The following is a 288,358-nucleotide window of genomic DNA, read 5'->3' as shown; positions in this document are numbered from 1 at the left end:
TTGCCCAGTCTTAACTTGGTGCAATTGTCCTTTGAGTTCATCCTCTTTCCTCTGGTCTACATTCAGTTCCTAACCATAGCAATTAAATGCCTTTTAATATCTAGTATTTTGTTTGAACACTTGAGTTCGACTCATTAATCCGCTTTTGTGTTTCAGAGGTGATTAAATAGCAATCACCAAATTATGTTAACGGTTTGATTTCCTGTTTCCATTAGTAGCTGTGTAACTGCCACCACTGCCAGAGGAAAAAGCTGACAACAATCTTGAAGGATTGACAGCAGTGCAGGCACACAGCAGTGTTGGTACCTGCTGATAAATAAAGAACGAGCTGCTTTATCTATCCATGCTCTCTACGCTCCAGACAGTGTTCTGCCTACTCAACCCTCCAGCATTTTGCCTGTGGAAACTCAGGAGTTATTTATTAATTTTTTTTTAAACTTCTGGATTTTGTGCATCACACCAAGTTCATCACCGTACCATCTCTCCTCATTGCTTATCATTTGAACTATGGGATTTCTTTTCAGCCCTTATTTCTCCGTTCTACATATAAACCCCTGAGACAAAAACACCAGCTGATAAGACCAAACAGGCAGTTCGTAGCTTGATAGGAAGGAGGTTTGTTTGTGAAGCAAAACGCTGAAAAAGTTGTCTTATCTCTTTCTAAATTATTCCCACAAAAACAGAGGTGTAAAGCAGCGGGTTTGCCGGTGATGTGCAATGGCAGAAAGCTAGAAAGCATCAGCCGCTTCTGGTTGTCATGGTGATATGGAATCAGAAGCACAGGGGCCAAGCTGAAGTCGTAAAATGATGAGGAAAGGGAGGTCACAAACGGGATGAGGGGCAAAGGAAATAAAAGCCAACTGTGTCATTATTGCACATTAAAAATCCCCACATATTGTCGAAAAATAAATTGGCATCGTCTTGCTCTTGCAGATAAGTCTGAAAGGCACCAGTGACTAATGACAAACAGCTGAGACTTCATGGTACATTCCCAGATAATTAATTATCCGCCATAGATGAGATAAACTTGACTTTGTTGAACAAATTATTGCCATATCATAATTGACTAAATCTGTCTAATTGATAGTTTTAAAGCAGTATTAAACTGAGCTGCCACGCAAATAGAGAATGTGACTGGCACAGTTTTATCATAGCATCTGCATATTCCAGTAGGCTCATAGCAACTCGGGGGTCCTTTAGTAGAAATAAAGGCTATCAGGACCATCAGCACTTCAGACCAGAGTCCTTATTTACAGTAAGTAAAAGAAAACAATCAGGCAATGAAATATACACATCCAGAAACATATCATGCATTTCTTCATTCTTTCTTTTCATTTACTAGTTTATATATGATGTTTTGTGTCTCTTTTACATGTGTTTTTTCATCAAAAAGAAGTTCCAGGTAAAAAAATCAGCTTAGAAATTGCCATTAAAAAATTTGGATTTTAAACTGTAAAGGATATTGTTATATATTTCATTAATTCATCCTAATATTTAATATTTATATATGATTTTATATTTGGACAGTTGTAAGTGAGCAGTGCTCTAATATGATATTCGATCTTCTATCAATTTAGACCAAAAAGGGTAGTTTAAAGCCAAAGCTTATTTATTATCATATCCAATGTACAGAAGTTACTAAAAATAACTAAAAAGATAATACATCACTAAACAATTTAATGTCCCTGAGTACAATGACATCCATCTGTCCATCCATTATGTGTTAACTCTTATGCTATTTGGGTCGGGGGGGGGCTGGAGCCTATCCCAGCTGTCATCGGGGTGAGAGGTGGGTCACACCCTGCACAGGTCACTAGTCCAAACCCGGAGTACCCAGAGGAAGCTGCAGTGTTGGCAAACACGCCAATAAAGAGAAATGATTTCACCTATTGACACTGTACTAAATGTCACATGCTTGGGAAATGTGGACTTAAATAACCAGGCTCCTTTGCTGAGTCATTGTTTAGCAGAACATTGTCATCTCATTATTCACCTCAATGACTTTTTGTACTTATCTGAAATCCAAAGTGACATTTAAGTCACTGAGTTTGGGCTCTGACCACACCGTTCTACCTCAGAACACAAATATTTCTATGATACAGTTAGCAAACATTGTTAAGCAACTCTGCTCAATATGAAAAAGTTAGAATACAACTCTACTTTGTCTCAAAGTTTCCAACTTTTACTTGCAAATGGCTGTTTCTGTATGTGTAGACACCAGGTGTAAATGACTCCAGCCTCTGCTTGACCCTGTGCAGGAATAAGCGTACAGAACATGAATAATGAATAACAGTAGCTGAGTAGGCTCCTTCACCACACACACGCCTTCCTTTTTAGCAGTCACGAGATGAAAAGTTCAAGAATAAAGAGCCCGAGTGGAGGATCAGTAGCAGAGCTTGTGTACGATAACTGTGGCACAGCTGCAAAGAACCAGAGTTCACTCTCCCAGTGGATATTTTCAGAATGCTGAGCAGATATTATTCCAGTCCTCCTGGAGGTTTGAGGGAAATCATGGCTGTGAGCAGTAGCTGTGCCACAGTGGGGAGAGTGGTTATGGCTGCAGTGGGCATGGAGGGTAGGGAGAGACGGGGCCTGGTCCTCCATCTTGCTCAGAGATGTGAGGATGATTTAGGAGGCCTGTCTTTGCCACGTTGTTCGGAGAGGGAGCGGGGCCGAGCAATCCCATTACTCCTCAATGACCCTGCCTTAATGCACACACACACACATGCACACACACACACACACACACACACACACACACACACACACACACACACACTGGCTAGAGGGCTCACACAGTGGCCAGGAAGCTATCACCACACTTACAGACCACACTGCAGTCAAAATCTAACAGGCAGATATTAGAACCTTAAACACTGCTCTGTTCTGCTAATACATCCAATAAGTGTTCACAATGAAATGTGCTACTATTGTCCATGTTGTTTAGAAGAAGGAAATAAAAACTAAACACGTTTCTCATAATAATTGTTGATACACTAAACAATTTAGTCATTGTAGTCAAAATGAGAGAAAATCATCAGTGTCTTACTGATCACCAGAGACAAATCACTAACTATAAAAGATATGAGGCTTTAGTCTTGTTTAAAGTGTTACAACAAAGAGTGAGATGAATTTCTGCACATTTCTTTTCCAGATTTCACCTCAGCTTCAAATACAGAATTTGTTTTGCATGAAAACAGTCACATTAGGGCTCAACTGCAAAGGATGCTGGCTACTAATACTCTTCCCTTTCATGTTACAGACACTACTTACAATATCTTCACTCATGCAAACTGGACATTGTGTCTCAGTGTGTCTCACAGATATATTTAGGAACAGTGTGTAATGGTCAGACTGCCATTATCAGTAATAGTGGACACTGAACAAGTTATTTGTCACAGGATAATATGCAGCTAAAATCAGTAAAATGCAGTGACATTTTGTGGGAAATTCTGGGGGAGAGAGAAAAAAAACATCCTATGATTCAGCAGCTCATGTATGTCTCATGTATCTCATGGGGAGCACCCCCCCCCCACACACACACACAAAAACATAAACATAGACTCTCTGAGCCACGCATATATTCATAAAAAATTTGCAGACACAGGGACGAACACACGTTCCGATTGTCTGGGGATCTTATGTTTGCTTGGCGGTGTAGCTTGTTGCCGGGGTAACGGTCAGCCTGTCTCCTTAAAGAAGCTCTCGATGACCTCGGTTCTGCTTGTTGAGCTGTAATCAACACGTTTGTTTGTGTCACCTCGACTTTCTACAGGTTTCACCAAACAGAGGAGCCAAAATAAATAATAATTGTTCTTTTTAACACTAAAGTTCAGCAGGACAGAGACTGCAGCCGATCTATATTTATATTCCTGTTGTGAAGAAAACAGAGAAAACTGGACAAAAGCAAAACAAGGCCATATAGACATGAAACTGAAATCAACGAAAACCTATTTATTCTCTTTTATACTTTAAATACAAATGAAATATGTAACTTCAACCTTTATTTCTAGGATGTAGACACTACAGCATATTGTTTAGTTTATATATGTGGGTAAAAAACATTCAGCTCCTCAAACTGGCTTTGTGAAATTCAGACACTAAAAAAATATGAGAGTCAGAGCCAAACAATATTAAAAAAAAAAAAAAAGCACTCAATAATTAGTATCGTAGGATATTCAGTGGCTCATGAGGTTCAACTTTTTCTGGCCAGTCCTTGCTTCTATACAACTGCACCTTGGCCTAGTTTTCCATGTGCAGTCAAGGCTGCAGACTCCACCACAAAGCTACATGGGAGCTTGGTAAAAAACACCTCAATAGCAGATGCTTAGTTAAAGCAGTTTGAGAATATGAGATACTCCGATTTCCAAAAGCTCCAAGGAGCACTTGTAAAATTGCTTTGAGATAAAACACTTTTTTGGCTCTTGTAAACTTCACTCACATACTTAGTGAAGACATAGAAAATTTAAAATAAAACGCGCATATGCTTGGATTGATGCTGCATCCTTCAACTTAAAGCAAAGCAAGGTGCAGAATACTTCACCCCACTACATAGTTTGTGCTGATCTGATTGGAAAGATGAAGGAAATGTCAGTCAGCCTCTCAAAGGGCAGCGCCTTAGATCTTCATTATGTCCTCAACCAAAGTCTGTCTTCATTTTAACATCAGGAGTGGATTGTTCAGCCGTAACTGTGGAGGATAAAGGCCCTTAAAGTATTGGAGTAAAGAAAACCCAATAAATAAAACATAAATCCCAAGTGTGTTGCTCTTGATTATTTTCCACTCTTAGGAACGAATGACACACTGGACTTCGGTATCCTGTTAAAGTAATTAGCTTCTGAAGAAAATCGTCAAGCAGTCTTATTGTTTTCCTGTGGCACACTGTGCCTGTAATGCATTCATTTTTTGCTGGCACTCCTTCAGACATGCATATTAGTTAAAATATGTCCAGCTTTTTTGGCACGAGGCACAGAGCTCATCATTGTCAGAGTCAGGCCAGAAAACCACGTCGTGCAGTGACCGATTGTCTCGGTAGCTGTAGTGGAGTCTAACAAGCAACAGAAATTGTTCAAAATGGGAAAGAAAAAAAAATAAAAATCAAGCTATTGATCAGGGGGTCAGAGGTCATGTCATTTAGACAGTCCAATGTGTAATAGACAGCACAGAAATAGTCCAGAGAAAAACCTGCTCAGACGATGCCAGATGCTCATTTTACTCAAACTCATATGTTTTATTGCATTTGCGTTAGTTATACGGACACGTCTTTCTGTCACGGCCAAGACAAACTGGCTCCATGCGCTAACAAATGTACAAATGTTTAGCCTTCCAAAACTTGCGTCCCTTCAGTAATTAGTGTGATATCTTTTTACATCCACCACCTAGTACAACAATGCAGCCAGGACTCACAGCTCCCGGTGCCAGAGCAGGACTTAGAAGTTGGCTCATTTTGCCATTAAATGGAGCTAACAAGGTCCGCTGGGATCAGGCTGGCACAGCAATTGATGTCAGTTTAGAATAGTTAAGGAGCGCTGATAATGCTCACAGGAGCATCCCAACGGCACAGTGCTCTTGTTTTTTGTTTTTTTTTTCCACACTGGAGCTGATAGGAGCAGAACTGGACTCCACAGACCCCTGAGCTTTCTCCACAACTCTTAAAAGAAAATGGCTTTTAATAGACTAGTGTCCTCAAATCATTACCACTTCATGTGCTAATGGATTCTGTTTGAAGACTGCAACTTATTCTACAAGGAGACATTACATTGGTACAATTTTATTGTTTTGATAATCAGTATGCATACTGTGTTTGATTTAACCACTTGATTTAAGTAGCGATTAGCCCATAATTTTTTTATTTTAAGTGAAATCACTGTGGTATACTGTAGAAAAACAAAGGGATGTTAGCACTCAAAGGCTGTCTCCCCCTGTCTCTTTGAGCTTTTTGCATGCCATACATTTCCATGCGATTATGCTCACCGCAGAGTTTGATCACAGAGTGTTCCTTGAAGCCTCAGTCCTCTGGGCACATGCATGCATGAACTTGCATTTCCCAGATCCTTCACTAGGCTTATTGCCAGGGAAATGGGTCAGCAGCAGAGTTTAATTGAGTTCAGTGCAGGTAAGGTGATGCTGCCAGTCAGGAAGTGGTGGGGACACAGAATAAAATATGTATTTTTAAAAAGGCCCTTTGAAACTTCTTGGCACCCTGTCTGCCCCAGATAAATATTCAAGTCATTCAGGTCTTGAGTCATCATTCTGTCAGACGTGCCATCACAGAGGAACAGTCCCCTTCTGACAACAAGCCTTTCTGTCATGTTGCAAATATGTTTGTTTTGACTGGATTTAAACCTTGTTTTCAAATTTTTTCTTATACTTTTGCATTAGGCTACTTTGGCACATCACTGGTAGTTCAATGTTTAGACGTCTTCTACTCACTACAGATGCTACAGTTTCCAAGCTGCCCCGGTTAGGAATCACAGTTCTGAAGACCAGAGAAGCAAATTTACGACTAGTTGACCGATGTGAACCGAAGACAGTTTTGTCAAATCCTTCAGAAGGCAAACACTCCTCCTCTATTCAGCATCCCTGCTCCAGCGCGAGCCACGCGACCTTCTGATTCTCCAGCATGCCTGTTTCGCGGCTCACGGTGGCGTGAGCTTGTACAGGCCCATCTACCAGCGGAAGTGTGTGGAAATGTACGAGCATGAAGCAAAGTGATGCTGACACACAGCATGGAGCTCAAGCTAACCCTCCCTGAATAATTACAGTCTGCTCTAAAAAAGAATCGAAGCGCCAGCCTGCTGCAGTGGCTTATCTGTGTCTCACTGTGTCACCCCTACTCCTAAGTGTGCCATCTGTTTTTGCATTGGGTTTGCGTGAACTGTGACACTGAATCTGAATAGACTTGGTGCTCAGTAGGTCAAGCTGCTACTTGCAGATGCCTTTTTGCAGTCTTTGGTATGTTACTCTGTGACATTTCTTTGGATTTTAAACTATTGTTTGTTTCTTTTTTGAAAAGAAATTAATATCCACTGCTTCTTATTATTGCCATAGAGACACATTAAACTTCAATTACATATCATTTGAATTCCCATGGGGGCCTGTGTGTGGGTGCTTTATTTTTTTTTTAACAAAATGAAAATCACTGGCTTTTTAGATTACATTGAGAAAAATCTTTGTTTTGTCGCCGTGTGAAGTTAATTGCTGGGTTGTAACGGAAACGGCAACAGATTACTGCAGAGACCTTCTGTTCCCCTGCACACCGCAGGGAAGTTGGATGGCATCCACGTGAACCTGCTGACTGGAACGAACATACAGAGGAGACGCAGAGCTCCTCTTTCAGCCAAGGAAAAAGAGGTGAAGGAGAATAAAGGAGTCATCTGTTAGATCTTGGTTGCATTGTTGGTTTCATAGGAACATATTGTCAGAAAGCAGCTTTAGTTCACAGAGCCGTCGTTCACTAGCAGAAATGTCCTGTACCAATGTGTTTGGGTTCACTTTTTTTACAGCACTTTGCTTTTACTTGGCTATTATTATAGAAGTATTATAGGAGTATTTAAAACAGAGGCAGCACAGTGGTGAAGTGGTTAGTGCTGAGCCTAGAAGTCTTCATCGTGCACTGAGCCATTCACAGCACTCGGAGTATTAACAAACGTCTTCCATTTTAAGGTGAGCTCAAAGAAAAGACACCAATACAGATTTTTGAGTACAGGGAAACTTTCATGTCTGGTTTCACTTAATGGAGCTGAACTTTAACAGAGGGACAACATTTGATACATTGTTGATACAATCAGTAACAATTCCTTTTTAAGGCCGCAATAGAATTAAGCATCAAATATACATAACTGTAGGTATCACTGCTCATTCACTTTACACCAGGTTAATGCACTGAACTGAGTTTGAATTTATTTCACTCATGAAGCACGTGGGGCTTTGGCTCAGGCCGGACTATCCCTGTGGTCCCCACTTTGACTATGGGTCAACCGAGCCTCAGGAAACAACAACGGCAGCTGCACAGTCGCCCGAGGAGACTCATTTAACCAGATCCGAATCTGGTAATAAATCTCTTTTATAGATGTGCATTCACCAGACACTTTTTACACCTTCTTTTATTGATTTTCTTATAAATTTGAGAACACTGCTGCTGAACAAAATATTAGTTTTGATAAACCAATTAAACAAGAATAAAAAGAATTAGATTAGAAATGAGGATGAAGCGAAAAGAAAATGTTATCGGGATTGATCGTATCTTTCACATCAGATATTATGAGGAGACTGATTCAGAAAAGAAAAGAAAGCAGGAAGAAGTCCTGACAAGCTCCATTTCTACCTGATGGGGTAGGTACCCACAGTGTAGCCATCGGGTGTGACAAAAAAGCTCCATATTATGAAGGGGGACATAACTCCTTCACCTTAGTGATGAGAAAATATACCACAGACTCAGCAGAAACAGGCTCTGACTAAATCGAAATGGAAACAACTAACAATGTTAAAAAAAAGCATCAATAAGTGGAATTTATACATAAAGTAAAACAGATAAAGAAGATAAAAATAGGTCAAAGATTGTGAGACATGATAAAGAGCCATCTGCCTTTTTTTCAGAAATGCACATACAGTATGTACTGACATTAAAGAGAAATCATTTTATTACATTATTTAAAATTATACTCTTTTGCTTGTTCTGTATTCTGTGACTAATGCTGCTACAACATCCTCTGGTGGCTCATTAAGATCAACTTTCATCACATTTCTAACTCTCTCGCTTTCTTTCTTCCTTTCTAATTCATAACCATCCAGCTGTTAAATTTTTATTTCTACAGCTCTTTTGTTCTCCTGTAACTGATAAAAGACATCTGGCATGTGGACAGAAGTTTTCAGGGCAGAGAGAAAAAGAAAAAAAAAACATCCATTGAGGGACTAGTTTTTCCTCCAGCCCTAGCAGAGCATAAATAAACACGAGATAACATTTTTTATAACTAATGTTTAATATACCAATATATTTCATCATAAAGTGTAAGTGCAGCTTTATCATATGTCTTCATAGGGTTGTGCTACTGTATATGCTCTCAGGCATCAGTAGAGAACAGATGGATGATGGAGCTTGAGCCCATCTCTTATGAGTGGGCACCTAACAGAGATCGCTCTAACTCTACACGTATCCTGCAGATTTTAAAGGCCATTGCTGAAAAATATTCCACAAACTGCAACTGTATATTTAGATGGCAAGAGATGCTGTCTGCAGAATAAATATAGCCCCGCAGCTCGTCTGCTGACTCACGCAAGCAGGACAGATGTGCATTTCGAAGCGATTCTCATCCTGTTTTACATGTAAACTGTATGTATTATTTCTACTACCTCACTTGCTGCAATGCTCGCGATTAACACGTGGGAGTTGTCTGAAAGAAGCTATGTAGGAGCAGACTCTTTGCCTGGGGATGTTGGCCTCGGTCTGTCATGTTTGTGGAGATAGACTCAAGCATGAATACTGGGGGACATATGCTCTGCCCAGTTCAACCATATGTCCATTCTGCTGCTGCTGCTGTTTCCCAACAAAACTGCATCGCTTTAGCACAACAAGTCTGTGCCTGGCATGCCTGTTACCACCAGTGTTAAATCAGCAGTGCTATTCTGCTCCAAGGATTTTGGACAGTTGAGTCATAAGCCACGAGCACAGCTGATTTTCTCCGGAGATCTCAGCATAAAGACGTCCATTTAACTGGTGAACTTATTCTTTAACCGTCGCTGAAATCCCAACAGACTTGTCGCCGCATCAAGTTTTCGTCCGAGACATCTCATACAGCTCAAATTCATGTGGCAGTCGCTTCCAGCTGTGAATCACCAAATCCTCCAGTGTTGCAATGAGATCTCACCACAGCTGTTAACATGCAGCACTTGTTTCATTTTGCAGTGCCCATGGATCAGGTTCCGCCTCTGTCTCCAGACGACCTGTCTCCCGGCCGCTCAGCTTAAGAGCAGAAAACAATGTTTAAACCAACTATGGGGGAATGTAGCAACAAAAAGTCTATATTCCTGAACATGTCACGTGTTCTTCTTCTACTGTTAATCTGCTCTGCACAATAGGTATCTAGGGTCAGTCAAAAACCACTTGTTCATACCCATACGTGTCCTCGTATTGTAAACCTCTGAACCTTTGTGGTGCTGATGTGGATTGAATCTCCCTCTATTTCTGAGCCTCCTTCTGGCAGCCTACAAAATGCTTTACACGGGAATCCGAATATTTTCCATCTCAATGGTATGCATTCATATCCCACTATCATGTAAAGCTGTTTCTTATTAAATGCAACCCTGAAATTGAGTATGCATGAGCACCGCATGGAGTGCCAAACACTTGGCAGAAAATCCTGTTCATATTCTGAAGGGATGCCATTCTCTGAGTGTCCCATGGGTGTGTGCACAAATGCCCCCCCACCGCCCCCTCCCCCGTCTGATAAAGTGCCAAGGGTAATGCTCTCTCAGGGTGTTGCTGCCATCTTGGCCAGTAGGGGTCACTGTGACTATGTGGCACCATTGCGCCTGTTGATTTGCTGCTGCAGTGGCTGAGTGGATAGTGGTCTTAGCTACATTATATCTGTCTTCTCTCAGGAGCTTTCACGGCTGGGAGAAAATCACTGTGTTTGCTGATGATAATGCAATTAATTAAAGAGCCAATCATTTCAGCCCAGCACGTCTACATTTGAATGGAACTTGTAACACATTGCTGTGTGTTGTACAGGCTGAGCTGTGTCTGTGCTCCTCATCAACAAACGTGTTTTGTTTTTTCGGTGACTGACCATCATAATGCAAATCATGTTTTCTTATTAATTTTGATATTCAAGGTGCTGCATAACAAGGAGGGAGGAGAAACAAACAAAGGCACAAACAAACCCTCCCCCGTTGTCTTTCTGTGAGCTACTTTCAAATTGAATTCTATTTCCCTTCCTTTTTGAGTGTATTGCTGAGGCTTAATGTATGTCTCAGTGTGCTGTAGCTGGGGGCAGCTCTGTAGATGAGATCCTGTTCCCCTGCCAGATAAAGGCCTCTGCTGCTATTACTGCTGTGGTGGAGTTAGGAGGTTGCTCACACAATGCACCCGCTTGCCAGACAGGGAGACAGATGAGGTGGAGAAAGAAAGACATGGAGGAAGACATGCAGAGAGAAATGCAGGGATTCTAACCAGCGAGTAGAGCTTTACTGCCAAGCTGAGGGAATGAATGAAGGCAGTTTCATCCCAGATCTCCTGTAATGCCCCCCTCTACTTGTGTTCCTGTACAAGATGGATAGCATGACAACACTGGGGTAAAAGGGAGGCGGTGTAAAGCATGTGTACACATCACAGGGAGTGTGTGTGTGTGTGTGTTAACGGGGTCTTTTCGAGTGATACGGGCACTGGCGTGAGATCCAGTCAGTGAACATTATCACATGGCTTTCTGGTGAAGCTGCAGCGCCTCTCTGATGTCAGAAGAAACAGAAAGAAAAAGGGTGGGGGGGGGGGGGGGGGGAGTAATCAGACGGCCAAAGAGGTAGAGAAAGAGAGAAGGGAAGCAGGGAGGAGGGGGAGTAGTAATACTGTCAGCAGGAAATGCTGCTGGGGTATTTTTATTTTTCTTGCCTTCCAGCTAGAGGAAATGAAAAAAAAAATCATGTAAGGTACTTCTGTTCGACCTATAATATGAACTTGGTGCGTGCGTGATTTTTCTTTCAGTCTGTCCACAGGGATCCAACTGGCTCTCCACTGAAGCTAAGTGCAGGCTGTGTGTAAACCATGCACAGTCGAACCTCCAGATGGACTGTGCTGCACTGTAAAACTGTATAATGTATCCCTGATTGACTGATTATCTGCGAGCTAAAAATACACACTGTTGCTCACTGTTTTTACGCTGAGAAATTACCATTTGCTTCAAACATGTAATTTGATTCCTCTGGATGTGCAAGCAGCTGCGAGACGTTTAGTGGAGGACCATGGATTCTTTGAGAGTGCGCATGAAACACCAGCTACTTCCTGATGTTTGGGTTGCACTTGTGGTTCGTCAATCAGGGATCATGGTGCTTGTTGCCCTGGCAACTCCTCCGTCAGCTCATTTGTACCAAGTGTGTGAGCGATGTTTCTGAGAGGCACTTTCTATCAGCTGTGAATGTTGATGGCTTGAACAAAAATAGGCTTTGAGAGGGAACGTGCGGGTCTCAGTTGCAAAATAAATAACTAAAAAGTAAAGTAGCTGCCTCGTCACAGACTTTGGGCTGATGGAACAGGAAGGTCACGTAGTGTAAACCTCACACACGAGCCTCTTTCTCAGAGCTGTTTTCCTTTGTGATTAAGGATGAATATAAGACACAGTGACAGTCTAACTCTAACATAAACCTGTTTGTTTAGGTGTATGCGTTATACTCTGTGATCGACTGGGTCATTTTCTAGTTGTGAGATGTTTCTGAGAGTTAGAAGTATTAGCAGGATCTTTCATTTTAGAGACTGTTCATGCTGCTGGTGCCTGTGAAACAGGCTGATGGGCCACTGTGTAAGCAGTCCGTCTCCCTCCATAAATGGGCAGAACAAAGAACAAAGTTTGCATCCTTCTTGATAAATGTATTAAAAATTACTAACTGTTGATTAGGGAACATTTATACTTGATGAATGTAAATTACGTTTTATGTTAATTTAAAAAAAAAAAAAGGTTTGTTTTACTTTTTGCCATTTTAAAATAAGGGGATGAAATGTTTGCAGCCTTCTCCTGTATGTTTTTAAACCTGTCAACATCCAGAGCCAATGACCAGTATCTCTGCCAGTATGTGTCAGCTGAGCTGCTAAAGAAGTTTGGCGATGAGGAAAGTACGGAATCCTCCACATACCAGAACATTTCATTTTGGTTCACCTTTGTGGTCTGCAGGGTCTACAAAGCCATGTCTTCTTAGACCACATTCTTTAAAGGATGCAGCCCCTGAGATGAGACACAATTACAGTGTTACATGTGTTTTACATACAGATGCTAAATCATCTATATGGTGATTTAGATATTGTGGACAATAAGATTCATTAGTATTAATTTTTATATATTGTATTTTAACTGTTAAAGAATTCATAAAATATACACATTATTTCAAAGTGTAGTTTCCACACTATGTTGCCACAGTTTAACGTATTAGTACCATAATGGTATTGTACAGAGGCTTATTATGATGCGTGAGAGTTTAACTGTTCTCGTGTCCTTTGCTGACAGAATGGAAGGAGCTGGAACAGGTTGTGTCCAAGATATGAGGGACCTGCAGCCATTTTGTCTGCCTGATTGCTGATTCTGGAGTTGTACAGCTCCTAAATAGTGGACAGGTCAGATCCTTTTTAGCGGCCCTGACTGTTGTAGTCTCCGCGTGTCTCGTTTAGCGGCCAAACCACTAAATCAACAACTGAAAAGAAGTCAAACAGTCACAGCTTGACTTCTGTCACTCTGGTATGAACGCGTGATTGGATATTAAATTTAACTAGAGTGACATGAGTGATGCTTTTGACCTGGATTTCTTATTGGAAATGTGTCACTTGCAGTTAATTTAAGCTTCCACATCAGCCTGATGTGACTACTGCAGCAGCACAATCCAACCATTTTTCTACAGATAATCTATCATACTAAAGACAATATATTTTTGCATTTAAATTAGTTGTTTTTGTTTTTAAGGGAAATTAGGTAGACTCATACATTTATGCTAATTGTTATGTTAATTTCCTCTAGCAGTATTGGTAATTTGCTCGCTGTCTTGGTGAACTGCAGCTGAATGAATACCGGAAAACCCAAAACACATTGAAATGTGGTGCTGGTGATTCAGCATCACAATCCAACACATGCATCAACATTAGTGTGAACAGTAATTTGCAGTTGTTACAATTTTCAGTCAGTTCAATCAGATTTCCATCTCGAATTATGAGAACATTCAAGTTTGCCTGGAGGAGAAACGCTCAGACGTGGATGGCAGTGGCAACCATTGGTCCATAATGAGCCCCAATCAATGGGACCTGTGAGGCAATTGTGTGAACAGCTTTCACCACTAAATAAAGCTCTTCATTAAACACCACTGTAGCATTCATGCACACAATCTAACACATTTTCACTCACATGCATCCTGTTGTGGAAAATTCCAATAAAACTCTCTCAGTCTCAGGTTTGAGCTATTTCTCTTGCCTCACAGGCTAGTGAACAAATGTAGAAGATGCTCTGCACTCCTACTAAAATGCAGTACAACCAAATAATCCTGAAACATAAGTCTTGACTGTATCACTAAGCCATTTGTTCTCCAGGCTTACGCCACATTGCTGAATAATGGCTCCTCTGGGGAAATGCAGCACGGCAAGCATTCAACAAAATACTGTAAGAGCCTTGGACAATGAGCACGACTGTATGTTTTTCAAAACCACTTGGGCAATGTTGGGTTATTTCCCTTTAACATTCATGCAAAACGAGTAATTGAATTTGGGAAAAAAAAAAAACACTGTGGCCAAGATGCCTGTATGGCCAAGGACACAATTGACATTCAGCTTGTTTTGACTGAATCCAGTGTCCTTAGAGACAGAGTGTATATTTACATTTCACTTGTTAAAAGGTGACCTTCACCCACACTTAGTTACACATATTTTATTAGGCGCACCAAGCGAAAACTAATACAGTCTAATACAATAGTCCAGCCATAAATCCTCCCTCATGAAGGTGAAGAGGCTCAGTTGTTGTTGACTTGTTGATGATCATTTTGCAGAATGTAGTTTGTGCTGATGCTGCTCCTCTTCTTTAGTGTCATTAGTATAAGTAAGTCAGACAAAACAAATAAAACCAAGACACGTGAGGGCGCATCACCTCCACACGTCTCTAAAACAGTTTCTGTGAAGTTTTTTCTCTTGCAGTCGGGGGCGGGGCGAATCAGATTTGGCACCCCAGGTGCCAGCTCCTGCCGTTGTGACAGGGTGGTAGGTACCTGCTGTAGAACTTAGAGCACGAGGGAGAGGTGAGCACATCTAAAGCTGAAATAAGTCGCTATTATCATTATAAATAGATCAAACTTTATTACATGTACATTTACGGTGGTTTCATATATTTTCTCACAATAGTAGCAGCTGCAGCACCTCTCCCCAACTGTTTATTATTATTTTGATGACTATTATATGACTACCCCAATAGAAATTTCCTGATCTGCCCCAGCAAGAGACAGTGGGGTTTCGCTTGCTGCTGTTGAGGCCACTGCTCCAATTCTTTAGCTCCCAAAAATGACTGAAAGGTAAAGGAGTAGATGAAAGAATTGACTACCTGATGAAAAGGACTGCTACTTGTTTTTTTAAAGCTACAGTATAAACATCCTTTAAACATACCTTTATAGTGACCACAAGATCCATGCAGATGCTCAGACGAACACGGAATCTTTTCTACTAAGGGCTGGTTAATTGTCGGCTTGCGGCCTGGATTAGTGTGTGTGGTTGTTCAAAAACTATTAAAAACACATCAGCCAGACACACTGTTCCACTGAGACACCTTTCTTTATTCCAACACGTTGAAACAACAAGAACATCTCTTTGTCGGAGCGAGTTGGCACAGGTGGCACACAGTAAACAGTACAACAGGCTTTTTGAGTGGCGGTGACCAACAGCACTGACAGATTCATTGACAGCGTTGAAGTAACAGGGAATTGTTAGGTATTGTTAAGTAAAGGACATATTTTCAGAGAAAGTCAAAACCCTCTCTCCAGCTGTCTTGACTCCGAAAGAAAAAAAACAACCGATGGGGTTTGTTTGTGTTGATGACTTGTGTCAGGGTTGGGCGCATCAAGCATGCACAAATCTGACTTTATGCTTGATTAAATTGCATTCACTCATTTGGTTCCACTTCTGTGTAACTCAAACAGAGGAGAGTCTGGCTGTTTTGATGGCTTACATAACTGGCTTTTTAATAAAGTGGCAATGATGTCCAACAACATCTGAAACAGTAGAAACATTTTTTTTTTCTACCTTATTTATTGTGTGTTGGAAAAGAGAGCAGTGCTATTCCTGTAGCTTATCATCACACGTCCAGAAAGGAATTGTCTTCACTGTGAGCCTGTAACTATACTGCAGAGACTATGTAATTGTACTTGTCATCAGACCAGAACTTGTGCGTTCAGGGTTCAGGATGCTTACAACAGAGTCGCCCTATTCGGCATTGTCTCATTCACTGTTTGTAAGATAGATCTGGTGGGGAAGCTCAGAGAAGTGGCTGTGTGAAAACACTTCCCGTAAAGCATAAATCTCCCTTTTGTGTCTAATTACGTTTTCTAGTGCTGTGTCTTCCTCAGTCTTTGTGGTGCACCGAGTCTTAATGGGCTCATTACTCAGACCCAGACAACACCCAACAGTTCCTGATGTTAAGCGAGAGTCTCGGTGCAGTGGGTGTTTTTCCCTCAGTGACCACAGGGGGCCAACGCTGGATTTTATATTGCACACAAACAAAGGTGCGATTTGGACTTTATTAGTCAGTGTTTTCAGATTGTCAAGAGAAAATAATTGGTGGATAAGGACTAATTGGTTAGTTAACTGGTTTTCATAACCACGTGATACTAAGTCTGAAGCTTAGAACGATTTATAGTCGAAAGTGGGCTGAAAAATATCCTCCTTCTTTCTGCCAACTTGAACATGAATTTGTTTTCTGAGCTGCACGAATTACGCAAACGCTACAGGTGCACATTTTTAGACAGTCTTAATGTTCAACTCTGACATGTGCACATGGTGTTTGACTGTCGGATTATCCGGGTCACGTTTTATTATTAGAAATTGTCAGATGCATGATCCATTTTTGGTTTGAGGGAAGACGTTTTCATATACAGTTGTGTATCTGAAGAGGACATGACTGGGAGCTATGTTAACTACTAGTGGATGTAAAAACAATATCGTTGATAAATATGATGGTTAACAAGATGAATGCAACAAGTTTAAATGGTTTTATCTCCTCCCACATTCTTAAGATATTATTCACTTTTTAATTTAATAACCGAGGAGCAGATATTTCAACCTCAGCACGACAACCACTATGTATGATGAAGATCTGGGAGATAAAGCTATGGCCATATTTCTGGACATTTGTGCAATCTGCCTGAAAATCTTTGCAGAATTTCCCACCTTAGTGTGAGTGCACTTGCTTCACTCCAAGAAATTACCACTGAAGTTCTCAACTTGGCAGTTCCAGCTTGTATCCTTAACGTTTGCAAAGCCGGTGGCAGAAATGACATGTAATTTTCCCCACGAAGACAGCTGGAGCGTCTTCAAGTCTCCTTTGGACAAAACAATTTTCTATAATGAAGAAAATTGGGCACCTTACTAATCTAGTATCTCTCCAAAGTGAGTGCGCTGGTGGGAAGGTGTGCTGGCTTATGTAGACCCCCCTAAATGACTTAAGGAGTGACTCCATCATAGATCTATACGTCAATGCAACCTCAGCTCAGCCTTTGACAAATACAAATTGGCAAGCCATTTGGAGGCTCCTTTTCCCTCATTACATATGTATTTATTTCAGCAGCTACTCTTTTCATGCTGTCTGCTTCTGTCAGAGCCCGCGCACTGGTGTGCATCAATAACAGTAACATGACTTGGTGCTGATAGCAATACAGCAACCAGGAGGAGCAGGAGACAGTCAGAGAAAAAGTCCCAGTCACAGAGACAAAACAACTGAAGCAGAGGCGGAATGAGACAGGCTGATTGACACGGACGCAAACAGGGACATGAATGAAGAGCAGTAACACTAATTTGATTCAGAAGTGCAAATCAAATCTTTGAGAACAATCTTTTAGTGGCTTCACTTTTGCAACTAATTTAAGAGAACGCAACTACATTCACCTGGCTACTATTCGAGATGTCTGCCATAGCTCAGCCAACTGTGCTGCACTTCTGTTTACCCCAAATGATTATTGGGTAAACAATCACGTTTATAACTGCCTCTGCTCTGTAGTCCATGTCCAGGTGCAAATCATAACTGAAAAACCAATCCCAGGCGAGGCTTTCGACACGAAAACGCCGTGGCATTTAACCAACCATTTACCCAGAACACATTAGGACCTTTCACACTTTCTGCTTTGTTTCAAAGGCGTTTGCTCACATATTAGGCGAACGCTGAAATTATAGCCCCTGTCATTGTCCTGTTAGAATTTTGGGAGCCGTCTAAAATGCACACCATTAATAAAATAAGAGTTTTTTTTATGATTAGACAAACTAGAATCACATTTGTTCAATGTGTTTTCCTTGGATACCTCCCTGTGGTAAACTGTGGAAGCATTTGGTACGGAGACGGATCTGTTCTACTCCTCAGCAATCGGCTGCGAGTGACAGCACTATCAAAGTTACAAATAGCCATGATCAGGAAAAGGACTTTGAGAAAGTTTGATTTATAGGGAAACAGGTATTTGCACGCAGCCAAAGAAGGCAGCAAGACTTCCTGCATCACTGTTTCCTTTCTGTGACTAAATGAATAGGAAGCAATACTAACTAGCTCACAGACAGCTGGCAGACGGTGACGCACAACTTGCATGTGTGTGCAGTTTATTAAAGGTTGATACTTAAATCAACTATGCTACAATTTAAAGATTTAGGTTTCAAATTATAACAACTTACAGTCAAAAAGCTGAAACCATCTATCATTTATGAAAAACTCCATAACGTTTCGGTGTTTCATGTCTAATGGTCCAGACAATACTCTGGGCTGAGCTGCCATCATGCAACGTAAAACAGCAGAGGCCTGTTTTGGTGCTGATTTGAAATCACACATTGGCTTCTTTACTCCCACTCCTTAAGTTTTTAACTGTTGGATTACTTGCATCGTGTTTGCCACGATGGTACAGTTTGTCCTGGAGTCCCAGTCTTGCAGAGGGGAGAGGACGGGCTGGTGTCAGATGTTTGACAAACATCGTGAGAGTGTTTCAGGGAACATCTAAATTGCTTGCTCATGTTGAACACTCTTGCTCTCAGTGTTCAGCTCAGTGTGAACAAATAAATAGCTACTGTAAGTGTTTAATTTCACTGCTCAGATCCATTATATTGGGTACATTAGTCGCTCTAGAATTACTTGAATTTATGTATAAATGCGTCTTAATGTGTGGAGATATTTTTATCGAAGTTATAATAATAAACAAACACAATCTATTAAACTAACTAATGCAACTGAAATCACTGTATTGTTCACGTCCATATTAAATCCATTCTTCAAAAAACGCAGAGCACAGGCTGGAAAAAACCCCTCAACATCAACAAAGGCTGATTGAAGTTGGGAGTTAGCGAAACTAAAGTCTAATCAACGAAATAGGATTTAAAGAGTGGGTTAAAACTACTTTCACCCAGAAAAAAGTAAACAAATCAAAACATATTTAGGCTTATTTCTAAGAAGCATCTGCTGATGAGATCTGGGTCTTGCAAAACCAAGAGCTCAGGTGTTCATCAAAAATTGCTGATTTGCCTGAAGAAAGCTACAAAGTCTTTTTAAAGGGTTCAGGTATTCATCAGTCCACAGTTATGAGCTAATATGCAGACAAGGTGCTAATACAGTGCTGATATAATCCTTCATTTTTGTTTTTCCATGTAATTGATGAGCGGTGGCTGTGGTTAGACCAATCTCAGCCTTGGGTTTGTGTGTTTTGGAATGATAACATCCCTTTATCTTCATTCCTGTACAACTTCCTGTGAATACTGTGGCTTTCAGCTTCATGGGAAAAAAGAGCTTTTCTTTAAGTAATCACTTGCAAGACAAATGGCTGGCATTGAGACACCTTACATCCCTGTCTAATTAATGGCTCCCCCCCCCCCCATAATAATTCAAGATGAAGGACAATAAATAAATGGCCCTGTCATAGTGCAGGTTTTTGTCTTGGAAAAGAGGGAAGATTCAATTATAGTTTTTCCTATTTGCTTATTCTGTCCAGTGAAGTCACATTTGAAAACAGTAAACACACAGACTGAAACAGAAGCTTACCTTTGGTTTGCAGTTTCTTCTTACAGTAACAAAACCTTAGAAACCTACAACAAAAGCACATTTTCCCCCCAATCAACACAAGTTGTGGTCAAACTAATTAATTATTTTTTAGTCAATACACAATTAATAAAATAAAGATACTAATATTCCAAAATCTAATGCGGATTTTAGTAGAGATAACAAAAGCCGTACAGATGAACAGGACCCCTTAGGTGGACGGCTTGAGGACACAAAAAGATGGCGCTGAAGCTGTGGCCGGGTCAGGGGCCTGCTGTGGAGCCAGGACAGGACCAGGAGCTGGAACAAGAACAGGAACAGGAACTGTGACTGTGTCAGGGACGTGCCTGTGAAGCAGGAACTGGAACAACCAGTGTGGCAGAAGCAGAGATATACCGTCATCCCACTGGAGGTCAGGGACCCCCCCCGGACCACCGGTGCCGTTGACCTAGGTGAGCCCCTCCGGACAGCTGGTGGCGTTGACAAGGACGGCCGACTAAGGATGCGTCCTCTTGGATCAGCCGGCGATCACCAACAGACTCGTTCAGCACAAGAACAGGAAAGGTGGCATCGAGCTGTGAACAGGAACAAGACGAGTTGTGAGAAGGCCCTGAAAGACTTTGGTCTTGAAACCCAGATGCCCCATGGGCTCTGTCAGCTGGGAACATGTGTCTTCCTTTTTAGTTTTGATAAAGTTCTTTCCATAAGGTTTTGGGTCACTGAATGACATGTGTGTTAACTGTCTGAAAAAGGACCTAAAAAATGTGTGAAACCAAAGAAAGGTTTGCAATAGAAGATACAGTATCTGCTGAGCTAAGAAGATGGTGAAGATCAAGTGGATCCCAGTTTCAGTGTTTATTGAAGTTGAACAGAAACTGTAAAGGTAAAAGCTTTAAAGGCTTTAAACCCATTTTTAACTAAAGTTTGTTTTATTCAGTGTATGCTGTCAGACAATAAGATTCCTGCTGCACTGCAACAAAAAGGAGGCTGGGTTTTAATATTTATAGAAAAACATATCTTAGTCATGACTCAGAAGTCATAGCTTGTTTTTCCCAAATGACATAAAAAGAGGAGAAATACAAACTCTTAAGTTAGACATACTGATAAGTTTTCCTCAATTGAAATAAAATAAACTGTGACAAATAAAAGGAGCAGAGGAAATTAAAAGTCAACACATAGGAGAGAAGTTCAAAAACTGGATATGGAACCAAGCAGGGAAACTAAATAAATGAGTTTATGTGGGCGGAAGCGTTTACTCTCACAGTTTATGTGTGAGTGTGTGTGAGTGTGTTCAGTGAAATAAAGAAAAGGTTGAAGAGTGACAGGTGTGGTCATGTTCTCTAACTATCTGACTTGAATGAATAAATATGTATTCAAGTCCACAAGGAAAACAATGATGCTCAGTGAATAAATCAGTCAAGTCGGATTTAATTTGGAACATAAGAGCAGAGTAAAAATTTAAAAACTTTAACAGCACAGCCTGCTGCCTGCCATCTCATCGTGTACCAGTACATTCACTCTTGGACTGTATTTCTGCTGGTTAGTAGACCCATGCTGAAATAAATGTGGGGTACGGGCAAATATAAAGAGAGAGAAATGCTTAAAAGGAAACACAATTTCATTAAATGTGACCTCTGATGATCCACAGACGAAGCCTCCTACTTTGAGCTGGTGAGGAATGTTGTTTGCTATTTTCTTTTTCGCTATGCTCAAAGTGCTTTCTCCGCCTCACCTCTCGCCTTCTCTAAAGCTTCAGCCAATTAGGATTGAAAACAGGTTAATATTTCATATCTCATTCCTGGAGAGGAATTCCAACTACGCCCGGACGCCTGGGCAATGTGCCTCGCTCCATTGCCTTCACCGCCATGCGGCACCTTTGGGAGATGACATTCATAGAGGTTATTTGGCTTCAAATACTCAGGAGCTGTTTGTGTGGGTTCTCAGAATTAGTTGCAAGGGTAAACCCAACCACTGTAACACCAGTTCTGAATACACGGTGACAAAATGAGGCCCAACTCAACCCAGAGTAAACAATGCTTCATACAAAAAAAACAGAGGAGGTACAGTAGTGTAGGGTAGCAGCTTGGGATTCAGACGGTCCTGTCGTGAAAACGTGTGTGATAGCACAGACTTGGGCATGATGCAAATGAAGGCAGCGACACATGAATTTGCTCTCCTCTCGGTTTTACCGTATGGGCCAAGCTTGAAACGTGCAGTGATGAGAGGGAAAAAGGCAGAAAGACCCGGAGTTCCTGGGGAGTTCTGACATCTGCTAGAAGCTGAACTGTGTCACAGACACACAGTAACAGAGGCACACATCCATACACATGGTCATGCTGCTGGCTGGCTCCCAGCTAATGACTGTAACATCAGTACAGAGGTTGTTTGTGCCGAATAAACATGGACTCCACAAAAAGTTCTGTGGTCAAATGGAGCGATAGTGCACTTTGCTTTGTGCCTGAACTCTGCTGAGGCATTTCCTTTGTCGAACAGCTTCTGAGCCACTGGAGAATCCCGTCGGGTAATAGAAACCGACACAAAGCAGAGCAATTATGGCAAACAACATACATAAACAGCATCAAAGTATTTTTCTGTAACATTAAATGTTGCTGCGTGTGAGCAACAAAGTAAAAGCCCTTTTATTTGTTTGCTGTATGGTTGAGTTTCAAATTTAATAACTAATTGGCTTCATCAGGTCATCATCAATCATCGCACATCGATTCAGAAGTTGCTAAACGATTGGTGCGTGGAAGCACTGATGGTGCCTTTATTGCATACAGAGTCTCCCTTGGAATCTTCCCCTTGGATTTTTTTTTTTTTTTTCAACAATGAATAATGATTATGGTGATTTAGCTTTTTTGACCATTTACAAAAAACAGTGTTCATGTCAAAGTGAAACCAGATTTCACTCTAATTTGAAATGATTAAAAAAATATGAACATAGATAAGGTTTTTACCCCTACAAGTCCGTGTTGGCCACATTTAGAGCACTGAGCCTTTGGGAATGGATCTCAAACAGCTTTGACACAGCAATGTTTCCTCATTCTTCTTTGTAAAACTGCTCAAGCTCTGTCAGGCTGCATAGAGGTCACAAGTGAACAATCTTTCTCAAATTCTCAGTCAAGGAATTTGTGGCTGGACTGCCTTTACACCAGTTCTGTAGCTGTGGCTGTTTTCTTGGGATCATTGTCTTGTTGGAAAACACATCTTTTCCCAAGTTGCATTTGCAGATTGCATCAGGTTTTCCTCCAGAATTGACTTTGTATTTTGTTGCCTTCCAGGACACACGAACACAATGCTACCAGCACCAATCTTCACAGTGGGGACAGTGTGTTTGGGATGATGTGCAATGTTTGGTTTCAACCAAACACAATGTGTAGGCTGATGACCAAAAAGACCAAAGAACCTTTTCCGGTAAACTTCAAAATCGTCAGCATGCCTTCAGACAAACCCTAGCTGAGATGTAATAGAAGATGCTTGTACAGTCCCTCCCGTCTCAGATGCTGCAGCTTGTAACTCTTTCAGAGGAGTCAGACAGTAGGTGTCTTGGTGGCTTCCCTTGCGAGTCTCCTTGTTGCTTGGTCATTCGACTTTTAAAGACGTCCTGCTCTGGGAAAATTTACGTACGTGTCACATTAATTCCATTACTTGATGATGGATTTTACTCCAATAGATATTAAGTGACTTGGAAATTCCCCAATTTGCTTGGAGTGTTTATTTAGTTTTTAGCCAAGATACTGATTCATAGCTTGATAACTTGACCTTTCGGATCAATGTGTATTTATTTACGGTCACTTACAGTCATCGTATTCACTGAACCCCAGTGATCCCCATTTCTCTAGTTGTGTTACTTCTAAAGCTGCATCAGTGGCCTTTTAGGTGAGTAACTCTACCTAAAAGGGGTTGAATGCTTATGCAATTATTTATTTTACATATTATATTTTTTAACTGACATGACTTTGTAGAGATATGTTTTCACTTTAACATGAAAGAAGTGCTTTTTGTCAATTAGAAACCAAGATTCAATGTTGAAAAGAAATAAAAGGGGAAAATGTCTAAGGGCGGAGAAATCTTCATATCGGTACTGTAGTGCACAATTGTAGCGAACTACGATAATCAGATACTGTGGTTCAGCTTTTAGTTATATACATATAAGCCTACACTTCATGCAAGTTTATTTACTCCACCACAGACTTACAGTACTTGTGCTTCTTTAAATCCCATCTTTATGCATGCTTTTCAGAGGTGGAGGACTTCGCTGGCAAAATTGACAGCCACAACTAGCTTGGCCTCAGTAAATTTAGCAGAATGCAGAATTATCCTCTGTTAAGATGATTTGCACTATCCAAGGAGGAGTGAGACACACTCTGCAGACACTTGCACTGCCACTCCAGCGAGTTGTCACCTCTTAAAACATACACCACATGTGTTTAGGGCAGAATCATCACATTTGCACCTGACAGGCACAAAAGCCTTATTGAATCTGGCCCCATGTGATGGGATTTATACTATGCTGCTGACTGCACTTTGCCTGGTTAAATACATATTTTAAAATAAATTGTGATGTAAAACATATGGGAAACGATTTGTAACAAAAAGAAGTAATTCAACATTTGGAAACATCACTACTGTCTGTTCCTAACACGTTCTATCTACACCCGTCATCTGCTCCTATCATATATCATTAAAGCTATGGTATCTCTACACCAACAACCAAGACACAAATCACTGTAGACCATCTGTTTGTCATCATACTGTGCCCCGAGGCTACTGCTGTGTCCTCCCGTTAAAAGCCACCTTCCCAAAGCAAATATTTCCAATAGTATAAGACACGGGGGAATTTTTCTAGAAGCCTGTGGAACACGTCCAAAAGCACTGTCCCTCTGTCCTGCATCTCAGTCTGTCGGAACAAAATGAGCTAAGCAGTTTGCTGAATCCATTTCAGGGCTCTGATGTTGTCAGCTATACTCTGAAGCAGAGGCCAAAGCACTGAGCTATGAGCCTCATGTGGATTTATGGCAGCAAAATTAAACAAAGAGGGAGCACAACGTGGGATTTTAAACGTGATGATCTGTTAGGTTTCAATCATCTTGAAACTAAGCTTTTCATATTCGGCACTAATATCCTTGTTGCTTTGCATTTTCCTTTCATCCATACAGAGACTGCACAGCTGCTTTATGGCATCCCTGCCTATTCATGAATGGCCTCTGGAGCACTGCCTGTGTACAGATATTCAGATATTACAGTGCACAAAGCAGACAGAACACCATGCTGGAGAGTTAATGCGTTTTTTTTTGGTGAGAGTTTTAACTGTAGTCCTGTCACATCGCTCATACCTAATAACTAATGTCATCAAACTTGTGCAAAAAGGGCTGCGAAACCTCAATTGCTGCCACCTTTGATGAAATGAAATCCAATATGTCCTCTAATTCACTTGATTGAGCTAATTTAAAGAGGGTTTTTAATATCCCGTTTTACTAGTTAGACCATTACAGAACTGAACAAGTAGCTAATTTAGGAGATTCAGTGACTGGCTCCCAAAACAATGGGGAAGCGTCTCTGCAACCCCGAAACCTTAAAAATTACACATATGCATATTGTATGCAACAAAATTGCAAACAGGATTTCGTTTGTGTGTAAAGTAAATGAGTGATTGGTTATATTCCCATGCAGCATATTGCATGTTTTCTATATTAAAAGTGCTACATTTACTTGCCTGAAGGTGCTTAGGGAGGGCAGAGAATATCTAAAGCTCAAGATGCCCATAGATGCTACATACTCATATTACACAAGCCCAGTCCTGTGTATGGGTGGGTTCAGGCAACCAAAGGACTTAGTGTAGGTTGAGGGTTAAAAAAACACTGAAACAGAACAGGGACTACGTTACAGTACTTCAGAAAGTCCCATGTACTGTAGTTAACTCCTTATTATCCACGTCTCTAGTTAAAGTCAGACAGCTTTTGTTTTGAGGAGCCTAGTAGGAATGACAATACTCACCCTGGTACTAGGACTAAATGACAGATTCAGAATCTATGATTTAGGATCAGTAACAGTTAGTACTTATCACTCATAACCAATTTTGAAGCTATTAACAGGCAAAAGAATTGAGGAGTTTATAGGACCACATGCCTGCATACATAAACATCAGTAAAAAACATGAAGTTATACCTTTTGGTCCTCCTAATTACTCACTTATGGATTTTATGTCTGAATCATCTCTGCTCCATCTACATCCCAGTTTCCTCAGGGTTTATACATCTCTCTTTACGCTGTCTATTGCTCCTTCATCTCCATCACTCCTTCATGACTGAAGAGGATTTAACAGGTAAATCAATCTGGGATCAGAGCTTTCACCTGGATTCACCTGAGAAGACTGATTGATGGAGACAGTAGCTGCTCCTGATTTCCTTATATTTTGTCCACTCTGTAGATTCGCCCTGCTGGGCCCTCAGTGCTGCTCTCAACAGTGAGTGTATTTGGGCTGAGGGGTGATGGATGTTAGAGGCTTTTAAATGGAAGAAGAAAGGAGATGAGGACAGATGAGCAATGGAAGAGGAGAACCAAGAGGGACTGAGGTGCAGAGGAAGGAAGAAAGTGAAGGAGGAGAACAGGAGAATGCTGAACCAGCTTTTTTTACCCGTGTAGATGGTAGTTAGGTGTGTGGGCGCGAGTGTGTGTGTTTGTAGTGAAAGATTGGCCAGCATCCTGCTGCTGCTAGTGCCTCCCTAACCCGACACCACCACAGCCACAAGCACCTCCACCTACCACCCCCATCAGGCTGATTAATAGTGAGAATAGCCAGCTGCATTCCTCTCTCCACAGAGAGGTCGCTCATATGGCAGGATGGAGAGCTGAGCAGCAGAATTATCATTTCAAACCTGGTCTCCTAATCATTCTGAAAGAAAAAGGGAAACGGTATTACGAAGATCAAGGTGCTCAAGCCATCTCTGACAGCCACTGTTAGATGAAATTATGAATTTTTTGAGCCAAACTATAGTGTGTGAGAGCTGCTGGACTTTTTCGATCTTCCTCGTCATATCTGTCCTCACACGGGTCCCCATGTAAATTATGACAGGAGCAACAAGGCCAATTTCCCAAATGTTTAAGCCGGTAACCTCGAAGGCATTGTCCTGACCTGTGTTACACAAGAAAACTCAGCGGTTGGTGGCTGTAGGTCTGTAAGACTGGGAGCTTTGTAAAAGTGTGTCAGTGGTGCGTCTGGATGGCCGGACAAAGCCCACTAAAGGAGGCGCTGCCCTTTGGATCATTGTGGCGGCTTGTCCTGTCTTAGATTTGGCAAGTTTTATGGAGTAAATATCTTTGTACCTTAAGACCAAAATACTTTGCTAGTCAAAATGAGCTATTTGAATAAAATCATATAAGCATTTGCTTATTAAGTTGATCAATAACCGGTCACGGCCATTGTCACTTTTAACCAAAGACATACTGTATAGCCACTGCTTTGGCCAATGAAACGGACTGATTCTGATGGCAATATAACTCCTGAAACAATTTGTCATTCAGCTTTTTGTGGGAGACTTATTGCTTCTAAAACTGGAGGTTTGATCTGAACATAGAATAAGCTTTAATACAATTCTGCTAACAGGTGCAGTAACTGTGGAGAATGTACTATTTATTTCTTTTTCTTCTTGTTGACACAAGATAATTTGTGTGTGAGTGATCCAAAAAAAAAAAAAAACCAAACAAAAAAACAATCTTCACAAAATATGGTTTCACAAACTTGACAGCAATTGGTCCCCAAGTTACAGGTGCAGCATTTTTGAACCAAAAACACTACAAAAATCAATATAAACCATACATAAGCTGGTTCAACAATCCATTAAAGCCTCTCAAACAAAGCTGTGAAATACATTCACACAGAGTTTCTGAGAGGTGTGGCAACAGTAGCTAGTATTCACGTTTTTTAAATAATTCCTTTACACTGCACAAAGGACACATTGCTGCTCTTTAATAATCATTATCACACATGAGGGAAAAAATAGAAATAATCCATCCTAGGAAAGTAGTTTGAGAGGCAATTTGAGATTAATTTAGGATGCAGTGGTTAAAGCACACTTTGACATGTGGATTGATGCTGGGGATCAAGCCGGGTAACTGTAGCACTCATAGATGGCATCAGCTCCCACTTGTCAATATCACCAGACTATTAAGGGAGTGATTTTTAAATGCAACAAATGAACGGGTGAATTTTTGTAAAAACACATAAAAAGGTTTAGTCACTCACAGAAGGTTATATATAATTTAGCTGTGTTAGATAATGCAGCTCATGAAGTTGCCTTGTTAGTTTATTCTTTCTTTTAAGGTCCTTTGCTTTGCAGCTCACTCTCATCAGTACATCTCATTCAAATTACATGTTGTCTAGAATCCCTTGTGATTAGCATCGCAAAGAAACTTAGCAAAGTTCTGCACAAATTCTAACAAGTAACTTTTGGACATCATTAATAAATTCATTACAACGGCAAGTTTTCATCTTTAAAATGCATGCCCTTTTTGGGGGCAAACATTCATACATAATAAGAAACAGGATCCTGCGATTTGTAGCAGTTAATTACACCTTTTTTGCCTGAGCGAGGATGGTTAGACAGCAGAGCTGCCGGCTCCCTCTGTGCTCAGTGGCACCGAGGAAAGACGACTTCTCTGTTGGTATCGGCCACAGAATGACAGCCAGCTGATTGGTTCGCCTGCTGTTGTTGCCAGACCTCCTGAGCTGTGGGAGCCTGCTGCTGCTTGTGCCTCACTAGACAGGACTGTGTTTTAAACAGTTAAGAGAAAAAGGCATGAGATGCAAGGGGACAAAAATGTTCTAAAAACATTTGCAGGCTGAGATGACAGAGAATTTAGCTGAATACAAGGTAGTGCAATCGCAGTGGAACTTTAGGGGAAATCTTCCTTATGCTCCTTGTTGGGAGAAACACATTTAATGTTTCAGTTTGTTTGGGCATTTTATTCCCTGGAGGTCTAATTTAGAACGAAGCAATCTGATTAGCCCAGCTCCCTGGGAGCCTCTCTCATGGGAGCCGCTGCTGAGGGCCTCACTTGAATCGCAATCAGACGATGCAGAGATAAATTATGCTTCTTAAAAAAAAAAAGATATGTTTTTCTAATCTTTTTCCTCCGAACCCAGATGAGTGGGGATTCTCGTTACTCCGGCCCATTGCTGTTCAAAGGGTTGCTGCTACAACAATTAAGGTCCTCACAATGTCCACACAGTGTATTTGAGTTTGGACAATAGTTCGCTTTGCTTTAATATAGCTTGTTATTTGTAAAAGCCCTAAACAGCATTTGTTAATATTCAGTGGTATGTTCAAGTAGCATTACACACTTTTCATTCAGCATTACATTTTACATTTAGTCATTTGGCAGATGCTTTTATCCAAAGTAACTTACAAGTGAGTTACAAAGCAGCAAAAATCTAAGTCAAGGAGAAAACATCAAAGCAAAGTGCCATGAGAAGGGGTGTTTCCGTTTCATGAGATGCAAGTGCAAGAAAGTTGTTTTTTTTTTAAAGTAAATTTGAGTGCATAGGAAGTTCTGTTTTCAGCAGTTTTTTGAATATTGGAAGTGAGTTCCACCATTATGGGCTCACTGAGCTGAAGAGTTTTGCTTGGTGTCTTCTGTGTGGTGCTGGGACCACCAGACGCAGAGCCCGGTGGACGGGAAGGATTGTAGAACTGAACGAGGGAGTTGAGGTAAGAAGGAGCAGGAGCATTTCATCTTATTGAGTCTGCATGAGACTGAATGCACCCAGCCCTTGGTCTCCCTGCTCTGTTGCACCCTGCCACATTCCGTATTCTGCCCATCACGTATTAGTCATTATGAAATTACAATAAACAACAATACTGCTAAACTTACTAATCAAGCAGAAATGGTTGAAATCCCCTGACTGGTTAAACGGGTTGAACCTCACTTACTCTCTGCACTGGTGAAGGTGCTGGTCAGTGAGTCTGTCTTCGAGGGAGGCGTCGGCAGCACCTCTCCACAGTAAGACACGTTGTGGGATAAAAAGAAAACAGTTCCATTATCAAGCTTCAAGTTCACATTAATTTGTCTTTCAAATGTATTATAATGTATTGCCCATCGCACGTGTTTGCACCGATGTGAATAATCTTCTATTCCTTTATTTTTTGTTAAGCTGCATTGTCTTTTCACAAACATTACAGTTCCATCTACTAAAACTATTCAGAAAAGTGTTTAAAGTGCACTAACAAGTATTTTGACACCCAGTTTACAGCATTAAAAATTGGAATTATTTTCTAACCACTGCAGTAAAATTGTTTTAAACCATAGAATAAACAAGGTCATTATCTCAAACCAACACTGAGCACTTCTGCCTCCCAGCAGAGTCCTAAAGCTTTTAAAGGTATTACTGCTGAGTAGTCGAGTCAATGCAAATGTGTTTTCATGTTCTGCCTCGTGGGAGTGTTTGTGTGTTGTTGTCAAGTGATCTTAATGTCACCGTGCGTGGCTGAAGAGATCGTTCTGTACAGAGTCGTACACAGAGCCCACCAAGAACTGATGTCTATTTATGAGCAACAGACTGACGTGATTGAATACGCAATGTGTGTGTGTGTGTGTGTGTGTGTGTGTGAGCGTGTGTACAGAGACACAGTGGGTGAAGAGTGAGCTGTGCACCGCGGCAATAGCAGCGACTGCTTGTGTGCTCATAGTATGTAGTTTGTGATGCATGATATAGTCGTCAGAGTGGCTATCAATCAATAGCCATGATGAATATGATGATTTTGTTCTTTGGAGCTAAAGCGCCTGTGGGGCAGTGTTAATCTACCTGACAGTTTCTGTTGGTTTTCCCCTGGCTACGGCTGTTTTGTTTTTCTGTTTATCCTGTTACTGCTGAATCATTTAACTGAGTAACAACTGTATCGCCGCTGAGAATCGTTGTTCTGAGCTCGCTGTGGTTAGTTATGCTTTCATGCGTTCTCTCTTCTCGTTCTCTCTATCTATCGAATTTCACACACACAAAACACACACACACACATGCGCACACAACCGCCGCGCACACACGGGCCCTTCTACTTTTGCACCAGGTATGGGAATATAAATGATCAATTTCTCAAGCTGAAGTAGAAATGCTCATAGAGGAAAATTAAATCCCATGCCTGGGGCTGATGGGATATTTATCTCTCCCATTTTATCTACTGCTCTCTTCCTTCGGCAGTTGGCGCATTTTCCTTCAGCGGCATTCTCCTTCAATCAGTTGCACTGTGTGTGTGTACACCAAGACACATTGCTCCTCTCTCATAGCAAGTCAGGATTTTTTTAATTTAATAGATGCACCTTGGAACCTGGATGCATTGAAAGTCGTGGAACAACACTGCAACCCCACGGCTTGCCTTGCATACTGAAGCAGCACACAAAGGGGAAGGAAAAGAAAGTTAAAAAAAAAAGTTGGCGTGTTGTTTGGCATTGAAGACAACTCAGTCCTAACCATTGCTTATCTTGTTAAGAGATGCACTCCTCTGCTGTTAGTGCGCTCACCGTCGCTGATGATCAATTGTGTGTGTGGGTGTGTGTGTGTGTGTGTGTGTGTACACCAATCCATCACCACCAATGGCCAGTTGCCCACCGGGTAAAGATTCCAGCCTCTGTGACATCTTTGCCACGTGTGGTACCTAGTGTCTTCAGACTGGTCTGTTAATATTTTTATAATGCTTTCGATTTTACCTTTGGAGATGCTGACAATTGTCGGTACCAGCAGGTAGTTTAAGAGACGAAAACCCATTCTTCTCTCCTCAGTGTCCTATCGATAGAAAGCGGTATTGACTGGTGCGCTCATGTGGAGGGAATTGAACAGCAGGAGGCCAGTGGAGTCGGCGGATGTCCACCACCCTCTGTATTCATCAGCCTGCTTGATTGTCAGGGGCCTAGCGATTCAGTTGGCAATCAATGAGCCCTTTAAGTTATGCATGGCTCCGCAGAGACACTTGCAGATGACATGTTGAAGACGGGGTCACGACGGGGTTTCTAATGAGAGCTGTGGATGACTCCCATAGGCCTGCAAACCTCTTATTGACACCTGGGAAATGAAGAAAAAAGGTGATGTCTCAAGTAATGGAAGCATTTCTAAGACATCACATACAGTCTTTTATTAGTTTCCTGCCAGTAGGAGCAAAAGAAATCCATCACTGCTTACACGTACAAGTACCACACACATACTGCAGATGAGAGCTGATTTAATAATACGTTTTAAAATCATTATTATAATTGCCTGGAGAGTAGAATTTGAATGAGGACCATATTCATACACACAGCATAGATCTGTCCAGTTGAACACACACTGCTCTACCCTGTTGGTGTGTGTGTTATCACCCTGCCTCCTCAAAGACATAGAGCAATGCTCAACGTGTAACATCTGATAATGAGACTCACACTGAGTGAAGGTAGCGCAGGTTGAGTTTGACATGATATTCACACACACACACACACACACCCCTGGAAGTGGCACTTGTGATTTGTTTATGTCCCGAGGTTGTGTTGTGAGCTACATGTCACCATGTCAGTATTTAACCGGTGCAAAAATAGTTGTTTGGCTAATTTAGGCACAGAGACACCAGGGTTAGGTTAGTTTAGTTACTACAAGTACAATTGTTTATCCAAAGCAACTTACAACTAAGCAGGAGACCCCCCCCCCCCCCCCCAGTTTTTTTTGGGGGGGGGTCAGTGTCTTGCCCAAGGAGACTTTAGGTTGTAGCTTGCGGGGAGTCAAACCACTGGGAGTCAAACCAGCGACCCTGTGGTTTTTGGACAACTGCTCTACCAAGCGAGCTACAGCCAGCAGGTACTAAAAAAGTATGGTCAGTGTTGTTAAAATGCCGAGCTTTTGCTTCAATGACTTAATTCGTCATCTAACCCACATCACAGAACTCGTTACAACAACGCAACAAACTGTTGTTTCACACTGGACATGAACTCAGCTTCCAACCTCCACCTGGCAAATGGTGACGGTGTTACGTTCGCTAAAGCCGCTATCCACCGAAATACCTTTATTATAGATTTGTTAAAATTGCTTTGTTTTATTTGAAATATAAGATTTTCTTAGCATTATCAATATAATGGTACATAACCTAATGTTATTAATATAACCATGATTATTATCTTGTGTAGTGCATAGCAAAGGGTTTTCAATCACAACCACAAGGTGAATACAGCCTTACTGACTAGGAACCCACCACCGTACACCAGCAGCTTCACTATCTATGCACATGGAAATGATAGAAATCCTAAGATAAGTCAGTCAAAATAATGACACGTTGTACAAAGGCAAGAAAACAAACTAGACTCAGTGCGGATATTGACTGTGTGATTGAACTGAGAGAAGGTAAAGTGTGTGTTGTTCAGTGAGGATATTTCGTTTTGCACATGTAGTGTGCATTTTCCTCTGAATTACAGATGTGCTTCTTAACCTCCGCACACACAGCTCCGGCTCATAAATATTTAAAGGCCATGAAGACATGTCATCAACATGCAATTAGTCAATACAGTCAAAGAGGTCATGCTTACATTCAAGTACAAACTGATACTAATCCCCAACCTCATTTATATGCAAATTCTGTTTAGAGGTCCATTGTCGTGCTCTCAGTCAGAAATAGGTGAGGATATGTTTTCTGACTGCATTGCTTTCAGAAAATGATGGGAGCCGCATTCACCTGAACGTGTATCATTGGTTTTATTTTCCTGATGACATGAGCTTATCTGTTGTTGTTCTTACTGACATGGTTGTTCTTGTTATTTGTAGTCCTGTTTTCTGTAGCCTGTCGTAATCCTGCCTGTTAAGGATCCTCTCAATCATCCAAACAAGCCAGCTTCCTCTGGGCTTTGCTAATATACGAGAGAAAAGGAAGCCACTTTAAACTTTGCACATTATTTCCCCAAAGTTAAAAATAATGATGGCTTTAGTCTTGCCTCCCGACCTCTGCCTTGTAACGGCTACTCGTAGTTTTGTCTCCTCACAGTGTGGTCAGCTGGGGAATTTGTTCAGGGCCTTGCTTCTCTCTGACTGCCACAACTTTCTTTTTTTTTATTTTATTTTTTGCATCAAAGTCAATGAGCACAGGCAAGGTGAACAGAGAAGCTGCTGCAGTAAAGATGGTGTGCTGTGCCTGACTTTTCGATACGAGCACAGGGAGTAAAGTTTATAGAGGAGACCACGTGACCTGGAGTAACTATGAACAATAAGGTAGGAAAAGGTGAGTGACTCAGTGCCACAGCACACAATAATTAACCCAATGTACAGGTGGATTCTATTAAATAGAGCACAACACCACAAAGAAAAATTACATTTAACAATCGAAGGGGGAAAAGCGATTCAGAATGCCAAACGGAACTGCATCTGTTTAATCAAGAGCAACTCTGTCTCTAATGTCTGAAAGACCACGTAAGATGATAACACCTTCACTCTTAGTAATATATGTGGACTCTGGTCTGGATCTGTACTGAAGTACAATTTAAATCTAAACTAAAGCTAAAACATTCGAGGGGAATTGCCTGATTTCATCACACATCCTTGTCAGATTTTAGCTGATTTGTTTTTCACACAGTTAGTAAGATCAGCTTAAATCCTACATTTAAAAAAATTTTCACAACTTGCCTTCTGCAAATGGAGTTGAGCAGAGAAAATTGTGTGTAAGCACAAATAGGGATAAAAAAAAAAAAAATCATAGTGACACCAAACATGCCAATTTTCAACTTTGTGCAGGACCTCACTGGATGAAAGCCACTGGTAGAACAATGGTAAAATTAACAGTCTGCTTTTTCACCTACAAACGTTGTGAAGACATTAAATTACACTTATGCCTCTGCCTGGACATCTCACTTTTTCTGCTCACGTTTTCTGCTCACGTTTAATGCTACAGACACAACGAAGGTGTCACCTCGCCCATTTAACAAATACTTTTTAGAACAAATATCACTTGCTTAATCCATCCTTTATGGAGTGACACTAAAGTTGGCAAATGGCCTTTTAAGACATTGATCACATTTGCTCTCCAACATCCTACATTTAAAACCACATCGGTACACAGGAGGTGGACACAAGGACAAGAACACCTTTGTAATTCAATGCAGCAATTGCTTCTAACTTTATCAATGTTTTGATTAGAATGACACACTTTCCTGTCATTTAATTGACCCCTTTAACAGGACCATTATTAACAGTATTTGATAAAATGTGGACAACTCACACACTTCACATTACTAAATAAAACACCACGTCCTGCAATACTGACTTCATCAGTAAACACAGTATTAGTAGCATTAGTGTTTACACTACCTCTGGAACTGGTTTAGGTGACCGGACCACCATCTTTCAGGGTGGTTGTTTACACTTGTATTTAGTGTGGCCCACCTATAATTACTACCAAGATTAGCTGACAGACAGAATTACTGGGGGTCCAGGGAGGCAACAAAAGCAAATAAATCTTGAATATGGTGACTGTGACTGTTGTCACATCATTCATGGGACATTATTAAGGCTCAGTGGTTACGTTTCAGTCACATGATAGAGAACTGATATCTAGTGGCTGTAATAAGCTTTACAGATGTAGGTGTGACTGTTAGTGACATTTTTACAGACAGAAAGTCTTCTTATGGAGGAGGTCCATGGGTGGGCATTGAAGCAGAGGACTTTCAAGGAGGAGACAGCAGTTTGCTTTCTTCTGGAAGCGGACTAATTTTAAGTTTTTCAAATTTTTTCTCTAAACTTTTGTGTCTGCTGTAAACTTAACTTCATTTACTGCCTAAACCTATGAACGTTGTACAGTAGCTTTGCATTTATTTTGTAACCAAAGTGCATGATATGAACCTACTCAACCTGAAATTGAATTCACAGTTGTTTGGCTTCAAAACAACCTACAGCTCCTAACCTAACCTAAGAGATAGAAAGTTGGTTACAGAACCTTAATTATGACCTGACAAGAGCTGATTATAGCTCATAGAATGACAGGATTCCTTTCTGATCTGTGCGCAATAAATGAAAAATTATCTATTGTCCTGTCATTGGTAATTTTAATCACTGTGAGCAGCTCTGGCCAGTGTTACTGACTTTATCTGCTGTCAATAAAACCTGCACCAATGATTGATTAAACCATGTGCAGGGAATTATTTACTTATCATGACTCATGCACTTGTTTAATGTGTTATTTTCTGCACATGTGTGATTACCGCTCTTGGGTTTGTTTCAGATCAGCGATTCTCACTGACCAGCTGGATTGTTCATTCTGACAGCACATTTAGGTCAACAGCACTGCTAATTTTCCACGTGATAATAAATGAATTACAAAGCGGTTACCATAAATTTCCCACTATGCCTTTTCTATTCGATAGAAGAAGCGTAATAGCTGATTAGTCTCCCTCTCTGTAGTCAATCTTTGTGTGACAGATGTGTCATCTGTAAAACCGGAGGCGAAACATCTGCTGAATAGTGAAAGGCATCCGTTTGAGTTATGCATGATCATAATGTGCATCTGAGACCTCACCTCATGTGATCAGAATATGCCTTTACTGAATACAGCTATTTGTAGGAAAGGTAATTGCTACCTGGTTTTCATTCACCGACAGCAGACATCTCTACAATAGAGTCCATCTTTGTGTCAAAAAGAAAATACAGGCCCGTCCTTATTCATTCCAATGTCCAAAATGATTTTTTTCTTGTTGAAATTTGCCTAATTTACCACAGGAAATTGGGAGGTTTCGAAAACAGGTTCAAAGATTTTCCTCGGACTGGAATCCTAGGGAAGCAACCAATTCCCAGCTGTGATGGGCTGCTAAGGGCTGTCTCTCCCTCTCATTTTCTCTTGCTCATTAAATTTCTTTTTAACCCCTAGTTCGTCTGTCATACCATCTCTCTCGCTCATACTCTTATTCTTTCCATCTTGTATTCATTGTATGTCACCCTGGATAATAGTGTTAGATAATGCCTAAACTGTGAATGCCTTTCATCCTTCCACTTCTATGCAGTCCTCCTCATAACATTGCATTAGAGCTGGCCTTCTGGACTGGCTGCCTCTTATTAACCGCATACAACAGGATCTCTATGTCCAATCTCTTCTGCAATTGAATTCTATTAATAACTTTTGGCAGCTGTCTGTGAAGTGATAATATTGTTCATTATTCATTTTGTAGCATGGCTGAGGTTTCATGTGGAGGGTTACAGAGGGTAGCTTTGGTTACAAGTATCTGTTGGAGGCATTTGACTGATGCAGAGGTTTGTGTGGCTGCAGGGCAGAGCGTCTCACAGGGATTTGACTGCTTGCATCATGGCTTCTCTGGCATGATGTCTTGTTGCTTTTTTTTTTTTTCCAGTGGGGATTTTATCACTGTTATTCACATGCTGCTTTATGACGTGACGTGAAATAACACGCAAGCATGCTGCAAGACAAAATCTAAATGTAGTGCAACGCGTCTGCAGTTGCCAAAAAAAAAAAAAAACTGGGAGAAAAAGTTTCGTGTGAAAGGAGATGGTGACCTTGAGCAGAGCTCTGGAAGAAATGGCCAAGCTGAGCCCCCAGAGTGCTGAGGTGAATATGGAGTCCTGTCAACATGAGGAATGTTGTTGTGATGTTGTTTGGTAATAAAAGAAGTCATTGTTCTCTGCAGAACATCAAAAACAATGCCACCACCAAGAACCACTGTGCCACTCAGACATATATGTATTTCACAGCTTTGCACTAGTATTAGTGTTCGACAACCAAAACACATTCATTATGAGACAACAGAGCTTTTTATGAGAGTTGACTATTAATGGTCAATTTGGTGTTTGCTGTGGCTCTAAACTACCTCCAGGCACTGCAGCTGTTTATTAGAGGTGCGGCCTGGTTAGAACTGAAAGTAATGCTGTATAATTTAACTGCATATGCATTTCGAGCCAGTAAAATATCAGGATTTACACTTATGATTTTGTTTCAATTGCTTAAACTGCTGTGTTGTGGAAGCCACTAGTTGAAAACATGGTAAAAATCAGTGCACAATGAAAATCTGTGCCATCCTAGATGTACATACAGAGCCTAGATTATTCTTTGCAGGCAGTGACAAAAAGTAATAACAGAATGTTGAACGATTGAAAAACCATTAAACCATCAGAAACGCTTCAAGATAACTGACAGTGATATTACTCAAAACCATCCAGTGATGGTGAGAAAGAGAACTGTAGCAGACAAAGGAAAATGAGTTTCAATATCACAATTTCGCAGTCAGATTTTCTCTCTGTAATTATTTCAGTACAGCATCAGGCTGAAATTGGACAGTAGAGGAGGGAGTGTGATAAATGCAAAGTTTTTTTTTTGTTTTTTTTTACCTGGGTTTCGCAAATTCGGTTTTGAGCAAATGTCCTGAGCTACAAGACCTTCAGCTGTTTATGGTGATCACAGAAGAAGAGCGGGTGTCTGAAGTGATCGTGTGTGGGTGGCAGAGCAAACACACAGCAGGTCCCTCTCTGCTGTGGTGTTGGCCACGAGGAACAGAATGGCACAAAGCAGAGAGGGGTTAAACAGTATTGAAATGTTTGGATCCCTTCCTCGCTGTCCAAGCCTGTTACATTGACTTATGGTGACACCCTCCAGCCTGCTTTGCTTAGACAGTTAAATGACAAATGGTCCTGCCTGTCAGCCAACATCTGTTATTCACCTGCAGCCTGGACTGGCACTGCCAGGCCAGAAGGCTGCATGGTGCTGGCCTGGCAGTCACCTTTAAAGCTGGCCTCCTACAGATCAGTCACACAGCTTTAGCTAATCAGCAAGCAAACGCTGTTATCTCAGCTCCTACAACTGCAAGCAGCCCTTAATGTCTGTGTTCAAAGTTATTTGTTGAAGTGGACTGAAAAACAGGTGATATGTGAAAGCAAAAATAGACAATTTCAGCACCGGAAGTCTTTTATGTGTGTTTTATATAATGTCAAACTACACTCATGATAAACCCACCAGGCGTAATAAGGTTGTGGTGGTTAGGGGTCACCATGGGTACACTGACCAGTCTAAACAGCCCCACGACGCACTGGTCCACCTGCTGGTATTAAGGTTGTGACTGGTCGGTGATAGAGTTCCATCTGGCCTGTGAGACCCCTATGAATTGCTCTAATTACTCAAATACTCAAATGAGTCGCCTCGTGCTGCTTCACCCACACTACAAAATGAATACATGAGAAACGATTGCACCATTACGATGGTGTTAAAAATACCAGCGGCGCAACTGGGTAAGAGAAGAGAAGAGACTAAAGCAGAGGAGAGAAATAATACTGTATGATGAAGTAGAAACTACAAAAGCTGAAATTACTGAGATAAATTTGCAAATGAGCAAAGAGTGCAGAATATGTACACATGAGATTAAGCTGAGAAATGCCAGCGTGCTGTTTGATGTGATCAGTTTTCTCCTCAGGAAAAGAGAAAATTACTCATCTTAAACAGCAGAATAAATTCCACATTGCGATTTCCTCTCTGCTGGATGACAAAGCTAATATCTATCCTCTGTTGGTGGAATTAGATGTTAAGTCAAGGTTAAATGACCAAGTGTTTGCACTGTTTCGTGTTTGGACGCTCTGTAATGCACCGTTTCATCAATGATTATGGATAGTAGGCAGTGTTTAGGGACTGTTATCTCTTGCCTCTTCATTTACGATGGTTTTGTAATGCTCTCTCCTTCATGGATCACACGCTCACATGCACAATACGGCACAATGCTGCCTACTTTATTATATTCAACAACAGAGGTTAAACACACAGTACACACTGTTGTCCTTGAGGAGCCTCAGCAAGGAGGAGTGTATAATGTGGCTCCACAGAGGATATGGAAAACATCCAGAAATATTTCTGTTCTGCTTGAAGCTGCTCAGGCACTGTTGGCTCTTTAACAGAGAAGAATGTCCCACCTATGCAGGGCAGCATTTGACCAACTAGGATTCAGGTGCTGAGCAGTTCCCTGTGAACCAGCTCATAACTTTCACAAGTCAAACTTTGCTAATGCTACGACAAGGTGCAACACTTGCTGCACTGTAGCTGATTTAATATTGTAATATTTGGTTTTCTAACTGCTCTCACAGAACATTAACTTGAACCAAAAACTTTCCTATGATTGCCTTGACAAATGCCCAACGTGAGTGGCAGTAGATTACCGTGGCAGTTCCAGAATTTGTCAGATGTATCCACAAGACGAGCCAGTATTTGAAACGAACAAAGCCAAACCGTTCTAGATTTTCATTTTAGAGAAAAAAAACAAAACACTTTTTATACAACTGCATTGTTTTCCATGAGCACATAGAGCAGTGTTTTCAGCTGCATTGCGAGTAGCAAAGCAGCCAAAATGTCCATCTCCCCATCCATGTTACCCAGTTCTTGCTGAGGGATGCCAAGGTCTTTTCAGGCTAGAGAGGATATGTAATTCCTCCAACATGTTGTGCATGTACCTCTGGGCCTGTCTCCCGCTTGGACGTGCTTGGAATAGCTTCGAAGGCATTTGGGAGGCATCCTGATCAGATCTCCAAATGACCTCATCTGGCTCCATTCACAAGAACAGTTCTGCTCAAGAGTTTTGGTGAGAAATTTGAGATCAAAATTCTGTCTCACTTTATTTCAGTCGTTTGTGTCCTTGATATCAGTCACCACCATTGTAAAAAGATCAATGACAACCCTTGACATATATTAAAATTGATATTAATGTCTTTATCACTAAATGGCGCCTAATTCAATCGGGACAGCTGATAGTTTGTTTAAAGCACAGTGAGTTTAATACAAAATAAACATTTTAAGAGGAAAAACTGTTAATCAAATAAATTGTCTGCTTCATGAAACACATTTTGGTTGCTGTGTGCATGTGCAGGTGCCTTCTGCAAATCAGAAGCCCCCTTGGTAATAATAAAGTACTGTAAAGTACCTCTGTTGCATGTCGTTCCCCATCTCTGGTTACCCCGTTTCATGGCATGTCTTAAAATGTGCACATAAAAGGAGCAGCCACTAAAATCCTAAAAATCAAAAGATATACATTTAATATATGCATGAATATACATAAAACATTTTAGTATTGTAGAATGAAATTAATTAAATACACAACAGCACTTTGACTGCAAAAAGATTTGTTGAAATGAGTGTTGCATATCCTCAGAAAAAAAACATTATTGACATGATATTACATTATTTTTTTATAATAAAATCTTTGTCTCTTGATTATAATTCTAGCTGCTGGAGTTAAAAATAGGATTAGTTTGTCTTGTGTTGGAGGTAACACTTTGACTGGTAGCACGCAGTGGTTATTCCGTAGTTAGTATGTAGTAGTTAGTGTCTCTGTACCAGGGGGAGGGTTTGAAACATGGCACTTATATGAGTAATTAAACAGATGGTGCCTTTGGAGTGCTACTGGGTTTCAGATCCACTGGACTGTTTGAGATACCCTCTGCAGACCCTGCACTCATGTCCTGACACAGAATTTGCTGCCATGGCCTGCATGCAAATTACCACACTGTTATAGTGGAAATGAATCTGCATAAACTAATGTGAGTAACCACTCGCTCAACAAAGCAAACACTTCTGAAAATGCATAATATTGCAAAAGATCATTTACGTGCGTGAGAGAAAGCCCGTGCTTGGCCGATGTGGCACGGAGAGTTTCATGCAGTAAAGTGAAATAATTTTGCAAAAGAAAAAAAAAGCATCTATAAATCATTGTGAACACCTTGTAGCGTTCTGCTATTTGTCTTGTGAAGTTCTGGTGACCGGAGTGGACACTGGTAGGAAGTATTCTTCAGTTCTAAAAGTGATTCTGGTAGTGGCAAAAGGTGATTGAAAAAAAAACGTGGGCAATAAAACAAACAGAACCTCTTGGTGCTTTTCAAAGTGTTTCAAAGGTGTTGAAGGGGTTACAGTCACAAAGCCTTGAAAATAGAATCTGGGGAGAAAGTCAGAACCTTGTACTGGGAGAAATAAGGGCCAGGGGAGGAAAGGTAGAATATTTTGCTCCCTTTTTTCTTCAGTGTGGAGCTTTTTATGTCTCAGTCGGTCTGAGGGTGCTGCAGTTTTTCGCCTTGTTGATTCATTAATGATGTGGTAAAGACACGTATGAAACCAATTAGATGAAGTCTGTGAGGCAGAAACACGGCATCATCTGCACCAAAGAAACATTTGTATCATGCATGTTATGTAGCTCGATGGCAGGCTCACATTAATCTTTGTGTTTGCCTCATGATTGAAACATTAGTTTCCCATCTGTCAAACACAGCTGTGATTGAAGCCCTCATAAGGATCTGTTCACCTATCATCATGTAGTTTGTTGATCTGACCTCACAATAACAATATCTCAGATGAAAATCATTACATTTTGTTACCTTTGGACAGAGCATGGAAAGCAGTTTCCTTCTTTTTCTAGTCTTTATATTAAGCTAAACTACCAAGCTGCAGTGCTTTTGTTACCTAGACTCAGCTACACATGGGACACTGGAGTCAAAATCCAGTCCTGTGCATTATACACCCACCATCCACCCCAACTACTTCCTTGCAAATCTGTTTTCATTTTTTCAAAAAATACATTGCATTGGTACCTAATCCTGCTAGTGCAGGGCCAAAGTACATTCAGTTGCAGTAATATCAGTTTTAAGGTATCAAAAGTACTGTAGTAGTCAAATTCTGATTTAGGATGGAGATCAGCTTCATACAGTGTGATTACACCACAATAGGGCCCAACAATCAATTGAGTTCAAATCAGTTCAGCGAAATTTTAAACTGTAAAAACGGTGATTTGCGTTGCAACTTTTGACTCTACAGATTCAAAACAATTAACAATTACATTCTCACAGTCGTCACATATAGACTCTCATCTGTCCCCTGTCTGCAGAAAAAGGGAGTGAGAGCAGAGAAAACAAGTTTAACTTTGATGCTGCTAACCATAGTGAAAAGGCCTTGGCAGAATCAAACTGTCGACACCACAACAATGTCTAAGTAAAAAGGTTCATTTGCACTGTTTTAAAGTTTTGGAAAAGGAGGCACCTGCAGAAACAGGTTTTGTGCTCAAAATGTGTGGATAAAGCTGTGACAAAACCAGATAATGCCACAACTGGTTGCTGGTTGTGTCCTCTTTTTCATTATTTGTAGATTGTTTGCAGAAAAGAATAAAGAGAAACAGGAACTTTAAAAAAAAAAAAAATCACATATCAAATTGCGATAGTGCCCAAAATAAAATAAAATAATTTTCACATACCGTTCAGTCATTAGCTACTTCCTTCCCTAACAAAACGGATGAGGAACTACTTCATGTGCGTACTGGACTCTCTTTGAAACTGTTTGATTTTTTTAGTATTTTGAATGTGTGTCAGATGTAAAAACAGGCAAGCCACATCCAAACTGGGACAAACCCTACCAAACATAATGCAGCAGAGTATTTATCCATTTATTTAAGCTCGTATTAAACCTGTATTGACATTATTTAACCTTGTTCGGCAATCGAGTGAGCCCGTCGAGATTAAAGCTGTTTTCTAGAGAGACCTGACAGAAAAAGCCGTCAGCATGACTAGCATATAGATTCAGAAAAGCAAAAGGCCGTTAGCAGAAGCCAGGAGCCCATATGTAGAGAAAATGTCTAGACTGTTGCATATCCACATACTTTCTCAACCACTTTCATTCTGTATATGATAATACACTCCATTTCCACATATCCTATTACAGAATATAATAAATTCCCCTGTAGTTTCTCCTGTATTCATTTCATTGAAAACTGAAATTACATTTATAAAAAAAAAAAAAAAAGCATTCAAAGAGACGTTGCCTCCTTCTTTTTGTGTGTGTTGATTTCGGGCTTTGCTGGTGTGTCTTGTTTTGTCTCTGTGTTGTGTGTGATGGCATATTTTATATTTTCAACCACTAAAATCTTTTGGAGGTTTTTATACACAAAAACAGAAAATGAGTCTCCAGGAGTCAGAGCCTCTATATTAATGAGCCTTGACTCTCCTGCAGTATGATATATGGGGGATATAAAAGACCTTCCCAGCCCAACGGATGGGCTCCTGAATACCAGCTGAGACATTACAGCCACATCTTTGATCACTACATACTGTAGCTGACCAGAAACATGTTTCCAGTGTATTGTGGAAGAACTGGGCCTTGTTTCAGTCTGCCTGCACACCAAACCCACCCACAGAGTGTTTTAGGTTCCTGTGTTGGCCACACACTGTGGATGATGCCCTGCCTATGATTCTCTCATTCAAGAAACCCTTGATATATACAGTACAGTATTTTGAGCAATATTGCGAGAGTCCAAATTTAATCCACAAAATACCAAATTCTCCTTTCACGAAACAAAACAATTTAAATCGACCTAAAAGTTCCTATCTCACTCATTACTCACCCTTTCAAAACGTATTATTGTCTTCTTCTCGACATCAAACCATATTAAACGTCTCCTGTGTCTCATATATCTTGGACTTGGTCAGAGAGCACAGATGCTACAGTTGCATGGCACATGGGTCCCCTGGTATATGGACCAATTTAATGCAGATCATTTTATGAGATTTTGATCTTTTGCTGATCAGCTGCCTATATGAGCACACACACCTCATAGGTAACTACGTTTACTACACAAACATATGTACTGTTAAGCTGTGAAAATAATCCTCATTTGTATATATATCTTCAGTTCTTTATAGTAATTGTTTTAGCATTTAAGGAGAATCAGACTTGTAACCATGTTTAGTATCTACAAATATTTATAACTATAATCTTTACTCCTGCACCTTATACAGTACCATGTACTGTATGTACTGTACCATGTACAGTATAAGGTGCTGTACCACTGAGAGCAAAAACACGACTAACTCTCAGACAAATCATCATATTACACAAGCAGATAAATATAACACTAAGAAAGACACTGGACAACAAAAACACCATTCTTTCTGAATCTTGCTGAAAGCTTTGCAGCCACATTTTGTGCCGGCTGTAAATGTGATCCTCTTTTTAAGCTGAGCAAAAATGTGATGGGCTGCAATAATCTAGATGAGACTAAGGAAAAGAATGTATTAGTTTGTTGGGTTACCTTGAGAAAGGACAGCTCTAATTTCTGAAAGGTTTCTTTCAACACTTTGAACAGTCAAAGTCAAGTCTGAGTTTAAACACACCCAGATTTTTGACTTTACGTAAGCTTTCATGTTCCAAAAATGGCCCCACATACAGTACCCATACTTCTTATCTGTTACATGTGATCACTTAAATTAATAATAATAATAGAAATTAGATGCTGTGGTCTATAACCTTTTGTCGTCTTACACTTATATGCTCATATAGCTCGGGAGTCAGATACTGAAACTTGACGAATCCATTCGAAGTATGTGAAAGCTAAAAAGAAATTAGTTTAAATAAACACACACATTATGTAAAATGCTGTGTGCGTGTATGTGTTTTTCAAGTTTCGGCTTTGTTCAGCTATGTTGTAAAGGTGTTGAGCATGACACAAACCTCCCCCCACAGGACCATCCCGTGTTGCCGAAGCCTTTTCTGCTCGAAGCTAAGTCTGACACCCCTTCTGACAAAAATTATTTAACAGTCCTTCATTTTCAGTGCCTTGGGCTTTCTGTCTCAGCTCCTGGTAAGCAAAGCCTCAGTGCCAGGAGATTTAGACTGAAATTCACTCTGCAGCTAGAATATAGAGCAGGATAAACTCATCTAAATGGAGTTTATTCAGCTTTTGATTTAAAGAATAGGGCTATTCAGCTAGTTTAGTTTGACAAAACTCATACCACCAAAGAGTAAAACTATGTGAATAATAAAAGTATTTCTTTTTGTTTTTTTATTCAAATGAGCTTCTTGTGTTGACAGAGCTTTTGTGTACAATCACAGTTTTTCCCCTGTTGGTCAAATAGCAACTGGTAGAACAACCAGCTCAAAGGCTCATCAACATTAGTTTGATAGTGTAAGTTGGGCTCCTCCCACAGTGAAACACAAAATTAAACACAAATGTCAATTCTTTCTATTATTTTTATGCAATTATTATTTTCTTCTTTATTTTTGCAGATGTATCTTGTTGAGGAGAGGGGCTGGTGACTCAATGACCAACACTGGCAGCAGTGCAGACAGTGCAGTGTTTCGTGAGGCTCGTTCTTCTAACCATTTAGAGAATTTTAGGTATTTCTGCTTGATCAGTAAGTTTAGCAGTTTTCTTATCTGTTGAATGTAGATAATGACTTACACCTGAAGGTGGTCTGTGCAGAATGTGCTAAATGGTAGAAAGCTGAAGCGAGTAACAGAGCAGAGCAAGCAGGGTGGTAAATCTTCCTTTCTTATGCTTAAGGGATACAGTATAAAAATAATGTGCCCTTCCGCTACAGCTACTATGTTGTTTTATTTTAAAATGTGTTTAATAGGTGTTGTTTATTACCTAGTCTAATAAGACTGATTAGGAGAAACCTCCAAATATATAAAAATAGGTTTCATCATGAAAATATCATCCCCTTATTTTGAAATGGCAAAAAAAGTAAAACATTTTTTTAATCAAAATTATAATTAATGAACATTCAGCTAGTGCAAATATTCCTTTACCATCAGAAGTAACACAAGGACAGTATTTAAAAAGTTTACCCCCCCTTCATAAATTAATTAAAAATTAACTTTGACTAATTCCTGTTGAAGAAAAATGTTCCTATTTCAATTTGCAAATAAATGTTCACTTGATGAAAAAAAACTTTACTCTCTTTTTGCCATTTCCAAATTTTTGCACCTAACTACAGCAATGTCTGACCTCAGTGTCATTTCTGCTGAGTTGCCGTCAGCTCCACCACAGTAGCATTGTCTTCACTTCTAGTTATTTAAAAAAATGATCTAGCCAATGTTGCTGTCACACTTTTATGGTGCCAACATTAATTAATGATCACACATTCAAAATACACATCAGTTAAATTGCTTACACTCTTACTGTATGAGAAATGGTAAAATATTTTAATGCCTTTACATATATATACCACAAATCAAACAGTAAGTTAGTTAGTTAGTAAGTTTGCCCACACACACACACACACATGTCTTTTCATTACAGTTTTTTTCATTTCAGTTTTGAAACGTTAAAAGTATGAAGCAGACTAATGAGCCGCATATATGTCATTTAAAGTTGAAGCCAACATTGTTCCTGAAAGCTGGTGACAAGTCGAACAAATTCAATCCCAATTTTTATCTGCCAGAAAAGAATCAGAGGAAGAATATTTTTCTAGCATCTATACATCCTATGTGATAGATTATTAGGACTTCCTAGGTAAATGTTTGGTTGTTGTCTATATTACTAGAGTAGAGACTCCCTATCCTTAAGTGTTTTTGCATTCATACTGTATAACACACTTGCAGTAACGTTAAAATGAGTAATGAAATTATTAATATAACATCACCAAGCCTAGAATTGCTTCATTTCAATTTTTCACTGCACCCTTCTCTTCCTCAAGATACAGTATTAAATGATTCTGCCCTCTCTTGCAGGTAATTTTGATCCCTAATACAGAGCGGTCCACGCCGGTCCTTATTTTTTAACTTGAACCGGTGGCAGAAAACCCATTAAAAGCACCACTTAACATTGCTGGAGTGTGGCGCTGTGACACCAGGTGTGACCTAAAAAAAGGTAGACTGCATAATTAGACACGGCAGATTCAGGTCGGAGAGGGCATCAGTCTCCGTTTCACTTTCCTACAAATTAGCGTCAGAGTGGATGTATTCAAATAATGAATCCTTTCTCCCTGACAAAGTTAAAAGGAATGAGCTGGAGAAGACCAAAAAAGAAAGTGGGAGAGAATCAGAGTATTACAAAGAGCCTGGAAATCAGACGGTGTACGCTGACAGAGTAACATGGCTGTTTTTTGAATATCAAGTGAAGGCTTCTGCATCTGATGAATACATATGGCCAGGAAGAAATGATGTATCCCTCCATTTCTGACTGCAATGATGATGCTCAATGAATGTGAAAGAGAAGCAGATGGTAGCCCACACATAGACAGACTACTGTCGTTATTTCCTATGATGGAGTAGGAGAGGGATGAATCACTCCTCACAATAACTTAAATCATCCTTTCACGAGCAGGTAGTCCTTTCTGAATTTCACGATTTACAACATATGGGGATTTCACGGTTACAGGTAGTGATGTTATAATTTAACAACATAAAAAGTTCAGATTCTTGCCATTTTTTCATGCATCACAAGGTTTTTTTTCGGGCTGGGAAAAGTTTGTTCTGTTTTCTTTGTTTATTGTGCGGATGGGATTAAACTTTTCAAATGCCTTTTTATTTTTGCTTACTTAGTTATAAATCTCCAATGTTATAGAGAATTTCAAAGTTAGGGGATGCCAGCACCATCTTGTAAGATTTTCCGAGCTTTTCCATCGATGAGCTGGAGCCTTTCATGATTCTTGAAAGCGTCGCCACAGGTCAGACCTGCTGTCACAGCCAGTCAATAGACAAGTTGAGTAAGTGCTGTGAGTATGACTGTACTGTACAGCTTATCGATTAGCTTTAGCTGCTGGAAATTGCTCGTGTATTTGTTCATGTTTTCCAAATACCGTTGCTTGCAATAGAAAATTAATTTTTATGTGAGGGAAGGTCCTTTTTCTTACTCTTTGTTCCTCCCTTCCCATCTCCATCGAATTTGAACCTTTTATCTACTTTTTAGAGAACAATATGCAGGTATCGCGCTCTGACCACTATACCACAGGTAAACCGACCACAAAGCTCACGAGATGGCAACCGTGTCCCCCAACAGCTGACCTGGCCTTATTTGTAGAGCAATATATGGAAAAGATGGACGAATCTGTGCATAAAATAAATACTTTTACTGAAATCACAGATGCAGAGACAGATTACTGTCAGTAGCCTAGTTAATTACTTTTTTCAGAGAATGTAGGAAAATATTGTTAAGTAATACATCTAAAATGTTCCATTTGAAACATATTTCAGGTTGAGATGCCTGGATTTTTCTGCCATCAGCTTATCTATTACTTACTTTTTGAATCATATTTAAACTCTTTGATGTTACCTCTTTCTGCCAGCGTGTGCAATTACCAAATGCTTCATTCCAGGGCTGTGTGAGTCAGATTTAGTCATCTGTACCTCCATCTGTGTCAACCTGGTAGTTCTATGGCTGCCAGGCTGACCCATGTCAGGAATCTTTTGGTCACTGTGGTCCTTATCTGAGGCCCACTCAGATCCGGAGAAAAGTTGGTGCAGTGTCGGTGAGCTCTGCTGGCTTTTTTCCAAGCCATTGGTGAAGAGATTGGAGAGGCCTTCGCGTATCACTTCAGACACACTGGTGCATACATTCAGATGTGCCTGAATGACCAGTGGAGTATGTCAGACGGATAGATTGTGCCTTCAGGCCTATGAGATGTAAAATTCAAGAGATGCTGGCAGTTTGGTGGCTTAGCCAAGTTTAATCTTTCTGCTCAGTGCCCCTTGTTGAGTCGTGCATTTTTATTAAGTCCCCATGACAAGGAGCGGAGACCCACAGCATGCATATTCACAGCCAGAGATGCTTCTGCTCTGTCCTCCACCGCAACTAATTGTTACAGTGCCCATGCATCTACTACAGCCCTGATTCCCTGTGCATTCACATAGCTTTACAGCAAAGCCGGCCTGCTGACAGGCTAAACTCTGCTTCTTAGAAAATGCTCGTACTCAGGTATGACTCTGCCGCCTCCATGTTTAGGGGGATTGTGTCAGGGAAAGTGTAGATAAACAGCAGGGTTGGAGAGGGCATGCAGCACAAAGACATTCACCAACTGACTACAATAGTGTGTGAGTGAGTGTGTGTGTGTGTGTGTGTGTGTGTGTGTGTGTGTGTGTGTGTGTGTGTGTGTGTGTGTGTGTGTGTGTGTGTGTGTGTGTGTGTGTGTGTGTGTGTGTGTGTGTGTGTGTGTGCATGCACAGGGCAGCTGATTGGGTGAATGTGGAGGGAGCAGATGCTGTTGTGAGGGGAGTCTGAACAGCATACAAAACAGCTGCCTGCTATGACAGATCACCTGTGATCCCAGAGAGATACAGGAGCCATTCAGCCCCAGTTTGAGATGTCACAGGAGGTGGCTCTGGCTGACTTTTTCAGTGATAGATTTTTTTTTACAAAGAGATGAAAGATTGAACATGACCTGTCACTTAAAATAGCTCTCTGACTGTATCTATGGCTTTACACTGAATAGAAAGAAATTGTGGCAGGAAAACAAAATATGTTTTTGCACCTCCCCCATATGATGCGGGTATTTGTTTAGGCACACAGAGCAGTGCTTTGTCCCATACATCCAAATATCGAGCGTCTGCTAAGTCTCATGAATTACTGTCTTCACATCTGTCAGGCCTTTGCATTTATGCATATATACAATTTAAGATGATAACAGATTTAGCACTCAACATTAATAGTAATTATTCATGTGAGACATTTGAGGCTGAAAAAAAAATTAAAAAATGGACAGTGCTAATGCTACCAAAAACTTAAAATTTACTGAGCAAAGCAGGATGTGCTTTTCCTATAATATATGACGACCCACACTAATGTGACCTGCAGTAGGTAGTTAATGATATGACCCTTCACCTTGAACACTCAGCGACTACTGTCAGTAGGAAGCTATCCAGAACAATGGCAGTTGTTGGTTTGGTTTCAGAAAGACTGGGAAGACACCACCCTCCAATATCTGCAAATGCTGATCCCTAGTTTTACTGACCTTCTGTGCTAGTCATGGTTGCTAACTCGTGGTTGTTGTTTAGGGAAAGTGTTTCACCAGCAGGCCTAATTGATGTTTTCACTATGTTTAATTACAGGTAATAGGAACTACTACTGTACATCAGTATGATAGAAGCGAAGCTGCCCCCCCTCTCGCTGTCTTGAAGGTTATCCACCAGGGGAGGTGTCACAGCCAATCAGATCCGCACAATGCTCTCAGCATAGGTGACAGATCATTACAGTCTTTCACTATGACACCTCACCATGTTTGTGAACGTTTCTTAATTAGGTAAAAACAAATGATGCACGGAGAGCTGTTCACTGAGCAAGAGAAAAACAAGCCAAAGCTTTGTGTCTTAGCTTTTTGTTTTCCCTCCTCTATCTTTTCTCCTTTTATCTATTGTGTCTGCTTCTCTTTGTTTCTGTTAAGCATGTCTGAGTTGGTTATGTACCGAACAAAACATGACCAGTGTGTGAAAGAGGCCCTGTGTATACATCCACTGGAATCTTGGAGACATGAATTCAGGAAGCTGTTCCACAGGGATTGTTGTCCATTTTGGTTTAGTCGATATAGGTCCTTTTTCTTTCTTTTCATTTTTTTTTTAGCTGCAAACATCCAGTTCCACCCGATCCCAAAGGCTCCTTAGATGTGCGTACTGAAGTGAAGTTACTTGCTTCTCTGAAACATCTTTATCCTGCACGATATCTCCATTTGAACAAGAGCAGGCTGCAAGTGAAGGCAAACAATGGAGCTTCGGCTCTGTTGGTACCAATACCTTATCACATTGTATTATATGTATGTTCTGCTTTTTTTCCCCGCACTCATTCGTGACTGCCTGAAGGAACGAGCTCTATTGGAAGTGCCTCATAACAAAGATTCTCAGTGTACAGACAGAGAGACAAACACAGAGACGCACTCTACAGGGGGAAGGCGATGGCTGTGTAGCTTATTGAATTGAAAAGTGACACATGCAACAACTGCACAGGCCCCTAGAGGTGATCAAAGCTCTCGCTTTATTGATCAGTGTGCCACAACAAATGTCTTCAGAGCAGATGGCTTACAATCAAGATTTATCACATGATATCCAATAATATTCTCTTTACAAGGAAGCTATGAGAAGCCTTGCTGTGTGGATTAGCCAAGGTTGAGTTCATAACAACCTGCACTCAAGTGGGTAAAATGATTTCAGCTGACAATTTTAAGAGTACAGAGATTGAGCCACAGGGTCTGGGTGATACCAGCTCCTCGTCGGCAGCACATCCAAGAAAAGAGACATTTTTAGAGAGCATAGCATACAATTTATGACAGTTTCTCCAAGCATGTATTTAGGCCAGGCATTCAGCAGTGTGACATGGATGAGATGAGAGGGAGGAATAAACAAAAGGAAGGTTGAGCACAGTGCTGCCTGTGATGTCTGCAGGCAGAGCCGTGCAGCTCTTGAAATAAGTATCTTGAATGGCAGTTTCATTATGGTCACAGACTATTTTGTGACACACTATGAGGCATGTATAGAGCCGATCTCCACGTTAGTCCATCTAAATGCACCAAGATAGTGTTTCCATGCTAAATGGCGACCATTTCCACCACCCACAAGTGTGCCAGAGCTTTCTTGAGCTTGACAGCTTGGGGCTGAATTTGTGGAAGGATGGCACAGGGCCTGTTTGGGCTGTAGTTTGGACAGCTGCCCCAACAGACGCTCTGCAGCCCAGGTTTTGAACAGGAAGCAGGCCAAGCGCCGCAGAAGCTTCCCGATAGGCCTTTTTGACAAAATACTCCGCATATGGACGTCTGTCCCAATATTTAGCATATTTATTGTTTAGTTTGTGGCTCCAGATCCTTAGGCTGCACCCTAGAACTTGTAAAATGCTTTAAATTATGCCTGAAATAGAATTCTTTATTAGATTTTGGAAAGTATTATTAGATATCCCATTGTCATCAGTCTTATAATTATAATCAGCATTGATTATATTAGGACATGGGGATGTAATTATGTTACCCCCTACCTCCTTGGTTGTAATATCATTATTAATGGTGGCGCAACATTACCTAGAAGTATCATCTATTCCTCAAGACATTCCCAACATGTCTCATACATCCTTTTGAAAGGTAATCTTGTGCAGAGGTTTGATTTAGATCTACAGGGGCAATCATCCTGGTCACCTTCTGCAATGAAGGCTGTGTCATTTTTCTGCTTTGAAGGGAAGTGAGGGATGTAGAGTGCAGTCGGTGGAGCCTGCAGCCATTCTGCCCTACATTATAGCGGCAGATATTAACAGGCCGCTAGTACCAATAACCCAGAGTATGAACTGTCAGTGGCACGTTAAAAAGAGCAAATGAGCCAATGATTAGTGTCACCTGAGGCTGTGGCGAAAGCACAAATACCCAGCAGGAAAACACTCTACCACCACAGATTTGATTACTGGAAATTATTCTATTTTTGGGTCTCCGTGTTTCTGCTGATGGAGTCCAGTGAGAAGCATTGACATTCTTCAAAGTGTGTTTTTAAAATGCTTACTGTGCAAGGTAAAGGCCAAATAGCAAAGTTCTGCCAGATGAGATGAATCAAACAACTGAGGCACTGCCAGATGTTCTCAGAGAACATTAAGGAGCTGATCGGATTAGCGAAAGGAGCAGCTGGTCGCCCAGATGTTTCAGGCATGTGTGTTAAGGTGGAGCCATAAGCCTCAGTGTCTTTGATGAAAAAGTCAGTAGTTATTTACTCAAAACTCTTCAGATGGCTGGCAGTGGAGTAGACCATCAGACTGTACAAAGAAAAAATTAAATCAAGTAATTTTTTATCTGCACAGGTCAGCCACAATGTTAATTTGTGCTGCGCTGGGGTCCGCATGGGCACACGGACAGGTCTGAACCTCATCAACCCTGTACTGCCCTTTGTGTGATGTCAATCATGGCTGCATAAAACGTTTGATGTTTGATCATCCGTGTTCAGGAGCCTACCCTACACGACCCAAAGAAATGTTTATAGTACAAGAGCACCCCGTGTGGGGAGGGACGCTTTTGTTGAAATGAAACCCCCTTTTGGGGACACCAAAATGGTGGATCGCGCCAATCTAGTGTCTGGTGTATATTTATCATTTTAGCCCTAAACGATTAAAAGCATTGGATAAAAACCTGAGGTTAATCTAACTCAGGGATTGATCACATGAGGTTCCTAATTCCCACCAGGTGACTTGTTACAACAAAGCAACAAACTTGTTTATTGTTTCACACAGAGTTCAAACTGCCGCCTCCTGTGGGAAAGTCCACTGCTTTGTTGAGTCATCCATCTGCCCGAGCCTCCTCCTAGGGAACTGTTTTGTTGCTAAATACAGCTGCTTGTACAAACATCCTACATTACAAAGTCATATTTTTACAGGAGGATGGTGTCATTCACCACAACATTAAAACCACCAGGTGAATTTGTAACTGTGTATAAAGAGCTTTTGGCTTTTGGTTTTTAAAGGACACAAATTGACAACATTAAAAGGTAAAGTAGAAAAATGGCTAATAGAGACAATCGCAGCATTACAGTGTGTGATTGTAAGCTGGGTTTCTCCCAGTTTGTTATTTTAATCCAATCATACCTGAGATATCTGTGATATCTGACATGGACAGATTAACCTTTTCCACAGCTGTGCAGCTGAATGGTCGAACTTAGACAGCTCACCAATACAGAACAAGGAGAAAGGGCATTTAAAGTGCTGTTTCAAATACCACCATCCTTGTGATTAAGCCCTTGCCTGTTGAGCCTTGCGGCTAGCCTTTTCAAATCAAGGCAATGTTAGTTAAATATTTTGCAGTCCTTTTCTTTCTACTTCTGTTAGTCTAAGTGCCTTCGTAAGCCCACAGGACTTGACAATACTTCAAACACTGCAGCAAAGCAGCTGTGAAGGTCATTCTCTTTGCAAGCAGGTTCTTTTTCATACAATATTCATCAAAGCCTAATTTCAAATGAAAGAGACATGACATGTAGAGCTTAAAATAGGGAATGTCAAATGTAAGAGGATGAACCAAGACTGCTTCACCAGTGGAACGGCGGAAAATTCCTGTAACTGATATTATATTGTGTCACTGTGCAACGGTCTGTATACAGACTTTCATATTAAGTGAGATTTATACTGTGCATCGTGAGGAATCCAGTTTTGACTGAAATCAAAGTGCTCTGTAGCTAAGATACTGTTTGTCCTTCAGGGACAATAAGGTTATTCTAGTGCTTTACAGGCTGATTTGAAAACCTTTTCTTTAATAATATTTCTTGTACCTTTCTAAAAACTGCTTTTAAAAACTGCTATTGGCTCCTTCCCAGTGATAAGGAAAATTAGGCTTTTCTTTTTTTTTAAACTGCACACTCTCCAAATGTCTCCCTGGATAAAAATGTCAGCTAAATGCATAAACTTTCAAGCAAGCGTATTTGAACTGGATTAACTACACCTGTATTTGTAGCTCATCCATATATAGCACGCCAGTAATTTTTACAGTCACGCCAGTAGAAATTCATTCCCTTTTTTTCACCCTCTCCTAAGTACGCAGTAAAAATAACCTCAGACGAAAGTAGACCTGCACACACCGACGTCCCCGAGGTTGTTGGCAAACTTCTTCCCTCCCAAAGCATATGGTTAAGAGCCATCTGCTCAAACTGCACCTGAAAGTGCAGAAAAATTCAGTTCACCTCAAAGTGAGATCGCAGTCTTTACTTCAGTTCACTTGTGTCAGTATCTTTTCACAATCCACAGTTTTACATGTTTGTACAGAATTAATTATTAAGAAGTGTCAAAATCAGATGTTGATACAAATTTTGGATGTAAAGAAACACTAACATCTGTGTCTCATTGTTCGGTGATGTAGTATTTCATAGAACATCATATTATACATACATAAATTATTGAAATAATAAAGCAGGATTTGCATTTGCTGTTGACTTTCCAAATATAAGTAAGTGTAAATGTATTTCACATAACAGATGTGTAACTGTTGATATAGAAAAGGGCAAAATAGACATATGACTTATCACCCAAATTGTTTAATTTTTAAATAAAAGTATTACATAAACACAAAACTACTGCTTAACATACACAGGTAAATCATATAAATACAGTACCACAAAATATTATAATATATGGCTTAGTTAGGTACAACACAGAGTACTTTAAATATTTTCAACTTCCTAGACTGCTGCTCCCAAACTTTGCACCTTGGTCCTCTCATTTGCACATTACAGTCCAATGCAGGGTACAACAGCTAAATTATTTTTTTATGCTATGAGTTGCAGGCTGTAATCTACCAAAGTGGGAAAATCCATCCATCCATCCATCCATTATCTGTAACCACTTATCCTGTGTAGGGTTGCAGGGGGGCTGGAACCTTTCCCGCTGTCATAGGGCGAGAGGCAGGGTACCCCCTGGATAGGTGAAGTGGAAAAATATCCCTCAAAATTTTATAGGGCTATGATTTAATTCTACTACTTAATACTACTACCAACTGTCTATAGCCATGTTTTCAAGTTGCATGAAAGGAAATAATATCATAAATGATTAACAAAACATTAAACAAAAATTAGAAATTGAGAGCATCTACATAAATAGCTGGTGACGAGTATTCTTCATCTAAAAATTAGCTGAACCTTGTTCAAGTCTTAATCAACTAGCCAAGCAGTCAAATGACAGTTCACTTGCATGTCTGTCCAGACTCATGCTAATCAGTTCATTCTGATCTGTCCAAGTGGAACGCTCTGCCAGATGTAAGGAAATTCCCTGCAGGCATTCCTGTGATAAGGCAATTCCATAAGTGGAATGGATGTGAGGTCACAGTAACATTGACCTTTGACCTCTGGCAACTAACACGTAATCAGTTTATTCATGAGCGGGCATTTTAGGCTGGACTTTTTAGACAGTTTCTCACTTCACTTTATCATAAGCATCCATTTGAATATTCCATCTGATTGGAGTTTAACATTAAACGTTAATATCAACAAATGTTTTAAACTGATGTTGTTAAAGGCACCAATTTAACAGTTCTCGGTTTATGTCTCTATGCAGAACCATCCAGCTGATTAGGTCTGCAGCTGATGTAGATGCTCATCAAAGCTGTCATTACTGACAAATGGAAAAATCTCTGATGTATGTCCCCTTTACTGCAGCCTGAATTGACGCCCTCATTGCCTTTACAGATGACTTGCTTAATGACATCAAGGTCATCATCAAGTTCACATCCATTAACTCCCATCCGCAGCGGCCATTTAAAGATAAATGGTTTGTTTCTGAGATTATGTTGTATGAAATGTTCAGCTGCTTTAAATTGGTGAGTATTGAATTCCAGCCCACTGTGTTTTATTCTCATCTAGTTTCTGCAGCATTACCATCAATAGTTGCAAGTCACATTTTAAAAACATTTAATAAGATAGCAAATGGGAAGCAACTAAATCAATTTTAATATATGTCAAATGATCAAACACACACAATGAGGGGTGTTGGAGGATACATCAAGTTAAAAATGGCATTTAAAATATTACACCTTTTCACGACAGTCTAATAAATAAAACATGTCAAATTCATATTGAGGTTTATTGAGAAAAGAGCCATTAATAAACATCAGCAGTGGCCCTGTGTTTCTGACGGAGCCTTTAAGTTGATATTGGTGAATCATATTACTGCCCAAGCATTTTCTCTCAGGAGGCTGCAAGGACCTGCATCAAGCTCCACTAAAAATATTGCATTCTGTTTGCTGACCAACGACACAGTAATATATTCCTCACAATATATGAGGAAACGTGACTGTTGCTATGACATTTATGCCAAAGTGCATTTATAATGCTTTCTACTGCACTTTTCACTTTGCTCCTTTGATGAAAAGCACGATGGTGGAGTGGTTAGCAATGCCGCCTCACGGCTAGAACGTCCCCAGTTTAAATCCTGGCCAGCTATGGCCTTTGTTTGTCGAATTTTGCATGTTCTCCCCGTGTTTGTTTGGCTTCCCCTGGGTTCTGAGTGTGAATGGCTGTCTGTCTTTGTACACCGATCAGGCATAACATTATGACCACCTGTGCAATTTAATGCAATCCAATACAGTGGCTCTGCCCTTAATTCTTCTTTTACGAGGTTATAATTTCTCAGTTTTCATGGTGAAACTGTCAGAAAGGTGATAATTCTTATTCTTATTCACATTTGTTTATTATTGAGGTCAAAGTGGATAGTGGAGTCATACTGGTGTGATGTTTTGGACACCTTATTATGCACTCTGTAACAATACACTTTCATTTTTACCATACTAGCGGCATGGCTCCAGTGGCAGCAACACTGATCTGTCGTTCATTGATCTCCTTGGAAAGGAATTTGTGGTGTTGATGTGTTGAATTTTTGTTTTTGTGCACCATGTTCTCCCCTGCCTGTGCAGGATCTCCCCTGCCCTTCTGTTGGTGATTTGGATTCTGTTTTTTCACTGCTGTGATTCTGAAAAGCCTCTGCAAAGTAGGTCAGCCCCATCTCCTTCAAATTTGAATGACTTAAAAAACCTTTTAGTCAAACAGAACAAGACGTACAAAACCCTTTGTAACCACTGCTTCACAAGATGGATTTAACAACATTCAATGAATATTAGATATTACAACATTATTGTTATTGTCATTGGGATAACACATGCAGGTTAGTAGAGCTCTACTGCACCTTAAACAGACAACATATTTACAAGTGAGTGTGCCAGGTTTATGCACAAAAACAACTTGGTGAGATTTAGGGAATCTTTATTATTTCATTATTTCAGTGATTAGGTTCAAAAAACAAATTACTAAATAAACAACACTGATTAATAGTTTGCATTCAAATCCTGTATTTGTTTCACCTACTGATCCACCTTGATCTTCATCTTATGCACATTTTCTCACCCTATCATTGAGAGAGTATATGAACCTAATGACTTACTAGTATGTGTTGTTTGCCTCAACTGAGGATAATTGTGGATATAGTAGCAACTGGTCAAAGATCAACGCTTTTGGCTTGTCCCTTCAGGGGCCGCCACAGCAATATGTGCAGCGCCGATTTAGTCATTTTTCTTTTACGCCCGATGCCCTTCCTGCCCCAACCCTCCTATTTTGTCTGGGCTTGGGGACGGCACCCTTGGTGGCACCCCACCAGGAGCGGCCACGCTCCTACGAAATTTTGTATAGACTTAGTTTCCTAGGCAATAAATCATAATAACTCTAGAGAACCCCTGACTGATCCTTTACTGCCATGTCTCAACAAATATTGGCTTGATTGAAATCTGGTACAGGCATTCATGCTGTCTTCAAGATGACCTGTGATGACTTCAGCAAAACTTACTTTCTAGTGAACTTTGACATTGGTTAACAATATGACCAGTACAGTACCTGCAAATACTCTTTTCCTGGTTTATAAGTGGATTAGCAAGAGAGTAAACATAACAAGCATTTTACCTGTTATATTTTACCATGTTCAAACTGTCTAAGTACAGCTTCACTAAGCTGTTGGAGTATCTGAATGAGTCATGTAGTATGATATTTTATAGCAATGACTGGTGACCATGTTGGACAAATAGTTGTTTTTAAAAGTAGACACTCGTTTGGAATAAGACCCAAAGACGCCATTTGTGCTTTGGCTCTACAGCAGCCATTTTACCTGCATACTTTAACTTTCCATTCACTCTAATAGAAAAAAAAAAAACAACTGCATTCAAATCACGGAAAAGGCCTGCATTAAGAGAAGAATGACCACCTGAATCACAATAACATCACACGCCAAAGGGAATTTGTATAATTGAGGCTTGGGTGATTCAACACACAGACTGTGTGCCAATAGGAAATGGGGCCCAGAGGCTGTGTACTGTTGGTTCAGGTCTCTGGGTTTGAGCAGAGCAGAGGAGAGGGTAGGCTGAGTTAATGTGCTTCCTACTCTATGTAGAGCGTCGCTCATTGGTAAACATGATCTGCATTCACTGCCTTGGAAAATGTCACAAATCGAAGAGAGAGCTGACTCAGGAGCCCGAGCTACACAAAAACTCCGGTAGTGAAAGGACACATAATCTATTTTAACCCAGGGATTCAGAACTTCTGTATTTGGAATACAGAGAACTGCTGCTTCTTTGGTTCCCATTTCAATTCCCATTACATTCCATTACCTCTCTGAGGTTGCTGAAACCAAGAGTTCACACAGAGCAATGCTGAGAGGGAAGGATAAAGGTGAAAAACAAAGGGGCAAGGGGCAGATTCTTCTTAAATTCCTATTGCACTCGCAGTTTTTGGTTTTGGAGATCTTGCGACAGTATGGAGCAGAAGTTCGGACAAATATTACATGACGGATGTGGTGTGCAGACTATTGAGCACGGAGGAAGTGGTGGCAAGGAAGCAGTAATGTAGTCAATCAATTAAGCTAAGCTGTGGTAAATGTTTCATTTATATGTAGCTCTGATGTCTGGAGTCCTTTCCGTGACTTTTTTACACTATAAAATATACCACTGTCCTTAACTTACTCCAAAACTCACTTTTTCAGGAAGTTTGTTAAAAGGATGACGTGTTGTTTTGCACAGCACTAAACTGCAGTGTTTACCCAGGATTTGAAGTCAGAAGTGTTTCTGTTTGTTTGCTCTGGCAGCACTGTTCAGCATTAGCTCTCTGGTTATCACAGTCACTGTGTGGAGTTCATTAATTGTTCCACACCAGAGGCCTTTGAATCACGTTGTCATTTTCTAATTTGGTTTAGCCTGTGTCACTGCTTTTAGCCATACTTCCCCACTTTGTTTTCCAAATCTAATTAGAGATTGCAAAATGAGCGAATGTAACAAATGAGTCATTCATATACATAATGAAACTGACAAAGAACTGAAAGCTGTGTTTCTGTCACATTTAACTAAACACACTGCCTGTTACCTAAAAGCTGCAGATGTACATTTAACAGAGAACTAAAAAACATACAGTACCAGTGTTTGCCCATGTCAGATAAAGGCACTGGGCAAACTCCAAATTATGTTTACAAGATAGTTAGGTAAAATTTACCAGAGGAATAAAAACACAAATAAATAAAACTGTCCCTTCACCAACTTTGACAACAGTTAATTTCACCCATAACAGGAGCAGCATTTGACATTTGGAAGCCACTGTCTTATGTCTACTATGGCTCTGTTGGTTCAATCCCCAGCTCCTCTGGTCAAATGTCAAAGTGTCCCTGAGCAAGACACTGAACACCATCTTAGTTGCTTCCGGTGAGTGTTGGCCAGGTGCATAGCAGCTCCCCCATCGGTGTGTAAGTGTGTGTGTGTGATTGTTAGTGCAAATGGGTGAATGAGAAGCAGTGTAAATCGCTTTGAGTGCCAATAGGTAGAAAAGCTCTAAATATAAGTTCAAACCGTTTATGTTTGACACCAAAGATGTACATCACTATCAAAACAATAATGGTGCATGTACCATTGTGTGCTTTTACCATGTCCAACTGTATAGGTAACAGGATTAGGTTAGGATTACGACTGGGGTCAGATAAAGCATGAAGAGACACAACTGGTTGGACTATGTTGGATGTCTAACACACCCCTTATCAAAGCCAAATTTACTGGCATATTTTTATCATTCAAATGTTGAAAACAATCCATGACAACATTACTTGTATCCCACTCATGTCGTAAATGTAATTTTACCTCCCGTGCACATGGAAGAGTCAGCACCTGGTGGCTGGTCTCACTATAAATCATCATCAAAACTTCACAGCCCTTCTCCTTAACTCACCAGCTCTGGAACTATCTCTTGAGGGAGCTTAAAGTCGGGTCAACTAAGACACCAGTATGTTATACAGAATGGCAAGGCGGATTATTGGCAGAGAGAACCTGCCTTGAATGGGCAGTGTAAAAGGGGGCTAGTGCTATTTTCATGCCTTGTGTCTGCTGCCCCCAAATTGACACCGAATGGTGTGGGAGCGGTGAACAGTTGTGGTTACTGTTAATTAAGAGGCAAATGTTAACTGCATGTTCGTGACTGGATTTGCAACACATCCATCCACCAGCCAGACCTCTACAGCACACACTACCTCCTACTTTGGCACTGAATGTTGGCACAGGATGTAAATCACATGTGCGGATTCATCCAATATGTACATTATTCCTAAAGAACAGGTTTGATATCTGACTGTCTGCTGACTGTGTATATCAGTATTCATGTGCACACTTTTGGGTTATGAAATAATATGGCCTAATAAAATGTGTCATTATCCAGTGTGCTCTCGTTTCACTCTTTGTGTTTGGCATTTGAGTGGATCTAAAGAGGGATGGAGAAGCCCAAGTATAATACGTAATAACATAGCATTATACCAATTGGTGCTTTTACAGTAGTCGTAATGATTTGCAGTAGAGACATTTTTGGCCTGGCTGTGTAAGTGCATGGTTCTACAGGGCTGCAGTGATTTCAACACATTGCTCAGTAAGAATATCACTCTTAGTGAATCCGATGAAATGTGCTGAAGATGGAGCTGCGATTTATTTTTATGCACTTCTCTGTGGAACGGTCTTTTCCGTGACCACTTGAGGGTTAACTGCCTGGCTTGAGTAGCTTGCTCAAGGGCATTTTGATGCTAAGAATTCAAAGTGCTCGTCCTTTGCTTTCCTCTCCCAGATTTCCCCATCTGGTATTCCCCATTCAAACCTATGACCCTCCGATCATGTGCCCGCTCCCCTAACCTCTACTGCACAGCTGCCCCAATTTAGATAAAACATAATGTACAAAATTGTCCCCTGCTGGGAGATAATCTGAAGTAAATTACCGCTATCATCTCTATCCGTCTTAATGTGGTTTCGTCCACACTACTGAGTGATATTATAGCTGTTGTTAAACGTTACAGTCATTAATGACACACCGTAGCTCTTATTGTGCTGCATTAGAACCGCGTGTATCGAACTAGATCATTTGTTATGCTCATCAGCTCATCAATCACTCCCTTGCCATAGTCACACAGCATTAGTGTGTGTCTGTCTCAGCTTCAGAACAGCGACTTCTGTTAAGTAGGATGTGGAGACAATGGACTGCTACACCTTTGTTTAATCATCCTCTGACTGACCAACTGACTGGATGACATGCAGATGGACAGCGTGACTGGCAATGTGTCTAAGTTGTTAAATAGCTTTAGAAGGTGCATTTAGCAAATGATTGGCTGGGTTACGGTCTTAACAATACAACTGACCTACTAGTTAAGTTTCTAGATGGTTGAGCAGCTGACTGGACTCCACGCAAATCAATTTTCAAGAACAGCAGAGAGCTGAGTCTATATGGCATAGAAAAAATTAAAAATTAAAAAAACCCACTGATTAGCCAGGAGCCACAGATACATGTTTAAGTGATGTGTCTCAATTCTTTGTGTTCCTCTGAATACTCATTACATTTCGGTGCATGGGCAGACCTTCTCGCTGGCCTACAAATGAGACTAAAGCCTGCTCTGTTTTATTCCAACATCACAATCCTCAGAGAGAGCAGGATGAAAGACAGATAGGAGGGGAAGTAATGGAGCTGTTGACTTTGTTGTAATTAAGGAAGACAATGAGTGAAGTTGTTAATCAGGCAGATGAATGTCTCCCGCTCTTTCCTTTGTGTATGGATAGGAATGCTGTACGCACTAAGCTGATGAGAGAATTACACTCCTCATACTGTGTTCAATTGGATAATAAAATGTGCATGTTCTTTTAGGATTATTGTTCTCTTTGAAAAACATTTCTCCACGGTTTTGTTTATGTGGCCATTCCTTCTGTGGCAATGGCCAAGGAGTTAATAAACTACTCGTGTTTTTAATGGAGTGTTGAAAACGATGTTTTCTGTATGTTTATTAAGACCCGTCCATACAATCAGAAAAGTGAGAACATGCTGTTTGCTCGCTTGACATTTTTCTTTGGTTTGTGATCGATGCATAAGAGTGTAGTGATTAACTGTCAGACATTCGGTTGGTGTCCTTTCAGTCCTTCCAAAGAGAGATGGGCCGCAAGCCCTGTTAACGGGAGATGGCTTAATAAGAGAGCAGAACTCGGTAGAGAGCGTGATGATTATGCATTTCAACTCTTTCTACCTAGACTTAAGGGCTACCTCTGTCTCTCCCCTCACTCTTTAATTGATGCCTTTGCCCTTTGTAGTACCAGCATCGGTGCTCTGATCGAACAGAAGCCTGAACTTCCACATCTGCTGGGACTTCATACATCACTCCACCCTCTCTGCTGGCTTGAGCCTGACGAAGCCGTCATGTATTTTTTGGAGGCGCTTCGTACCAGCAGGCAAGGCAGGCAAATGCTTCAGGCCCCAGACCAGTAGGGGCCCCCGAGGGCTGACAAAAATTAAGCTATGTACAGCACTGGCTGTGTGCAAAGTTTGCAATGAAACTACCGTAGCCGATAATAACCATTAAATTTGTTACTCAATTAGGGGTCTCCAACCGTTTTTCTCCTGAGTTACTTTTACAAAATGAAAGTGGCCAATAGTTAATCATGTTTTGTAACATTTATTCTCGTAGCTTATTTTAGCTCAAACAAACTGATAAGCTGTTTTCCTAAACCTTTACAAAATGTTGGTGTCCACAACTCAGGACACTTATGAATTCGATTGGATTATACAATTAAGTTGGTTTGCTGGAGTGACCACTCAAATTTGACTAATCACGTTTTCAACTGTGTGTAGGATTCATTAACGCTTTGGCGAGCTGCTTGAAAAGTGCTCACGAGCAACCTAGTCGCACACTGGTATCACATTGTTTTTTGTGTTTACTTTGACATTTAACACGAGTTAACTTAGCTAACCAAGTTAGTGTGTCCAGCTTTGCTGGAGAACGAGAAGCAGCATTGTAAACCACTTTGAATTAAAGCGCTATATAAGCAGCCATTTACCATTTAAGGTTGAGGTTGCATAGAATATTTTAATTTGTGTCAAAATCCAGTAAAATGTCCAAAACTGATTCTCTCATGATGACAGGTTACTCTCAGTAGTCAAAGCTTTATATGCAGGCCGGAAATATTGATGCAATTTTACACTGACTTTAAAACAAGTCACTGGGAAATAAAGTATTAAATTAAAATAGAATCATAGATGTTTTTTTATGCAAATGAACGAATATGTATGAGTCATGTATGAGTTTAAAAAATAATCAAAACTCAACTATTTTTTATGACAATGCAATAATATTTTTAACCCCTGTGTCAATTTATTTGATGTCAACCAATTTCACAACAGAGCTTTTTTATTTACACTAAGTTAATGAACCTTGCAGTAGGCAAAAATAAATTAACTCTCAACTTTTAAACTGCATGAAAAAAACATTTTAGTCCTATGGAGTAGAACTTTTTATTATTATACAGTATGTAATTTGGCTATTTGAAATTCCACATGACTATGTTAATGTTCTATCTAAGATTACTAAATAATGCTCCTATGACCCTCCACATCACTGTTGTGTTGAAAGAGCAGCAGGTGTCAGGTCAAACTTTCAGGGCGTTGTGGATGTTATTCTGAACTACAGGAACACATCCATCCCATAGACAGCTCACATCTTTTGGACATTTAGCGTTTGCTACTTTGGTAAAACGCCTCGTGGTGGGCTCCAGTGTCATTCTCTCCGATGTATAGCTGCATTGGAGCCCACCAAAGCTACGCCTTCACTATTCTTCCTCCAAGATGGGAGAATAGGTGACTTTTTATGCGCAGTTCAATTCCAGTCTCTCATTGATCAGTAGCCCCAGAATGTTTTTTTCCATATAGAGATAAATGAATTAAAAATTGTCACACTGGAGGCAGCAGACACCTCAAAGGTGCCATAACTGTGAGGGTGGAGGAAATAACTCTGCATCAACAAATAACTTGTGATGTTTATTATAGGCCTACATCAATCCAAAAATGTATCAGTCTTCTCTCACAAGTTGTAAAATCACAAATTCCAAAGTGCTGAAAAGTATTTTCAGAATAAAACATGAATTGCTGAAAAACTGCAAAGACAGAATTAACGGTCTGTTTATATAAGTAGTAATAATTTAACCACTGTAGCAAAACATTAACAAGCTCAACCATAACACCTAAAGATATGTAGTGCTGCAGGCCTATTGTTGGTCTATTTGCATCTAAAAAACTAGGGGCACAGCAAGTCTGCATTCTAGTCAGGCAGGACTGCTACTTTGAACAGACACACACCACACAGCTAACACAATGCAGTTTTGTCATCCACTTCTACAGACTTTCACAAAGGAAATGTCTATAAAAAGGGGGGGAGGGGGGCACCACAAGAACCCCTTAGGTAATGATCAAAAAGACAATAACTTAATGACTCCACTGAGTTTATGAGAAAGCTAAACAGAACTGGAGAAGTCTGCCGGATGATGGGCGAAACATTTTTACAAATATACCTTTAACCATTCCATGAAACTTGATTGTGGTGCTGCCTCCTGAGGGTTAGAACTGTGGATCTTAGAACCTGTCTTCAAAGCAGGCTGACCACAGAACAAACAAAAAAAACAAAAAAAACAGAAACAAAGGCAGAACCTGAACCTAGATGGTGACTTTAAGTTGTGGCTCAAAAAGCCCCTATACTGAATCTTAATGAGAAGAGAGTTTATCTTTTTTACCGTTGTTTTCGATCATACATTTTTTTGTAGAGATTTGCTTCATAATTTATCTCATTGCGGAGAGTTGCTGACACTCCCATGATTCAGACTCACAGATTAGCAATGCCCAGATAATCCCTTCTAAAGATTTTTGGTTGAGGCAGAGAAGGTTAAACCTTGCAACCTTGCAACTATTTAATCAACAAGGTTTGACTCAGCATTCAGCTTTAAGTTCAATCACAAAACGGTGCCCTGGCACAACAACACCATTTGGTTTCCTGGCACTGTAATTGTTTAAAAGGATGCAGTTTGTGTTTGAGAAGCAACACTGATGACGGAGCTAGTGTCTGTGGAGTGCAGCCATCTTGCACCATGTTCTACAAAGGTTTCGCTAATGCTGGCTCTCTGTAAAGTGGATTTGATTCAGTTTAATGAGCTTGTTATTGATGGTTGTTTTAAGCGTGTGTTAATTCTGCCAAGGTCATGAAGTCACTTTGAATTGTTTTAATAATTGTATTTTATTTGTTTCTCAGTTAACCTGTGTGAAATTAAGTTTTGTGTAAATTGTATGTACAGTAAGAGAGCAGCTGCAGAGATGCCACTCAACACATCCTTAAGATCCTGGTTGTCAATGGTACTGATAAAAGAGCACCAGTGGATGTGTCCACCATTATTGATGGCAAGGAGATGTTGCTAGGATGCAGCAGTACCGATAAAACTTGGATGTTGCTTATATCCCCAACCTTCCAAACTGTTCAACATTGGAGGTGTTTTAAAAACTTGCTGTCTGGCTGCCTCCAGTTCTAGCACAAACTTTAAAGTTGAAGTTACTGTCTTGAACGCTATCAGCAAGGCGAGTACTGTATGATCTCAGCTGCTGGTAGCCCCCAATTTCATTGTCCATCTTGCAAGTGATGGTAACAACAACTTGCAAATATTCTGTCAGCCCTATCAGCCCCTCTGCTCATGACCTTTCTACTGTCCGGACACAAACTTGCAGGAGCCTTCTTCAGTTTTGACTTTCCAAGATATTGTGTTGTATGTTGTCAAATATGACCAGGACTTGTAGACTTTGAACATTTTTTTGCTTTTTGTTAGTTGGTTTAATGCAAAAATGATGCATAGAAGGAAACAAAATGAATTGCGGTAGGATAATGTAATATCAATACGCCTTTTATTATACATCAATCCACCACAACAAAATAACACAGATGCTCTTGAAATGTTTGGCATGTCAACACTACCGAGCACTGCAGGCATCGCTAAATAATGGTCTCTGCACAAGTAAACATGAGTGATTTATTTGTATTTGTTGGCAAAATGAAGTCTTTAATTGTACTGTATTTTAATAAGCATAGCTACATACAACTATTTGAAAAGGGCAAACCAAAAATATACATTATGGTCTTATTTCCTTTATACCGTAGCATTGAATAGTAAGATAGAAAAATAGATCATAACCATACTCCTGGCCATGAAAAAAATGACTGCTTAAATAATTGCAAAATATTTAACTTATAGCTTAAATAGAATTAGGTTTGGTTAAATTTAATCTTTTTGTTTTTATTGCAGGTTTGAACTGTTGGTAATGTTATGGCAACATATTTGTTTACAAATGGCACCTTCTGAAAGATTTTAAGACATCTATGAAAGAATAACTGAACAGGATCAAGATCAAGGTTTCTGTTGAGATCCTCAGGTCAGAGAACAATAAAACACTGCTGTCGTAACAGCCAAGCAGCAGGCAGACACCGTTCACCAAGAGCTTGTGAAGGAAAATCAAGTCTTATGCTAACAGAGTAGCAATGACACTCTTCTCATTCAAAATTTGAGGGCTGAGATGGACACTCTCCAAAGATGCCAGATGAGATTAACAGCCTCCAGCTACATGCAGCTGATAAGGAGATACTTTCAGAACAGCTTCCATCAACATTCAAATTTAACTCCACCAAAGACCAAAGCTGAGCTGGAAGCTGAGAGAAAGATCACCAGGTGTGATGATAAGCTGCTTGAGGAAACGTCTGAGCATAAACATGCAGATGAACTTTTAAAGAAGAGGAATTCCTCCCAAATGTTGTCTGTGACTCTGAACCCACTGCGATGACTGGGTTTATGTGGAAGTCTGAAGACAATCTGGCTCCTGAAAGAAAGACCGATGAGTGGAAGGACCAGCAGGCGGCCGAGTCTGAGCATAAACTAGAGAATAAGCATGAAGGAGCCCCCTCCCTAATGCTGACTCTGATCCTGAACCCTCAGAGAAGACTGAGCTTTTCTGTTGAGATCCTTAGCATTCAGACTTCACTCAGCCTTGAGCTCAGTGCTGATCCTATAGCTAAAACTGAAGACAGTCTGCCTCCCAAAATAAAGACCACTGTGTGTGAGGAACACCAGGAGCAAAAGTTTGAGTCAAGGAGAGTCAAAGTCAAGGAGAAGCACATGTATGAACAGTTCATGAAGAGGCGGTCCCTTATCAATGCCATCCCAGATCTCGATCCCACAGAGAAGAGCAGGTTTTCTGACAAGAGCCTCAGTACTGAAACCTCTGACAACCCTGGGCTCAGTAATGAGCTTAGATCTGATTCTGAGGACAATCTGCCGGTCTAAAGAAGAATGCAAAATACATATCTACTTAAAGTTGAGGTAGTTTTTAGTTGTTGTCTTAAGATTTTATTGAAGAGCTGAAATAAGGTCAAATATGTGACCTTATTTCTCGGAGTCAGGTCCTTGGCTAACAGAAGGTTTTACCTAATGTCCGACACAGCAATTATCTTGTAAAGTGAGTGAATGTGGCACATGAAGGATGATCGGTCGTCCACCAATCCAGCAGTTGTTGGTTCGGTCCCCGGCTCCTCCAGTCACATGTCAAAGTGTCCTTAAGCAAGAAACTGAACCCAAACTTAGTGTGTTAGTGTTTGCCAGCTGCATAGCAGCTCCCCCATCTTATAGTGAGTGTGAGCAAATGGGTGAATAAGAAGCAGTGTAAAACACTTTGAGTGCCAATAGATAGAAAAGTGTTATATAAGTGCAGACCATTTACCATTTAAAGTACAGTACCACAACTTTTTGGTACTGTTACACAAGTAAGTACATTACCAGGAAAGTACAATCAGTGCTGTATCAATCTAGCCTAAAGCAAAACATTTTAATATATACAATAATTGGACAGTGTACGTTTATTTTTTATTAAAAGTGAAAATTTAAACAACTTTGTTTTTGTAGTCCAAAAATGCCTCAGACGAAAAATAAAGAATAAACCTGTTGCTTTTATGAGTAGGGTTCAATTGCATCCTGTGTAATACAACCCATTTAAAGAATTCCTGTCATACAACACTTTAGTAATAATGTACAATATACAATGGTGTAACACACTCTCTGTTCCATGGTAAAGCACCAATTTACCACACACCCTAGTGCCTTTACCTAATGGTATGTATCATAGATTTTTCATAGACCACATTTTCTGTGGTGTTATAGTACAAGCCTTATAGTTTATCACACACACACACACGCACGCACCCACACACACACACAAGACCTAACATGTTAAAAACTATAGAAAATTCGAGAATTGTCCAAACTGTGGAACAGGGGTATATGTTCATTTTATGTAAAACAGGATCTGATAAATACATTGGGTAAAACTAAAACCACCAAACTACTATTAATAATATTCATGAACAAAGAATAGTAAACAGAAAAACATGCCCACACACAATGTTAAACAACTAGTGTCTACAAAAATAATATAACATGACAAATGTAATGAAAGATATGGGATAAGAAGTGTTGTAACTATGTAATAAATATCCAAACAAGCCAAACTAGGCAGACTAGATGAGGTCTCAGTTATCATGTGCTGCAGCTGCTTAGACTAAACAGTGTTTAGACTAAACACGATGACATTTGGAAGTTTGGAACCATACACATATATGCAGTAAAGTCTTTTTTTTTTCCTGTGGAGATTCACCACTTCATCCTTGAAAATCTTGACAATAAATCTACAGTACCCAACAGTGTCAGGAAATTAATTGGATTCAAAAATGTTCTATGGAGGAGTGACCGAATTGCAATAGATGTAGACTAACACCAGCTTTGCAGTGTGTGTACAAGGTGCCTTTCTAAGTTGACATACATTTAAAGCCTAACTTATGTAACAACAGGCTCAAAGGCATTGCAAGTGGGGAATGGTCAGAGGTGGCCAGAAGTTCTTTTTTTAGCCACACCAAACAGTGGTGTCACTGTATTGTGGAGAGAACTGCTCTATCCAATTGATGTCGTACATACTTTTTTTGTTGTCAATGAATGTGGAGTCACAACAATAAGCATGAGGCAGGATCAAGAAAATGCCTTCATCAATATTATAATGTACCAGGTCATGGCCATTCAACAACAACTTGACATTAAACATGGAGAAAACATCAGGCATGACATTTGTTGAGATCGTGGTTGACGTTTTACTGACAATGATATTTTGCTATGACAGTAAACCATTTGTTAAGGCCAATGATTGAACCGACATGAAGCATTGACATTATGGGTTTGACAAATAACAAGTTTCAGTAAAATTTACCCAAACAATATATCAACTTGTTTACGGAAGAACTCTCTGTTTCACGGATGGAACATGTCACTGCACTTTAATTCCTCATAAATTTATGAAACCTGCTCTCTTAAAAGAGAAACCGGGAAAGAGAAATACCTCAAAACACTGAGCTGAGATGTACAGTTTGGCTCACTGGGGCGGACAAAATGAGGCATGTGGTGAGAGGAGGGGAGGAGTGAAAAAGAGGAAGAGAGCGGGTGAGAGATGGAAATTGAAGAGATGTAGTGAATCAATGTGCTTGTCACATCTCCATCCCTTGGGATCCATGTTTTTTAATCTAATTAGCCAGCCGGTTCTTTGTGCCTGTCTGTCAGCAGTGGCGTCTCAAGGTCAGATCCTCCTTCAGAGGTCTGAGTAGAACATACCGCTTCTGTTGGTATTCAATTACAGCTTAGCCTCAGACTCTCACCCTCCATATCAGTAAAGCATCCAGTGAAAGCTCTCAGTGTGTGTTCATATGCATTTAAGCTCCAAACACACACACACACAGATATCACGAATGCATGCTTGTTAAAGGAATATTTCAACGCTCCACAGAGCTCTGCGTGTAAATCTCAGTCCGTCAAACAGTGAGTCAATTTGTCAAAATATATTTGCTGTATCTCTCTATATCTGCATTCATCCGTCTGTACATCTGTTTTTCATTGAACCAGAGGATGAACAAATTAACAATAAAAAAAATAAGGATCACTGAGTTGATTACGTAGAACTTGGATCATCTGTGGTCTTGACTAATCTAGAGCAGGTTTAATTTTCAACAGTAATCTGACAGCCCTTGATTTCAACTGTGTAGTGGATGTGTGAATGCTTATTGTACTTTAAGGCACATTAGATGAACTTAATGAAAGATACCCTATTCTATTGATCTCAGAGGGTCAAGGAGAGCAGCCAAACATCGGCGCTGGCTCCAGTCTGGACTGGCACATCAATTTTACAAGTACCTAATACAATGCCCTCCCCCATCACAGCCAAGCTTGAAATGCATCATAAAACAGTTGCATTGCAGGGGCATTTTCTGCTTCATAAAATAGCCAAACAGAGAGAAGCCGTGCTAAGTCAGACGGCTGCCACTGCTGGGGATGTGAGGCCTGTCGCTGAAAAGCTGGCACTCTGATTCCTGACCTAAAGCCTGTGAAATAAAAAATGCTTAGTGGATCAACGTGTAGCCCACAAGTCACATGATTATATAAATAATAATCCCTGTGAGGTAACTGGGTTCTTACACCATAAGACGGGCATTGTACATGCAGTATAGGCTGTTTTAAACATATAAGACCTTAATCCTCATCCTCATAATTTAAAACATGACAATGTGCAAATAATTAAATTGTATTTAAATAAACAAAAAACAAATAAACATTACATAAAAAACATACATTGCACAAATTAAAAATATGTCTTAAACACAGCATGATATAAAAAAAGAAAAATGTCACTCACTACACTGCACATTTAACATAATTTTGCCTATAATGTATATATAAAATACATCAAATAATGAATGTTTGTTAATTATGAAGACAGATTAATACAGACCTTATTTTTAAAAAAGATATTATTAACCTTTATCTGGAGCTTTAACAGCATCTCTTGGTCAGGGACACATGCTCAGTTGTCCTGACAACTGAAAATCATGACGATCTTGATGCCAAATGAGTCTATGTGATGGTAAATATGTATGAAAGTACTAGAAAAAGCCAGTAAGTTAGAAAGTACTGCAATGATTTTAAACTGCTAAATTCAGTAATGAATAGTTTGCAGTAAAAGATTTCACAGGACTTCAAATGAAAAACTTTGTGTTACATAAAAACTATCAAGTGAGGAAAAGTTTCCACTGAGTCACAACAATGAACAAGGAGCCCAGTTAGTGCATACTGAGCCCTGCTGGGGAGTGTAATGGCAGGTGCAGCCGTCTCCTAAATGGAAGGTCAAAGGTTCAATCCCTGCAGTAGCGTTTTAACTGCAGTGTCCTTCAGCGAAACACCGAACCTGATGTAACGTTTACTCTTAAGTATTTATTATGTCTTCTTTCTGTTAATAAGAGCACCCAGTCAGGTGTCAGGCTAATTTTGGCTGTTCACCTCCTCAGGCAGTGCATCCTAACCTGCAAATGTATTTCTGTACTAAATATGGCGTGTCCTTTTCTCCTCTAAAGCAATTGTTCTTTCCCAACTTCTTTCCTTTTTCTTTTTGTATCCAATCCTCTCATGTTCACTAAACATAAATCGCTTTTCCTCTACACTATTCCATAATCATTCTAGCATCTCTAATACACTGAATCACAGTCCTGACATCCCACTGCTGATATCTTCAGCAATGGCTGCTAATAATAAACTAAATGAGGAAAATAGATAGAGTCGATGTTGCATGTTGTAACATCATACTCCATGATCCAAAAAGAGAAGCATGTCATTAGGATTAACCTGTATATTTTTCTATATTGAAAAAAAGATCTCCTGGTGAATTTTGTGAAGGTAGGAGCTGACCTTTACTATAAATTTACTTTGTCATTTCTCTATAAGTTGTTTCATTTTTTTTTTTATTCTCCTGCCTCAACAGTGAACAGTTTTGAAATGGTGCCTGGTGTGATGTCAGATCAGATCCACAATGTCTACGCAGAAGGTGTAGCTTAGAGCAGCATGTTATACAAGGTTGGATGGATCTAACAGGCAGGTACATTTGTGCGTCATCAGCATAACAATGAGAAGAGAGAACCCATGTCTATGAATAATGTGCAGGGGCATGTGCATGTATAGAGAAAATAAAATTACTCCGAAAACTGACCCCTTATAGTCTCCATATTCAACATGAGAAAAACAAGATGCATAGGTTTTCTTAGAGGCATAGGTCTTTTTTTCTTTCAGGAAAAACATTTTAAGAATATCCCACAAAATAACTCAGTCTCTAACAGAACAGTGTGATTGATTGTGTCAAAGGCTGTGCAAAGCTCCAAAAGTACAAGGATGGAGCACACGGGATCAAGCCCAGGTAGTTTTTTTTTGCAGCAGCAGTGGCTGCACCGAGGCAGTTTCAACCCATTAGACAACCATTAGACAGAGAAGTGACCGGAGAGCAAAAGGGCCCAATAATAAAAGACTTTGAGTAAAAACTGTGTTGGCATCACATCAGGAGGGACATATGAGTTCTGCCAGTTCAGGCTGCGTAATGGTTGGCCCCATCAGAGTAAAAAAACACTTCATTATCACTATTAAATGGGTTTACCAAATGATTAATATGTAAAAAACAAAATCTAAGGTTATGCTGATGGGCAGAGCGAGTGCTTTCATACCCGAAACTATGTAATTATTGGGCAATAATAAGTCCTTCATAACCTCATAAAGTACTTGACTCCGGAATTCTTCCATCTCTAATCTGCTTTCCTGCTTATACTTGACCTTAAGAGGTGCAATAAAATTTAGACACAGACCAATTCATCGGTGTGAGAGGATTTACTGGTAGAAGCTTGTGATTATCAAAACTATGATGATATGCAAGTGCATGGGGAGCAAGGTATGGCCATATTTCAGCATGTGATTAACAGTTAAAACATTTAGATTAATGATATGATCTTACATGATCCAAGATATGATCATGGTTATGCAGCTCATGTCTAACAGCCTGTTACTTAAAAGCTGCAAATCAGTTTTAGGCGCAGCAACTATACTCAGGTGGAGACTAAAACAACCACTGGTTTTGGGTTGTTTAAAACAATTACAGCGTGTGTAGAGTTGCACAGTTTAAGAAGCTGTTGATGATTGATTATTAATATTGTGTCATGCTGCTGGAAAAAGTCACATGAGAGACAAATTCCTTTTGAGCTTCTTGTGTCACATACACTGCACAACCACAAGAAAACAGATATTTTATTCTTTATATTTGTACAACTCACAAAAACAACAGGGACAGTGACTGGATCCCATCATGCAGCAGCCCTCACAGTCATGGTGTCCACATAAACTCCACCCACTGGCTAATACCCAACTGCCCAACAGAATACCCCACAGAGCAGTACAAAACTCATTCAATCCCTAGTGCCCACACATCTCAGCAACCACTGCTCTTGGGTCACAGCAGTATTCAATTACGACTCGGTTAAATCATAAAAGTTAACGGTGGACTTAAATGGAAGTATGAATTTAATTCTTTAATAATAGCTCAGTCTCTGACTTGTTATCAGAATCATCTTCTTCAAGCTGTCACTGAGATGTTCATTGTTGTTAGACTGGTTATAAGCCTGTTTGGATAAAATTCATTGCTGATGGTCTTTTTCGGGTCCTTTCCTGTGCCTTTAATTTGGTCTGTGGTATGAGAAACCGGGTTCGGAAGCTTGCTGATTCTCTGGGCCATGACTTCCAGGAAACAGCTGAGTTGGTCTGTATAGCATCGAGCAGCCATCACATAGATGCAGATTCACACACAATCTTTTGTGAATCAAACAGTTCCTTTACTCTATTCCTTATTTCAGTAGATCCTGTATCAGTCACTAATACAGTATCTCTCTTCACTGTGACAATGCTAAAGATTTATCTGATTGATGGGGGGGGGGGGGTGGGGGGGGGGGGGGGGGGGCAGTGACTACATCTGAATGCTACAAGCATAGCCATGTTCACACATGACTGAATATCTTAATTAGTGCCTGTGCCTCTTTTTTCCACAGGATCAAATCATTGTGTTATTATGAGCCACACCACAGGGAGTGAGGAGGCCTGGGAAGGACGTCTGGTCTCTTAGAGCTCAAAAAGTTAACGGCACATGATTGTTGTGGAAGTTTAACACTGATTTTTTTAAAAAAAAACAAACAATTTAATTAAGGAATAGATATAGGTCCAAGCATCCTCTGCTCTTTTCCATATTTCCAAGCCTCCTATACTAATTGTATATTTGAATTCATATACAGTCATTATTCCACTTTTGAAACGCTGAGCTAAATGAGGTAACGTTGCAGTATTTTGCAGGCAGATCATGTCTCTGTAGAGCTTTAAAATAAGAATATAGTATATCCTGAAGTGGCTGGCAGACAGGTGTGACAACATAAGCTCGAAACAGGATACATATTCATTTTCTCTGCATTTACTGCAGAAACATTCTTGTGTCCCCATTAATTTCTCATGGTAACTGAATATACTGAGAGCGTGTGTCTATTCCATTTTTTGCAGAGAGCACTCTACCTCAACCATTTCACAGATGACAAGTTCCACTTTAAAAACCACACTTGCTTAAAATGGGCATGTAAAATATATATGGCCAGTCCACAGGTTACGTGTGCATTGCCACATCAATGAAATATTGAAAACCTTTTTAGGTATAAAATCAGCTGCTTCACCTGTGGGCTTTTTATGGCCACAGTGATCTTGGTTGGCTGTCAGAGCAGGAAAGCTAATGGAGATCACACACGCAATACTACACACTCTCTTACTCTTTCTGTTCCTGTATTTTTGGGATTTTTTTTCCTACAAGAGACTTTTATTTTTCTAAAAATGGAATAACATTCTTACTGTAGTTTCAGGGGTGGAAGTAGTTTTTTGTGTGCTTGGACATTAGACACTGGAGTTTAAAAAAGGAGAGAATATACTTTAGAAAATGACGTGAACTCCTTCACTTAGAGGCCAGGCAGTAAACTTGAAGTAACCTGGATTTCAAAAAAATAAAGAGAAGCCAACAATCAAAGAGGTTAATTTTGAGATCACAGCAGAGAAAATGGCAAAGTTTTTTTCCCACTATTAATTTGTGATTTGAAGCTGCTGCTAAAATGTTTTGATACTGCCCCATAAGCAGACTGTGAAGATAAGCACAATTGATGCTCCACATCAATAGTAGCCACATAGTACGAATAGTCCACAGCCAGTACACCTCAACCCTTATAGTCAGTAACTTTACTGATGTTAGTTCACAGGATATTGACCAAAAATAGTTTGGGGTTTAGGTTTTGTGCTTTAGGTTACCTCACTAGGTTTGCTTATGAGCTCATCTTGTTTTTAGTGGATGGCAGTGACTCTTTGTTCAATGTCATCTTCTCTGAAGATGACATTGAACAAAAGTCAATGTCAATGCTTGCTGCATGTGCATCTTTAGCTCCTCCGACTCTGTGCATACGTGTTAGATGGAGATGACAGTAGTTGTGTGCGTGTTCTCTCCTACCAATCAGCTAATCACCATGAAGGCAATACTAAAGCGAAGCAACATGGGAATGAGTCTTTAACAAAAATGTTCTTTGTCTCTTCTGTAATTGTGATATTCACAGACAGGCTATGAACATACAACATAAGTATTCACACCAGTGTCCTGTGCCATACAGGAAAGCAGCATTTCTGAGGAATTTCCAGAGGAAGGCGACACAAAACCCTGCATGTGCTACACAAACTGAGAATAAGAAAATCCTTTAGGCCCCTCACCCTGAGTCCACTCTGTTTTGATTGGCCCACCTGTGGAATCCTGCCTATGAGCTGAGCAGAGCCGTGGTCGTCCCAGCTAACCGGAGTCTTGGGTGTAACAAGAGAGCAGGCTGGTTGGAGCGTATGTTTGTTGGGTGTTCAGACCCAAACCAGAGGTCAGTGTATGGGCCGGCGACATTCCTATGGACTGTCGGGAAAAGGAAAGTCCTGTAACAGCATAAACAGAGACACAGTGTGTCCCTTTGTGTGATTTTTTCTACATAGGTAATTCAGAGAAAGTTAAAATTTAGTGAAGTCGCCCTTTTAATCTTTTCACTAAAGTAAAACATTTCTGAGAAACAAGATGGGATTTTGTCTCTTGTTCTCCAACAGTGACATCAGTGGTTATCCTGACTGTACCTAATGTGAACAGCCAAATATTGCAATTAAAATAGTTTGTTTCCGCTGCTAAGTTTGGATTATAAAGGATCTGGTGTTCTAGATGACAAAGCTAGACCAGTCTGTTTCTGTACATAACATCAGATAATGAGCACAAATATTACATAACTATTTCTTCAAAGAAATTGAACTACTACATATATTTGAAGCCGCTTTAGAAGGCAACATCAGTGTAGGATGGCAGATAGTGAAATGGTAAATAACAATTATCTTCTACCACCATGAACATGATACATTGCAAATAGAAACATTTAAAATTATTATTTTAGATGCATAACAATAAAACATAAATTAGAAGAAACAGATAGAAACAATGGATCAAAAGTTTCATCTTCCAATCCTCATGTAAAAAAAAGGATTATGGAAGGAAAAGAAATAAATGTCGACTGTACTGTAATAATCCGAAACCATTTGAAGTCATTACATTTTCACCTTCCTCATATTCTACCTTTCATTCAAAAATATTCAATTTGCAAATTGAAACCATTAAAATTTAAGTTTTATTATAATGACACTCCAATATAGATAAATGATACAATAATTGTTACATTTAACTTCCACTAAAAGTGACATTTTTACTGTGACATTTGATATACTCCCCAAATAAATGAGTGACTTGCTGTATCTAGTATTACACATGTAAAAAGTCAGTAGATATCACAGTCAGCTCTGCCAAAGTAAATGAAAAAAAAAAGGCATGGGAGCTGAATGGAAAGTAGCAATACATTTTCAAAAGACACACTCTGGAGCATTGAATGCAGAAATCCTTGAGGTGCTCTTGAGGATTAGAAACTGTTAAAAAAGGAAAAATGGTTTTAGACAGAGCAAGGAGTAAAGATACTATATGTAAAAAAAAAAAACTTACTTTGGTGAACAAGCCACAGTTTCAACCTCACTGTGTCTTCATCACGGTGGATTGTTGATGTTTTCATGTAGAATTAATATTGTAGGTCTTTTAAAAGTTACTGAAGCTTATAATTGGAACACTGACTGTACATTGAGTTAATCATTTGCAAACCAACAAACCAACAAGCTAATATGATAGCCCCTTCTCGGTTACACGCTTAACGTACCGGTTTGGTCGGTGAGCGACTCTCAGATCTTTAAGTGTGGTCCAGTGAAAACCCCGACGCTTTCATTTTTAATGCCCGAAGCAATGATGTGATGAAGTGAACAACATTTGTACGGAGGTGGGCAGGGGGCTGGATGGCAAAATTAGATGCAGGGCTTTTCCACAGAAGGCCATAGCACAACTCCAGTGTGGGACGTTGTGCGCTATAATTGTGATGATTGGAAATCAGTATACATTCTCTTCCTTACTCTCCAGTCAGGCTATAAAAACTGATTTTGTAAATTGTCAGATATACATGACCATGTCATCATGAATAATAACATGTTGAACCTCCATATGAACAAGCACAACATTTGATATGGACAGGGAGAGGATTTCGTGGCTAGAATAGGAACCTTCATGTCAATGACCTCTGAGCTCCACGAGGAGAAAGCGGATGACTGATGCCATTTGAAGCCCAGGATGTAAGACTGCACTCTGCCGTTCTTGTAAGGTAAAACTGAAATTTGCCAAAGTATTTTAAATCTGTATGTTGTTTTTTTTTTTATTTGTTATTATTTTTAATTTATTACTAGCAACAACATCTTTAGCTTGACAGCCTTCAGAGTGGATCCACCGCTGCAGGTTACCTGGGATTGGAGGTCGTCTATGGTCAATAACACACCCAGCTGAAGAAAACAGACAGAAGAGTGGAATCTTACACACACTTGCAACCTGGTCACATTTTACTTTATCGGGTCTGTATCTTAAAAGATAAGGAGAAATCTCATGATGGGATTTTAATGGTCTCTGTGCTAGATATTGCTAAAATGTGGAATAAAAAAAAAAGATTTGAGTAAACAGGATATTATACAGAACCCTACTGACATGCCAAGAGAACAGAGATAAAGGTGGAGTGATACATTTTTACATGATAAACCTTGTTTGAGGCTGAAGCTCATTTGCAACGTTCAGACAACGTTAATGTATTCCTACTTTCTGAAAAATACTTTATTTTAATTTAAATAGCTAACAAACGAGTGATTCATGTGAAATGGGTCTGCGTCATTGTGACACTTTTCATGAATGAGTGACTCAGTTTCTCGATTACGGATATTACAAGCATCCGACAATAGTAAAAGTGTTTCTCTGACTTAAAGCTATTCTCGACGTTTGTTTGTTTTGTTTGTTACATTTGTGGAGATAATTGTAAAGTGGAGCGGAGGAACAAGTCAGACAATATTTTCCTAATAAGGCTCTCAATCAGCCAGAGGGAGCTGAATCTGCAGCGGAAGAGAGTTCCCGTTTTTATCTAAGAAGCGCATCTAATGACTCTTGGTATTTGCCCTGCGGCATCAAAGCAAATGTACGCCTTCCAATTCAATTTCAAGCACGCTAAGCACATTTTATTCAATTATGATACACATCAATAATCATTAGACTGGGGTATAGTGGTAAATTATCACCCGAAATTGGAGGAAGACTTTTGGTATGCTGGAATTATGAATACAACTCAAGAATACAACTAAAATGTTGTTGTTGGTGTTGTTGTTGTTGTTGTTATTTTTAAAGCGTGTTTACACTGTGTACGTTTAATAAACCTCACACACACGTCAGGTCCAATTTTGGGTGAGCAGATTTGGCGTGACGATACCTTGCTCACGGACACTTTGACAGAAAATCTTAATGGTGTTGAACAATGCACCAGCTAAGAACGGAGAAAGGTAATAAATTGAATCTGCTTAATTGGTTCACGAATTTTATTTCATTTGTGAAGCCCATCAGCTTAATTAAAACATTTCCCTGTCAGCCAATGGCACAGCACATTAAAAGGCAACATGAAGTTACAGCAGAACCCACCATGCAACACCAAAACACAACATATAATAGCAGTCACACTGCAAGACAATAAAACAAAGAGAGCTACAAAATGAAAATATGAATTTAATGTACGAGCAAACAATACGAGACTTGGGCTTGCTATAGTAAAAAAACTTTCAATGTACTTATTTGCAATTAGAGAAGATGTTGGAATCCCACCAGAGGGGGTGGAAATCACTGCAGAGGAAAGAGAAGTCTGGATAAGTGAAAGATAGAGGATGGATGCTGCCATGATGTTTAGCTTATTCACCATTTCACTTTCGACTGTCAGCCTGTTACAGTTGTGGTTAAAATTATTATCCCCCCCCCGATTTTGTTTTGCTTCTTGTTCAGGTCCGTGGGATCATGAAGAAAGATGATTATGTTGACATTTTGAGAGATACTGCAAAGAAATCTGCTGCCCGTCTCCCAGCAAGAGAATTAAACGAAAAATTTCTATAAGTTGGTCCAGAGCTTTTTATAGAACCTGAAAATCAAGGTCGTGGAGCGGCCTTCTCAGAGCCCGGGTCTCAATCCTATTGAGAATCTGTGCCATGGGTTTGAGGTTAATGTTCATTCTCAAAAACACGAAAAACCATAAAACTTTGATTACACATAAAACTTTGTTCGGGTAAGAGAAAACAATTTCAGATCGAGGTTACATTAAGAGGCTAACGTCATGGGCACGAACCAACATGTAGCAACTTAGTTAGAAACCATAACATTGCTGTCAGTTATGAGTCAGAAATATTAGACATATATATATGTATATACATATATATATATTGTCAGAGGTCATTTTAGTTTTGTCTTTTTTTTTCTCTTGTTTAAATTCAGTGCATCATAGAAAGATTTTATTAAGGTTAGTGGAGATTTTGTCTTTGTTCTTTAAGAAACAGTTAAACTCTGAATGCTTTGGATTATAGTTTTTTTCTATGAAACATATAATGATCTAGTTTGCTTTCATAAAGGGGACTAATAATTTTGTTGTGCTGCCTCACAGCTAGAAGGACCCCAGTTTGAATCTACCGGCCTACACGTTAATTTGTGACACTAAATTCCCCGACGGTTGTCTGTCTGTGTGTGTGTCTCTCTGCATTGGCTCTGAGATAGACTGGAGACCTGTCCCAGGTATGTCCTGCCCAATGACAGCTGGGATAGGCTCAGATCCACGTCATCCTGAACATGATAAGGAGTTAAAATAATGAACGGATGGATGTGACATTCGCTAACTACTGGCACGTTTTCATTAGATTAACATTTCATTAATAAAGTCAGTTAAAGTCAGTGATCAATTGAAATGTTGGTCTGAAGGCAAAGTCAAAAATAAATGCGAAATAAGAAAGTCAAGGGAATCACCTGAAGTTTTCACAATTTAGCGTGGATACCTGGTGAACATAAAATTAAAATTGACTCAATTGAATCAGTAGTTGATAAAACATGTCATCCTCAGATGGCATTGGAGGAAGAGCCAGTGGAGGATAGAAGCCAAATAATTCATGCTTTCTGCAGCTGTGTGTCCACTGTGACATTGTGACTGTCCACACGGCTCCACATGTGACAGACAGTTATACTATCTGCTTGTCTCATGCATTGAATGTGTGTCCTCTTTGTTCTGGTATCCGTTACAATGTTCTTGTTACACAGCATGAATCGATGCATCAGGGTGTGTTCTTGGTCTGAGTACTTGTTCTGTTACTATGAATTGGCCGTTAGGATTCATCCTCAGGGGGGAACGAAAGATCCACAGTTTCATTGCAGTCCATCTGATAAACATGGGAATAAAGTGGTAGAACTGCTGACCGAACGTTGTCAACCCTGCAGCTGTGCCAATATAGTGACTAAAACTCTCCCATCGTGACTTGTATCACATGCCTTGGAGCATCTCATCTCCGGGTTGTGACCACTTTGCTTCCATTGAAACTGGAGTTAAGATATTTCGTTGACATGCCTTGTGCTGTATGAATTCCACACACAGATGTTCTAGTGTCAAAATATTTCATGATAGCGCTGACATGTTTTGACTCGTATATCACTGGCAGATAACAAACCCAGAATATCACAGCGTTATATTGACTTTCTTACACTGCTGCTATACAAAAGGGTCATGTTGTAGTTAAAATACAGTTCAGATATGTTCGTATCTATTTTGGGGTCATATCTGAACATTGAGAGATTTTATTTTACCATTCAACAAGTACTGACTCGGTTATATTCTAAACACAGTACTAACAAGTAGGAATATTAATAAGTTTTGTGTTATTCATATGAGTTCAATATGATCTGTACCTTATATTCCAAAACTGATTTCACACAGCACAGTGTTTTTTTACTGTCTAGGTGAAAGGATCTGGGGGGGGAGTTAGTATTTGGAGGAGAGAAGGACAGAGGGACATTGCAATGACTTATGAATTATGAGAAAAGATAGAGACTCTGCTGACTAAACAAAGTAATCAGCTGCCAAAGTATCAGCTCTTCACAGAGAACGGGTGACATTCAAATTAACAGGGGGAACAGTAAACTCTGATGCATGAGCTTCCAACAGCGGGGAGACAGCGGTTCCGAGTTTGGCTAAAGGATGCTCCAGCAGAAGACATTTCTGCTGTTGATGGACACGCTGCCGTGGGAAAAGACATAAGAGGCAGCGAAAACAGACCAAAAGTACACGCACCAAAGAATTATGTTAGACAATTAGCCGGTTTCCTAATGTGTCAGTTATTTCGCTTTGAGTTCATTTCACTACAAATGACATCCTAATTAATTGGAGACGAGCTGATAGTAATAATTTGTCTCTTTCATGACGGGGATTGTTTGAAATGTCTCTGGACAAACGTTTGATGCCTTATCAAGATGTGAGCTTTATGGCTGAAAATAATCCATTGTGTGGTGATGAAAGAGCGGAGAAAACTGGGGACTAAATAAATGGTGAGAAAGTGTCATTATAAAGAATGGAATCTTTAATTGAGGGATTTTTATACTAAAATCATTTTAATTGTGTTGGGGTGCGGTGTGTGTGTGTGTGTGTGTGTGTGTGTGTGTGTGTGTGTGTGTGTGTGTGTGTGTGTGCATGTCTGTGTGTGATCATTACACTAAGTGGAACTTGGTACTTTTAAAACATTGTTATATTTTTTTTTTTCTTTCCAAGTGTCTCTTTGCTCACCAGAAAGGACATGATGATTAACTTTAGGTTGCAACATCAAGTCTTCTCTTGGTCATATAAAACCACATCAACCTTGTCCCCATCAGTCCCCCCCCCCACCCCGAATCCTATCCCCTTATCTGATTCTTGTACGCACTCTAATATGCTCTTATCTGGGAAGAATAACTCATTTACCTTTCTCAGTACTTTTTTTTCCCCCCATTCATAGGCTTTGGTGCACTACAGTAATGGAATACATTATGAAATGAAGTCTGTGATTATAACAATCATGTTTTTGATGTAGAAATGATGCGTGTTCTACTGTCCCACTCAAACCCTGTAGATAAGATGGGGATACAGGTATATATGTTGACCAAAGACAAGCACTTCAGTCTTAAAGAAACAGACCATGGTTTGAATTTAGTGACTGAAACAGTTGGGGGGGGGGGATTGTAGCATGGTACAGTCAGATAAACCTGGCTTGTATGTTGACACATTTTATTGCATTTGTGCCTCTCGGAGACAGGTGAGCGACCCTGAATCAACAAGCACAACAAACTGAGTTGATCTCAGAGGAGCTTCTACAAGATCTGTACCAAACACTTGGTTTCAGTGACTTTAAAGCCCCTGAGCTAAAGTAAACACAAGAATGAACTGTGGAAAATGTGGGGAAAAAAGGTTAAGTGCACTCAATCCTTCTTACTAAGGCAGACGTTTTGCTGCTATCAGTGATGTTTAGCTTTAATGATGTTATTGTGCTTTAATGACACATGGCTCATACAAACCTGCCGCTGTTTCAAATCACCAAATGTTTTAACTTCATAAGCCAAATGATTACGTTATTCAAAGGAATTGTGGACATTATGAAAAATAGACTTTCTTGTGGAGATCAATAATCCTATTACATCCTTATGCTCAATTTGAAGCTTCTGCATGTAGCCTGTCAGCTTGGCTTAGCATAAACCCTCAAAGAGGGGGACACAACTAGCTGGGCTCCGTCCAAAGGTAATAAAATTCGAAAGTGTTATTGTCACTGCACATAACTCCAATTTCGAGCCAAGAATGAGTCCAGCACGTTGCCTGTAAAACCACAACATGCCATTTTTCTTACATGGTATAACATGTTCAGTACTCAGCTGTAGAGGTGCTTGAAGCCTTAAACATTGTTGGAAAAAAAAAAAAAACTTGTGTAGCAACAACAACATGTACTAACAACTTTCAAGATGAAGGTATATAAATACATTTCCCAGAGCTTTTTGTTTCGCATTGTTTATTTCGGAAAATAATTTTTTATTTACAATCAGTCCTTCCTGACTTTAGACTCCGATTACATCTTTTATGGTGAGAATTCCACATTAGCACAGATGAACCACAGACTTGGAGTTTGTGAGTGCTGAGCATCTCTGCCGCCTGCACAGCATGTTAGGAAAAGACGATCTACGTTATGTTGCTAATTCATTGCAACATAAATGTGGAGAAATGGCAGTGCTGTCTGTGTTCTCCGCCTTGTGCTTTTTAGAGAGATGTTAATTGTCTATAAAATTAGTCTGACAGCAGTGTTTCTCAAACATCGCACAGTAAAAAAGAGAAACAAACAAAAAAAAAACACAGGCTGATTATAATTTTTCAAATCACAACAATTTACTCCTGAGCTGACACATTTATACATTGAACTTGAAAAGTGAAACTAATTAAAACAAACAGTTTGTAAAACTCTAAATTCACTAAACACCGGCTTCATCAGTGGCCACAGCGGAAGATTTATGAATTAAGCATGGCAGGGTTAGCGACCCTCATTTCCATGACTACTGTTCATACTGGCAGCGGTTGCCCTCGCTGGGTGGTGAGGTTGGGAGTGTGTGTGTGCATGTGTGTGACAGAGTCATTCATCTCACTGACACTTGTCAGAACCCAGCTGACCTACACCCATACTAAAGCTTTAATGAGTGAATCCATAATGTGGCCAAGCTGTGCCAAGGGCTGCTGCCCGATTGGACGAACCCCTTCAGCGCTTTTGTCATGTGACCTGTAATCATAAGGTTGAAGCCACGGAGTCTAACCTAAAATAAGTCTGTCTGCATCTAAATGTTGAGATTAAAACAACACAATGTGTGTCCCTTTTCAAAGACGTATTTTAAATAATAGTTTGGACATTTTTTTTCTTTAACACACTGTGAAACAGTAAATAATAACGGAACACTTGTGTCCACCCTCCCTGCGATAACACATAGCTGTACTGCCTGTGTGACTCCATAAACAGAGGAACAAATGAGTGAAAAATCTCTGTGTCGTGGGGCAGTGAACAGTGAATCACATATTTTTCACCGTATTTTGCGTTTTGTAACCAATATTCCCACCTGTCTGTTTTTCCTTTTTTCGTTGTTGCTTTTTTTTCCCCCCCCCCAATCCTGATGAAATCTTTGAGAGGTGAGGAAATTCAGTCAACTATCTCTGCATTGCCACAAAGGTCCTGGGGACTGAGAGACATGCTGCCTCTTTGAGCTCTGAGTTGAAGTAATTTCAGGGCGGTAATTTTCCCTTTTCTCTGCAAGCAGGCTACCTATAACCACTCTGTCAGCTTTCTGAAAAATCCTCAGTGGAGGATTGCCGGCTATAAAGTGTGCATTAAAGAGATCTATCACAGAGTCACATCATTGGCTGGGACGGGCACCGGTGTCCAATAATACAGTCTGCTTTCTCCAATTTTAAATGACAGACAAGGAGATGGGGAAAATAAACACATTTTACCTCCGCACACACACACACACACACACACACACTCTCTATCTCTGCCCCTCTCAGTTTGAGCCTTTCACTTGTTATAGTTTGATCATCGGATATATCGCTTACACATCGAACACTGAAGGTTTTCAATTTAGTCAGACTATGATTATGTTTCCCGTTTCTATTGTCATGTTAAAAAACTGACAAGTGTTGATGGCCTGTTTTTTTTCTTTTATTGTATCTCTGCACGCTCTCTAACCTCACCGCTGGTACTGATTTGCAAATGAATGTGTTTCTCTTCACCATTTTAATCTTGCAGCAGGAAAACCTTGAGCCTTCTGAAAGAGGTCCATGGAACATTTGTATGAGTTCTTCTTCTTCTTCTGCAAGAAGAAAAATCATAATAATAGTGCATTTGCGCAGGAAAGGACCAAAGAAAGGACTTTTAGAGACTGGTTGCTTGGAGAGCAGTGGGGTTATTCCAGTGTTGCACGTTGAACGTTATCATGGGCGTCCAGACTTATGTGGTCTAAAGCCAGCAATGCATCACACCTAACCAAGGTCAACGCGCTTTTTTCTCTGTGTTTCTGCTTCTCTCTGTCTCAGCCAGTCTCCTTCTAGGTGTAGAGAGATTTGTTCAGGAAAAAATGAGACGAAATGTCAAGAGCAGAGTGATTGCCTGGGACAGGAAAGTCCTAATTGTCTCTGGTGGAGATCTCCCACTACCTCTCATATCGCCTGTGCCCGTATGAATCTTTCATCCCGTCCTCTGTGCCTCGCCTCCGAGGACATGGCTCTGCTCGCAAAGCCAAGCAAAAGGACAGAGGGATACAACAAATGCAAAGGTCAAAAAATAAACAGTTCAGCTATGAATGACAGACATTCTCTGGGGGACCGAGGCGGCCGGCAAACCAATCCCTGCAGGGCTAAAATTCAAAGCATGAGAGAGTAGCATAGTTGAAGAAATGACATGTGGCCTGTCATTGAGAAAAAGGATACAGACCAATCAGTGGCTTCCATGGTCACTTCCAAGGCTCTAATGTGGCTTGCAGCGTCCTTATTTACTGTATAAGTACATTATTTCAGGCACTGTGCACAAGTGAAGTGTTTACTTGTTATTTTCATTTCCTTTTTTTATTTACTTGAACTTGAACATAAAAGAATAGTTCAGTATGTTTCAAACTGGTCCTAATAGAAATTTGAGTGCTATTTATTCCTGTGAAACAGGCTGTTTGCTGTTAAAAGTTTTCCAGCTTTTCACATTGTCTGTGAATGTTTCCACCCAGAAAGTAACTACACTGTAAGAAATACTGAACAGCCCCAATTCTGCAAACAAAACAAAACTGTGCTGCAGTGGAGGAATATGATCTGCTGGCTTTTTTCTCGTGGTTACAGTGTGAATCGGAAACGAATAGTTGTGTCGGATGTCGAATTTTAGGATTTCATATCACATGACACCTGTATGAACCACAGTACATGGAACAAAGAAACAATGCATATTAATACAAACACAAATTTACAACTAACATCTTAATATCTCTTGGTTCCCATAATTTACGCCCCATCGACACACTAACATTTGTTTCTACAAATCTGTGGGGAAAACGACATGATGATACATTTCTCTTAACTTGCTGCTCGTCAGCTGTTGCTAGTTGATGTTACACCCCTCAGGCATTTTCTTACAGCATCATCCTCTGAGAAATAATCTTTACATACATGAATGTGCATGGAAATTATTGGAAATTCGGTGTACATAGTTACTTGTCTACTAGCTGCAGGAAGTGAAGGTGTTTTAGCCAGCTAATTATTACAAGCCAATTAATGCTAATTCTTAAAGAAAACGTCAAGAGTGTTTTGGCAGTTTGACATAGCACAGCATTCGATGGAGGTTTGAACCTGGTAAATTAGCATATGGTCACATTTTTGTCAAAAGTCTATAGCTGATTTTTGTTTTATTTTAAAGATATACAACAAAAGGTCATAACTTACAATATGTTGCTTTTTATTAGGTTAAATTGTGTCTTGCTAATTGTATTAAGAGGAAATAAAAACATATCTACAGTATGTATAAAATAGAATAATCTCCTTTAGATTTTGTTGTTCTACAGCCTGAACAAGCTCTGGAAATTAATTCAAAATAAAACAGTACAACAACTGCAAAAGCCCAGTGAGAACATTGAAAGAGAGACATGGCAGAGAGTTGTCTTCATGTGTACGTGACAGTATAACATCGTGAAGTGTTTCACGGAACCTGGTCTCCTCTGCCCACAAAGCTGAAAATGGGAAGAACGTGCGCCTCTCGACAATGACCCAAAGCACACAGCCCGAGTTACCACACACTGAAGGTCCTCATACGGCCAAGTCTGAGCCCAGACTTAGTAGCAGTTGCTGTAACTACTTTGTAATTGCAATTTTTGATCAATGATACTGCAGGCTTTAAATTAAAAACACTGACAAGAGTGTGGACGGTAAGTGATGACGTTATGAGAATTTTCTCTTAAACTGTTAAAGCACATACAAAGCTGGGTGACTTAAAACTTCTGAATTAGGACATCCGAGAGCTGTAAGACTAATGTAAACGTTATATTACAATATCCCCCCCCTTTAAACAAATTTAAAAATAAAAACTCTAGCATGAAAGTGTATCTGTGTGGAACCCAGTCACATTTGACTGTGGGGTTGTTTCTAATTGCTGATAAATGTGATGCAGTGACACTGATCCCAAGACAAATTTCTCGAGGGGAACAATTAAGTATATCTTTATCTGGATCATGATGGCGAGTGCCGAGCTGACAACTAGTATTTGGGGTTATCAGTCAGATCTATACTGAAACACTGTCAAATGTGACTTGTGTAACTTTAATTCTACTGCTTTCATGAAACATTAAAAAAAGATTACTGGGAAAGATCAAAAAAAGCATCTGCATATTTTATATGCCTCTTTTCATGCCCCATGTATGGTAAAAACCTCATTTGGACTGATGTAGACTAGTGGCCAGAAAAGTTCAAAAACAGTTCACAAGAGAAACTTAAAACTTTATAATCTTGGCAGAACAGTCCCACCTAAAGTATTCCCATGTAAAAATACTAGCAAAATATCTGCTAGTGCAAGTTTCAGGTCCCCTTCAGTTCCTGACCTTCAAATATCTGTGAAAGCCTTACACCTCTGTTGTTTTCAGTTCTGGAAAACGGCGAAATTCCGGAGGTTTTGGATCCGCTAAAGGCCCACAGAGGAGGTTTCTCCGAGGACACTTCATAAGCAGCCTCCTGCAGAGTCCAGAGATCAAAGCCGAGCAGTTGTAACAAAACTTTGTACTTCTTTGTATTCACGCTCTGCACTGCATGACTGTAACTCCACCATGTATCCCTGGTATTTTTATTGCTGAGGCTTATACATTGCACAGTACCACTGGACATTTACTTTGCAAAAAGAAAAGAGATTTGTATTGTCATTTTGATGTGGTGTAGCAGACAAAATAATGGCATAGGCTAAATCACTAATCAGCATCTTTTGTGGGTTTGTTAATGTTCTAATCATCTTCTATTCATTTTATGAGTTAATGTCATTAGCAACATGTTAGTCACATAAATCTAAGCACATCCCCACTCATGCCCAACCGCAGGCTTTTGATAAAACTAATCATTAACTTATTAACTTGAAGGAGCATTATATTGCTCTCTGTGTTGAAGTGAGCTGTATTGATAAAGGTCAAGTGCTTCACTGAAATGTACTGAGGTGCTGAGAAGCGATCCATCAAACCAGACATGGATGTGACATGCATGGTTAATCATGGCGATGCAGCCTTGACATGTATTTTCTACGCATTTTGCGTTGATCGATGGGAGCTGCACATATTCTTATAAAACTATGAAAATGTCTAATCATATGAGGATGATGAAAACTTTTTTTTTTTTTAACACAGAATATGAACTGCAAAAAACAGCCTTAAATACATGCAGGGTAAATTCTTCAGCTTTTCCTATAGATTTTAGAGGATTTGTTTGCACTGATTGGCGGGTACGGAGTAATTTTTCTAAAAACCTGCGGATATGAGTTCTGATGAATGAGTCGGTTTTTTCCTTGCGTATGTTGTTTGATGCACATTAGGACAAAATAAAGAGTAAAAAAGCAGTAAATGACTCCCCAGTCTCTGGTCTGAGGTAGCACTTGATGGAATGAGATGCCGTCTGGAAAGTGAAGAGTCTTCCACTGATGTTTATCGAGGAGGATATTGAAACGGGAATAGGTTCTGTATTATTTGATTTTCTGACTGAGCCACGATTCCCCCTCTCATGGTAAAATTGCATTTCCTGCAAGTGTGCATACTTTATAGAAATCTTGCCTTTCAATTTGCGTCAATGTCCATTTTTAAATCAGACAAAGTCTGTACATTTACAATAACAGAAATGAAAAGTCACATTTTCCATAACATCTGTAAAGCCAGCACAGGAAGGGATGCAGCACAAACCATAGGAAGAAATAACACAGACCAACTCTGGTCACACGCTGCTGTACTGTACTGTGCATTAGATAACTGTTGAGGGTATTTCAAGTGTTGTTTGCTGAAAGCCTTGTAATACATTAGTGTTTTTTTTACATTGTCACACATCAAAGTGCAGCAGCCTTAATTGAAATTTCCACCTGCACTTACTTTTACTTTGTTCCATAAAAACACATTGGCAATTAACATAAACCCTCTTTTCACACTTGTGTTGAGAAGTGCTGTTTGTAAGCAGCACATTGAGCTTTAGCCGCTGATATATATATATATATATATATGATACATAAGCTAACACAGTGCGGAACAATAGATGGTTATGATATCATCATGTTCTGACCCATTGTCAGCGTATGATACTAACAATGCAGCTACAGTTTTGTTACATTTCTTCACAAGCCTTGCAGCATTTTCACTCTCTGCCCCATTGCTAATTAGCCCTGGGTTATACCGACTGAATCCAGTCCTTCAGCTGTCCTACGCTAATGTTTAATGACATTACAGAATATTGTTTGGCCTGATAGATTTCTAGGGGAAGACAGTCAAGTGACCAGCTAAAAGTCAATGTTGGCCTGAAGCATCCTGAGTACACAGGCCTCATTACTGTAAGATCTACTCTCTTGTAAAGGAAAACATTGAGCCTCTGGGTAGGACAGGTGTCCAACTGGGAGACACATTATTCTGTCTTTTTGCTTAATCCACTATTCATGATTGCACTCATTTAAAAAATGATTTTCATGTTACTTATTTTTGTGCCTGTTTTTTTTTTTTAATAATAAATAATTATACTGAATGTACAAAATTGATGGAAAAACATTTTAAGGAGAAACTCAAATAAGGGTGGGGTTTGTTAAGGGGTCTATCAAGAAATATTTCACATCTGCGGGGACTCAAAGAACCTTGTCTCTCCTTCACCAAGGCTTAAAAGACGAACTTCACTCACTGTAAAAACCAAACGCTCAGGTTGAGATTAAATAGCGCCAGGAAGATGAGACGAAACACGGTTGCAGATTCTTAACGTTCTCCCTAGTGACAGCAGAAACAGGAAGGGAGGGAACAGACTACCACAGTCTGCATTTCAATCTTATTTAACAGAAGTCAAACAGCTTTTTCTCTTTTGTTCAAACATTTTCCTTTATTTTAGCCACATGCTTTTGCAGAAGTTCATGGAAGCTCACAGATGAGCAGGCTCCTTTTTATTTACAGACATTTCCAGCCTCACACACACATTTGCTGTCATTGCTTTTACATCCTCAGTGTTGTATTATTTTATTGTGTGGGACATTTTCCTTAACAGACGTTTTCTTAGTCTAACCTGTTATTGTTATTTTCTAGTCTTTGCAAAATTGCATTCCACAACCAAGATAAAGCTATAAACTTAATGGTTTTCAGTGAAATATGTGGTAAAATAACATATTCTCACCTCTTCTGTGCCTCTTTATCTCCTAAGAATTATGTAATTTAGGAGAAGGTCATGTTTGCTTGAAGAAGCAATAATATGCGTTTATGTCACATAAAAGTTGTAGCTTAACTGCTGTGATGATACGTGTTCAAATTAAACAACGGCAAAGTTTCAAAATGTGAGTTGAATGTCTGTAGAAGAAATCACACTAAAAACAAATCTGTCACTGTTTGTGTGACAGCAACCGCTGTCTGAATTCAGCCAAAGATCATTTGCGAGAAGCAGAAACTTCTTAAGTCGGCGTGCCTACATCAAGTCAAACATTTCATTCATATTTCAAAAAATGTCAGCTTAGTTTTGAATGAACTCTGTATTTAGGTGACGAAGTTGCGTATCTTCTATAGCTAAAACTAAAGAGCTCAAATTGATACTGCGGCCAAAATAACTCTTTTACTCTAACAGATGGGTTTAAAGCAATATGGCTGTGTCCGTCCCCTTGAATTTAGAAAACAGTATGTGAACAAAAGGTGTGTGGGGGGGGACATTTGCTTTTTCAAACCACATTTGTCCGTGGAGTTTAATTGGCAGAATTCTCACCAGTCGAGCTCTCTAATGTAAAAGCCACCGACAGACCGAACACACCACAGTCTAGTTCATTTATACTGGGCTCTAGCAGCATGATGAAGTGTAAGGAACAGTGCCAAAATGAGTGCATCTGCAGTTAGTCCCAATTGGAGATGGTATTTCACTAAGATAAATGAATACAGACACAGAGAGAATTGGGAACCTCCAAATTAAAGGCTAACCACGGTGAAGATTGGCCCAGATTGATCCTTTTTTCTTCAACATTAAAGCAGTGTTTGTTTCCTCAAGCATAAAAACACTCCGCACTGTGTTAGCAGATAAAAAATATGTTTGCATTTTTTTTTTTTATTTCTCCAAACTAAAGCATAAGCCATGGTAGACAAACCCCACCAGATGAGCCCAGGTGATTTTTTTTTTTCTTTTTCCAATTTATTTTTTTTTTTATACTCTTCACTTCTCAACACAAGTGTGAAAAGAGGGTTTATGTTAATTGTCAATGTATTTGTATGGAACAAAGTAAAAGTAGGTACAGGTGGAAATTTCAATTAAGGCTGCTGCACTTTGACGTATGACGATGTAAAAAAACACTAATGTATTACAAGGCTTTCAGCAAACAACACTTGAAATACCCTCGACAGTTATCTAATGCACAGTACAGTACATTGAACAGAGTTGGTCATTGATCATACATTTAGATATGGAGGCCATATTAATACATTTTCCCCCAAGCACAGGAAATACTGTTCACAGACAACAAGATACACTTCTTTTTGTATTTACTTTCTGCAGTTGAATGGAGTTTGTATGTGACCAAATAAATAGGCCAGTTTTCCCAGGACATATGTCTTAATTGATTGCCATGATTCATTTGTATGTTTAAAGAGAAACAACATCAGCTGGATCTCTGTGATCTCTCCCATATCCTGAGGACAGCATCTCCTTTACAGTTGTAAACAAACATCTGTTATACACTGTGAGTTTTAGAAGTTACTATGCCCTTTTATCGGCACCATAGTTATGTGCCGATAGGAACCTGCTCCACACGCCAGTGTTGTGTTACCAAATGCAACCCTATCATTTCTAATACTTACTACAGCTGTTACATGTTGCCAATTTCTCACGTCTAGCTCATAATATCCCAACTATCCCAGCAGGTGGTAAATGACCTGCCTAAACATAATTATTTGTTTACTAACCCTAAAAACATGTTGCTGACATTCTCAGATGAACTAAGAATGACAAACCGTAGAGAAAACACAGTTTCCTGGTTGTTAGTGCTGCAAGAAAACCCAAACCTCCTTCTGCTTTATCTGTGTGTGTGTGTGTGTGTGTGTGTGTGTGTGTGTGTGTGTGTGTGTGTGTGTGTGTGTGTGTGTTTCCCCAGGCATTTTGATTTTATCTCACAGTCTCCCAGTGAATAGTTAACTGTGTATTTAAAACATAATGTGTTTGTCTATAATCAGCTTCTGACCTCTCCAGGATGCTTTGCTGCCCCTTTGTCTCTGACCCACTGCATGCTGAGATACCCTTTGACCAGAGCCGTCCCACACACAAAGCTAAAGGTGCACAGGATTTGGACTTTAAACTAAGAATTTCAAGTGATGCTCACTGATGACACTTTGTATAAAACTTAAGAAAAGTAAATGAGGTGAGTGATGCTGTCTCTGGGTGGGCAGCTCACCCACTGCTGATTAGAATACTGTTTGCATTTCACTCTTAATTAGAGTCATTTCCTGTGGGAAGCACATTTCCTGTTTAGCAGTGTCCATACCTGAATTTAAAGAGCCAAACAGTGTAAATCAATGACATCCCAGGCCGAGGTATTGGAATTTGTTTTTTGTTTTTTCTGTTGCGACCTACGTGTTTGACTTAATGAGATGGTTACTTCTACTATACACATACAAATTTGCCTTATTGCTGATGTAAATACTACAATTGGTAGCAAAATTATCTTTAAAATTGGCTTTGCTGTGACAGTGATCATCCTGACATGGTCAGACAGCATGTCATTGGAAACATGTTTTTTTTTGGTTGATCTCTTAAAGGACAATCCCTTGAGGGTCTGCTGGTGTCCGTCTGACACTATCTGCTATACTGCAGTGAGGAAAGCAGACTACATGACTAGGAAATCAACCAGGAGAGTGTATTTTTCCCCCTGATATCATCTCCCTGCCGCTCTGCCTGTCGCCATAGCATTCAGCGGCCGCTATTCAGCACTCCATACTATTCATCCACAATCCACAGAGGACAAGAGACAGACAGACGGTGTGCTACATGCATGTGGAAGCAGCTGAATGTGATACACATCTAATAATCTGCTCAAAATGGTGAGGGACAGCCAACCGCGTCTCCTGTAGTCCAACCACAATTACCCGTTGAGTTGATTTTATTCTCATGTATATCTTGACTAAATGTATATATCACTGCAGAAATGAGAACTGCATTTTGTATCCTTAGGGAATTTGGATGTTATGGCACAAAAGAAATACATGTCTGATAATATTTTATTACTATAATATATATACAATCTGACATAAGGGATGATGGCAACATACTCTCATTATTCTAACATAAAATTTAATGTGGCTACAACTATGTTCCTTACAAAATTTAGGCAAATTATGATTAACATTTGCTTTTATAGGAGTTTAATTTTTGGGACACCGAATTGGCAGGTGTCCCAAACCCCATCAGTGGTTCTTTTATTTCAGAGGTTGCCACTTGCAGATCTTATTATCTGCAGGCAGCTAGAGGTACCAGCCACTACCACTGGCTGATGCTGACCCTTTAACAATTCACCTAAGTCCTTAATGGCCACCGCACCACTGTGCCAAAAGAAAAAATGTCCCCAAATCCCCCCAAAAAGCAGGATTCTAATGCTACAATCTAACCGAGGAACCAGAGGAAGCTTTAAAACAGTGGGAAATACTATACAATGGCTTACGTGTTGCAGATGGGGCATTTTAAAACTGCAGCCTAACCTAACCACGCAAAATGAAGTTCAAATGTTTTGGTGGTAGGGGGGCCGGCTGTAGCTCAGTTGGTAAGCCAGTCACCCACGGACCACAGGGTCAGTGGCTCAATCCCCGGTCCTGGCTATATTTCAAAGTGTCTCCGGGCAAGACACTGAACCCCCAACAGGCCCTTTCCATCCCTATCTGTGCAGTGCCGGTCAAAGCCAGTAGAAATTGGCGCCCAGCGTGAAAACTGTGCCAAATCTACATGCAGACGATTTGGCACATATATACATATATATATATATATGTATATATGTATATATATGTATATACTGTACATACATACATACATACATATATATATAAGTTCAGGTGGTGACCCAGAACTTACTGGATAAGCCAAAAGCACAAAAAAAAAAGTGGCAGGTCAATGTTAGGTTCAGCAAAATTTACGTCAAAACGGAAAAAAGTAGTAAGTCTCTCACACTGTCTACACAGAGTGTATTGGTGGCGATTGTCACATTTTAGTCACACGTCCAAATCACTCTCATTTTAATCGTCCTAGCTACCTACACTGGCTGCTCGTCAGCTTTCCTGCCACAAACAATGTCTTCATGACACTTCAATTCCATTTTAAGTTCGTTTTCTGGAGTCTGTGTGTGTAGAACGTGTTCCAATACATCACCAACGTTTTGAGCGCTCAGTGAACTTTTTTCAAACCATGTTTTCATGATCAAACAGATACACAGAAAAAAATATTGTACCCATCGGTAACACTATTGTCGTTGTGTTTTGAACAGTGGGCTTCTTTCATCCAGTGTGTACCTGTAGGCTCCTCTCTGTGATCCTCGTAAACAAAGCTCTTGTGCGAGTGAACACGCGCTCGGTATAGACACAGCATTAGTGTTCGTTTTGTCTATTGTCCTCATTAGTGTCTATTGTCCTGAGGAATGCAGGGCTATATGAGACCGTGCAGGTATCAGGCCTGTTGGTCCCACATTGAAAGAGTTTTTTTTTTTGAGTCCAGCATCCACCTCCAGTTTCAGGAGCTTCTCACTTGAAAGCACCAGCTTTTTTTTTTTTTTTTTTTACCCCCCAGATCATTCTCAAACTTAAGAAGGCATTGCCGCTTGTTCCTGACAATGCTGAGAGCTCAGCTTGTCTTTACCACTCAGAGGGCCTAGTTCTAGAAGTTTTTTTTTTTTTTACTTTTAGAGAAGAAGTGCTACAAACAGGATTTCAGTAATCGCAGAGCAGCAGCAGGAGCCACAACCACAGCAGCCACAGTTTCCCCGCAAGCATGTATCAACCATTGCTAAACATAAAATAAAAGAAACAACATGTGGATGCGGCTTGTTTTTTTTTTTGTTTTTGTTTTTTTATTTAGGCCCCATGACCCTGTCACTCCCCTCTCTGCAGACCTTCCCTTTCAAACACATGTAAACTGTCTATCTTATCTCCAACCAACACTCATCCCTTTGTACATTAGCATGTTTATTCATGACACGACTCTGACTGTGGCACATCAAGAGGCTGCGGGAGCAAGAGTGGCAGGGTGCTGTGAATTTCCACGCTGACAACATGTCAAAGGCAGGCAGACACAAAGGAATAAAAAAAATTCAATTGCTGTACAGGACTTGGGATTGTGATATAAAATGAACACTCACGGCATTATACTTGATGTATGCAGTGCCAGTACATATAAATTACCTCAACCAGGTGACGGCTGGAGCGCTACACGTTTCCGAGTAATAAACACGCGCTTTTCTCCATCACTGATTCACAGAGACAAGCCAACACAAAAAAGACAAGGCAGATCAAAGACACGCGGAGCAACGATGTCACATCCTGTAGACAAATATGGTGAACCCTGGGACTCCACTGCCTGTGCCTGTGCATGCTGTCTGTAGCTTTAAGCTATGAAATCTTGCCTTAATCTGCCATAGCAGGGAAAAGCAGGATAGGGAACATACAGAGAGGGAGGACATATGACTCACAGTGGGTTCCCACCTCCTGTCTCTATGTTGGTTCTGTGTTTGAACATGAAGAGCCAAAGAAATAGCTCTTCTTCCCCAACGCTAATGGGGCCTAAGGTTAGACATGCTGAATAAGTAATATAAGGAATGTAACACTGCCGTGGCCAGGGATCTTCTTCTAAGTCGCTATACATAATTCAGTCAAAAAGGGAAAAAAATGAGTGTCTTTTTTCTGCAGCAGAAGGTGCTGTCAGGTTGTTGCATATTTTCTTATTCAGCTCATTATGCCGGCAACAGAAAGCAGTATTCTCGTTTCTAACAAAGGGGAAGTTGGATTATAAATTTCTACCTCTAAAAGAAGAGGGCAGTTGAGGATGAAAGATAAAAAGTAGGCTCGAGCATGGCTGTGTGTGTGTGTGTGTGTGTGTGTGTGTGTGTGTGTGTGTGCGTGCGTGCGTGTGCGCGTGGGGGTGTTTTGGCTCCGAGGAGAATGGCCGGCTCTCTGAGTTTGATATAGTGCTACTGTATCTCTACAGAAGGATTTACAATAATGTCACAGCCAAGTTTGAGAGTCACAGGAAAAAAAGGGAAATTTATAGTTAATGCAAAATCTCCTTATTGTGCTGTTACATATAAACATATGCGCACATGCACAAAGTGAATGGGAGTAACACTGTGGAATTACTGAGCTGTGAGGCTATTTGAATTTGGAGCATGTCTAATCTGTATATCACCCAATGTATGAACCTTCTCAGCCGTACAGAGTGGGCAGTTTGCAGTACACACACACAGAGCACAGAATATCTAACAAATGCCTTTGAGCTGTCTGGGAAATGATTTGCTGAAAATCCTACTGTTAATGGACTATAGATCTTTAAAATATTTGCACTAAGGCGTAGGGGGGGGGGCAACGGTGTTCCACTCCAAAGAGGCCGAAGAAAGAGAAAAAAAAAAGTCTTCAAACATCATCATCATTCACAGCCCCCGAGTTAATTAGGTCTTAATCCTTCCATCACACATCCATAATCCCAGATCAAAATGCATTTATAGGTTGAAGACCTAAACTTCTGCAGGGCAATAAAGTTTAGCAGACATTTAAGACCAGTGTGATTAGACTCCAAACTTTAAGGTATAGTGCAGGTACAAATGTATGAACTCCAAAATAAAAAAGGTGCACTGACATGACCCTACACAGTAAGATAGTACGGCCTCTGAGCTACAAGAGCGATATTTAATTTACTGAATGTCCTGCACTGTTTGATCTTCTGTTCCCCCACGATGGATAAAATCACACTCTTTCAGACTTTGATTATTTTTGATATAAAATGCACTCGGTGTTACCAGAGGGAATTAGTGTGAGACTTCTGCTTCATGTCACTGACAGTGTGTTGGCAGCCAGTCAGCAGGTTTGCAGTTGAGTAAATGTAACGTTACACGTAATGTTTGTTGTAAGATACTAAATTTGAATTTAAATAGAGGTACATTGAAAGTAACACGAGCACAGAGTGGGGCGCAAACAGTTCAGAGACAGCGTTTTCATCCAAGGTTCCCATTAAGTCGTATGGATATGTCCACTTTGAATTCAAACAATCACAGTCTGCGGGGGGGGGGACTCTGCTGTGAAATCACTCGTGCAATTTTCAGGGCCTCTCATATTGGCAAGCCGAGCAGCCAATCACTGTGCCCGTGGTGCTTTGGCACAATATAATCTACATTCAGCTAATCAGGGTTCAGTCAGCACAGTGGCAGAGCGGTTGCTGCTCACACAAGCTTCAGTGAGTGCCAAATGCTTAATTAACTACAGTACATCGACTGGTATGGGTACCAGTAAGAAAATGAACAGTGCCAGTAGCTTAATTTTGGCATTTACTAATGTTGCTTGGCTTAACAGTGTCACCGCCAACAGGGATATAATATAACACCATGCGATATTAATAAATGTGTTATGATTAGGTGTGCTCTGCTTTTGTTTACGTACAATAACACTATTATTTTTACATTTCCTCACCTTTTCTTAGAGTTGGCAGGCACAGAGGGCAGTTTCTACATTTCAGCTTGAAAGAGTTCAAAAGCTTGATTGTTCCATAGTTAAAAATTGGTACTAATTACCACTGAAAACAGTACATGCTTTTCCTGAATTGGACTAAAAGATCAGAGCTGCATCATAAATTTCCAATCTGTCTCATGTTTGTAGGAATCTGGACAGTAAAGTCAACAAATCCATCACAGTCTCAAAGAGACCAATCAGTTGGGAGAATAACACAAACTGTAAACAGCAAACACAGATTTCTGGGATCTGGATTTGGGATTAATGCTCATCACCATATTGACAGGTTATTTACTGGACACACTAAATCCAAACTTGATTAATGAAGAAAAAAAAATCCTGGCTCAAATGTTCCTAAATGTGCTCACATAAATGCAACAGCGGTTAGAAACATGTTAGGGTGTGAATGTGAAGGTGACATTTGAAAAAGATTTGAAGTCCTTTATTGATTGTGTCCATGTTATTTAATCATAGGTCAAAAAAACAAAATCCATGTACAGCTGGTGTCTCATTTGAGGAATAAAGTCCTGTGATTAAGTCAGGAATAGCTGAACTCCATAAAAGCATCTTCCTTCAGTTATTAAAGACGTTAACATTGTCTTTCTAAGTACATGTCTAAATAAAACCTAAGAGGTGAACAGAACCACCCTGGCTGAGGAATTCCCATCCACACTCCCAGTTGATACCACAGGCAGGCGAGGGAAACACTTTTCAGATGGTGACGACGAAGTTGGCGCAGAGCTTTGATGAACAGCTTAAATGTTGAAAGGTGTTAGTGCAACGTGTCTACAGCTGCCTAGACAAATGTGTCTGTCAAGGCAAATAATAATTATGTGGTCAGAGGGTTAGGACTCTAAAAGTCATGTAATCCAAACCTGGACTAGACCGCGTGAATGGTTATGGTGTTTATATTGACTCTCAGTCATTGTTACTTTCTTTTACCACATTGAACTCTCAGCGTTTGTATAGACCAACGCCACTGGGCAAAAATCCTGCTCAAAGGACACAAAAATGGGACCTAACTACTGTTCGGGCTGCAGACTTGATGTTAGCATCATGCTGTACTCATCCTAAGGAATGGTATAATGTACAATTTGAGGCAATTTATCAAAACTGATCAACATCCCCTTCTAAAATGTGATTTTCTCCGAGTTGCTATGGCAACAGGTTTTGCAACTTCCACTGTGGGACTCATGAGTAACAGAGATTATTAATTCACTTTTGCATGTTAACGCACATGTTGCCAAATGTAGGAAGATGGTATTTGGTTCATGGTTTGTGGGTTAATTAATAGACATATGGTTACACTATGGAAAAGCAAAAAAACAAAGCTGTTTCGTCTCCGTGGAAATGTCTGACATGTTGTTCAACAAACCCATCGCAGATGTGGGTGAGAGATACGGAAAGGACTTCACATCTGCCTGCGCTGTGATGTGTTTACAAAAAAGCAGCAGCGACGTGTAGATGTCGTTTTCACACACTTTCCTATGGTGATGAAAAGACAGAAGAAAGCTTTCCCCCTCTAATATATATTTATTGTTATTATCACATACTATACTAAAACATACATTATAATTATTTGTTGTCACTATTACTGGCTGTACTGTATAATCCTGTGCATTGCATATAATGCTGTATTTACACTCAATATATACAATATGCAGATAAACAGAGACAACAATGTTCACGGTATCAATAAATGACTTTAAGTAGTTGCTATGCATTTTGCTTAGCATATTCTTAAACGTTTCCAGGCCATATTTGGCTTTATGACTCTATCTGTGCTATAAACTGAAGCTGATGTGGGCCAGGATCTGTAGTGTATGTAGGGGAAGCTCCACATACATTTACCTCGTAGCATTGCTAGCTGACAAATGAAGAGAAGCACCTGCAGGAGCAGTCAAGGTAACATGTATTAGAGAAGACTCATTGGGTTTAAGTCCCAGCCTGCTTCTAAGTTTCCCACATTTGTGCAGCAATTCTCTGATGACCTTTTGATTGACAGGCCACGAGGGTCAGTACCTGGGAGCTTTAGTAGCCCGGGATTGGATACAAGTGCGCTGTGTGCATTCTAATAAGATATCGCCCTCCAGAGGAATTGGTCTCACACCAGCCAAGGTTAATCTACATGTCAACACCTGCTGAGTGTGCAGCCGATTGCTGTAGGGTGACTTCCCCCATCTTGCCAGCCACTGTGGAAATGTAATGTGGAAACTGATCCCTCCCTCCAGGAGGACGAGGAGAGGTTGGTATTTCCGTGCTGCATGTCTGCTCCTCCTGGCACTTTAGCTGCTGACCTGATTACTTGCATGCTTGATTGCTTCATATCCACTCTGGCCACATTGTCAGAGCTCCCTGTAACAGTTTCAAAAGCACTTGAGCAGTTCATCTTTTAGGATGCTATCAATTAACTGATGGAAAACAGCACCGTCATCAATCGCGGGGATTAAGTTCTCATTTAAAGACATATGAATAGACGGTAGAGCAAACTAGGATCATGTTAATGCTAATGTCACTAAAACACACAATTGACTGAGAGTCTTCTCCGACATCCATTAATACTCATGAATTATCATTAACTACTCACTCATTAATATAGTACCTTCTAGTCTTTTCTCTAGTAACTCATGATTGTATTACCAAAGATTCTTATGTCTTCCCCGTGCTGTCCTTTAAAGCCAGTTGGGTTTGGTTGGGTTTCTACTACTAACAACTTGCCCCCTAAACAGACAGCCCTTGGCCTTCACGAGAGATTTAATCAGGGAACTCATTAGTATAACACATGAGCCGTGGAAGTGCAGTGTGAAGTAACAGTACATCAGTACACTTTTAATACTGTACACATCGTTGCTTGTCTGAAATGCAGACACTCCTCACGAGATGCAAAAACAGCCAAAGCATCATCAATGGGTATCACCCACTTGACCCTGAACAATTACTTTGATCAAACACCGTATTTAGGAGGCACCTGAAGCCACAAAATCTCATTTTCAGTGGTAATTGCCACCCATTCCCCAACAGTGGATTCACTTAACCCCCAGAAGCCCTCCGAATGGCACTCCCCTCCTTCTGCCACGCCGGATTGTCTAATCCTCCCACCACATCACCTCTTTTGCATCTTGTCAAAATTCATTTATTTTCTCCGCTGATCAAGCTAATTAGAAGGAAGGCTTGTGTAGAAAATATGTCTTTATTGCTTTCATCATCAATATCACACTTCTTATCTGGGTCACTGCACACTGATTGGCTGCAACGAAAATAAAGTGAAACTCCTCCATTTTGTTGGATGCCTTTCATGTTTCAAACGCACGCCCCCTGGGGAATCAATGTGCATATTTTGGGTGGGGGGGGTAAACAGTTAGCAGGTCTCCTTTTCCCACAAACACCTTGTTGTGTAGAGGGAAAGAAAGAGATGCAGAAATAGAAAATAGGCGAGATAAAGGTTAGGTTGTCTTCTGGGAAATGAAGGCTCCATTCAATCACAGTTGATAAGAAAGCCTTGGGGATTAGTCAAAGGCATTCTCCCTGGGTGGTGAGAAGGCAGCTCTGGGTTCAGGTGCTCAACAAAAAACATTGTTTACAGTGCAAGACTGCTTTGAGGTGGAAGAGATTATGATTTCGCAATTTATCATACAGAAGGAAGCATTTTTTGATCAAACAGTGGGAAGTTTAGCGTTCAAGGTCAATACATTTGCCTGCGAGTTTGTGGGTTTTAAATTATATAATGAGTGTCAGTGTACAGTATGTTCTTATTTTGTTTGTAGAAAGTCTTCCTCACAAATGAGCTCGCCTACTCATCTTTGCACCAAGAAGCAGAAGCAGACAGTCCTCATCCTCATTTCCTGTCCTTGTGTTTTCTATAAAGCCGCCACCGTTATTGATGAAGTTCAATGGCTGCTTTTTCAGGGCGAGCTGACACAGCCGAATACAGTTCAGGATTTTTTTTTTTTGACAAAAGAAGACAGACCGTCTCCAGTACTGAGAGTGAATCACTTCCTTGTAGTCATTTTGTGTTTTTAAAACACAGCGATGAAGGTGAGTCAGATAGTCTGACTGAAATGCTTGAAGGCAAATGCACTTTTAAAAGCAATTTAGAAACAAGGCCTTTTGTGTATTTGTTTGGGTTGTCGCTCAGATGACTTAGCTGTATTGCAGCACTTGAAGCTGACAAGCAATACTGGACTACCGAGAAGCAAATCTGCATGAAAAACACGATAAGAAACATTCTCAGCAGCATCTTTCACGTCACGGGCACGGAGAACTGTTCACAAAAGACCAGCCAGCCATTACCAACAAGAATCCTAATTATTACTAATTGATACTAATAATAAAACGAATCAACACGCAGCTCAGCAAATACACAGTGTTCTGCAACCGAAAAGCCTGTAGTAGCAGCAGATTAATAAGTAATATTAATATTTCCCTCACTTTGATTTTCAAAGTCTGGGACCCACATAGGAAATAAACAAGTTAATATTATTGGATTTGATCTTTTCTACTATTATTCTTTATCTGCTTTTATTTGGGGAATAATCACACCGTGAGCTTAGGAGTCATAATTTAGTGGGTTTTGGAGATGAAAACAGGGAAACACAATGTTTCCAGGCGCAACATCCTGAGCTGTGTTCCATTACAGTTTGGAACTGTAATCCAAATATGCCAAATTAGCTATCAGTACTTCCTGTTTACAGCTTACCCAACGATATACAGGCAATTAGTACCGAAACGCCTCCACGTTCGAAAAAACTTAAAAACCTGATCATTTTCAGGCAGGTTCAGGTTTTTTTTTCCCAATTATTTTTAAATGGAAGTGTGTTTGCCATTCCCGGAAAGGAATGTGTCATACCAAATGTAAAAATCTGTGTATGTCTGTGTGTTCAGATTTAAATCAGTTCTGACTATTTTTCATGCAAACGGAGGCAATGACACGGTAATTGGTTTAAAGTACTTTATTTGCCTCTGTGTGTCACAGCAGCTGCATCAAGTCCAATTGCCAACTGTGTTGAAGTGGTGAGAGAGGTACTCAGATCATTTACGCAATTAAAAGTAGTATCGTGACTGTGTAGAAATACTCCGTTACAAGTAAAAGTCCTGCTATCATTGTAGTTTCATTGTAGCTCAGAAGCAGTACTCAGCTACAGTATTCCCAAATATAAAAGAACCCTTTAAACATAGTGGCTCATTTCACATCAATAAATACATGTTACCAAATTAGAATAACTGATGTTGCCGCTGGTAACCATGGAGCTTATTTTAATGATTTCATAGCCTACACTCTCCTGATGAGCATATGTTTTCAGTCTAATCATTATAATTTAGATGACTTTTCATGCTTCAAATTTTTTTGTGAACGTCACACCACAATTCAATAACAATATGCTTTATTTTACTATTTTTATCTGAATTTAAAACGTAAGTAGTCGTATCAAAACGAAGCAAAAGTATGATATTTGCAATTAAAATGTACTGCAGTAATGATTAAGGATGAAGTGGCAGAAAATGGAAATACCAAAGTAAAATAGAAATCCGTTAAAATTGTACTTACAGAACTTAGGTAAATGTACTTAACTTAATTTTACCACTGTGTGGAACAAACCAACAACCAAACATTGAGACTGACTTCCTGTTGTTTTCAGAACAACAGAGCCCACCTGCCTCACACCCCCCACCCACTCCATGCTACATTAAATTATACTGCTCTGTCAAGTGTGTACATTTGACTGTTCTAATTCAAATGACCTAGTAAACCTGCAGTTTGGGAATAGATGATTTATATTTTGAGGGACTCAGTTGGTCTTCTAATATTGAACAATAGTCCATGTTCGTCAGTACCTGGCACACGCTACAATAATTAGCCTTTAAAGTAGCTGTGTGTGTAACTGCACTTAGGTATGTGACTTTATGTGTTGTGTTTATAATTTGTCTAAGCTGCAGTCAGACCACAGGGAAGCTGAAACTAGACACTCGATATACACACCAGACTAGACCACAAATATGAGCACGCGCACACACACACACACACACACACACACAGAAGAACCTCAACACACAAAACACTGTGTAATTGCAAATCAATAAACAATTACAGTACCGCCATCATAACAAACTGCTCACTGACCTCAAATCCCTCAGCGCTGACCGTGTCTCCATTTTCCGTTGTTTGTAAGAGGGCAGCGAAAAACAATAATGGGATGGCTGTCGTCTAACACATGGACTTGTGCCAATGAAACCTCAAGGTAGCAGCGATTAGGCTAAAAATGAACCTTTTTGTGTACAGGCAGACTGAAGTTGTCCGTAAAATTTCATCTTTACTCCAAAGCATATGATTCTTACCCAAAGAAAAAGAAAAAGAAAACAAAATTCTGATTGGCATGTTTCTCTCACAGTGGTGGTTTGTGTGGTACTGAATGGTTAATGGTTCCTCTCAATTCTTTTTCTCTAATTCACACTGTAAATCTCAGTATTTTGTAGTATTTATAATAAGTTTATTAATAGGTTTAGAGCTACAATACGCAGCTTAAGCTTGGGCTATCATGCAACTCCGCATCAATCTTTTCTGCTCCGGCAGCCCCCCCCTCTCTCCCTGCATCACTGTGTTCTTTTTGGGTTTGCTACGCTCAGCCAAGCTCTGCACAGCCCTGTGGGTATTAGTCATTATCAAATAACAATAAATAGGAAACTAAGCAGAAAACATTGAAATTCTCTGATTTGTTAGAAGGGCAAGCCTCACTTAAATACTTTTAGAAGCTAATATCTGTTTAGTGCGCCTGACTTTGTGGGACATGTCGACAGCACCTCTCCACATTACGATTTGAGAGCAAATTAGAATATATACACTAGCATAGCTATAAATGACTTACTAGTTACAGACTGAAATTTTTATTTTGAATGACTCTATAATATTTTATGGGCAGGAGTAGGGTAGCTGTAAAATAAAATGGTGCGAGAAACTCATTTTTTAATCACTTCCATCCTAAGATTTTGAAAAGCGAAAGTGGCAAACCATCTCCTCCCCGTCCCCAGTGGGAATCATAGCCTGCTTGTTCCTCTGTTCGCCTGAAAGGTGTTAAGAGAGAAGATGAAATTATTGCTGGTATGATCGTTTTTAGTCCATAACACTGTGGCATGATTATCAGGACCACAGACCATTGTTGCTTGTTTCTTTGCTTGAAGTCACTTAGATATTTTCAGGGTTTCTCAGAAATGCAACCGATCTACTTTTTGCGTTTTAGTGTATTTTTGTCATGAGACCTCACAGTCCCTGCTTGCATGGCTGCCAAAAATGAACTGGATTACTTGTGAAACAGAAGAAAATGTCCAAACTTGCTGATTATGAAGCTAGATCTTGCCTTTGTACGGTGTAGCTGGATCTTTACAATTTCTAGACATAAGATATACATAATTACCACCAAAGTCAAACACTGTCCTAATATTACCACACAATCGCGGTTGCCAGTCCTGACCTCCGACCTCGAGTTCCTACGAGAAGCGGCGATAACAGACTGACAGTGAACTCATGCTGCTCAGCTAACACACTTAGATGAAGACAAGATTTGTTCAAATTCACACACTTTTATAAGACAGGACAAAATGGAAAAGGAGATCATCTGATTGTTTGAAGACATTTTCTTAAGAGAGTCACATTAATACAAAGATCTATCATGGAATACCAGTATTTTATATACTGCAGTTGTTATACCACATTTTTATAATCTGTAACATGTGTACATGGTAATATGCCAACTTTGCTTCAAAAAGTCTTCAGTTAGTTTCATCCAAGGAAAGAAAAAGAAAAAGAAAACTTAAAAATATCGAACTCACCATGAAAGGATTACAATACCCTGCAAATGCTCACGGTCTGTGTCATAATGTCTTTAAGCGTTTATCTTTACCACAAGAGAATACACAAGAACTCAATGCTTTGGGTAAGTCATTGGATTTGATCCTGGCTTTCATACGAAATACTTGAAGTAACTGAATACTCATCAATGATTTACATAGTTCCAAGGAGAAACAAGAGACAACACCGTGAGAATTTATGTTAAGATAATGAAGGAGCGATGAGAAGAGTTCCACTCCAAAACGTTACATATCCAGATACAACATAAAATAAAATTGTTGCCTGAGGTTTGTCGTTCAGTGTCTGAGACAGCAACAGAATCCCCGCTGTAAAAATGAACTTGCTTTGTCAACTGAGCATATAATTACAAACAATTCTTTAGTAGAATCATTTGGTTAGTTTGCGTTGAAGCCTTTTTCGGGGGGTCATGTTTTACCGTCACATTTTGGAACAAAACTCTTCATGTTTTCCAGTTCATTAAATACTGTAATTACCAAAAATATGGAATGCATAATACCACACAATTAGCTGAACCTCTTCAATGATTGTTTTTGATGTACCTTCCATAAATGGACACAATTATTTACTTGCTTCAGTGGCTCCTCTCTGGTTGTAACAGAAGAGTTTTTTCTTTCTCTCTCTCTCTCTTTTTTTTTTTTTTTTAAATCAAAGCAATAGGCGGGTGTAAAACCTTGTCATTGCTAAACATGCAAAGGCCACAAGTGCAAGGAAGAGGTGTGAGTGTGAGTCATGTACAGCTGATGAAAAACTAATGACAGTAATAAAAAAACTAAATGCTTTCATTTTGTTGACCTACTTTGTAAATGAATGTGAGGGAGGAAGCAAAAGTGTTTCTTTTCTCGGCTTATGAAGATGTGAAGACCATCCTGACGATATCCACCTCGAATAGCTTAAAGCAACTGGTCAACATTCTGGGAAACGCACTTATTTGCTTTCTTGAATTAGATGAGAATAGAAACCATTGTCACGGCTGTCCACGAAGTACAAAGCTAGGGTTAGCACTCAGTTAGCTTAGCCGAGCATGAAGACTAGAAACATAGGGAAGCAGCTAATCGGTCAAATTAAGATTAAGAAATTAAGAAACTTTAAGATTTGATCAATTTGTGTTTTGTACCGTTGAAACTGTAGGACTGTAGAGCCGAGGCTAACATTCACAGGTTAGCATCCGTTTCATTAGCTTCTGTAACTCCAGCTACGTGCTACAGGTAAGAAATACAGCTCCCATCCAAACACACTACCAGCACTAACATCCTCCTTTACATAGCTTTGCCCTCATTAAACTTTAAGTTTTAACCAGTCATAAAAAAGCTTCTCAACTTACCCATGGACTAAATGGCACAGAGCCTTAATATTTAACCGCTGGAAAATGAGCTTCAATGCAATAATGCGCCATAAGCAACATCGTTTTGGTTTATGTATTTAATCATCATCATTATCTAGACACATAGGCTGTCAACAGACAACTTATTTAAGCCTCTGTTCCAATGCTGCATTTTAAAATTTGTGTTAATAACAAACTATAATAAATGTTGTTTTCTTACTTCTGGACAAAACCTGCGAGCTGCGATTTCCTTTTTTCATATTCTGTTATGTTAAGTCAGGCTAACTGTCCCCTAGCTGTAGCTTTCCCATTCACCTGACAGAGTTTGGGCGGTGTAACTTTAAGAAGGTTTTCCCACAATGTTGCAGAATTTCTTATGTTTCCTATGTATGTTCTTCACACATTGTGACTAACAAAGGATTTATATTCATTTGTTATTGGTTACAAAAATGTTTCCTTTAGAATTGAAAAGCAGTTTCACACCAAAAAGCCGGAAAATGGCAGAATAGTTTCTCAAAGCCTGTGTTATGTGTTTGAAGGGTGTGGTATCAGATATATATATATATATATATATTTTTTTATCAACACATAATTCTCGCCATAAAAAGCAAATGAACTGGAAAGGGAATAGAAGGTTTCATCACCCTTTTACAAAAGTGTAGAAAGTGTTGAACTGTGGTTCCTAGTTGTCCTCCATTTTCCAGTGTCTGTGTGATTTGGTGTCAGTGGGAGTTTGGAACAGTATTCACTGCCATTCACCTTCACCATATAACACAACCCAGCACTGACACAGGCGATTCCCGAGAGACATCTCCTCGAGATTGGGATGAAAACAAATACCATAGCTTTATACTTTAGCCAACCACATCACAGTCAGAAAATGAATAATGTCCGAAAAAATAAGTTAACATAATTCTGACACAGAGAATTTTACAATATATACATAATTCTTTTAAATTAAAATAGATTTGTCGCCTGTCTGATTGGGTAAGTTCTCAACAGAGCGCTCATTTTACCCCCCCCCCCCCCCCCCCCGACCACCCAAGTATAATTCCACAGGAGCAGAGTTTCCAGTAAAAGGTCAGTGCCGATGCCGATGCAAGTAAGGCTTCCACCGAAAAGTCCCTGCTAGTAGTTAGTCGGTGACGTCTTCGGACAGGGCCGAGCCCTTAGCAATGCACATGGCAGGCCCTCCAACACATTGACAAAAAGAAATAAATATAAAATATATGTAATATTTCTATATATATTCATAAAACCAAACCCAGTATAGATTTTATTTCTGATGTGTTCTCTCTGTAATATAATCAAACTGTGGCCATTTTCCTATTGCCAGCCCAGTCCACTTTACTTCCCTTTTCGTCTCCTTTTTTGTGTATTTTTGCAGTTTTTCGAGGAAAAAAGTCTTCTTCAAATCTGTACATCTTATATGCAAGTAAACAAAATGTAAAAGTGCATGTTTTTTTTTGAATACGTTTTATCCACTATATCCAAAAGTGTTGCAGGCACTTAAGTCCTTCCCAAACGTTGTAGGTGTTTTTCAACAGTGGAGCAGGTTGGTTTGGTTATTCCTGGATTCATGTGGGTCAGTCTGTCTCTTTGTCTCTGCCGATCTGTCCGTCTGACAAGGAATGAGCCATCCCGAGCCACTGCTAGCCAAGGATGTCCAGGTAGACCGGCGTGGCTTTTCCCATGGCGAACAAGACCTTCTGAATGTCCTTAATGTTCAGTCGCTGCTGCGGTTCCCTCTGCCAGCAGCCCAGCATGATGTCATACACCTCCTTAGGACAAATCCGTGGCCTCTCCAGAACCCGACCCTGGGTTATGCACTCAATAACCTACAGAAGAAAGGAGGGTGGTGGAGTGAGACAAATGATTTTCACAGACTGATTGCTTTGCTTTGCTCATAATGAGAAACCAGTGACACTGAGCAGACTGTCCTTTGAGGTTTGAACTAATGAAACTGAGATGAAAGAAATAAACAGAATGCACTGACTCCTAAATTTGTGCAATATTAGAGGGGAAACAAGATTTTTCTTTTCTGTCCCACAGCACAAAGTAACAATAATACTCAGTGTCTGTGGGGTGGATGTTTGAGTTGTTGTTAACAGGTTGATTTCTTTGGACTGCTCTAATTAACAGGATGACTCACTGCATATGTGACTATCTGACTTTATTATCTGTGTCACTTCCAGGCCACTGTAGCTTTAGAATAGACTTCAGTGCTTTTGGCATTGTCGCCACATGGTGTTTCTTTATATTTAGGCATTGATAAGAGCTCAATGATGTCAATTAAAAAAAACTATTGATCAACTATTAATACAAATCTGTGGGAAAGACTGTTACACTTGTTTAACAAAGGGGAAATCAGGTGTTTTTGTTCTATTGTTATATTCCGTTTCTCATGTTTTTTTTGTTGGCAATTTATTTTTTCCTGCACTTCTTATTACAGACTTAACAATCCACGGTGTTATACTTTAATTACATCCTCTGACATGGCCTATCATTTCCACTCAGTCATCAAATTAAAATATAGGCTTTGAGTTGAGGTTAACACCTCTAGTATGATGAATATATCCGATGGATATCGTAGAAACACAGTCAGTACATAGTGTGTGTACAATGTTAATTCATTCTATCTATAGTATCATTTTTTGTGCATTTTTGTTGACTCAGGCTTTATCTCCTTGTGTTTTAAGTGCCCACACATGACAACAATGACTGCAAAATGAATCCCTTTAAATTGTTTTACTCCCTAAAGATAATTCATGCACAAAAGAGAAAGCAAAAAAATAAAGGAAACCTATTCCAAATCCCAGATCAGGACCAAGTGACACATCCACCAAGAACGCCTCATCTGTCAATCCCCTTCATCCTTAAGAACCTTGATCCTTACATACAGTATCTACGACTCCACCCTGCTCTCAACTCCCATATTATCCACCCAATGAGCCTACTCAGGCCAGGTGAGAAACAAAGGCCCACCCAGGAGGGTATAACTGTGACATCTAGCCAACTTTCCCTCAGTCTGCTTATAGCCCATTTTAGACATGCACTGGAATTCTGAAAGGAAATCCGGACTTTATCCTTCGAGCCCTCTAGTGCATCGTCCGCATTACATGTGTGAGCTCGTGTTTGCAGCGTTCTGCTCCGTCTCAAATTGTCAAGAGGTTTGAAAGTGAACAAATGAGCGTGTTGACGTTTATATCACTCAACTGCCATTGTAGTCGAGCGACTGAACGTTTTTTATATTAGATGCAGGCTTTTGATGAGATGCAAACAAAACACTGTTTCCCACAGCTTAGATGTGGGAAATAGCTCTTAAGTGTATTTTGCATGTGTTTTGATATGTGTAGCATTTCTGCATTGCCCTTAACTTTTTGTCCTTTCTGTTATAATTTTCTGTTCCCAGCTGTATGAGTTCTGCAGTTTGCGATCCCGAATGCACTATACGTACCTGTAGTCTGCACACATACTGTACACGGCAATGTTATACATGGAGACTACTAGGTACTAGGTGAGCTTTGTGACTTTAAAGTTGGCCTTTTAAACAGCTGCAAGTCTAAATTACTTCAGTAATAATATTTAGCTGTGCAGCAGGTGTACATGACTATAAATGGCAATTTTAAAAGCAGAGGTGCTGGTGGTTAAATATATGTGATAAAGAGCATCAGCATTTAATCCTTTGTAGATACAATATGTGACAGCAAAGATCATTGCATTTGCTTATTGACATGGAATTTGTTACCCCTGCTCTAAGATCACATTTGATATATGATCTTTATAAAATGCACTATTTTTGTCTCCTTACATGAAGGAGCGGGATGCTCAGCTGCAGGTGGCTGTAAAGGAATGAAATGGGAATGAAAGAGGAGAACTAGCAAAATGTGAACATACCATATTATAAATACTGCCTTTGCCTTTTGGGTGATCTAAAGTAGCTTTTAGATTATTTAAATCCAACGGTGTGATAGTGACAAATATACTAAGCTTTTGTATGCTTTTATATTTTTTTATTCTGCATATCTAACAAATCATTTGACATACATTTCTAATTGTTTGCTTATGCAGCACTTTGCTTGTAAAAGCCAGCTGTGCAGCTCCATATTGGAGAGTGGTGGAGACTATAGAGCCCAGTGGAGAACTGGAGAACATGAAACAAACATGTTCCTACTCCACCCAGGCAAAGATTTATTATTGTCACTGATACCCATTTATAATTATTGCCGTAATCTATTATAGTGTGATATATTAAGCAAATCTGAATAATTAGCACAATATTACAATCTAACGCTACCTGAACACAAATAATTGAGTTTCCCTACTCTGGTTATGATATCATAGGTGCTCATCTGATTATTTTGTCATAAGGTTATGGCAATGAGTTTTTTATTTGCCTCAGAAACCTTTCTGCACGAGATACACAGAAATGTGGAAATCCCAATCTGTGTCAAGCTCAAGAACATATCGATCTTTCAATTGAAATACTTATAAGTGCAATGCAAGCCACATGCCAGGTTATTCTTTTAGGTCAATTTAATTTTCTCAATATGCTTGCTTTACAAGAGTAATCCTAATTGAATTTTATTGATTCAAAGCAGAGGCTTCGATGAAAAAACAAACCAATCATGGGTGTTATGTAATGTGGCGTCTTGTCTCGTGGCAAAGCGGCATCAATTTATCACCTCGTTGGGCCAGCGTGAGTCTCACAGAGAAAAAAGAAACAACATCAGGCAGTAGATTAAGATCCAAAATGGCAATTTTCATTTGAAACTGTTATAGGGGAAGCTCATGCTTTCACTTTAGCCGAAGCAATGAGGAATAATTTACCGCTCTTGATGCTCTGTAGGAAAATTCCTTCCCAATTCTTTCCTTTATAACAGCTCCCGATCAATTAAATATACAGTCTTTATGTGTTTGGCAATAAACACCTTAACTTGATGCTTGATGTAACCATTTACCAACAGATAACCTGGGGCTATCATGTTCAATGTGTACGCCAAAGCCTGCCCCACAGCGTTTGATCGTATAAACACAATATATGTGTGTACTGTTATCTCGTGGAGGTTTATCTACATGCTTCAGGCTGTTTGTACCTCGTTGTTACCCAGTTGAAACCAAGGCTGCTTCCCATAGGTAAAGATCTCCCACAGGATGACTCCAAAGCTCCAGACGTCGCTTTCAGTGGAGAATTTCCTGTACATGATGCTCTCTGGGGGCATCCAGCGAATAGGTAGCATGGTATGTCCTCCAACCTGAGGAAAAGAGGGTAGTGGGATAGGAGGTGTTTATTGCAAATGCAAATGTTGTAGCTACAACTCAAATTAGAAAATCGAGTCACAAACAAAAAATCCCAGGTGTCTGGGGATTAACTGTCCTTGCATGTAACTGATGCGAAAGGTTTAACATCTCATGAATGTCTGCTGTGCTGCTGGATGTTGACACTGATGTAATATAGGAAAATGCTGACTTATCTACCACCTGCTTTGCATGTATTAAATCACTGCATGGGAAATTCTTTAGGTTATGGTATTAAACCACCATGTTGTCCTTGATGAAAAAAGTAATCTGCACTCCCTGTTTTGCACAGGCACTGGCAGAGGATCCAAGTCTCTACAGGGAACCGAACGCCTTCCATATAAGTCTGTTTCTACCAAGAGGGTACAAGAATGCTGATTCCATGTTCATATCAATCCTTATAGTAAACAAGCTCATGTGGCTGCTAATGTAAAGGGTGATTTCGGTTTTTATCTGCTCACAGTAAATACTACTGCACACATTAACATCTAATTTTGCATTCTTAAAGAAAATTGCACAAGGCGAATATATCGGCCATAAGTTATTTAATGTTCTCAAACCAACAGAACATGGCATGAAGTCTCCCATGCTATAAATCCTATGAGGCTGGAAATTAATTGATTAAAAAAATCATCCATTAATCATCCTTGCTCTCAGCTTCCATTAGCAGACATTGTTTTAAAATCTATTTCCCATTCATGTCAGCGGCTGTGCTTTAATCACGGCAGTGATGTGCTGGACAAGCAGATGTGGGAGTGAGCATTGAAGTAGCAAAGTTTCAGTTCAACATCATCTGCTGTGATTTGATGTGAAGCCTAGAGGTGCTGGAGTCAGTGTGGGCAGTAGGCTTAACTGTTGCTGTACTTTTTTTTCCTGCCAACTAAAACAAAACAAACAAACAAACAACAACAACAAAAAACCCACGACTGACGTGCTGTACTTTTCCTTGAGCGTTCATCTGTGAGAATGCAACCACTTATTTCCTGGTAATACAGACCTGATGTTCTATATTTAAGTCACAGGACGACAACACAAGGGAGACTGTGGCCCAGGAACATAGACCGGGTGTCCACCAATCTCGCAGTTGTTGGTTCAATCCCCAGCTCCTCCGGTCAAATGTCACAGTGTCCTTGAGGAAGACACTGAATCCCAACTTAGTTGCTCCCGGTGAGTTTTGGCCAGCTGCGTAGCAGCTCCATCATCGGTGTGTGATTGTGAGTGTGAATGGGTGAATAAGAAGCAGTGTAAAGCGCTTTGAGTGCCAATAGGTAGAAAAGTGCAGACCTTTTACAACTGAGATGACTCTTAGAACAAGCAAACTATCTGTTGAAGAAGACCATGAAATGTAATCGAAAGCTCAAGAAAAAAAATGATAACATAGTAACCAGACTTTGAGTACTCACACTCAAGGTTATACTCAAAATCAAATTGTTTCTATATGAAAGGCATTTGATGGTGGACGGTCAACTGAATTTAGTTTGAAATTTACTCATTTTATTCTAGTGTATATACTCTTGACCATGAAAACACATTGCAAATTATATATACATTTTCATTCAGTCTGAATGCGTTATTTTATACGACTGGAAATAGACTGCAGTGCAATACTTAACAATATTTCTTACATTATATGGAATTTCCTGTCCTATCACTTAATACTGTCATTCAACTTCTGTTTTCTGTTTTTTGGCTTTTGCTGTTTTTGACAAAAATGTCAAGATACTGATAAGATGGATTTTAAGCTCCTTTGAGGCTTTTATCTCTAAATCAACGGAAATACTATTGCAGCATCTCAGACAAAAATATATATCATCCATCCATAAATTTACCTGATCAGAGATTCTGAGGTCACTTTTAGAAATTAAGGGCCCATAAAAAAAACAAACAAAAAACCATAAAGCATAAGCTTTGAAAAACCTCTTAGCTTGAAGCTATATTCACACTCATGGTTCCTCGGTTCTGTACCTCTGGGTTACAACACAATCAGTTTCATTTAATCATAATCAGCTCCTCTCCCAACTCCATTTACCAGCTCCAACATCTGTGTGCCTTGAGCTGTAAGAGCTGTGTGGCATTTTAAGTATTGGAGAAAAAAAAAAAGACAAAAAATCAACTAGTGTCTTACTAATTGCTTCCTAGTTTTATACCGTGCTCATTGCACAGTTCCTCTCAGAGTTGAACAAAATCTCCATGAGTCAGCTTGCCGTAGCAGATGAATCTTCTAGATGATTCAAACAAACGTGTGATTTGTCGGTTTGCTAAAAGGCTGCTCCTTCCTGGGCGTTTGTTCAGAACGTCCCCTAGTTTGTACACTTCATGAAATTTACTTGCTGAGTGTGAGGGGTTTAGTTTCTTTACCCTTACCTGTCCTTCATGTGTAAGCTTCTCTCCTGGATTGACTTACAAACTTCAGAAATCCCTTTCCAAGTTTATGTTAGTACTTTCTATCTTTATAGGCTATTGCTAGTAAATCCGGATACACCATTCAAACTTGGGTCATATATGATTCTATGGCCATCGCTTTGTAGAAATTACCACTGTAGAGAACTTGACGCTTCACTGCTTGTGCTACAGTCACACAACATTTTATTCACGTGCCGCCGCTTAATGATGATATCTAAAGGCCTAACTTGTATGAAATGAAATAGTAAACTTTACTGGGTAATCGCCACTTGTGGCTGCAGAACGAAATAAGTTACACAGTCTCACTTTTACAACCGCCGGATGGCAACAGACGGTAACCCTGAAATGCTCAAAAAGAATCTGCTTCAGGTGTTCTCACTGTAAAACAGAGACTCCAGCAGGCACCATCTCATAAATGGCCCATAACCTACTGTAGTACTTGCCAAAAGGCAAATGTTCTCACAAAAAAGAACCCTGAGGTATTTTGTATTTTTCGGATATTGGATCTCTCTATTTTGGGCTTTTGTGTCATTTTGGACCTCGGAGGTCCTGGGTGTGTATTGTGGTGTAGAGTATTTGCTGCACAGTGATATCACAAAGCTGTGCGGCTTTTTTTTTTTTTACATTAAACATGAATCGATTTTTTGTACACATGCCTGGAGGTCAACAAGACCATTAGAGACGGTTTTCTACAACACCTACAATATTTGCTGACTGTGATTCAAAAATCACACCTCATTAACCTCTATAATGTCCAACTTTTGGTCTTAGTGGCATTTCAGCAAAACAAATGGAGGGCATCCGTTCACGTCCATCCCGTCCTCACCGTAAAGATGCAGCAGTCAGATGTTAACCCTTTTATCCCAGTTTAACTGAGGTAATTAAGGCTATTTGTTACGACAAACTTACAAAATGTAGCTGAGTTGAATGCCTTTAGTTTTTTTAACCATTTATCAAGAAGTATAGAGGGGGTCTGCTGCGAACACCCTTCCCTTTCAGACCCATTGTTTTGTTACATTAACACATTTACACACAGGTACACCCCAGAGCTCCCAACACAACCAGTCTACTGCTATTCCCAAGGGGATAAGGGCTGTAAAGTGAGCAGAGTACACACATCCTCCAGTCAATACTCTTTCTAAGGGCATCTAAGGTACCAGGAGAATCTTGTAGTCTAATTTGAAACTAAATTTTTCAAACTCCTTGCTGACAGCTTATACTCTGGCTGAACCTCAAGCCTAAACAAACAGGTTCCACCACCACCCCACTGCTGTTTTTCTTCAGGTGGCAGGACAGATAAAATAATAATTAAGGTAAACATAAATTTGAGAGGTGTTTCAAGTAAGGTGCCCTCTACCAACGCCGTGAACACACACACAGTATTTATTGACAGACTCAGAGATAATTTTGTAACAGCGAGGAGAGCTGGCAGTAGTTTTCTCTTGTGCTTTCACCTTCCACCTCACTTGCCATGCTTCCACTAAAAGCTAATAGTGAAATGAACACTGACTTATACCCCACCTGGTCTCATTAGACATGACACGTTTTACTATTGTACACAACATTAAGCCAATATTGATGCTGAGACCAGTTGCCTCCGTTGTGTAAAGTGTGTGAGCCAAGCTAGGTGGGCCGAAAGGGAGGTGAAGGAGTTGGTGAGTTGTATACCAATCTCTCCCCCTGTGGAGCTTTATAAGGATTAAATAGAATTAATTAAGTTCCTGTTAGTCTAAATGACTTATCTGAGGTCCACTCTGCCCATTGCACACAAGGCCAAACCTCATCAGATGCATACTAATGATTCAACCACCACTGCTGTCATGAGGCACATTAAAACTGGCTGACTCTGGCTGACTGCTTGCTATCACCTTGGGTTTTTGTGACAAGCCATGGTAATTAGTTTGGAACATGGGGGGAAAAAAGAGAGAGAGAGAAAAAATGGCTGAACACATAATAAAAATAAAATAATTGCCCCTGTAATTATCCTCATCTTTCTCACTCAATGTCATATCGAGAAGCTGGCAATGCTCTGTGGGGAGTGAGGAATGAGTCTGGGGCTTTTTTGTGTTGCTGTGTAAACTGGATTAGTGCTCTGCCTGTCCCACCGTGGCAGGGGAGTGATTGGATTAACGGCGTGGAGAGCACAGCAGCATGGCAGGGGGATAGATTACTGGCCCAGTTGGTCTCTTCGATGGGTGCTCTGCAGGCTGCAGGGAGCCCTGGGAGGCCCCAGACATCTTTAAGGGGCCCCGATAACCATCTAGACACACTCTCTCCCTGCTCAAACTGCGTTGCTATCTCTGCTCTCCCTGCTCAAACAGCAGCGAACACAAGTTCACTTTTAGAGGCTATGATGTCCATTAGGTTTCTACCTGCTGCGCTGCTGCCAAGTGGAGATAAAGTGGTATCTGCTCTGGCCGCTGCATGCCGGTGGGTGGTGAAAGTTTTTGAAGGTTTTTAAAACACACACACACACACACATACACACAATACACTATAGCTATCATGCAACTTTACATTTAAATTGTAATTATTCACATCTCAAGACCAACTTGTGCAAAATCAAAACAAAATCATCATTTCATTCAGTATTTACCGGTTTTTGCAATGAGCATAACAACGTCTGTTTGTAAAGATATTCTTGAGAAAAAGCCCACGTTTTGTTCCTCTCTTAGGAAAATTACGGCACCTTATTACCCCAACAGTTACCCTCAGCATTCAGCAAGGAAGCTAATGAAAAATGATCTCTATTTATAGTTCTATCCAGCTATTTCCCTGCTGGTCAGGGTTTTTTCTGCATACAGAATAACGAGACCTCCAGTAAAAATTGTGGCATGTCCACCGCATCAAGATTTCACCATTTTTCTAACTAACGTCTAACATACGTCTGGTGATGGCTCACTTATGGGATGTTCAATCTAATGTCATTTGTAGCTTACAGCTGCAGGTTCAAACCACCAATTAGGCTGCCACTCAAAACTCTCTCTCTCTTCTCAACCTACCTGCTTGTTTGTTTGTTTGTTTAGTGCTATAATCATCCAGGTACGGTGTGGTATGTGTGCACATTATCAGGATAGCAGCACTTTGGTCTCATTTTGAGCCAGAAAAAACACTGACAACTAGACTGTAGGTTACTACATACTACTACACTCAGTTCAATCAAACATTTAGATTTTTTAAAATAAACAAGACAACAAGATATAATGTGTTTAAGCTACAGTAAGCAACTTTTTCAATCATTTATTCCTATAAATAGCTGAAAAAAATATTCGGACACTGCCAGCAATGCAGAGACACATAGTACACCTTTAAAGTTTTTGAGTGAGTCTCACCATTCTAACCAATCAGAGAAGGTCAACAGTTTCTGCTTGATAATTAGATTTTGGAGCATTCCTGCTTATTGTAATTTCATAATGATGACTATCAGAACAGGGAAAAGGAGAGCTAAGTGATTTTGAGTCTCAGTTCAGTGCTAGCTTCAGTTGCATATTGTAGTTTTAATTAGCAAGCTTTTGAATTCTAGTATATGTTACCTTCCAAGAGGTCAAAACTAGCAGCTTCCTCTTGCATGCACAATTTGCGCTAAGCTAATCATCTGCTTGCAGTGCCTTCATATTGACCAGACAGACGTTTGAGTATTAGAAATCCTCTCAAGCAACTCTCAGCAAGAAAGCAACGTGTTGAACTAGCTCCACAGCCTGAAGGAGCCGCCTTTCCCGGGCCATCTAAAGCCACAACCATCCCATGGGGTTGACAACAGCTTCTGGATCATTTCATAAATGTATTACTTGATAAAAGAGTGATCATGTAAGACAGGAAAGCTAGGCTTTGGAGAGAAAAAAGACCCAGAGGGAGAGGCAAAACAGAGTTTTTTATCCCTCCGTGCAGCAGTAATAAATATGCTCTGTGTACTCATTAGCACCAGGCTGCATACAGTTTTGAGGAGCTTGTGTTTGATAAATAATGCAGCAGAGGAGCATCTGTTTGATCCGTGTAACAGTAGAAACCTGGGGACCATTTTTCTTCAAAGCAAAGCAGTGCAGGTAAGCAGAGGCTTCCTGGCAGAGTCACAAAGAACACAGAGTCCTTGAAACTCAGTCATTAGATTATAACACTGTTACAGTGTTTGATAGCCAATAGTTTGTGATTCAAATGTGCTGGTTCTGTCCATAAAATATTTTCACTTCCCACCAAAATGATGAAATTAATGGTAGGATTTAGAAACTTGAATTTGCCTTTATATCTCCAACTCAGGATAACTGGACAACACAATCCTGCTTTACATTCAGACAGTGTTCAACCTATTGGAATGAAGAACAATACCTTAAAGAACACACTCAAGCTGAAAGACAGTCTCTGGAGAAAAGGTTTTTACTATTCCCCAGCAAAGCAGTAAAAACCAAAAGCTTCTATATCTTAGCCTCTAACAGAAACCTATATCGCACTGTTTATAATTTGGCTGTAATGAGCTGTTTTGAAGAAACCCTGTGGAACACAGCAGGACCAAGAAAGCCAAAGGGAAAACTTCTCCTGTCATTTCAGAAAATGTTCAAAAATAAAAGCAGCTTTCACAGACTCCTGTTTCAACACAACCAATGAATAATGTACAAATGTAACGGGGTAAGATAAGAAAAATGACAGATGAAAATTAGCTGTCAAAGGCCATCGCATATACGGCAATGCATATTGTAACAGTGACTGTGTCCGGTATAATGGACATACATTACGATGAAACATGTCATTACAGTGTGAAAAAATAGGCCCACATCTAATAATGGTATTTAGGACCTGCATTTGACAGAACTGCAGCATGAGCTTTTCCATATGTGCCTGAAACATTTCTGGTTAAAAACAAAAAAACACACTTTCAGTCTCCACTTTTGCACCTTTAATGCATAGGCGCCTTTAGAGCATTCACAGTCATTTATACCTATCTAAACATGCATAATTCAGTGCTTCACTCTCTGAACCCAGGAAAACATTACCTGATATATAGTAAGGCGGTGGTATAAAACACCTACATAGCAGGCACCGGTGCTGCCGTCTGCCTGTGCAGGCTCTGCAGTTGTCTCTTTTGAAACAACAGAAAAGCATATCCAGGGCAGGCAGAGCAGGAGGATATGACAGATGGATGCGATTTAGGACAATATTCATTTCTTTCTTGAAGTTGTTTCCTCCTGCTGCAAAGTGTCTTGGGAGTCCCAGAGGGCAACAACCGTCAATAGGACTAGTCAGCGATGGGATGGGATTGTTTTTTTGGCAGGGCGGGGTTATTTATAATCACTCAACACAGGGAAAATGTCCAAAGCTGTTAGGAATTCTTTATCTCTGGGTGCTGTCAATATTACTCTGTGGAGGCAGACAGTGATGCTATCAAAATGCCCAAACGGCAGCTTCACACAAGGCACAACTCACACACATACAACACAACACTCTAAATTCGAACTGACATGGGTCTTTTTTTTATAAACAAATTTCTCTCCTTTCTGTCTAATCTATACAGATTTGCAAGAACTCTTCTCCCGTTCTCACTGCAGTGTGTTAGTGTGTTGAATCACTAAATTATTCAACTGTCTAAAATTTCCTCAATAAATTCAACACTGACTTTGATAGAAGAAAGTAAAAAAAGTTTTCTAAGACTGCTACACAGTACATTAATTATTTTCTTCACGAGTATTTATGTAGCTGTAGTCACAATCTTGATTTTAAATTTTGGAAATGTAAGCAAACAAAACACCTGTTTTATTAAACAATTAGAATTGATGTTTTGACATGTTTGTACCATTATTTTTCAAGGTTTTCCACTTTACTTTCTATTACGAATGACCGCTTCTAATTTTATATGTTGGTGAGTATGTTTGCCTTTATTCAAAGGAGACAGGACAACTACTTGGCTACCAGAGTGCTCCTACAATGGGTTTCTATTGCTAACCTGAGAAAATAGTAGCCACACATGTTACACCAGCTGCTTCTTTTCACTTGTCAGTGAGGAGCAAAATGTGCACAGAGGTTCACCTTCATCATGTACAGATCCACCCTGCTCTATAAAAGCACCCTGAACAACCAACAGTATTTTCTGCAGTAGTATCAAGGCTGTCCTTCACTGGCTTTCTCCTTCTAAATATTGCCTGTGGGTGCAATTGAATTTGGTCCCCTGCAGTTGTAGGTTAATACTTTTACCACTCTAAGAGTAGTAACACATGTGAATACAGTTCAAACCAAGCTTCCACTGCTCTTATATGTCATGTTTTAAATCAGTATAAACCTCTCTTAGATTCTCTGCCTGTATTTAAACAGAACAGTTAACTCACAAGTGCTATATATAAGGCCTACAATTGTTCAGACAAGAACAATCAGCCGAACCATTTAATCTTCCGGCTGAGCAGTATCTGCCTGCTAAATTAGCCGTGAGTTAGCCTCCAGAGACAATTAGCAAAAACTGTTCTTTGGGCCAAAACAAGGAAACTTGCTGACTGTTTTGCTTTTTTATATCCAGAGAGGGACACCTGAACTGGCCAGTACATCCACAGTGATACTGGTCATCATCAAGCAGCTCTACTGGAGCAGTATACAAAAATGAATTTAAAGTGGTTTGTACTTAAACATTGTGCTGTAATGCAAGTTGATATAAGAAAAAAGTAAACCATGTTGCCACCTTGCCACAAACCAAAATATACATTTTACCTCTAGACCAAATAGCGAGGGGATATTGTTAGAACATCATCTCGATAGAAATTTTACACATTTTACACATTTATCGTGTAACGATAAGTACAGAGTTGTTGCATTAATAGCCAAAAAATAAATAAATAAATACAAAGAGAGAGAAGAGAGAGAATTGTTCCACTTAACTACAGTAATGTAAACTCAAAACATTCAAAAATTACTCAAAACATTGGCAGGCCACAATGATGAGCATATGGTGGATAGGAAAAAAATAATATTAAGTTTGATATATAGCCTACTATAGCCTGTATTTCAATTAAAGTTTCTGCTTCATGTTTAAACTTTAAATTTATTCAGATAAAGCCATTAGAATTCTTGAGTCAAACAAGTGATTCACACCCCACAAGGAAAGGTAATCTATCTGTTTTATGACAGATATGACAGGTCATGAATTCCATTTTGCAGTATAAGAAAATTGGTGAATTATTGCTTGTACACAGCAGCTAAGAACAAATTTATTTACACAACGGTTTCTGTGCACAAGGCTGTTCTTGTTTGCTTAATTCCTAAAGTAAATTTAGGAATAAATATCAGAATCTACTTTTCAGAAGTTAAACTCATGCTGCTGCACTCAGCACTGACATGAATTATACGAGACAGCTGTGGAGTGATAAGTGTGTCAATGATAACACTCAAAATAAATCACGCACACAACATCCATGCATGTATACTCCTACTACTGAAACGGAGTGACTTGACGTTACAAAATTTGGAAAATTTATATGGAAGATGGATAGCATACAAATTTACAAGATAACCATGAAACTTCTCTGGAGCTGCCAGTGTCTACACATCCAGTCATTCCAATCAACACAGAGTTTCTAATGAATAATTCTAGAATGAAAGTAGAATTTACTGTATATAGTGTTGATGCTAAACCCACAATACACCTTAAATATTATACTCCAGAAAAGTGGCAGGAAAATGAATATACTATTCAGGCTTGTATGTCATAAACAAATAGAAATGTGTGTAATTTCTATATTTTCCCATGCGATACAAAATTACTAAGACAGTGCGGGAGTTTAAGTATCAAATGTTGATATGTTTTATGTTTAATGTTATCCACCCAACTCTGCTCCTCTGCCGTGATCTCAAAGAGAAAAGAATTATGTATTGATGCTTTAATAAAATCAAGGCAATGAAACAACGTCACCTCATTGTCAACCCGACATTTTGACATCTAAACAGTTTCAGTGGTTAGATCCGGTGTACTGATGCAAACTCAACCACAACACCAACCTGTACCACAAAATACACAGACACAAACACACAGGCAAAATCAAATTAACATTATTTCACGTCTAAAACAAACGTACTCACGTTTTAATAACATACACACCAAACAGATAGGGTGCATGGGAGAGCCATGTACCAAACTACATCGCTACAAACATCTCGTTCACATTTTCTTACAAATCATTTTATGTGTGCAGACTTGCTCACCCAGCAGGCAAGTACTTCATCACTGCTGGCATTGCCCCCAGCAAAGTCCAAACTGGCACAGCTGTCACTTTGGTGAAATCAACATCCGGTGAACCTAAGGTCGTTTTACAATACCAGTGTTTAGAGGAGCCAGTTGTTTTCCATGATATCCACTTGTTTATTCAGAATGTTACATTCTGCAGCCCAAAGGTTTCCCTCTGATTTGTGCTGTTCAGTGTTGCTAATGGTGTTAAACTGCAGAGAGGTTGTGAATCTAAATAAACACGTCTCTGATCATCAGACTGGAGGCTCATTTCCCAGCACCCTGCTAAACAACTCCAGTCTCATCTGTAGATGGGAATCTGAATATGACTGCACTGAAAGGAGAATGCCCAAGTCTCTTAAAAATGTAACAGAGAAAATAACAAGACAGTAGTTTTCAACATCCATCTGTCAATATGCAAGAGGCGGGGTACATCTTCAGTCTATCCAAGGGCCAACACACAGAGAAACGTACACAGAGGCGACCATTCACAGTCACATTCATGCTAAAGGCATTTTAGAGTCACCAATTACCCTAACATGTATGTCTTTGGACCGTAGGAGGAAACCAAGACTGCTTCAGAAGCAATCACCAAGTTTTGGTTGGAACACACTGCATCATCAATCATTAGAGCGCTGACTAAAAGTTGTACAAAGATGCAATGATATGTATGATGAATTTTCATTTAATTTACATTTAATTATCACCACAATTATGTTTTCTGTGACTTGTTGCATGGAGACGGACAGCAACTAAAGGACAAAAATGTTGTGCTATTGAAGAGAGGAACTGACTAGACCGCTAACAGGAATGATAGAAAAACAATTTGCAGCACATGGGACCTATCTAGATTTCGGGGCCAACAAAATACAAAAGAGCTGATAATTTGAATGCCAAAAATGAGCAAAATAAAGACACTGAAGACTTACCCTGTAGTAGTCGCTGCTGTAGATGTCTCTGGACATGCCGAAGTCTCCAATCTTGACCAGAAGGCCGTTGCCCACCAGGCAATTGCGGGTTGCCAAATCTCTGTGGACAAAGTGCTGGGAGGCTAAGTAGACCATACCCGAGGCAATCTGGGTGGCGATGTGCAACATCTGGGAAAGGCCCAACTCTCCGTTGGACTGCAGAGGCTGGCCGTCTACCAGGATCATGGCATCTGGGCCGTGGGCTCTGTGTTCCAAAGAATAACATTGATGGATAGATTGTTTTAGTAAGACACTGTGCCCTTTGCAAAATAATACCTGCTGTGTCCACAAGTGTCAATGACAGAAAAAATTAACGTTTATCTGTGGCATGAGAAAATATCAAGTAATGCAAGAACAGCAGAGACAAAAGGTTCACCAACAGAGCCAATGGTCACTTTATTATTCAATAATCAATGAAAACTTTCCATTTATAGAAAAATATGCTTTTTTTTGCTTTTAAAAGCTCTGTAATCTCTGTAAATGGAGAAGCCTTTAATCCCTTTTCAGTAGAGCAGACTATAACCTGATTACCTTTTTAATAAGTAACCCAAAGCTCCTTATGGTACTAATGGACCTTTATCCTGGCAGTATTGATGCCATTCACTACCAGTTGAGGATAATTATAAAAATAAAAAGAGACCGTTAGACATATTAAATTAATTATTACCTACAACCACTCAGGCAGCTTTAATTGCGGTGATAAGCTGTGCACTGTCTGGACTTTTTTTACATTTAATTTTCATATACGAATCTTGGTTTTTAAGCTGTTTTTTGGCAATATATCCATCTATCCATCAGGTCAGGAATTTTAACCAAGGTTCAGGAATTTCATCACAGTTCAGTAAGTCATAAATTTACCAGCACAACTTGAGAGCTCTTTCACTGCTTAGCATTTTGGTGGGGACGCTGACGAACTCATTTCCTGTGAATTCCCTGCTGTTCTCATCACCTTCTCGTCAGTGTGATTACAGACCAGGCACCATGCAGGGAGGACTACTCACGCTCTCTCAGGCTGTCTGTCTTTTTCAATCTCTCATTTTAGTGCAATTCAGTGTTCTTTGTTCAAGTGTGTGTATATTAATTCAGCTCCACTGTCCGGAGATTAGTGGCACCTGCTCTCACTGTGTGCCTCTTTGTCTTTTTATACATGCAATATTAGTGGCTGAATAAGCACAGGTTTCCCTCCTTTTATGTGAAGGTTGAGCTGGACCTGCACATCAGATCCTCTTTTCATTCCTCGTGATTCACTGCTCAGATCATCTGTTAAATGTGACCAACAGGGCCAATAGACCAAAACTCAGTCACATCTTGCACCTTGCATGAAAGAATTTCATCATTTGCGACTTTGCCTTTCATTTCAGGAATGATTTCCCAACAGAAGTTTTCATGCACTCCTGAATCCACACACACACACGCACGTGCGCACACACAGATATTCGCACTCAATCGTAATGCCATCTTTTTAACTATTGCTCAAACTTAAAACGAAACAGGCCACACACAAACACACACACACACACACACGCAGCTGCTGCCATCAACGCACTTGAAATAGCATACTTCTATCCCAGATTCCTCCTGTGCACACTGACATCGACTCCAGCGAAGCTTCCCATTACCAAAGTGCTCGCTGTACTGGCATCGTGTCACTTTTGTTGAGGCTTATCAGAGGTCACTTCCCTTGGTACAGCCTGACATTATTGAACAAAAGCACTAAAGCACTCATGTTTGCTAACCCACAAAGCTGGAAAGTTGGCTGGATATTGTATTGGCAGCAGGGATTTGATAAAGAATTTTAGTTTTCTTACATAGACAGTTACTGAAGTTTTACAATAAGTCATTAATTAGAGTCCACCTAGTACCTCAGTGGAAGTGCTCCAAATAGAGCTGGCGCATACACTCACTGGCCTCTCAGTTCTTTAGTTGAAACTGTCAGAAAGGTGAAAGGCTACTCTCTCGTTGGTTTTTTGGCCACTCACAAACTTTAAAACCAATTCTTCTTTTAATGCACTCCAGTACAACTCCACCACCCACTATGACCTCAATAATAAACAGAGAATGAACCGAGAAATTATAACATTGTAAAAGTAGAATTCATGGCAGAGCTACTGTACTGGATTGCATTAGATTGTTCCGGTGTACCTAATAAAGTGGCCAGTGAGTGTACTTTCACACTGCAATTAGGCTTTCACCCACTATGCAAATGCTTGCTACTGTCTGTTCCCATGATGAATCAGCCAGTACTAGCCCAGAGCAGTAAGGTTAAACTGACTTGACCTTCAGCCAAAAATTGACCTGAGAAATTTGTTGAGATCTCCATGCTTCATGTATTCGAACACCATGATGAGAGGGTCTCCGTCTACACACACTCCATAGAATTTAACGATGTGGTCGTGCTGCAGGTTGGTCAGCAGCTCTGCCTCCCTCTGGAAATCCTTCCTTGCAGAGAGGTTGGGATCCTTCAGTGTCTGAAATGGGAAGCAATGAGTCAGATTTACAAATGAGATGTCCTGTACACAAAAACCCATTTTTAGTCCAAAATAGGACCAAGCACTGAACCATTCACACAGCCACATAAATCACCTGTGCCCATGTTCACTCCATCACCATCACATCACAGACTCAGTAGCAATAAAACAAATAAAGAAGCACTTTCAATAAAGCTTTGAATCTATCCCAGTAGAGCAGCATTTTCTCTATTGTTTAGTAACACAGCATACAGTGGGAGGATATGCATCGTATCCACCTCATAATCCCGTACAAAGCCTTTAGGCCAGTTATCACTATAGCTGCTAACGCACTGAGAATACAGGTTCAGCTCACTAGAACAAAAAACTGATCAGATTGGTGAAAGGATCAAGCAGCAACTACTGCTTTGCACATGAAATATCAAACATGTCAGTTGAAGCCACCGGTATCAGAAATAAAAGAAAACAAATCATCAATATTGTGCCTTTTTGCAGCCTGTACTGGAGGAAAAAAAAAAAAAAAAGACACTTGACATTTCATCAGCATCAGGAAAATACAACAAGTTGCTTCTCTTGATCTCCTGGCCTTGGGTCCTGCTTTCCCAGACTTCTGCTGATGTTATTACAGATGGAAAGACCTTGGGATGGAAATCCATTTACTCCTATGTGCTCTTCTTGCAGCAAAGTGCTGGCGGTTTCGGAGATGTACGACGGGGGGTAGGTGAAATGACCATAAAATCCCATTACCAAATCAAACCGCATTCTTAAGGAAATGTTTCTTGTCTGGGAATCTCTCCAAAACAATACTTTCAAGTGCTCAACTACAATTAATTGAGGGAACGCACCGCAATGGTTTTTCCTTTTCTTGACCTTTAAGTTTATTCATTCTCGTCCTGGTTTATCGCAGACAGCAGCATGGTCAGATGGAAATTTACATTATATTGTGTTTTAAAAATAAAGATGTCAATGTAGAGCAAGCTTATTATAAAATATGTTACTTTTTTTAATCTTAAAAGGAGGGAGTCGGCCACTTCATCATCTTCATCGTAGCTCTTCCACTGCTCCTGTTAGGTCAGGGTGGTTTTCTGAGTTGCCGAGTCTGCAACCTCTTATTCAGTATTGCCCTGCTTCACATTCATACAGTTTTGCATACTCACACTGGGAGCCGCCAAGCGCAACTTAATTTCGGGCATGGTGAAGGTGCTGAGAGGCACCATATCAGGTAAATGGTTCGAAATGTGCTTCAAAACAAAGCGCCCTGTTTACAGGATCATCAGTTTAATATGTGGCCCCTTCGACTGACACTAAGGTTCTGATTGTGTACAAGGACAGACAGAGGTCGGAGCTCCCAGTCCCAGGTTGTAGAGCCCTTAACTGCATACACAGTGTTCAACTTTAATTTCTCTAGAGACTTCAGTGAAGGATAGTGGCATTAATCGACTCAAGACAAGCAAGAAAGCAAATAAGCTCAATACCCAAAATGCTGAACCGTTCCTTTAGCAGTATTTGTAACATACAGAGACACATGCCCACATTCAACCACAACGTGAAGATGTACCTTGACAGCCACCAGCATCTTGTCCTTGGTGGGGCTCAGGTTGTAACACTCGGCTAGGAAGACTTTCCCAAATGCGCCTTCGCCCAACTCCCTCTTCAGGATGATGTCTCTCCGCTTTATATGCTGGACAACTAAAACACACACAGACAGGGAGCGAAAGGAGGGAAGAAGGAGAAAATAGTGAGTCATTTTCAAAACGTCTCCTCAGACTGAGACAAAAATGCTGTCTTACTGTGCAGAGAAAATATGGTTAGTGGGGAAAAAATTTCCTCTGCAAATAAATATTTTGTTATCTGTTAAACAACAAAAACACAGAGAGGGGAGAACAACTATGAAGCTTGGGAAGACTCACAGATACAAGCAAGGAGAAAGGGGGAAATACAGTGTATTAGCAGCAGTGGGTGCAGCTGCTGTGTAGTATTTTTAATTCTAGGCAAGATCTCAGCGATTCTAAAGACAGTACCAAATGTCATGCTGAATTAAAAGGCAGTGTGTACAAAATGATGCGGATGACTACAATTCTTTTTTTGATCTAGTAGTGAACTCAGGAAAAAAGCAGCTTGAATACTTCTCTCAGTGTAAGTGTAATACAGCTGCATTGATGTGCTGAAAAAAAAAGCAGTTACACAACCGTTGTCAAACGGTTTAAAAAATGTTTTATCTAACTTTGAAGCTACTTAAGAGAGAATGCTGGGACCATTAGGGTTCAAATGGTTTTAAATTTCTGAAGTGCAAATAAGCTGTGAGATGACACTGGACCTGCCGTGTTGCTTATCTGGATTCTGTGTTTTTGCTGTTGGCACTGAAACAACACAGGGGGACGTCTAATGAGAACAAAATTGTAAAATGTCTATTTCTGAAAGTCTCTGCCCGGAAAATGAAACAAACAGTTGAGCCGAGTGAGAAAAACAATCTCTTTGTCTCTCTCTATACTTCTTATTCTAGTTTTTTCCTAATAACTCACTCTATTTAGAGTCGCGGACTAATAAAGCCTGACCGCTTTTAGTCCCCTGTCTGCAATGTTTGTGATCACAGTATTGAAACGTATTCTTCTATTGTTAAGGTAAACAAAACGGACTAATCTTAGAAGGTGACCACGCTCCTGAGCTGAAGATGCAAAACAAGTGAAAAAGACAGATGCAGGGGGAACAATGGTGAGACAGAAAGAACGGAGCCTGGTAGGCACCAAAGGCAAACTCGTTCTCACTGATACCTGACGGGCTTAGCAGGAAATAACTGAGGAGGTGTAGGAGTTGTTGGCTGCAGAGTAGAACCACCATGAATAAAGCATGTTACCTTATAGGTTTACTATGAAATTTGGACTCTTGTTATATAAGTATAAGGTACATAGACACACACACACACACACACGTTATATAGTTTCCAACAACACACATTCTACTTAACACTAGAGAACACTGTGCAAGTTTGAGCATGAAGCTGTACAGCAGGTCTTTCTGCTTTGAAATATCAATGAAATGAAGTTTGAAGCATATTATATACTTAGCAACAGGTAAAGGGAAAAAGTTATTAAATATCGAATTGAAGTAATGGGTAACAAATCAATTATATGATGACCTTTACAATTGAAATAAACTCTAATGCAATCAGTGACCAGTAATTGTCTAATGATTCCTATTTATATAGTACTTTGGGGAATACCACCATTAAAGAAAATATATTTTCTTTAATAATAAAGTTTTTCCTCTTCTCTTAGTTTTGTCCCAAACATTTCACTGCTTTCACTGTAGTTTTTCTAGGGACCAATCTAAAGACAATAAATAAATGGAAAAACAAAGAATTGGAATGCATAATTTAAAGGAGCAGCCAGAATTTAAATCTCATCTAAAATCAAATTAAATCTCTTGGACTTTGACAGTGACATTACTAATTCAGTGCTCAGTTCTGAGCCTCATCTTAGAATCCAAGAACTCTTCCAACCTTTACGCCCGCAGAGGTGATTTGTCCCCACCCTCTCAAGTTGCATCCTTGGTAGACAAGTAGAATCCCATGATTTTATTTTTTTAAATCCATGTTCCATCTGTGCATTCTTTGCTTTCTTTTTTCAATCTCACTTGGTGGTTGTATAAGTATCATAGAAAATATGTCATTGGGGATTCAAGGGCACACAAGACTATATATACACTGAGAAAACACTTGAGTGTGCAGCTAGAGCTCAGTGCTCGAAGCTGTTGTCAGTCTAAGCTCTCCAGCATCTTCAGCAGAGAGGCAGGTCATGATTTCTTCAGCTTCTCCCAGGACCTGATGCTGTTTGATCTCTTCATGAAGCGCAGCCTACAATCCCTATCACTGAGCCCCCCACCCCCTCGTCACTGTTAGTCTAACTTTGTGTGTGGCACTTAGTTTGTGTAGTTCACGACAATCAATTTGTGGTAATCTTCTTGAATTTATTCGTTAAGCATCATGAGTTAATATGTGGATGAATACAAAACTTGAAAGGCCCAGTTTTGGTGAACAGTGAACTTTCTAACAGTAAATGTACACACAGGGGCTGTTTCTGAGGTGTCCACCCCCCCCGCTTCAGGTCACAGTTCATTCAAAATCTCCCCTGTGCACTGTCTCTCTGTAACCCTTGTCAAATTTATTCTTTTATGCAAGTTGACATTAGATTTTCTTTCTCGGGGAAAATGACTTAGGGCACCGGCTCAACCTACAGCTTGCAGTGTTTGTCATGGCTTCTGACCAAAAGTTCATAATCTCTGATGTTTCATCACACAACAAGTCCAGTCTGACCATTTCTTTGTGGGATTGTATTGTCATTCCTTCGGAATCGCAAGACCATCAGGCCATGAATATTTTCAGAAAGTTATTCATTAAAAATATCAACTGCTCCTCTGGTGTTTCCATCAAACTGTAATGTAACCACTGTAACCACTGTCTCTGAAATGAGTGTTAAATATGAAGAAATGTCCCAGTTTTAAAGTAGATCAGAATGGAAGTGACTGCAGCGACTGGCAGTCAGTTTGCTGAGTGAGAGCCCCACTAGGGACACTAAGACATCACTGCTGTCAAAGCTTCATCCTCTAAAAATCTGCTTTCCAAGGCTTGAAAAAAATATCCTTAAGTCGATACACATATTAATTCAAAATGTGCTTTTGACTGAAATCTGTAGGATATATGTCTCTGACACCTTTTCTGGTGATAAAGGAGCCGTGATTTTTTTTTTTTTACCCCCGTTGTGTTTTAAGGGTTTCTAGACTCACCTAACATCTATTCCCAGCTGAATCCTCATTCTTTACAATTTTACTTTCTTACAGAAATATGAATAATCTTTCTCTTTATCCCCTGCTTTAATTCTATTTAATGCACCCCATCGTTCATGATCATCCAAGGATCAGTGCTGGCCAAACTACTGGTTGCCTGATGGTCCAGCTATTGAAGCTTATTCCTTTGCCACCTATTCATTAAGCTTCTCTGGTTGGTGAAACACCAAAAATATGAAGATGTAAAGGTTTCCGTCTATCAGCAGGTGGAGGCTCAGAAATGGCTTAAATCACCTAAAGCAAGAGAAGTTTTTGATATCTGTCATGCAAATTGCATGATCACTTTTTTGTTAACCTAACTTTTCTGTATGAACCATTCACTTGACGGTCTGACATGTTGCCAGGGCTCTTTCATGCAGCACACACAGTAGCGTACTTGCACTGGATGCTTTTTTACAAGCCATGATCTGGCATATTATAGGTTACATGTCTGTAAAGTACTTTACTGTACTTTAGGTGTCAAAATGTGTCGGGATAAATAATAATTAAATGTAATTGAGCAGAATAACAATGTTGAGTCAGTCAGAAGTCCTTCATGCTTGACAAGCCATAAGGACTCTTCATCAAGCACAAAGCCAGTGACACATTTCTTCCTGTATGACCAACGTTGCTGCCAAGTTTGCAACTTTGTCCCCGCATTTGGCAACTTTTCAAATCCATTCAGAGACCGTGTTTCAAAAGTGTGACTCTAGCATAAACAAGCATATGCACTGGACCACACTGACAGACAGTACATCACCGTCCACAATATACTGTAAGACTGCACAGGGATATATTGTTAGACTGTCAGGATAAGAATGATGTCGATAGAAAATGGAACCATCCATCATTACACTGTGACTGAAGGAAGAAGTTTACATATAGACAAATCCAGGTTGAAGGTGAAAGTTAAGAAAACTTGAGTCAATGTAATTTATGGATGCGTTTTTTTTTTTTTCCTTTTATCACTTGCATAATCATTAGCTTCTGTTTTTTTTCCATATCATCCTGTCTTCAAGGGCTATGTTTACAATGTTATGTGTTTCAGATTTTATTAAATGATGTAATGTAATGTTGAAAAGAAACGGATCGTTGTTAAGGTTTTGACCCTCACTGGTCCCCTCACTGGATCAAGGAAAGGCCAGCTTGTGTCTGGAAGGATGCTGTTCGAACCACAACTTCCTAAGTTCTGTACGTGGAGGCTCAAGCTTTGAGTGTGATAACAGATGGAATTCCCAAGGGGCTGCTTCCAATTAACAGAATCTTGGGTTACAACAGGTAACCAACATTGTTTATTTGGTACACATCCCCTATGGGTGTTTGCTCTGTTGGGTCAGAGCAAGTGCAGAAAATATTCTCTTCCCCACTGGGCCAATGGGACCCACGGGCACGACCCTCCTTACATAAGCCCAACTGGGCATAAAGACACCCTAGAATTCATCTGACATCCAGGAAAGCAAGTTGCATCTGGCAAAGAAAGGTCTTTCGCTGAATGAAGGAAAGAAAAGGAAGCCCAAACTGCTGTATTGTATGACTGTATGAGAACACAGGCGTGATTGGAAACATTCAGCTTGGTAGGTGAGAGGCCGACGCTCTGGGTTGGAATGGACAATTTTCCCTTCAGCTTGCCGGGGCTAAAAGGGATAAAACCCAACAGAGCCAAAGCTCAGGGGGTTGCGCCCAATGAAACAGAACCTGTCTGTCAAAGCACATGCTTGACCAACATAATCCGAAGACCATTTCTGCTTTAGCTGTTATTGTATTTAACTGGTTCCACTTCACCACCACAGCTCAAAACATACCCAACAGAGTCACTAAGGTACAGATCCTAACTATTTATCTCCGTGTTTACACTGTGTTTTACGTGCAAAGGTATTACCTTCATTATCAGTGAAAGGCTAAATTCTTTAACTGTAAAGAATTTTACGTAAATTCTAAAATTTAATACAAAAAAATTAAACTAGAGCAAACTAATGACAGAAAGGAGGATCTCTCTGGAATACCAATGTGTCCATTATTAAATTTGTAACCCTGAAAACCCGTCTAACTCCCCATTTGTACCAGTTGCCCCTCTTTTTTACTTTCTGTATGTAAATATTTCATCCATGTTTGTTTCATTCAGCTGCTAAATAAATACAGACCTTCAGGTTCTCCCTACTGATGGAAATGAAGCAGCCATTACTGAGCATGGCGATCAACACTGGTGAGGACAACTTACTTTAACCTTCAGTTTCCTCTGCAGCCAAACTCAGGCTGCATCCCACAGCCTATTTTCCCAGAGTGGTACGCTGAAAAGCCCTGAGATTAAATCTCTATCCTGCAGCTCAGCATCATTCATTTGTCCTGACTCACCTGAGGCCTCAGCACCAGCAAACATTCTCCCTGGAGACAGAGAGACAACACAGCACCAAGATTTACTCAGCTAGTCAGGTCAGGCTGCTGGGGAGCACAGATGTTTAGAGGACTAAGTTGTCTACCTGTGTGTGTGTGTGTGTGTGTGTGGGTGTATGTGTGTGTGCGCATGCGTATACCTGCCACGTCTCTGGTGCAAGCATGCATTTGTGACTGCACATATGACAGTGTGCTTTTCTCTAGCTACCTGTCAGCTTTGTGCTTTCAGGTGTGTGTTTCTTCCCCCCCCCGTATGTATGTGAGTCTTTCTCTGCCTGAAAGCTTCTTTGAGTATATGTGGTGGGTCAATCAATGCATTTTTTTCTTTTTTCTGTTGCCATTGACGACATGTCTTTTGTAGAGTTGAAGCTTTAACATGGCTCAATCGCAAATTCCAGGGACATCCAAACTATTTCTACACTAGTTTTACATCTAATGTGAGCTACTCTAGTTTTCTATATCTATATGTATATATATCTTTATACATACTCATACAACTGTGGCACTAAAACTTTCATAAAAGTTTATTAAAACTCAAGCATCCGATGAACGATGACATATATTATCATTTGGAAAATAAGTGACTGACTATTCCAAACATTTAATGTCATGCAAATTGCAAGATTTATTCCCTCCTCTGAAATGGATATGATCACTGTGACTTACAAACAAATCAAAGAGAAATTACCAACACAAAAATATACTCCTGCTACAAATGAGCACCAGAGAATGTTAATAGGTGACAGGTACTCATCAGCAGCAGCAGCAGCTGATAGGATAAGAAAAGCTGTCTGTCAGAAAATTCACAGGAGCACAGAGGCTCTGTGACAGTTGGCATCGCTGGACAACAATGACATTTTCTGTTGACTCTTAGTGGGTATCTCCTCCTGAATGGCCTGTGTTCACATATTAATAAAACAATGTGTAACTTTTTATGAAAGCGGTCTTGTCACCAATCTCCATACCCTCATCTTTCAGCCAATCACACATCTTTATCAAGTGTACTTAGATGTGGTGTAAAGAACATAAATAAGACTTAAGGGAGATTTTTTTTACTGTGAACCATACAGCTGGATCAAGTTGGTCAAACCAGTCCCTACTGTCTTTAGAAGACTAGTAAAGTTCAAAAAGGTGTCATTATGAAATATTGTCTGCAACTGAATAAAAAGGCACTCTAATACAAAAATCTGAATGATGAAATATTGCTTCATAATAATGCTTAAATGATATCTTTTATTATTCAATATTTGTTAAATATTAAATGTTATCTAATTAAGTGGTTATTTCATTTTTAAATATTCCACATTTAGTGTCTCCCTGCCTTGACGACTATATAGATAACAAAAAGATAAAATCACTTTCCTTTTGACAAAGTCTTCCTACAACACTTTAGTTTTATTGCTTTTTAAATTTTGAGCGTTAAATACTCGCTCTTTTTTTAATTGTTCTATAAAGTATTTAAACACAAAATGGATAGATAGCCATTTTTGACATTTTAGAAGAGGGCGTTTCCAAAGGCTTTTTGTCCTGAGCTGCTAGTCCCAATAGCCACTATAAAATATGTTTTACATACATTTATGTACGTTTGCTTAGCTAAAATGTACAATTTCCACATTTGTTTTATTCTGCTGCTAAAAAACAACATATGGCTCCACAGTGATGGGAATAAACTGATGGTGCCACGAGAACGTGTTCCACATACAAGTCTTTACTTCAATTTTAAACAGGAAGTCAAGTTGGTCATGTGTTGTTGTACGTCACATCAATGCATCATAAAGTATAGCTTATATTTTTTGTCAAATATATAAGTTCCATGGTCATAGGGACTACAGTTTAAATAATGTTTAAGAAAATCTTAAATTGACTCCAGTTGGTTTTAGCTTTTTTCACCACCTTGCAAATCAATTAGATGTGTTAGCAGAGGCATACATTTTTTATATTCTCTTTCATTTATTTATTTTTCACTGCCTACTGCTTAGCCAATGTAGTTGTACTGTTTGTGGAATAAGAAAGAACAATTTTGGAGGTTGGCAGATGAAATCATCTGTAAATTTTAATGCAGTTTTAGACTTTTTCGGAAACAGTTTTAAGACTGGAAGACTCCACCTGGAATCAACTGGTGTCAAGTTTTTATTTTGCTCCTTTTTCAGGATAAAGTGAAAGGAATACATCTTGGAACTCTTAAGAAAGTAAAGTGGGCTGTTTCAGTTCACAAATGGCTAACCAATGAGGCTCAGCATCAAAATACAACTAATGGGACCGTATCCTGATATAGCCATCATTGTGAAAGCTGCCTTTCAATCAATCTGCTCTGCATTTCCATTCACACAGTGAGCTTTCAAGCTGCCAAATTAGTCGCTCCTTGTCTCAGCTGGAAACATTTAAATCTTCAAAAACATCAACCTGAGCATAATTATGTCTCTGTTCTACCAAAGCAGGGGGGGGACAGAGTGTTGGTTTGTCCAGGCTGTGCCCACGTGTGATATCCCTAATAACACGCATATAATAAAAGGCTGTGCGCTATACTCCAACATCAAAAGCTATTGTTTAATTTTGGCCAGCGGGATGTGACAAATCCGTAATTAAAATAGCAAGCTGAGTGATAAAACAAAGCCACTCGCTGGGAGACAGCGGATCCAGCTAGATATAGATCTGTCATTAGGCTAAAGAATTGTCCTTTGCCTTTTCTGCATTATCTCCCTAATGCGGCTACATTTCCCCAGGATTGGCCTTTTTCAGCTTGGCTTAAAGCAAAAAAAAAAAAAAAAAAAAGGTGATCTCAGTGAATGTCCTTATCAGTTGAAGTCTCTTGTTTACCACAGCAAAAAGTTGAGGGCGAGGGTTCATCTGGAAGATGAACCAGTTGCACGATGGCACTTTGTGTTTTAAAGACTGGCATTACTATAACAGCTATGCAAACACTCTTTTTGTAATACCCTCAACCTCTCTAGTTTGTTTACAGATGCATTTGTACCGGTCTGCAGTTCAAGTAGAGGGCAACTGCAAATGGATGATTTTTACACATTTTTCCTCCAGTGAGATAATGGCAGCAACACTGTTTTCACAGTCAAAATACTGTGTGTTTCATTTTGTGTGACTGCTAGTGCAATATACAATGAGGATTAACACGAAGATCAAACACTTATGAATAATACATTCAGTAAGGCACACTGGAGTCACTGGTGTGCATTTTGCAGCAGGCTATTTCCCATTACATGCAGCTGTTTTAACAGAAGCCAGCATGGCAGACAGCAGCAACACACTGTTCCTCCTCCTCCTCCTCCTCCTCACTGTTATTGTTGGAGCTGATTTCAGAATGGACACAGCCAGACAGTGAGGGACACCATAAACTATCAAGATGACTGGTGGAGGAAACAGACTGGGACTGGCCATCACAATAGTGAACTCCGGATGACACAGGTTAGGAGAAGTGTGAGTAAATTTATGTATGTGTGTGCTGGTGTGACTCCTGGTGCACTGAAGTGGGGAGGGGTGTGTGTGTGTGTGTGTGTGTGTGTGTGTGTCAGGCACCATGCCAGCAAGCGATCCTCCTGGATAAGAAGCTTTCAAGTAAATGAACGAATACATTATGGACTGATGGACAAGCATCAATAAAGCAGCCATGCTGTAGCTGAGCTGAGTGAAGCCCTTTGGATGACATGTGAGGCTGCAAAGGAGTCACACCGAGCAAGGCTATAGGACAATGGCAACTCAAGGGGACCTCAGGGCCATGCAAGGGATGCCTGCATGAGAACAGTTATCAAACCATGGATGGAAAGTAAGATTACATAATCCGCCAATTCATTCTTCCTACAAATTAAACCAACAGAACACCTACATCCACATGTTTATTTTCTTATCTAGATATTTAGATAGATAGATAGATAGATAGATAGATAGATAGATAGATAAATCAATCTCTCTCTCTCTCTCTTTCTATCTACTGTACATATACACATGCATACACTCAGACATTTCCTTTCTCTCTGTGCCTGTGTGTCCTGAGGGTAAAGAACAGATTCGTATTCAGTAAATGATCAGCAGAAGCGCCGGCTGTTTGGAGCCATTTTGTTTTTCCAGCCGATGGCAGAAAGATGTGGCCATTATGACCTTATGATAAATTCAAGGTTTATTTCCTACAGATTCCTTTTTCATGCATGCACATAGAATTAAATCTAAAAAAAAAAAAAAAGACAAGCTTCATTCTGAGAGGGAGAACATTCTCTAAAGCCCCTATCAAAGCTGTCGTTGTGCACATGCATGGTCTGACTTTCAATTCCAGGTACTCTGTAATCTGGAGAAAGTTTCATTTGTGCCTGCTGTCATTTATTCATTAGCTAGCAATCAGATCTTGTGTGCAAGGCCTGAGATGTTATAAATCAGTCACCGTCTGGTCATTAACAATTCATGTAATTCATAATATATAAGAACCGTCATTTATTTATAACCTCTAAATGGGACTTTCCTTCCTTTTCAGTGCCTCCAACTCATAAACTTCTCCATGTCTGATCAACAGCCATCTTGAGAATGATCCAAGATGTAAAGAAATCAAATCGAAGCTCACCATGCCTAGGAGAGCCTGATGTTTGATGAGTGGTGCCATTCAGACTGCAGACTAAATGTAGCAAGTTTGAATGGTATCATCTGGAAGGGAAGCAGCAGGCACTGGGCCGTGGATGGCTGCTGGCACAGTTGTTTTCTGCTGATTCTCTTGAGCAGTTGATGTAATTTTGTGTAATTAGGCCTTAAAGTGCTCATGTCTTTATTCAAGGTGGAACATCAGTCCCGAGGGACAGCATGCAAAGTGGGGTGAGGCTGGTTGCTGTAGCTGGTATACAGGAGGCTTCTTTTGTCAAAACTGAACCTTTATAGAGAACCTATTAGTGTGGCACAAGATGCAAAAACCATATGGTCACACTGATGCTGGGCATGGCATGAAATTAGACTATAGCCCCAAGGGCCCAGCACATCTCATTTTAAAGAAGAATATTAAGTTACACTGCAGATTCAATGGTTTGAATAAGTCTTGGTTAAGTACATGGTTTTTGGTATCTTGCTCTTTGACCAGATGATGCACTTTTCTTTATGTTCTGTTTGTGCTTCTTCAGTACCTTACAGTTTCAGAATACTTATCCAAATGCTTGAACAGAACTGATTTAAAGTTCTTATGGTCATGAGTACATATGACACGTCTAAGAAACTTACGGGTGGTTGGCTTGTTGCAGTTGTGTCCATGTCTGAAGTACTGGGGATTCTCCACCACAGGGATACGAGTCATCCCTATGACAACTGCATCAGGACCTGCATCCAGAGTACAGGGTGTAATAATTCCATGGTTGACGTGATGAAGAGGGCTGGCAGAGTCCTCCTCACCACTGATCACAGCTACTGGACCTGGAAGAACATAAAGGTTTAAAATGTAAAAGTGGAGCTAAAATGAATGCGTCTGACTTTATTGTGTTACTGTTGATCTATGTCATTAACACATATAGTGGCGTATTACACATATTACATTCATTAAAAAAACAAAAAACAAAGGTTATTATGTGTCAGTACATTGTTTAACAAATCCGATCCAAAGGAAAAAAAGATTGGATCTTTTATTTTAACACAAACTATATTTCTAAAGACAAACAAATGGTTACATACCTAAAGAGTTTCTTAACTAATCTATGTGTCACTTAAAGCAAATGATATTTTCTATGGCGAAGAGGTGGAGGTGGTTTGTTTTCAGTTTGCAACCGCAGGTAAGTTAGATGTGCCAATTATAGTACATTTAGTAATATTTTATGTTGCTAATGTGCTTTAATATTGTTAGAATATTAAAAAATGCACAGGTTTCGGGTGCTACTACAGTAGTTTCTGCACATAAACCAAAGCTAACAAAATGGGAACTGAAAAAGAAATTACAAAAACGAAAGAGATTAAACGCATAAAACTATAAAAATTGAACAGTGACTGTTTATTTGATGTTTACATTTTTGTCTGTTTCGCCATTTTTATAGATACGAAATACCTTTGAATTTTTTACATTTCCAGTTTTATATCCATGTTGTCTTTTAAACTGAATTATAATACACAAAGATAGATATACTGACTGAAAGGAAGTGATCCATTGGATAGTTGTTGCAACTGTCATCCTGCATCATCAGGACCACAGAGACTGACATGGGAAAACCCAATGCTGGTGACTGACAGCAGCAACGCTGCACTTTTGAGTTTATTGGGTTTGTCTCGTGTCACTAAGATCTCACAAAGGAATAGATGCTTATGAGGAGTAATAGTAGAGACACCATCTATTGAGGGTTTAAATAAAGATGCCAAAGTAGAAAAAGATGTGCATTTCTCAATAAGGAAATTTAAAAATACATGTTTAACATATGCACAAAACAACCCTGTTGTGACTCCTTTAAAGTATAAGTGACTTGTTGCTAATCTTCACATTTATTTTTTGAAGTACTGTCCAAATACTGAATATAACATGAGACCATTTTGACATCTCTGAACTAACATGGTCAAACACACAAATGATTGGCATTTATTTGTTGCTTATACCGATCACTTTCATTACATTTCACAATTTCTGTGCATTTAACACTAGAAAAATAAATGTGTAACATGAATCTCTGCACTACATGCATGTCTTCTTTTTCAGTCTCAGTGTCGCTGTCCTGTCAACCCCTGGGAAATATTAACAAACCAGTCCAACACCCAGGTTTCTGAACCAAACGCACTAAAGCATCCTTTAGTTTCCTTTATTAAGTGAGGTCAAATTAATTATTCAAAACTGCACTTTCCCACTTCTATAGTTGGGTGCAAAGATTGTAATCCCGTTATTTGAAATGTCTAAAAGAATAGAAACAAATATTTAGTTTTATCAACATAATATTTAATTTACATCCTCTTATTACAATTGTTCTTTATTTAGAAATTAAAGTAATGTTGTATTCATTTATCAAGCTGATGTAACTTTTGCACCCAATGCTCTGAAACCATTATTAGTTCAGGCAGTGACCAGCGAGCCCAGGCTCTGAGTGCTGGTTAAATTTATGGTGTCATTTACCACATACCATATCAATACCAATCACATTTTGCATTTCTTAATTGAAATTCAAAAAAATGAAACAATTTACTCTCAGACAGTTCGATCCAGTTTGCTGTTCTAAATGTCTCAAAAGCAACACAGAGCTCTGACAACTGCAATCTTCACAGTGAGAGAAAGAAGAAGGAGGAAGGGGCTCGGAAACAACAAGTGGATATAAAGTCAACAGAAGCTGATTCAGTGAAGCACTGGCAGTGTATCTGTTTATCCACACAGTTGAGTGTCTCTCTCTCACCTTGACAACGCAGTAAATAGTAATCAAGACCCAGTCATTTCAAATTATAGACCCTCAGCCAGCGAGGGGGTTGTGGTGAAGGTGGGGTGAGATGAAGCGACAAATGTTTGCAGCAATTTATTTACAACATTTGCTCTTATGCAGGGGTTTCATACCTGAGGACCTGGTTTATTGGAGAGATGTGCACAGCAGATCACAGGTCTTCCCTGGGTCACTACTTACCCAACCACCGGGGACAAGTGGCACACCACAGCTCTAAATCTCTGCTGATACCTCTGACCCTTCACTGCACAGCACAGGCAGACAGAGATATGTGCGAGACACTGCTTCAAACCACCACACAGAAAATCATGTTGAGTCATGGAAAAAGTCTTTAATAAAAAAAATGATGCCTCATAGGGATGCTAGTATTATGTTCTGCTTTTTAATACAATATAAAATGGAAAAAAAACCCATCTGATCAGACTCCAGTGCAAGATCGATGAGACCTCGGGGAGCAACTGGCTGTGTTCCAAACCACAGCTCCCCAAACTACACAAAAATATCCCTCTTGATTCATTGGGAGATGAAGTTTTTCTGAGGAGTCAAGAGGAAATTGGACTTCTTGACTTGAGAACAACCTAAAAATTGCATTTATGTTACCTGAGTGATGAAAAGGCCCAACGGCCTCTGAGAGGGTTTTTATCATCTGAGACGTTGCCTGTGCACAGAATGGAGTTCAGCTGTGGATATTTCCCCCCAAATGTCTAACTGAGAATAAAGTTCCTCTCTATTAAACCAACTGTGATTTATTTATAGGATGGGAAAATGAAATCAGCCAACTTTTGACTACTTTCCCCTTTTTTTCATGTCTCATTCCTTTCACGACTTTTCTTTTAGTAGCAATATGGCTCGTACAAAAGGTAAAATACAGCCCTGTGCTCTGACTTGAAACTGGCTCTGATTTAAACCTTGACTATAAACTTGGAATATTTTTTAAACATAATTTTCTTTAAGAGAGGTGTGATGATAAACATAAAAGCGCCCACAGCATAGTAACACATCTACTGTAATTAAAACTTTAGCATAGCACTTTTTAAGAACACAGCTTACAAAGTGCCTAACTTTGTCTTTGCACTTATAAACAAAACTGTAATAAAAATAATCAATACATATTTAAATTAAAGTGTTCAAACATTCATGCCTAAAGGAATACGACAACAAACCAAAGAAGGTTAACAGCAAAATTTAAAACCACGAGTGATAAAGGATTTTAAAAAAAGTACACCTGACAGTACATACTGTAAAATCACATCTCTAAATATTTTTAAGGTAGAAAGCTTGTTTTCAACAGTGCACAGATAAAAACAGCAATGGACTGTGTCACAGCTTTTACTAACCACCAGCACCACCTGTCTATCTGCAAACCTCCACACTACAATGCACACGTACTGTACTACAGACAGAGCTGAAGTTGACTTGGAAGAATGTAATGTGTGGATTCTTGATGCAGTGAGCCTCCACGCTGTTTGATAAATACCCGGCCTTTTTTGCATGTCCGCTGAACCACAGCGCCACAGACATATTAGAAAGTGCTAAAGTTGCAGCACCAAGGTTTTGCCAAAACAACATAGTGTGGACAGACCCTACACGGCTGGAATCCCTAATTTAGGGTCTGGCTCTGCTTGATCTGCTATTTCCTTGCAGAAAGTTTACTCTATGTGCGATCAAAATAAAAGCAGAACTATACCATGCTGCTAACAGGGACATCTGAAAACAATGATACTTGTTTGCAGTTGTTTTATCTTCAGAATATTCCACTGTCATATAGATTAAAGTGCAAAGGAAAATATTGTCTGAAGGTGTAGCTGGTTCGTATAGCTTCGCACAAAGACTGAAAACAAGGGGGAAGCATGGCTGTGTCCAAAGATAATAAAATTTGCCTACCTGTGGCTGTAAAGCTCACTAAAAAACACACTATATTTTAATTGTTCAATCTGTACAAAATGCAAAAAAGCAAAATAAACAAACAAACAAACAAACAAAAAAACAGGCAGGACAGTAAGCAGATTATATTGGACCAAACAAGACAGGTTAGCTGGTCCCTTCTGTTTCAAACCTTGATTTAATTTCCAGAAAGTAAATAAATGCATGAAGCGAAAAACATTTGAAGACATATTCAAGACAAATGCTTGAAATGCGCCTTTTTTACGCAGACTGGTTGCCCACTCATAACCGACCTCAAATACAACTGAACAAATGGACGACTATATATCAAAGGAAATGGCACTACAAGCAAAGCAAAACATCTTTCCTTTAACATATTCAGGCACCAGTTTGTCCAGAGATTCCTTCTGGAAGTCTTAAATCACTGCTGCGTGCCGTCGTTTGAAGATTAGTTAAATGTCATTGCTCACATCCGTCTGTTTTGCCAGCCAATATGTTTCTCCAGCCAACATCCCTCGATTTTTTCTGAAATATGTCACTACAGCTAAGACGGGTCTCAAGGAGACATGTCACTAAAGCTGGCATTACTCAATGTTCTCTCACATACTGCAGCCCCTGATCACGGCAGTGCAGCAAATGTTAAATGTTTATGTAAGGTGCAGTTTGAAGGTGCATTAGCTCATTCAGATGAATTCTTTGATCAGTTGTGCGAGTAGTTATAGTGTAAAAGTCAATCTGATTTACTCTACAGGAGCAGACACAGTGCCTATACGGCCGTCCCCTCCTGGGTTTTAAAATGGACTTTCTCATTATGGTAATGTTAAAGTGCCAGGCCAGCAGGTCCATGGGTGGACCAGTGATAAATTAGGAGAACACTCAAACCTTTGAACTCGCCACCTTTTAGATACAGGCCGACTTTTATCTCCAGGCATTGTCACCTTGTACACAGTTCTGTTCAAAGTGTCTTAAGTGTCCGCCCACACACACACAAACACACACACAATAACCATAGCTACACTATTAATTCCATTCAGATTACATTCTATTCACCCTGTACATGTTGCTGTTATTGGATGGGAAGCACTTCCTTAATCATGACCCTTTCCTTGTTTATCACCGTAACCATGACAACAGATACTCTCTTAAAAAAGTGGCTGTTTTTATGTAACCCTTTCTCTAAACGCAACCTTTATGTTTGCTACACATAACAAAGCAATGATCACTTGATAACTGTAATCATGACACTGAAAGGTCCAGTGAAGCTGCAGTTGTGGGGACATAGTACAGGGTGGGGACAAAAGACCTGTGTGGTTATGGAGGACTTAAAAATTAAGACAGGCTGGACTGAACCTGCTAGTGTCTCTCACACTAATTGATATCAGTGAGGTCTAGTTTTAGATGCCTTCCATCAGTGATGTGTGTCCTTGTTTATTATTTAGCTTAATCTTGACATTAGATGTATGACGGGTTCTCATTCTCTGCTCTTAGGGCTTTTTTGTTGCTGTTGTTTTTGTACAACAGCCTGTGGATTTTATCAGCTGCACAGTTTATTTATTCTAGCTCTTTTTTTCTATTTCCACAGGTATTGTATTATGATAATTATTTGTGCAAAACAGGTAACAAAAAAACTAGCAGGGGGTTTGTGGAGCAACCTGATTAATTGTTTTGGCTTCTTTTTAAATGCAACTGACTGCTGAAAGTGATTCTTAGAAAACAAAAAGTCAGGTGACTCTGTAGGGTTTTCCCTGCAGTGGGGCATAAATTGTGTGATTGGTTCCGTTCCACCTCCTTGTGGTAATTATCGCACAGATTCCTTTCAAAGGTAGGTAATTAGGACGGGAATTAATTTGAGGACATGTAAAATGAACAAGTGAACACAGTAATGATAACTTACTGAGGCAAGGCCCTGTTTCTAGTTAATGATGGATATGAGACAAATTAAATTTACTGCAAATGCGGCAAGCGTAGAAGACCATGTAGTTTAGAAAAACAAGGTCTTTTATATAACCAACAACCATAGTGTTTTTATTGTTTTTCATAACTGTATCAAAGGTAATCATTGGCTATGCAGTACTGTGACTACTGCCAGTTTCCTAATCCCAGCCATTTTGAGAGGACTCAGAAGTGAGGGTTATGAAAGGTCAGCGACAAACAGACGTTTCGCGTTATCCAAAGCGCAGCCTGGACTGACTGCCGTTTCCGATGCAGTTGACGATGACCAGCTCTAGTAAACGTGGAGCACTATAGAACCGCTTATATTTATGGTCCTCTGCATTATAGGTTATCAACAATTTACAGTCGCCCCACACGGCTCAATGTGCTCTTCCTTTATTGCGGTATAAACAATAGTGAACACTGAGGGGAAGGACGGCTGGGTTGAGATGGAAATAAACTCGTTTTTGGAATCTGCTGTAAACCTATCAGTCATTGTATCTGAAACCACTTGGATGTCCTCTAAAATCAAGCATCTACACCACAGCAAATATTATCTGCAATGACACAGCACTGAACCGGTTACAGTGTGTGTTGCTGTATATCTGCGGACTCGATGCTCAGAATGATAATAAAACAAAACACAGATTGTTATTCCGACTCTGTTGCCAGACTGCCCTATCAGCTTTTATATCTTTGACAACACATTACCCTGTAAGCTCCCTGAAGACAGACGAAGCAATTTTACACAAGTCTGAAAAGTGATGGAAAAAGACTTCATCCTACAGCCAAGCTGTCCCAGGTCTCTTCACTGATTTATGACTACAATGGAGTCAGGATCTTTACTAAAACCCGGACCTATGTTTTATGACCTGTTATGTGCCTAAACACAAATTGAAATCAAACCATACAGCAATCTGGGAAGATATTCAGAGCCATAGAAGTCTCCACTCTGTTTGCAATGTAATCTGAAAGGGGCCAAATGAAAAACTTGTGGTGGCATTGTTACGGAAAGTGGTTTGCATCATAAACTCAGCCGTAACGGCGACAGCGCGGGCATATGCACTTCCAGTACAAATGGATGCATAGCGACAACCGCACACTTGACAGCTATATTTCATCCTGGGCATTAGGATATAAAACGATTCCACTGCGTTGAGCAGCTGGCAGAGTGTTTGTGTAAATCACAAAAGAAACACAGAGTCACATTCTGGCACTGCAGCTCCAAAATCGACTTGATGTTTGTCCACCTCAGTGATGTAGGAACCTCTGCCTGTATCTTACTGGGAGGCAACAAGTGTTTTAGTAGTTGGGGATTAGCAGGGGGGGATCAATAATCAGTCTTACTTCATTGTCATAAACAAAGGCAGCACTGAACCTGAATGATATTCTATTTATAAATATTTATAAGTGGCTTGGGGTTGACAGACAGCTACTTCACTGTGCTCCCAAGAGAAAACATGTTTTCAAAGTCTGCACATGGAACATGAACAGTTCGCTGCACACAGACTGCACACAGACTGATAGTATAGACATGTGTGTAGCTGAGTAGGTAAAAAGTTAGCTCAAAAACCCAAGGACACAAACCAGTGAGTCTCTGCAAAATTCTGACAGGACACGAGGAACAGTGTAGCCTTTACTGTATGTGCATCGCTAGCACAGGGAATCAAGGGTGGACAGCCATGCTAGGGGCTTTGTCAGGCTGTACATTCTTATTTTTTTGACATTTATTGATTCAGGGTAATTTCATTTGCTTACAGACACCACTGGGGTGTTGATGAGCGTGGGGCAAGCACCCACCCCCGCTTTATGCTTATGTCATATGCTTATGTCAGCATGGTAACATAATCACAATGACAATGCTGATGTTCCAAAGGTAAAGTTTAGCTTGTTCTTCATCTAAGTTGTGCAGGCTACCTGCTATTTATCACCACAATTCGTCAGCTTGAGACCTTGGATATCTTTATTAAAGTTTATGGTAATCCATTTCACAGCTGCCAAGCTCAAAACCCAAACTGTCAAGTTGATGAGAGAACTAGAAGAACAAAGGGTTTTCTACTCTAATCCAATCCCTCCGGTCTTCTCAAGATGTTTGAGTACAATGTTGATGAACAAGGTGGAGAGAATGCAAGAGAATGTGAAGTTGACAGTGGTGCCATCTTTTGAGATTATCCCTGCCTTTCTGTTGCTGAGTTATGGGCTGTGTTTTGACTTTATGTCATGATTCTGAAAAGCTGTGCCACAAGAGGTCAGAGCTGCTGTCACAGTAGGTCAGTAGAGGAGCACTGCTTCACTTTTGCCAGTACAACTGTACTTAAATTGTATGGAGTCACTGGCAAACTGATTTGTCTTTCAAAATACTGTGGCTTGTAAATTAATTTGTCTAAGCGGGGTCAGTTGTCTTCCTCTTCAGCTCTTCCCATCACCACCAAATTTGAACTATCAATGATTATGAGTAGCTGCTCAGACATGTTACTGAAAAATACACTTCAGCAGTTTATTTAAGCATTTTAAGTGTCAGCAGAGGATAAAAGAAATAACCAAAGTCAGTGGGATTCATCATCTGGAATGAATGAATTTAAGTACAGACGTTCAATCTCAATCCATCTGATAGTTATTGTGATATTTTAGTTTGGATTAAACAGGTATAAAATTAACATGGGTATGGCTAAAAAGCCACTGTGCCAGGGGAGTAATATTAGACTCCTGAAATGTAAAAGCAAACAAGGGTTTAGAATACACCAGTGAGAAGCTGATTCATTTTAGAGGCTTTCCCAGTTGGTTACAGAGTAAAGCGCTCTCTGCGAGCTTAAAATGAATTGGCAGAAGCACATTGTTAACCACATTTTCTCCACTTGGGTGCATTCAGGTCCCATCTCCTAAGCATTATTCAGGATCACTTACACACAAACACTTAAACAATTAAATCCCTGACCCACTGTGGGATGTTAAGCACTCAGGTATCAATGTTTTTTTTTTTTGTTCTATCATAGTTCGCTGCTTCCATCTCTGTCATTACTCACTTTCAGGTTTTCTCTCTACCATTTCCCTGATAACTTTATTTGCTTTGAGTGGCTTTTGTTGTCATGATGTTGAATCTGTTCCCAAAGTGAAAATGCTTTAATAATATTTATTAGAAAATCACATGCCTTGTAAATGACAGCAACTTATCAAATACTTTATTCCTCTTTGTTTAAGTCAAGGAAATGTTGTTTCATCATAACCTAACGTAGTTTATTAACGGAGCACAATCATTTATATAATTAGACTCTATCGTTTCTTTCTGTCCCTGCCTCTTCCTCTCTGTTGTTTCCAACCTCGGGGGCCTTGATTGCTGCCTCAGTTCTTTCACAACTACCTCTCTCCAGTGTTGGGTTCAGGACCAAACAAATTTGTGGAGGAGGGAGAGAAGAAGGGACAGGGGGTGGAGGAGGCGGGAAAATGTGTTTACAGTTTGTGTCTGTATGTGTGTGCGTGTGGGAGAGAGAGAGAGTGTGAGTGCGAGTGTGTGGGGATCACTTTAATTACATATCTAACTGAGACACATGAACTCAAATCAATCTTTACACTCCCCTGCCTAACACACAATACTACAGTATTACACACTGTAGAATAAAGAGTGACCATCAGCTCTTCTCTGTGCTGTACAGTAGCTGCTGTTACAAAGAAAGCTCCAAAGGCTCTGCAGTGTGACACGACTGTGATGGGTCACCAAAGACGGAACCTGCAAACTTTAATTATACAAATATGTACGCAATTGGATTGTATTAACTCATTACAAATTAACAGCTAATTGACTGAAATACATTACAATTAAACTAGTGTCCTAGAAATTAAGTTTATAATTCTACTAATTAGCATCATCAAATATGATTTGAAAGAAATCAAAGTCCTCCTGGGTTATGTTTTCTATCAGCATAATGAGAAAACAATATCCACTCTTGCTGCACAATATCTGCTCAAAGCAACTATAGCACAGTAAGTCAGTTTGCTTGTGCACTTACAGTACTTGGATTTAGTTTAGGGAAATTCTAAAGTCACACGCAGAACAACTTCATTAACGGGCAACTAAAATCCTTCTTTAACCATGATACTCCTTATTGCTTAAGGGCATGTTCAGGCCAACTTTAGCTCTGTATTAAAAAATGCATGTGGAGAGAGGCCGGTCTGGTGATGCAGCAGGTACGGCGATGCCGGGGGAACAATGGTAGGTCAAAACTTGAATCTGGTTAAACTTTTGATACAAAGCAATGCAACAGCAATGTATTACAGTGGCTTGTGATGGTCACACATTTGATTAAAATGTTGGTAAACCTCTACAGTATATGCTCACATTTGTGTTAGGATTTTTAGGTCTGTATGATTATTTATAAACCAATGTGCAATAGTGCTAAAGAGACCCCTGTCCCCTGCTTCCACTCCCTAAGCTCCCTGTGTAATTAGTGTTGTAAATTCAGCACCTTCTTCACCCAGGCAAGAAATACAGTACATTTGTCTACAATATACTATAAGTTAAACCAATTTAAAGATGAAATTAAAGTCATTTTGTAGAGAAGCCCACTAGAACTTTTTGAAGATTACTGAAACATGTGTGACAGCAGAGAGTAATATTTTTAACTTGACACACATCCACCAACCTGACCACTACCTCCCACGAGTTGACATTCAAAGTGGGTGGCAGTGGGCGTACATCACAAGTGTAGAATTGTTGAATAAAGACACAGAAAGCGGCATATTCCTGTTATAAAATACGGCTTGGCTGCTGTACTACAATCCACAAATCAACCAATACATGTATAAACCTGCATCAACAAAATCAGAGCCGGTGCTCATGGACTCTGTGTGCTATGAGGTGATATACAGGAGGGAGAGATGACTTCCATCTTCCATCCTCACTCCTACAAGGGTGTCACTTTTATAATTACAGGATACATTTATACTCTTTCTGGTGTTTTATTTCAGTCCTCCATTAGCAGTAAATAGGCTGTACTGTAGGCAGGTCACATCAGACATGAATCTACAGATATAATGATAAATAGATATTGGAGAACTGATAGTAATAAGTGTCAATATAAGTGAGAATAATCTTTCACTCAACCTTGGTCTCCATCAAGTAATTATTTATTGTAGCTATGACGTACTGTACATATCTTACACGGTACACACAGGTTGCTCAGTATGGAGGTGCTTCAGCAGGCAAGCAGACAGGCTCTTTAATATTTCAGTCAGACTCCCAGCAGACTGATGGCTTACCGGGGCAACCATGCAGGGTGCATAGCTGAGGTTAGTCGTAAAATCACCCTCCCTTCATTTGAACCAGAACACTAAATGGACGGCTCTTTTCACAGGTTCTTAGGTCCTGGAGGAACTCGGCATAATATGTCTTAAATACAATATGCAAACTTCTTAATGTCAATTTTCCAAGCTGTTACACGGTGATGCAATTTCCCCATTTGTGCATCAGCTTAGTGCTATATGAAAAAGTATAATTAAAATTATTCTGTTAAATATTTTCTATTTGGCAGGATTGTAACTGTTTAAACCTTGGGACTGATTCAATCAGTTTTAAATTAAATGATTCCTTCCACCAAATGAATTTTCAGCATATCTGTGGTAAATGATGTCTTCACCTGGGTAAAGTTAGTTATTGATAATTATTGATTTTACTGCCTTTATCAACACGATAAGCCTCATACAGCCCCAACATACAGCAAGAGATGTCACACCAGATATTAAAAATTGTATAGGCATTTCAAACTAAGCAAACATCAAAACTGCAGTGGGCGACACATTGTGAAACAGAACGCATCATTACCCACAGTGTACTGTCAATCAGTGTCATGCGCACAGGGATGAAGTAGCTAAATTTAACTTTCCCTGAAGTCTGTGCGAATACATCCATGTCAGTGTAAACACAAAAGAGTTTGGACGTAAAAATGGTACAAATGTTGCATTGTCTGATTTTATTACACCAATCGAACAACCAAGACTACAAATTTAAGAAGAGCTGAACTGGGATCCTTCAAAGAAACCTGAACACAACATGAGGATTTAGGATTCAGGATTCAAGATCCGGGGATGGGGGGGGCAAACTAAAATGTAGGTCGTTCACTGTTACTGGGGGGCACAAAGAAAGGGATAGGAGAAGCAAACCAACTAATGCCGCCAATTAAACATCCCCTTCCCCCACACACCGCCCCCCTCCCCCCTTAGCAAACACTTCAAAGTGTTGCTATCAGCAAATGGCAGTAAACTGAATGAGCTAGCTGTAAATGGGTTTGGATGCTGAGGATGATGAAGAAGGGGAGCTGTCAAGTGTTGAAAACAGTGTTCCCATGCTTGAGGAAAATAGGTGCCCAACACCTTCCATCTCGAGGCAACAAATCACACCAAGTTCTCAGGAAATACACCAACAAAGACAGCAGGAATTGGCAGCTTATTCAGTGAATGGACATTTCTGTTGATGACCAATGGGGTCAATGGCTGTGTTTGTGAGTGCTATCTAAGGAAAGCTACATTATTAATGCTCTGTGTCAGAATGTCTTGGAAGAAAGAGCAATCTCCCAGCAGGAGCTCTGAAATGACACCCTCTCCTGATGACCCGATCTGAGAAAGTACAGAGTGGAGTGTTTTGGTGAAACGGAAGGTTGGCCCAGCTTAGGCTGAGAACAACCAGCTCCTTGGGAGACAGGCAAGAGAAGAGATTTTATTTTCCAGCTTCACGTAACTCTATTTCGAAAAAAGCAGAATTGGGGCGGTTCCTTACACTAAATACATTTCACACAAACCCTTCTTTTACATAAAACCCTCAAGTTGTCTTTCTTTCTTCTTTTTCATTTTCTGCCCTTTCAGAAATATATATTTCTCTCTCTGTCTTTTTCTCTGTTTCCCTTCCAAAGCCCAGCTGTTTTGTGTGCTGCTGGGCATTGCAATGGGACGATTTCCACACCAATCTGAGCGCCATTTAAAATAAACATCAACAGAAGATGTCAGGGGGAGCCTGTAAATAACACCAGAGGCTTATCCACTTCCACAGATTTAAAGAGTGAAGAGGAGCCATCCAGTTCTTTCATTTCTCGCTTTCTGTATGCTGTTTGAATAACCACTTTCCAGCCATCACTACTTTGGCTGCATCCACTTTATGTGAGCCAGAAAGGCCAGACTTCAACTCCCAGTTGCTCTGATTCTCTGCTCAATTGGAAAGGTTTCTTATAATATAGACTTTAAAAAAAAAAAAACATTGGCTGGCTCTGTGCCATGCTAACTGTTATTCTGAAATATACACAGAATATGGACAATAGACTTGAACATGTGCAGTTAAAGGCAGAATATGTGGAGATACTATCTGTCTTCTTTCTTGTGTCTCAAAACAAGAATTTGTTTTTCTCTCTTTTTTTAACTGAAGCTTGATTTTGCATTTGCATTTGTGCAGAGGCAGTTTCCATCCAAAACATCCAGAGTTGCCTATGGCTCTACTTTGAAATAGCGCAAAAGAAAAACAGCAAACAGCAGTGACTACTTATTACCAAGAAAAAGCACAGGTCATCTACCCCTTTCCAAATGAAATGCACACCAGCTGCAAAAGCAGGGCTTCCATATTGGGCAAACAAACTACATTAATTTTTCTACATAGATGTCTCTCCTTGCTACTCTATGTTCTCACTTTTTTTGTTTTTGCATGGCTAAGCTGCTGGCAGCACTTGTCGTTATTTTCATAAATGACAGCAATTACAATTCCGGTGCAAGGGATCAAAGAGACACCAAAAGGAGGATTTTAGATAGGAGAAAACACCAAACACTGCTTTCCCTCTTGTGTTTACTCTGATAGAAACTGAGGCCTAGCAGGCCAGCGTAAAGCAACTGACAGGATGGGAATATACCTCCAGTTTTTAATCCTAGAGAGGGGAGGAAAGCAGAGGTTTCTATGAGGGGCAAACCGCACCATCAGCCAGTTTGCTCCAATTGCAAGTAACAAGTGCAAATAAATCTGTATTGGCAGCTGATAGGTCAGCCAATAAATGAAAAAAATGTTCAGAAAAGTCCATAAATGCGACATATATTTTTGTACACACTGTATTCACCATAAAGTTATGACCAGTTAACAAAATGTTCTCCCCAGAGCATTTCTTTGTCAAAAAACTACAATGGAAACAAGTATAAAAATATATATTTAATTTATATATTTAAATTTATATTTAAATGTATTATTGTCCAAGATGTAAAATTTCTTTCTCTCTCTATCTATCTCTCTCTCTCTATTGCTCTAAAACAACCCTACCTTGTTTTGTCAACATGCTAGTGTTCAGGAGATATATTTACCATGTTCACCTGTTAGCATGCTAGTATTGCTACTTCCAAAGTACAGGTGAGGCTGATGATAATGGATCATTGGCTCACAAAACAATTTTAATGTTAATTAAGAAGTTAACACAATGATGTTGCAAAGTGCAAATGACTAAAAAACCCGAGAGGCACTTGAATGTCTGCACCAAATTTTATGACAACTAATGCAACAGTTTTCAACACACATTTCATCTAAAACCATGACACCTGAATTTCTTTGTCAAATTAAATGGAGATCAATCAAACAATTGTTAAGACATTTCTGAGTGGACCAGATTGGAAGACTAATAACATTAAAGTGCCACCTCTACAGCTACGTCACTAGTGTGACAGAAACACAGCAGAGCACATCAGTACCTTGATTATAAATTCTCCATTATCACATTAAAAATCTGCACAGAGGTTCTTTACAGTCCAGTTTGTTTAGCTTAGTATTTACAGTGGTGAAGCATCCAGCATGCCGTAGTTTCTTGATCTAACAGCTTATGCATGGAAAGAAGGTTTTCAACCAGTAATCACAGGTGACAACACTTCGTGTGTTTATATGTGGTGCATGATTGAATACCACGAATACATAACATACATGACAATACATTTGTAGTCTTGTGGGGCATTTTGGTTCCCTAAATGGACTGAACTACCTGTAGTATGGTTGTATTTTTTTCCATTAAGTATAATTTGACCTATTTGCAGATGAAACATATTCTGCTGCTGGAGTAGCACTGACTTGAAATAAGAGCATCAGTTAATAGTCCTAAATGTAAATAAAAATGTTATTACCCTGGTCACGATACTTGTTCCTGTATGGTTGGATTAATCTGCAGCATGGTGACAAGGCCAGTCCAACAATGTGGATCGCCTCCTCTCTACTCTTGGGACAATTGTCCTTGACATGCAGAGGACAGCTCCCTGGCCCCTTTCCTCTCACTGTAATGGAGGTCGGATGCTGCTTTTCCGCGTTTCTGCCCACATTAGCATCTCTAGTTAATTGGCACCATTTGCTCAATGGCATTGCTTGAGTTTGTAAATTACTTTTACAATTGTCACTAATTATCAAGCTCGATGAGTGGAATTGGCGCGATTGGTCCCTAGTGAAGCAGAAACACAACAGGCGGAGGAAGGATTAAGACTCTGGGGGCAACAAGAGGAACTGGCTAGCTGAAAGATACCCGTAGTGCAACATGCTAATCAGCTGAGGATTACATACAGATGGTGCTACAGTAGCACTGCCTCTCCCTGCAGCATGCCTAATGAACTACTCATGCACTTTGGCTGCATCCTCCAGAGAAGGCTTTTAAAGTCAAGTTTGTTTTCCTTCTATTATTGCGCCGTAATTAAAATACATTGTAATTATTTGCCAAGAAGCTGGTATAGAGAGTTTTATTTTACAAATCATTGATAACTAACGAGCAAAACAGAAAAACCTAAATACACACAGGAGTTTCACTGACTTCTCCTACCATAACACACTAATCCTGTTCTGACATTCAGAGAGATCCAAAAGTCTCAGACCACATGAAAAATCATAATATGTTCATGTAAACCTAGAAATAATCTGAAAGTTTGAGAAAAACTTTGAGACGTGATACAAAGAATAAATATTTAAAATTATGGGTTTTTTTTAGGTCATTAGTCACATCTAAGAAACTCTGTGGCACTGACTGCACAAAAGATCAGATCTCCTACACAGTAATTTCCATTAACGCACATGTTTAAATGACACTCTAGTTCATCTGATCTATTTATAATGTATCTGATCTATATATTTCTTGTTCAAGAAAAGCCACTTGCAGTTATATTTCGTCCGTTGTTATGTCTGTCAGAACATGTCTACATTTCTTATAGTGTTATAAGCATCAGAGCTAAGAATGTGAAGACCGTTTGTCATTTGAAGCAAAGAGGGGCTTCTCAGTGTGAAATAATGACTGGCCTGGAGACTTCTGAGTGGGTAGTGCAAAGCAAACAAAATGTTGGAAATTAGAAAACGACAATTAGATCAGTTTATTCTAAAGCATGATCAGGCGTCTAGAAAAGTCACCACAGCATCAGAAGATCAATACATCAAGCTCTGTTTTTTGAGAGATAGCAAAGCAAGTTCGATCAAATACAGGATTTGCTAAGTAAAGAGAGCAAGACCCCAAACATCAAAACTACTATCAAATGAAGGCTGTCTAGCAGTGTTTGCAGAGAACAGCTAGCAATTTCTAAACCACTCCCAAAAAGTAAAAAAAATTTGAATCAACGAGTCCCTAAAATTACTACTGTCATTAACTAAATTGATCCTATGTACCTAGCTGGCTATTTAGGCTCACTTCATGTGCTAATAATGCAGATATGAGCTTGATATGACCAAATGGTTCAACATACCATATCTGCATGCTATAGTAAAGTTTCTTCCTCACTTGCTGTAAATCAAGCTCTTAAATATTCACTTGATAGATAAGTCAAAGGATAATAAGCTGAAACCGTGAGATGGTGTTGAGCAAATGGTCAGTTCTGCTTGTTAATGTGTAAAATTGTTTTGGCTTGAGACTCATGAGCCAGTGCTTCCCCCCACTCAGAGAGACAGGGTAACAAAGTAGCAAATCAACAGTTGTAACTGCACTGTTGGCCGTGCTGCTTATCTCAGCAGATGACAGACATGCACAGTGCAGGGAACATTCAGTTCAAAGAAGTCTAATAATTGAGGATGAAGCAGTTATCTGAGAGACTGTTTTGTCTGTCTTGTCAGTATGAGCTAGACGGTCCAGCCCTCTGAAAGGCCAGACAATTTGCGCTCCAAATGTCATGTTGTGAGAAGGCAAACATGGCCTGATGGAGGAAGGCCAGGGAGACACAAAAGCCCAGGTTAAAGACGTGCCCAGCCTTATCATACAATTATTCTACCAAAAACCTCCTCAGAGTAGAGAGACTCCAAACAATATTAGCGGCTACAACTGCTGGAATATGCATAAAAGATAAATAAAATATAAAAGATAAACAGCCATCACCTGCAAAATATTAATGGTTAATTAAAAAAAATCTTTTACTCTTCTTGTTTTTGGTAGTGAGACGGAAATTGGATTTTGCCCTCTGGCACAGCAGCAGGATCAGATTGCGGGCTGCAGTAGCGTAAATCTTATCTTAGCTGTGGCATTGGTCCAAATCCTATTCCTGCCCCTCACTCAGTTTAAGTAAGCTTCAACTGTGCTTTACTGTTGACAGAGCAAAGGTAATGGATGCACAGAAACAAGAACACACATGCATATAAACTGCATGCTCCCTCTCAGTTTGTCTCTTTGCGGGGAACATGCACGGTACCTATTCACATTTGTCTGTATGTTCGTGTGTGGAACAGGTTGATACATAAATCTAAGAGATGCCATTTCTCAAATGATACGGAAACTGCCTATTGAATGGTCGCTACAAAGACACTCTAAAATCAGAGCTCGGTTCCCTGGAGGATACACACACACACATGCGTACAATGTGATGTAATGTGATTTTTCAGTTAATTGCCTCCTGTATAATTTAAGTTGCTGTTCTAATGATTGTCACCTTTGTGTGTTTATGTTATCTTCAGTTTTGTCACTCATGTACACTGTTGTAATGATAGTAATTAAAATGTTCTTGGCTGTCTGAAACTATACCCAATGTTACCTCTGTCAGGACTGATGAGATCAGAGTTTTACAGACCCTCAGCTGCCTCTGGGTGAAAAGGAATTGAACGTTCTGTGAAATGTTCATCCCAGCAGTCACAGAGGACAGTCAGCAAAGTAGTCACTTCACCCATCAGCTAACACAGTACTGAGCCGGTTTGTCAGAGTTCCCTTAACACCACACCTCTTTTCCTTATTTCCTTTCCTCCTCCCTTGGTCCATGCTCCTACTCCATTGTTCCTGGTTTTTCTTCTCACATCTCCTAATCGCTCTTTTCTCTCCATGAGTAAAGAACATGCTGTGTTCAGCAGACTCCGTTGTGTAGTGTGGTAGCACAGTTAGCCTGTTTGTTTAGCTCATCATTGCCACGCTCCCCTGGGCTACATGGAGTTTATCTCTCTGCCAGTTAGCTGCCATGAAACCCAGACACAGGAATAAAGCCACTTTAAATAAATACAGCAAATCAAGCAGCTGAGATGCAGTAGTACGAGTAGTCGTAGTAAGATTATCTACTGCTATTTATTGGATATTCAGGAAGTTAACAAAAGCACTGTGAATGGAATAGAAAGGTACTGTACGCACTGCTATATGATTCTTTTTATTTTTTAAATTAAAAAATGACAACTACATCTTATGACTTAATTAGACGAGCAAGACAAAAACACAATGGCCTTGATTTTAATGAAAACTGATACCTGTGCAATCAAATGCAATCTTCTTGCAGATACGTGCTTGCTCAGGGGGGGTTCTGTTAAAGTTTGGTAAGAAGAGGTATACTCCACGTCTTACAGAAGAGGTGGAGTTACAACATGCTTGATTAGTAAGAAATACGAGCACTGGGAGGCCAGATGAGATCATTCCAAAAGGTTTCACTGTACTACCACCTCACCTTTGAGCAGGAGTAATTTATAAAACTTCACCTGCATATACACATACCCTGGCACAAAATCAGAGGGCACCCTGGCCACTGAAATTCCTGTAAATTGCCTAAGTACCTACTGGCTCCCTGCAGGGAAATCCTGTTATCTCAACAGAGAGGTCAGAAGTCAGACTCAGCGGCAGACAGAATCAGAGCTGAGCGAGCTTTCAGTGTGTTGATAAAGAACACTTTAGCTGGGCGACACGAGGTAGAGCTCCTTGACTGTAATGGCTTCAACAGACAGGCCAGTCAAGTTAAAATGGTGCCATTGTACTAGCAAGATGTACAACCTGCACTGTGTATTCAGTCATTACGCCACACATAAACACATAAAGTGACAATGTGCCAGGAGCAGAAGAATTATTGTTGCAGTGACTCCGAGCACAAGAAGTAACATCCTGACGCCATCTGGCTGCATCTAATCATATCCGGCGACACCCGTTTAGCTGCTGTTCCCGAGCATCACAACTCTTAATGCGCATTTGAACTCCAGACACTTCAGGACTCATTACAAAGTGTTAAGGTGTTGCAGAGGCGAACAGGATAAAAATTGTAGTGACCCACAAGACTGTGACCTGTAAAATTGACATAATGTGCTGCCTTTGAGGCACCAGTAATGACCTCTCATCGCAGTGTGACACACTCTCCATCTTCATTTCACACCCTCTTAGAGCAGCACAGATGGCCTTGGCATTTCCTTAACAGCCTCTGAAGTCTTTCGTAAGCCAGCCTGCAAATCTTGTGCATTTCCCGTTGCTGCTCCCAGGGAAAATACTGGAAAGTGCACTGCATTGACTGAAAGGTCTTTGAAAGCACACAGGTAGAGGCTGTATAGCAACTTGACCAAGTACATCAGAGGGGCCAGGAGCAACATTAACACAGGGCAGTAAGCATTGCCTTCTTTCATAATCTACCCCACGTCTATTTTGCATTGTTATGTACTAACAATGCTTTTCCATGGGTTAATACACAGGTTAATGAGGTGAGACAAGGCCACTGTAAAATGCTACTAAACCAGCCATGCAGGATAATTCGTCTTGCCTCAGAAGTGTCAGCTACTGCAGCTCCCTGCTCTTTAATTCATTCAAATGAATTTTGTTTTAATTGTTTTATCCTCGGTGCTCACTAACTCCATTAGTGCGGAAAAAGAGGGGGAAGGAGAGGAGATGATAGAGAGACGTGGAGAGACACACAAATAGAGCAACAGAGGAAAGAGAGAGTGAGATGCAGAATAAGATTCGAGGAGGTTCACTTGGTGGGTATGTGTATCGTGTGTGTGTGTGTGTGTGTGTGTGTGTGTTCATGTTTCTATGAATAATTAATCCCCTAGTTGTGATTACACAACAATTACTCTCTAGAGCTGAAACTTTAACCAACCTTATGAAAGATGGAAGCTTGTTCTCTATCTACAACACAGAGGTTGCGGTTTTCTGGTCCCAGAGGTGTGTTAATGGAAACTGAGGAGAGGCTGATGGGAACACGGGCTGCTGGAAATATTAGGAGATGGGAAGTTCGACTGATGCAAAACCAGCTCCATCATTACCAGAAGAAAAGTCGGACCATCCTGGTAACGTTTAGGTCGCAAACCACCAAATCTCTGCAATGAATATTTTAAGTGGAGGATATTTGAGTCTTTGACTTCAAAGAGTCGTCTTTAGGCTTTAACTTTTCACGCAGCAAACCGAACTGAACGACTTGACTAGAAGCAGCTAAAGGTTCTCGGCTGATCAACTATGAAAGTTCCAATATGAAGATCCACTAAAATTGCAGCATTATTGCAAGCGTCATGATATCATCTGCATGGTGTACATTTTAATGACGGAATAAGGGAGCCAAGTGTAACGAGCTAAAAATGACTAAGAAAAAAGAAGCAGAGGAAGTGAGAACTGAGACTTCAACAAATAAAACGACTATTATTAATATTATTATTAATTATCAGTTGTGATTATGATTATTATACGTTTAAATAAATGCTATAATCTTTTAAGTAACCTAATAAGTGGCAATTATCATTCATGCTTATTCAGCTCTTAATATGTAGGATAGTGATACTGGAAGTTGTGGTGAATGGTTTCTTTAGTTCGTGGGAACCTTAGTTCGATAAAACTTTGGGGATGAAATGCAGCGCTTTTTCTTGGAAATGATGATCAAAAAATGGTTGACCTGATAAAAATGGGCATAAATATCCCCAAAACACAGTTCAGATGAGCCAAAACAACAAATCTTTTAGGTGAATTCATCCATTAGAGCCAGCTCTGCAAATTTGGGCCTAAAAATCTACCCCAGTAAGCCTAGATTCATTGTGGTCTGGTTATTTTTTATTATCACTGTTACTGGCCTCCTGGACAAGATTTAGACAGTGAGTTACTGTGGATATTGTGCTGTGGGTGGTTCATAAATAACAATTTATGCCCAATAATACAGTAAGAAAAGCAATTATTTCCAAAACATTTCAAAACAAGTGTTTTTAAAAGGCTTCAGTAGGTGAATGTTTGTAGTTTTTCAGGAAATAAAATTAAGAAAATGTATAATGTTTTTGTTTCTCATTCATTTATTTCCCTGTTTTAATAGCCCCTTACATTTTTCCAGGAGTCCTCATTGGCGGATTTTGTCACTATTAAACACACGACCCAATTCTGTCACTTTAAACAAATACTGTAGTACAGTAATGTCAATAATAAACCTTCAGCACATTGGTGCACTTTCCACTGAGGATAAAGAATTAATTGATCCAAAGCACCCACTACTCTCATCCAATATATTCATGGAACTTTTGGGGATTATCTCTTATACATAGAATAACATGTCATAATTTAAATCCTATAATAGAATATGTTGCTTTGACTGTTCATTATGTATCAGGATTCTGTCAAATATGTATCAAAGAAGACAGCTGTTAGTTTAAACCTATGGTGCAATGTTTGTTATGCTGTGACTACATTTGGATACTTTTCGCTGATAATTTTAGTAAAATAAGCTGTATGTATTATATCTATCATTATTTAAAAAAATCACATTCAATTCAGCGTAGGAGTGAGCATGTGGCATCCTACATTTGGCTGTTACATAATATGAGCTGTTTGCTGGGCTGGTGGCTAAAATTCACAAAGAATTAACTAGTGATTAAAGTGGGGGCCAAAGGAAAAAAAAAAAACCTGCAATCTTCTCCATTTCAGTCCTGGCAGGAGGCAGGAATTTCACCTCAGATCCTGAATATCACCTTCCCACCTCTGAGTGGATGCTCTCTGGTGCAGTATAATAAGCAAAGCATCACCTTCCACAAGTAGAAACTCCAAACTGGAGTCATGCCAAAGGTTTCTGGATAGGAACAAAGGCCTGAAATGTTGAGCTGCACAGGCTGGAGGTTTATGACTAAGCTACACCTCTTCATTCAGTGTGTTTCTAGGGCTATTTTTACAGTGCAGGTTATTGTCTCTCCAGTCAGTTGGCTGGTAGTTGAGTTGATGCTATGGCCTGAGGCAGTTGAGGAAGCAAAAGTCTCACATTTCACAGTCCCAGCAATGCTTTTATATATCGTTGTAGCCACCACCTGCCTTCAATGTAATTTGTTTAATGTTTAAAACAAGAACAGCACTTGGAAACACATCCTGCTGACAGTGTTCAGTCAACAGGGAACAGTCAGTCCTTTATTATAAGATGCGAAGAGTGCTGTCCAAGCTGACTTCACCATGCTCCAAGAGACTCAGTCCCCAAATGTTCATTAACTTGGAAGAAACTCATCAGCACTATACAGCACAAGTCTATTACAAGGCCTCATGTAAATTGCAGAAAATATGAGTGCAATAATCATTAGCAAAGTCCTCCAGGATAGGAAATATACTGTATGGTTGGGAGGTTGAATGAAAGTTCAAGGTGGAAATAAATGTGTTTATGATTACTCACAGAGATGACGGAGATTCTCTCGCCTCTCGTAAAGAATGTGAATTTAAGCAAAATCCCAGATCCCAGAAGAATTATGGCCAACAGCAAATGGCTGACAAGTGAGTGTGAGTGTGCAGGATAAATATGAAGAAATGTGGTGTTAACATGAGCTAAATAAGGCTTTCAAAAAGAGAAAGGTGTGAACTTATTAAGCATTCTACTCGCTCCAACAGTACCAATACACTTGATTGGACTGGTATCAGAACAAAAGCAGTGACATGTACATGCACTGATTTACGCGACAGTTTTTCTCAATTTGAGAAAACGAAAGAGCAGCTGACTTTTTCAGATCAATACTAATTCAAACATGGAAATGTAAGAGTTGATCCTGATTGCCTGCCTCTTAAATACTTTACAATGTAGCTACATTTGTATTCAATAGAAAACTGAATGCTTGTGTCTCTCACGCAGCCAGCTCTTTCGTGGGAGGAAAAGGGGGGAACAAAAATGATATTTTCCGAACATTTCCCCTCGGGATGGAGCCAAATTGCTGCAGCAGTTCAGAAAGCCTGCGGTAGAAAAGTGTGCCTTCTTCTGCTACTCCTATATCTGTATTCTGCCATATCCTGACATTTTAAAGATGTTATATTAAGATATTGTAAAACTCAGAAGACCAAGGACAACCTTGTGAACTATTGATAGCAAAAGGCTTAAAAGGGAAGAAGCTTCTAAACACCCAGTCAGAGAGTGTTCAACAAGGCCACTCTGCAAGCTTGGCCTTCTTCTGGGAGTTACTTTACAATGCATGGCACAGCAAAGCAGTGTATAGTTCTGCAGAGAGACACCAAGAGGACAGAAGGCACTTAGCTATTAGCAGGCTAGTGCTGACAGTCCATAGTCCAAAATAAAATAAACCAATACATAGCAATCCTATTAGTACCAGGAACATCATGACCACAGAAGCAACCCCGGGTCATCCTGCACTCTATGTCTATCCAGGGACTCACAGCACCACAACCAACTCTAAGGAAAGATGCTCATGCAACTTTTAAGTGAGATAAATAAGTAAAAAGTCATTTTTTTGTATTTTCAGATCCCATACAAGGTGCAAAAAGAAGCAAGGAAAGATATCTGAGATCATGCTGTGGCTGAGAGGGTGCGGACAGCATCTAAATCCTTTTAGGGTTCACTAAAAGCACTGGCGGTCTGTGGCATCCGCAGCAGAGAATGTCTGCAAAACAACAGAGGTGACAGAAGATGAACCTACCTTCTTTTCTGGGAAGAAATCTAACAAGAAACACTTATTTTAAAAAAAGAAAGAAAGCAGCACTTCCTGGTGTGCTTGTTGCTGTTTTTTTGGCAGTTCCCATCTGTCGCATGTGTGCAGAAAAAATGAATTACAGCCAATTAAGATGGCTGGTGCTGTGGCAACTGAGCAAAGGGTGCACCATTTGTGCAGGAACAAGAGGTTTGTAATGTGCATCTCTGTGGCTCTGCTGATGCTACAGATAATTTCTGTCTAATTTGATGTTTCAAATGAGGAAATCTGAATGCAGATGAACATTTTTAGACATTCTGTTCCAAATATTTAAGAAACTTGAGGCAAAAGCTTTTATGAGAAAAAGACTAATTATGTTGTAAACAACAGAAAAGAAACAATTCTACGGCAGCAGGAAATGCGAGTCAGTCACGTAGTTCAACAGAAGTTCGCCAAATGTTCATTTAACATCTGTCCACTATGAGAAAAGGCAAACATTTAGTTTCTTACATGTACTATAAATGTTTCTCTGCATAGGAATAGTCATTTAGAATCTTAATGTGAAAGTGCTTTTCTGCCCCCTGTGATTTAGTGCCATTTTACACTTTCAGTTAACAACAACATGATTGATCATTTACAACCACCACTAAGTAAAAATACCATTCTGCACCAATGCACTTTTCCTGTCACCAAATAATTTGCAAATGTGGAAATTTTGAACACATTACAGTGCTATTTTTATTTTTGGACAGGTAAGGGATGACAATTGAGACACTCATGATGCATTAACATGGGCTTAGGCTTGGTCCGAACATTAGATGATGATTGATTTATTTCCCAGCAACACAAAGCAAGTGCAGTTATATACATCCAGGCCGCTTTTCACTAAAGATTATGCGACAACTTTGCTCAAATGTTGACAAATATAAAATATATGACCTTCCAAAATATCTGTTAATCTGTTAATTGAACAAAGCAAAGATTATCTTATTTGCTGAGGGTTGATATTAGCTATGTCTGTGTGTTTTGTACAGTTAGAGGTGTAGGGAGATGGGTAGCTTCCACCAAAAGAGTCTTCATTACAAGCCTGTCACTGTGAGCTAAGAAGCCGTAATAGCTGTGTGTGAAAGGATCCACTTTTCATTGAGACTGTCTGCTTGTAAGATACGTAAGATGATGTCGTTTTTACCATTCGCCAAAAATGACATCTAGCGACTCTGGTCAACGTGACACCATGATCTACTATTCAGACTAACCCTAACCAAACTGCTGAGTTTCCACACATTGAAACCCACAGATTTGAGTGTTTAGAGGATGCCATTTTGGCACCACGTGGTTGTGGTGAATGGTCTGCACCATTTTGATGTCAAAGGGGTGCAATTTCAACAGATGCCTGCTTTCCCGCATGGTGGCAGTTTTTAGAGCTTATGATCTGCATCATTGGGGGTTAAAGTTAGAGGGCTTGTTGTTAGTGCTTAAATAACCATACTGCAACTCTATGATGGCACAGAATGATTTTTATTCAGAGTAATTTATTCCTCACTACCGAGTGTTTATAAGGAGGCAGGGGTGACCTCAAGGTCATCAGTTCAACTAAGGAAAGTGATGTGGTGAGAAATACTTGTTGAGTGATAAGTGACGTAATAATTATTGATTAATGAGACATACATAGTGTGTTATCACATTTTTGGGGGTAAGTTGCTCAATACTGTTAATTAAATTACACAGTGTATTGGATTAAGACCTTTTGGAGCGTGATTGAAGAAATTTGAAAATAATCAGAAAATACTTACTGTAAAGTATTTGACATATGCAGCATGACCAAGACTATAACATATTCAAAAAGTCTAAAGGTTTGTCCTCCTCTAAACTATAACTAGGTCCTCAGTGATAACAGGAAAAAGGGAGGGATTGAATCTATCGAGAGCCACTGTTAAGGAATTAGCCTACTCATTTTAATGGCTGCAGATAATTATGGATTCATATACAGTCAGTGGTTCAAGAAGTCATAAATAAAAGCATCAGTAGAAATAATCAGTTTCAAGTAAGACACTTCTTTCCATAATTTAGTAAAGTTACAAAAGTACAAATGTATCAATGCGTTAAAATTACTAATCAGGTAGCAGGTTATGGCCTCAGATTCTTTAACAGCAGGAACAAACTTAAGAAAACATGCAAATAATATTTAATTGATTATTTCCTATTTTCTGCTTAAAATGTGCTTGACATTTGTACAAACACATAACAAGAGTATCTGTCTCCTTGTTTTTCCATACACAGATGTATCTCAGTGCTTGGCGGCAGCTCAGTGGTCACTAGAGGTCAAGCGAAGCAGTGATGCAGTAAATGCTGCTGTGTGTGTGTGTGTGTGTGTGTGTGTGTGTGGGGGGGGGGGGCTGATGATCCCCAGGCCTGGTCAGGTAATGTAGCGGAGAGGAGGGTAAGCCGCCCTGACACACACGCCTGGATCACAGAGGCTAGCGGGCTGCCGCAGGGTATGGTTTGTCTGTATGTCAGTAGAGGTCTGTGTGTGTGTGTGTGTCAGAGTGTTGGTGGGCATCTCTGCAATTTACCTACGTGTCTATCTTTATGTCTAAAAACCTGACATGTGTCTATGGTGGTTAGGTCAAAAATTCAAATGTGAGTGGACTGGCTAATGCCTTCAAAATGTCCCAGGCTCAGTTCTCACAGCATGCTTTACTGATCTCTGACAAAGGCCCCGGCCTGTGTAACAGCGTTAACTAAATGGCTGGATGGTTAAATGTGATTAAACGTGAACCGTGTCTGCTCACCTTGATTCAGGTAGCCCAGTGCCTGATCCCTCTAACGCTGCTTCATCTGACCCTGACTCAGTTCAGCATCCCTTAACATCCTTCAGCATCATATAGCAACATTAGTGTTGAACACACATGACCACATTTGTCAGATCAGTGTGGTTTATTTACAGTAACAGGCAGTGGTGCAAAGTAACAAGTACTTTGTTACCGTACCTAAGTACATTTTTCATGTATCTGTTATTACTTAAGTAGATTTAGTTATGGCTACTTCACTACATCTAAGAACAAATAACTATACTTTTTACTCCAATACATTTCCAATCAAAGTTGCATTATATATCTAATAGCATCAATTTACGCATTTCATCATAAGCACCTTTTTCCATTTCTTAGCCATAGTGTCAGTTTCTTCTTCCATGGTCTAATATAAAAGACACATTTGACATGTTAGCAGTACTCAAAGTGAGCTGGTATGCAGCAATTAAACTATTTGGCTTCCTGAACTTGAACTTGGCATTGCCTACCTCTTCTTCTCACTCGATATGAGTAGTTTAGAAATAAAACTGAAAACCCATCTTTAACACATTATTTGTGTCTATTACCATTATTTAGTTAATATCCCCCCAAACATGAAGCAGCACTCTTCCACAGAAAAGGACAAAGTACTTTTACTTTAAATACTTAGGGTAAAATATAAATCATTTAGTTACCTACTTTTACTTAAGAAGAAATTTCAGTAGGTACTTACTACTATCTTTACTAGAGTACATTATTGTATCAGGTTGATCAGGTACATACCAGCTAGAGTTACAGTACAGTGCTGCAACTAAGGATTTTCTTGTAACTTTACTGATTCTTAATTATCTATTTTCCTTTATTTGCTTGTCTTTTTCAGTCCAAAACCCAAAAAACCTTTTCAGTTTAGAGAATCAGCACTGTGTCTTTGCAGACTGTACTTGATTGACTGTGGTTCATCCAGTTTGTACAATTATTACTATACAATTATTGTTTTTTTACCCTGATGAAAATTAAAGTCTGTAGTTACAAAGTGGAACTTTTTCATTGTAGAGACACCTAAATAATAGCAATGATTGGGGATACAACAACAAATTGTAAATGAAGCTGTGTTAATGTACTATGTAAACAAAATATGATAGACATGGGGCAGCAATATTCTAATAACCAATAGCCATTTAGTTAAAAAACATACAGTAGACCTGCTGAATAATCCCAGTGTTTTGCCTTCCTAACGTGAAGTCCACTCTGTGCTTTTCTCCCATCTTCTCTCCTACTGACATGTTACCTCTGCTTGTGCTGTGAACACACTGTATATTTTCACTCAAAATTCTGTAGTGAACTGTAGCCAAAAATAGCACCAGTATCATCTGCTCCTTATGTAAACACACAGCAGCTGCCAACAAGCATTGTGGATGAGCCCCCGAAATACCCAGAATGCAGCACAATGTGGCAGTGATTTCCAAGCCCTACTGGGACCTGCAGAATTAGTTTTTAAATTCAGATGTGTGTAAGCTACTGTATTTGAATAAAGATGATATGAGACTGAAGGTCAAATCAGAATACAGCCAAAGGCATGTGACATTTTTGTTGGTATCGTTAATAACATATTAACTCTGTTAATATTTATGCATTTTAGTGAATCCGCTAATTGTGGATTGTGATGCTAAAAATCACGTTAGGTTTTAGTTTGTATTGTTTTCCATATTCACAGTCCATTACAGTTGTAAAAATCTGCTGCATGCACTCTCACACCCACAGTAGATGGACCCAAAATGTACGGAAACAACCAACCTTTATCTCCACCCTGACATTATTTTATTGAGAAGTTAGTGAAGGTAACAAAAGGATATAGTTTGGGGTGGGGGGAGGGGGGCTTAGCTGCGATTACAGCAGAAGACACAGGGTAACTTTCTACTAAAACATAAGAAATGACAGGGGAGCTTAATACTTATTACCAACATGCTGAGTGTCTTTTTCTAAAGAAGCATTATTGATTCCCTGCTGACAAAAAAATCTGTGTGAAAGACACTTCAAAACCCACTGGTGTGAGTCACAGTGTGAAAGATGGGCCTGCTGCTTATGCTGCAATATATTTTAACTGGGAGGTAAGTTGACATATTGATTGGATCAACAGGTTATCTACTGTATGACTCCATTTTCAAGCACACGCGCACATGCGCGCGCGTGTGCACGCACGCAAGCACGCACACAACTGCAAAGTATCGTTCACATAACCACAATTACAACCACATAAACTGAGCTGCAGTGTATCAGTCAGAGCTGTAAATGCAAGGAGGTCTGTGTATGGACCTGGCAGTGGGCCTTGAAATGCCAGCAAATCAAGTGAATGTAGCTCACACACACACACACACACACACACACACACACTCCATAAAATAAATAAATAAATAAAAAATGAATTTTTATTGGATGGCTAGAAACGGTCGGTGATCAAACTCCAACAACCAAAAGAGCCACAGTGATTTACTGAGGCGAAAATCCATTATGGCTCCATCCAAAGGTAATGACTTCTTCAGGCCTTCCAGCTGATTCTCCAAAACAACAGTAGACGAAGAAAACACTTGCCTTCTCTCTCTTTGTCACACACAGGCGCGCACACATTGGACAAATCAGGCCTTTGTACAGAACAGTATGAGGTCCTGAAAGAGTCCACAGTGACAGCACCTCTCTTTAAGTCTTTTATACGTTCAATCACTCACAGTCACAGCAGAGATAGCAGCATCTCTATTTAAACTAAACTGGATTACATAACCACAGTCTGGTGGTGCAAACTACTATCTGAGAGAAAAGGAGAAGAGGAGCCATGCCAGTATAAATACTGATGTCTTTTATTTGTTAATCATTACATGATAGGGTAAAGCTAAAGCCTGCCGCAGCAATAAAGCAGAACAGGGTAGAAGTGTTCATCCTGCACACTATAGACTATGGTACATCCTCCACATAAAACTGACCTTTATGTAACTACAGAAAAAAAAAGTCAAATTATCTGCAGCTGTAATGGCTCAACCTGGTGATTTGCTCAACCTACTATGTGCTTTTTTTCTGTGCTATTAAAGTAATTTATAAAACAATTTGTTACCTTGGACAAGGCAGCTAAGCCTAAATGACTCTAGGAAAAAATTGGCAGAGAAAAAGCTTTTTGTGTGTGTTTTTCAACAGAAAAAATGTCTTCAAATATTGTATGAAACAGTGAACGTTGCTGGAAAACTGCAGAGCACTCGGTGACGTAGACCTGCAGTGCAGTTTAAAAAAAATGTATAATACTGCGGCCTATAGTGTCTAAGACTACTTTGGACTTTGCAATTAAGGAGATAAATTACCTTCTTCACTGTTCCTGCTTGTAGAGAACTAAAACTGCATTTGAAGCATCCTTTTGCTAAGAGTGAACTCCTAAGGTAACATTGGCTATTCGGAGCATTAAAACATGCCAAGCCTTCAATGCTGCCAGCCCAGTGCCTAAGGCAGAGCCTCCTACACAGACTCCTGGTAGACTGAGTTTTAAACTCAAAACTATATCGATTGTGAATTTAATAAAAATAAAAAATAAACACTGAAAAAAAAAAGTCATGGTTCTGGATGGATATTAGAAAAACTTAATTACTCTGCTCTTGTTATTTTCTGAACAACATAAAAAGGAGAGAAAAATCTGGACGGCATATCGGTCACTGGCAAGCAACTATGGTACCAATTAGATCTTATCTCACATATAAAAACACAGACGATCAAAATGTGTAATTTCACATTTGCAATACATATTGTTTTATTTCCATTTATTTTCATCAGCATTTATGACTTCTGTTTTCTCTGTGTTGGTGCAGCTTTTTTTCATGCGACTTGCCATGACACTACAAACACGTCTGTAAAACCTCATTAACTATAAGACTCATCCTTGATTAGAGCCTGCTTTAGGCCAAAGCAATTAATGCCACCTCTGAAATAATTACAGCAGAGAGTTCTTTACTGAGGTAAGTAACGGACTCTAATCCTGTAAAGTAGCTAATTAAGAGGTGGCAGTGGCTAATGCTACTTTACACCATGCTTATGGTATGAATTGAAGAACATCCATGGGTTCTAGTGATGTGTTATTATAGAAAGTTGTTGCAACAGCTAAAAATTAATTGAAAGACTTTGCACTGACTGATAGAAACACTGCGACCTGAGCCACAGGGCCTCTATTCACTGCCCGGCTCTCTGGTCAGCATTATGGCAGCCTTTGCCACTGACACAACACCAAAGAGATGGGCAAAATCTAGAGTTGACCCAAGAAGAAGCTCAATGTGCACAACAGCCATTTAAACCCTACAGATTTCCAAAGCTTGATTAACAGCACTATGGCCACTAAGTAACCAGAATTCCTTCTGTGTTCGTGTTATATGCTGTAGTAGACACAGGTAAAATATGAGGTGTAGTATGTACTGTATAGTGAATAGACAGTGTTTGCATGCACGTGCTCCTTTAGTATTGATTTTGTTGTCGTGCATCATTGCCAGGCTCAGCTGGAAAATAAAGTTTCAAATGTGACCTCTTGAGAATATGGCAAAAATGCAGTAAGGGTTTAATAAGCTTGCAGTAAAAATTAGCACTTCTACAGTAGCTGCATATGTACATTTTCTAGTGAACAAAGGTCTTAAAGAGAAGATTAGCTGGGGAATGGATTATGCAGAATGATGCAACTGGCAGAAAGGTGAAGGAAAAGCTGTCTGCCTGCTCATCTGCTTGTCTGGCTATTTCTGTAGACTTACCTTTCATACCGAATTTGGAGCGCCGGCCGTATTTGTTGATGAGAACAAAAAGGACGAGGAGAAGGACGCAAGCGAAGCCCGCCAAACCAACAGCGATGGAAACCTGGGAGAAATGAAATGCTGTGTGACTTTCTGGCAGCAATCACAGAAATGTGCTCACATGATAGTCCCTTCCAGATATCTGATAACCTTAAATACTGCAAATCTGAGATGAATCCGCTAGATTGTGACTATTGCTTTTTTACAGATTATAGCAGTCTCGGAAAAAAGTTAAACACATGTCTTGGCAGTGATGTATCCCAGTCGACAGAATGTAATTTTAATGTATCCCCATCACTGCATTTTGAAAATAAAAGACAGTAGCTACTTTAAAGTCACCTGTATCATGTGACTCTGAAGAATCTGATGCTTCTCAAAAGCCTGGTTTATTACGATAATTTCAACTAGTTATGGCTGGAAATGTAAGAATAAAAAAAGTAAATATTGAACATATACACAGCTGCTTTTTACACAGTACAGTGTGCTTCCTACTGTATATGCTTCTTAGGGAAATGAACTTACAACACAAGTTTTACACGCAGGTACTATTTTTGATTATGAGGACAGAATGACTACAATCATATCAGAGTAACTATACTGGTCTTTGTCACAGCAGAGAAGTTAGCTCGTCATAGAATCAGAAGCACAGGTAACATAGCAAAATCACTTTGTTCCACGTACAGTATAGCTAATTCCTCGGTTCTTGTATTGCGCATCTTGGCTCGCTGTTGTGGCTTAACTGGGACACTTGATGGCCTTCCTAAAAAAAATTGTTTCTCCAGTGCTTTTTACTCTATGGCAGGTCAAAATGTCTGCAGTAGGAAAAAGGTCTACAGGCCTGTCAAGCTTTTGACTCCTCCACCTGTAAAAGCAGTCTATGTGGAGCTGTATTAAGCGAGTCAGCATTTAAAAACTATGAGTAGTGTATTTCTTTGCCTTTCTATAACTAAGAAAATGCAACCATTCAAATTTCTCATGTCCAGCTGTTACTTCCAAGGCCAAAAAGCGTGTTCCACAACACTGTTTTGTGGAGTTGCATATGAGCTTTATAATAACCCTGTTCATGACTAGCACAGGATTTATCTACTGTGTGGAAGGTACTCCTGGATGGTATAAGACTTTTTTTAGCAAATTAGGTGAAATACTCCATTAACTTCTAGATAGTGTTACATCTGCCAAACAACCAAATAAGTCCTCATCCTAAAACATTTACCCTGAAGAACTCCTCAATACGACTAGTGGAGGTTTTTCTTCCACATGTAGCAGCAAATGGTGAGGATGCAGATGTTTTTTAGCCTGTGGGTGTACTTGTAAAACCTTTTTTCCAGGAAGCACGTTTTAAAACTAATCATCTGGAAACAATAAAACATCTGCTAGAAACGGGTTTCAAACAATTCCCCGTGAGCAGAATTATTATTATGGTAAACTGCATATATGTGCATTGTAGGAATGGGATATTAGTAGTTCTAACTAAGGGTGGAGCACTTACTATCAATACTCACTATCAAGGTTCCATCAACAGAGGATTACAGGGATAAGTGTTTATATTTTCACTGTGGTTTCCACTGCACAGTGGGTGTTACTATAAATCATAGGCCTCTCACAGCAGATATTTGTACTTGTCATAACATGAAAAGCACATGTGTAATTAATAACACTAACAAAGGCTCAGTTCCACTTAGCTGTCCTGCTGAGGCATCCCAGTGATGCACTTAACCAGGGAACTGGAACTGTCCCAGTCAATGACTGCAGCCATTATTAATGCTAATAATTACAGCTATGCCTTTCCTGCCATGACATGTCATAGTTTTTGCCATTAAACAATCCCATTAACCCCAGTAGTGTCTGCTTCTCTTTCTGTCTGCTGAACTTCGGTGGAATAAATGACCAGAATCCCCCATATTACTGTACATAGCATTACCAAAAACATTACCCACACCAGGAGAGTGTAATCATCACTAACATCATTAGTGTCCAAATATACAACTCTGAAAAATGACAACAGCAGTGTTTGAAATGTTCTTGTTTTTGTGCCTCTATGCTGTTGGTGCACATTGTACACATCTCTACCAGGGTCTTTGGAAAAAGAAGAAAGCAGTTTAGATTTGAGTTGAAAAACTGCAGCTTTGTGCTCAGTCCAGGGGGCAGCATCTTTAGCAGCTGTTTTATCAACATCATTAGCGAGGAGACTCACCCCAAACGTATCTTCATCTGGTCGGCCTGAATCACCATCCGATGGCATCGAAGGACCTGCAATATAAAACAGACATCAGTGATTGGTTATAGGAATAAGCCGTTTTTTGCTGTAGTTGCCTCCCACACTCTCAGTAAAGACAGAATAAACTGAGAATGTTTCATATTTTTATGATGGATACAACACAACACAGTGGATACACTGGAAGAAGTCATTGTTCAGTCTGATATTGTTTAATTCTACTATATGAACCTTTTTATGCACCCGTTATCATTAAACAAATGTAATGCTTACACAGGTCAATGCCCAATGTAGCAGTCTATAATAAAGTGACCTGATGTGCTCTTTGGTGTACACAATTTAAAACCTATTTTCAGTCTCCTTAAATCCAAATGGTTGTATTAATGTGTTGTGGCAGCTCTCATCGCTGGACGAACATACTTTTTGTGCTTTCCTCTTTTGTGGATCAGTCATATTTTTGAATAATTACAAAATCTGTCGAAGTGAGGATAAACGGGGAGAACCTTGCCTTTCCACTGTTTTGTGTGGACATATAAAAAGTCCCTGCTAAAGCCTTGCTACTGAATCTGGATTTTAGCCATTGAATAACAGAAAACAAAAAAAACGAATGCATGCTTAGACACATAAAGACACAGAATAATTAAGACAAACTGCTTTGGAGCTAAATTATGTAAGCATAAAACCACAAAAGATGCCCATACAGCAAAGGGTACCCAATGTTAAACTGGGTCAAATCCAATCAGTTGAAAAACAACAAATTCAATTATAATCAAAATCATCCAAATGTAAGTGTAAATTTTCAGACTGAACTCTCTGCGAGAAACGTACGGGAACTCCACAATCATCAGTGTAGTAAACTAATGTCTGAAAAGACATCCTAACAGTAAGTAAGAGTGTGAGGAGAGCATGACAGAGATAGAGGCATGAAGCAAAATGAACAGGGAAACTCCAGTCTGAGGCCTCCAGCCAGGACATCACAGAGTAATTGTGGGCAAATTAATGGCCACATGGTAGACTGGCTGCCACTGGCTCAGACACGCAGTACACCAATGTACACTGCTCTGTGTGTGACCGCGTGTGCCCTAACTGCCATCTCTCTGTCCCTCCTCCCCAGCCTTTATCCATCTTTCCTCTCCTCCCTGCGCCCTCCTTGCTCCTCAGCCGCATTAGTATCAGTCAGCCTGTCAGTCTCCCTTCCACGGCTGAACTCCCACACACGCTGCCGCTGTAATGTTTCACCTTCTCATCACCCAAACACCTCTCCCTCAACTCCCAAAAGGTGAGTGAGTGCATGTGTGGCAACATGGAGTCACTGGGCGACAAATGCAGCCAGCCACACACAGTCAGCATCCATCCATCTCTACGCCTGGCCATGCTGCAGCTTTATAATCCATGGCTGATTAGAAAGAATGGCCTCATATGGAGATGGAAGAAGATTCTGATGAAGGTCAGAGATCAGACCAGCCCACTCTGTTTCTAAGCTGCAACAACAGCTTGAGGCCAAACCACACGTCTCGCAAATGCGCACAAACACAGACGCACGCAGGAGATTTACGATGCAGTGTGACAGCGAGCCAAAGTATCATTACAGCAATTTGACTGCGCTTACCGCTTCAGAAGCGCATCACACATCACCAGCAAGCGAGGTGGCAAACCAGCTAGTTTGAAGTGCGACTAGTTAGGGGTTAGAGATGCAGTGTTATGTAAGTTGAATCACTCTTACAGTTCTCACTTAGAGTTAGGGACATCCTCGAACCTGAGGGGTCCGCACACCACATAATTGCTACAAGTACTGTATGTCCCTGGTCCCATTCCAGCCAGAGACTTCTGTTGCATGTTGTGCCACCATCAATCCCCTGTTGCTTTGGTCTATGCCATCAAATAAACACACTAAAACCAACAATCTTTGGAAAACAAAAACAGAGTAATTGACAGAAACTTTCCGAAACAAACTGCTTAAGTGTTTGGACAGTAGTTTCTTCCTTTGCTTTAAAAAGGCAAACATTGTGTAACTTTGTTAAACATTTGTTTTGCTCTAACATTGGCTAATTCACTACCTATACTGGCAACACAGCACTGCTTTTAAGGCCATACTAAATTGGCAGGTAACATTAGTAGTTTAGCCTTAAATTTTATTAGATTTGGGTAAGTTTACAGTCCAGCTACCTCAAATAATGTTACCTGCAATAGTATTATGTTCTTAAAAAGACTGGTTACTCAGCATCCTAGAGGATTTTCTCTCGGGACAATAAAGGCTAAAAATAATGATACATTTGATAATACAAACAATAATGGAAACCAGCATTTCTTTTATGGACTGACAAGGCATTCAAACAGCTGGACCTAAAGGCCTGGGTCATCATTATGCATTCTAGAAAAAAAATAATTGAACATTTTTTTGCAGATGCAGAACTACAGATTCACCAGAGCCCAGCTAATGTCAAATACCTTGTATCCATATGTGTGAACACACTGCATGGGTTGGAAAGAAATAAGAGACATTTTCCCTATCATCATTTCATCAAGTTATTATTACTGTACCATAATATCACATATTATATTACCTAGCTTCTCATCAACCAGCAAAAGCAGGCTGTGGTTGAACAGACACCTCACAGTGTGACTGTAGGAAAATATATGACTGCAAAGCAGGGTGTCACTGTAGCATCATGACAGGATTTTCTAAAAAGCAAAAAAAGTATATTCTCATGTATTATGGCCATATGAGCCACTGAGTAGCTCCTACACTGCTTTAGAGACCCATCGAGACATAAAGCATTTAAGCAGCAATGCTAACAGCTTTTTTTATTGTTTGCAACACAAAGTGAACAAATTTCTCCATGGTTACAGTCTTAACAGCGATACAGTAGGACACCAATAAGTGATGTGTTTGTGAAAACTGATGCCAAACAAACAAACAGCAGAAAAACAAACAAACAAAAAAAATTGCAAGGTTACATTTAAAAATAGAGGCACTCACCTAGTTCCACTATGTCTGAAAAGAGACAGAGACAGAGAAAGTCACACTATGTCAATATTTGACACAAGGTATTAACCTTGGAATATTGACCATGTGGAGAAATTTGCCAGCCTTTGTGGGTTTATTCTTCCTCCCTGTGAACTCAGGGTGAACTGCAGGCAAACAATCTACCTGACTGAACTGCGGGTGAACCCTGGCTGCTATCCAGTCAGCAGGGTTTGGCTCCACAGCCTTAACCCGGTGAAGGGAGAGTTTAATACAATCTAAAAGCCCCCTATAGTTCCTTCACCTAAAATGGAACCTGTTACAAGTAGTTAAAACAAGAAATTCAACTGGTTTAACACTTGAGGATACTCAGTCCAGAAAAGTGTGCCATGCTAGCTGGGAATCAGGGACCTATTTGGCAGCATTTCCTATTATGTCCTGTAGAAGCCATTTTACCCAGGAGTAAACACTGTATTGGCATTATGAGGAAAGCACTGTATCTAGCTGCCAACATAGGACCACTCATTACCTCATTACCACGGTGAGGACTAGCTTCAGTGTACAATTGCTCACCTTCATCAACGATGTCCATGAAGTGACCATACACTGTCTTGGTGACCGTTCCCAGGGGGTTGCTGGCCTCCAGAGTGTAGTTGCCATTATTAATGTGCGTTGGGTTCTGGAGGATCAGACATCCCTCCAGATAGTCCTGGTAGAAGTCCATCTCAGTTCGGATGTACTCATTCTGGAGAATCTCCTTGTGCTCGTGGAACCAGCGTAGCTTGGGGTGTGGGTAACCCCGAACCGTAAACTCAATGCAAGTATCGTGGCGCTGCTCAGGCTCAGCCAGCCTCAGAATAACTGGAGGAACTGCAACAAGTAAGAAAAAGACAGTGTTCTTTACAAAATATGAACATTCAGTTCCTAAGTCCCATTTTCCTTGTTTAAAAACATCATTGGTTTGCATCATTTTTGCATTATCATAAGTATCACTAAGACCTTTGCGTTGAGAAAGTTCCACAACCCTTAGGCTGATAAAAACCTTTCCTAAATTTCTGAATAACCTCAAAAAGTGCAGCTGCAGACTGCAAACACAAGGCTGTTTTGATTTGTTCTGGAGAAGATGGCATTTAGGAGGCAGCCTTCTTGCCTGGGAGTGGCGACGAGGCTGCTGCTGTGTGTTATATTGCAGCAGTAGACAAGATGGTGAGGACAACAAACAGACCAAGAGACCCCTCTTTCTTGAAACAGACAGAGGAATCTCCTCTGCATAAACAAGCACAGAGCCGCTCTTCTCTGACTTGTGGCAGCATACCTCTGAATCCACAACACCACCAAGCTGAGAAGCAATTTATCATTTTAATACCATCAGATACATTTCATAAACAATTCATCCACTGATTTGTCATTGCAAAGAGTCACTCCTGCAGCTACATCATCAAACGAAATGTTTGGCAGAAAGAATTACCTGGCTGTCTCTTTCTGGGGCTGCTCTACATACTAGTCCCCACCACCAAACCTACCCACCCACCTCCACTGCAAACATACAGTAGACACACAAACACACTGATGATACAGCATCGCTTTGTCTCTTGCTGGGTCCCAGTGAAGCCTGTAATTTCTAAAGGCATGTGTGAGCAAGCCTATTTATATAACTAAATTAGGGTTTTGTGTGTGTGTGTGTGTGTGTGTGTGAGTGTGTTCTTTTGTCATTCAGACAGCCCTGCAGCTGTGCCAGTGAATCCCTACCAGCAGTTTATTGCAATATGCAATCAAAAGGTTCATTTTCTGATTAGGATTTTAATCAAAAAATAGGTTTATGAATGATAGCAAAATATTCTAAGGATTCTAGCACCAAACGGGCAATATGCATGGACGTATTAACCTGAACAGAAGCCCCAGGAAAAGAGTCTGTTGCCAGGTCACAATTCCCTCCACCATTTGCGGATTGCGTTTGTACTATAAGGTCCCTACAAGTCAGGGCCAAAACTACAGATGTCTCGCCAACATGGGTCATGATGAGATAACATTACTTTTTTTCATATATATTCAGTCACTGTGTCTCCTAAAAGGTTCATAAACAACTAAACTGCAAAGGTAAAACCATTTTGTGGGAAATATTTGATGTTTGGATTATAGCCCAACACAACATGTCTTTGGAATGAATGAAGCAATACATTTCACTACTGACATGCAATGTGAAAGTGTATCACAGTAGTATATTCTGGGGAGCTGACAGAGCACAGCACTTTAATACCGGGTATATACGTTCAATGAGGCCCTGTGAACATTTTCCCAACTATGACAGCGATCATTCAGTTTTAAAGTATTTTCTTTATTTAGTCGATTAGTTCTCCTCTGTAGTTGTAACCATAGGCTTACAGCTCACCAGTGTCTTGTTGGAGAAACTACACACATGCTTGCGGGTGGAAAGTCTGCGCAATGTGCACAATGTGGGTAAATATTGTTAAATGTGACGTGAATTACGTGGATTTGCAGACTAATATTAGATCTTAGTTTTGTTATAATTTAAAATGTGACTTGCAAATGATAAAATGACATTAAACCTATTGATTACCAAACATTTTTGGCCCCTGTCCTGGACAGTCCTGGACAGTCCTGGACAGTTGTCCCTTTTGACTTACTTTGCCCAAGCGGTTCACCAGACCACAACACCTTCACCAATGTGGGTACTACTGTAAACTGTGAACGCTGCATTTGTGTTTCATCATTAGGAGACAATAACACCCTATGACTGATTGGTTTGAAAATGATTGTGAGATTAACTGATAATAAAAGTAACTGTCTGTTACATCTCTGGTTATTATACCAGTTGCTGATTGTGTACCAAAGGATAGACATGAATAAATTATTTATTGATGCTTGAAAGCTGTCATTTCATAAATTGCTTTGGTGACACTGTTCCTGCCAGACAATAGTGACAATAAAGTCATTCAACTGAACTAAAGGCTAAGGCATGGCTATGTGTGAACATGCGGGTGTGGGCGAGTGAGCAGAGCTGTGAATTTGAGTGCAGGAAGAATGAGAAAAAATAGAAATCAGAAAGAAAGAAAGAGAGAGAGAGAGAGAGGAGGAGCGAGATGGGCATGAAGTGAGTGCGGCATATACTGTAGCTGCGCAGCCTAAAGACTGAGAGAAGAAATAGGGAAAAAACCAAATTCTCTTGTTGATGGACAGTTAGGGACCGATCTATTTTCCCCAAAGCAAGGCTGTCAGCCCAGTCTCAGTCAATACAATACAAGTCATTACTGCGCTCCATACTACAGTGACACGGTGTCCTCGTGGCTCACACATAGATGACAATATTTGATAACTACATGCGTTTGATCAGGCAGAACATTGAATACAAGGCTAGTTATGCAATGTTATTTGGTGGTAACACTGGTAGCATATTTCAAATGACATGTTCCAACTAGACTACAGATTGGACATAGGGGCTGGTGGTGAGAGGGGAGGCGACAGTTTTATGGGACAGATTTACCACATTGTGATTAAGACTTTGACCTGTGAGAAGAACCTGAGATATGTACCATCACTCCCTCATTTCCTCATGAATTACCTAAGAGTTAATGCTTTGATCTATCTGTAAAGCTATTTAGGTACAAAAACTACTAACCAAGGGTTCAGTTAATCAGTGTCCCTGATTGAGACAAACACATTAAACCTAGGACTAAGGGAAAACACATGGTAAGTTAGTGTATATGAGTCCGAAATGCTGTGAAGCTGCTATTGTTCTAGACAGCAGCTGAACAATAGGTCTGCAAAATTTGCATTGTGGTTAATTACAGTTTCGCTAAAATAGGGAACTCATCTTTGGATGCAGAGAATGTTTCTTGAAGGCTGGTAATTTCGCTGTCAGTCAGATTACTCCCTAATCAGAGCAGCAGTTTGAGCCATTTTATGACATTTCCAGAGACAATAGGCTGCGCAGGGGAGGAAATGTAATTACTATCAGAGCATGTGGTGAAAAATTAATAAGTTAATTTGCAGCACCAGCAGAGAGTGTCAACAGAAAAAAAGATGTACATCCAGAGAGTGTCCGTGTTGAGGAAGCCCTAAAAACTAGATGTTGCAAAGTCAATCTGTCATTCTAGCGTGGTCTTTGTAGCTCTACTTCAGGAGGGAGTGTGAATTGGTGACAAATCTCCGCTGTCCTGTAGCGTGATGCATTGCAAACAGCCACAATAGATTGTACTCTACAACAGCAAGCCTGCGAAAAAGAGAAAAATGTCAGGCGCCTTTGATAAATATTGTCTTTGAATCCAGTTTGTGTCAGATCTGCCCAGGGCCAGTCCAAAGGGTAAACCTATGTAAGAGCTGATGTTTATACTGTAATTTATAGTCTGGATTCTACAGTTATATTCTGATGGTTACCAAATCATTGATTTATCATCACCGACGGATATTTAGATATACATTTTTGCCTTTTCTCTTCCTGCTCAGATCAAGGCCGAGCGTTTGTGGGCTGGAGGGTATATTCTTGCTAATTGGGTACATCAATTTCACTTGGTTTGTAACTGTACAACACCTCATTGCATTCTAAATGTACCTGCATAATTTGGCTGTTCTGCTTGATAAAGGAGTTCTTTTTCCTGTTGTAAATTATTCTGTTACAGTGGTCGTTTCATTAATACAAGATATAATTGCAGTTCCCAACAAAGTCCATCAAAGCTGCCATGAAAGCCGTCCTTTGCTAAAGAAAACCACCAAGTGTTCTTTACTCCATACATTCCAGCTAGTATTGTAGGCAACACATCTTTTTCTAAACCTATTGATTTTTATGGTCTGTATGACTGTATCTACTTCAACTAAAACTCTGTGGCAACCATTCATGTTGTGACTGATAAGAATCATGCTACAGAAGCTTGGCACAATAACATAAGGTCAAATCATATCAGCTAACTATGTCCCCATTTAATTTTATCCATTGGTGCAGTCGGTCCTGAACTATTCTAATCTATCTAATTCTCGGCCTTTACGGCTAAATGATTAGCAAGTCAGTAGCTAAATTTGTTGTATGATGAGCAGGTAGTGCATAGTAAGTGTTTGAGAAATGCTTTGCTGCCTGCTGTAGCCAAAAAGAAAAGAAATTATCAGTTGTAAGGATAAACTAAATCTGTGAAGTGAGCTGAAAGACCCTAAAAAGTTCCGTGTCACTGAGGGGAAGAGCATAGGGGGTGACAGTTGTTTCTAGATGAATCACTAGGGGCCTCTTTTTTTTAATTACATAAAGTCATTCAATCCAATGTTTAAATTTCAATATTAATCATCGCAGCTTTAATTTTGAATCAATATTGTGATTTTGACAGCAACCTTGTAATAACCAATCATTTCCCCAGCAGGGTTTACCGGTGCTGGTCTTCCTTTTTTGGAAGAGAGCAGCATAGATCTGGGTCTTACTCAGAGCAGTCACAATTATGGAGCAAATAGATCTCATACACATAATACACATTGTAGTGACTGAAGTGCTTGACATTGAACTAAGACGATAAGCACAGTATACATCATACTAAAAATCATGTTGTCATGTTAGTATGTTTAAGTTAGCATTTAGCTCGAAGCAATGCTGTATTTACAGAAAATTTAAGCCTGTAAGGATTAAACTTTCCTCTGTAGCCACACTCTAATATCAGAGTGGTATATTTAAACAAACACACTAACCAGATAATATATTTCAACATTAAAAATAAACCTATATACCTTCCTCTAAAACGGGCAGCAATAATACAAACGCTTAAATCTTTAGCAAATTTCACTAATTTTAAGCGAACTTTTTTTTTCTTTTTAACATCCAAATTCAAGCAACAAGTGACAAAAGGTTGAAACAGTTGATCCAGGGTGTTAATCCAGGATGTTAATCCAGGATGTTAATGCAGGATGCCTGTAGTAGTGAGTTACTGTTTCCATAATGGGTAAGAACGAAGTCTTCCTTTCAGTACCACTGTGATAGGGCTGCATTTTCCCGAAAAATATAATCCCAGAAAGAATCCAACTCACACTGCACATTTAGCTGGATCGAAGAGTTGGTCATCCCCACCACATTTTCTGCAATGCAGGTCAGCTGAAAGTTGTTGTCATCTCGGCTGATGTTGAAAAGCGTCAGGTTGATAGAGTGGATATTTGGCCAGTACACATTGGACTGAAGGGTGAAGGACAGAGAGAGAGAGAGAGAGAGAGATGTTTAGATACATGAAGGATAAACTGCATAGCACATGACAATACTTTATTTGGATTTCGATCTTAAATTACTTAATTAAAACTACATTAATTATTAATTGGTTAAATTCCTGTAAAAAAGAACACAGTGAAGTGAAGGAGTACACAGTGTCAATTGGAAGTAATTACTTTAGTGATTTAGTCTGGTCTTGCTACTATAGGGGTAGAATAACAAGCAAGAAAGGAAAGAGTGATTAACAGCTTTACACCTTTGGGCAGCCAAACACAATGCTTATGTTTCCCTTCTTGCCTTCACTTGGCCAGGTCCCATACACTTCACACATCCTGATGGGATACAGTAACCATCTACCCTAAAACGCCAGGCCTGGGGCTGAGGTAACGTTCATCTGTAAAGTCACTGCAAGCATTAAAGACACAGATGACAAATGCAGCCACACAGCAATTTCAGAGACTGCTGTTCCCTTCTTCTTGCTGTTTATCTCTGCTGTTGTTGTTGTCCCTGGGGCCTGTCTCAGGGAGCAAGATTAGTGAGTGAGCCAGCTTACTCTCACAGGCTTATTTTAAACAGAGGGAAATCACCATGGTAACCTATGCTCCAAAGCTAATCAGAGAACTACAAAGAAGGTTAAGCCAGTTCTTCGTATGTTAATAAGTGTTAAGTTAACAAAAATTTTTATGAATTAACTTAAGTCACACCACCTAAACCTGCAAAAGTGCAGTCTTATTCATAGTTCCTATTTGAATGAATAAACTTGTCAAGTTATTAGGAAATCAAAATGATTACTAGGTGCAATTTGTTTTTAAAGGGACTGAAATTTCTATACACAATAAAGTATACCACAAAATAATTAACTTCCGAATGAATTCTTTAGCATATTTGAGCTATTACTTTATTATTGGTAATAAAGTTATAATCAATCAGTTCTTCCAGAATGTTGCAATGTTGCAATCACAACGATTAATTTATGCATTCCCGTACAAATTCGATCCAACCTTGCAAATCATCTTAAAAACATTGCAATATGGTTTCAATTTTTTTTTGAGTTTTTGCAAAAGCAGGGATTATTCAGACTGAAACAATCAAAAAGCAGTGCTGCAGCAACAAAATTTGGGATTCCCATTAGGGAGAACAATGCACAAAATGTAACCAGATGCAAGAATAAATGACATTTGTGGTTTCATTTTGAACTGGGTGGCTGCAGCATGCTCTGAAATCAGAAGCAGAAATGAAAAAATCAGGCAACTTGCTGCCAAAGTGAACAGCTTCCAGGGAAAAGGGCACCATCTTGTCTGCAGACAGGTTCTCTTCACTCATTCCCAATTTATCAAACTCTACGGCCCAAATGTTTCAGCGTTCAGGCCTTCATTAGCATGGTTGTGTTATTATATGTAATTATGCTATGAATCTGTCTCTGCACTTAAAATACATGCAGAATACTTGAAGTTGACAAAAAGTAACATGAACCCTGAGTGTCATCACAGGGAACTTATGGTGCCCTCCAAGGGTCCAAATGTGGTTTACACATACACTGACGATATTGTGTGAGTACTGTATGTTTGTGTGTAGTGTGCGCCCGCATGTGTGTGCTGTCTGACCAGGTGTGTGTTGATCGAGTGCAGGCCACTGACAGTCCAGTCCACTTCAGGCAGCGGTGAACCGGATCCATTGCAGCTCACCGTCACATTGTCACCCTCCATCACCAACACACTGCTATGGCTCACACTGATCTCTGGTAAGTCTGAAAACACAAATACACATACACACACGCAGTATTCAGTACATGAATGGTAACATTCTCCTGTCCTTGTCACGGTCTAAATATATTTACGCCTAATCAATTAATCACTCTACATTAATGTAATAAAAAGTAGTACACAGGAAGCAATGGGCTACATATCTACACACCCACACACATATTAGATGTCACGGGGATAAGTCACAAGCAGGAGATAATGCTGCAGAGTCTACAGCCTCTGTCAGAATATACACCCAGCTTCCCAAATCAGATTCACCCTCTGTCACACCTTCCCTTCTTCCAACCTCAGCTTGTCTCCCTACTCTTCATCTTTTTCCTTTAGTATACCTTTTACTCTTTTCCTCCTTCTCCTTATTTTCCTGTCTCGCTCTATCACCCATTCCCCCTGTCACCTTCCACATTTTTCCTTCTCATTTGCTTGCTTTTTTTCTCTCTCTTCCCTCCCTCGCCCTGCTCTTTCCCTCCTCCTCCTTTTTCATTTCCTCCTTTTTAAATGCACATCACACTTTCCTTCCCTGCCTACTCCGCATCTTACCACAGCTGTGGATGTACATATTGTGCAGTCGTATCTTAGTGGCTCCATTCCTGCAGTACAGCTGCTGTGTGTGAAGCCCAGCCTCTCCTCTCTGCTGCCACAGTTGAATCCAGCGGATGTCGCAACCGCAGTCGAACACCACACCGTCCAGACGCCTTGAAACACAAAAAAACCAAACAATATAATGAACCACGAGAACAACCAGACTGCGTAACTGCCTTAGAACATAAGATATGCATATACCAGAAGCAGTGACACTAGGGTTTCTAGATCAACAAGCTTAGTCCCTATTTTCATCAACATAAAACATATGAAAACGACACTGAGAATGACAGATATGTAAATATTTGCAATGACATAACATACTGAAAGCAACTAAAACTGAAAGAGTTAAATAGATGCACTGTTGAAGTCATATCAAGTGCAACAACACTATTAAGAATGCAGCAATGCAGCACAGCCAGAGACATCGTGTCAAAATCTGGTGCCTACATGTCCCACAGTCCTACCCATATACAAAGTTAAGGTGATAATGCTGCATTCAAGCATTTGCATTGTATTAACTAGTTATCTAATGGATTTGATTTGTCTTCCGATGGTGGTAATGTTGGTTTTGTTGCCCTTTTGAAACTTGTTTTGTTGACATGCAACTAGTCCACATGACGTGGACGCAGCATTACTTCAGTGTTGGTAGTTATGGTAGGAGTGGTTACAATCCTTTACCCACTACCTTCATGCAGATACTGTATTAAAAAACAACCCTGTAAGATTGTATATGTCATTGTATCAGTGTAACAGAAGAGTTAAGTGTGTATTTTGGAAAGAAAGTCTACAGAGAATACGAAAAAAATGTGAGGTAATTAATACATTACTACATGTACAGTTATCACAGAGATGAAATGTGCGATGAGTAAAGTTTTTGACAGTGATTAATACTTCCCTAGCTTTTCACTGTTGTTAGTCATTGTCCTTACTAAACATGTCATTACTGCAATGTACTGACTATTCTATGACAATACTATGGTAAACACTGTTGCTACAAATGGCTGCTTTATCTTTTATTAGATTTGTGTTTAACTAAGCCACCAGACAAATGGAAAAATATGCCTGCGCCATGGCATTCAAATGTGAGGGAATCAAAGGGCAAAGCAGTACTCAGGCTATCAGTCTCAGGCTGTATTAGCAGTAGGCAGGTATCATTAAGCTTCTCTTTGCATACATTTCATTTTGCAGCCCAGTCAGATTACTCAACATTGTACACTACTTCTGTACTTTGCATATGTCCAACTTGGCTGTGATTGGCCAATTTTGTCAAGACGAATGCCTGTCCAAGAGTCCTTGGCAGAGGTCAATAAATTATTGTAAAAAGGATGAATAATGTATAGGGTATGTCGATCATAGATTACAGTATAAAATAATGAAAATAGATTCCCACGGGTGGATCTCTCTCCTTATTAGGTGCTTACTAGAACTGATACCCTACAGTAATTAGAGCACACTTACATTCACTATGTGACCGGTTACGCCCTGAGCTAACTCCTACTGCTAAATGGTAGAGACACGATATCAATCCATTATGAACTAATTTTTCTCTTGAATTACTACAGAAAACCTATTCATCTTGTTAATGATCATTAGCAATCATTTTGTACAGCATCACCATTTCATTGATGTTCATGGAGATTGGAGCACTTGTTTTTTTCATATTTGTTCTGTGTTTTGAGCATTATGTGTTTGATTATAAAATGTTTTGCCTAGCTTGAAACAAGCCCCCCTCAGAGAAAATAAAGCTGAAGTTTAAAGTTGTCAGTAAGTGTTCACATTACATTATTACAAATTCACATTGAGAAAAATATAAAATATAAAAATAAATATACAGTACAGAATGAATCACAAACAACTTACAGGTAACATCTCTGGCAGAACAGTTAGTCATTCTCACAATGACACATGCCATAACCAGGATTTTAGAAAATAATGTCCCCAACAGCAAAAAAACTAACAAAACAAAAAACAGTGTATTTGATTTGTTTGGTTGGCTGCTTTATTTAAATGAAGCTTTCTTTCAAATCAATTTGTCTCTATTATTGCACTGTTATCTCCAATTATGAGAAGGTATTATAAGGTAGCAGGGACCTTTAAAATACAGCATTATGACTTTTATTTCTAAACATGAAATGTGTGTATTGCTTCAAATACATTTAACAGAAAACCATCAATTCTCACTTATTTTCTAGTCTAGTAGTAAAACATGTACTGTAAACACATCACTATTCACAACTCTGCACAAAAGACACTGAAGTGTTAACATACTGTAAGACCATACTACCTCCCCAGAGAGCTCTCACATGTCACATCAGTATTTTATGCTCCCCCCCACCACTGGCATGCCCACTGTGTGTCATGTCATCCACCATGTCACCCCCAGGCTGTACTTGTCCTCTTCTGTGACTTTTACCATGTGTCCCTAAATCCCCCCACACCAACCTGCAGTCTTTATGTAAATGGGATACCAGAGACAATAAAATCTTGGATCTGTATTATGCAAATGTAATTAACTTATTTTGATCCTCAGGCCTCCCTCCCCTTGGAAGATGAGACCACAACCAAGTCCATCTCTTGCCTGTCTAGAAACCTGAAGTACAACAACAACCCGCGACCACACAAACAATCAGACGATAGTCTGAAGAGTATCTTGAGGCCCAGGGAGACTGTTGAAGCAAGAAAGCAGAAAAAAGACACGGACTGCGCTTACACGTCCTTAAGTAACCAGGTTACTCAGACAAATCAGCCTTCTCATGTAATCGGGGAATGACGTTTACATGCCCTTAAGTAAAATGGTTACTGGAAATCTAGCGATAAATGCAGCAGTAGATTAATGTGATTTCTCTCCCAGCTCAGACTTATTTTGGAAGCCTGGTGCACAGATTTTAACAGCATATGACAGAAAACTGCTTACTGAATTTTCCTACTTTCTTTAAGGTTTTGGCTGTGCTCATGCTACTGCAGAGTGACAGCGCAGGGGGAGAGAGGAGAAGAGAGAGGAGATGCTCACAGCTGATCCACAGCTGGGATGATTTTTATTTTTTAAATCTGTGGTGGAAAGTGACTTATTTAGACTTCCATGAGGCATTTTGTGTTAGTTAACTTTTTGTTTCAGTCTCTAGGCATATATAAGCACCCATTTACCAGCTAGGCAGACTGTTTTTAAAATGAGGTGCCATCACTCTGTTAATAATCTCTCCCTCATTCAGTCTTTCAATCAGCGGCTTGTCCATCTGCAGCCTTTGTTAAGCACATGCGCTGATGGAGAATTACAAACCTGCTTATGTGCATACATGACTTTCATAAAGTGTCTTTTACATATGAACTCCGGACATTACCTGAAGTTGTTTCACACATGCAACACTGAGTAGGAGTTTGTTAGAGTAAGAAGCGTTCTCACGGGAGAAACGTATTGGGGACGTTTTAGTGAGTGGTCAGTGCATGTAGGAGGTGCATCATGATACAAGAATTAAGCTGCGGGAAACAGGGTTTTGTGTACAGCACATCAGAGCTGTGGATCTTAAAAAAAAAAAAAAAATAGACACTGTGGCAGTCTGACCGATGGGAAATGCGTCAACACGTCCATTTGCTCGCTTCAAATCCTCCCAACAATTCAGGCTACGGCATAGTGCTCCACAGGCTTACGCACACAATTCAGACTTTGTACTAGGGGCTCACAGGATAAACTCAGGATAATCTCAGGAGTGTCTTACTCAGAAATTTGCGTTGTTACATACGGCACCTACAGATAAAGCCCAGACTATTTCAGGATTCCTGTGCATGTGTGCAACAAGGCTTAAGAAAGCTGACTGTAACCTGGTTACATAAGTCCATGTCAATTCACTGGCTGACTGCCACACATTCTGTATACTGTAGTCAACTACATCAGTTTCTTTGTTATGCACCTTCAGCCACACGCTGCTCCATACGCAGGTTCTTTATTCCTGCTGCCATTACAAAATCTACATCAATGCCCCCAGCAAACTCAAATAACATAAATAACTACAAAAGGATTTGTTGAAACCAAGCCCGTTTAATACTTGCTAGGTTAATGTCACATCCCAAGCTGCCATTAAACATACACAGTAACCAAACAAGAAACAAGAACAAGAAAGAATTTATGCTACATGGAAATGCACATTCAGAAACATGTTTTTTTTTTTTTTTTACTCCATATGCGTCACCTTAAACCTGCACAGAGACATACGTTACTGTACAAGGTGTTTTATTTAATGCTGAGCAAGTTGAAACTCAAGGGATCCGAGCTCCCCCAGAGGAAGGGGGCCCATGCAGGCTTTCCTGCCTTATAATGTAATTATGATCATTGTTAATAAAAACATACATTACCTCCATACTCCCCGTTTCTGTACACATACAGAAAAAAAGGTGAGAAACACTGAATTTTGCAACTGCAATCCTTCGTTTCAAAAATGTGCCCAGTACGGTTCTAGCAGCCAAACAAGGTATAAGGTAACAAAAAAACTGACAACAGGAAGATGAAAAATGTCTGGAGGAGAGCAGATTCAACTTAGAAATGAACAAAAGCAAACATCAGTGTGACCCCAGATACAGAGCGCTAACAGCATGATGCTTCCTTGAAGCTGGCTAACGATCCGCCCCGCTACTCCAGAGGAGAGGTAATGATCGCCACCGGAGGCTGTTTCGGAGGGAAATGTACACACAGGTGCTTTGGCTGAGGAGCCGTGGATCACAAGCAACAGTCAGCTATATAGTGTGCTGTTGCTCACACACTTTGATCTCAGCTTGAATGCACTGTTGTCTCTCCTTATGCTGCTGTCAGGAATTGTTTGAGCTTTTTAAAATCCTGTATTTATTAAACTGCTTTGTTTGGTTTAGTTCTTTACCACAGTACCATCGGGTTTGAACACTACTAAGTGGTACATATCTGGAGACGTGTGGATTGTTGCTTTCTTGGTTTATGGCAGCTTCTCTCACAATACTGCCCACGATTGAATGTCAATGCATATTAGAAGACAAACACATTTTTGACTGTATAGCTTACAAATATTTACCAGTGGGCTGCTTGCTGACCCACTCCGACCAAGCAGTAATTTTCTAATTTCATGTTAGTTTAGCCACAACAAGCCTGTCAACCGTTGGAGATCGTTTGAATGTTGAAACACGCGTGCATGGTACATTAATTTGTGTTATACTAATATATTCAAAGTTTAGAAGGTTTTGTGTTTTTCTCGCTTTATCAAAACCCCACACACCTGGCCTAAAGTGTAATGATGTGAGTGAACAGTGTATTTATTGGTTGCTATTTAGCAAACTGGGCTAATTACCTGTCTGGTGTAGTAGCAAGAAAATCCGCCGTTTCTGATAAGAAAAGTTTTTATAAATCATCCATAACTATATTGAGTTACATAAGAAAAGTACCAAGTAATGATGGAAGCACTGCTCTTTATTTGTTTTTGTGAATTTAATACTCCAAGAAATTCGCCTTAGCTTTATGTTAGCTAGCTGAACTCATGTATGAATCCCCAGCCACAGTTGGTTTGACTTTTTCCCTTCTTTAAAAAAAACGTAGGAAATGTAGGACACTTCTAACTAGCGATTGATTAGCATTTACCCGCAATTGATCATTTTCATGTGATGTCACAGTCTCATGGGAGCATCCACCTGGAGGACCCGCCTGGGACCGAAACCCCGTACAGGTGCACTGAATGGCTCCAGTTCCTCATCTCCACAGTGGCCCTGGCTTTTAATGGTGGGTCACTGAAGCTGTAGGAATTTTTTCGTGTACCTGACATCTGGTGACCCGACCAGAAAACCTAGCTAATTAGAGCTCAGCTTTGCGTTGACAATCTTTGACACATAAAGAATTTGTCAGCCTTCACCTCCCAAATACCAGCATTATCAACCTATGCACATTAAAAAGGAACAGCTGTCTGAATTTCTGTAGCTTCATTCTGATGCTGTAAGGTCACTAAAGTAGGTCTCTGACAAGGACTGTTAATTCTGTGGCAGGTACTGTGAATGGATCGCACGTGTGCAAAATGTATTTTGTTCTGATATTGTGCTGTATTTGCGCGCCATTAATCTTTCAGCATTATGTCACGTATGTATCCATCATGTACACATGAGAGCCTTTTCGTCTTTTTTTTTAAATATATTTTTAAAGTTCTTAAATAAATATCAACCGGGAACATTAGAAAGATTAGGATGCAGATTGAAATTAGGAAGCAATTTAACAGGAAAATTCATATACCTGAGTTTGTCACTGTAAACTGAATGTGTGTTTTGCTAGAATAGAAAACTTGACAGGCTTGGCAACAATAACTTATTGTTTGCTTTTTAATCATAACCCTCTACGTTTTTATTTTCTTCCAATCATTCTTTGATGCAAATCACATCTTGCTGTTGTATTTCTGCACTGCACTTCCCATACACCCTTGTCAATCAAAGACTGTGGCCAGCACTGCCATTATTATTATGGTGTGGAAAAGAGATAATCTAGCTGTCATGCCATTACACTGGCTTCGAGAGTCTTAAAGCAGCTGATTGACAGTCGGACATCTATTCATAGGCAACAGGCTGAACAAACAGATGTAGCCGAGGATTGCTTCCATTTTTTACTGCATGCTTGCTACATCACAGCTGCACTGTTGCTCTCCTGCTTGTCAGTAACATCAAATTATGTTCGGTTTTAACTTTACGGCAGATTGCACTGAAGGATATCAGTAGTTGACAAACATTTAAGGGGAATAAATGCAGAAAAAATGAGTAAAAGTATAAATGAAGAGGAAATTAGTAAAAGTTTATATTCTTCTTGTCAGCAAGAGCTTTTATGACATAATCATTATCTCCTGACACTGCTAAAGTTGTTAAACTGTTGTTTTAACACACCGTACAAAGTGTGCATCATTAACGCACGACTAGTTGTTGTTGGACCGGGTCCATCATTCTCACACTCTGTCTTCTGTTTACATCATGGATAAAGAGGCACATTGTGAATAAATAAATCACAGGTTTATCCCATCATTGCTTTTCTGTAAAGTTGCAGCCATTTGGCCAGTCAGCCTCCCTGCAGGCTCTCTCACTGCCTGCTCATTGCCTCATTTATTTATTTTTCAAAACCACTACGGCATCATTTGTCTGAGTAGCCAGACCTGACTTTTGGCTTATCAACAACACCACCTGCACTGCAATCATGTAGAAGAGAGGGGACACCCGAGTCAAGTCAGGGAAGGCTCCATGTAGGAAACACGGACAAAGTGAGCAGGAGCTTAGGGCAATTTATTCTTCAGTCACAGTTTTCAGCAGGAACTCCTCAGATACTTTTGGGGGTTATTTTATGAGGATGGGTACTTTAAATATGACCTCAATAATAAACATCTAGTGGAATTATCACCTTTCTGACAGTTTCAACTTAAAAATTGAGAAATTATACCGCTGTAAAAGTAGAAGTTCTGTCATTGCATTCGATTGTATAGATGTACCTAATAATTTGGCCATTGTGTATATCAGGGGAGGGCATTGTATTTGCATTTGTACATGCGACTTCTTTCACAGAATCAGTCTTAATAAACTCACTTTTCCTTCTCATTTTCCCCACATTCTGTAGATTTACATAATGGGTTTTAGACTGGTGACCTTGTTAATTTGAAGGCTACTGTTGCCCCAATCCAGTCTTTCCTGCCACATTTAACATTTTAACACTTCCCTTCTCGTCTTGCAAGACAGTCTTTGATGTTTTTGAACAGTAGGAGTTCGCCCTGAGTGCTATTGGGCCCTAATAAAATGAAGGTTCAAATTTACTAATTTACCTGTCACAGAGCCTTTGGAAATGTAATGTTTAATTCACTCTAATCCACTAGCAATCATATCAGAACACTAGAGGTTTGATCTATTTATATTTTATCCATATTCAAAGAAAAATCCATTTTGCAGTGAGAGGCGTAAATGTTTGACTTTGCGTCTGGCCCTACTTCCCAAAAAGCTGGGAGTAAAGAAGCACTAACAGAATAAGGGGATTCGAAATGCACATTCCCTCAGGTACGTTGCTTTAGTTGCTGAAGAAGGAGAGCATTTTCCTCTTTTTGGGACCAGGCTGAATGAACTTCCTCGAAGACGCCTGTATTGGTGACTGCCTCTAACTCTGCTTCAGATCCTCCCCAATAAGCTCTACCCGAGAGCCACAGCACCAGCTTTAACATTTTGCCGCCCCCTTTGCCCTCCTGCTTGTGTCAGGCTCGTGATTGGCTTCGCTGTGCACCACACTGCAGTGGCTCTGGTCCTTTGGCTAAAGGGCAGTGAGACAAAGAGGCAGAGCCGATTATCTGACTCATCCAGAGGCAGCACACAGCAGTCGGCGATTGTAAAGCTTCGACGTGATGTTGGGGCCTTTTCACAGGAGCCACAAAAGACTTGAGATTATTGAGATTTCACTGATAGTATTGTTATTGTTACTGATATTAAGATATTGCAGGAGTGTGAAATATCTGTGCAACAAACCAGCAGAAAGTGTTTTGCAGTTACACTTCACCAGGCTTGATAAGAAGTGTCTGATAAGGGAAAAATCACACTTGATATACATTAACTGATAGAAACTACTTTTGCCTCTTCACTTACAACTATTGCCTTATCATCAAGGTTTCCTGCTGTATCCATGTTTAATTTTAATACAGTGCAAGAAAGTAAGTATGAAAGGGACTTATGAGAATTTCACAAAATCATTTATTATTTTCCACTGACACAGATTCGGGACACTGAGGGAGCAGATTCTGCAACCTAGTCCAAATGTCCCTGTTCCCAGCAACATCGTCCAGTACCTCCGGCTGGATTCCAAGGAGTTCCTAGCCCAGATGACATATCTAATATTTTCAGCGTGTTCTGGGTTGACCTTAAGGTTTCCTACCCTTGAGAAGGCTTACAAAGGAGACGCCTAGGGCATTTCCAAACCACCTCAGATAGCTCTTTAAGAAATGAAGGAGCAGCGGTTCTACCGCTCCCAAGCTCCCTTTGGATGGCCAAACTCTGTACTCTACAGCCAACAGTGAGCTCATCCGTATTGCAGTGGAAACCCTTTTTGACTGATTTTGACTTACGTTCACAACACAAAGCTCATGACCATAGCGAAGCATTAAAACGTGGCCTAACTGGGAAATTTAGACTTTTGCCTTCTGATTCAGCTCTGTCTGCACCACAGTGGTTCAGTAAAATGTCCATATTAATACTGACGACATTCCAATCCATCTGCCAATCTCAACCCTTGTTTTTGGCCCCCACTTGTGAATGAGAACTCAAGCTACTTAAACTAACTTGGTGCAGCATCTCACTCCCTAGAATTAGTTGTTGATTTACACCAATTAGCCACAACAGGATGCAAAGCACTGCCATAATACAATCATTTGAATTGCTCCATCATGCTGTCTGGTGGCTTGATCACCACGTGTGAGAGCACACAGAGCATAGCAGCCTAGATGCAGAATGGTCAAAGTTTCCACGTTGACCATGTTAAAAGCACCATGGGGTGTTGGCACATCACAACAATGTGTGTTCTCTCACCGGTAACGCCACCAAATGACATGATGGAGTAATTCAAATTTTTATGACATTGATTTCTTTCCATGGTGTTTGTGTCTGCTTGATTCTCACGCTGTAGAATAATTAATTTTTTAAGAGTTCCACACCTCTTTTTTTTTTTTTTTTAAATGTGATAAACTAATTATCTGTAGCTTTTCCAAGCAGGAAATGTAGCATTAATTCCAGACTGCTTTAATTAAACTACATGGGGATTTTATTAGCACATTAATTAATCAATAATAGGTCCAAACTGGTGCGGATCCAAGTTGAGTTAGTGTAAATATAAGTTCTGTTTAAGTTAAGGAATTAATAAACTGGTGGAGGTTCTCACTCAACTCAGTAAATTACATTTTAATGCAACAAAACTGGCAGGCTTCCCAGCATCCATGGTCAGAATGTAAAAACTTTCCAGAGACTGTTACATTTTCTTAATTGCATTACCATTTTTCATACTAATAAAAACGATGGTAACCATGATAAAGGTTAGCGTTGAGTACCTACCCTTTAAAACAAAAACTGGGTGCAGACTAGGATGTTCTCCTTGTATTGATTTTTAGTACCTAATGTCTTCAGCAGCTGCAGCTGGAAATGTGTTGTGTCAGCATGAAGAACTGATTCTTTAAGCCACAAAATGTAAAAAGAACAATGTCTTTTGCCTGATGCTGTAAACCTCACAGCCTTCTGTGGCCTTAATGTGTGGAGTCCTGTGGGTTTCCACTGTACTCCAGTTTCTTCCCACAGTCTAAAAACATGCATGTTACGTTAATTTGTGACTCTAAATTGCACGTAGGTGAGAATGGTTGTCTGTCTGTAGATGTCTCTGTAATGGCCTGAGATAGACTGGCAACCTGTGCAGGGTGTACCCTGCATCCTACCCAATGTAGGATGGGCTCCAGCCCCCCCGCAACCCCACGCAGGTTATGTAGTTACTGATAATGCATGGATGGATGAACTTTGTTTCTTAAGTTAACTAAGTTAGTTTTACTTATGCACAACAATGACTTTGATCAAATTACAAAACATAAGTTCAGTTAAATCAAATTTTGATTAAATAGGTGATCTTTTGTTTTCAAGTTGAAGAAACTTAAAATTATTTTACAGTGCACACTTTATTTTTTGTGGCATCGGTGTCGTCAAATAGTGTCTGTAAATCCCTTTCAGTCCTCTTCACGTTCACTGTTCAGCTTCTAAAAGTTACTAAAATTATGAACAAAAAAAAATCTGTAAGTTCAGAAGAGAGTTTGAAGTGGCAGCTTCGTTTCCATCGTACAGCTACAGTACAAGCTGAAAATGAAATTAGATTGGCATAAAAATGTCTTAGAGGCTGAAATTCAAAGATGCTCATTATGCATAGTAAAAATAAATATACTGGGTACCAAATGCAGCATAAGGCATCAAAATGTGATTAATATGTATTTTGCCCATGAACACATTAACAGCTATTGCTGTTGTTGCCTAGCTGATGGTTGTAAAAGACACATTTACTCACTTTGTTGAAGTAGTTGTGTCGAAACCAGTTGCTTCTTCGATTTGCTACAAGGAGCAAATAAACCTAACGAGGTGACAAGTTTGCATGCAGGATATTACCTTTTCATCGGCGTTTTTATATGAACAGATACAAATACACTTTTTTTAGAACTCTTATTTGTGCGTGGCAAAATGTGTGCACCACTTCTGCCATTATTTTCAATTTATTTTTACAAAAACGTGTGAAAGTGATTAGAGTGACTCTTCAACTACGTGTGTAATGAAACAATACACTTGAATAATTTGTACAATAAAGTAATCAATGAGAGCCTAGTTATTCTAATGATTCTGACGCATAAAGGCTTAAAAAAAATCATTTGTATCTTTTCTTTTCACTGCAGGTGACTGTCACCAACGTGTTGCTGCACTGAAATTGCTATGCTTTCATTGTTAAAAAGTGAAGCACAATTTCAATAACAGTGCCTAGAGTGACTGAGATAACCTGGTGTAGTGACAGCATCATGGCAAAGGGCCATGCTCCCCTTTAGTCACATAAAACGGAAATTATTTCAGCCGCTTGATCTTCCCCTATTTACATAATATCTTTGTGGTTTAGCAGCACGGGTGGGCACTTATTACTGATACTGCATTGTGTATTACTCTAATAATTAGAGGCAATAGCCACCCAGTGAACGCCCTCCATTTGATATGATTGAAAGATTGGCACTTACCAAGCTAATATGTTTTGGGTAAATGTGTACACACAGTCAAGGGAGTAATGATGTCAGGGCCACATCGCAGACCCGGCCCATGATAGAGTGACTCATTTCCTATTAGCAAGGCCTGATTCCACATGGCTTCCTTCGCGCATAACGCCTCGGCCCACGTCTGTGCCGCCACGCCACTCCAACTGACACCTCTTAACCAAACACACCAAATGCAATAGACATAAACCCTCACTTCTCATCAGCATTCACTAGGAAACACAGGCATCACCCTGGCCCTGCTTTTTATGTAGAAACACAAAGACACCATTTGTACGCATCTAAAATGGTTGCTTAAGTAGAAATAGGATTGCACATCAGAGCAAATCGTGCTCTGCGAGCTGTAATGGTGATTTGGGTTAAAACAAGAGGATCTGTGAGTTATTTTAGTTTGTTGCATGCGACATACTGTGTCTAGAAGCTGTTGAGCTCTAAAACTTTACTCTTCAGTGTATTTATAGACAAAATAGAGACTGAAATTTAATATACATGATGCCTCAAAGTTGTAGCCTTTGTGTGAGGAGTTTGCATGTTTCTTCCAGGTACTCCAGTTTCCTCCCACAGTCCAAGGACATGCATGTTAGGTTAACTGGTGATTGTAAAGTGTTCGTAGATGTGTCTGTCTCTCTGTGTTGGCCCTGAGACAGAATGTACCCAGCCTCATGCCCTATGACAGCTGGAGGAGTTTAAACACCGCATGTCATAATTTGTAATTCTTCATAGAGATAAAGGTAATCAAACCCAGAGTGAGAGGTGGCAATATTAATTGTTTTAGAAAAAAGAGAGCAATTTGGGCATTTTTTATCTCTCAAGACTCTATTTCCAGCGGGAATGATGTTTCTATTAATTTTTATAGGAAGCATTAGCTATTCATTATTTTAATCATTATTTTAATCTTATTTAAATTTTTTGTTAATTTTATACTTATGAATTTGCATTTTTACATTTTAGTTTATTTTAACACTATTGACTCCTATATTGAATTTTTCTTTCCACACCCAATTCTATTTTAATGTTATTTTACTCTGTGCTTTTGAAAGACGCTGACTGAGGCTGTAGGCGAAAGGTGTTGGTCAAAAAAGTTGTTCAACAGTCTGTACGTGTTGTCGGCGGTTTGATCTTTTCAGTATAGGCTCCAGGCCCCCATGACCCTAAACAGGATATGACGTTTATATGTATATGTGAACCTGTAAAAATATAGTTTTTTGAAGCTCAGATAAAGCAGCAGCAGCAGCAAAAGAGGTAGCTAAATGCCAAAGGAGCTAATACAAAAGCCCACTTGGACAGCTGGTAAGACAAGAAAAGTACACAACTTTTACAATCCAGTGAAGAATGAAATTCGCAGCCCAATAACAGGCACAATGAGGGATTCACAGACCCATCTGCCTGTGATGAGGGACCACAGTGAGATGACACTTGTGTAGCACTGTTATGGGGTCTGGTGTGAATTACTTCCCACACAGGATGGATAAGAATGAGCGTTCTGTATTATTGCTGCGTCCTGAGAGTATAAGGGATAAGTCTTGTTCAGAATGACAGCACAAGCTCAAAGCCCCAAAATGCAAAACTATAGTATGAATGTAAGCAGGGCTTTCCCTCTGCTCTGCCTCCTTAAGCGCACAGCAGCAGGACTACCCCAGATCGGCATTGTGCTGTGCTCTCAGAGGACCTGCCCTGCTTCTACCTCTGAAAATAGCACAATAAGGAGGCCTGCTTGAAATAGTCGTGTATCACATCCTGTTTTACCTCGGCTTTAAAAAAGCAGAAGGAATAGGAAGCAGTGCCAGTGTTCAGAGCAAAGCGAAGGCTCAAATGATGGACAGTGCTGACAGATGTAATGATGTGTAAATTACAAGCGGGTCGACATCACAATGTTCTCCCCGGTGGTGAAAAAGCAAACTCATTTCATAAACACAATGATTGCTAAAATATTCATAACAAACAAGAAAACGGGGTCAGACTCTCTCCTCCAACCAGGCCATTACATTTCCTTTGTGTGTGTTAATTAAGTCACCAAATGACTTATAAGTTCAAAGTGCCAACTGCTAACCACCTGTAGGTTCGGTCTATGAAATGTACTGTGACAAATTATGAGTTTTTGTAAAACAAAGACAGGAATTATATCAATAATGACATGGAGTTAAAACAGTTTTACTGAGGTAGATCGTGTGCAGGGAGGGATGATAAATTGCTCTAATAAAATACAAACAAGAGCCAATGAGAGAGATCAGACGACAGGAGAAGACTTACAGCTCGGAGATCTGGAGATGCTGGAAAAGCTGCCATGACAGAGTGGTGAGGGGATTCTTTGACAAGTTTCTGCAGAGGAAAAACAGAGAAAGTTACATTCAATTACAGTATGGTGTATGAATTATTTTATGTATGTTGCTTAATGACATGACTGTTCTGTTTTTGAACCGTTTTTTCATCTCCAGGCCTTTGTTTTCAGAAACACAATTATCAAAACACTCAGTTTGATAGATTTTCTATTCCTTTTGAGGTAAGATTAATTTTTCAGCCTCTTTATATTTTGTTTTTGTTCCAAGCACACATTAATTCCTTCTGCTTCTGTCTTTACATATGCTTATAAGTAAGATAAACTTGAGTAAATTTAACTGAAATAAAAAAAATAAAAAAATGGAGCCCCGTGAATATACAGGCCTGCGTTAATGGTTAAAAATAAGGCAAAGTAGTATTGACAAAGAAAGGGAAACAGAGCTGGTTAAGTGTAGCTTTAGGGCTCAACTAACTCAATAAAAGAAAGTTGACCGCTTTCAAGTCAAATAATTCAATTGACTTAGGGAACCCCTACGGCTCAGGAAGCCACTAAATTCAATATCAAACAGCAAGAGCCTCGCAAGTGATTTGACCAGAGCCTTGAATCAGTTTAAATATGAACATTAGGCATTTGTCTATACACTTATTATGAAATACAACATCTCTTTGAGAGCATTAACATGGCAATTTTTCATAAAGTACAGCATCAAATCCCATTATCAATCCAAGCAGCATCAACGAACTGGGTTACATCAGGGGAGAAAAATAAAGGAGAAGCGATGTCTGATCTGCTGCTTTCTTTGATGTATACGCTTGCTTAATGACTCGCGCACTTTTCACACTATTGCCACTATGAACACAACAACTAATATCACAGTTCACAGCGTCTGTAAGGGCAGCAAGGTGTCATCTACCCAGCCATACTAATTGAAATGGCACAGGATATGCTGCAGCAGACCTACAGTGCAAAAAGATCCTAGACAGCTGTATGTAGATTTTCTAGGTTTTTACCGCAGCCTCCTTCACTTGCTTGTTTGGGGGGGGTTCGCCTGCCACTCTACTACCCTCATGAAGTCTTTTGTTACGTTTGCAGAGATCTTTGTCTTGCTAGATGAAGTTTCTCGCAATGAATTTTGATGCATTAATATTTCTGTACAGCTCCAAGCTCATTCTGCTTCTGCCATCATGAGTTATATCATCAATAAAGATCAGGGCCTGTTCCACCAGTAACCATGTAGCCATGACATGGATAGCGACTAGATCCTTTCTTCCTCCACAGTTTGGCTTTTTTCATGACTTGGAAGTTAATCTTTGTCTCATCAGTTCATAAAACTTTGCTTCTGAACATTTGTGGACCATCTCTGCACTTTTCTGCTGATAAGCAGTTTACATCTTGTAGTATGGCCTCTGTATTTCAGCTCATGAGATCTTTGTTAAATGGTGGACATTAGTAATGTTTCTGTCATCAGCTGTTTCTGTTTTCTTCAGTTGACCTGTTTTAGCTTTGCCATTCCAATCATTTTAGAGGCCAAACATCATAAAAAAACTGCATGTACTTTTACAAGAGAAGTTTTTATTACATTGTGTGGCATTACTAAAGTGTGACTAAAAAGGGTCTTAATAAGTGGAAAATATGTACAATGTTTACAAAAATTGTACAAGTACAATGCAAATATCATGGCATTAATAATAACCTGTTAGGAGTTAGCATGCAACAACATATAGTAATATAAAAATTTGTATAAGAAAATGTACAAGTTGCATTATTCTAATTATAGATATTTTTTTTTCAAATTGCCTTTTGTGTAATTTAATTATAACACACAGTAAATTAATTTGAATGGAGGACCTATTAGTCCTATAACCATCACCATAGCAACACAGAGCTAAGGATGTTGCAAGTCTTTCTTGTTACCTCTGATGTCACACATACAATAACACATCCACACCTACAGAAGCACACAGATATACACACACTCAGGGTACGTTTGTATGAATTCACTCATACACACTATGTGCTAGTGTGAATACACTGGTGCTCTGAAAGCAGGGGGTGTGTGTGAGAATATGTAAAGATGCTGCATGAAATTTCACCTCCCAAAGAAAACCTGTGGTCCCACAGGGACTAGATGATACACTGAAAGAATACATTACAGGAAGAGAGAGAGCGTGTGAGATGGTGGGCGTGCAAACAGCAGCTCATTAGGGGATGTGGAGCAGGGCCGCTCAACACTTGCGTCAAATCACACACCCCTAAAATAGACATAATCTTAGACCACAGATCTCCATTACTTCAAATGACAGACGTTAAAATAGACACATGTTAAAACTAAAGATCTCCAAACATACATTTATTACACTGCAGAACTCCAAACAGTTTGTAAAAATGTCCAACATTGAGTCCAAGATTCAAATTGAACCCCCCCTGATCAAAAACCCTCAAAAGTTGTTGTTGATTTTATGTTTCGTATTAAAAGATTGATTTCATGTTACACAAAATCCTTCAAAAGACTTAAGTGATTCTTTTTTTAAAAACTGGAAACCTTGATAGGTCCCTAGAGCCACACTGAAGACTACAGGAGCCATCTCAAATGGCCCTGGACTATGGACCACCACCAGAATTCCAAAAGCAGGTTTGCAAAGCTAGCCTTGAATACCACTGATCGTAAAACTACAAAAAGTACTACAATTTGAAAGTTCAGCTGAAAACCATTAAACACGTTGCACATGTGAATCCTGGTTAATTTAATTAATGACTTGTGCTTTTCTCCAGTGTCTCTTTTGCTACACTACGTATGCTTATATAGCGAGCTTTGTGCAAATAAAATATATATATTATATATACAGACGTATTAATATATTTCCTTTCATGAGTTAGACACAAAAATGAAATAAATAAATAAAAATATGTCTCCTTTAAGTCTGTTTGGCAACATAATGTCAGCCTTTGGCTTAGCTTTGCATGGGTAAAAGTCCCACTCCTTCTTTTATGCCTCAATTTTTGTCCTAACAATACAATATAATGTTAATAATTAAGCTTTAGAAATCCTACTTAGTGGACACTGTGAGAGTTCTAAAAGTAAGTCAAGCTGCTTTTCACTGTTTACAGCCTTTATGCTAAACAGTAAGCCTGACAAGTTATAAATGAACCAAACAGAAATGGAGGTGCTGTCAACTTTCTCACCCAACTCTCAGCAAGAAATCCAAAATAGTCCAATAATTAAGTCCAATAATATTAACAATCATGCCAGTTCCTTATGATTCGGAAATTTCGGTTTATAAATTTGGCTAATATACATTTTTGGGAGCCAAAATATTGCCAATAAAGTATTATTACACATTTATTCACACGAGCTTTTTAATCAGGTGACACAAATGAATGTGTGAGAGGACGGGAGAGGAGAGGAGAGGAGAGGAGGGGAGTTTCTGAGCAGAGGCTGAGACCCCCTTTACATCTCTGGCAGGAAGTGTTCTCTTTTCAAAGGTCATCCTTCGCATCTTGACAAGAAATGTCAGCTAAAATTGGATTGGGTTGGGGGATGGGGGTGTGGGGTGGGGGTAAATGAATTAATAAATATATAAACAAATCAGCAAATAAGCCATCAAAGCTGACGGAATGCCAAAAGACAGGAGGTGAGGAAGGCCAAGCGCTGTGGAGATGGGGGCCAATGATTATTAAATTAAAAAATTAGCGGTGTAGAAAATGAATCCATTTCTAAGGTAGGCAGCGATGGTTCCATGACTGAGAGGACAAACTTCATACCACCTTCTAAAACGCACACACACACGACCTTTACAACTTTGACTAAACTGTAAAACCAATGCAGCATCAGCATCCAGACAACGGCGTTTTAGTCATGGAGCCACAAATCATTGTTGTTTCTTAGACAGCCCTCATTTGAATAAGGAATTATAATTATGAGACTCACATGAAATTTTCATTAGGTTGGGGTAAAAAATATGCATTACGATGAAGGATGTATCTGGGTGTTAATATTGATGGCAGTGTTGGCTCTGCAGCCAGAGGGCGACGGAGTGAATGCTGAAGTGAACCTGGGTGTTTGCTCCTCTGCAAAGGAGGTGCCACTCCTCCTCCCTTCTTCTTTAATAATTCTGTTTGGCACAGATGCCATTGGGAGGGCTCGGCTACTCGAGAGGGTTGGCTAATTAGTGCAGCATCACTGGTAGCTACTGTCTGAGTGTGGGGGAGCTCTGCAGATTGACATTCAAGACCACGCAGAGGAGAACCAGACAGCCACTGAGCAGGGTGTCGCAACAGATCAGCAGAGTGGACGTCGTGAAGTCTAGTCGTCATCTGTGCCGCTGAGGGGAAACTGCAAATATTTGTTGCAGCAGTAGAAAATAATGGCTTCTTTCTTCCTTCATTTGCACAGCATTTTGCCACTTTGAGAGACGTGGAGACTTTATTTTCTATAAATGTCTAAAAGCCCTTCGTGTTATGAGTAATGTGGACGACTAAGCGGCAAAAACACACCTTTCAAAATTAAGATTTTAAAATATCAGAGGTGTCAATCTTAAACGAAAGCTGTTTTTCTTCAGTCCCGAAAAGCTGACATTTTAGAGTAGGAAATTTTCTTGTACAGCAGCCACACGCGGGTTATGAAATAATGTGTTCAAAATAAAAAGGCAGTTTGATCCGGGCCGTCTCCTGTCTCCAACGGAAAACTAGCAGTGCAGTGTGTACAACTGAGAAAACACTGTTTTCCCGTATTACATAAAAGGTAACTAATTCAAACCTGTTTTATAAAAATACACATTCATCTGGCTTCTCTTTATTACAGGCTGATGCAATCAAATAATCATTCAGCCTGCTGTCAAGTCCTCATTCAAGTTCTCACTCATCCAAACACCCTGAAAAGGATCCACTTTACCTGGAAAACCTGGATCCAAGAAAACCGAGTGAACGCGAGCACACGGTTTTAAAGATGAAATGTTTTGCCTTGTACTTTTCTGCAGTTTCTGTATGTACTATGGTGATCCAGTGCCTAAAACATCAAAGCAAATTCTCCTTATCACAAAGGTGTTCCCTAAAAAAAAAAAAAGCTCCTCGTTTGTTGAGTTCAAATTTAGTACAGCCCCTTCTGCTGAAAGGTGACAAATCCAGAGTTAACTCCGTGGTGAAAAATACAGCTTTAAGTTACTAATAATGTCTGCTTGGGTCTTTGTGACTCCAGCTTTCTGCATGTCGCTGCCTGAAAATGCTCAGGACTTATTTCATGCCTTTCATCCCACTCAGTGTAACTGTTCATCTCATGGTCCACCGATCCGTCCCCCCTACAGCTGAAACCCACTGCATGGATCCTGCCCGAATGCACATAGTAATAAAGTACTGAATGTATGTTGATATGCATATTCACCCAGAGCAACAATGGCCTCTGTCACAGGCTGAAAATGCATATTTCAATATCCAAGGCTACTTAACCCCCTGCCTGAGATGGATTTAAGGGAATTGGGCATATTTCGACATTACCTGTGGTGGTCAGACTACTTCCTTTGTATGTTTGTATAATAGTCAGTTTGCGTTTTGCCTGCATGTCTGCAGCAAGAACATTTTGCTAACAAGTTGTGTTTACTGCATTCACAAAGTTTGCATGATTTATTATCTCACATTGTTTTTTTTATTGATTATATTTAGCTCTGGCTGTTAGTTGTCTTGAGGTAGTTGGACATTTTCTGTGCATTTAACATTTTTTGTTTCTTTGTTTTTTTTTATTAATTACCAAATCCAAAATCTCAAATACAATAATTGAACTTATGGTGATAGGCTCTTTCCATTATATCGGAAAAGCTACATGTGACAAAAAAAATAATAAATAAAATACAATACAGAAAACATGCGTCTAATTATCTGTGCTAATTGTAATATACTTAGCATAAGCAATAAAAACCTCTCTTCTCCACAGGTTTCTCCAAATTACTTTTTAACTTACAGGGGAGGATTAGGTATTTACAATGTCCATTTATGTTTTTATAAAATCCAAATGATTTTGGAACAATTTAACGTTATTGTGCAATGTAATGCAGAAGCAGAATCAATAACTGCCTCAATAATAGCTTCAAATCAATGAGGTCACGTTTCGGGGGAATCCTTAGATGTGCTTTCCCTCTGGAAAAGTGGCAGTAAATTTGGGACTTATCGACATTAATTACATGCCTCTGGTAACATTTTATTTTGAAATGTCCTTTCCAATCTAACAATCCAACAACAAGCACGTAGACAAACCATGAGTGATTAATGAAAAAGGATCAAATCCAAATTGGAATGTACTGAGGCATTATAACGTGTATACATTTATAGATAAAGGTTTTCGAATGGATGTGCTTAAATCTCTCTTTATAGGCAGTTCAATCACTGAAAACTCAAAATGGTGGAGGGAATTCCACCTTATGCAATTCATTTAATCACAACAGCAAAGGAGAAACTTCAAACAGCCACTACCTCATTATAATCGAGAGCATTATTCGCCCTAAATCGGCATCAAGCACAGGTAAGGTTGGCTCTGGGGAAGAGGGATAAAAATAGTCGATTGTTTAATCTCAGAGAAATCCTCTGGTTGTGGTAGATGTGTGCATGTGTCGTGCTAATCTCACAGCAGCAATTCCTCTCATCTGCTTTTAAACCTGTTTATTCCGCTTCCACGTCCAACCAGGTTAAATAGCATGCAACTGGAACTATTATCAAAGTACCCTACAGGAAAGGTAGCCCGCATAACCCTGAGCTGTTTTAATGAGTCCATCGGTTTGTCAAATCTATAAAATAAAATAGCAGCTCTAAATTTGTGGTTTTCTGTACTGTTTGTACTGGACAAACCTTTCCAATAGGTGTGCAGTCCAAAGGGAAAAAACAAAAAAACATGGAGGGCCATTAAATAAAAGTGCCTCTTGGAAGCTATTTTAAACAATTAATCTCTATCATCATACAGATGCCAAAGGCATTATTTAATCTTCTTTACATCTTGGTTACTTTACTCTATAGTCTGGATTTGCTCGACAACCAGAAGCAAAATTAGTGAAGCAACAACAAGCCATTCAAAAACCATAAACAACCTTTTCATTTAGGAAAGAATTGCTACCTGAATCATTCGATATTTGAAACAGATACATTTATCTTCAGTCCAATAACTACTCTGTAAACAAAGGCCTTATGTTGAGTTATAACATTAATAACAGCCCATAATATCTGTTAGGTTCATCCCGGCTACAGCTGTGAATGACGAGGAATGATTACTTTTAATAAGGCTTAAACCTGCTTTTTCACTATCTTTTTTATGGATCCTGCTATCAGTATAATAACACCAACAAATTAGTCTCTGTGCAGCAGCATTGTTTGGCTGATTTTAATCTCTAAAAGGCTTTTCGTGCTATCTCTGTATTAGTTGATAGGCAAGGTGGTAAGATAAATGAAAAAGGAGATCATGTGAAAAAGGTTGGAGCCGGCACAAAGGCCACTGCCCTTTACACCTGAGCTCACTGAGCTGTTAGATTTGGTTAAGTCAGGTAAAGACATTACTAAATGGGAAATACGGGGGTCCCTGTAATAATCATAGTGTGTCAGTGTAATTAATGCTGGACAATATTGTTCACACTCATCCGTCTGTGCTGCTGACTGCAGAAAAGATATGAATCACGTTCTAAGACACAGGAGAACAAAGCCTTTAAGCCACGATTCAGATTTTTTCTACAGATAGAGGTGGAGATGTTAATATAGACTGGGTAATTTAAATAAAATTGTCATTAATCTAATGAGACACGTAGAAAAAGCACCACTACTGGGCTGACAGCATTGCCACATGTAGACTTGCACCTTTTAGCCAGAATTCATATGTGCTTGTTAATTATTGAGATGAAATTTGGACCGCAGCGCAAATGCAATACGAAACCACCTTTAATCCAGGAGATAAATGGTGGGGAGACAATCAGTGGTGTAGTTTTCTGATGGCAAACTATGGCTCAGGGTTCCCGGGGAGAAAAGTTTGCTGCTTGTTCAGCTAAAGGTACACACTGCCAACCCGTTCTGGCCTGCTGCTTTATGAAATGCCTCTTGCAGAAATCGATAAAATGCTAGAGTTGATTAAAACACCAATAAAGACACCCGGGAGTATTTTTCTTCACATGACTGCAAGAAACCTTTTCAGCCTCTCTTCCGGCCTTGTTACCCCGTCTGCTTTTCCACTGGCAAGCAACAGAACAGTGCATGATAGTAGTAAATACATTCCTCACATGTTTTTGTGTGCTGCATTTGAAAACACCAGCGTCCATAATGGAAAACTGCTCCCCACTACGTCTGGGTGGAGTTGGGTGCCAGGTAACTTTGTTTAATGGCTTCAAATAACATTGGCTTTCAGTCACTTCTCTCCAGAAAATAAAGACATGAAGGTAGTCAAGGGGAAGGAATTGAAGATGACTGTGTGTTTTTGGCACCTTCCCCAAGGCAGAGCCCCATAAATCCCTTGCTGTGAGCCTGACCAGCTGAGTGCTTTTTAGTCATAATCCAAAGGTTTCAGGGAAGCCATCAGTGCTGACAGTCGACCAGAGTACAACACTGGGTTTTCTGCTGCGCCCATTTGTTTTTCCACTGTCCTGGGGAAGGGATTAAACATTGTTTCAGTTAATTAAAACATTTCTATTGAGCCACAGGCCCAGGCCTAGTTTCTGTCTTTCCTACAATGTTTTCTTCCCATCTGTAACAAAGACAACAGCCATGGGAGCTGCAAGAAAACGGACACAGCTCTTAGGAGAAGTGAAGGCTTCTGTAATCAATGCTACCATCATTTAGATCCGGAGCAGTGCTGATGTCAGACGCTGCAGGGTGAACTAAATCCCGTTTTTTAATGCAGACTGGTTGTTCTAATACACATCTTCAACAGAAAGCTTCAAAAAAATACCACTTTGTTCACCTTTGCCATCAGGGGTTAATGCAAGTCATCTGGAAGACGTCTCAGTATGTCAGAAACTGTTTGAGAAACTGTTTGCAGTTCTGCAAATAGGATTATTAAAGCTACCACTGTGTATTTATGTTTTATGTTTATCATATGATTTGTAAGAAAATTCTATAGTTGAAGTGGACTAAAATGAGCATTTCTTGTGATAGTGAAAGACGTGATAGTGACGTACACAGTACTTTGTAATATAAATACTACAAAGTAAGCAAACACACTTTCCATCCCAACTGTTTACCAACCAAGATAACCAGCTATGTTTTTTTTTTTGCCTATGGTAATTAGGTTACAGTATTCTTCATAGAGAAGACACGGATATGCTGCAGCAGGTTTACAAGGGATCTTTTTGGAGTCTGCAATGTAAGAAAATGTGACATCTTTTGTAAATTGGACATCCAAGTCATACAGATTACAGTCTCATCATTTTGTGATTTGTTTATATCATTAAATACAAGCAAATATGTTGGTGCTACTATAATAATAATAAGATGAACGCATATATCAACCACGGAGCTTGTGTTTGGTTCTCTCTCTCTCTTAGGAATGTAATGCCACTGCAATGCCAGTGTATCACACTGCCAGCATAGCACACTGCCAGCACTTTGTAGTAATCGAGAAGCTTTCATTAGTTTCAAAGGAAACCTACTTTCTGGCTGCACAGCCGTTTAGCCTCTCACTGTGCGCCTCAAGAAACTGTTTGTGTATTGGTTACCATGGAAACCCGGACAAACTGCAGCAAACTGCAGCAAATATTGGCATATAGTTTTGAAATTTAATTTGGTAAAGCAGTTCAAGATGACAAAACACTTATATTTTTTCTGAGAAACAGACACAAGAAGCATAAATAATCTGTTACTCACTGCATTAAAGGTTACTGTAGGGCAAGAAGTACAGTATAATGCAGATTGTTTCAAAAGGTGTCCGTCTTATTCCTAGATCAAATGGCTTTCTATTGTTTCTACACAGACACCTAAAAGCATGTGTCTTGTCTAAGCTCATATAACATACAAGAGTAAGACAGCTAAGAAAGGGCTGATCTGTGTTGTTGAGTGAGCACACTTTGGCGCCTTCAAGTATTTTAACAATCTGATGCCTGAAATGCATCGTCGTCTCCATTCCTTTCTGTTTCATTAAAGAAGAAAGAAAAGAAGGAATAAAACAAGAATTGGATCTGAAAAGCGATTTCTCCTTGAGAGCTCAAAAACACCGGCCTCAAGGACACTCGACTTTCCAACGCCCCACTTACTTGCACAACAAGGATGCAAATTTATGGAAATGCAGGTAAGGATGTGGGGAATGAAGATTTACTGTCTATGCATCTTCACTTAAGGTGTTATCTTAAAGTGATGGCCTGCCACCCACACCTTGACAGCTACTGCATACACAAAACATAGGGATGTTTAAGAGGAGAGCTCAGGTTAAAAATCTCAACACTGAGGTCACCCGTGTCTGAAAAAAACATCACTGGCAGATGTCCTTATACCTGAGTGGCAATGGCTTTATAAACTAACAATAGCTAGAAAATGGAGCTAAGACCCAGCTAACCCACAGTAACAGTGGTTGCGTACTTGCTGAGCTGCACTGTGGATGTGTGTATTTCCCATAAAACTACAGTAACAACACAGCTTTGGCCATATCTGGATTTTGGGACTTGCAGTTTCTGCTCTGTCAGAAAAATAGTCAACTTGACTGCTAAGCAGGCTCACACTTAACAACTGCAGAGCCAAGTATGAATGTGATTTGGTCGTAAAGACTGATTGAACCGAGTCTGTGCCAGTTTGCCTCAGTCGGTGAGACAGAGAAAATTGTTTAGTGTGTTCTGTAAAACATCTAGTCTTTACTTAAGTCCAGAGAATAATTTAAGAAATCCTTCAAAATTCTGACAGAGCTTTACCTTTTTAAATTAGCTTAATAACCTGTGTAGGCTCTAAATTCTGTGTTGTCCATGTCTCTCCATCTGACCCAAAAGCTGGATTTTTTTTTCTTATGGCACCAATTTGTATGTTGGTTGATCATCAAAAAGACAGTCACCTCACATTTTTTTCTTTAGTCAGACCTTTTTTCCACTTTACCACTTCACAGCTAGAACAAACTACACAAACACATTTGTTCATGTAATGTAGCCATGGAGCGAGGCTCTGTCAGCAGCAACACGCTACAACAGATCCTTTTAGGCTGATTGTACTGCAGCAACCCACCTCCCACATCTATGCCACAGCAAGTGCTAGAGGTAGGGCTTGAAATATCGCCTATGAACTAGGACAACCCTTTAAAAACCCCTGCACAGCAATACGGTGAAATACGGAGAGACCTCTGCTCACGCCTCCAGTACACACATGCTAATCTTACTGCTCGCTGTCACAGTACACTGTTAGCAGGAGTAGATAGCAGACTATTCTCCAATGCTGCCCACCTGCACCGCTTTGAGAGGAGCGACATAAAGCTGACAACAATAAATACCACATGGAAAGATGAATTTAAAAATGCAGGACAGTCATACTGCTAGTTAACGTTAGACCCTTTACTTCAGCATCTGACTCTGATAAACTTTTTGTTTCTTATTAATATGGCTTTAAACCTGAACATCTATTAAATAGTGTTACAACAGTTAAAATTAACGAGAAAGTGGTTAGATGCTCCATCTTCCCCTCATTTCTTGAAGATTCAAGCTCGCAGAACTGGTATCTGCTTTTTTATTAAATAGGCCTAATTAACTTCGCAAACTGCGTTGGGCTGTAGTAGTGTGATATTGTCATGCAGATGTTAACACAGATCATAGTAACAATATAACAGCTGGCTGAAAACGAGCCACTGTAAATTATTTCTACAGAGGCTGCATTTCTGCAGTTGTATTTAAAAGAAATAATCATATTAATCCAACAGGAGGCACTTTCTAAAATTCACCAAGGAACTGCATCAAAATGAATAATATTCCAGAGGCAGTCACTTGGAAGTAATTACATGACCAACTCCCACAATAATGCTGAGAATTGCTCATAAAGGCATAATAAGAGCAGATTAAAGTGGTGGAAATAACTTTGCATTTCAGTCATGTCACAGTCTAACTGGTGGCAAAAGAAATTCAAATAAGAGCTGTTTAAAGGACTTTAGTAGACCACAATGAAAACAATCCAACTGATTATTGGAGAGAACGTAGGTAATACTAACACGAGGTGCCTGCTCACTGCAGCCGGTCAGTTTATCAACCAAAAAGAAAGTGTCTCCTTCCCTAATGGTCAGTTAATGTAACAAGAGGTTCAGTGAGCAGCAGCTGTTCGTCAGCTCAACCCGAGGTGTCATGTCTAACATCTGCAAGCTTTCTGCAGAGGGAGTGAAGCACAGAGGCTGTGAGCTGAATGACAATGATATATTCAGGTGGATAGACCTCATGTTTCAGAAGCATAAGCCTAGCAGGTGTCACCCAAATCATCCCCGCTCCCGTCGACAGAAATGAGCACAACGACATTCAGAACATGAAAAACAGCTCCGCTGCCCAGCCAGAGATTTTCCTCCCAGCTCGGATACACCTGGCTCCACTCAGTAGGCTGCAGGTTAGGCCGCCTCCCTCCATTAACCTGCTGGATCCATTTATCCTTTCATCACACTGCACTCCTGCAACAATAACAGCATCATCTTGCCATGCATCATACATAAGGGCGGATCTGGCCAAGTGGCGTCTCCTCTGTGTTTGCAGTAATGAGCAATGGTTTAAAGAAGAAGGGAAGTAGAGGTAATCACATTGCACAGTTTAAGCTCCCAGTGAGCACAACAGGAGCAAAGCAGGGTGAAAGATGAAGGGATGTGAGATGAAAAGAGCAGAACATGATGACATCACCTGTGAGAAAAGTCAGTATTTAAGGAAACTACCGGAAACTATCAAGCTCTCAACTCGTATAAACTACAGATATACACACACCTAAAAAAAGAGCAATTTGAAGGTAAATTTACATTATTTCTTTTTAGCTAATTCAGGTTTAGTAATGACAGGAAAACCTGAAAGTGGTGTGATAATAATGTTCTTACACAAACCACAAGTGCAGTTTGTTACTATGTGACTTTGGCAAACCCTCTCTACTATTTTATGTCATCTGTTCCAAAAAAGACTTGGCATGAAACTAGAGTGTGACGCCAAAACACTTAATCACAGCACAAATGCACAAATATGCCTAAGTCAGCTCTTGAAGTTAAGCAACGGTTATCTGATTAAATGTTGGCTGCTTTATTATATGTTTTATGGAATCCATATTATATTATTGTAGATATTATATTAATAATATTTAATGTGTGTGACTTATTAATAATATAGTACTTACTGAAACTAACCCTGCCTGGTAATTCTATTGGTCTGATTCAATGGCTCACAATGCTCCACACACACAGCATAAATTAAATACTACTGCTAGCCTGTTCTCACTCCAGACAATTATTTTTTATATAATTTGAATGCAAATTACAAATCAGCCGCTCAACTGGAGCCAGCCGAACTCCTTAAAGTTTAGCAAATGTTTCGTATGGATTGAATTTCATATTCCCCATAGGGAGCAATCAACTATGTAACTGCAACATATAGAATATTAACCAGTCCACTATACGATGCTATAAAATTAGCTTGAGAACAGCATAAATGTTTTAAATACATCTTTAAAAAAGACAACAATTTGCAACCACTTTAAGCTGGTTGAACACCACAATTTACCCATTAAAGTTCTCACAGACCAGAGACTGATTAAGTTTTTCTTGCCCTCATTACTTATGGAATAGCAGGAAATATAAAGAGACAAACAACAGCTTAAAAGTCAAACTGTATCAGCCCCCCCATGTTGCAGAGTGCAGGCAGTCTGCCAGCCCTCTAAGCTGATCCTAAGCTAACATGTAATCCTTAACTAGGGTCTGTCTGGTGGAGGGGCAGCAGGTTGCTACATCACCATCTCTCAGCTGAGAAGGTGTTGAGGTGGTTATACGGTAAAACATCAGCCTGGGCCTGCCTGGATGATTGCCACTACCGCACAGCTTCCCGTCTGCCGTAGCTGTCATACACAGCCACCTGGGGCTGCCATCTTGACTTGTTTTGACGAGGCTGGCTTAGCGGAAGGAGGAGCAGGGGCAGATGGTACCGTTAAACTGGCAGGGGTGACGTGGCTGGCATCGAGCCGGGCATCCCTGCGAGTCTTAGACAGCAGGAAGCCACCTTGACCCAGCAGGGGCTGCCAGGATCTTAATTCCCATCACCCCACTGGAGGACCAGGGCTGCAGGCCATGCCGATCCAGGCCTGGTAGAGACAGCTCAGACAGGCCGGCCTCCCAGCAGCCCCTAGGTCATTGGATAGCAACTCTGCCAAACACCCTATTAGGAATAATTCTGTGCTTCCTGGCTAAGTTCAGTGTCTGTGCCTCTAAATGCAACAACCTGATGACTGTGAGCATACTAATGGGATATTTGATAAAGAGCAAGCTCAGAGAATCAGAAGAAAGTGCTGTGATGAGAACCCTTAAAGTGGGGCTGTAGCTACATGTAGTGCTGCTTTGAGCTAAAACTCGACCAACACGCTCGGCATTACAGCAATAACACAATGATTTTCCATAATCAGTACCAAAAACAGACTGCCCTCCATGGGGCCACATTACTATCATTGCTACAAATCTAAATCTTGAACAGTTAAACAACAACAGTCAAATTGTCTGGTTTTATTGACTTGTGAACTCAAGTATTTGTGCTGTGTGCAAAACCATGACAGCCCATCTTGTTATTTGTCCTCAGTAAATGCAGTCAGTGGATATTTCCGACAGGCCAGACTGGTTCCTTCCCTCAGAGGTCAATAATCTCTTGAGCATAGAAGAAAGCAGCTTCAAGCTGTGCAGGAGGACGCGTGAAAAGCTACTGTGTTTTACGAGGAACGCTATTCAAACCAGTGTCCAGAACAGTCCTCTAGTTCGAGTTAGCCAGGAAGCCGACTGTAAATCCAAGTGAGGCTGTGCCAGTGTTTTCTGTTCACTGACACGCTTTAATTAAAGTGCCATAGCCTTTCTTTAACTTCTTCAGATTTAATTGGATCATTAGCAGAACAGATCTAATTACAGCCAAAGCGAATGATTTGGACTAATTCTGCACCTGGAAAACTTGGTCAAATATCAAAAGCTAAACAGAGACAGTTTTTTTATATGGGAGATACAAGTTCTCACTCAAGAGAGAGTTTTAATTGTAGTCACAACACTAATTTACTCAAAACCAAAAAAATATTGAATATATGGAGACATGATTTAATGTATAATAGCAACAAACATGGATGAACCAGTAAAAAAAAAAGAAACAGGCTGCCCAACACAATGCTGCCTAAAATATAGTTTTTCTCAGCTGTTAAAGGAAACTGGATCCTCTTGATCCTCATCATCACGACACAAGTCTTCTCTTGGTAAAGTCTTAAAGCTTTTCTATTGGTTACACATAGTTTTTACATGTTAACAGCATTCAGTGACGAAAAACTATATGGAATTAACCTTGTCAAACAACAGCTGATTATTGAAATTATTTGAACATTTTCAAAAGCCCCATACACATCATTTTTTTCATTGAGCATTTTAAATGATGCCTTCACTGATACTGAACTTGCTTTTTTTGGTTGTAATTTGGGTTATCCATGTGAATGCCATTAAAGCTCCCTCTGAGGTCCCTATATTAAAATATCTCTCTTTATCTAGCTGAAAAATGCCTCCAGGTGACATCACTTGGAAGAACTTTCAGTTCTGATCAGGTCACCTCGTTGCTCATATTATGGAGCTTGTAATCACGGTCAATCTGCCTTTCGAGAGTTCCTCCAGATGACATCATCCGAACTCCCAATGATGAAAAACTCCTCTGGGTGAAGTGATCCGGAGGAGTTTTTCTTAGCTAGAAGCAGAGAAATATTTTAATTCAGGAAAGCTTGTAACTTAAAATAAGTCTGTTGCAGTAAATATATAGCAAGTGAAGCATATGTTAGGAAATGATGCTAACGTTGCTACTAACTAGTACCAATTCCTTTCTGTTAACGAAGCGGTGTGTTTACTTACAGGGACATGTCCTCTCACAGGATTGCTGAGATACAGTATGATAATAGTGTAGTGTAAATATTACCCTTTACTGTTAGGGGCTGACTAAAACGAAAGGTTAAGGTACATTTATATAATTTATTAGAAAGAAAGAAAGAAAGAAAGAAGAACCCAATACTTATTAGGGATGAATAGAATCTCACTGAATTGAAAGTACTGTTACAAAATTGTATCATTTTATATGCCGATGTAGTGTATGAAATAGTGAATGAAATAACCGAAAGCAGAAGGAAAGGCAGTTAAATGGAAAGCCCTCTGATGTGGACAGTGAAAATGACAACAGTGTGTGTGTGTGTGTGTGTGGAGCACAGAACACTCATGGTGACATTTATGAGATGGGGCTCTACTGATTATCAAAGGGTTCAGTGAGTCTTAAGCTGTGATTGCTAACATCACTTCAGAGTCTTTTAGACATTTGGAGAGAGGCAGGGAGTTAGCACCTCTGAAAATTATCACTCACTCGAGCTGTCTCATCTCAGTGGCTCAAATGAGGCTCAAACAGTTTTTTTTTTCTTCTGTGAAATGTAACAGCTCCTTTGAAGAAAACTATTTAATTTGAAGTCTCAATCTACGCACCCTTAATCTTAATTTGATGAGATTATAAACTTTGTCCTGATGAAAACATAATGTACATACGTGCTACTGGTCAGTGTTACTGTAATTAAACTCTGTGTTGACCTCTGCAAACATTTTCCTCTGTGTTCATGTTATTTTAAAATCAACTCTATTTAAAATCATGTTACTTTATTTTTTTTAAACCAGTTTCTATGTAAATGAGCATTAAATAATAACATGCTCTGTTTAAAGGTTCAGTGTGAGAATCTGTCAACTCAGTACATCTGGTATTTACACTTCACAGCTGTAGCCAAGTCACAGAATTAAGGTTATCTAACAGTTAAGTAAATTTGTGGCAACAGTTGTTGTCATGGGCATAAAGACACTTTTGATTATGTAGAGTTATAATCAAAATTGCCACTCTAGCATTTTGAAAACGATGCTCTTTCAAATTGTCATTTTGACTTTAAACTGGTAATTATTCAGCCCGAGTACAAAAAAGATGATTATGGCCGAGTCTGTATTACTAGAATGCAATTGTTATTCACAACTGCCTTTGGGAACCAAATAATTTTTTTCACAATGTGTTATTAAAGCTGAAATGAATGATTGTGTGAATCTCTTCAAGCGGAGAATTGTGGTGAAGGAAACAGACTGTAACTCCTGTGCCAAAAACAGCCGTCTTATCAGCCTCCCTGGATACACAGTGGGGAAAGAAACCTTATTTCCTTTTTCACATTATCAAAATCAGTCTCCTCTATCTGTCTCTGTCACAGGGAAATCAGCCCACCGCCACACTCTCAGCATCACAGAGCATCAGTGTATAAGAGGCTGCAGGCTCCATCCAGAGGCCAGGTGGCAGAGCCGCATGGCTGAGGAGAAATGCCCTGATCCTCTCCCCACTCCATGCAATCTGCACTGCTGAAATCATCATCCTCTTGTCCAAATACATCTGAGGGTTCCTCTCCAGTGTTGTTTGATTGACAGTGCTTGTGTCGGAGGGCTCAGCGGTGTGTACACCGAATGTCAAGCCTCAGCCAGACAACTGTCTGTCAGGTTGCAGAGTGAGCGGCGAGTGATGTGGGAGGATGGAAGAGGGTGGAAGTGAGCAGAGGGAAGGGAGGCTGGGGCAAAGTGCTGCCTCAGAAATCAGAGAACCTCGTCTTGCCTGCGGGATTTGGCTGCCTCAGAGAAGAGCTGCTGCTGCCGTGCTGCTCCTCAGGCACTGACTGACACACACACACACACACACACACACACACACACACACACACACACTGCTAGCGTAGCTATGAGTGTGAGAGTGCGGCATGATGATGCTGCATGTTCGACCCCTGCACCACAACTTGAAAGCACTCCATCATCTTGGCTGGGAGGACAGAGGAAGCCGACAAGCTCCTACACAACACCTAAGACCCATCCTTCACTGAGATGAAAGCAACTATTTTTAGCTGCTCTGTCAGCTCAGGTAAAGAAAATGTTGTCTCATGCCCCCCGCTCCCACCCCTCTTTGGTTGTTCAACACTCAAGAGATCAAAAGCGACGTCGGGAAAGCAAAGGCAGCAAGGTGAGGATGCAGTGAACTGTCAGTGGGAGGTTTGAGTTTGAGGCAGCAGGAGAAAGTTCGGTGTTACAGAGGCTATCGATCCGGCGACGCCAGCTGACATGGAGTCCCTCGAGACGGACTGTCCTGTAGTGCAGATTAACTGAAGCCATTATTCCTGTGGCTCACCACGACCCACAACCACCCACCATCGTTTCAGGACCGGCGCGGCCGTCATAAAGCATTAGGCTCTGTTAGAGTGCTGTGATTACGGATGTAAAGATCGCCTGCACAGCCTGGCTGCTCTGTCTCTCAGAATGGGCCTCGAGGTGAAGGCCTCCTTCTCCCTTAGTGATGCTTTCATGCCTAATTTCTCTGCCTCTCTCTCTCTCTCTCCCTGTCATTATCTACTGTAGCCTGTGTCTCACAGTTTCTATTTCGGAATATCTCTTTCTGTCCGTCTTCTTTCGCAGCCAATTTCTCTCTTTTTCTGTCAGTTTTCAGGCTTGATTTGAGCCCCACTCTGTCTTTTGTCCACGTTTCTTCTTTCTGTGATTTTCTCTCAATAACTCAGTCCTGTGATCTTGTATCAAAGGGTGCTTTATTCTCAAATAACCGTCTGACAAATTAGAGGACAGTGCGTTACGAGTAATGCATTTTTATACAATGTTCATGCAAAATATGCCGGGGCATTTCATAGCCATGCATCGCTCCTGCATCAATTTTCAGGACATTGACTGATTGAAGCAAGAAAAGTAATTAAGACCCAAAAGAAAACACTGAGTAACACTTCCACACAGACACACACATAATCACACACTCGCACGCTCTGGCAGCTCACTTCCATATAGTAATTTAGCCTTAAAGATACATTTAGTGATTTTGGACTGCTAGGAGGTAAAAGACTCAGCAATACAAACTCACAGCAACTTAGGGTGTCTCTATAAGTTTGGACTTCAAGTCTATTGATTTCAGAAACTCTGTACTCACCAAAGTAGTCAGACACAAGTTGTGAGCACGCCCTGTTTTTCCGGTGCAATAAGGGATTATTAGTGACATTTCATGTGTGCTCACTTTCAAAAACAAATAAATTACATGGCTGTATTGTTCATTGACGTGCAACCTTTTCGTCTGAACACGTTTGAGTGCGCTTTAGCAATGTGCTGCTCCCAGAGCTCAGCTTTTACTTTGGACACTTGTAGCAGAGGACTATCATCACCAGCAGAGAGCAAGGACAAATCTGCAAAACATCCAGATGAAATGGAGCAAACTGTGCACTCACTGGGTTTCTCTTATCTGCACTATTTTCCTTGTGTCAGATAGAAAATACTTAATCCTGAGGTCAGTTACCCAACTACTGAGACAAATATTTGGGTCTCGCTCGAGAGAGGTTTGACCTAATTTACATATGATCGACTTGAAAAAAAGTCTAGTTCCACACAAGCTTCCAACCCTCCAACCTTTGAACCAATAATGAACAAGGGGGCAATGCAACACATTATTTTATAAACTGAGAGGACCACTCCAGGGTTTCCAAGGCTCTTTCTGAGAGTGGCATTAAGGTGTACTTACAGTATGTATGGTGCATTTCTTAACTGATCATTCACTGTATTTAAGTCTAGTACAACAAACACGCAGACTAAAGTCAAACCCTGTACACTAACAGCTGCTTTCTTATGAAATGTTCCACTGCTAGAATGAAAAGCTAGCGGAGGATTAACAAATGCAGTACCAAGTCGAACCGAACAGAGAGGCTAAGTCATTTTTTAAAACATCTGGGCATGTTTTTTTCTCGAAAATGCGACTCAAATAGGAGTAAATCGTGTATTTTTAGCCGCAGATTAATCCACATTTCGTTCTGTAGCATTTCTGGCAGCAAGACAGAAATGATGGGATTGATTCCAAACCTACCCCGTCCACATTCACGGTAATAAAGCAACATGTCACCCAGTGGTACAGGTGAAATTTGACATGCTGACCCTCGTGGCTATGCAGGCATAAAGTCTGAGCCTTATAGATTGGAGTGGGCTTCTCCTTTACTGAGTCAACAGCCTGTAGACAATCTGTGCCTGGCCACACAGCTCATTCTATAGATAAATACAAACAGTATAGAACTAGAGCATGGACTCCTGCACTCCATTCATAACCAGCGAGTGTCCCAGTGGTCAAACTGTGGCAGATAGTCGGCCGGTGATCAGTGGAGCATTTCTCCCTGCAGTCCACACAGCCAGCAGATACCATGCTCCATGACACCAGTATCAGAGGGTGGCAAAGCCTCTGTGTTTGTGTTTACACTGAGATTAGCCCCACGCACACCCAAGCACTCGAGCATGAGGACCGAATGTAAATTTGAACTCAATATGAATTTATGAATGTACTGATTCAATTTGAACTGTTTGTTTGCTCTCCCAAAACTCTGCATCTGGGAAATAAGCCTTTCTATGTGCTCTGTTTAACAGGCACATCTAATTTGTTGGGGCTGCTTTTTTCAAGAAAAAGTCCCTTTTTTAACATTGTGGTAAAATCCATTATCCCTACACCACAAAGCCAACGACAGAGCCAAGGAGTGTGAATTATCAAACACCCGTTTGGTTCCACCTACTGTAGAACCTCAGTAGCTGGCACACCAACAATGCTTACCATGGTCTGTTTCCCACACTGAAGAGTCATTTCATGTGGTGCATTGTGGGTGGTGAGATTTTGAAAAATGGTGGGGGTGATCTAATATAAAATCTAATGTTAGAGGGAGATCCTGAAGTACCCTTAACCCCCTTCCCTCCTGCACAGCTATCTCCCACAGTCACATGGTTTCAGCGCTGGCAGAGCAGAGCGGCAGGCTGGCCTGTGGGAGGGAATCAGGTCCACGCAACCTTTGCCTGCACAGCAACGCCAACTTCCAATTTAACACACTCGGAAAGCAGGCATGCGCCCACACAGAGCACAGTGCACGGGAACCATTGGAGTGTGATGTCAGCCGAATCACCGTTAATTCAAGGATGTCGATGCAAGTATGCGCATCCAGTGCCCGTACAGTATACATCGATCAGCCACAACATTAACACTGGTGTCATGGAAGACAATAGTCAGTGTGGCCACTCTGAGCAGTCTGCAGCTACACAGCAAAATATGAAACACTGTCCACAGAGGTGGTAGAAGTACACAAACTCAGTACCCATCCACAGTATCACTTCAGTATCACGATTCTTTTTCTCAAGTAAAAGTATGAAGCAATTGATTACATTTTACTTAAAGTATAACTTAAAATAATTTCAATCGTCGTTCTTTTATCAATTATATATGTTCACAGGTGGGTAACCTATCATGATACGTCAGCATTTACTAGTTTATATTATTTTCACATTAAAAGCAGAAGGTGGTATTAAAGTTGTGGCTGATCGTGTAAAATAATGATGCATATATTTATAATAAAAGTGTGTTGGTCTCTAAAAAGTGCAGCCTGTGTAGGAAGAAGTCCTCCCCCAACAATGTTAAATTGAAGAAGGATGGGATTGGGAGAAATAAACAGCCGTTGTGCATTTTATAAAGGAGCAAATGTCATGCGATGACTCCTACACAGGCAAAACACTTAAGGTGGCCTACAGTACTGGATTTACTACCACAGCTCTGCAAACAGTTGAGTAGATGTTTCAGTGTATTCTGTTTTGCTACTGTATAATTTCAGGAATCCAAATACACAAATGGAATTTTTTATTTTTTTTTTGGTAGCAGATTTAATAGCAGGAATTTCTGCTAGTTGAAAAGATCAGAGGCTACATCAACATTACTCGTGGCTCATTTGTGTTATTTTGGGCGGGGGGGTTCGAGGGTTGGTTGTGGAGGTTAAAGCTGCAAAATAAATAAAATTATGATTTCACACACACACACACAGGTTAGAATCTAAAGAATGTATCTTTACTATTGGTTTGAGCAGTGTTTAGCTCTTCTTACATTTCTTAAGGCCTTACAGGTTCACATAAAAACATGCTGTTCTACCCTCTCCTGACTCTATTCAGAGAGGAAACGGTGCCATTAGTTCAAAACATGTTGGATGGTGTATCGTCTGCGTATGTTCGTAGTCTTCGTATTACTCACTACAAAAGTCGACATTAAAGTTATTCGTGAGCCCTGAGGTAATAAAAACAAAGGAAGGATTTCCATGTATTTGTATTTGCTGTGATTCCATTAACCCTGCTATGGCCTTGAACACAGAGTTGATCCATCAGTAGTGAGCATTGCTCATTTCTGGGTTTGTTCAAGGCGTCTTTACTAATTTTTCTCCTCTCTCCTCTTCAATACCTTGTCCTCTCCTCCTATTATGTTCTCTGTTTGTGATACTGCTATTTATATATCCAATCAACTTGTATTTTCTTGGATGGCTGCCATTTTCTCTAGTTGGCTTTTGCTTTTCTCTTATTCCTATTACGTTACGTTCTACTGTTTATTTTAACTCTCTCTTTACTGCCTTTTATATTAAAAACGTGCTGCTGGTAAATATTTCCGTCCACCTCTATTCTAAAGCTGTATTTCCAGTTACCCTCTAAATGCATTCATCCTTTGTTTAACTGTTCCGGGCCTGATTTCTTCAAAGGTATTGTATGTATCTTGTCATCCTTCAGTTGCCTGCCTCTTATTGCAGCATGTGCAGGTCTGTTTTTCCTTTTCTTTCTTTCTTTATTTATTGTCTTGTGCTTTTATGCTGCTCCTGAAGGATATTTATTGTTTGTTGACCCTGCTTCACTGCCATTATTCACATCATTTTAAATTCTGTTTAGTATATTCTATGATTTTTCTTATTGTTTTTATGTGTTTTTCCTAATTTCTGTTTTTCCCTTTTTCACTTTATTCACAACTATAATTTTGGTGATATTTAATATTTATTTTTTGTTTAGTTGCTTAACCAACATTTGTAATTTGTATTTGCAACAATGAGAGGTTATACTGTTGACAGGCAATTTTTTTACCTGACTTTTCTTCGAAAAGAGTTTACCTTTACCTAAAAAAAAAAAAAAAAAAAAAAAAAAAAAAAAAGCAAAAAGGTAGGGGGTTTGATCCCCGGACAGGAAGGGGCCTTTCTGTGTGGAGTTTTGCATGTTCTCCCTGTGTTTGCGTAGGATTCCTCCTGATGCTTCAGTTTCCCCAACCATTAAAAACATGTGTGTTAGGGACCAGGTCAGATTGGCAAATAGTTGTGGCCGCGCTCAGTTGCTGCGGCTCAGGACTAAGCCTCCATCCGACTATGGGACTCAATTTCGTTGTGCACCTTGTATGTATAATGACGAAGTTACGACGGCACTATATATAAGATGCCTCACACTGAAACCGTACCTGCTTCCTCTGGGCTGCAGCTTCTGATAACAGCCTCGAGCAAGAATGTAGATGCTTGAGACAGGCACTATATGTCAGGGTTTAGCATTCATTTACACCTCGAAGATCACCACTTTATTTTTATATGCCTGTTGGAGTGCCAGACGGGACATTAGTAAGACTGCAGGTGTCATCTGGGTATCAGTTTCAACCCCTCAGTCAAGCAAGTGCCTAAAGTGAACAGTCTACCAGATGGAGAGGTGCTTTCAAAAGAACGTGGAGGATAAAAAAAAAAAAAGGATGTAAAGTAATGCTGAGATTTTATATGCCTCACCAAGGTAAACAGAAAATCATCAGACTTCTAATTAAAGGTTTTCTCAGGCTAGCTGGCCAGCTGACCCACGTATGAAAGTGACATTTAAGGAAAAAAAAGAAAAGACAAAAAAAAAAGACATAGCCGGGAAGATTTAATGAGAGAGAGTCTCTTCACTTCCCTCTCCCTGTGGGGAGTGACCTTTCTGACTCCCCGATGACAACGTTCCCTCCAGATTTATTGGGCTTCTCCCTCAGCTGCACTGAGAAGAGTTGCCTCACCATCCAGACACTGACCTTTAATTTGACACAGGGGGGGACAAGCTGGCGCACGACGCCTGGCTGACCAGCAGCATCAAATAGAAAACTGGACAGAATGGTGTCAGAAATGAGTTGAAAGCCCAAGACCTTGTAGCGATGCCTTTGTTCATAGACTTAATTTCCACCTGGTGCTTTGTGTGCAGGATAAACGTGTGACACTGTAGCGGTGAAAAAACAATGGGCAGTCAGACCCAAACACACAGAGCCATCAAAAACGTAGAACAGGAGGAGATTGTTGAAGTGACACCAACAGGTACCCATCTAACTAATGTAGCCAGTCAGCTTCATCTTTAATTATCATTCAATTCATGCCTCATATTAGAAATTTTAAAAATGTAAATGGTTTTTTATCTTCTCCCAATCTGTAACACCAGCACCTACTGCAAAGAGAGTGGAGCGCTGTCGGTTGCTTTGGAGGCTGAATGATGCCAGGCTTGTTCGTTTCTTTATTTCTGTTTATAGTCTATTTTAGAGTTCACTGGTCCTAGAAATGTTTAGTCAGACCACTTTAGTCATGAGTATCTCAAAGCTTTGTTTTTCAATTAGCCAACAACTAACATTGTCACAGAATTTGAGCTCAAAAGGGCAAATGTAAAAAGAAATTTTCAGCCAAAAAGAGCCTGACAAGAAACGGTGTGAGTAAGTAAATTACGAAATTTCATGTTTCACTTTTGCGATTGAAGAATTTTCTTTGTCGCCTCTACACAAATCGTGGCTTCTTATCCCGGCTGCCTCATGTATGATATTGCTTTAAGGTTGCGCCTACTGTGAAGCAGGTCAGGTTATGTAAAAGGTCAAAGGTCAAGTGCACGACATCGATAAAAAGAAAAGTAGTTTTGGATGCATGTGCCCATCTAGAGCCGAGGCAAAAGTGATGCATTTGAACCTGTTGGGGCAAAGTCTTTGTGCATGGTGTGATCATTTTTCACTGCCTTTCCTCCTCTGCCTGCCTGACCAAGCAAAGCAAAGTCGTACCCCCCACCTCTCACCAGCTTCTTACTATACAGGTGTGGCTGAGACTGAATTGGAGCAGGCTATGCAATGACCAATAAATTATAATGATTTAATAATAATAATGAAGCACTGCCATGCTGAGATAACAAGGATAATACAGAACATAAGAGGTGCAGGATCAAACCTCCAGTTGCACCAGGTGTGTGTGTCTCTGTGTGTGTGTGTAATCTTAGTAAAGAACCTTGTTGGGGAGATTAAAGCTTTCCTACAACTGCTCTCATACAAAGACGTTTCACAGGGTTTCTCCTTTATATCCCCACCATCACATTTAGCAAGTAAAATAAAGCACCTGCTGCTAATCAGATGCTGTAAAAAAGGATCCGTTCCTGACATAATGACAGTTTGGTTGAGGCTCCCAAACTAAATCTGCAAGAACAGTAACACAGCACCTCCAAAAGGAGACCTTTAAATGTGGTGTTGGTAGAATAAAAAAAACGGTGCAATAGATGCTCCGCATCTCTGTTGCTGATCGTTGCACTTTTTTTTATTATGCTTGGAATCAACAGAGCAACAACTGGGTAGTTAACTTGTGTTCAGTGAGTTAATTTTTATCAATTTTGCTCATCGTTGAACTCATTATATTTCCAGTGGTACCATTTATTTATTTTTAAGAAGGATTTTCATCTACTGGACCACTTGAAACGAGTCGATTATGTTCGCTTAAACCCGGACCACAGACCCTGTGATGCAATAAGGCCTCAATGTTCAGTCAAACCCTCACTTCTAGTTGCAGAGCTCCCACTGCCTGGCAAACTGGTCTGTAGTCTTAATAAAGCCATTCCCTGTGTTACAAAAGGATTTGCAAATGGATGTCCAAATCTTTCACAGGTGTAAATGAATCTACGTTTGGTGACACGCTTTCGGGTGAGACCAGGGAACAGAGGCTAGACATGAAATAGAATTACAGACGAGTCCTGCTGCCCACAAATCTCGAAATCACAGCAGCTTTTGATGTAACTGGACACACTTACACAGAGTATTGGCAATTTTCTGCAGCAACAGTGCATAATATTACAAACTGTTCCTTTAATGTCCCCTTATGGTACTTAAGAGGTCCGAGGCTGTTTCATCACTTTCTCCAGCCATAACAACTGGTGAGATGGGATTTGCTGCTGAGCCACTGGTGCCACTGAGACTAACACAGTGATCTGTTTCTTTGATGAGTGGTCTTTTTACAAACACACATCCCACAGAGATATTATAAAATAAACTTTGTTGCAAAGTTGGCCCAATAATTTTAATCTATGTTAAGTTAGCAAAGCTATTCTAACAACATAGAGTCAAAATTATACATTATTATATATATTATACAGTTAGCAATGAGCTGTTGCCTGACAGCCCACGCAGCAAACACAGAACCACTGGAGCACAGTGATATGATTGTCTGACTCAAATATTAACTTAGGAACAAACTGTTTTAATATTTCAAAAGGCTTCGCTAACTAAGTACATTTTGTTACTGCATGTCTTTATGTAAACAGTAATACCACCCAGTTCAGAGGATATATCTCAATCACATTGTGTCCATTTGTCCACTACCTGCCATAATTCTCTGTTGTTCATTTACCCATGTAACAAAGGATGTTCCTGCTTTTCTGTTAAAACAGCTCATCGGGAAATAAAGTGTCTGTATCCCAGATTCCTGCTGCTTGTTTTGCTTGGAGTGTCCACTGGTTACCTGACAAAAATAAAAAAATCACTGGGAGGTCAGAGCTCCCAAGCCAACAATTAGTCCCACATGAAACACCAGAGTCACTTTTGTAGGTTTAGGTTTTGTGCAAATAGACAAACAAGAAAGAGGCAAATATGTTCATTAAACAGCTTTAGAGGTGCTGCTAGGTGGATCTTTTGACCTTTGTATAAATCAGGCCAGCTGCTTTCCCCCATTACGGATCTACATGCTAAACTACCCTCAACTGCTGGCTGTATTTAGTATACAGATTTTAAAGTGCTGCCCTTAAATGTCAACTATTCCTTTACATATACCTCTGGGGTTGTAGATATTTAAGCCACCATGCTAGGAGGAAAAACACCTTGGCCCTGATGATAATGACAACCTTTACTAGTCTGTACGCTATGAGAACGTAACTGCACTGTCAGGCGATGAAGGAGTGGGAGTCCTCATAACTCCATAGAAGCAATTTAAGGGTCCATGACAACCTCTGTTTCCATTTATGAGATGAGAGTGCACAGCAGAGTTGGAAGACAGAATGTTATGATCATAGCATCCAGATGGAAAATGCTACATTATATTAAGGCTAGGTTAGTGTAAATATAGATATTAGATAACTCGTTCTTTTTTTATTACAAACTCTTTTATTACTGTTATTTCTATGCTATGATCACTTTTCATCTATCTGTGATCATTTCTGCATCATGTTCATGTTTTCACCTTGCAAGTACAAAAATGCAAAATGTTCCTCGTCTCTGTGGGGCATGACAGTGGCTACTGTATGTGGTACATGTAGGGAGTGAATCACAGTGTGCAGCTTTGAATTGGTTTTCAGATTCTATGTTGACCTTTATGTCATTTAGCAGAAGCTGTCATCTGAGTTATCTAAGCAGATAATTGGAGATTCTGTCTTGCTCAAGGACACGTCAGTACAATATAGGGCTAATAAACATATTATTTGCTGTTTTGATTTTATTTTTGAAGCAATTTTATTCACCAACATCCTGTTAATCAAAATAAAGTGCTCTCTTGATACACTGTAATTAGGTTTATTTTTGGCTCAAATAAAATATAATAAGGCCCACAAAGGTGACCTAATCACGATTTTGACTGTAGTGACCAACAGTGGTATTGCAACGTCCATGTTGATCACATGATTTGCAAAGGACCAAAGTGCATTTTCGCATTGATAATTATTGCAAGGAAAACACTGGAAAAAGTTATTATATATAATATATATATATTATATATATATATATTATATATAAATATATTTTTAAGATTCTTTTATTTTCTCCTATGCATGTGTAAATAGAGCAGAGGCCTACTATAGTTCACATGCTCTATGGGCCCAAAGTGTATAAGTATATTGTAAATGATAAAACCGGAATCTGGAAGAAGGAAGATTTAAATTTTTTTTCCTGATACAGTGTATCACTGAGCAACTTAATTTGAATAAATATTTTGATTTGGTAACCAATTTTCATTACCCATTCATGTTTTTATTAGCGGTGACCAACTTTCTAATCAAACACGAGCCTACAACAAAAAGCTGCTTTTGCCTTTTTATATGTTCCAAGCTAACTCACTTTAGATTTGAAATACTGTAGATGAGAATTAACATGCACTTTATGGTTACATTCATGACAATAAATGAATCATTATCTCTGGTATTTTTTTAAAATGCCATTTTATCATGTGTTTGAACAACCTAAAGATAGATTAGCTACAGTGTGCTTTGACGTTCGTATCTTCAAACAATATGTTTCAGTGTTTTTATATTTAAAAAAGAAATCTTGAATGAGAATGAGGACTGAAAGATGTGTCAACAGCAGCAAATAGCAGCTTTGAATTAAATTAAAATAAACTTCCTCAAATATCCAGTAGAACTGGAGTAGAGCCGTTAGGCCCCCACAGCTCCCACACAGTGAATTAATAGACCCACTGCACTGTGGATGCTCCAGCCAGAATAAGGCTTAGCTGTAACCTGTTGCTCCAGAAAATAATGCAGTAACAAACACTGCTGACCTTAGAAGCAACACGTTTCTACATTAGTGCTTGCAATTCACAGTAGAGCAGATAAATCGACTTTGTAATGAATTCCTCACAACTTTTGTTCTTTTTGCACTTTTATGAGGATAGACAAAATAAATAAAAATGATTTGTCCAATTTTACAAAAAAACACAAAGGAAGCTCAGTTGTCAAGTATACAGTATAACGCATTCCAAATCCCTGTGAGCCACACGTGTTTAACATAGAGAAGAATATTCTAGAAGCCCTGGTGTTAATTACAGTCATCAGGTTTACAGTGCATGGGATCACTGGTGTCTACACTGTGTATTAATCAGCTTCACTTCTCACAAAGGAGCAACCAGTTGAGTGTGTGATGGCCCGGGCTTTGAGGAGACCTGTCTGACACAGACATCAATGAGGTCGGCCTTCTGAGGCTAAGCTTAGGCATAATAATTAATCTTCTTTGACACCATCATCCTCGGTGTCACCTAGCAACCGCCCACATGCATTAACGAGACTGCAAGAGAAGTCTGTCACGGACTGTCTGGGGTGGGGCTCTCCCTGGCAAAATCCACTGAAACGCACTCGATCTGCCTTTTTCTATTTGTAGCACAGCTTTTAGCACCCTTTTGAGAATATGAAATACATATACAATAAGGGAACTTTAAATGAGACTTTTTATAAACAAATTTTGATTTTGGTTTTCGCTCCCCTTGCTTGTACTATAATAAACACTGACTAAGGGTTTGAACTTCACACTCTAATTCACCTTTACACCGCAGGTGCGAATGGCCAAAATTGTACCATCACCCACTGATTTCATTCCTTTTCAGTTCGTTTACACCTATTGGATCTATTTAAAGCCCCTACCACTGCAGAGCAACCGTTTGTAGTGAGGGGGAAGGAAGAAGATGTGTTACTCGTACAATTATCTATTTGTTTTCGGCCTTGTGATAGCAAATCCATCTTTAGGAGAGAAAATTAAAGTGAAAAGGGGATTTAAATAACTTTCATTAAGTGTTGATGAGCTCGATTAGCTACACCAATCACCTCAAGAGACAGACAAGCATTTCTACCTTTTGCAAAACAAGTCTATAGATGCACATCAAAGCGAAGGTTCCCAGATGCCCAGAACTCAGCTCATAAGACAACATCATTTTCAGCTGTTTCTTTCTAAAATCTAAACAACATTAACTTCTCAGGTGACACATACTTTATTTTAAAATCCACATTATAAACTATTATTTGCTATCTTTAGCTGTCTCCCACACACAACAGTCACCGGCAGCTGAAGGAAAAAAAGAGACTAAACTGTTTCTCAGGCGACAACTGGAAATTGCAAATGGCAGCGTGTTCAGGTAAAAGACTGTGACTGAGTTTCTCACCGTGTTTACTCCTGGAAAATTGGGGAATAACAGGCTGTCATATGGTGACACATGAGTCTTTGTTAAAGAAATTACTTTGCTCTTTGCCCAGCTCTCTGAAGCTCGGCCTCCTGGACAAATTGACCATTTGGCGAGTGCAGACTAAATGGAACTGCGTCTTCTGCATGTTGCTCTACCAAAGCACAAAGTACCGGGGCAGATAGGAATCCAATTATCCGAGGCAAATAATGGATGTCTCGTTTAAGATGTACGGCTGTTGCAACAGTAATGGCAGCACCACAGTTTTCCCCGAGCCAGTCTCTATCAAATGCATCATCTTCTGCTCAACACTAACTCATCTATAGCCATATACTACAAGCTGTCAAGCATTGCTGATCATAATAAATCTTTTGAAGGCGCGGGAAACATGGTCGTCAGAGATAGAATATTTACTCACATGTATCGCAGGTGGGGGTTCTGAGCGAACGCTCGAGCCTGGATCACCCTCAGGTTGCAATTCATGATAGTTCTGAAATGAAGAATAATAAAACTGAAAAAACCACCAAAACAAAGACATTACTTTTCCTGCACATGCTCCACAAACACTTGCACATTTAATCAGAGATGATACATCAAGACCACTCTGATTTATTTTTCTTTCTTGCTTCCATTTTCAGTGTTATGTGTCTATACCTTTATGCTCATGATCCTGGTTTTTTACCCCCTTTCTGTTGGCCTGTTTTAAGAAGCTTTACAAGGTTTACCTGTGCAGTTTAAAATGTTCTGTTATAAACATGTTTTAAAAGCACAGAATACAAATTGAACAATGCAGTACTGCTCTACTTCTGGCTAACTTTTTTATTTTTTATTTTTTTTTGCATGTATACACCCTGCAGGGTAGCCACCTAAATGGGAATTCGTTTTTAAGCCACCATTTGGTGCAAGATTTGTGAACTTGTGTCTTCTTTGTAAAGCGAGTGAAACCTCTGACTGGAGCACGCATTCTAACACACTGACTCAATGTCTTAACTTGTATGGAGTGAAACAAGTGTGAAATTAAACTAATCCTCATTTTGCTGGGGACCCTGTGGAATCCTCTCAAGGAGTCCTGAAATTCCCAGCGCCCCCGTTTGGGAGGCACTGTTCTGGGCTACAATGGTAATGACTTCTAATCTTGTAATCAGAGATGTCTCTCCCCAAAGAAGTCATTGACATCATCAGCAAGCACCACATAATGCAGTATGCTGATTATACCCAGCTGTTGGTGTCAATTACCATGTAGAAGTCTGGTCACACCTCTGTAGTGTTTGACAGGGATGAAGTGTTTCATCAACCAGAAGTTCCCAAAATGGGACTTCAGAAGCTCTGCCGGAGCTCGAGAGGGTTTTAGGGGAACCTTGGGAAAATGCTACCTCTGTTTCCCCAGAAAAATTATTACCAATAATCATTGAATAGAGCCTGTCACAACAACATACAATAAAAGACTGTTGGTTGCTTTGGTTTTTATGTTCCCACCAGTAATGGTAATGACAGGGGTAATGGCAGTTATTGTCAACCAGATTTGATATTTGCTGCAATTTGGTCTGAAAGATGCTTTGGAGGCAAGACCAAAACATGCCTAAAGGACTAGTAGCAGTACTTTTTTTATATATATTTGTGTTATTGATTTATCAAAGCACAGAAAAAAAGGTTAAAGAAATAATTAATGATAATCAACTAAAAATAAAATATTTTAGTTGATGTGAACTGCTTCAATCTCCAGCACTTTCTATCCTTTCTTCTTTAAATATCCTAGTTTGTTATCAAAACAATCCACTGTGTAAAAATGCAGATGACTGGTAATCGTCTCCATTTTTATTACTGTCAACAAATCTCACTGGAAAACTGGAAATTCACCAAATCTCTGTAGTGATAGTGTGATTCTTTTGTGCCACACATCAAATATTAAAACTAGATCATGAGCCAACATAGACACACACATATTGTAATTTATTTTGACTTAATGCCAAATAAAGTGCCCCGCTAAGTGTGGTAATCCAAAACATTTAAAAATATTTCTGTAAATAAATGTACTATTTAAGCTTCTTAACTTTATGTTTGCCAAAAGCTACAATTCCCAACCAGTCAAAAAAAATATTTAGCCCTTTCAAAATAATACAATATTAAATTTGTGACCTATTTTAAAAGACAGAGGTTCCTGGTAGGAACCAGAAGGAATGAATAACAGAGTATTAAATATGAATACACAATTACAATACATTTGTTGACAATAAGAAAAATATGCAATATCAGACAAGGACTAATTTAAGATATCAGTATATGGTCAGTTACACAAAACTACTGTATATGAACTCATGAACCCAAAAGCAACAGTAGTCATTTTATCAAGGCAAATAATGAGAATAATTTAGAAAAGTTCCAGTAGATTATACATTTGTTATTCTGTAGTGATATGAAACATATTTAATTGTATCTTTTTCATTTATTCAGTGCATCTATATTTTAAACACAGATGAGTGAGGTCAAATGCAAAGGCAGGTGCTGTAAGCTGTGGTGAAGTAACTAACTCTTCTGTACACACTGCTAACAACCCCATAAGGTAACATCAGTCCATGTGAAGGCCCGACTACAGGCAGGGGAGGAGCTGCTGTCCCCAGACAAGGCAGCAGGAAAGAAGCAGAGGTAATGAGAAAAATGCTAATTTAGTGGTGGAGATATTGCTCTTTGCCTCCCTGATGAGGGATCAAGAGGATCAGGGGAGAGGCCAGCTCTGACTTTGGAGGGCAAAGGAGAATACAGTTCCCTCCAAAGAGACGATAAAGAAAAACCCTGAAGAAAAAGAGGATGTCGAGGGGCAGCGGCTGGGGGAGAAGCAGGAGGAATGTAAAGGACGTGGCATCAGTGGAGAGTAGCTATGCAGGGGGGAAATATAAATAAATAAAAGAGTGTAATATTGCTTTAAGTAGTGAAAAGATGAGAATATTTTTAAAAAAAAAATCACAGTGCTACAGCAGGGACCCCTAATTCAATTTTCCCTGCTGCTTTTTAGCATTATTTGATCAGCGGCTAAGCAAAGCGAAGGGGATGTTCCACCAGCGTGTGACTGTCAAGAATTAGAAGCTTGTTTAAACATCAGCTTGTGTTAGGATCTGAATACACACCTCACTCGCTCATCTCTCTGCACAACCCCCACTAACACCTTGTCATCTCCTCTGAGAATTAGCCTGAATTGTGTCACATTCAGAGAAGTATCGGACACTAAATCCTTATGCGATGCTGGTTATATGCTGCAGCTGCAGCCACTTGTGCTCTGAGGTGAATTACTCCTCTCATCTCTAGAAGGAAACTGTAGGCCTGTCTGCTGTATGCATGCAGGCAACCTGATGGAAAACAGGGATTAACAGCGGTACACCTTCCACTGTCCTCATCCAGATGTGCAACACAGTAGGACTGAAATAAGGTGAAGTACCTGTCATTTGTCTCCCATTGGTCCCCACCAGATAACAGCAGATACTCACAGTCTTTGCAATCCAGTGTAGAGCTCCATATCGACGTCTCTCAGAGTCTGCAATCCCGTCCAGTTCTCTATGTGTCTAAAAACAAAAAGAAAGAGAATGGTAAATGAGGGGTTCCTGTTTATCAGAGGAGAAAGGAAAAACTAACCAGGAGACATGATGGGCTTAAACGCTTTTGTGTTGTTGTTTCAGTCCCAAGTTGGAATATAACTGCTTGTGTGTTGTCAAAGTTTTTGAATCCATATTCATTTAAATTGCAATTATTGGAGCAGCTCTGACAGAGCGCTCTCTGCTGCCCTCTGATAGATTTAATTGCCAAGAGGCGGCTTGTGAAGCTTAATCTATGTGAGGGGAAGTGTGAGGGGGGACAGACCAAATAAATACTGCAGATGACTACTTCTACTAATACTATCAGACCCCCAGGAAAAACTCGTTCTATGTGGTGGGATAAAAGAAGTGAAACGAGTGCCTTTAAATTAGCTTCGGGGGGGAAAAAAGAGAGTTTTTTAATGATTTGTCTGTTATGGATTGGAAATGAAATAGGCAACACACATTGGGGCACACTGGTTTCAATTAAGCGGGGGAAATGAGGAGTTGTAGCAAAGGACACGGCAGAGGCTGTACAGCTTTGTTTTGCAAAGAGGGAAATATGATTAAAAGCTAAAAGGAACCTCAGCCTAAATGTCACATTTTAAATCAATACCCTTTTTTTTTTTTTTTTTTACCTGGCAGAATGACAGCTGATGGACTTAAAAGGTACAATGAAGCAAACATAAGCGTGCATACTATTCATAGACGGTGCATGGAAATCCTGCAGCCTAAACCTAATTACGGAATTGCACTCACATTTTGTCGTTCAGTAAGACTTCTGTGATGAGGATTTAGCAATTGGTGTTTTGTGACAACAGCAGAAAATAACATTCCTGCAGTTGGTTTTGTTAGCATATATTTTGGCTCTTGGCATCTGGTGTACAATGATGAGGCAGCATCTGAGGCATTCTGTTTATGTGAGCACTGCACTCCAGGGTGCATCACCTGCGTCTAGTGGATAGGAGAATACAGGTCTGCCAAATGTAACCAGCGCTGCTAAAAACCCACGGTGCAGGACTTTATTGTTGGCTACAGTTGGCTGCCAATTTTTTTTTTTTTTTTTGTGAAGCCTGGCAGGTGGGAGCAGTTAGCGATAAAAGAACATGAACACAATGCTGTTTCTGGATGTTTGTCCAGTAAATGGGTTTTAAAATTCTGATTAAATCAAGAAAACCCAGAAATTATTTTCCTAATGTGAGTCAAAGAACAGGAAACTGAACATGAATTCGCAGATGGGATGCAAGAGTCAAACTAAGTCTGGAGAAAAAGTCTGCAGCTGCACATGCACCTGCACAAATCTGATTTACATTGTATTTTTTATTTTTTGGTTTAGTCCAAACCAGATTTAGTCCCACCCAACATTCTGGTCTGCATTCACATTGCTCTATTGCTTTTGTGATCCACATTTGCTTGCACAATAATTTTGTCATAAAATTTCCTGTTTTACTAGGAAACAATATTCTATCTCATTCCCCATTTCAAGTGTGTTATATATCATTATATATGTAAATACACATATTACGTAAGTATTTCATTTACAAGCTCAAACTGTGACCCTTGTTTTTCCCCGGCTAATAAGGATGGAGTCTGCCCGTTAATTTTTTTTATTGTCTTTCACATCACTGTCTCACCAACACATGGTCAAAGATCCTACAAAAGCTACAGCTGAGTGAACGTTCTCTAAGATCTAAGTGCAGACTTTGTTCCGTGTCACCTTAAACAAGGAGAACAATAGCTCATTCCAGTGTAATTTTAGTGTCACTTAAGCAAATTGTTCCATTTGACAGACACCATTGAGGCTAATTCTCATGGTGCAGAACACAAAGCAGAACTTCTGTGTGCACTTGGAACAGGGGTGGCTACATTTACACCTGTTTGAAATCAGATTTGAGCTTGACTTGTAGGTTTAGGTGGAGAAACTATTGGAGAGCTGTCAAATCCACCCAAGATGTATGGAGCAGTCAGGAGCACAAGAAGAGAACAAGCAAGTCAGACTAAATTTAAACATCAATAATGTAAAGTTTTAGGATTTAGGGGGGGCATGTTCAGTAACAGTCGGGGTTACATAAGCCCACTCACACTGTGGACTGTCCATTATTTATATATGCGCTCAAACAGTCACGCTATCCCTGTAAACACAGTGAAAGCTGACCGCTGTATGAAAGCTAAATTCATGTTCGTGTGTGCAAATGTGCTGCTGAAGAGGTGCAGCTGTAAGTGCCTCACGCCGGCAGAGTAACGTTGCTGATGTTGAGATTAGTGCTGAACTGAAGGCAGCGGATTCCGAAGGCAGAGCGCTGAGTGACCTGCGAGCAGACATGACGGATTTCCCTCGCATGCTGTAGCGCTGCTTATTCCCAGCCCGGCTGTGTTGCCCCGGGCGCGTGGAGGGAGGGCGGGCTCCATGTCCTGGGGGTTTCACGCGCTAAAAGGTTGGAGTCTTCTCTAAATAGTGGCAACGTGGGTGAAGGTATGGTGAGCAAACATGGTTCCAAAAGTGCAAATCCATTTACGTTAATGTGTGGAGCGTTTCCAGGTGGCCAATAATAACCTGGAAAATTTATGTTTTTATTTGAATTTATTTGTACATTTTGTTCTGTAACCATTGGTCCTGATCAGATACTCCATCAATCCCCCGTCCTTGTATTCAGATGTGTATCTAAAGCTAAAATGAGGCTCGGGCAGTCTGAATTAATTGCACTGAGTGGATCTCTTTCAAAGTCTTTTAAGTATAAAAATGTCACTTTGGGTTAGCGTTAGCACGGAAAGTTCCAGAGTTGACGACACTGGACGGTCTTGACTACTTTTAGGTTGAAGACTTTTTCTCCAAATAAACATTTTAAGCCTCTGGAGTCTAGGGTTTTTGAATACTCTTGATTTCCCCTTTATATTTCAGCATAAATCTGTTACCAAGCCAAAAGTTGGTGTTATTTATTTGATTTACCACGGGGGGACTTCGTTTTTTTAGCAAAAAAAAAAAAAAATGGAGAGAAAAAAAAAATTCGAATATATTCGAATTATCGCTACACGCGTCCTAATTTGCGCAATTGAAGAGACACGAACCATTTCTCCTAACTCTGGGTTTACTCGGCCCATCGAAACTTTTCAAAAACTGCCACAGAGTTTGATATCTGCACTTTAACAACGCAAAAAAAAAAAAAAAAAAAATTAAATAAATATAATCAATCGTCTGCAGCAATTTGTCATCTCGCTACATCGTGTTAATGAGACTCCTTAATATCTTTTTGCATTAGTGCAGGACAGTGAAAAAGCTTAAAAAACAAGTATGACTTACTGTACAAGGTGTCAGAATTTGGAAACATTTAAAATTCCGTTACAATGATCAAACGGGCACTGAGCACGTTTGGCCGCCGAGAGGAAGCTGTGCTTCTAAAACAGATATTTCAAAATAAAGGTATATGAACTAAATATATGACACATCATAACAAAGAACTGCCTTTGATTTTATGTTCTTGAAATATAAATTCGATGTTTTATTTGTATAATCTGGAAATGTAGCTGTGATATTTATTTCTTTGGCAGCCATAGGGTGCCTTTCTGGATTTATTAAAGGAATAATACAGCTCAGATTTTTTATTTATTTTTTATTAAATGAGCATATTTTAGTTTTTGGCTGAAAAGAACAGACGAAACTATAATACTATAAGTACTTGACAGACACATTGCATTAAATTAGTAATTGTCACTTGGGCAAATTATGAAGTAGCAACATCACACACATAGAAATGTTCAAGTCGAGCTGTATTTCAGATATCAAAGGTTTATACAAAGGAAGATATTTAAATATGACCATAAAAGGTTTCTCAAATAAAATCAGTTCACCCATTTGCAATCATATTGAAACGGCTAACGCACTTAACTAAGCCTTGTGTCGTTATGACCATAGCTGTTTTGAAGCACTATAAAAGTTTGACAATTGAACATTGTTTTTATCTGCCCTTAAAAAGTTTTTATGGGAATTTCCCTTCTGCAGTGCTAAAATACACAAAGCAGAATGACTGTCTTGCATCAATGGGGCATAATTTCCACAACACTGTATAGCCTAATAAAACATTGATGCAATATTGTGCTATGAAAAAAAAGTATAAATTACATGAGCACAAAATGTTTGCAGCACTGGCTTTATGCTCTGTGATATAATTTAGCACTACCCCCATTTTTATCAAGTTGCTGTCAACAAACGCCACAGAGGAAGCAGTCAACACCTCCCCGCAGACCTGAGCACGTTGTTTGCTCAGAACCTTTGATTGTCTACGGCACACTGAATATGCATGTGGATTTAGACTGCTGTGAAAAGATGGATATGAATAACAAAGATGCTATGATAATACAGAGGCATTCAATCTCTGTCCTGTTATTCTCGGATCCTCCGAGAGAATGCACAAAAAAGTGGTGCAAAAATAAAATCAACATAATTCCAAAAGTAATAGAGATGCTATCATTTTACATTTCTGGCATTTAAGTAGACGCTCTCATCCACACTTACAATGATGAAGACAGTACACCAGTTTTGAATTGCTTCTTTGTCCAATTGAATATAACAAAGAAGAAAGGAGATTTGAGCTGAAGAAAAAAAGGGGATATGAGGCTTTTTTTCTTAACAGCACGATTAGAATCAAAGACTGGTTCTCTATTATTTCTGTCTCTTCTCTCTTGTCTGTCTTGAAATTATTTGTTCTCTGTACCGTATTTTCAATCAATCCTGTTTTCTTCAAGTGCTTTCTGAATTAATTTGGGTCCACATGACTGAATTAATACCTGTTAGGTACAAAAAACACAAGCAGGAAACAGTGAAAAAAAGTGTTTTTGCTCTCTATAACATTAAGAGTTTATGAAATTGCAGCCATCTGCTTTTTTTTAAAAAAAAAGCCTCCAACAAAGTACAATCTGAACTTGGTGGCAGGGTGGTTTGCAACACCCTGAAACCAAACAGTAACAGATTCGATCCCAGCAACAGCCATCTGGTGTTTTGTAGTGGCCCTGGGCTACACACTGAACCCCTACCTGCCATCTTGCTCTTAGCTTCTGTGAATATGAGCATCACTTAGTAGGCAAAGACACACACACACACATCCACACACATCCACACACACACACACACACACAATTTTCAATAATGAAATAGATTTGTTATCCATCTCAGCTTCTGAATTTGTGCTGTTTGTGTATGTGTGTGTGGTGGGGGGGAGGGGGGTTAACCACAGAAGCACTGGACACACACATGAGGTAAACAAACCTGAGCAGTAATTGTGCTGCTTATGCATTCAGAGAATAGTGATAAACACGGTAAACACGTGAGCCTTTGAATACAATGTAAAATAAAACCAGAGTGCCTGTGATGTTAGGAGTTAGACAAGAAGTAATGTCAAATGTCATTGGATTTCGGATTAAATAGTAGGACCCTTTGTAGAGCCAGAGCTCTACAGTTTGGCTTAAAGGACTGTAACAGTGGAAAATGTTCCTCTACCCTCAGGGTATGGGTGTGAGCAGTAATAAAAAGTTGATATGTGTCGTGGCCCTGAGAGCTCAAAGCACTGCAATGTGAGAAAACACATGTAACTGGACAAAACACAAGCAAATATACATAAACAACTTCACCAATTTGACAACACAGGCGCAGCATTAAGAAACATAATGCAAAAGCCACAACACAACCAAATTGAGAGAAGCGCTAAAAAAGCCACAACACAACGGAAATGGGAGCAACTAAAAGTAAGCGAGCCGTTCCTCAAAATGTTTTCTCTGTACGTGCGTTCTGACGGACTTGTGAAACGTCATCTGAACATCATCATCGCCCAAGTACTGTTCCAAATCAAAATTTGCATCTAACCATGTAGAGGTCAAATACCCGGAAAGTGTTCTCGCTCCGCCTGTTTTAATCGAGGATGCTTTGGGAGCAGACTTGTGTGGACTTATGGTAGCCAGGTTTCCCAGAATGCTTTGTGCACCAACCAGTGGTTTTGGTGAAGGGTTTAAGCTAGGCTCTGAGCTGATGAAAAATTCATCCTAGTACTGCTTTCGCACCACTTTATCAAGGTTTAGTATTTTTTCACGCGAGAAAGTACCGCTTTAGATTTATAGTACGTGGTCCGTTTGTCCAAATCGTTTCTATTTGTCAATTTGAGCGGACATTTACGGTACCAACCAGTAGTCTGTATTGAGAAACGTTCATTTATAGTACAAACTAATAAGTAACTATTTTCGGGGTTGGGTTGAGGGGTCTATCATAAAGTTGAAAACAATGTAAATTGAAACAGTAAAGTTGTGGGTTGTGAAACCAAAGCAACGAGCTGAAATTCACTAAAATGTTTTATGGAACAAATGGGATCTTGGGGAGAGATGAATTATTAATTCACAGTGTTTTCATTTCTACAATTGACCCCTGTCATATTACACACTGTCATTCAGTCCATTGTTCGTATATAAATATTTCTCAGTGTAGCAGTAAATCTGCTTTGTATATTTAGGGTTTTGTCACTGATGATGAGTGCCCTATAGCAGCACATTTACTAACTTCACTAACTCCCCTGCCAACAAGGAAACATGATGATACTATAGTTCTATATTACAAACAAAAAGTATATAATAATGCATTGCCTTACTATCAAATTATTGATGTATAGTGTTTTAGAAGACATGTCAGTCTGTCTCGAAAAGGAATTAGCCACGCGAATAACATGAAAATGTGTGTTGTGATGAGCATGATATGATATTGATGCTGCGCTAAAGCGTTGCCTCAGTTGAAATATGTGATAATACCAAAACAAGATACATGAGGCTCCCAGTATCGCAAACACCAATATCTTCTGTTTCGGGGTAATCTCTCTGATTCTGCCCATTGTTTCCAATACTGCTGTCTGTGTGTGATTTATGACTTTGTTGGGATGATCTACAACACTCGCACCACCGCCTTAATGGGAAAATGTTAAATAAAATAGAATGTCTCTGGTGTGTTCCTGGGATATTGATCTACATTCTGCCTCCGTCTGTGTTTTCATAGAGACAGAGCAGCACTCTTCTACAGCCCAAACACTTCAGAGTGGGGACGCAGTGGTGAAGTAGCACTCTTCTAGATTAAAGCACACGCCTAACATCAATCAGATAACCTGTTTTCCTTGTGTGGTTTTTAATGCATGACTCATAAGTGTTTTCGAGCCGCATTGTGAAGATGAGGCCGGAAATATGAAAAGCACACAGAGGAAGTAGAGATGATGAGAAACAGAGGGAAGGAAGCTATTTCGCTCGACATTTTCTGCAACTGGGCTAGAACAAGCCATCCTCCAAACCAATCATGAGGGACGTTTGGCATTCAGAGCTCGTAAATTAGGATCTCTTCAGTTTTGCTCACTGAGACAAGCCCACGCCTGTTACCTCTATGCAAATGCAATCACACACACAGGCAGACAGATGTAGCAGCTTCCTTGCTACTGTATAAGCTGATGAAATTATATCCCCTTTCCATCTGTTGGCCAGAAGTTGATCCATAAAATGGCCTCCAAAAACAATATTAACATACAAAGCCGAGTTGGGTGCCCAGTGAACTTTTCTTTCACATTTATTTTCTGCAGAGAGGGTTGCTGGAGCCCCACTCTGCTTCATGGCAACACACACACGAATGAATACTGAGGAGTTTTACTGGAGGAGCTGTGTGGAGTGTCACACAAGCACACTTGGATCGCAGTTCCTGTGCATATGACGGCTGGAGTACAGAAAGATGTCCATATGCTGCTTCCCTGTTGATTGTCACCCCTGTGACGATTAGAAAGCATGAAATAATTATACATGCTCAGTGAGTCTTCCTTTGATGAAGAAAGGTTAAAATGTATTTTAAATGATTCAGTTTTCACATTCGCAGATATAAACATTGTGGAAAAGAATGGACCCACTCCTCTTCTCCACTTCACTTTCACTGGAAAAAATATTAAAATCAGGCAAACTGTGACTGTTTGTCTCAATTATATTAACAGCAGACCGTGTGAGCTGGAGAATTCAATACCGATATTAAAGTGACAGGCAGAATTGGCCAAATTACAGACATATTACAAATGATATGCCCTGAATGGAAACTGTGTGGATCCAGCACTTGGAATAAAACCACATTTTCCTAGCAACTGCAAGTGAAAATCCATGGGGTCAGACGAATGGAGGGAGACAGAGAGAAGTGACAACGCGACTTTAGCTCGATACGAAGCAAAATGAAAAAATAGCAGGAATGAAATTTCAATTGATTGCTTTAGTTATCAGTGGTTTCCCAGGGACTGATCCTCTGGAGGAGGAACAGTTCAAATTATGGACTGATCAGCCAAAGACTTATTTCTACTGAGTGCTGGTCTCCGTGTGGCCAGAACACCATATACAACAGTATATACAGTAGAAACATTTGCCCACACGTCCTCCACTGTCTTTCAACCCACAGCTGTACACCCACACATAGACTTCTTGTAGCAAGAGGCATCTATTAATATGTACGAACACTTTTAGTCCTCATTGACCAACATTTCTAACATTAACCCTATTCTTGGACAGATTAGGAACTGAGACACACAAAAGACCTCACAATGTTTGATTTTTCAGATCAATGGGGGGGAGTTGTCATATGTTTGCCAGTGTCATAGCAGCTGCACTATTGTGTATGTTCTAAAGAAATTAGCAGTATCAGCTAAACTATGGTACCTTGACTGATAATAATGTGGAACCCAAATGGATATGCAGTCATTTATATTAGAGACTCTGGTGATTTAATTCTTTTGTCCCCTGTCTACTGTGAAACTGTATGTGCAGCTCCATACAGGATGAAAATAACTGCCAGTAAAAGCATTTAGCTCACTCCTTGTGTGCGAGAGAGCTGTGCCGTTCTGAAGCCACGCCACAGCCATCGGCTCAGAATGTTTTAACACTGCTAATATCCCCAGCCGGGATGCCATCCCACAGCTGCCCCCAGACTGTTCTGTGTCACCGGTTTGCCGATGCAACCCCGGGTGGAAACTACCTAAGCCTCTGAGTGTCAGTGCCCGCAACAGGCTCAGCCAATCCGCAGCAGAGATTTGGCAGGGCTAAACGTCGTGGGAGCATTGGTCCGTGCTCTGAAAGGTATCAACACTTTGCACATGACTAAGCTCAAGCGTTTCTGCCCAAAATGAAAATGACTATAATTAGCATGCCATTTTGCCAAGTGTCATCAGGCCATGATCCTCTCTGGATTCAGCTAACTCCACACTGGAGTTACTCAGCAGTAGCTCAAAAGGCAATGGATCCGCAAATCAACTGATGTCATTTTCGACATTGTATACCTCCATCTGCGCAGGATAATAAGCAGAGTACATCAACACTGTCAACCCACAGCTATCATTACGCCATTAAATGCTCGGAATCTTAAATACAGGCCATTTCAAAGTGCAGCAGTGTCCTGTGAGTGCCTCGTTCATTCATGAAAATATATGTGGTTGGAGAAGTCAGTCTGCTTGGTTTTCATTGCAACCGATTTAAAGCAGCAGTAACTCGTGTTTTGTTATCACTAGGGAGCAGCAGGATGAAATGTAAATCCCAAAACTTACAACAAACGTGCAGGCAGGTGATTAGCAATGCAACACAGATTCAATCGCAACTACAGCATTATTTTTAATGCATTTGGCCTCCTGGCACATGTATGTACAACATTCATTCTGCTTACAGCCGTGTCTAATAGTGAACATCTATAAGCACTGCCCCAGCTAGATGCTTTAACTTTGTCTTTATGCGCTTTGGTGCTGAGCAGGAACTGTAGCATACTGGGTCTATCAAAGCGTTCTTGCTGAAAAAAGCTTCAAATTGCATCTGAGAACAGGATGAATCGGCCAAAACAGTTAAGTGGTGGCCATCACGGAAACAATGACACGAGGTAAGATATGCTAAAAGGCTCCAGAGAGAGGAAGAAAACTCCAAATTTGGCTGCTAATTTAGTTAGGGTTTATTTGTTAAGAAATTATGAGAGTTTACTGTATGTATAATCATGCTGTTGGGAAATTCAAATCGGTTTTTAAACTGTGGATATCTTACTTTTCTACTGAGTGGGAAACAGCACACTTGAAACACTTCAGTCAAATTAAGTCAAAATAAAATAATCTGAATGATTTCAGTGACTGTTTGTTACCACAGTGAACAAGGAAAATTAGAAATGAAGCCCACATCTGTTAGACAGAAACCAAGCGACGTGACATGAATGAATGAAGAAAACACAGAAAGCGAGGTGAAAATCCCAAATGTAAGCAAGTAACTGATGGAAAATGATTTTAAACATTAAGTAAGACCACAATGATCCTAATCACTGGTAGATTTTGAAAGGTTCAAGCCCATGAAAAATGAGATAATGGAGGGCAGATCTTCCCATTCGTGACCAGAACAAAACCTCTGCATGATTTACGAGCCTTTCTGCTGCTGTCAGCAGTTATACCTCCGCTCAACTTAGAGCCCCACTGTCCTGCTGAGCATGATAATGTTTAATCAAATAAGTAATCGTATAGCAGTGGAGTCCTGCCAGAACACCACACTGCATGCAAATGTGACAGACCTTTAGACAAGATATATGCAGTCTACTCCAAATACATCCCATCTGGAGACATGTATAATTATTAGAATGATGCATGTATATTTGTTTTTTGTTTTTTTTTAACTCTTCATCCTCTGTATTCTTAAATGGTGGAAGGGAAAGTAGGGCAGGACTATATGGGATCGAATACAATATGGGACATAGTAAGCTGCAGGATAGGGCTGGGAGGAAGAGGACAGGATGAGAAGTGAAAGACCGAAGGCTTGGCCCAAACAGAACAGGCTAAAGCATAGCTTGAGGAAAGTTTGTGTATGATTTGTTAGAATACTGGGCAGGGACGGACAGGCCACATGATAGGTAAGGATAGGTGCATGTGTACTACAACTACAACTAATCAACTCGTGCTCACTCAGTCTTAATGTTAATGTAGATACCCCAGCTTCCTTGAACCACAATCTTCCCTACTCTATTATTTTTGATGCCTAACTATTCAATAAAGCCAAGTTGAAAGAAAAGGAGAACATTTCCTCCGATGCATGGAAAGAAAAAAAATTATCAGCAGAGAGAAAGGAGCGTTTGCAGAGACAGACATATTGTGTAGTGAGCTGCATTTAAGGGGCTCTGGTTACAGATTACAAAGCCATCTGTTGTTAAAGGTGGTCCTACTGTACATGACAGGCAGCATATTTGATATAGGATGCGTGCACCCACTGCTGCCGCTCCTCTTAATCTCAGGCAAGGCTGAATAAAGACACCACACTGAAGGCCAGTAGTCCACTGTGGGATAACTCAAGTTCTGGCAGAGACCATAGCACTCGGTTTACAGCAAGAGAAGTGGATTAAATGTTCTGCACACGTCCTTCATGGAGCTCGCCTCCTCCAATTTCAGGATATGATAAATCTGCAGCTGAGGGGCATCTCTCCTGGAGAATTCAATTAGGTAAGAAAAGAGAAGAGGATCACAGTGATATTAGAGAGCCGATCGGAGAGCTCCTCAGCCCTCCCAGTAATGAACCGCTGCATTCCTCCACCGTGACTAGATTGATTTGACTAGCCGAGCTCAGAGTTCATCCTCTTCTTAAAGTCACTCTCGAAAGGCTGGGTGTCATTTTGGAGGGAAGAAGTTTGAAATTTAGAATTGGATTGAAATATGAGTGAAGGCTTGGGATTGAAGGCTGGGGGAATGAAAACCCTGCACGATGCAGACACCTGCCAACATGATGAGATAACCTTTAAGGGAACTTTGTGATCTTTTCAAACAAGATTTGATGGATCCTTTGGACCCCACCCCTGATCGATAACGCTGCACTGTAATTACTTCACATCTCGATTAATAGTTAAACATAGTCTTAATGGCCTGTCTCAGATTTCTCTCTGTGCACATTTATTCTTGAAAATAGGACCACGTCAATTGTTGCAACGCTGCTGAAAATTCTGCAACTTATGTCTAGGTACTGTCTAAGTATTGTCTGTATAAAGGTGTCCATTGTGCTCATGTCCACATTCTTATGACGTCTCATCAAAGTTGAGACCAATTCAGAGAACCTGAAAGTGAGGATCAAGGATGTAGTAATTGTGCAGGTATAAATAGTATAATTATCTTTAATAGCGTCAGAAAATAATCTCTATTATGAGATTATGTGACAAATTACCACAATTATGAAATGAAGAAAGTACCCGAGTTAAATGTGCATTGTTCCAACACTTATCTCCTGGTTTAGTATGTACTACATAACATTCAGCGTTTCCAACAATACCCAACAATCAGCGAAGTCCGAATGCATATATATTACATATATTTCCTATCATCAGTTTTTTGTTATATTTTCAATAACACCGGGGGTATCCCAGGTCATCTTATTTAATCAGCTTATTCTCGCTGATATTTTTCATTTAAACCCACCAGAAGAAGCCATCATTAGAATTAGTCTGTAACCCAGCAACTAATGTCTAGCATTCACTTACAAAGCTGAAGAGCAAACATTTTAGCATTCAAGCCCACTGTCATTAACTGTTGCTAAAAGCTTTACTGCACAGTTGAAATGAAGTAATCTCAGAGGCGTTGCAATTTTAAACCTTCTTCTCCCCATGTAGCAGTCCCATCTCGATCGAAATTCTGTACATTTAGTGACTAAAAAGCTAGGAACAGTCTGTCACCTTCTTTATCCAGGTGAGGAAAAAAAAAAAACTGCAATTACTGCATTTTGCTTGAGATACACTTAAGCTGCACTCCTTCGCAGCATTTTCGTCGGAACGAACTCTGTCTCTATCTTCAAGTTAACTGTGAAAACTGACATTTAAAAATCCTTCCACTTCTTTGGTCCTTTTTTTTTTTATTTCTTTATCTGGCAAGTCCTCATCATCCATTTTGTGTTATCACCCGTTGCCGTTAGGATGCGCTGAACCTTTTTTATAACCAGCTGTTTGTTATGTTTGTGGTCTAGAAAATAAAGCTTGTTGCCTTCCTAATTTGCTTCATGTCTGAATTGTAAAGTATAAAAACTACTCCGGCTTAGAAACATTACTGCTAAATTCTAAAACGATAAAATCCAAGTGAATTCATGATTAATCCTCTTATTTAGATGTTTATGTCCAGCAGTTACTTTCACAGGTCCTTGAGGAGAAAACGGAGTTTAAAAATAAGCTGCACCACAGTGTTTACACCCTACAGAATGATACAACGCCGTACAACATTAGCATACACTTGTAGCGATAGAGATAAAAATCAATTGACAGCAAAAACAAAGCCGTCATTAAATGTAAATTTAGGCTTTTGATGACACTTAGAGCTGGGCTAAAGTAATGCCAGTGATTTCATTGTCACTTTCAGCACTTGTTCTAAACTTGGTTCATTCACGGAATGATTATAGCACTGAACGACTGCAAAACATTAAAATAATTGGCAGAAATGTTGAAAAGTGGATTGAATTCGAATATGCATATGCGCTCCTCCAATTTTTACATCTAGTGCAGGTGCAAGCTGGCCATCTGCTGGAGTTTTCCCAGTGAGCTGGTTTACGTGTAAGGCAGCCCTGAGCAGAGGAACAGTGATGCAGTAAGAGCCGAAAAGCAGAGCCTACAGTACATTACAGTGGCTCACTCCAGCAATGAACTCTTCCTGAATTCTTACCTCTGTTTACTTTTACAATAATTTCTACTTAATACACAGTTTTGGAAATGGCTAAATCAAATTGCATACTAATATGAGCAATGTGGTCTTCAAGGTGCCCAACATGATCTAACCCACAATGAGAAAATTCTAGATGTTGCTATACTCTGCCCATATATTGTAGGGTGCATCGCTTATGAAGTGACACTGCACACTGACAATGTTGTGTTAGTTTACAAGGAGCAGAAATGTACAAATAATATACAGGGCTGTTATTATTATGTACATTTTTCTATGTGTAAAAACTTACATTCCCATCAGTTATTTAAGAAAAACAGTATTTACAACTGTACTTTCTCATTACTTTTCACCACTGTGTATTCTGCTCATGTGCACCACTGTTTGTTGACTTACGTTTGATTTCTTGTTTCCTAAAATGTGAGATATCGTCCCAACATGTCAACTACATTTTGTATCATCGTGTGGAGTATCGCAATTTTTTTTTTAAACACATCCAAATCCAAGTGCAGGTTTGTAAGATAATGATTTTTTTAAAAAGAGAAATACAAAGAGAAATTAATTTTTTTTTAAATTCGCTTTTTCTTGTAAAGCAATCTTAAATCATATTTTTCATTGTACTTAGAACCATAACATAGCATTTTACAGCTTTTTTGTTTATGCCATTTTATTTTTATAGCAAATTGATTAGAGTACAAAAGAATGGATGGATGTAATTCCATTTCAATAAGGAAGTGTGGACAAGTGATTTATAAATATATATATTTTTTAAGAGAGGTGTGTACATTTGTCATGGAGCAAAGAGACAGAAAGATCTTGGTATTAGTGGGAAACAAGTGCAGGGAAGCTTCAACCACAATAATTAGACAAAGATCATTTTGTAAATGCATGTACTGTAAGTGCATTCACTTGAAACACGGGAAACATACAGAACAGTTGCAAAGTGATCCACGGCAACATGACATGGCCTCAGAACCACAGGGGCAAACAGAGTTTTGTCCCTGTAAACACCATGAATCCAGTTTGAGGGAAATCAAAGCAAAAGGTTAAGCTGAATCATCTGTGTGACACTTCTTCACCCGATTCCTCGTGCTAATTAGAGCTCTCAATAAATTTGCATTTGGATGTTGACGAAGGACTCTGACACCTGCAGCAAAGGAACGGAGGCTCCAACGACGCTGGAATGCGAATCAGCCACAGTGATATTTAACCAGGTGTCAAAACAACAGAATGCTGTTTTTGCGAGAACATTGGTTAACAGGGTTGGCAGTGAGTGAAGGTGTCTTGTTTTGGCAAATAAAATACGGCAAGGTGGAAGAGAGGTGCCGAGACACAACACCACAATCATCACAATTTCCACAAAAAAAAAATAAAAAGGATCAAAGACTTGTGTTCTAAGGTTTAATTTATTTCAAACCTCACATCTGGGAGATATGATTTAGATTAGAGGTGCATTGAGACAAAATTTGCCAGGCTGAATAAAGGGAAGAGCATTTTAAAGTAGACTGTACAAATATGTGCCTTTATATATATATACACATTTGTTGTTCAGAAAGAGAATATAAAACTGGCAGGTGGTGAAGCTCTTATTTTCATCAGGACATTTTCATGTATAACTTTCATGGACTGCTAACAGAAACAAACCATATACTAATAAATTGCATGTAAAATATGTAAGACAAAGAGTTCACAGTGCAGTGTCTTCATTCCTTCAAAGCAATGGCACTTTATGGCTGCACATCCACACATTGATACACACACACACACACACACACACACACACACACACACACACATATATATATATATATATATATATATATATATATATATATATATATATATATATATATATATCCCACCTTGTTATTATGAGAATATTTCTTATGACATGACACAATTTTTTCTCGTTATTACAAGACACTGTTATAATCAGTAGTAAATATTCAACATTAGGTGGTGGTGTAAGGGTAGAAGTTTTTTTATTTTTCCCAATAAATCCTTGAAATTCATTGTTTCTCAGATGAATCCATTCATTCTGTGACAATACACAAGGATTAAAAAGCTGCACCTCTACATTTTCTATCTCTCTGCCAAAGCCACACACATCTACTTTCTCAGATTTACTGAAACACATGCAGGAAGAGAAGTCTCAGAAGGTCCTTGTTAAATTCCTCTCAAATTTGTCGCCTTGTTTTGTGACTGGGACGTGAGAGGCAATAACATCTAGTCCTCACGTATTACAGTTTTCTCACAAGTCTACAGTGTCAACCAATTACCTCCAGTAGGAAGGATGGAACTGGGGGGAAACAGAGCTCAAGGTTGTTGAATATTTGATTTGTTTGCTATTTTTCTCCCTGCTTCCATTTAAGTAACTGCTTCTCTCAGACTCACACACTCTGTCTTACATATATACACACTCAATATTTTATAAAATGAGAGTGTGTGAGTCCAGTTCTAACTCATCCAAGGGTAGGGCACATCACGCCGGTCCACCTTTAAAATGTAAACCCTTAGAAGCTTGGCCGGCAGCTCTTTGTTCATGTTCGACAAGTGCTACTAAACATATCATTAGGGAGAACCAAACATAAAATTGAATGAGTAATGGGTTAAAATGAAGGGGAACTACATTTCAGCAAAAACCATATACCTAAAGGGTGTGTCCTGAATTTATATTTCTCACTTGGTTCTTCATTGTTTCCCTTGTTTTTTACTTGAATAAAAACACAAAGAAATATAATGTGATGACAAAAAGGGACTACAAATTATATACAATACTACCTTGTGGAAATGACCACAGAGAAACACAAAACAACCGGGAGGCGACACGAAATGACAAATATTGCTGTGGCTATGTTTTGTGTAGGAGGGGTGAGGATGTTTGTCTCCTAGTCTGTCTAACGCACTGTCCATAAATCAGACTGTGTTCAATGTGGGAAAAGTTTTTTTTTTTTTAAAGTAACTGCATTTCAACAAACTGAACATTCAATCACTAAGACTCCTGCCCATTTCTAAAATAACCAGAGGGAAACAATCCTGATCTTTCTTGTAACAATAAACACATTAGTGATGTTTGACAGGTGATGGCTTCCTCTGGAAATAAGAAGCGTCTACATTTCACAGTGTCAAATGAAGACAGCTGTCATTGCAAGTGACTTCTCTTGATGGACATGTCAGCCAGTTTCTCCATCAAAGTCCTGTCAGAAAAGAAATGTTTTCCTCACGGAGGCTAATTTAGCTCAATAACCAAATCGATTCAACTCAGAATGACTCCTCTCCTGCTGCTAAAGTTTGCATTCATGGTTGTTGTTGTTTTTTGAGCCTTTTGAGTCTGGTGACATTGACTCGTATAATGCAGGCACTAACGTATTAATAAATTATACAGCAACCTCTGTGCTTCATGAAGTGCATGAAATATAGGATGATGAAATTTGCTGAAATCTCCTGCGTCCTGAGTGTGGCTGCATGAGGTCAAAATTTGTCAAATGCTTGTCTTTTACTGATTTTGCTATTGAAAAGGTGCACTGAAAATTTATAAAATGTCAACAGCTCCTTTAAATGTATCGAAATTCATTAAAGAGAAGCAAAAATAAAGCAAATCAGTGCTGCATTAAATTTGCACCAGATTAGTTGGCTCTATAAGGACATTTGGTTTTTCAAATGCATGTATTAAAACCATCTTTGTTCAAGCAAAGGTCCATCTTGTAATAATATTCTTGCAAACGTTTTCAACCACAATTTAAATCCTGCACTTTCATAACCTCCTAAAGAGCAGCAGCAACATTTTCTCCATTTAGTTTTATTAAATTCCAACGGACCACAGGGTCAGTGGTTTGATCCCCGGTCCCGGCTTTATGTGTCTCGGGGCAAGACACTGAACCCCTAACAGCCCATTCCCATCCCTAGCTGTGCAGTGCCGGTCCAAGCCCGGTACAAATTAGGGAGGGCTGTTTCGAAAAGGGCTTCTGGCGTAAAAACTGCCAAATCAACATGCAGACAACGATCCACTGTGGCGACCCTGAACTCGAGGGATAAGCCGAAAGGACAAACAAAAAAAAATAAAAAATAAAAAAATATGCAAAGCTTCACTCTCCCAAATCAGATGATTTTTTTGTGTGTGTGGCTGAATAACTTCACCTGACTAACCGTAATTGCCAGTTAAACAACCCAAATTTAAACAACTAAAACCTGAAAATCAAAGTATTAAAACAGTGTGTAAAATATGCTGTTAGACAGCAGCTAGAAGTGGTGACAACAGCTCATGGTTGACAGTTTTCAAAGTAAGGAAAATGATTTCAAACACACAAGGTTTGTGTGCACAAGGTCTTCAGAAATAGCTACTGTGTGAGCAATAGAGGATTTGTAAATAGAACTATTGTATGCTAATGCAGCCCGGAACATTCTGAAGCTCGAACCTGAAAAAGTACAAATGAGGAGTGAAAGCCACTTCACTTCCAGTGTTACGTGGAAAAGCTGGAAGCTACATGTGGCACAAAGTGTCTGCAGCAGAAACAAAATGTCAAATGATACCAGGTAGATTGTCCAGAGAGGTAATGTAAAAGCATTTTGACACAGTTAACCTGAAATCTCTAAATGTGTAATTTCAACCTGATTAAGTTTTTTATTGACATTATGAGGATACTGGTTTTGAACATGATAATAAAATGTCACTCAAATCAAATGACTAGATCTAGTCATATTTACATCATAATAAACCAAAGAAAGGAAGCTGGAATGAAATTTGGGTCTGTGGTGTGACAGTCACAGACTTCAGAGACTGTCCTCCTGCAAAGTTTAACCACATAAGTCCTTTGTGGAGCCAAAACCCAATGATACCAATTGTCAGTGAACATACAGCAAACCGTAACTTAGTATGGCATGGCAGGTGGGTGGGTGGGTCAACAAGTGGAGTTTGCATCTAGGGTGAAATCACATGATGCACATTATGTGACAAACGTCATTTGCCCTTAAACCAGAACTTTACTAACCCCAATAATGCTTAATTAGTACCTAAATCTAACCCTGATGGTTTGCACCTAAACCCAACCAAACCACTATGTTTGTATTACACCAGCCTGATGCCAAATGACAACCTGCATCCCTAGGGAGAGTGCCCTTATAAAAAAAAGGGTCCTCTTGGCCATATGAGAGGGCAGAGACAAAGTTATTTGTTTGCCTGCTTATCAATTCCAATCATTGCGTTGGCTCTTTTAGTTCACACTATAGTTCTTATTACTTTAATGATCACATTGTATAATAATCCACCCACTGATTACATGTGTTACCATTTAGCTGCTTAAGAATGTAAATTATAGAAAACAAAGACGTTAATGTGTCAGATTCACATTTAATCAACAGGTTTTTTTATTTCTGCCGTTTATCTCTTTGTTTGGTTTTATCAGGACCTGGGATCAGTATTTGTGCTTCTCTATAACACTGTTGTTTTTCTGCCTTCTCAATCATCAAAAAAATACATATACAACATTGAATCTTTTAGTTATTTATAAAACATCTCAGCTATTTGCCCAAAGGGAAAGTGGTTAAAGACCTTAATGTAAAACCCTGCCTGCATTCTGTCCAAAAATTGGTATAAAAACCTTCTTAAACTGCTAATGAAAGCTACTAAATTTCACTGGATACAGGGCAAAGAGCCTTTTCACGTTAGGTGGTATCTGTACTTCCACTTATTGTAAGTGAAGACTAAATGTAAATTTGCCACCTCTGATGGCCACAGTGACATCTTCACGAGCTGACTCCACCTTTCCATTCATGTTATGGTAACTTTCTGCTAGCTGCAGACTCGTATTTGTCCAATAGGAACGAAAGTAGTATCTGCATCACGAATATCTTAGCAAGCAAACAAATAATTGTATTTAACATAAATACGTACCCATAGTATTCAGCCTGAAAAGCAGTGACACAAAATAATTGTTTTTATAGCAATATGTGGGCACAAGTAGGCTAATATTTCATTTACTATAAATATTCATATACTGTATGTCATGGGACATGATGCTTTTGTATGTGAGTGGGTTGGGATGTGCATGGAGGACTGCCGTGTGAAAACAAATGATTATGAAATGATGCCATGGATCTATGCAGAGGCAAAACTGTAGGAATGGAATGTGGCAAATTAAGGCGCAGGTGTTTTTTTTACATTTACCAAGAGAAGACATTGGAGGAGGGAGAAATGAGAGATGAGGGTGTGATTCAGCAGGAAGAGACGATGATGTCAGGCACTTCTCAAAATGATACATTTTTTAACCTATGAAGGAAGATGGAGAGTGAGTGTGATATTCTGACTGAAGTAGCAAGGTCATTGTACCAACAGGGAGCCAGTAGGAAGGAGAGCTGAGTCCCAGAGGACCATTTACTTTTAATGTGTTCTCATCTGCCTCGACACAAAGATCTGTCGGGGTCTTAAAAACCCCTCCTGGTGCTCTTGAGTCCCGTACAGCCACCAGCCTCAATGAGAATGATCAGTGAGTACAGCTGAATGGCCTGCCAGGTCCATAATGTGTTGATATAGTGCCATACACACCAACAGTCCAGGGAACAGAGCAAATACAGACATCAGGCCATTTCAGTTAATCAATAAATTGAGGCTACTATGGTGCTCAAGGCCAAAAATTATAGATATGTATGTGTGTGTATGTGTGTGTGTTCGGATATCTTTCTGCTTTATGGCAAAGCTCCCTTTTTGTTGCAGTGTTTCACGCTGTCCTCACAGTGGATGATGGTGACGGTCAAAGCTAAACAGCCAGGATTTTAGAGCCATTAATTCATTATGAGGCTTTACCACCCAAACATCAGCACACATATTGCTTCAAACAGATCGTGCTTGTTTGTGCAGATGGAGAACTGATGGATGGATGAAGGCAGGGGAGGGCAGCTCGCTGTGCTGTTACCTGGGTAATGCTTTGCTTTGTCACAACTGACTTGAAATGCCGCAAACACAATGCAATTGTCTTTTCAGGCTTTGAAATAAAGTGTTTTTCCAGTTGTCAGCACACCAAAGGGCTGAGACCTTAAAATGATAAAATGAATACTAACAAAACTAATAAGAATACCAACATGGGACTATAGATGAATGAAATAGTGACATAGATTAACAATTCATTTATAATTCAGTGGCGCTTTAAAAATAAGTGTTTCTGTTTTGTTTGTTTTTTAAAAAAAGAGAAGACAGAATGCTGTTCAATAGCATCCATAAGCAGGCATGTGCTGCAGGAGAACATGCCTGAAGCTCAGTGAGAACTGAGACAACTGCATTATTCACACGGCTCTGCCAGTCAATGCTGACATGGAGGACAGTGGTGTGACTCATCCTACTTGATAATACATTAAGATTGATGTTATTCTGACACACAAAACATCCCACATGAATAATAAGTAGGAGCTTTATTAGGGGGCGGGAGACAAAGAAGGGAAGGTGGGGTTTCAATCATGTCGACACATCATGATGGACAGAGTGAGGGTCAGACATATATCCTCACCTGGGAATGGGTTATGAGTGATAAACTTAACTGTGTGTGTGATAGAGAGAGAGAGAGAGAGACAGAGAGAGATAAAGATAGACTGACAGAAACAAAGAGAGGAGAGACAAAAAACACACATATACTATGAATCATCCATCAATATCAGGTGGAAGAAAGAAGTTATAATGCAGCTTTCAGTGTGGCTTCGGTAAGCCTACGGATACCGTGTCTGAATATGAGTGACTGTAATAAACAAAACATTTCTGTCTCGTGTTCATCAGTGGATATCTGAACGCAGCTGGCACTTGACATTTGCTGTCCAACCAAAGCGATGTAAGTAGATGTAAACTTATTGACTATGCACAAAAGAAAAATTTCAGTCAGGCCTATTTTGCATTTATTTCATGCCGCCATGGAACGAATTGTAGTTCAAAAAGGCAGATAGATGTTTCTTTTTTTCTTTCTGCTACATTCAATCTCGCAAATTTGACATGATAAACTGTTGAGCACTGTGGCGACACTGACTCATAATCTGCTGTATAAAAGCAGAAGCTCAAATAAATGTCAACAGAAAGTGACTGGAATGCTGCTGCAAGGCTTTAAAGGGTTTTTCCTAATCTTGGCTAAAACAGCAGAGCCTTCAGTAGTTTTCACCCCTCAATCCTCAATGCATCTTTTGATTGTTAAATGGGATGGAAGGTGCTTCATTAGTATGCATCTTTTAAGGCGCGAGGGCTGCCTGCAGATGCGGGAGTTGAGGTGGTGGTGGTGGGGGGGTGGGGGCGTGGGAGAAGCTGGGCAAGTCACATGTCCGGGACATCTCACAGGATCCCTGCATGCAGAGGATCTGAACGAAACCGCTACTCTCTCCCCCTAATTCTCAGATTGCAGCCGTGACCTACTTTCAACAAAGACAGGCTCATGCAAACTTGATGATATGCTTATAACAGAGGAGCCCGACATGCGCTGCCTGAGGTATGCCTCGCAACGTGGAGTCAGCAGTGGGTCTGTGTGGGGGGGACCAACCCACAGGACGAGTGTTAGCAAGTCTGTCCTCGGCGATTAAAGGACATTAGCAGTGATGACACTGATGCAGCATGGGCCTGGAGATGCAACACAGATCTCGAAGGTTGTCAAGCTCACCTGGACCCTATTAGAAAAGCATTTCATTTGCCAGTCATTTTATAGCTTAAGACAGGGCAATAATTAATTTACAAAGAGAATAGCTCTCCTATAAAACTACAATGACATGAAAAATGTCCTCCTTGTTCATGCATTCTCCAGCACTGCAGCCACTGCAGATGTTCTCAAACACCGTATTCATGTTAGCAGCATGAATTCTGCTACTTCTTAGCTCAGTTTTCTCAAGGCTTAAGGTTGGGGACTGATCTGAAACAGAGTATCGAAAATCGCCAAGAACAGTACCAAAAGTTGGCATTGAATGCCTGGCCAGATTCCTAATGGTGTTTACTTACACTTTGATCGTACACTTTGTGACCTACTAAAAGCATTTATCAGTTTGCGATGGTTTCATTGAGCCAAAAGTCTCAGTCTGCTCATCTTTTCACGTCATTCAATATCTAAGAGTATCGGACCTTGAGAAAAAAAAAAATTACTTAACCAAGCTCCACTCAAAAGTTATTTCATCAATCAATAGTCATCACATTGTCCTTCTTTTTGCATCTATGCTTTAGCAAGTACTGTGGCCACTGTTAAATCAGCTAAACAACCCCAAATTACGATTGCTTACTGGATAAAAATCACATTTTTCCCACAAAATCTCAACCCAGCCCTATTCAAAAAGTGAACTGACCTGTTTCAAAACATCATCTGTCAGAGGTGGAGGAACAGTGCAGTAAGAATATAGCAATGTGTGTTTTTAAATCGCATTTTGCTATATCCAAAGCTGATGTCGAACAGGTGTGATGCTCCGAGCTCATGAGCAGCTAACAGAAGGTGCAGTATGTGAAGTTTAAATATAAATCATCTGTGCCTTGAAATGGCAGATCACAATAAGAATCAGCAGCCGGCTCATAAGCATCTGACGCCTATAGAGTATAAAAACTTCAACAAAATGGATACAACTAAAATAAATATCAAGATGAAAAAGACAAATCACTATGACAAACACATATAGGTTCAGTGGACATCAGAAACCCATTCATCAAGACTTAATACAGCAAAGAGACAAAGAGAGAGATAGATTAAGAACCAGAGGTGGGAGTTGATGAGAAAATAAAAATATATTAAATCTGTAGCCTTATCCGTGAGGGGGTGTTTCAGTGAGACTGAAGATGTGTGAGTGCATTGGGATGGAGGAGGTGCACTAATACTTACTGTATGTGGCATCGCAGATTAGGGGAAGTAACAAAAACCCTGTGACTGGTAGTTTTTGCTAGTTTCCCAAAACATTAATTAATTCAGAATTAGGAAGTAAAACAGACTATTAAATTAGAAAATCCAAACATTCTATTTTAAAAAAAATATATCTTGAGGAGCCATACAGTATTGTTCTTTAGCCATGGCTACTATCATGATGTTCAAGTGTGTTTTTTTCCCCTCGATATGTGCTGGCAGTGTTTCAAATTTAATCCAAGTATGAAGCTGCCAGCTACAATCACCTATAATCGAGTGTTTTTCTTGTAAATGTACAATTGTGTTACATTATACAGTAAAGAAAAATATGCCGACCAAAGTTGCCTAAAATATTGCTGTAGGTTCGTCAAGCGTCTGCAGGCAGGGGTAATGCAGGTGTAATATCCACAGACTAACATGCTAAAAAGCTAACAAGCAAACTGGCATCGAGCCGAAGGTGAGACGCTGTTACATGAACTAAACAAGTGAGCCCTGAAGCTCCCGTGCTGTCTGTCCATCACTTTCCAATGTATAGGCTGCAGATAAGCATAAACAGGATGTGTTTAGGGGGAGCGAGTCAGGTTTAATTATGTTTGTGGTACTGAGATACTGTACTTTGTCATTTGCAAACAAAGCACTCAACATGGAACATTTTTGGTGCCTCAACATTTGCAATCTGAGCAGTTTGTCTGTTAGTAAATGGCGTGTGAATCGGTAACCTGCACTTTCTCCAGCATTTTATGTTAACGTTTTACCAAGCGGCAAGTAGACATTGCTTTTACGTGTTATCCAGGAGGACAGGGACTCAAAATTAAGAGGTCCCAGGAAGTTCAGCAAACAAGCTTCTCGGACAAACATGAACTCTTAACTACTGGTCCAACAGTGAATTGTTTCCTTGTTGTCAACTATTTTTTGGCAAATCACTAGTGAATAGTGAATGTTCTTGTTAGTCCAGAGCATTCTGTGGTTAATTTTGTTGTTTGCAAGTCCCCCAACCTTATGGAAAAGCAACACTAAATTGTGGCAGTGGCCCTTTAAATACATGATCCAAATGTTCCCAGGACCTTTTTCACTGTGGGTTCAACTGGTACTCCAGCACTTTAGCAAAGACTCTCAGTTGAACAGGAAATACTCAGCTCTTGACAATTTCAGAGAAATTCCATAAAAGTTTGCTTATCTGTTCCCATTCAGAAGCCTTACGCAAGCATTATGTAGCAGATACTTGGAGCTGAAGGTGGTACTGGCACAGTCACCCATACATTATGTGGGCAGCACAGTAGTTTAAAGACGCAGAGAAAACACTGACTTTACATAATGCAGTAATGCTCAGCGTCTGAACCAAGGGACACTTTTTGCCCACACAAGTCACCTCAGCCGACCTTGGAAACATTCCTGTATGGAACAAGTTTCTTTGGCAGCATCAGCTAGCTGGCAGGTTTCATAAAACATGTGTAGCGGAAGGTGTCCAAAGATCGATACTTTCAAGTGGAGCTCAGCTTCTTTCAATTTTGTAAAAAAAAAAAAATAAAAAGGAGAGAGAAAAAAAAAACTACTTTTAAGAAAGCAGTTTAACTGACAATAATTGTGGAATGTGATGGCAAGTGGATTATACAGCCATCAAAGGGATGCGATATGTACTTTATCCTATTAGATCACACCCTCCATCCCGTGATCCCATTGTATGGCATTTTATAACTGAAGTTTGTAAGGTCAGAGAGGTCAAAGATCAGGGTCTATTACATGATGTCATTTATCTTTTAAAACCTGTCCTTGCTTCAGTGCCACTGAAATAAAACCCAAAACCTATACACCATCTGAAAATAAAAGATTAATTGTGATAAATAGAACATCACGATGCATTTTAAAAGATCGCATTAGCTTTTGGAAATGAAAAGACAAACTTTTATAGACTGGATCATTGAGATTTTAAAGATATTAAACAATAAACTTCAAGCCATATTTGGCAAAGCAGATAAACAGTAAACCATTTTGGAGCGTGGAGTGTGTTTGTTTGCAGATAAACAGATGGCAATTTTACAAGTCCATATAAATCTCTTTGACTGAAGAAAAGAGTTAACTTTAAAGAAGCCAAAACTACTTTTGGAAGAGCATTGGCATTTCAAAGGCAAATAGAGGACTTTGGATCTGTACATTCACTTGTAAAGAAAACAATGTGTCGTAAAGATCTGTACTACAGTCAGACTCTATAATCAAATATGCATTCAAAGAATTTCAGAGGGACTGAGACGTCCTTTACCTGCAAGGATGGACGGAGGGATGGAAAATTACACACTGATTTCACGACAGAGTCAACGCCTCCCAAAAAATAAACTTATCTTTGAGCTGTGTTGGGAAATGTGGAGATTTTGGGTCTCTCGTGGCTCTATTTAAAATTCAAAGATTGTATCTTCATAGCCCCCCTTTACTCAGAAATGTGTTCTGTTTTATGTTACATAACCTGAATTGAAATGATGTGCAGCTTTCCACACTAGAAAGCTGTTTCTCTGTGCTCATTTACGCCTGAGTTTAACATGTATATATGCATGAGCTGCTCATACATATATACATGTTAAACTCAGGTGACATCACAACTAGACACCAATTATTGTGCAGTATTTGACTTATGCAAGTATGATGTAGAAACTAGTAACCTCCTGTACTCATACATTGAGAGTGGGTGGAAGGAAAGCTAAAATTTTTGAACACAGCTGACAAACTATAAATACAATTAAACTGAGATTTTTATAGAATATAATGTGTCACGTGGGGGTTGTGATACATATATAATTAGTGGAAGGGGACCAAGAAATCTGCAGTACTCTTCAAACAGGTACAAATCCAATAATCTTTGAAATTTACTAGGAAAATCAGATCTAACCAGAGGCCGATCAAGTAATGTTTTTTTGAGTTGGCCAGACTGGGGCACACACTCAAAATAGGATGTCACAGTTGAAAACTAATTTTAAACCCAAATGTAAAACGCTTTGCAGATATAATTAACTGTATATTATTGATACAAAAAATAGTCATAAAAAAATAACATTGGACAGCTAAGAGGTAAACATCAATCATTTGGAAGGATAATCTTCCTGGTCGTGGCTACTAAAAATTTCTAATGAGACAAAAAAAATATGAAAGCACTTATAACATGTCAAAAATTATTAAATATTGCTTATTTTTTTAGTTATGACTCGATTCAGGCTTAGAGCTGGTCAGTTCACCTTGTTCTCAAAGTTTTACAGGAGCTACCTACAGTACCTCCATCTTACTCTGGCACGAGGTGGCACGTGGCCACTCAGACTTTGGGGGTGGCCAGTGCCAATCCCCCACCCGAACCCCTCCTCCCATCACATAATCTTAGCCATTTTAGAAAATGTGTTGCTCAAATATTTGGGACTAAGATTCACTGTAGGGGTTAATATGTTTGTATGACCATTATAAATGTATATCATATGACTTAAGGCAACCTTAGATTCTGGCTATCACACATTCCGCTCACAATTTGATTTAATAATGTGCAGTCATTTCAGCAGTGTGTATGAATGCATACTGATGAAACGTACTGCATTCCATTGTTGAATGAAGAGTTGAATAACAAGCGGTTATTCAGCAGAGATGAGGAGGTTACAGGGGGGAATTTTCTCTGAGTACATGTCGAAGACATTGAGCAACAGACGATACAATGATACGCGCACACATTGGCCTGAACCTTCAGCCTCTCTTTCCAAACCAAGCTCTCGAGAGTACAATAAGGGAAAACAAACACGAGGCCATGCGTCATCACCAGAGGTGGAGACGCTGATTGGATTCAGCAAACAAACGCACACCTGCAGTCAGATCTGCACTTACAGCACTGTCAAATGTTTCAGCTGCTCTCATGAAAACCGTTTTTTCCCTTCAAGTATCACAGCAAGGCCTTATCTTATCCACTTCAAACAGTGATGCCTCTTGTGATGAGTCTCTAATGTGAGAGAACTGGAAAACTATTATCTGGACTTGGCAGTTTTCTTTGGCCGGTCAATCCTCCCACAGTTCTCGCTAGGAGCTCTCGCACTAGTTTTCAGTTTCCACCAGTTTTCATCACCATAAATTGTCCCCATCTCTCCCATGATGAATGAAATAGATTTCTTGTTAGCAAAATCTGCTAACTGCTCTGTATTACTATGGATACTGGGACAAATATGAACGATTCGCTTTTTTAACCAAAGAGTTGCGTTTACTGTATGTTTCAATTTCTATAGTATATTATTCAGATACCGTGTGAAATACTGTGGTTGTGTATTATTGGTTTCTACATTTAGGCTTCAATTACTAAATATTAAAATGGCAGCGATTATCAGGTTTTACACACTCAACAAATCGTTTTCTCTGTTGGCACTGACTGTGTGAATTGCCATCTGATATGTAAGCTGATGTGACACTGGGAAGTATAGGCTCTCAGAAGCTGTCATTGAGCTGCTGGTGGTGCTGGGTGGAGGTTGCCGTCCATGCTGAGCAGCAGGAAAACAACCAGCCTGCTGGCGAGGTGCCATGAAATGCACAATTAGTCCCGGGTCAATTGCATTTGGGTTTCTCAAAGGCAAAAAAGGCAATCAAATGTGTGACTTTGTGCTTGTTATCAACAAAATTCTTACGTTTTTAAGTGAGAATCCAAGTGGTGGATTGTTCCAGTGACGATCCCAGTGTGTAAGAGGAGAGATAAATGACTGGAATGTGAATGAAGCAGGTTTTACAAAGAGGAAACCTTTATCTGAGGGTTACACCAGGGTCGCACTAATCACTAATAGTGTGCTTTCACCTCTGACCCTTCAGCTCTTTACTATCCTTTGCTTTTAATGTTGCTGGGCTTTAAGAAGACGCTCATTCTGTGCCTGATTTGACTAAAAAGTCTCTCTGATAAAACAGTCACGTAAATGACTCCACTGCTGTAAAGAGCACTTGGTTCCAAGTGGATAGAGGGTACCAGGCTACCCTCTAGTGGCACAGCAACGCGATGAACCGTGTCACAAAATAAGTTGTTGTCTCCCTCAAACGGATAAAGGGTAAACGGGAAACCAAAAAGCGATGGGAGGAAAAGTCCTTTGTGGCGCAACAGGACGCGCAGGAAGCCGCGCAGGGAATTCCAGTGCGTTAACGGGGGATCTTTAGTGTGTATGCAAATCAGCCTCATCAAAATCAGAGGTCTTATTTTAAGGGCCGAGCTCCGCTTTTTTTTTTTTTTTTTTCCTGACTTTTCAAGAAAGAAAGCTTTGATGTTGGCAGCAGGGATCGATGCCAGGGAAGGAGAGCGAGAGGAGAGAGAGAGAGAGAGAGAGAGAGAGAGTAGGCAGAATGAAAATGTACTTCTGGGGGTGTGTGGGTGAGGGGGGGTTGGAGAGTCTGCCGTCATCACAGCTCCTCTGTTTTAAGCAAAGCCTACATGAAACCCAAGCATCCTGCTACATGTAAAAAAAACAAAAACGCCCCAGGTGACGTTTTCTGCGCCCTCTTGTAGACCCCCGCCTCATGTGGACGCACTAAAGTTTGTCTCAGAGGATGCAGGCTCAAATATAACTGGTTGACCTCAGTGCACCATTTATTTCTGTTTCATTTAGCGCAATCTGTCGGAGCAGTTGTTGGACACGAGGACGGGAGTCAAGTGAATGGGTGATCTGAGCTCCTCCGCAACATCCTTCTGCCATTTGGCCATGTAGGCCTGCGGTGCCGCTGCGGAGGAACAACTTTATGGGAGATACACACACACACACACACACACACACACACACGAAAAAAAAATCTGGCATTCACGACCACTGTTCAAGATCAGGTGGTTTGTTGCCACGTCTAACAATGTTGCAAATGATGCGTTTTACTGTGCTGGAGAGAATAAGCACGTTTACACTCCACACAAGACCGATTATAAAAGATGCTTGTAGCATTAAGGGCCACTACACAGACTGAAGTCTTAAAAGTCTGAAAATAAAACACAATCAGTCAACAAGTCAGACTGGTGGAGAAAAAAAGCAACAGACACCCTGGAAGCCCGACTGAGGATGGGATCAATTAATGATTTAGAAACGCACGGCGTAATCCGCAGCTACTTACATAGACGTGATGTTTTTGAATAACTCTGCTATGTCAACACTGGTCCCATTGTTCCCAGGATCTTGCAGGGCGAGTAAAGGGAAAAACCTGCCGTTGTCGGACTTATTGCAATAGATCTCTGTTTGAGAGCAGCTGCAGGTCGGCGGGCAGTCCAGCATGGAGCTCAGATAGTCCTGGAAAACACTCATCAGAAACAAAACCCTCCACCAGCAAATCCGGATCGAATGAAACCATAGATCCATGTCTCCGGGCAAAGAACGGGGGGGAAGAGGTCCCGATGTCCTCTGGGTTAGAACAGAACAGGAGAGGAGAGAGGAGGAGAGTAGGAGGATAGAAGGAAGGTGGAGGATGGTGGTGCGTCTGTACAGAGGATGCTCTATGTGAGCGTTTCTGCCGTGGATGGATGCTGTAGTGTCCTTGCGCGTCAGAGACTGGGTGAAAAGGAGGAGGGGGTGAAAAAAAAAGAAAAAGAAAGAAAAGACGCAAGAAAAAAAAAAACGAAAATCAAAAACAAGAGACGGAAATATTGTGAGTCTCCAGTCGTCTTTTCGGTCTGAGATGCATGGTGTTTCCCCGGAATAAGGCGCTGCTGATGCCGTCGTCTCTCTCCAAGCAGGACCAGGACGACTGGCTGAAGAGCAGAGACAAAATGAGAAGTTGGAGCATCAAGTCCCTCCTACCGGCTACAGTCATACTGACACCTGCAGAAGCTGCACGCAATCAACAGTGATTACAGGAGGACAGACACACAGTAACACAATAAGCCCCGAAATACACGGATCCGAAAAGCAGGCTGTATGAACGCTACGTGGTTTTAAAGCCACTGCAAACAAGTGGTCTAATAAAAATATTTGAGTGGCATCATTTGATGCTCAGTAAATACAGAACTCATTTGCAACAACGTCAATAAAACGTCACTATAGAGAAAATATGAGGGGGAAATGGTCCTGTAGTAGTGTGTGTTACAAATATTCCGTCCTTTTGGAAGTTTTTATAATTATAGAGTAAAAGAATCAATGAAACGAGCAATCAAACGGACATTTTGTTATTACTAAGAAAACAACAGGCAGAATGCACTTACTTGAGTCTTCTGCCTTTCATTCCACCAAGATTTCATGTTTGTTCATTTTACTCCGAGTACAGTGGTTGAAGGACTCTTTCATTTCAAGGCGAAAGCAATGTCTGTAAGTGGCACTGTCAGTTGTCAGTTAGCACAAAAGTCCTACGAATGTGGCCTCCACTGTCACACCTATACAAACACCAGAAAAAAATGCAGTGCTGGCTTTTCGAACAGTGTTTGCAGCAGACTGAAGGCACTGTGCCATCAGTCTTTAGATACTTTATTTCTGTCACAGTTTTCAGATCCCCATTATAACCCAAACCCGCAGGTCACCTGGGGTTAAACAGCAACTCTGTACTGGTGGTCTATTTAAATAGGGAATGTTATATACAATACAAATGGTTGTATGTAAACAGTCCTTCTTTGTATTACTGCACATTATCAGTATCACAATATAGTATTCAATGTTTTTGTTAGGGGCAGGGAAGTGGTACTGTTTATTTGTATCCCTAACATTTTATTGGTGGCTCAGTGGTAGAGCATTGGGTTGGGATGCAGAAGGCAGTGGGTTCAAATCCCACCCCACCAGGTGTGGCCCCACCCAGCTCCCAAGGGCAACCTTGGTGCCGGTCCTGAGCCCAGACAAAGAAATGGGAGGGCGGCGGCAGGAAGAGCATCCAGCGTAAAAACACGTGCGGAACATGTTCCGCTGTGGGTGACCCCTGAAGGGACAAGCCTGAAAGCTGTTGAAACACTGCTTTAACTTTGACTTTAAGACCTTACAAAAAAACTTTTCCAAATGTGACACAGTTTTTTGAACTCGTGCCTCCTGTCTCTAATTGTTGTAGATGTCATTTCAGTGTAAACAGCTAGTTACATTACATACACCATTGTGAAGCACTAATAGAAATCCGTGTTGCCAAAACAGTTGATTTCACTGATTGGTTCCTTTCTTGCTCCTTCCTTTCTGCCATGTATCTGTTGGTTATTGCTGTTTTATTTATTTATTCATACAAATTCATACCACTGTTATACTACGCATTTAATAGGACATAACAATCATTGCTGCAGTCTGAATTTGAAAAACAGCAGCGTTAATGTACTGGAGTGGGTGAGTCAGAGTCCGGATCTCAGTACAATCAAGAATCCATGGCTGCACTTAAAAAGGCTGTTCACTCAGGATCCCCATGCAACCTGACAGGGAAAAAGAAGGGGGGGGGGGGGGGGGGGGGGGGATTAGCATTCTCCAGGATGGAATTGGTGAATCTAAATACTGGCTTCTAAATGGTGAATGTTTTTTTTTTTTTTTTAAAGATTTACAGCTGTTTGCTTTTCTCTTTGTTCTTTTAAGATTCTGACAGTGAGAAAATCAGTTTCACTTCAAGGCTACATGCAAATGACTTCATTTTGAAATGTAATTATCAAGGCAGTTTTGATGCTGGATGACATCAAACTAAATTGATGTTGTTCCTGCTTCATTAATCAGAAAGAGCCCAGTAAAACCCCTATATGAAAAGCCGTGGTAATGCTTTTATGTTCTAATACAGTAGTTCAACATTGTTTATTTTGACTACAATAATGTAGAACATTTACCTCAGTTTACAGGCAACAGGACTGTACTGCGCAGGTTTGCTGGTGCTGTTTGCCCCAATGTGCAATAATCAGATCATAATCAAATAATTGCTGTTTGCATCTTACCAATTCCCATGTTAATGTGTTGGAAAACATTCTCCCAGTTTCATCTCACATGTCCAATTTTTTTCCACCCATTGGTCTTGTTCAACTTCACTTATTACGGCAATTTCTCTTGACTGAAACTAGGCCGTTATATAATTTCTCCAAGCACGTTCATTCAACTTCTAATAAAGAAAATAAAGCTAATGAAATCTGAAGGCAAATAAAATAATAATAGTTGAAGACTAACAGTAGATGGCACTCGGTGGAGTGAATAACTGAGTTATGTTGTGTTTTCATTAATTGTTAATATTATTGTCAGTGCCCACTGACAACTATTGCCACGTGCCAAGGGGGGCAAACTGTGCTCACAATGTTGGACACCGTTCACAATGATCATAATATAGTTTCTATCAGAGTTGAGATTGAATAGTCAGCCCCTGCACATTAGGCTATACTTTACTGATGCCTATAACAATAGATGGTGAAATAAATGAATATATTTATTGTATAATTATAAAATATACTACTCGTGTTGTTAGTTTATAAATATTAGCTAAGAAAAGTAATATCAATGAAAGACAGCATAATCTGTTACTATTTGCTACTGTTGTTACATATTACATAAAAATATTTATTCTATTGCGTATTTATGTTTTATTTATTATTATTTTATTATTTATTTCAACTCATTTAATTATGTGTGATCATAAAATATATTCTACGCATATTTAAAGTTATTATTACTTATTACTTATTACTTACTTATTATTAGTTATGTTCACCTGAGAGTTCCATTTGAAATATTTATCTTTTTCGGGCAAATGGCTGGCTGACAGCCACCTGTCATAGTCCCTCTGACCAAATCTGAGGTGAAGTTTCATTTTTTTAACAGCTAAACAGATATGAAAGCCCTTCAAGAACAGTCTTTTCAGGTATCATCCCGAGCTCTATCAAAATGTGATTGGTTCCTCAGATGCCACCTGGCCCCTTGATCCCATCCTGAAGTTCTATTTGTACTTGTCTTTGAAAGAATTTCATTAATGAAGTCTGAAGTCATAAAAGACCTAATACATGACAGCGTCCCATCTCTAACGAAATGGGAATGAGTGGAGCCGTCACTCTGTCGTTCCATTTAACTTCTAGGAGCAATCAAAATCTCACAGGCTATCATTCGATCTCCCCACGCTACCACCACTTCCACTTTGAAACACAGTGCTATCAGCATGTCTGTGACCCACCAGTACACGTCTCTCTGGGAAGGCCAACCAGACCGGCTCCAGTTTGATGCTGAGCCCCAATCCAAGGACTTCCGACTCAAAAAGGATCTCCATAGTTGATGGTCAACAAAGCCTATATTATTCACAATGTCAGTGCGACATGACATCTTCGGTTCTGGTGAAGTCTCTTCACAGCTGGTCCGCTACTGTCAATCAGGAAAACCCAATAGAACTATGCCGACTTCAAAGGGTCCAGCTGAAAATGAAGGGCTGCGTGAGTTGGTGAGGACTAATTAAGAGCAGGATGTGAGCTGCCTTCTCTCAAAAACTGAGCAACTGAAAAAGACCACACACTCTCAGACCTCTTGTCCACAAGAGGAAGGAGCAATAGGCAAGTCTGTGTTACAGAATCAGTTCAGTGAATCCGACTTGAGAATTAGCAGAAAAATGGACTTCCAAGTTCCTGGCTTCCCCAATTAACTACTTCTACAGACTTTGTTTCTACAGTTCATGTTCTAGGATCATAAATTCTTATTTAACAGAGCGTTAACAGTACAATCTGTAGGAACTCAGTATCAGAAACCAGAAAAAAAAGAAATGTTACAATACTATTAAGAAGAAAAACAGCACTTTACAACCTTTGCACCCACGGTATCATTAATGTCATGTATTGGTACATCCTGAAGTGAACAATGCTGTAATGTGACAATTTCAAAAGTGGTTTTAGCATTTATGTGATGTGGACTGTCTGAGGGAAATAGACTTGCAGGCGCCATCTTGTGAGGTAGGCTGTTACAGTGGGTTAGCAGCAAACAATTGTTTAGATGGATCAGAATTAATGGAAATGGGACAGAGTTAAGGCAGCACTCACCTGCTGAGCTACTGTACCAGCAGCACTGGCCTACTGTCGTGATGCCTGTCAGAACAGTGACAGAGAGTCAAAGCCCAGACTCCACTCACCAACAGAAAGGCAGGGGGGATCCTTATGAAACGTACAGTCATTAGAAAAATTGAGTTTTTATTAATGGAGTATTAGTCCTGTTGACAGAGTGAAAATAATGTGATTCTCCTGAGGAGACAATGTTCGGGCTTGTTCAACATAAAGATGTTGTGACAGTTTTGGCGGTGATAGATGCCTCCTGGGCATCCTTTTCCCCGTACCAAACAGCACGAATGTAAACTGTCTGGATTGGAAATGTGCTTGGATTTTAGGTTAATAAGACTTCCATAGGATCACAATGCTCCATCTGTGGATTTAATTAATGAATGCAGCACCCACTGTGCTCTTACATGTGTAAATTACACTCAATCCCTCTGTCAATTCAGAGGACACACACATATTGATCCTGCTGCTGTGTGATGAAACACAGCTGTTTGATAAAAGTTGTTTGCCTGTTTTTACTTGGTATAGAAACATGTGTTCGCTTCCTGCATGCAAGTGCACAACTGTCCACACTGACAAGTGAACTTTAAGCTGTTATTTCTGGATTGTGTGTTTACCAATGTGTATGTCTCAACTCATGCAGTTGGATTGAGTTTCTACTGTAAAGTGTAGCCCTGGATTTATAGGTAAAATATATAAAATCTTTCATATGATGTATGATTTTTTTTTCTCTACCACCTTAAGTAAGTTGTTATGATGTACTGAGTTGTGTCCATGAAAGAATATAATTTCCTTGACTATTTTGTGGAATTTCTAAAAGTCAGGACCCAAAGGTCCGTGGCTCAGCCTGGCTATTGGAAAAATCAACCAACTCATAAATTGGTTTATCCAAGGGCTTGGTGTGGCATCTGACCCCGCTGGATGACCACTGGAGATTTCCAGTAATTAAGCAGAGACTGTTTGTGTTGGTATTGTTTTGTACTTTGCTGCAAAGAAGACTGTTTAGCAAAAGACTCCTTTGTGATTTAGTGATACAAAAATTGCTAAAGAGGTTAGTTTTGATGGAGCTGACTCATCTATAAATCTATACTACCGAAGAAGCCAAATGTAAATACTTCAAGTGCAAAGTGCAAAAAATTTAAATGAATGTCACTCGGAAAAAAAAAAAGAATTGTATTGAAGCTAATATATTGACTTTTCAGTCTTGGCTCTGTTATCATATGGTTACTTCCCTTTCTTCTATTGTTCATTGTAGAGAGCACAACAGGAGTCAAGACTAAGCTGTTACGTAACTTTAAACTAAGCTCTAAATACTGAAAAAATGTGACTTCATGATTTTTTCCCTTTTTTGTTGTTTAGTACTGTATATTTGTATCCAGTGTCTATAATTACTTTATAATTCCTACATTGAGCTGTGATCATGTAAAATTACAAAACAACATCCTTTCATGTCAAATTGAATATATATTTCTAGAAAGTAATACAATTATTAGAAATATAACACAAAAACTAAGTGATTGCATAATTATTCAGCGCCTTAAATTGACTCACCAAAAGCACAACTGCTTCAGATGTCGCGCAAAAAGTAAAATGAAGAACACGGGATGGACACAAGTTGCGGAATATTTCTAGTGCAAGTAAACGTATCATTAGGAAATCGGAGGTATGTGGCACAAGCTTAAATTAAAAGATTGTCTTTGAAAACTGAATGACCAAGCAACAAGAAGACTATTAAGGGTGGCCACCAAGATACGTACTGTATGACTCCTCATATAGCAGGTGACAGCGGAGATGGGAGAGACTGTACAAACAACTTATATTACATCTCAGCTAGAATTTGTCTGAAGGAATGTTGATGATGAAGTTAACTGAAAAACGTTTTTTGGTCTTTTTGGTCATCAGAGTACAAACTGTGTTTAATTGAAACCAATCATTGCACATCATTCCAAATACGCCATCCCCACTATGAAGCTTGGTTGATCTGTAGGGATGCTTCTTGCAAGGAATACAAGGAATTTCTGGAGTAAAAACCAACAAGACAATGATCCCAAGGGGGCCAAGTGAAGCCTAGACCCCAATCCACCATGTATGGGATACTATCCACGACTTTTGCCCAATGGAAAACTGAGGTAGAGTTTAATTAAACCAGTACCACGCTGCAAAAAAGTGGTTTTTCACTAACACCAGTATATCCATCAACAAGATATTTAACATCCTGCTGCTAATAGCAAGCTGCTCTGTGGCCGCTAGTGGCAGAAGATGACTGCTGTAGCAGTCTGCTTCCAGTGGCCTTCAGGTCATGACTAATTATAATTTGAAGCATCGTGGGGCCTCATACTTTCTTTAATAATCACACAAGAGCGTGCCAGGGTGATAAAAAAGATGCACCATCAGGGTTAGAAAAAAAAAAAAAAAGTACTGAATAAAGGGCAATTTGTGGCAGTAGGTTATAGTTCCATCTGGTTAAGATCAAATTTCTATCAAAGATGTAGTCAGTTTAGATATTGCATTATTGAGATCATAATTTGTTTAAAGAGATTAAGGAATCCATTTCCCTGTGTGCTTCTCTGGACTAATGGAGGAACCTATCACATTCAATCAGTACAAAGTCTTATATGTGCACAAAGGCACTTTTTGGTTAAGTGATTAATGTGCGTCATTTCTTCACTTCCTGTTGTCCTCAGCGCTACGTTAATATGTCTACAGCTACTTGATACTAAAAAAAGGGAAGCATGTGACACGTCCTGCAGAGCAGATGCATGCGTCTAAAGAAGTTGTCCCATTATATCCAGAGGTACTGTATGAAACTTCTTTACTTAATGTGCACTGCTTTTTTCAATTCATTATATTTCTGAAGGACAGCCTGTGTCAAAATTTCATTCAGTAAGTCAAATCCCTGGCCTCCAGATGAGAGAGGTCTGATTAGTGATTAATGTTTTATTATATGAACTGTTTCAGGGAATGAATGCATACTGTATGAACTGGCCTTTTGATTAGACAACTGCCTCTACTTTATATTATTCTTGAAAAGAGCTGGATGACGTTATTTGTTGTAATGGAGAATGTTCTAAATTCAGTCTTTAAAGATGAAGGTGAAAAATGGTAGAAAGTTATTGCATGCAGGAAAGAGAAGCAAGACAACAGGTGAGGATTGAAAAGCATAAGAATAAGCGAGGAAAAGAAAGAGGATTTTGGTACTTAGACTTAACAGGATGGGTGGACTGTTTTTTTCTCCGACTCATCCCTAGAGAATCCAGCCAACACGCCCAGCAGCCCAGAAGCTACAGTAAACACACCCAGTGTCTCTCCACAACAGCGCCTATAGTTTCGCTCTGTTCACATCCATTCAGCCCCTGACATTCACAAATGTAACAGACAATTAGTCAAGGGGCATTACACATTGTCATCCTGACCTGAGATTTATACCCCTCAATGCCTCTGTTGTGCACCAGAAGAAGGATGTAATTTCCTCCGAATGATGACGGTTCATGTTTCTTGGTGGGAATGGTGGAGTTTATGATTTTTCTTTAGGTGGATTTATACCATTAAACACTGTACTCAATGTGGAGCAACTGCGCTGCTAAAATCCGATGCATTTGCACAGCAACCACACGTGACTCATCTGTCCTCTTCTTCAAAAGAGACATGGCTCCATAGAAACAAAGTCAGCATGTAATAACCAGCTGAAAGCCTGAGTGCAGTTTAAGCAGAATATAACCATTTTTATAATTCAACACTCTTTAGATTACATAAATACAACTTTACCAAAAATGATCTTTCTATAACATTAAACAACAGAATGTTGGCTTGTGACTAACTACTTACTCCCCACAGGCCGAAGCAAAGGAGAAAATTATTAACTAACATTAGTCTGTGGGCTTCAAGGTTATGTTTTCAAATAAAAAGGCCTGATTTGTGGCTACACTATCTTTATGGAGCAGTGATGAGTGATGTGTGTTGTTCCGCTCCTTGAAGGAATCGGGGAACAGCAACCTTACTTCTACCAAATACTTTGATTATATCTTTTTCCCAAAGTAACTCTCCAATTCCACTGACCGCAGAATGTGCAAAATGTATTACTGGAGTTTCTTAATGTCAACCTTTATATATCAGTGGGTAGATTAAAGTTACATAGATATATATAACTTTTTCAGAATAAAGAAGGCATTTGACAGTGCAGCAAAAACAACACCTGTTATTCAATTTGTAGTGTATTGAAATGTACTTTAAAATAGTATTGTAAATACTGTAAGCATTGGCAAAGTGTTGTAGTACTGTTCAATACCCAACTGTTCCTATAGAGTAAAAGAAAAGAATGTGTAGAATCAAATATTGCATATAATGTTTGAGATACAAATTTAAAGTTATATCATATTTGAAATTGCAGAGGCAGAGAGAAACTAAGGGAAAGCTGAGATCAGTTTGCTTTCCTCAGGATGAATAAACATTAACCACCCAGTCATCCTGCAGTAATACCTGTCAGCTGGCCACACAAAACGGGTTCGAAATGAAAATGGTAACTTTACAGTCAGAACTTTGTGAAAATAAGCAACATAATTTAAACCATATAATAGGTTTGAGTCTGGCTCAAAATCTCCACCAACTCTGCCCTTCAGGATACTTGGATTTGCTTTTTTCCCCCCTAAATTATTATCATTGCATTTTGCTACCACCGTCAGTAATCGCTGCTTTTAGACCACTGTATGTAAAATATTTATTTATAAAGAAACTATATGTCACAAATGTAATTGTGTAGTATAATTAGTTTCACAGGTGGATGCAATGAAGTAAAATACAAGTACTAAAAAAATTGTCCTTTAGTACAGCAGCTGGGTAAATGTAATTCCTCTCATTCCACCACTGACAGTAAGCTCACTGCAGCCATGCTTTCGTGACAAAACCATTTCAATACTCCACACATCATTCTATCACTGGGACTTGTATTGCATTCAGCTTCTTAGTTTGCCACATGGGAGGCCAAAGGTTCATTTATGTAAAAGTGTTTCTCTTCCCAGCACAGCCACTGGGCGGAGAAAGACACTGGGGGCATGAGTCTGTGTCCATCATCTATAATTAGAAGCAATTTTCCTCAGCCCTCACCCGCCAGTACAGTAAGGGAAGGGAGCACGCTGCCTCATAAGGGTCCTTATTGAAGATCTGTGGGGTAGACACACCACCACCATTAGGACCCCATAGGCACTCAGTGCCCCCCTCAGAGGAAAGGCTTGGTGTCCGTGGGGTTTGGTTTAGAAAATCCCAGGCCTAATCCTGTGATCCCATCGTTCAGCAGGACTCTTTTGACAAAGGCGTGACAGTCTCAGACATCATCCTCAGTTAAATGAAACATCAAGGCACCTCCCTGCCACCAACTGATTAAAAATGGATTAATCAAGTTTGGTTAGGGGCAGAACAGTATAGATATTCAATTTATCACCAGAGCCTATTTAAAATGTAATTACATCACAGGCAGTGATAGATTTGAACAAGGCACAAAGGTTTTTAGATGTTTCAAATTAGCAGAGCCCTGACACCGCAGCTCCATTCACTCTGTTTAAGCTGGTGACAGCAGCGACATCTTTGCCAGGCCTGTTGCCTGACAGCCTCGGAGGAATAAACAGGTTTCCAGAAGGGAAACAAATGAAACTTGCTTTCTGTTCAACTTGTGCGTGCGGACAATGGGTAATTAACTTTAAATGAGCTATTTTCCACTATTAGTGTGTTTATAATAACTCTCAATCAATTTTAAACATTTTAAAGTGTGATGGCTGTGCAACTATATGATTAATAAATGCGATAACAAAAACATTTACGAAACAGGTGAACAGACCCGAAAATCCATCTGTCTGTGTGGCCTTATTCATCTGACTCTCTTTGAACATGACCATGGAGCTTTGAGTATTGCAACACCACAGTAAAAAGTCTTCACATTACCTTACTGTCTCTGCAGGGTTTATGCTTCCTGGAGGCTACTGTGAATAGAAATAAAATAAAACATGAATAGTCATTTCTAGATGACTCGCAATTAGCTCACTGGCTGTGTGATTGGAGTGGTTAGCTTCCTGAAATGGTTTAATGACGTGGATTTGTGAGCATACGGTTGTGTATTCAAATCTGTGACCTGCTGGGATAATTTGTGCTGAAAAAAAATAGAGGTAAAATGCCCTCATCATACACTCGTCTCCAGTTAAGGTGCATTAGGCAATGTATTTAACACCTAAGTGACTCTGCAAGCAGTGAGCAGTAAAAGTGGGATCTTTCCTGTTGTCACAAATAAAATGACTGTGGTCACACCGTGGGCAGATCCAGGTGTGAAACGGTGGAATTGTTTTGCAAAAAAGGATACGGCTGAAAAAGAGCATGGTGTTTAAAACACTATTAGAGTTGGTAGCATTTCAGCGGGTATTAAAAGATGAATAAAGCCTAGTGTGTAATTAAAACATTAATCTGCATGTTCATTGGTGCAGTGCAGTCGGGGTTTTACCTACCAAACATGTATCCTTAAAAAATACATTCAGTACAATATACTGTGTGGAAGAATTAGAAATGCTTCGTGAATAATGTCCACTGGCAGCCCTTTGCCCGTTTAGCGGGTTCATTTACCTAACAACGCTTGTCGGGACGGTGACAACTGAGACTAGAAATTGGATTGTCTGTCAACCGTTACGACTATACAACACATTTTATAGTTAGAACATATGTTTGCTTAAAGTGGCCATGCTCTTTCATATTTTTTTAGCTTTATAACTTACCTGTTGAACTGACTGGTGCCCAGAGGAAGATTGTCACTGCACTTGCAGTGGTCCGAAACAAAGTCTCTTGCTTCGATCATCTTGGCCTTTTGTAGTTTCTGTTTTGTCTGACACGTTTGTTTCTGATATGTTTATTCACTAAGTATCACAGGAATTATTCTTAAAACACTGAAGAGACGCAAGGGAAATTACTCCTCCTCTACCGACTAAGGCCACCTACCAATGGCCCAGTACAACAATTTCCTAACTTACCTGTCTTTATGCTAAGCTAAGCTAACCAGATGCTGGATGAAGCTACAATGTCTAAGAGAGACGCACAGTAGATTTTGAATGTAATAAGGCACCATTTATCAAGTAAACCTAAATTTCATTAGGCACTGAAACTGCCTAACATTAAGTACAAGTATAACCGAAACAAATAGTTTTGATTCAGTCAGTTGACAGAAAATGTGTTTTGAGAATTGTTTAAGTGCTTTTTCATGCAAAGCTGCCAAATGTGTTATAATAAGATTTGCAGCTTTTTGTTTCTAAGTTTGTTTTCATGCGTTTTTGATTTTGAGGTTTGCACTTTGGGATGGACAAATCCAGTGCTGTGAGAAGGTCCCAATCCAATTGTGTGTAACTTAATCCTCCACACCTGCCACTGAGACTGGTGTGCAGGAAATGTGTGGTGCTAAATACATTTTGTATTGATAAACCAGTTCATCTGGAAGGCAGTTTCTTTTAAAATGAATTTGCTGTTGCAAATTACTATCTGTAAGTAATTTTCAAGAGACATGGTTACAGACACAGTTGTTGTTGCCACGGTGGAACAGTGGAGCTGCATATTGTGGCATCACCCAGTGTATGTTTGACTGTAAATAAGCATATGATGTTCACACACGATGTGCATGTTTGCTCGTACTATATCCACAAAAAAAAAAAAACACCTTTAAAGCTCTCTGCTTTAAACCATTAACCATTAACACAGTGTTGAATTCGGACGTAATGCTCTGATGTGTGATGGAAATCCTGTATTCAACTGCCAGAACCAGCTATCCAGTTTCTGAGATGCAGCAGTGTGATAACTGGTAGCCAAACTTCCCCGTTTGTTCTCAGCCAAGTGGGCCGAGCCTGCTGGCAGCTACAGCGCCGACAGATAATATTCTTATTATGTACACATTCCCACTGTGGAATGATTAGATAAATGTGAGTGCATGTGTGCTGTTATTGTCACATTAATTATTCATTGGCTATTTTTACTTCTCTGTGAATATGCATTTTATCTCTTAGGATCTTGCATTTTTCTTGAAGCAGCAGTGTACGTCCGCAGCATGGCCAGTGTGCACGAACACACAATGAGTCAGTGACACAAGTCGATGTCTGCCGACTTCTATCGACCAATTACTCAAGGGGTCATCACGGTGTGAGCAGCCCGACTGAGTTGTCAGCAATGGCACTGAGCAGGCTGAGCTGTGCTCTGTTGCTTGGACTGAATAGAGGTGAGGAAGGGGGAGGTTGGGTTGTGGGGCCTTCTCCATTGTGTTGAGCTGACAGACCGCTGGACAGCTCAGCAGCCAGGCGGCGAACATCAGCTCCAGTCTGTGTTCCACAGCAGTGGCGGGTCACTTCCAGGACCTTGGGAAAATAAGGGAGTCAGACTCCATTTGTTTTCTGTCTCTGTTCCCCGAGGAATCAAAGGGGAAGACATTTCCAGCCGTCCCGCTTGACTGGGTTCCACTCACTTAAGAGGTCCGTTTTCGCCTCGCTCCCTCGGAGCTTTGTTCACACATCCAGCAGACATGGCATGTGGGACAGTTGTGGCTTAGCTTGGCCAGAATAGCAGAAGAAGCAGAGGCGGGGTGGGCAGGGAGCGTTGGAAGAAGCAGCGCTGGCTGGCAAAGAGGCAGCCGAGAGGACAAATACCGCTGTGGAGAAATGAGAGGAAGCATTATAAAGGCCAAAAACCCCAGAATGGGCTTCTTTCTTTCTCAGGAGCCAGATGAGTTGGTTTGAGGTGTGTTAGCACATACAATACAACAGAGATGTTCCAATGACTGTTTGACTACCGAATAGTTTGGGTTTGTCAGTCTACATGTCACCCAGGGCTATTTCTTGCAAGTTTTTTACCTGGAAAGTGAAAATTTAGTTTTTCCTCTTCGAGGCAAAGTGGGACAGAAATTCATCAAAGTCAAGTGGAAAGTGGCACTTGTACAATGATTAAGGGCATCCACTCCTGGAAACTAAAGGCAGCTAGAGTCAAAGCGATTAAGAGTCACAGTGTGGGCTGGTGAGGCAAGAATGTGGATTCCATCACCTTCGCTACACATCGACACACTCAGAGCGACGGGACAAACTGACAAGCGTGGGCAGCTTTGCAATTTTAAGACTCTGTCTAAAGTGAGATACCCATCAATTTTACAAATATGGTGCCTGCTTTCAAATAATGACTGTCTTGTAAGAAAAATTTGTTTCTGCCCCATTTTTAAACTCCCCACGTTGTTTGAATGGAATTATGGACGGTTTCCTCATAATAAATTATAAATATGCAGATCAGAATGAAACGTTTCTTCTTGTTTTCTGTAATAAGAGCCAACTTACTTTAAAAGGAAATTTCAACATACAGTTCACAACAACAACAACAAATATTATAATTAAAGAACTTGACAAATGGTAGAAAATTCTGTTGTGAATAAAGCATGTTTCAATGTTAACCCTCAGCACAAATCATGGTGCAACTCACCTGCAACCAACTACTATTCGTCAGACCTGGTCTCACTTCAAAGAACCAATGGTTAGATATATACACAAGGTAGAGGCCCAGGGGCTGAAAGGGTCAGGGGGACCCTAAATCAGAGTCTCTGTGTGAACTGTGTTACTGTTATTATTTAGAATTTGTCTTATTGCAAAGTAGAGGGAAAAACAGCCCTTCTCAAGCTGAAGGATCTACATTAGTCACCGGAAAAAAATCATCTTAACAATTTCAAACCTAGTTTTTTGTAGGGATGGCCGTTGCTCAGGAGCTCAAACAGACTGTCAATCAAACAAACACAGGGTCAGTGGTTCAATTCCCAATTTGTTCAGTTCACATATTAAAGTCTCCTTTAGCAAAACACTAAAGAATCTTCTGTTCCCCTTGTTTTAAGTTGCTTTGGACAGAAGCATTTGTCAAATGACTAAATGTGAAATATATATTAACACTGACTTTGCTGAAACTGTACATCTGCATGGTCACCTGACCACTATTTATAATGTGGATATGCCCAAAGGCCCAATATCTTATAATGGGCTCATTAAATAGCTGACTGAGGGACATTTAGAGACCAGACCAAAGTCCTTATGCTCTAACTCTAACGTAATGTCTACACAGCCTGCATAGTGAAAACAGCACATCAATAGCAGCAGCTACGTTCCACCAAATGTGCACTTTCATCCACAATTTTTCAAGAGCATTTTATATTCCCTTATAAATAACAGATTGTGAAATAAAATCAAAATGACAAATGTTTTATGTTTGACTGAGGTGGAAAGTTGTTGTATAGATAAATCATAATTACTGCCTTGTGGTTATGTGCCTCTACCAACCATTCAGTCCAGATTCATACTCTAATCTGTCTGTCCTTATCGCTTGGATAAGAATGGGGTGGACATGAAGTCGCAGTGACACTGACCTTTAACCTTGGACCATCAAAATCTAATCAGTTCATCGTTGAGTCCAAGTGGACGTTTGTGCCAATTTAGAAGAAATTCCTCTGAGATGTCTATTTACGAGAATGGGACAGACAGACAGACGATAAACAAATCAAATAATGTACATAATGTACATGACGCATTTGACATAAACATACTGTAACCTGAATGACAAACGATGTCATCTAAGTAAGTGCTATCAAATCCAAAATGCTAATATTAGTAACACATGTGTGTACGGGGGGCCTTGTGGCTCGTGGTTAGAGCATCAGGTGGGGATGCAGAAGGCCGTGGGAACAAATCCAAACCCACCAGGCGTGGACCTTTATGAGCCCGTATAAGAATGGGAGGGTCGCAGCAGGCGTCCGTGCGTAAAAACTCACACCAAACCAACGTGTGGAACCCTTTCTGCTGTGGCGTCTCCTGGAGGGACAAACCGAAAGCCGTCGATCTGGTAATACATGTTTACCAGTTTTAATATTATTTAACAGTATTCAGTATTTTGGCCTATGTGCAGCTCCATCACAACACTTCAGCATTCATAGCTCTGCTTCTCCAACCCCTGGGCTACCACACCACCGCTAATTTACTTTATGTTGTAACCAGTGTTTTGCTTGAGGGTAAAATAAAGATGTTATGTGAAGATATTTTATTGACCACATATTTGAGGCATCAAAAGTATAAACAGATGTCTAAGCTTCATGTTTAACATTTTACTTCTCCCTTTTTTTCCGGCTTGTGCTCCTACCAGGAACTCGGAAATATTTATCACATCTGTAATGAAAGATTTCCACTGTATGTCTGTGACCCCCTCAGCCTCGTCCTGTTACTTTGCATTAGGTGTTGATTGTAACTGTGATGCATATTCTTCTTTTTATTGTTGCCCTTGTTTTGCCTTTTGTAAAAGCGATTAAATAATTCATGTCCAAATTTAAATCTTAAGTGTTTTGCACCCATCAATTCAACGCTAATATTGCAGGTTGCAAATAAAGCAATGACCTGGTTCCCTCTCAGCTTGTACCTTCAGTAGTGTGCTTGTAGTGTGATACTTCTGTGTGCTAGTGTCGCAGCAGGTGGTGTCACACAACATTCCACTACGCTTCACTGCAATTAGCCCCCTGTGTATTGAGGTGCATGTCAACAACATACAACCTCTGCCAAGTAGTTATTTCATCAAGGATTGATCTGTCAATCTGAAAAATGTGAACTGTTTTTTGATTTGTGATTGTGAATGTGGCTTTTCTTCCCCCTTTTGCTTCCGTTTTAAGAACAATTGTAGATCCTTATCAGATAATACCAAGAACAATAAATGGACAAAGGAGACTGATTCATATAAGACAGTCTGTCTTTCCTTCGCTCTATTTCTGTCATCAATTATCTTGTGTAGGCAGGCTACATGTGTAGTACTGTTCACAAAATTAGCCTCGCCAGAACCAAACAGAATGAAGAGAATAAATAGAAATTACAGCTTGCACATGGAAAAGTCATGACCTTATTCATTCAGAGGTGAAATGGCTTCTTGTTGCTAAGATAACTGAAATTAGAGCCTAATAGCGGCTTGTCACCGTGTATTCAGACAGTACTTTGTACCAGCGGTTAGGGGATGCATGACACTATGTTGGAGGAGCACTAAAAGCCTAACACGTCTTCTCCTTCATAAGCTAGACGCAAAATTAAACTCTTCTTCAATATGAAGTTGTTCCACAGATGTTTTCTGTGACCTTGGCTTCATCGGCGAGGTTGCGTTTTGGTATATTTTGGTGGGTTTGTACTGACACTAACAATGTGAGTGTATTCTCAGGGGCAGCAGTTGTTGCCACTGGTCTTTTAGCTGCTGTGTTCCTAAAAATGCAAACTCAAATGCTCTAATGTAAAACTTCAAATAATGAATGTCATGAGGATTTTTAATTTTGTTTATACTATCTTAACCAGAAGTAAGTATTATGCCAGTTGCAAAGACTGACACAATATAGCTTTTTTCCAGCAGCTAAGATTTTAACAATATTTAATATTTTCTGCATAGTAACTGATTTGCACTCATAGGGTTTTAAAGTTTTGTTTTTGTGTCAGTATGTGACACACAGGATGACACAGGCTTATAAATACTGGAACAATGATACCATTTTTGGCATTTGGCCTCTGGACACTGCGACATTAAATTAAAAAAAAAAACAAAAAAACTCAATCTGAGAAAAGTCAACACTTTCAGCTTCAATTCAAGGGCTTGGACAAAGGTTAATCATGATGTTAATCATTCAGGAATTACAGCCTTGTTCATACACACAGCCACAACTTTGGTAGCTCAAGAGAACAAATTGCTGCCCAGCAGTTCCATGGCCCAGTGTGGCCTGTTGCTTTGGCTTATCAAGCAGATAAAAGTCTTGGAGGTGGTGCCATGAATGCTGCACGTGCAGATATTTGTGTGGCAGCATTCAGCTTATACGACATAGCAGAAAATACTTTCCCATTGTCCTCCTGACAAAACAGCTAAACATTCTCAGAACCTTGACTTTCACAGCTTCAGTAAAACATTTCATTTGAAAAGGTTCACGTATTTACTGACATAAGTTTTGAAACATGAGCTAAAGGTTTGGAGGGGACATGTATCCTATTGCCAATGATGTGGTGCTATACTGTGTGTAACTGTCTTGACAAATGTATGTGAGGCCTTGAGAATTGTACTGATTTTTCCAAAAATGAGACATACTGTAGTTATGGAGACAAACTGTAAAAATACATACTGTATATGTAAATTATTCTTGGCCTAGGTTAGAGCACAGCCCTGACAGCTCACAAGCCAAACCACCTACCCTACAGCATAACTACAATCTAAACATAGCAGAAGGGCAACACATACTTCTCCACTGCAATCATTTTAATTTCCAATTTTACAAAGAAGAGGTTTAACATCATACTGCCAATTTCTGGAAACACAATTATATTTTTAGAAGATGAAAAACAAACAAGGACCTAAGCCAAAGCACCTTTCCCATAAATCGGGTTTTGTGTAAAAATATGCTGTTTCCTCATTTGTACAGCCGGGCCCATCCAAGAGAGATGCTTGTTCAGCAAGAAGACCAGGCAGCAGTTGGAGCACGACATGAAGACAAGCAGACAAGGTGTAATCCATAGATAAACACTGACAAGGAGTGGGCAAACAGGACGCCTGCAGGAGTAAAAGATGGGTGTACCCACAGTCCAAAGCACTGGCCAGCCAAGTCAGATGAGCCAGCTGGAGATTGCTACCACAGCTCCATTTACATTACATTTTACATTCACTGTTTGATTGACATTGAGGGGCCCTGGCAGGGATAAAACACAGGCTCACACTGGGCAAGGGAACGTTTCATAGCAACAAACATAATGTATTAGGGATTATTAAAGATAGATCTACTATAGATAGATAGATAGATCAATAGAAAATCTGTCACTGTGTCTACTCCTAAATTTCTCTTTGTCCATAAAAACAAATATATAATATATATATTATATATAACAATAAATAATACATATTATAATATTATATAATATAATAATATAAGTCCTATATAAGTCAGCTATTTAAGGTTTTGAAAAAAAAAAAATTATTTATTTTTTCAAGACCTTAAATAGCTGATTTTTTTTTTTTTTCCACAGGACGACAGCCATTTTCATTCTGCACTAGCTGTGACTCTGACTGGATAAGCTAATCAGCTCTCGCCTCAGGGATTACATTCCTTATCATATCTCTGCCACCAGTCAGGTTAAGCATGCTGCCACATTGTAACTCTTTTTAATAAAGCTCCATTTTAAATCAAGATTTGGGTAAAGCCACCCACTCAGTTAATTGGTTTCTATTATATTAGGAAGGATTGTATGGCAGCCAACTGAGTAGGACTAGGCTTGGGCTAAAGTGAGTGCAGCTCTGCTGACTCACATACAGAGACCTCACAACTTCAATTTGTACCATCATTGAAAAGTACTTGGAAACTACTTTCATGCACACCTGATAAGTGTGGGAAGAGTGCAAGAGGACTTGGCTTTTTGTAAATGTCATTGCTTGGGTCATGATGACTGTGTGATGGATCAGTTCAGCTCCTAATATCCAGGCCAGAAGAGAACTGTACTATTATACATCATTTGTCTAAAGGTGACAAGAGTTTGAATTCTACACACAAGTTGGTCTGCAAGTATTGGGACTTGCTGTAAATGTACACTTTCTGCAGCTATATGTTTAATTAATTAAATTATGTTTTGCAAATTATATTATGTATTTTTCGTCTCTCTCATTCTGTGAATCGGGCTTCCTGTTTTACACAAGGCCCCTCTTCTTTCACCCCAAAGTTACTCAAGTCCCCGTCTGTGCTTTGCTCAGCCTCTGCTTTGTCACAAAAAGGAGTTCAGCTGCTTTGTTGCCTTATTCACTGCTCGCGTACCTGTCTGTAAGCAGCTTGTTAGTCACAGGAACTAATCCAGAATGATCGGAGTACAGTTACAGTAAATGCCTAAACAATTCCTGTTGCAGTATATACCTGCATCCATTTATCCATCATTTGTAAGCCAACAGTGATTGCCAACACAGACAGACAACCATTCACATTCATAATACCACCGAAAGTCCATTTAGAGTCACCAATTAACCTAACGTGCATGTGTTTGGACTGTGGGAGGAAACCCACACAAGCATGTTAGGTTAATTGGTGACTCTGCCTTTTATCTGCGAGGCTGCAGCACTAACCACTCCACCACTGTGCTGCCTCAGAAAACTGTTTTCAGCTGTATTTAAAACTCAATTCAGTACCTGAGACCGTGAGTGAAGGCCAACTAGTAAATTGAAAGATTTGCCTTTGTGGTTCAGCTCCCTCTTCAACCACGACTGTCTGATACAATGTCCTCGATGATACTGGTGTTACACCAATCCAGCTGCCAATCCATTTTAACCTCATTTGTGAACAAGACCCTGACTGTTTGAACTTCTTCACTTTATGCACTGACTCCCTCCCAAGCCAAAGGGAGCAATCCACGGGGGTCCAGAGGCTGATTTAGGTTGTGCAGCTGTGCCTTAGACCTCCACAGTTGTTCCAAAAGCTATGAAAAACCCATCTGAGTTACTCTTTGTTGTGCTCATTCATTACAAAAATATGCACACAGTAGTTTATCTATAAACAGCTCCAAAAACTAATAACGACTATAACTTTCACAGTCTCTAGTCGGCTCCTGTAAGAACAAACTAAAGAACAACTAAATGTGGTTCTGATTTCACCAGGGCTGTGATCAGCAGACACAGTCCACTGTGGATTTAAACCTCTTTGTGGAATTCACAAACAATAAGTACAATATAAAGAAATTCACTGACTTTTAAACAGGGCATTAATCTGAGTTACACTATGCTGCTAATCCATGTGAAGTAAGTTCCAAGTTTTAAAATTTGATTACACACTTGCACAGGTACAAAGAGCAGTTGTGCTTGTACTGTGTGCGGCGACTTGCTTAATTATGCTGTTCCTCAGAGATGTGGGAGGTGGGAGGAATAATCCAAACATTAAGAAGCTCCTACACAAATTGAAAGAAGCCTGTCACTAAACGCTTGCTGAATAATTTTTAATGGTCAGACAATAAGAATGAATATAATGCAAATTGTTAATATCAGCAGTATTGCTTTATACTGTCAGAATTAAGGAAATCTATAATTTCAGTGCTGTTTTCTCTAATGCAATAGACCTTTTTTAGAACATTATTAATTAAAAAGAGTGCAAGTATTAGAATCTGTTAGGCAGTGTCACTGTGACTTGGCTTTAAGGGGATGGGAACTCGGCTCCGAAGCCACCTGGTCATCGTCACCTTCTCCTCACAACCCTCTGCATCTTTAAAGAGGATGAACTGAACCAAGAGCAGAAAATAACTTTGAAGTGCTGTCACACCAATCCACATCTACCCAACCCTGACAGTGGGCCATGGTCCATGATAGGAGCAAAAGGCTTAGTAAGCAATGAACATTTCTTTGAATGTAGGGCTTCAAGATGGATTCAAACCCATTTTTGTGTCGCTTGCAGTGCCTTCCTAACACCTTCTGAAACATGTAACTACATATTCTTGCAAAATCTTGGCCTGCCTCATGTATTCTCCTACAAGTGCTGGCAGTGTTTGCTGAGAGTGAGAACAACGTGCAACAGGTTGAGGGAGGGCTCAGTAATGTTGGTAACAAAGTGAACATTCTGTTTTCATATCTATAAGCAAGGAAATCGAAATAATGTAGGCTCGACATGAAAGTCAGCGGGCTACATATTGCAATGAAATGTAAAACAACTAATACTAAAAAAATAAAAAAGAAACAAGCCTGCACATATCTAAGAGATTGACCACTAAATTAGTTTCAGCAGTGCCGAGCAATTCCATTTGTCCGTCATGATGGAGGTAGCAAAGGACAGATCTTGCTCCTGTCACCTGTCTTTAGGCCTCCTCATTGAACAGCTGAGGCATGCAGGGTGGCAGGAAAATAAACTGCAGGTGCTTTTATCATGGTCTACAGCTCCCGCTGTCAGTCTTTGCTTTTAGCAGAAGGAAAAAAAAAAAATCCACCTTTTACCAGAGGCAAAGTTTGAGTAGCAGACCGACATGACTTTGCATGAGCAAAGATGGACAAGATCACAAGAGGGGTGGAAGGGCTAAACACATCCTTTCTGGTACACAAGGTCGTCACTATCATGCTGTTCCAAATGCAGCTCCAGGGTACAACCAAAATATCTGTAACACTTTGGTACCCTGCAGTAAAAAGAGCCTTGAGGATGGTCTGCTATGGTCGCTTCCAAGGCATTTGAAACAGTGCTCGTGAAGATAAGGAACTAAATTTCAATTAATGTTGCTGGCAAACCTGTACTTGTCTACGTTATTTATTGTGTTTATTTCTTATTTTTTGAAGCTAAGAAAAGTGTGTAGGGTTGTGAATGGTTGTCTGACTATGTCTGTTCAGGATGTACATAACCCCACCTCTCCCCCAGTGACAGCTGGTATAGGCTCCAGCCCCCCCGCAACCCTGAACAGGATAGGTGATAAAAAAAAAAAAAAATGTATGGATAAATATGTCATCAATAATTGTGGACACATTAGCCAAATCAACTTCATAAATCAATAACATCAGTATTTTGTTTAGCTTGTAAAACCACATGTAAACATAATAATTTCAGAACAAACATACCAAAGACACACGGACACAATGACAAAAATGTTTAGTTTTAGTTTTTCCATCACTCACTGACTCATGTCTTGGTGCTGTAACGGCTTGAAAACATTACCTCTGTTATTCAGAACAGAAACTTGGATATTGGCTTTATCAGCTGCAGTAACTAGTTCTCCTTTCCAATACCACTTATTGCTTGAAAGACACGAGCTACAGTGGATAAACAGTGTACACATTGAGCACCCACATAATCAGGATAAATCTGTTCACAAAAATGTTAAAACCTTTGTGCAAAATTTCATTATTCATAAGAACTCTACCGTATCTGTTTATGCCTGTTGTGGATTTCCGATGCCACTGGACCATCTGGTCATGAACACGTTGGAAAGGTGATTCATGAAAAATGCCATCTGCCCCTCTGGTGCTTTAGTCTGTATATTGTTGCTATTTCTGAATTCAGCGCTAAGCATGACAGATTCCTCAGGAACGTGTGAGTTTCCCACCACCTCTTCACTTAAAATCTGTAGCTCTGCTGATGACAATCCTGACAGCCGTCATATCCACAGCACAACTCACAAGCCGGAACAAATAAGCCAGCACAGTATGTGTTAAAGATGTAATACTGGCTTAGAATAAATCATTTGATCAAATCTGCATTAATGTGGAAGCAAATAAAAGCCTGTGTAGGCAGGTGACCCATAAGGACACATTCCACTTCATTCTTAATATTTTTATTCAGCTCAATAGAGCCATATCTGCAGTGTCTTTCTAATCCTTTCTAATGTGAAACTGTTTTACATCTAGGAACGGCAGAATCAGTTTTAAAGTTTGGGCTCTGAGACAGTGGCGTTCCCTTGTAGCATGCTTGATTTCCTCTCTGTGATTAATCCATTACTTTTTCCATGGGACTTCTGTTGAAAGTCAGACTTCCTAGTGCTTTTTTCTTTATAAAGCCACTGACCTTTGTTCATGCTAACTATTCAGGTTTTCTTTGTTAACTCTAATCAAACTCTCCATATTTGCTCAGAGGAGTTTGACAGTAAATTAAAATAGGATAAGCTGTGGAGCCTCAATGTCACAAATTAAAACTTTAGCAAACAGCTGTGTTTTGCAATCATTTATGTATCAGGACAAAAAAACAAACAGAACAAAAAAGGTTTACATACAGTATTTCTTAATATTCTTACCAGACATAATTTACTTTGTACTAAGTTCCTTACGTTCCCAAGCTGATCAGATAACCAGCAACCAGAACCACCAGCATTTAGAATAAATGATACACTGTAGCTTTAACTTGCGGTGTGCAACATAGGCAAAAAAAGATAATTTCCATGATTCTATCAATAACGATAAGTAGAAAATACTGACAAACTTTCTGTTGTGTATCCAGCAGAGTTTGGCGACATGAATCATTTGATTTAGGCAGAGCTGTTTGACCAGGCATTGTGTGTCTTGGTGTACAAAGTAATCAAATTGTTTTTGAAACCATCTCTCAATCGCTTCAATTGGCACCATGTTTTCTGTGATGTAATGACTGACAGCGTTTATGTCTCGCCATCTGTTGCGTTTCTTTGTTGCAAGGCGATTATTTTGCAGAATGAATCTACTGAGTGTGTTTTTTTGGTGCTCTTACTGTGGCCTGCCATGTCACATACCAGCCTATCCGACGAGGCTGCTTTTATTTAGTTTGGTTTTTGGCAAAAGGAGGGACACACTCGCTAATGTCAATTCACAAATAGTTAAACCAACAATTAGGATCATCGTAAACATTATTGCTTTGCTTTGAACTAGCACTGGGGCCTGCATTGGTAATGATCCTGTTCCACCCTAAATCTGCACGGGTCTCTGACAGGCAGCACCCTTCTCTAGGCCTAAACTACCCTATTTTGAAACTAACCTAAGCTGCTTTTAACGCCCACCTTCAACCAAGCAAAGAATAAACACTTGCCAGTATTATTCAGCCTACTGTGCAATGAAAATAGATTTGCCCTCTTCTGATTGGCATTCATGCGAGAGTGCAATATCACCACGAAGGTTTCATTTTATTTATGTTCTTAATCACCACACATACATTGTAGACAGTATGTTTGTGTTTGTGTCTCGGCCAGGTCTTTCATGAAAAGAAGACTGGCTAAATGAAGACACATTTATTGGTTCTGTGTCATCTGCTGATCTAATAAAGAAAGCATAAAAAATATTTTCATTGTACATTTGTTGTCATTTTCTAATTTTAAATTACATTAGGGAGCCTATTCATTTTAATAATTCTGCTTTACTGGGTAGAAAATCGCTGTTTGATAAGTAAAAATGCTACTTTAAATATTTACATATTTTGAACTTCCCCTATAAAAGATAGACCGTACTATTAAAGAATTTTAACGCAGAGGCAAATCTTTCAAAAATCATCTTTGTCAGTTAGGTGCTCTCAGCG

At 39.8% G+C, this 288,358-nt stretch overlaps 1 protein-coding gene across 3 annotated transcripts; it reads right to left on the bottom strand.

Moving 5' to 3' along the window:
* Window positions 1-107,455: 107,455 nt before the first annotated feature.
* ntrk3b (neurotrophic tyrosine kinase, receptor, type 3b) lies at window positions 107,456-264,239 on the bottom strand. 3 transcript variants are annotated; one of them, XM_067495062.1, is made up of 17 exons: window positions 263,517-264,239; window positions 233,840-233,914; window positions 230,779-230,850; window positions 200,150-200,218; window positions 186,075-186,229; window positions 185,379-185,521; window positions 183,603-183,744; window positions 178,158-178,454; window positions 177,600-177,614; window positions 174,599-174,654; window positions 172,375-172,468; window positions 140,778-140,966; window positions 129,919-130,049; window positions 128,188-128,360; window positions 125,854-126,097; window positions 114,126-114,284; window positions 107,456-110,867 (listed from the first exon to the last, which is right to left on the bottom strand). In XM_067495062.1, the coding sequence occupies exons 1-17, from the start codon at window positions 263,756-263,758 to the stop codon at window positions 110,682-110,684; spliced, it is 2,442 nt and encodes an 813-aa protein (XP_067351163.1). In that variant the 5' UTR covers window positions 263,759-264,239; the 3' UTR covers window positions 107,456-110,681. The 3 variants fall into 3 exon arrangements, with proteins under 3 accessions (XP_067351163.1, XP_067351162.1, XP_067351164.1); XM_067495061.1 differs by having other exon boundaries at window positions 172,366-172,468; window positions 263,517-264,236; XM_067495063.1 differs by lacking the exon at window positions 177,600-177,614 and having other exon boundaries at window positions 172,366-172,468; window positions 263,517-264,235.
* Window positions 264,240-288,358: the final 24,119 nt, after the last annotated feature.

Source organism: Channa argus, chromosome 2 (genome assembly GCF_033026475.1).
Source record: "Channa argus isolate prfri chromosome 2, Channa argus male v1.0, whole genome shotgun sequence".
Classification (NCBI taxonomy): Eukaryota; Metazoa; Chordata; class Actinopteri; order Anabantiformes; family Channidae; genus Channa; species Channa argus.
The sequence above is the reverse complement of the archived record's forward strand: the minus strand, read 5'-3'. Positions and strand labels throughout refer to the sequence as shown.

Bases quoted from the DNA above. Each gene is read 5' to 3' on its own strand.
- ntrk3b (XM_067495061.1), bottom strand. From the start codon at position 263,758: ATGGATCTATGGTTTCATTCGATCCGGATTTGCTGGTGGAGGGTTTTG. The intron at 200,219-230,778 runs GTGAGTAAATAT...TTTCCTCTGCAG, and splicing joins AACCCCCACCTGCGATACAT to AAACTTGTCAAAGAATCCCC. The intron at 172,469-174,598 runs GTGAGTCTCCTC...CATTTCTCCCAG, and splicing joins CAGATGAAGATACGTTTGGG to GTTTCCATCGCTGTTGGTTT.